Source organism: Pseudorasbora parva, chromosome 15, assembly GCF_024679245.1.
Source record: "Pseudorasbora parva isolate DD20220531a chromosome 15, ASM2467924v1, whole genome shotgun sequence".
Classification (NCBI taxonomy): Eukaryota; Metazoa; Chordata; class Actinopteri; order Cypriniformes; family Gobionidae; genus Pseudorasbora; species Pseudorasbora parva.
Genome location: NC_090186.1, coordinates 28,461,593 through 28,695,526, shown reverse-complemented (window position 1 = coordinate 28,695,526; position 233,934 = coordinate 28,461,593). Strand labels below are relative to the sequence as shown.

The 233,934-nt window shown below is 39.0% G+C and overlaps 4 protein-coding genes and 1 long non-coding RNA gene across 25 annotated transcripts; all 5 read right to left on the bottom strand.

Annotated features, from left to right (window-relative positions):
* Window positions 1-217: 217 nt before the first annotated feature.
* On the bottom strand, window positions 218-13,766 carry acbd3 (acyl-Coenzyme A binding domain containing 3). 4 transcript variants are annotated; one of them, XM_067417586.1, is made up of 9 exons: window positions 13,443-13,766; window positions 12,209-12,350; window positions 11,956-12,096; window positions 11,525-11,683; window positions 9,248-9,422; window positions 7,077-7,263; window positions 6,082-6,366; window positions 3,854-3,907; window positions 218-2,166 (listed from the first exon to the last, which is right to left on the bottom strand). In XM_067417586.1, exons 1-9 carry the CDS (start codon window positions 13,708-13,710, stop codon window positions 1,952-1,954), a joined length of 1,626 nt encoding a protein of 541 aa, XP_067273687.1. In that variant the 5' UTR covers window positions 13,711-13,766; the 3' UTR covers window positions 218-1,951. The 4 variants fall into 4 exon arrangements, with proteins under 4 accessions (XP_067273687.1, XP_067273688.1, XP_067273689.1 ...); XM_067417587.1 differs by having other exon boundaries at window positions 6,082-6,348; XM_067417588.1 differs by having other exon boundaries at window positions 6,082-6,345.
* A 2,829-nt stretch (window positions 13,767-16,595) lies between these two features.
* Window positions 16,596-20,988, bottom strand: ccr6a (chemokine (C-C motif) receptor 6a). Of its 3 annotated transcripts, none has more exons than XM_067417583.1 (2): window positions 20,122-20,988; window positions 16,596-18,576 (listed from the first exon to the last, which is right to left on the bottom strand). In XM_067417583.1, the coding sequence occupies exons 1-2, from the start codon at window positions 20,287-20,289 to the stop codon at window positions 17,446-17,448; spliced, it is 1,299 nt and encodes a 432-aa protein (XP_067273684.1). In that variant the 5' UTR covers window positions 20,290-20,988; the 3' UTR covers window positions 16,596-17,445. The 3 variants fall into 3 exon arrangements, with proteins under 3 accessions (XP_067273684.1, XP_067273685.1, XP_067273686.1); XM_067417584.1 differs by having other exon boundaries at window positions 16,597-18,576; window positions 20,063-20,194; XM_067417585.1 differs by lacking the exon at window positions 20,122-20,988 and adding an exon at window positions 19,923-20,012 and having other exon boundaries at window positions 16,597-18,576.
* cep43 (centrosomal protein 43) lies at window positions 20,122-38,422 on the bottom strand. Of its 9 annotated transcripts, none has more exons than XM_067417574.1 (22): window positions 38,168-38,419; window positions 37,513-37,566; window positions 37,344-37,398; window positions 35,743-35,831; window positions 35,439-35,576; window positions 35,319-35,351; window positions 34,629-34,685; window positions 34,194-34,264; window positions 33,445-33,506; window positions 33,289-33,350; window positions 33,125-33,205; window positions 31,405-31,467; window positions 30,234-30,427; window positions 27,566-27,634; window positions 27,292-27,369; window positions 24,601-24,690; window positions 24,340-24,458; window positions 22,967-23,035; window positions 22,498-22,531; window positions 22,314-22,401; window positions 21,866-21,949; window positions 20,122-20,216 (listed from the first exon to the last, which is right to left on the bottom strand). In XM_067417574.1, the coding sequence occupies exons 1-21, from the start codon at window positions 38,249-38,251 to the stop codon at window positions 21,875-21,877; spliced, it is 1,665 nt and encodes a 554-aa protein (XP_067273675.1). In that variant the 5' UTR covers window positions 38,252-38,419; the 3' UTR covers window positions 20,122-20,216; window positions 21,866-21,874. The 9 variants fall into 9 exon arrangements, with proteins under 9 accessions (XP_067273675.1, XP_067273674.1, XP_067273677.1 ...); XM_067417573.1 differs by having other exon boundaries at window positions 20,153-20,275; XM_067417576.1 differs by having other exon boundaries at window positions 20,153-20,275; window positions 27,292-27,366; window positions 38,168-38,416.
* A 7,091-nt stretch (window positions 38,423-45,513) lies between these two features.
* myt1la (myelin transcription factor 1-like, a) lies at window positions 45,514-147,609 on the bottom strand. Of its 8 annotated transcripts, none has more exons than XM_067417565.1 (24): window positions 147,356-147,609; window positions 118,539-118,658; window positions 113,549-113,621; window positions 113,257-113,287; window positions 109,637-109,699; window positions 91,191-91,651; window positions 90,452-90,508; window positions 83,969-85,042; window positions 73,863-73,994; window positions 73,111-73,201; window positions 70,486-70,593; window positions 68,805-69,025; window positions 66,776-67,053; window positions 63,056-63,280; window positions 58,173-58,291; window positions 55,719-55,787; window positions 55,554-55,616; window positions 55,389-55,472; window positions 54,719-54,940; window positions 53,454-53,545; window positions 53,247-53,350; window positions 53,015-53,158; window positions 49,020-49,082; window positions 45,514-48,333 (listed from the first exon to the last, which is right to left on the bottom strand). In XM_067417565.1, the coding sequence occupies exons 3-24, from the start codon at window positions 113,619-113,621 to the stop codon at window positions 48,193-48,195; spliced, it is 3,915 nt and encodes a 1,304-aa protein (XP_067273666.1). In that variant the 5' UTR covers window positions 118,539-118,658; window positions 147,356-147,609; the 3' UTR covers window positions 45,514-48,192. The 8 variants fall into 8 exon arrangements, with proteins under 8 accessions (XP_067273666.1, XP_067273668.1, XP_067273669.1 ...); XM_067417567.1 differs by having other exon boundaries at window positions 113,567-113,621; XM_067417568.1 differs by having other exon boundaries at window positions 113,576-113,621; window positions 147,356-147,608.
* A 45,063-nt stretch (window positions 147,610-192,672) lies between these two features.
* Window positions 192,673-195,296, bottom strand: LOC137041925 (uncharacterized). Its single transcript, XR_010898183.1, has 5 exons — window positions 195,198-195,296; window positions 194,445-194,587; window positions 194,137-194,258; window positions 193,504-193,624; window positions 192,673-193,075 (listed from the first exon to the last, which is right to left on the bottom strand). It is a non-coding gene; the product is annotated as an uncharacterized lncRNA (long non-coding RNA).
* Window positions 195,297-233,934: the final 38,638 nt, after the last annotated feature.

The window sequence follows — 233,934 nt, the reverse complement described above, 5'->3', positions numbered from 1 at the left end:
TGTATGATGTTAACTGCTTTTAGAAGTGAGGGGAATTTATTTTTCAAAATTAATTAAAATAGCACATTTGTGTTTAAACATTCAAGCAATAGGTTATATAACAGGTGTGGGACAATTTCTCAAGAATCAGTGAATGGCCATTTAGCAACACACATCATCTGAGTATGTAAAATAAGCACATGAACAGACAGGCACCAGAAAATAATCAGTCGGTACATACAGAGGAACACAAGTTTAATCAAAGATACGCTTCAGGACACTCTTCCTCGAATGCATACAGATCAGACACTAGTAGAACCAATACAAAAACACTTCTTCATGCCTTTACGGTCAGAAAATCCCTGGAGTTTCCACTTTAAATATGAAGAGAATTTTCAGATCAATTACCCTATTGCTCGTTGTTTTTTCCCCCAAAAACTGTACTTTGAATACCATGCCCAAATGTTACATTTCACTATACAAAGGCCTGAAGTCAGCATTACAAAAAGTGAAAAAGAAAAATACATGGAAAGAATAAAACACAGGAACTTTTTAACCATTCGACTGTACATGTGACATGAATTTAGTCTTTGGACAGCTTTAGCATGACGTTCTCTGAACACTGAATCATCACAGCTCTTAACACTCAAACACACCTGCTTTACCATGTGAACACAGTGTAACAGCATCTGTGTCTGTGTTTATGAACGATGTTTGATCACAGTTGGATAGCAGTGACCTGCATTACACAGGCATCTTTGACATACAATCATAAACGCAACTTTTTTTTACTTGGTGCCGAATCCAGAGTGGCTAGACCAGATATTTTTGAAGCAGAAAAAAAGAGAAACTCTCAGCAACTTCACTGTAATAATCTTCAATACACTGAACAGTCCAATAAATAACAGAAAATGTTATTCAGCAACTGAAATTCTGCTTTTTGATAGTTAGTCTCATCAGCTATACAAACACTTCATTAGTAATATAAAGGACAATGAGAGATGCTTGTTATTTCTGTCATAGAGAACCAAGTGTGACAAGTAGAAATTTAAATCAATATACATTAAGTTTTAAGTTCTGACATGGCTGTCTGTAACTACATGCATAAAACAACAAAAATGACCAAACTGAAAGGCAAGAATATCTCAAACTACTAGCTGTGCCACGTTAAAAGTCAATACTGATAAATATCGCATTGATGATAAAGGAAAAAAAAACAACAACACAAATCTGGGGCTCTGTGGAAGCAGAGAAGCAAATGATGATGAGATGAGATAAAATGCTATGAGACTTACAGACACATACATGACCCTACTCTACCACAGAGATTAATAAATATTAAATGTTTTAGACACAATCCATCCCGGTTTAGAAAATGCTTCAAATTCTCTTTTCATAAAGGCCTCCAGATCCACCTTTGCATCATTAGAAAAGTCCCGTTCGCTCGTTTTGTCTCACACTCGCTGATGCGCTTCGGTCCTGTGTGCTGATAGGGGAAGAAACATAAATGCACGCCACAGTGTTGACCTATATAAGAAAGTTCTCCAAGAGAAAGGCGTGTTAGTGTTTGTTCCGTTGTTTATTATCTAAACATGACGTTTGTAGGCCATTTAATTAGGATACACACATTTATCCTGCACCGCTTTGGATGAAATTAGAAGATGGAGGCTGAAATTAGTCACACTGGGTATAGAGTACAGTGACATCAAGCACAAAATCCTAGAATATATCTTTTAGAGTGCAAAACAGAGGGGCCATGTACATGGCCCATTCCTCCTGGACTCAAACAGCATGACAGACACACTCATTAAGTTTGCATACACATCGAAACACACACTCAATTTTAAATCTCTTTGTCCCTCACCCAGTAGTAGACATCCCGTAAATTTCCTTATTTTGATCCTTATTTCTTTCCAACTTTATCTCCTAACAAGCTCGCACACATTCCTGTCCCACAGTCTTGACTCCAGGCTTATCTGGTGTAATATACTCTGTAGTAGACGGTTTTAGACCTCCAGAGCGAGTAGGAGTTGTCGAACTTGAGCAAGTATATCCCACGGCCGGGATACTGGTGACTCCCAGCGTACACCTCCTCATGACAGTCCCGCCGGTACACCGGCACTATCTCATCCACCTGGGGTTTCCCAGCTTCCTTCTTGGCTTTCTCCTCCTCAGACTGCACTTCACCTGAGCGAAAGAGAGCAGGACGTTAAGCTACAATTCATATTTACTTTAGAAAATAAACAGAATCACAGAACAAAGATTCTGGGACTTTATTTCAATAGTACTTCCACAGTTTACAAAGTTTTGCCTAAATAAAATAGCCCCTGCTCCTGTAATTGTGAAAGTGAAAATTCCCCTTTTCGATCGTATCGCAGTGCTCCCGGAACGCGTTTCTAATTTCAACCTGGAATACCACCTGGGGAGTGCTCAAAGTTTCTATGACAACCAATGTTGACCAATTCTTCTCGTTACAAAATCTACATGAAATATATGCGAAAAATGTTGTAGTAATCGGTCCACAAAAAAGTAGGAAATTATGCAAATGTGAAAATGGAGTATAACTGGAGCATGTTGCATAATGGATATTCATTTTGAGATTTGCTAAAGATACATGATTTAAGTAGGGCTGGACAATATGACCTAAAATTTAAATCTTGATTAATTGAACACTTTTACGATCGGTTTTACGATTCCATTACAATAAATGAATGATTATTTATCTATTAAGAAATAAGAAAGAATTATTAAGAATGAATTAATTACAGTACCAGTAGGCCTATTGAATGCATTAATGAGCAAGCGATAGAGTGTGTGAATTAGTCATACCGTCTCTCTATTAATTGTGAAGCTGTAGGTTGTAGTTACTTCCAAAGTAGAAAAATCAGTGCTATAACTGTTGAGTTTCTAAGCGACTTCAGTGATAAATCACAGGACTGCATTGACAATGAGAGTTTGTCTGTGCGTGTGAGCTTCACGCAATACTGTCTTGTATGAGTGTTTGTGTGCAACAATGTATCTGTCTAAAAATTGCTTGAATTTTCAAACTGGAAAGCCTTAACTAGGGCTGTCAATCAATTAAAATATTTAAAAATCGCATGATTGTCATGAGTTAACTCTGATTAATTGCAACTTAATCTGCCATTTTTATAAGTTCTAAATGTACATTAAATTAATATTTTTCATGTTTTTAATACTCTAATCAACATGGGTATATGGACAAATATGCACGCTTTATGCAAATGTACGTTTATTATTAGTGAAACCATACCCAAAAGAGTATGAAGACTAGACATGTATCATGTCATATACACGCATCTAAAGGATTATTAGGAACACCGGTTCAATTTCTCATTAAAGAAATTATCTAATCAACCAATCACATGGCAGTTGCTTCAATGCATTTAGGGGTGTGGTCCTGGTCAGGACAATCTCCTGAACTCCAAACTGAATGTCAGAATGGAAAAAAAGGTGATTTAAGCAATTTTGAACTTGGCATGGTTGTTGGTGCCAGACGGGCCAGTCTGAGTATTTTACAATCTGCTCAGTTACTGGGATTCACACACAACCATTTCTAGGGTTTACAAAGAATGGTGTGAAAAGGGAAAAACATCCAGTATGCGGCAGTCCTGTGGGCAAAAAGGCCTTTTTGATGCTAGAGGTCAGAGGAGAATGGGCCGACTGATTCAAACTGATAGAAGAGCAACTTTGACTGAAAAAAACACGTTACAACAGAAGTATGCAGCAAAGTATTTGTGAAGCCACAACACACACAACCTTGAGGCGGATGAGCTACAACAGCAGAAGACCCCACCGGGTACCACTCATCTCCACTACAAATAGGAAAAAGAGGCTACAATTTGCACAAGCTCACCAAAATTGGACAGTTGAAGACTGGAAGACTGCCTTGTCTGATGAGTCTCGTTTTCTGTTGAGACATTCAGATGGTAGAGTCAGAATTTGGCGTAAACAGAATGAGAACATGGATCTATCATGCCTTGTTACCAACGTGTAGGCTGGTGGTGGTGGTGTAATGGTGTGGGGAATGTTTTCTTGGCACACTTTAGGCCCCTTAGTGCCAATTGGGCATTGTTTAAATGCCACGGCCTACCTGACCATTGTTTCTGACCATGTCAATCCCTTTATGACCACCATGTACCCATTCTCTGATGGCTACTTCCAGCAGGATAATGCACCATGTCACAAAGCTTGAATCATTTCAAATTGGTTTCTTAAACATGACAATGAGTTCACGGTACTAAAATGGCCCCCACAGTCCCCAGATGTAAACCCTATAGAGCATCTTTGGGATGTGGTGGAAAGGGAGCTTCATGCCCTGGATGTGCACCCCACAAATCTCCATCAACTGCAAGATGCTATCCTATCAATATGGGCCAAGAATGCTTTCAGCACCTTGTTGAATCAATGTCACATAGAATTAAGGCAGTTCTGAAGGCGAAAGGGGGTCAAACATAGTATTAGTATGGTGGTGTTCCTAATAATCCTTTAGGTGAGTATGTTTTCAAAGAACTTGTTCATGTCTCTTAAGCCTAATCTTAAAAATTCAGAATAAGCAGTGATTTCCTAAATAAATAAATAAAGTGAGTTTTTACACTGGCAGTTTAGTTCAGAACAGGGCACTGAAAAATTGGTAATGTGAAAGCTGTTGTGCGGACCTGTGAGCACACCAGGTTACCAAACCCGAGACAGAATCCTTCAGTTGCACGCAAACTGCGCCGCGATTCACGTGAACAGTGTAAGAAACACAGACTCGGGTGCACTGTTATTCAGAAAAGTAACCTGCGCAATCGTTTTAGCCGATTGTAATGTATAGTTCAATAAAAAACGTAAGTGGTGATGGTGTTAATGATTTACCTCGGATATGAGCAAGAGCGAGCTTGTAGTGTATTCGCACCTCGCTCATGCAATCTCCTGAGTCCCTTTACAAGCATGCAACAAAAGCCCTCTCATCCAATATATTGACCTGCGTTCTGTTTTCTATCATAGCCTGAGGATGTTTGTGATTATGTAAGATGCACAAAGATGCACCATGGTTCAACAGAATGAAGTTGACTAGCGCTGTGGGAGAAACAGAAAACCATCGCGCTTGGACTTGGACTACAGCAAACGTGCTCAGTGTAAAAACGCCCTTTTCTTTTATTTCGACCTGGAGTCTAATAAAAGTTGAACAGAAAAAAAAAATGGTAGCTTATGTAGGCTATATAATGTCACTTGTTTCCTTAATGTCTACTCTCGATTTCTCCAACTATCGGCTAGGCCACGGATCAAACAGAAAATGCGTGTATAATGCCATTAAAATTAATTTGCGTTAACGCGGTCATTTTGACAGCCCTACTTAAAATGCACACAATTGACAAAATTTTGTGAAGACCAAGTGAAAGTAATCTGGCTTCAGGGCTCACACGCTTTAAGAGACATGATGCTGCTCGGCTCTCTGTGTCACAGAAAACAGCTTGCGAGCACTGAATTGTTTTCCATATTGTGTAAAATTGCTTGAATGCAAGCCTTTAAACACATACAGTACAATTGAGAAATTTCACAAGGACACAAGCGAAAGTGCTCTAGCTTTAGGCCTTGCGTGCTGTCTATATGTCTGTGCATGTAGCAGCACTAAGCTAAAGGCAATTATCTTACCTGTACAATAAATTGTGTAAAACATGCAATTGCCCTAGCAATTCTGAGCATCCAGATTGTTTAAACAAAGATAACAGCTCCTGAATCTTTCAGAGTGACTGCAAACTGCCGTCGATGTGACTGGACAGGATGGAGTTACGTGACTACAAACACGGCAGTATGTTTTGAAGGGGAAATTATTAACAGGATTTTTTTTTGAATAATGAAATAACTGACATAGGAAAATTACGTCAGTTAAAGGTTCTGGATTGCAATTTTGATTAGTTTTCGATGATTATTAATCGTCCAGCCCCACATTTAAGACATTATTATTATTGTTTAAAAAAAATACTTCCAAGTGATCATTAGATGGGTTAATATAGGTAATCCAAATGTAAAAATAAAATAAATGAGCACAATTAACTATCAGCCAGTATGGTTTTGACATTTCTTGTATACATTCCTCACCTTCTTCGTCCTCATCTTCGTCACTAGACTCGCTAACGTGCACGCTCACCGATGCATTAGTAGAGTCAGTCCATTCAAAGAAGACTCCAAAGCCAACGTCATAATAGTCAGTGGCAAACTCCCAGAAGAGATAGGAGCCCTCCTCGTGGGTGGGGACCCGGACGGTAACCACTTCCCCCCGGCCCACAGTTATCACAGAGTCCACATCCTGACGGATCTTCTCTTTAAAGTCTTTTATCTGTGGCCGGGTCCACATGGAGGGGGCTGCTATTACAGGGGGAGAGTCTGAGAACCAGGAATATGGGATATGGGTAAATAATGGATGGATTTATTCCTATTTTAAAGTAGGGCTGGGTTTTGACACACACACCATGATTTAATTTCAATTGACAAGCTTGTGATTTGATTCAATTTCAATCTCTATTCAGTTAAATATTGATTCATTTGGATATATCAGATACACTTATGATAAATACTAAAGGAATTTATTGTAAATTTCATAATAAAATGACCAATTTGAAAGCATATCAGAATATCAGAAGTAACAGAGCACAAAGCTATTGTGATTTCAGCGGGTCGGAGGTGCCTTACAAATAATGTTTAGAAGATTTGCTCATGCATCAACTGAAAACAGCATGGACTTACAGATCAAGAATAGTTCATAAAAATGAGAATCAGGAAATACATTTGTCAACCCAGCCCTATTTTAAATTGAAATGCACTAAATGAAACACTACAGAATGAAAAAAGTGAATGTCAGACAAGTTCACAAGTTCCTCACAGTTAATCCATAATCAAACATATTCACAAGGAAAACTGGATATTCAGCAAGAAAATAATGTTAGGCAAGACTTATGAAAAAATCTTAAAACATAATAATGCATTGATGAATTGTTCACACTATTTATAGGAAGGTAAATTCAATTTGATATTTAGTTGCCATTAACAGCACTTAAAGTTGTAGAAATAACCAGGAAATCAATGAAACAACTCACCGGTGGGTCCATTCTCAGTGACCTCGTCTGCAGGCTCCAGGTCCGGCTCTCGCTCTAAGCTGTCAGCAGTGGACTCTGCCTGTCCGTTCAGCGTGGGAACCTCCTCTCCAGCAGAAGGCGCTGACACCTCACTGGCTTCTAATGTAGACAGCACTATAGCGTCCTCCTGCTGCTTCTGCAAGGCAGCCTTAAGAAAACATTGGTATGTGACAACAGAAAACCAAAATAAATTGCAACAGTGAGTCAAAGTCTAATACATGACAATAAAACCAGTTTAACTTGCAGTGACAGTTGTGTACATTAAGCAATCTACCTTGATAACTGTACACCTGCTAAACAAATGCTACCACTGCAATTTTGTTCTTTATAACAGTTGTTCTTAGCTGGGTTGCAGGTCTGTTCCAAATGTGAATAAAACGCATCTAATTACAGAGTAGAGCACAGCAAACAAGCAAACTTTTAAAACTTTTCATACTGAATGAACATCAGCACATACACATTATCATTCAAAAGTTTGGGATCAGTAAGAAGTCTCATGCTCACCAAGGCTGCGCAAAAAAACAACAAAAAAACAACAGCAAAACAGTTATAGTGTAAAAAAGGATTACAATTTAAAACAACTTTTTTGTATTTGAATATTTAGGCCTTGTCCACAATAACACGTTTTAGTTTGAAAGCGCATCTCTTTCTCTCAGTTTTCGCCTTCCGTCCACACGGAGATAGCATTTTTCCTTTGAAAACTGAGCTTTTTGAAAACGCTTTGCCTAGAGGATAAGCTTGAAAACACTGTTTTCACATTGTAGTGTGGACTGTAAAAACAATAATGCACGTTTAGTCATGTGACGCATATTGAACCGAAAGATATGCATGTTTATTTTGCTATTGTGCTTGTTATGTGCTGTTCACTTTTACACTGTGGCTACTAATATGTTACTTTGTACACTCTTCATATCACAGTCCGGCAAAGATGACAGAAAATGTACTCACAATTGCTGTCCTGCTGCAAAACATGAGCATTTGTGTTTTTAGACCAATCATAATGTTGACCCAGTGCAACCTGAACAAAAATTTTGTTTAATAAAATGATCCTGCTAGAAGAATAAGTATGAGAATGTATACAGGCTGTCCCGCCTGTATTATCTCAGTGAGCTTTAATGAGTTAACGCATGTGCAGTAAGGTGAATTTAGTGTTCTCTGACGTTTCAGTGTGGAAGAGAAACTTTTGGAAAATGCTTGAAAACGCTAGTGTGGACGAAGAGTGTTTTGAAACGAAAACACCATTTTTAAATGTACTTTATTCCTTTGGCAAAACAGATTTTTGGCAGCCATTGCTCCAGTCTTCAGTGTCACAAGATCCTTCAGAAATCTTCCTAATATGCCGATTTGGTGTTCAAGAAACATTTCATATTATTAGACATTTGTGCTACCTAATATTTTTGTGATTTTTTTTCTTTTCTTTTCAGGATTTGTTGAACAGAAAGTTCAAAAGAACAGCATTTGTTTGGAGGGCCCGTTTACACTAGTGTGTTTTCGTTTTAAAACGCATAACTTTTCGATACGGTTACATCTGCGATCTACACTACTAGAAAACTGATACATATGAAAATACTGCAAACCACGTTTTAGTTTGAAAACTCCGGGGTTGCGTTTCAGTGTAAATGGACACTTTTGAAAACGATGGCTGCCCACATTTCAACACCTTAACAGGACAGTATAAGATTGGGGCTGCGTTTCCCAAGTTGATCGTTGGTGGCTATTGTAACAATGCTTTTGGATAACGCAGCCATGAGCCATCTCTCAATGGCTCTGTAACATACCAGCCTAAACATCAGTGTAAACAATAACGGACACAGAACTGCATGCTTGGCTGACTTTGAGGTCCTTTTTAGCAGCCTCTGTATTATATGACTTGTATTACAACTTGTGTTATATAATTATATTACACTTGTACGTGCATGCCCAGTGTGCATAAACGGTCATGTGACACGCATTTTAGGTCTTAGACAAGAGATCATTTTTGAAAGGCAATGGATTTCAATTTAATATAGCCTTGCTGAATAAAATAATTTTAATCATATTGACCCCAAACATTTGAACAGTAGTGTAGATTTTCTAAATGTTATCATGGGTCACAAAAGCAGCATCGAAAGGGTGGGATCATGGGCCCTCACCTGCTGCTGAGCGAGCTGCACCTGATACAGCTGCTGCATGTACTGCTGATAGTGCTGCTCCTGCAGCTGCCGGATGAGGATGAGCTGCTGTTCTGAACTGTCGGGGTACTGCTGCGCTGCATACTGCTGGAACTGCACCGCTGTCTGCGCATTGAGCGCAGCCATGATCTGCTGCCTAACACACCAGAGAGAGTGAGAAAAAAGGTGCACAATAAAGCATGTGGCACTATACTAGGGTTGCATAGCATAGTACTAAAATACAACAAGTTTTTATATAGGGCGATAAAACTATTTATTTTAAATCATTTAAATGTCAGTTGAAATCACGACCCATTACTTCAGGTGGTTAAAAGATTATTCTAGGTAGTGCTAAAGATTAATTCTGAATTATTAAGTGTTGACAGCCCTAGTTTAATTTTATCGGTCATTCAGGACCATTTATTTGTTGCCTAAGGGTTTAGATTTAATATCAAAGAGACATATCAACACCACAACTGGGCTCTACTCTAAAGGCTGGAATAAACTACATGACTTTTTAAATCAGAAGATATTTTAAAACACTAGGCATCATACACTTGCCGACTTCGTAAATAGCAGACATGTACGCAAGTCTTTGAGGTCCAAGTCAAGTCAAGTGTCAAATCTTTGAGGGTCAAGTCAAGTGTCAAGTCTTTGAGGTCTAAGTCAAGTCAAGTGTCAAGTCTTTGAGGTCCAAGTTGTGTCAAGTCTTTGAGGTTAAGTCAAGTGTCATTTCTATGAGGGTCAAGTCAAGTGTCAATTCTTTGATGTCCAAGTCAAGTCAAGTTTCAAGTCTTTGATGTACAAGTCAAGTCTCAAGTCTTTGAGGTCAAAGTCAAGTGTCAAGTCTTTGAGGTCCAAGTCAAGTGAAGTCTCAAGTCTTTGAGGTCCAAGTCAAGTGAAGTCTCAAGTCTTTGAGGGTCAAGTCAAGTGTCAAGTCTTTGAGGTCCAAGTCAAGTCAAGTGTCAAGTCTTTGAGGTCCAAGTCAAGTGTCAAGTCTTTGAGGTCCAAGTCAAGTGTCAAGTCTTTGAGGTCCAAGTCAAGTCAATTCTCAGTCTTTAAGGTCCAAGCCAAGTCAAGTCTCCGAGGTCTAAGTCAAGTCTTTGAGGTCCAAGCCAAGTGTCAAGTCTTTGAGGTCCAAGTCAAGTGTCAAGTCTTTGAGGTCCAAGTCAAGTTACGGTCACAGTGTCTCAAGTCAAGTGTCAAGTCTTTGAGGTCCAAGTCAAGTGTCAAGTCTTTGAGGTCCAAGTCAAGTTACGGTCACAGTGTCTCAAGTCAAGTCTTTGTTCTATATCTAGCAATATAGTTTTTCAGCTAGTTGTTATAATTACCAGTGTACTATCAAAACAAATGACTTTTACTTTAAAATTGCATAAAGCACACAAAAAACTACTTAAATTACTGTCCAATTACTGTTATTACTGTCCAAATTTGTACAAAATTATACCATTTAGAAACACCACAAGGTGAAAAAAGTGCAGTGTATTTCTATTTGAGTTGCCGTAGTTTGCTGTAGATCTCAATTAATTCTGGAAAATGTAGTCTTCCAGTGAGCATTGGAAGTAACAACCTGTGTATAGACGAGTGTTACAAATGACACAAAGAAGAAAATTTCCATCTGCGAGTCTCATTTGGGGAAATGAGTCGTACAGGGTCATAAATTTCATATGAAAGTTTTTTTTGCAATCCAGATGCAAATTAACTTGGTAAATCTGGATTATATGCATATATGTTAGCAAATATATTTTGGGGGAAAACATGAAAAGGACGTGTACTTAAAAATGTACCGCAAGCAAGCCTCAAATTCGATGACAAAGAAAACGCAGCTTCATAAGGTAAGGCTTGACTATATTGTTACTATTTGTTGCCAATTTATTTAACAGCAGTTTTCTAATGGGTGATGAATTTGCATGCCTTCAGATGCGTCACACGCTCACTGGCTTGGTGTTTTAGAAATCTTTTGTGATATTTGCAGCTGCAGCCCATATTTTGAAATGAATAGTACAAAGGTGGCATTTTGTGCTGCCATGTGGGGAAGTAAATAGAGAACGTAATCTGGAAAGCCGTGCCAAAAGTCTCAGTCTTCAAGTCTTAGTCAAGTCTCAGGTCAGTTGTTCGCGAGGCCAAGTCGAGTCTTTTATTTTTTTTGCAACTTAAGTGCGACTCGAGTCCAATCTAGGCAAAAGCCGTGTAGTGTAGTCTCTCAAAAGACGTTTTCAAATGATGGCATTCTGGAATAATTCAACTGGTGTGACTCACTTCTGCTGCTCTACACGTAGTCGTTCCTCCTCAATCTGTCTTCTTTCCTCCTCTTCTCTCCTCAGCCTCTCCTCTTCCTCACGTCTGCGCCTCTCCTCCTCCTGCCGCAGTCTCTCGCGTTCTTCTTCCTCTCTGCGCCGCTGCTCCTCTTCCTCTTGCCTTCTCAGCAAAAACATAACAATATACACAATGTGAGACATCCATGAGGTTACAGAGTGTCCAGGTTTTAAACATGTTGTTTAGGGTGATCAATTGTTTATTGGAGCCCAATTCCTTTTTGTTGATGCGGTAGATCTCTCTGAGAGAAGTCTATATTTCAAGAGACCCACCCAGTTAAAGGGTAAACCAGTAAATAAGTCTAAATTAAAAGTGTGACAGCAAAAAGATGAAATAGAGAAAGAAAATCAATCATATTTATCTGCAAGCCTGACCTCTTTCTCTCTTGCTCCTCCTTTTCAATCTTGTGTGAGGCGACGAAAGGTGCGAATAAATTGCAACATTTATTCAACAGCTTTACAAACTCAAGCATGGCCTCGTCCTTCTCCATGTTGCCCAAAGATGCCCATTCTCTTCTGAAAAATGTATATTAAAAAAAAAGTTTACACAACTGTATAGCATCCATAATATCAGTATAATTTTTAATTAATACATGCATGCACACACACACACACACAATCAACTTACCTGCGATCATTTCCCAACACATCGAAGAAGCCCACCTCTGGGGAAGCATCTGGGTTGTAAGGGCCCTGCAAAACCTGCTTGTGGAGGGCTACCAGACGAAGTTTATCCTCATAGGTCGGGTGGAAGGCTTTCCCATCTTTCTCTGAGGAAAAAACAAAAACTTACAAATATGTGGCTTTAAAACTGCAACTGGTTCCCGTTACATTAGAACAGGGATTTCCAAAGTTTTTCGGCAGCTGAACACCTTAGATGGAAAATATTTACTTGATGTACCCCATGAGATGTAAAGTTAATAGTTTAACCATTTAACAACACATTTGCATGTTTACTGTTCTCGGATGTCGGTTAATGGTCACATGACTTGCAGGTAAACATAAAATATCTTTTTTATATTTAGTTTATACGGAATTACTCTAAAATGTAAAAAAAAAAAAAAAATGGATTAATTACTAGCTTTACATAAACTCCCAAATCATCCCCAGTTTACAATGTTGCCTAAATGAATGCACATTTCTTAGTCAATACTATAAAGTTTAATGTCACAAATCACAATCATGAAAATATGATTCTGATTCATCTCTAAATTGTGTGCATCTCTGATTTTTGTGCATGCTTTGAAAGTCAAGAGCAAGATACATTAGTGGCATTAGTCCTCAGCTGGAAACTGAAACATCTCGATTGGGACATCGGTTATGCGTTAATGTGTATAATTAGAAGAGCTGCAGCACTTAGACTATAGAGCTGATGATGGACACACAAGCATACTTTATTCATCAAGAGCCCACAGACAAGAAATGAGTGGAGACCTGCGAAAAAGGACTAAATATCTTAATGGACAAAAACTAAAAGGGCTGCACCAACACACCTCACTTTCAAAGAGAACAAGCAAGTTCAGCACTAATGGTTCACTGGACTATTTTGAATATTTATGCAATCTTTTATAGTCTATCTAAGACATCAGCCAGGCACATGACACAGTGGAGCTGTCACCGGTTAGGAGAGTTCCTCCAGAAGACCTCAACCCTTAAACATTGCAGTAGAAGTTAACTACAAGACCGGTATAAGCAGAACTTTTTGTTTAAACCAAACAAGAATGAAAAGGACACTAATAATAAAACCACGACTTTAATACATCTAAACAACAGTGGGAAATGAGTCTGTAGCATAGAGATGACCTAACGCATGTTTGTCTTCAATCAATGCCCATATAAGTGTATTTAGTGACATAAAATACCTTTAAAGAACCTGAGTGCCAGCCCGTAGAGCTCGACTAAATCAAAGCCCCATTTCTTCTCGATCGTAGCGCTGCTGGCAGGTTCGCCCTCCTCCCCATCGACACTCAGAGGGTTGTCATCGCTCTGCTCCTCCGGTCGGGCGGCGGGCGTCTCGGCCTGCTCCTGCTCGCCCTCGGAATCCGGACTAAGAGTCAAACCGTCGATAGAAACTTCGAGCCGGCTTGAATTTGCACTGTTGAGGTCGCCGCTCTGAACCTCTGTCGCCATCGTGCAGAATGTCAGCTGAAGCAGCCACGTACCTACTTCCGCCCTGCTACGCCGGAACTTCCGGCAGCATGACGTAGAAATGTTTGACTACAAGAGCTTCAAGACCGTAACAAATTATTCTGCATTTATTAATATTAAAAAAGCTTTGCATCATAAGCGTTTTTATTTCATTTTATGAATGGTTTTAACAATAGTGTGTTTTGCATAAAGGCAAAGGCAAAAAAAAAAAAAGATGAAACCGTACCTAGGAAAAGAGAAAACATACACAAAAGTGTTTATTTGATTTTATGTGTCAGAAATCAAGAAAAGGGAGGGAAATAAATAGCGACCGGCGAATATGAAAGTGTAATATGAACCAAAAAAATGTACTCGTAAGTTAACCTTACACTTGGGACAGCAAGAAAAAAAGCAAATGGCCTAAACGAGAAAACACAGACCCTGTCCCAAATGGCACAATTCATGTGCACTTGCGGTCTTGTGGACTTTTCTTATGCGCATGTCCACAGGTCCAAGACATAAGACTGTATTTGATATAATATAATATATATTATATTATAAACTAAACTAAAACTGTTAAACTGTTGAATTCAAATGTATGTTCTAATTCCTTCTATGGCCACAGGTGTAACTAATGATTTATGAAAGAATGTGTCACTCTCTGTGCATTAAGTCTATGAAATTTCCTCACTACTAAATAGTCTATGGTCAACTGTTAGTGGTATTATAACAAAGTCAGAAGCAACAGCACTTCAACCACAAAGTGGTAGGCCACGTAAAATCACAGAGCAGGGTCAGTGCACGCTGAGGCGCATAGCCCTTACGAAAGAAAAATATATTTACCAGTATATTACTTGAAATATATTATAATATATTGTAAGTACATGGAATAATATATTGATGGTATTATACAATATATTATATATTCCTGTAATATATTGCAAAATATACAAATGATTGCCGCTTTCATAGAATATATTGCAAATTGGAGAATATAAATATGAAATCCCATATATGTGAATATATTGCCTAATGTATTACATGATATTTTCCAATATACTACACTATATTTTTGTTTCGTAAGGGAGTGCTCAAAAGTCGTCATTCTGCAGTCGATAGTATACAGACCTCCAAACTTTATGCAGCCTTCAGATTATCTTAAGAACAGTGCACAGAGCTTCATGGAATGGGTTTCATAAAGACATGGATGAGTGAGTTTGATGTGGAGGAACTTGACTGACCTGCACAGAGTCCTGACCTCAACCCGACAGAACACATTTGAGATGAATTAGAACAGAGACTGTGAGCCAGGCCTTCTGGTCCAACATCAGTGCCTGACCTCACGAGTGTGTTTCTATAAGAATGGTCAGAAATTCCCATAAACACACCCCTAAACCTTGTGGAAAGCCTTCCCATGAATAGTTGAAGCTGTTAGCTGCAAAGGGTGGGCCAATTTATTAAACCCTACGGATTAAGAATGGGATGTTATTAAAGTTCATCTGCATGTTAAGGCAGGCATCCCAAAACGTTTGACAAAATAGTGTGTGTGTGTGTATAATATTATTATTTTAAAATAACAGCTTCTTTGAAATGTTTGGCTATAGGCTAGTGTCTGAGCGGCAATTATAAAATAACAATTGGTCATTCACTTGCTGTGGTTTTATTCAACATCAGTAGGGGGCAACAGTCGATGCTTTTACTCAGCACTCAAATGAAGTTAAGACGAGAAAACAAATACATCATAGTCTCTTTATACTGAGAGTGTTACACAGGAAAGTTGTGAGGATCAAAGGATCTTTTTAACTAAGTTTGTGGGATAGTTTACCTAAAAATGTAATGAAATAATTCAGTCACCATTTGCATACCCTCATGTAGTTCCAAACATGAGTTTTGAGAAGGACATTAAAAGCTGTGAGTTCTGTATCGCAAACAGAAATTAAGACTAAATGGACTTCACAAACTGTGATGACTCATCTTAACACTAAAATATATTTATTGTAGTCTATCATTCTCCGCTTTACAAGTTTACCCAATTATGAGAGATGGTTGTCTAGTGAGTTAAATCCTTTTTCTTTCCTTTTTTTTTACAGTTTATGGTTAAACCACTGAAATGATATGCAGAAGGTGGCTGGTTCTAAAGTCGCCACCACCAGTGTGTCCTTGAGCAAGGCACTTTACCCCATATTGCTCCAGGGGGATTGTCCCTTTAAGCCGCTTTGGATAAAAGCGTCTGCCAAATGCATAAATGTACATGATAACTTCCACTTCTGAGAAACCCAGAAATGTGAAGAGTCTATGGTGAAAATGTTTATTCATGGAATTCACATATACCGTAGAAGTGAGCTATGGGTCACTGAAGGAGCATATAGAAACAAATAAACAAATAAAGAAGTACATTGTCTATTATTTAATTAATGGAGAAGTTCACCACTTCACACTGAATGAAGCAGTTAACCTGTAACCTTGATTTATGGGAAAAATAATATGTTAAACTCTAACCCTAAGCTTGGGTAAAATGGGATGCAAATACATGAAGATATGCTAAGAAAACATCAACATGCAACTGACCTTAAAGGGATAGGTCACCCCAAAATGAAAATTCTGTTATAATTTACTCTCCCTCATGATGTTCCAAACCTGTATGAGTTTCTTTGTTCTGCTGAACACAAAAGAAGATATTTTGAAGAATGTATGTGACCAAGCAGATATAGCAACCATTGACTACCATAGTATATTTTCCCCAACAATGGTAGTAGTCAATGGTTGCTCTATCTGCTTGGTTACATACATTCTTCAAAATATCTTCTTTTGTGTTCAGCAGAACAAAGAAACTCATACAGCTTTGGAACAAAATGAGGGCGAGTAAATGATAACAGCATTTACATTTTTTGGGTGAACGATCCCTTTAAGAGAAAAGAGAGACAAATCAATACAATCTAAAACTTTGCAATTGGGTGAAAGAGAGGAAAACAATGTGGAAATACATGACAAAAACATAAACATGTAACCTTGAACTTGGGTAAAAAGAGGTGGAAATAAGCAAAGAAAGCATTAGCATGAAGGAAGCAGGTCATTTGTGTGAAACTTGATTATAATGCATTTTCCTCACTATTTACTAATATTTGTAGAGGACTGTAACGCAAACGGGTATGAGAAGCTGTATCCAGGTAAAAAACAAGGTGCCGTCTCAAAGGCTTTTGTGTACTTGACATGAAATGTTAAATGTCTACAAGATCAGAAATGAAATTAAGCATGCATTATTGCAGCAGCACAAACAAACTAAAAATAAAAGGAAAAAAATAAAAAATTAGTCAGTTGATTTGTTGCAGAGATGGGCTTGGTGAGATATAAATGAAGCACTAGTTCTCATTTCAGAATTATAAAACTTTGCCTAATTTATTTAGATGAAACAGTGTTTATATCTCAGGTACATTGGACATCAGTGAAGATAATATGTACAACAGGTAAATAGTACAAATATAAAAATAAAAACATTCTGCATTAGTAGGGTACAACAGGGCTAAAATGCATTTCTTAAAAAAATGCTGCGGTCAATAAATCCCCTTCACGTTGTTCCAGTCAAAACATGTATGTCTAACTTTCTTTCTTTTGTAGAGCACAAAAGAGAAAGTTATACAGGTTTGGAACAACATGAAGATGATCCTTTTTGATAGATGCTAATCAGTCAGTCAGTCAGTCAGTCACAATGCTGGGTATCTTCCCTTAATCAGCATCCAATCACATGGTAAACGAGGTGCCATTGTCATTGGCCGAGCCATCAATAGAGCGCCGCGTGGAAATGTAGATCTCTGTGGTGACGCGTGAGGACCGTCTCGCTGACATGTAGTTCTTCCCCAAGCACCAGATGTCCCGTAGGATCTTACGGAAGTGGTTTCTGAAGTTCACTCCAATGAAGGCGTACAGCAGGGGGTTGAGGCAAGAGTGCAGGTACGCCAGGCTTTTCGTGATGGTCATGGTCAATGAGAGGGCCTCTTCGTGGCTGCATTCCTGCTGTTCAAAAATGTTGATGGTATAATACAACAGCGCTATGTTGTAAGGCATATGGCAGACCACAAACACAAAGACCACGGTGAGGACCACCCGCACTGCCTTGTGTCTCTGAAAGTTCTTGGCCCGAAGGAGAGTGACAATGACGCTGGTGTAACAGAATCCCATGATCAGCAGCGGCAAGAAGAAACCCATCGCCACCTGGGAGCTGGGCACCACCGTTTTCATCCTACGTGCCGTTTCGGTCGAGTTAAACGAGAAGAAGCACACGTACTCCCTGTCGTCGCCGTCCGTGATACTGGATTCAACGGCGCCAGGTTGGTAACGCTCATAAAACAGGAAGGTGGGAAGAGACAGGAGCAAGGCCAGCACCCACACGACTGCACAGACCAGGTGGCTGTAAAGCAGAGTGCTCGAACGCAGCCGGAAAGACCGGCGGGCTTGCACGATGGCAAGGTAGCGATCTCCACTGATGCAAGCCAAGAGCAATATGCCGCTGTAAACGTTCACGCTGTAGATGCCACGGAGCAGCTTGCAAGACAAGTTCCCCATAGTCCACCCGTACTGCTCGCTGTAGATAATCAAAGGCAGGGCCACCACGAACAGGATGTCGGCGATGGCCACGTTCAGCAGGTACACGTCCGTCATGGACTTGGTTCGCTTGTAGAAGGCATACGTCACAATCACGAGGGTGTTGCCGATTAAACCAGCAAAACAAATGATGGGGTGAATAAACAACTGGAGGAAGTTCTCAATGTTGAGCCTGCGCTCGGCCGGACATGGCTCCTCGATACCATTATAAATGTCTGGATAATAAGAGAAGTTATCTTCGTTGAGCATATTTATATTCTCCATCTGTGACTGTTAGAAAAAAAAGAAAAGAGAAATGAATAGGAAAATCCGTCAAATTTGAGCTCACATGTCAAGATAAAAGCGCTTGACAAATCTAAAATAGAACTCAGTTTAAAATTTAAAAATGGCATATTCTATTTTTGAATATAATTGAATAAGGTGCTTAGCTTAAGAATAATATTGGCCGCCAAGCTGATAGCAGCGCTCTGAGGTGTGACGCAGTTCGGGCGAGTTGGAGCCCCGGCTAAGGTATCTTTCTCGATCCTGCCCCTCTCTCACAATCCAAATTCACTTCTTTATACTAACATAACTCAATAATGTAAAAACAAAAACAAATGAGACTAATATTAGACTAGAATATGAGTGATATGACATTAAAATATCAACAAATTTTGTTCTTTTTTTTCTTCCTTCATTTAAAAAAAAATGAAGAATGACATTTGGACCATCGCCGTTATTTATTAATCTTAATCTGTGAGTGTGAGTTATAGGACAGATTACCGTATGTTAATTTCCCATAACTGCCTCTACACTAGGAAGAAGCTCTGTGCTTTGTAGTTTTGTAATTTTATCTTTGCAGAAAGAGGAAATCTGCACAAAAAAATCAGGTCACATACACACCAAAAGATTCATTGCATACGACCTATTTAGTGGTCATAAATCCTGTATAGGAGGTTTATCTAGAAAAAGTGTAGCATTTCTCAACCAAATTACTACTCTCCATGCATTCATACGTTTTATAGCAAGCATCAAACACGGAAAACCAGACAACTGATAACGTCATGTCATGCAGGTTCAAGAAAGGCATGCAAAGCTAAAAGTAAAGAAGAAAAAAATGGTGCTTACCATAAATCCAAAAAATTATTTGGCAAAAATCATAATTTATCTTTGCATAATAAAAGCGTTTTTCTATGTTTGTAAGCCATAGTTGTTTTATAGGGGCAATGTTAATTCAAGAACACATACAGAGAAACTGTAAAAATAGAGGAACTGAAATATAACATTTTATATTTATATATAATTTAAAATTATTATAACTATTTTTTAATAGTATTAGTTTTAGTTTAGTTGAAATAACACTGCATAGAAAGCCATAGATTGTCCACAGCACGCTGAAGATCGAACAATAGAGCCCAACATTTTTTTGGAAACCTATATTGCCCATTCTCATTAGTCACATACTATAGCACGTCTTTACAGTTTTTTTTTTTTTAAATGTTGTTCATGTATTCAATATTTACTGGTATACAGAAAAATTATGCACATATATTCATTGCTTGGAAAAAAAAGTATTTCAGTTTTTTAAGAAGCACTTTATATTTCCCTTAATAGGCCGATATAGTTAAGTGTCTCACCTAAATACACATCCACACCAAAACCTTCCAGTTTAGGTAAATTGATTCTAATTTGTTTCCCACGACTCCAAGACTAATACAAATTATTTCTCCAGTCTGCGTGATTAAACATGTAGGTTATAAAACAAAAAGGCACTGACTTGCATCTCCAGATAAAACGTAGCATGTGACTGAAACAGGAAAAAAAGAAGTGACTTACCCGTGTCAACAAAAAACAGTCTAAATGGAATGCAGTGAGCTTTCTGACTTGTTCCTTCTGGTTTCTGATAAGGAGAGAACTTGGGCAGGGCTTCACTGTGTAATAAGAATGACAATTATCTGACCTGCAAGCAGGAGGCGGCGCTTCACTGCTGCTGTATAGGAACATGATGGTGTAGGTGTGAATGTCAGACCATCAAAGCTTCCTGACAGTACTACTGAATACATTAAAGAGCCTTTCAGTTCTTTATGCACCGTTCAAAAAGTCTTGCAGACTAACTTCACTGTCAATTCAACAGCACTCTCACTGACATTAAAGGGTTAGATCACCCAAAAATGAAATTGATGTCATTAATGACTGACCCTAATGCCGTTCCACACCCATAAGACCTCCGTTCATCTTTGATTTGATTGATTGAAGTTTAATTCGAGCAAAAAAATAGAATAAAAAATAAATGTATTCCATAAAATATTCCTGAGATGTTGATTTATAACAAATCATTTGAAAATTTGTCAGATTTAAATAACTACAAACTATTATTTTGTATATAAAGCTCTATTTCCATAGTGCTAAATTTGATAATTCAGTCATTTTTAAAGATCAAGAAGTAGTTTAAACTCTTAAAACAAAATGGTAAAGTAAAACTGAACCATTAAAACTGAAGAAATTCAACTGAGTGGAAAGAAGTAGAATTGATTTAATCCCACCCCAATTCATTCTCTTATATTGCATCATATAGCTGTTATCATTGTCTGTTCACTTACTAATTTAGGTTGTCTTAAAACATTTTTTTTTTGATATTATAGTATCTTCATAACACAGTTTAAGATATTTTATATATAGTCCAACAGCGTATCTAAGTGTATGCACACTATACTGTCCATGTCCAGAAAGGTAATAAAAACATCATTAAAGTAGTCCATATGTGACATCAGTTAGTTCATTAGAATCTCTTGAAGCATCGAAAATACATTTTGGTCCAAATATAGCAAAAACTTAGCCTAGAAATCTAGACGCACCCTAGCGGCAGCAAATTTAATTTGCCCGCAAGTGCAAACATCTTGATGTGGGTCTGGCTTGAAAGGCTAGCAAAAACTATGACTTTATTCAGCAATGTCTTCTCTTCTGCGTTTGTTTTCAAACCTCAAACAAAGATTCAAACGGCCATGAGTCAGCGGTTTGATTTATGATTCGGGTCGCATGTCAAACTGCTGAAATCACGTGACATTGGCGATCCGAATCATGAATCCGAATCAATCTGCTGATTCTGAATAAAGTCGTAGTTTTTGCTATTTTTGGACCAAAATGTATTTCCGATGCTTCAAGAGATTCTAATTAACCAACTGATGTCACATATGGACTACTTTGATGATGTTTTTATTTTCTTTCTGGACATGGACAGTATAGTGTGCATACACTTAGATACGCTCTCGGACTATAAAATATCTTAAACTGTGTTCTGATGATGAACGGAGGTCTAACGGGTGAGGAAAGACATTAGGGCGAGTCATTCATGACATCAATTTCATTTTTGGGTGAACTAACCCTTTAAAACTGTTACACAACTATTTTTTTTAAAACAGAGAACTACATTTGCTTTTCTTTGATTTCTGTTCTTACATATATTTTTCTTGTAATGGCAATTTAAAAAAAAAACAGGAAGAGTCAACAGTCAGACGGTACTTAATTATTTATTATGTCAACTAAATCCATAAATACATAAAGTAAAAAATAAGGAACTGACAGTTAGATGTCAAGCAACATCTTCCATGTAGTCTGCACCCAAACTTATTTGCGAGACGCTTACATCCTGAGTGGTGTCATCGAGCTGAAAGAAAAAGAGTTAAAAACGATGAGAAGTCAATAAGATGCTAAATCACAGTCCTGGTTAATCTGTTATTGTTATACTGTTAATGCTCAAGTCACTTCCTCTCATTGCCTCATTGGGCCTCTAACCATCTTTTCCATTTACAAAACATCCCACTCTCACTTCTTGACTTTAACACAATGCACACTTATACACCATGTTAACTTTCATATAGAATTGTGAAGTGGGGCCATAAATAACTGACATTTTTAAAAGCTCATGGAATGCTTTACCTCAAAAGCAATCAAGGTCCTCAGTCAATCGTTTTGAAACAAGGTTTAAGATGCGATGTCTACACAAATAATGAGAATGAAGACAATGATACCTTATCACTGATGTCAGGCCCCTCTATCGAGACCTCCTCAATCTCCTCATCGATGCTCACTTCACTCTTAGTGTTTTCAGAACGATGACTGAAGAAAAACAAGAGCGATCCGAACACTTCATTAGATTCAGACGGAGCAAAACAACATGGGACCAGTGAAACGCCTGAAGGGCACAGCCTTTACCTGTTGAAGTCATCGTCATAGTCAAGATCTTCATCTGCAAAGCATTTTCATGAAAAAGAGACATGAGACATGACATTTTAGAAGGGTAGTTTGATTTGACGTTCAAGTCATTGAGAAAAAATTGTGCTGGACAATCAGTTGATCACGATTAATCGCATCCAAAATTAAAGTTTGTGTTTACATAATATGTGTGTTTACTGTGTGTATAATTATTATGTATATATAAATACACATTCACTCATGTATATGTTTAAGAAATATTTGCATGTATATGCATTTATATAATTTATCTTAAATATAAATTAAATTTTTCTTAAATATATACATGCATGTGTGTGTATTATATATGCGTAATAATTATACACGGTACACACATATATTATGTAAACACAAACTTTTATTTTTAGATGCCAATAATTGATTGTCCAGCACAAAACAAAAAACAAAGATAATGATGAGGAGTTCCTACCCAACAAAGGAGATCCGATTTTCTCATTTGGTGTGGGAAAATCTTTGACACCCTTATCTTTAGACGTACCTATGACAACAATCAAGGAGAAAAGATATTATTATCAAAATAATTTAAGGGAATCTCTGTGCTCTGTTTTATAAAACTTGGTGGGTTAAAATCTGTGTAAAGATTCTGCATAAATGGAATACTAAAATACGTCAGCTCTGCCCACAAATAGAAATAGTGGGTATAATAATGTCTGAAACAGCTCTGCAGCTTTCATTTTGTGTAATGGAAATGGTTCCGATTGAGCATTGCTGTGGAAAAACTCATTCATTTAGTTAAAGACTGAATGTAGTTTTTTTTCATCTATCATGTAATTTCATGTATTTCATGTTGAAAAATTATATTTTATTTATATGTTATTCTAAGTATTTGTAAGTGAACACCAGGACTCTGGTGTAAAGTAAATTAGCGCTGCTAATTTAAAAATTAAATTACATTAAATGACATGACAAGTATAGGCAAAAACTTTTATTTATTTATTTACCAATCAAATATCTTTTCCAGGATACTTTTAACCAAACTTTGTTAAAAGATTCTCAACTATGTTATGAAATATATAAACAGAATGAATTGATAGACCATTTTACTTTATGCAATATGTGGGTAAAATGGCCATACATGGGTTTTCCCATGCAATGCAATGTATCTCTACCTGTATCTCTAGAACAGTGTTTCTAATTTGCATTTCAATGAGTTCTTCAATCAACCTTTTAATTAAAAAAAGAAGTGTAATAATGGAAGTAATAGTTGGCAACATTTTCATAATAATAGCTAATATTTTATAGGAATACTGATATGTAATTTCTTTCCCTTAATCATTTGTTAAACATGATTTAAGTCCGGTTGCCCTCTATATTGTGGACTTTGAAAATCATTTTGATCAGAAATTCCATAAAATATTCCTGAGATGTTGATTTATAACAAATCATTTGAAAATTTGTCAGATTTAAATAACTACAAACTCTTATTTTGTATATAAAGCTCTATTTCCATAGTGCTAAATTTGATAATTCAGTCATTTTTAAAGACCAAGAAGTAGTTTAAACTCTTAAAACAAAATGGTAAAGTAAAACTGAACCATTAAAACTGAAGAAATTCACTAACATACAAATGCCCTCGTATGTGGACAGTGGCACCCAGGAGGTAAAGATGTAAAATAAAGCATATTCAGACTTTGTTCATTCTCTGAAGACATAGTTTTTATATGCATGCTCCGTTAGCACCTTTCAAATCAGATTTAGCGAGAGTTCATGTAAAATTTCCCATCGATCCAGAATCATCTTAGAAAGAATAACTGTGATTGATTTCACAACCCGGGTTGCTACCGTTCTTGTCAGACGAATGATCTTTTTGGCTGCTCTCGGCAGAGATGGATCCTCCCGCGCTCTTTAGCTGCGCGTCTGTGGTGAATGCTTTCCCTAAACTGCTGCCCGAGTCTTCTCTCCTGGAAAACAGACGGGATGAGACTCTCAGCGAGAATGCGTGCACTTTGTAAAGCGAGCCGACAGCCATATAATGAGATAATGAGGAGTGGACTAAGATGGAAGTTATATGGCAGGAGACAGACAGGAATAAGCCCAGCTCACCTAAGTTCAGAGTCAGGTCTGGGCCTGATATCACAGTCAGAGAGCATGTCCTCTCCATCTCCCTCTTTATCACTGCCTATAGCAGACAGGCTGAGGCCAGACAGAGCAACATTGTATGTTCATCCACACATACACATAACACCCAGAAGAACAAGGGTCAGGGTTATTGAGAGAGAAATACATAAAAAAACATGCAGATGCAGAGAAGGAAAGAAACGAAAAAGGATAAAAGGTAAAGGCTTGAAAACACACAATTATAACTATAGTCACTGCAGTACTCCTATTCTTTTGGTACCAGTTATTGGAGTTTCTTTTGGACAGTATCAGGTAATGGCGTTATGGTATGAGCTATATTTACACATTCAGCCCTTGGGAATGACAACCATATTTACTGCTGAGGTGTGACTCAAAGTGTCGTGTTCATACCAGGAGCGTCGCTAGATCTGGGCTGGGTAATTTATAGACAAGCACAATTTAAAGTTATTTGGCATTCTGAACCTGGCATACGTGTTGTAAGCAACATTAGCAAAAACAGACACAAAACAATGTCACAGTACAAACAAGATATATGTCATTGATATTTTTATGATTCCTAATGTCAATTTTTATGATTCTTAATCATAATTGTAAGATTTTTTTAATGACTCTTAGTTGATCTTTTAGAAAACCTTAGCACTAATACCGGTAATCAAAAAATGTACACTGCTATCAAGAAGTCTCAGGCACGTTAATATTTTCACCCCAAAAATGGTTCAAAGTAGCCTAGAAATCTAGACGCACCCTAGCGGCAGCAAATCTAATCTGCCCGCGAGTGTCGTCTAGCAACTCTCAATACCCTTCAGAGCTGTAATCGCTAAACTCTTGTCGGGCCAATCACATCGTGTATAGAGTCGGTGGGCGGGGCCAAAATGACGACGACCGAGTTGCGTTTGCGTGCTTCTAGTAAACACAGAAACTGGCGAACGGCGGTCTTTTGAATCAGCTTTGACCGCGATCCTGGAAGACTTGGAGTTAAGCTTTTCTCTGAGAAAAGAACAAAGAACGGCACTGAAGTCATTCTTAAAAAGGGAAGATGTGTTCAGAGTTTTGCCGACCGGATACGGCGAATGTTTAATCTATCAACAAGCTCTGCTTCACCTTCGTTGCTCTGGTTGGTGTAGCGCTATCCTATCGCGTGCAGAGGGAGTTTGAAAGACAACCGTTTATCCCGCCCCTCGGATTGAGCTGTCAATGGTGAGTTTCCAGACCAAACATCTTGATGTGGGTCTGGCTTGTCAGGCTAGGTTTAAAGAGATAGTTCACTCAAAAATTTAAATGTGATGTTTATCTGCTTACCCCCAGGGCATCCAACATGTAGGTGTCTTTGTTTCTTCATTAGAACACAAATGAAGATTTTTAACTCCAACCGTTGCTGTTTGCCAGTTAATGCATGTCAATGGAGTGTATGTACAGTACATGTACTATGTACAACAGCTGTCACTGCGCGCCATCACTTCCGATGGATGAGGTCAAAATATACGACATGGCGTACAATACGCGCGAGACATCACTTCTGCCGTTTGTATCCCATTGAGATCCGCCATATTGTGTATTTTGACCTCACCCAGCAGAAGTAAAGGCAGTAACAGCTGTTGTACATAGTGTTGTATTTGAGGTAAAACATGATATAAACACTGTTCGGTTTCTCACACAAACCGATCGTTTCATTTCTTAAGACATCAATGTGTATTTTGTTAGTGCATGTTTTTTTCGTTACCCTCACAGAATTACACCCATGTCTTGTCTTCTTCTTTGTGCTTGGCCCCAATATATATATATATATATATATATATATATATATATATATATATATATATATATATATATATATATATATATATATATATACATTTTATATTTTTTTATATATATATTTTTTTTTTATTTTTTTTTTTGGTGTATGATGTATTGTATGTTTGTGTTTGTATTCCAGTATTTGACCATGTAAATGTTTTTCTTCCTCCTTTTCACAGTAATAACCCACCTTTTGGGGATTCACCAAACCACCAAATCCGACTAGTTTGTTTGAATTTTTTTCATCTGACCACATGGCCATCCTTTAAAGGATCACTATTACTACTAAATGGCAAAATTAATGTTTTTAAATGTAAACTGATACTTCCTACTGACACACAACAGCAAAATATATAAATAACTGGCTTAAAACCATTTTTGGGGGATGAAAATACTAACGTGTCTTCATTACTGAATATAGGGATGTATACCCGTAGATCAGATTAGATCTTTTACAGAAGTGGAGAACATAATATCTGTATAAACTTGTTTGTGATAGCCACAAACAGCACTTGAACGCAATGATGGTAAATATCAAAGATGGCAACGTTCATAACGTTGAAAAGTCATGCCAGAGTTATTATTTAATAAACAAGAAGTTAGGCTGTGAACAGGGGTTTAGTTACCCTTTAATCAGTCAAGCTCCAAAATGTATTTGTCAATATATTGTTCAGTTATTGAAAGAGATTGTAAATAGTTTATAACTTAACTATATTTCGCTCTCTAAAACGTAACTAACTACTGTACCCTGCTGCTTTATGAACATCCCCAAAGGGGGTAAACAGCCTGATTTTGCACCCATGGGTTAAGATGGACGCAGCCGGCTTGAATGGCAATGATCACTCCATGCACACTCACTCATTGAGGCTAGTGCCCCTCCTGATTTGGGATAAGGATCGCCCTGACAGGCTTACTTCCCTCTGCCAGTGCTGACTTCTCACGAGGGGGGAAAACACAGACAGAGCACAGACACGGTTACAGAAAGAGGGCTAGAGAAAAAGAGCAGCAGGAACAGAAAGCAAAAGAGGGACAAGGTGCAACATACAACAAAGCTCCAAGATCTACCCGTTATGTGTCACAGTCAAAATCATAGTAAAAATGCGAATACTCTCAAAAAACAGGAAGTACTTACTCTTTTTGACTATAGCTTTTTTCAGAATGCCTCTGTCCTGAATAAGGCTTATCTGCCGAAGATAAACCACTGTTTTCACGTGCAGCATTAAGAGTAAAAAGGAGAAGATACAGGTCAGAAAAACAAAAGCGCTTCTCTATATCTAATCTACGAGAAGTTACTTGAGGTCTTTGTTTATAATTGTAACTCATGGGTGGGGCCGGTGATATTTAAATAGTAAAAAATTAACTACAGTTATGTGCTTCAAAAAGAACCCAGATGGAGGTTTCTGAAATGACGATCAAAGCTGTCAGTATGGGCACTGAAACAACCCTTGTTCAAAGCTCTGAATGGAAATCTGCTCCCACAATGAGAGTCAAACCAGGACTGTGATAAATGTGATCACACTGACAGCAATTAAATGGCTGGAGGATGATGAACTCTTGGTTGCTAGTAGGCATTTACTTGCCAGCAGTATTATAATGCATCAAACCATGTCTACACCAGACGTGTGAAAATCAAATAGAACCCATAAAGTGACGCTGTCTACATTAGATGTGGCACGACACAACTCGACAAATTTGCGAACAGATGCCCCATTCTATTTCTGACGTACTTCAAGCGCTCGTGTTACTTCTGACATGAAGAACAAATGTTTTTAGCAACGGTCGCTTAGTCGCGTCCAGTTTAGACAGCCTCAAGCTGTTGTGCATCCGGTGTAGACACTATGTTAGACTGCATACAGGCCACGTGTTTCCAGCATATGGAGGATTAGGAGTGCAAACAATTTTCAATGTATTCATTTAATGTAAATAAATCATTCTTCAAACTGACAGAAATTTCAAACAGTTGATTTAATTCATGCGTTTTTAATGTAGTTGTGTGTAAAAATACAACATAAATTGATAAATTATTTTAAATGCAAGATTTTAATTTTATTTTTATATATAGTATTTACAAGTACTCTTTTTTTCCAAATGCTTTTTTTATCTGCCATTTGAACAAAATAACCTGAAATTGGACAGTTTACACTTTAAACATTTAAAATATTTAAATATTATTGTTTTTTTTATTATTATTATTTTAACAATGAAAATTTCGTCCTTGTCAATTTATGTTTACAGGTCTGAGTAATGACACAAATTTCAGGATTGGATTCAATTTCCATTCACAAGCTTTCGATTCAATTCAGATTTCGATTTGATTCGATATTGATTATTGTGGATATAAATCAGATACAGCACATGGCAAATTTTCTTTTAAGGAAAAAATAATTTAAAAAGTCTCTCAACTAATGCTGTACACTCTACATGATAGTCATTAACACTATTACTGTAATATTGAAGGTTAAAATTAACTGATTTAAATACAAACATAAATTACACTCAATGTTTTTTAATAATAAAGTTATAATACTAACCTTACAAATTACATAATATTTCTACTCCAATTTGTTTTTTGAAAAATAGACATTTAAATGGTGGAAGTCATACAAATGTGATGGATTTATTCAAACATGCGTTAATAATGAAGAAAATCACATTTTTTAAATGACCATGTAATGTGGTGCATATATATTTAGGAGTTCTCTAGAGTTCATTTTTCTAGCTGGCTAACGAGTTTTTGTCTTTCCGCAGTTGAAACACTGGGTGCGTTTACATGCACACCAGTAAGCTGATAACTCAAAAAATAGCTTATTGAAATAATCAGTTTTCCCCGTTTACATGCAAACCAGTAAACTGACAATGAAGTAAATCACGACTAAAGGTTACATGACTACAGGTTACACAGGTTACAGGACTTTATTAATAAACCGGGTTATTTCCTTGTAGTGACGTTAAAAATAATAATATCCGTATCTGACTCAGAGTTTTTCAAATGTTACGTCAGCTGTGATGTTAAATAAAGCGAGACAGCGGGAGATTTACGGCTCATATTATCCCTCATGCAGTTACAGATGCAGCGTTTTGACTGAACCTCTTCTACTTCTGCTGCATGAGAAGAGAGAATTTTATGGGTCTTAAAAGAGTCTGTGTTTGTGATATATATCCTTATTTCATGCAAAACGCTAGTTTGCTCTGAAAGCATTTAAATGTGCTCTGAGTATGCGTTTTTTGTAACCTATCACACATGCGCTCTTCAATAAGCCGACAGAAAGCAGGTTAATGCGTTTACATGCAGCGTGAAATTGGGGTAAAAGGCAAAAAACTACCAGTCCCGACCGGTTTATGCTTACGCCGTTTATGACCGTACTCCGATAAAAGAAAACGGGTTACCGCGTTTACATGACCATGTTCATTGCCGGGCTTATTAGGCATAATTGGGTTAAGAACGTGCATGTAAACACACCCACTGATTGATTACATGAGATGGATTTTGGAAACTTGTATCTCTTAACATACCTTCTGATGTTCATTCATGTTTATGCCCTGTAACTGATATTTAAGTTAATTAATGTCCATTTTTGGATGGGAGGGGCTATTCGAAGATTCTTCTGTTCATTCATCAACTTGAAAACAGAATGACTAATCGATTCTTGAGATTTAAGAATCGATATTGGTTCATAAAAATGAGAATCGATTCATTCATTGATATTTATTATCCAGTCCTAATATTTACTTTTTTCATTTCTGATTTAAATTTTATTTTATTTTGCCAGATCATTTTTTCCCAGTGAAGGGATCCTTACCAGCCATATGTCTTCTGAGGTTTAGGAAGAGGATCATCAAAGAATGAGTCTCCTTCCTCATCCTCATCCTCCAGTCCAAATTCCAGTGCTCTCCTCAGTGGGGTGGGAAGGTTTTTCCCATCGCCTAAGCCCTCATCTGACCCTTCAGACACTTTGTTCTTCCCCAGTGTTTCACCAGGTCTTCTTTCTCCAGCCTACGGCAAATTCACAAAATAATCAGCATACTGCATACAAACTACAGATTTTTTTTGATCAACAAGAACAATGGTATGATTCAGTTTAGAGCCAACAGTATGTGTACGAGTGGTGTAATATAAGCAAGAGAAAAAAATAAAAGATATTAAATCCCCATTCACCCGGGTAGTTTTAAAACATGACATTCTCAAGTAAAATTGTCTGGAGCTTCCTGTTAATAGTAGATTAAAAGATTAAAATAAAAACATGAACATTTGCCTTAAGTTACGAGAATAGTAGGTTGCCAAATATGCCTATTCTGAAACTGGCCCACATCAATGTCAACCTTCAGCATATGCTGAGAAAAATGCTGCGTCATTCAACCCACCCACAAATTGATCTATTACTTTGTATAGGACAACTTTCAAAAGAAAGTTTTTACTTGAGATGAAATGTTTCAGAATTAGTGCACATATCCAAAAGTAAGTGGTTAGACGACATGCTGAGAATCTGGTAAACTGTTCTAAAAAGCTATTGGTTAAAGGTGTTAGTAAGTGGGTGACTAACGGAAGCCTGGTCAGTACCCTTGCCCTAAAAGCTTTAAAAAAAAGATTGATCTCATTTTTATTGTGAATTAGCTCAAATCTGCTCTGCAATAGCCAGTAAACTATATCAAATGCTATGGTTGGTCAAGTGCTAAAATGGTTCCAATTCAACCATGGGCTATGTTTAGCACCATTACCCATTAAAAGTGCATTTTGCATCTCCATCTTGACTACTAAGCAGTAATTGTGCTTTGGGACATGAACTTTCACTTGCACATCTGATAACAAGAAGCACAAATCTGAGTTTTGGCATGAGAGTTACGTCTACTTAGTAAAAGCCAAATGTGTGCACAGACACCACCCATTTATGAATAATTTATGTGACCTAAAGAAACCACATGGTTGAGCTGATCAAAAGCTCCTGTATCAGAGCTGACGCGCGTGCGCTTTACCTTTGGGTCAGCCTTTCCTTCCTGCGCTGAACTGTGTTTAACAAATCCTTTATACCTGGGTATCTGAGCACCAGAATACAACCATCAGCTTCCCTTATACAACAATGACATGCTAGGCTCACTAAATCATACACTGATTTGGATGAGACGAGTGAGAGAAAAAAAAAAATGGATGACCTGTTGCAGAAATACAAACACATAGAAAAATGAAAATGCACAGAAGGCTGCATGCAACAACAAATAAAGGTGAAAGCTGATAAGACACACAAACTAATATCTAATCACAAGAACTTTTACACACATGAAATTTGGGAAGGTCTAATGATTTTGCATTGGTTTTCATTTAGTTCATTAATTTAGGGCCATAATAAACAATTCAAACAATTTTTTATGTTTTTGAAAGAAGTCTAATCAAACCTGTATTTATTTGCTCATATACAGAAACAAAAACTAAAAAACCTGTAAATGTGATGGATTTTCTATTTCTATATATGTATATATGCATACACACACACGCACGCACGCACGCACGCACGCACGCACGCACGCACACACTTTAAATGTATTTCTGTGATGCAGGGTCACATGATCCTTCAGAAATCATTCTAATATGCTGATTTGATACTCCGTTATTATAAATGTTGGAAACAGTTGGGCTGCTTGATATTTTTTTTGGAACCTGTGCTTTTTTTCAGGATTCATTTAATAAAAATAACAGCATTTATTCAAAATAGCTATATTTTCTTTACTTTTTTTAATCAATGTAACAACCTTTCTGAATAAAAATATAAATTTCTTTCAAAAAATGACTGACCCCAAACTTTTGAACAATAGTGTATATTGCTACCAAAGATTTTCATCTTTAAAATAAATGCTGTGCTTTTTCAGCTTTTTATTCATCAAAAAATCCTGAAAAAACTATTGCAGATTATAAAAAAATTATTAAGCAGCACAACTGTTCCCAAAATTGATTAAAAAAAAATCAGAATATTAGATTGATTTCTGAAAGATCATGTGACACTGAAGACTGGAGTAATGGCTGATGAAATTCAGCTCTGCATCACATAAATTGTATTAAAGTGTATTAAAATAGAAAACATATTGCTTTAAATTGTAATAATATTTCACAATATTACAGTTGTTTTCTGCATGAGCATAAGAAACTTCTTTCAAAAACATAATGTATTGTAATGAAAAATAGTAATGTTTACAAACTTTGAAGATTGTTATTCAGATTATTGAGGTCGAAGGCGCTTGCCTGTGTTGCGGTAAAACCCCTTTCCCCTTTGTGAGTCAAAATACAATGATTGCATAAAATTACAATTGAAAATCAGATCACCCTCCAACAGGGTAACCGATATAAGATATGCTGATGAATCACACACAGGAAACACTGCTACCTATCACTACAAGTATCTTCTATTCATAAAACAAATTATGTTCTAGGGTTAAACATAATGGGCAGGATAAAATGAAAAATTAGAACGAGGTGAAAATTGTGTGTGCTATAAAACAAAAATGTTTGATAACATTGTGGGGGGATTTATAAGTAAACAGGTGGGTGAAAAACAATATTAGACGTGACAAAAAAGCAACTCATATTTGATATACAACAAAGATCAGAGATTATAATCTACTCAGAAGGTGAGAGGAACGTGTGTGAGAGAAAGATAAGCAGATGCAGACAAACAAAACACAGAAAGACAGGAAGTCACTTTACCTTGCTGGCGGAAGATGAAATGATTCGATCTTCAGTAGTTTTACTTGAGGAGTGAAGAGCATCGCTACTGTCACTGGTAACCTATAAAGTATATTACTGACCTCATTATATTGCTATTCAACAGACATCACAAAACAAAACCGAATGTGCTTAAAGTTGCCTACCACACTTCGACACTGTATGAAGAAGCATTTGTACATTCCAAGGAAGTCCTGAAAGTCTATAGCTAGGTAAATTTACAGAAAACAGAAAAGACAAAATTCCATTAGCAACCATTACAATGAATGACTAAACAAGATCACAAGATAACAAATACTTACTATTGCTTGTGTCCTTGCCTTTGGCTCGGAGTTCCTCAGTGACGTAACTGTCCAGCATGTTTCTTTTCATTTGCAGATACAAAAATAATCTAATTAGTTAAATGTGGCAATTTACAGCAAAAGAAATGCACTAGATTAAAACTACAGCACAGTGAGTATTATCAATTGATCTTTTATAATGATCTTAAAGGGATAGTTCACCCAAAAATTAAAACACTGTCATCAATTACTCACCCTCAAGAGTCCCAAACCTGTATGAATTTCTTTCTTCTGCTGAACACCATGGAAGATATTTGGAAGAATGTTTGTAACCAAGCAGACCATTAACTACCTTAGTGGAGGGAAAAAATAATACGATAGTCAATGGCTGCAGAGATCTGCTTGGTTACAAACATTCTTCCAAATATCTTCCTGTGTGTTCAGCAGAACAAAGAAATGTATACAGGTTTGGAACAACTTCAGCGTGACGAAATGACAAAAGAATTTTCATTTTTAGGTGAACTATCCCTTTAACATTAAGAGACTTTTATTCGTATTTGAATGCAGAAATACACTCTGTTCCAAATTCATGAGAAAGGCCATGACCACAACACGAATCTAAACCAGGCATGATTACAGAAGAGCAAACCAACAATGTGGGCAGACGTCAATATACTTTCAGTCATTACATAAATGAGGGTTTCAGTACCAATAAGTTCAGTTATTTCCTAGAGTTCATGGCATTCAGAGTCTTCAATGCTAAAACAAACCTGCTGAACTGGGGGAAAAGATCTGCGAAAATGCCAATAACTGCATCTCTGTTGATCTCACCACTTCTGTTCTGTGAAATCAAATAAAAAAAAAACTCAATAATGTTTTATATTTATTTAATTTAATAAAAAGTATTAAATACTTTTAATAATTTTAAATAAATAATTTTATAAATAATCATTATACATTGCATTAATTATAAAGTAAGATATTTAAAAAACAAATTATAACAAAAAAAAACTTGTTTTTGTATTTAATCCAATGATGATTATTTATTAAATTATTATTATATAATAATTATAATGATTAATTAAAATAAAATAAATAATGAAATAACTAAAAAGTTATACTTATTTTATTAATAATCATTATATATTATAATCATTATACATTGCATTTTTATAAAGTAATTAACCAAACAAAAAAAAAGTTACCTTGTCATGACTGTCAAATTTCTTGCGGGCATCAGCAATTTGACGTGGCAACAATTCCTAAATACCACCCACAAATATTAATAAAATCGTTGCAGATTACACACAAAAAAAATCTATATTTTAATATATAACATACATTTTTATATACATTTTTCATATAAATCACATGTTTGGGGTAATCGCATAGAGTTCCTATAAAGAAGATACGATACCACAATGTATGACCATGAGACTTTAGTATTTAAAGTCTCATCTGACATGCCAGAAGTCATGCAGTGCTAGTGGCGTGATTAAATAAACGCACGTAAAGCGACCGCAAAACAAGACAAAAAGTATAGAAGTAGGACAAGCTTGTTTTGCACAAGTATCTCAACAGGAAAACCCGTTTTTGCAGCAACACTTAAAGTTGTTCATTTACATCATGCTTCCCTTGTGTGACCTGAATAAATTGGCTATGGCTTTGTGATGTGGGGTTAAACTGGTGATATGAATCAACCCAAGATGTTCTCTCCAACCACAAGTTAAATAAGTGGGTTAGCACTATTACTAGTCTGTGACTGGATATGCTCCTGACAGCGCATCTACCCTACCTGTGGTTACTGTACGTGTGGGTGCAAAAAACAGGTTACAGAGAGATCTTGACAGATAACAAATGGACTGGGACTGAGCCAGATCGCGGTGGTAAAGTACCTTGGGAAAAGTTCTCTCAATCACCCGATCTCCCTGCGAAAAGAAGACAGAAGTGAAGGAGAGGGTCACACAATCTGAAAGGCATGCATTGATCAGACAGAAACGCAGAGCAAAGATCACCTCGGTGAAAATGGAGGTCTTGTCCTTATGCCGGCTTCTCTTCACCAGCTCTAGAAGGAGAGGGGTGTTTTTATTCACCTCTGATTCAGAGATGCCAAGCTCTTTAACCAGAGTTTCACGGCTGTCCAGTCCATTCAGCTGAACAACACATAATAGTTAGCTCAGATGAAAGAGATGTCTCAGAGAATACAGTATATCACATTCAAAATCAATCAATCACTCAATCAATCAAAAAAGATACAACACATGAATTTCAACAGCTTTGCATCTTACGGCATATATAGGACAGGTGCCACTTACTTACCGTGCTAATTTCAGGTTGAAACACAGCGAGGGTGAAGTCTAAATTGAAGACTTGCAGGAAGTCAGTGATAAGACCAGCTACCAAGCGCCCTGCAAGAAGAATAAGACAAACTGAAAATGCATAATTTGCCAAAGCAAACATTTGGGGAAAAAAAGCATCTGGGAAAAGAAAGCATTGCTACAACTTCTGAAAGTGACCAGCAACGTTTTAGCAAAAATGCATGTCACGAATCTGACAATAACATTTTAAAATCAATGTAAACAAACAAAAAATGTAATAGCAAATGTAATGCAGACACGGAACTGTATTGAAGGAATCACGCGCTTTCAGAGAGGTGACTTGTGCACGTTTCGGTGTATGTCAGACAGCGCGAGACTGCAAGTTGTTGCGTTTAACAACTCTTTTTAACATCACTTACACTTTTTCACAGAGTTTTTTCACAACGATTTTGTTAAAGTAGCCACAAGAGGGTATCAGATATCGCGTGCCGTCGTGATATGCATATTGCGATATATACATTTGCGATATTTCGATATATTGCGCAGCCCTAGTTTAGACAAGCATTACATTCATTTAGATCAGATTATTTATTGATTTTTCAGCCTTGTTTTCTCATCATTTTATAAACACATCACAGGTCTTCAAATTTGCTTTTCAATTGTTGGACACTGACTTTACAGTGTATACTGTCATCTGCTCACCAAGGCTGCATTTATTTGATTCAAAATACAGCATCTGAAATGAAAAAGCTTTTGGAACATTAAAAATGTCTTTGCGGTCACTTTTGATCACTTTAATGCATAATTTCTGAATTAAAGTATTAATTATTTTCCAATTTTTTTTTCTCCAAACTTTTGCATGTGTATAATGTTACAAAAGCTTTCTACTTCTGATAAATGCTGTTCTTTTGAACTTTCTATTCAACAAAAAATGAAGAAAAAAAAAAAGTTTTCAACATTGATAATAAGCAGCAAATAATTTTGAGCAGCAGATAATAATTTTGAGCAGCAAATAATCATATTATAATGGTTTCTGAAGGACCATGTGACACTAAAAATTTTAAATCTTTGAATAAATGGTATTTTAAAATGTATTCAAATAGAAAATAGTTATTTTAAATTCTACAAATATTTCACAATATATTACTGTTTTTGCTGTATTTTGGATCAATTCGGAAACATTAAACATATATAAATATTCAGCCCCAATTTGCCCCAATCAGTCTGGAGTTGTCGGCACAAGTTTCTAAAACCCTGCGCCAGACTCCTAGCTTCATACTGTGATTCCAACATCAAACATCAAACATGTTTCATGTTTTTTATTTTATTTATTTGTCATGCATAGCAATGAGGTGCATGTTTCTGTGTGACTTGAGAAAAACATGAAAGTCTGATAGTGTGTGACCCTCGTGGTTTAGTGCATGATACCTAATTTTTCACTCTAACAATTTACAAAGAAGGCAAGTGTGTGATGCAGAGCATTTCCAATCCTGTTCTGATTTTAAAAGTTGTGTAGTGTATGTATTCCACCCATAAGTCATCAACATCTTATCAAAGCAAGACAAATAATAACGAAAGGTCATTGGTGGAATCCAAACTTACCATCCTTCGTGTTGAGGGACTTTTTCAGGTTTTCATTCACAAGAGGGGTTTTATTCTATTCAAAAGAGTTGACATTTAAATGACACATTGTATCTTGCAGAGCACAAGTGCAGAAACACTCAATGAATCTTACAGCACACAATATTCAAGATAAACTACATATGATTACCTCAACTTTATCCTGCTCCTCCAAGGCAAGGAAAACAGCTGCACGAAGCTCTGCCTGTAAACCAGAGAGACCTAACATCAGTCCATATGGCCTTATTTCAGAATACAGCATCCAACAGACTCAGAGGATCAGTACAGTTCAAACTGCAGAGATGTTAAAGTAGCTGCAGTCATTAAGAAACATTATTATGTACAAATACAGTAAAAACATAAAATAAAAAATACACAATTTAAAATTGTGGTTATGTCTATAGCGGAGAAAAGGAATTATATTACAGGTTAAACCAGATTATTTGTAGTCTCCTTTAAGGCCCAAATAAGATAAATCATAAGACTTTTAAATATTTGATGTTACCGGTTAATTTAGCAGCATGGCTAGTTTAATATTAATCTACAGTCGAGAAAAACAATGACACCGTAGGTCTTATCTTTAGTGGAATGAGGACAATAAGTCAAGGGCGCACTGTCATAACTGTTACTTCAATGTTGTCAAACCAGGGGCTGTTGTGCATTTGTTCCCATAACAACTTTAGCATCCCTATGCTATGCTGCTAACAAACATTGTGCTTAGAAAACGAAATATGTCCCGTATGAGACAGGGATTATTCCGGGATCATAAAGACTTTAAACGGGCTTCGAAATAGGGAGAAAAATACCTTGATTTTATTCAAAACACCGCTGTTTTCTAAGTTTTGGATCAGTAGATCTCTGAGTTCCGTGTCCTCCTCCGTCGCAGACATCTTTAGTTTGCGTCATGTGACTGACTCAGGCTGGAAACCTGCGCGCCTTGGTGGCTGTCTACGGTATTGCAAGTGGGTTCATTGTGGACGTAGCGCTGCGGTGTAGCCTATGTTCTTACAACCAAGTGTTCAAGGATCATCTGGTAAGAGTCGGCAGTTAGTAGACGCATCACCAGCCGACATTCAGATCTAGGGAAATATCTCTTCAGATATTAGACCTCATTGGCTGGACTGGAGCTCACCTAAGCTCATGAATACTATATTACCAACAGTGTTGTGCAAGTTACTTCCAAACTGTAATATATTATAGATTACTTACTACTGCTATTTAAAAGTAATTCATTACACTACAATATTACTGTCTCAGAATTGTAATGCGTTACATTACTCCTGTATTACTTTTGAGTTACTTTCACCAAAATAACTACAGAAGTAGATCTAAACATTCTCAAATGTAGACAGAGAGCATTTTATATCCAGTAGAAGGCGATATGATGAAGAATAATGACATTGGCCATCCAGGCTAACAATAGAGAATTGGCAAAAAAGTGAATGCTCAAGACAATGCAAGAAATCATGACGATCCAACTCTGTTATAAGTATTATTTTAGAGGTAAAGTGATTATCTGGCATATCTGGGGATAGCTTAGGTCTGTTCATAGACACAACAGAACTGTGTAAACTCTAAGTTATGACAATATGCGCATTTGTTATTTTCTTATTGTTGCGACATAGTTGCGAGATAGCCTAGTTATTTCGGTTTTAGAAAAAGGTGGTATTTGACTGCATTTGCATTTGACCAGCCTACGTTCTTGTCCTCATCTCTGATAAACTAAGCAATGCGCATCCATCTCGCGAATGTACAGTAGGGATGAGACGGTGGGGACATTTTCCCACCGGTTAATCAAAGTGTGATGACATCACCGGTATCTGGGCTTTTAAATCACTAGTCTATTTAACCGAAAGGAACATGTGCACTGCCGCTTGGTCATTAATAACGGGAGCGGATGCAAAGCGAGTGCTTTCAATAAATTCCTATAAAATTAAGCTTTCATATGAACTGAAAACGCGCCAGTGCGCGCTCACCGTGAATGACAGCTCGTTAGTAAAAGCGCGCTCTGTGCGGCCAAGCAGATTTTTAGTTTCGGTTTTAAATTAGCCTATTATTCTTAATGAAATACACAACACAATGACAAACCCCCTTTATTAGGCGCTTTTACATTTCACTTTGAAACCAAATCTTCCGCGATCATCTGTCAGCTCAAGATCACATTTTCGGTTCATGCTTCCGTTTTTATTTGAACGGCCTGTTCTCTAACTGAACTAAATTACTGTATTACTATAAAAAATCTAAACGACGGTGTCACGGTGTGCAGTAGTCTTATTCTGTCATCTTCACCCAAGTGTTGTTTATAGGCATTAGGCCTATAGTTTGGCTCAGCAGCGCGCGCCTCGTCTCTCGTCCGTTCTTCGACGCGCTCGCCGTTGTGCTATTCTTTGAAACGACAGAGCCTTTAAACCTTCTTTAGCCACTTTTCCACCGGCCAGCGCGAGCACAGAGGCTGAGATCATGCCTGCGGCACTTCTGTAAAATCTGCAATAAACACGTACGCCTTCACTGGACTATGTCACACAATATCCAGCAAGAGGGAGATGAATTGAAGTACTGAATTGAAGGAAAATGAAGTAAATCGCTATACAAAAATATATCAGACGCTGTCATTTAGTATTTAATTACTAACCTGGACACCACACGGCTATTGAATGACCACGAACAGGTAATAACTTGCATTTTTCATGCGTTAATGTATCACGTCTTTTTTTCCTTTTCCTTTTTCGTTTTATTGTATTTCTTTCTTTTTTTGGGGGGGGGGGGGGGGGGGGGTAACGCACGCGTTACTGGAAATGTACCGAGTAAAATATTACTGAAAATTGATTAGTAATGCCTTACACTACTGCGTTACAGCAAAAAGTAATAAGATACTGTAATGTATTACTTTTGTAATGCGTTACTCCCAACACTGATTACCAAGGTCATAGAAGATGCTTGATTGACGTCCTGTGGAATAGGGTGAATTCAGGTTGATTGGGATACCCACATAGCAAATGTTTTCTGGCCTAGCTCCGGGCCACATAATTGCTTTTCCCTCGGCCCAAGTACCGCAAAGAATGACGGCCCTGAAGCTGCCCAGAACTAGATTTCAGACAAGGGTCGAATCTCAGCCAGATAATCACCCTTAACTGGCTCTGAGCTGGGCCAAAACAGGTTTTATTATTAGTAGCAATTCTCAGCCATAAGTTAACCATATCAACGCCACCCTTTGACCAGAAACCCCAAAACTGAGCCATAACCCAGCCTAATCTTACCCAAACCATGTGAACAAATAAGCCACAAGAAAATTACATTTTCAAAATTTGTTTATTAAACAATATAGCAAAAAAGACAGCCAGAGTTGTTTACCATGTACAACATTTTTCACAAATATATATATATATATATATATATATATATATATATATATATATGTGTGTGTGTGTGTGTGTGTGTGTGTGTGTGTGTGTGTGTGTGTGTGTGTGTGTGTTAAAATGTGTAAAAATATATAATGTAATTGGACCCACTTTATATTAGGTGGCCTTAACTACTATATTCTAACATTTAAATTAATCATTTGATACAATGCACTTATTATGTACATACATGCTTTTACATTTTTAAAAATACCTGCATGTAATTAATTTCTGTGGTTACATTTATAATTACACTGTGACACTTCCCTTACACCTAACCCCCCCCCCCCCCCCCCCCCCCCATGTTTGTATGTGTGAGGGAGAAATTGTTTCTATTTAGGACGGTCCTCAGGAAGTGAAGTACAGTTCTGCAGCCCCTCTTTTCTCCTCAAGCGCTCTCTCCTTTCTCCATCTCTATCAGGAGCAGGCTGAAGCCATCTTTGTATATTTGCTTCTATATTCTGATGCTGTCTCAGGTGATTTGTTTTCTCTCACAGCAGCTAAAAGACAAAATACTAAATTAATAAATATATACAAACATTCTTTCACCCACTGTAAATAAATGTATGTGTGACCCTTGTCTTGTTCAGGGCCTTGATACTTTATACAGTTCATTATTGGTGCCATTTATCAGAAATTAACCATATCAACACAACCCTTAAACCCCCAAAACTGAGCCTAATCTTACCCAAACCTTTTGAACAAATAAATCACAAGAAAAACATTTTATACTGGAAATGATTGCTTATAATTGCAATTATAATGAATATCAAATGTTACTAGCTAACAAAAATATCAGACATATCCTGATAATCAAAGTCACAGATTAGAATTAGATATAATAAATCTGATTATGCAACCATTCAATCAATTTCAGCTTTACAAGTCAATTACTGTTGCTTTAATTTTAACAGCATTAAAGCAGCACTAGGTAACTTTTCAACCTTCATAATATATTTTTTAAGACTCTTGTGATGATAAATCGACTTACAATAAGTTGAATGACACGTCTGCCAAAGCCTGATGGGGTCTGTATCGTTTTTAATTGTGCTTTTAAACTTCGGGTTTCGGGTAGTACCCCGAGAACAAAAAGAACTACAAAATTCAACTGCTTTACGGCATATACGTCACACTTCCTTAAATTCGGACGTGCGAGCCAGACTTTGTTCGTCGGATAATATAGTCATGTCCGAAGCAGCACAGACACATAAGAAAGAAAAGGTTTTGTTGGAGGAAAGCAATAAGAGGAAACGAAAAAGTGATGGGATTAAAGGCAGGACGAGGATCAACATTGGACCAGCGTTTGCTCGTCGGCGTGAGCTGAAGGAGGCGTGCCCGACCGATGCTGTCCTGCTTGTTATGGTGAGCTACCACTCAAACATTGAAGTATCATATAGATTCTGTAAAACGGTAACCAATAGACTACTACAATGACGCTGGCTTGTAAGCGTGAGCATCGTGATTATTTGGCGTTTGAAAAAAAGAAAACCCATGAAATTATATTGACATTATTTTTTCCAAACTGTAGGGGGACCCCGGTCGCGTCAGTTTGTACTCGCTTTTTCAAGTTCAAGGGGCAGTGAATCAGCTACCATATAGGCAAACGTTTACTTCAAAAAAGAACAAAGTGGCATTCGTAACTTCACTTACTTGAACAGTTAGCGGTTGTCTTGACGTCAGGTGTGTTCGACATCGGCTGCGGCTGGATGCATGCGATCGGCGAGTGTAGCCGAGTGCAGGCGGGGACGAGCTGCAAAAGGAGACGTGAAGTCGGACACTTTCTGCCTCCCGTGGTGACGCTTGCACTGCATTTGCAAACTTTATCACAGCTGAAGTTAAATAAATGCAATATTTCTCAAATACACAGATGTTTCAAATGATATTTTCATCCAATAATTTATATACTGCTTAATAAAGCGTCTATTTGGACAAGATTAAAGTTCAATATATAAACCTACACTATCAATGAAGTGGTGTCAACAGTTTTTATCAGTTTTAGTTTGATAAACATGACAATATAACATCGCGACTACATGAAAAGAGGTTTTACTGTTATAAATAAATGATTTGTGAGCATTAGCGTGACATAAGTTTTTAGAATAAACACGAAACGCACGTGATCACTGTCATACGGTGAATCGGCCAATCGTGGATCAGCTGTGTCGTCATCAGAGCTCGAGCAGCCTCCTGCAGCCACCATAGACAGTAAAAGAAATGGACCGAGCGATCCCATTGACGTCAACGGCGAAATAATGAAGTCAACCTAGCGGCACTCACTTCCTGATGGCTGAGTGAACTGCGCAGGCTCAGACTGAGCTTGACGACGTAGATGTGACGTGAGCCTCCTGTCGGACAGCTGTAGGTCTTCTAGTAGTTGTGGAAAGTGAAATCTGAATCCCGTTGTTTAAATATTTTCTCCCGTTGCTTTTGGCTCACTATGGGCTTCTCCCCATTCTTCTCCCTTGACTTTATCAGACTTTATGTCTCCACGTCCCCCCGACTGTCTCATAGACAAGATTGCCTGCGAGCGTCTCCTCAGGTCTATACGGTAATTTCTCAACTGTGCGACAGAGTCGCGTTGGTTATGACGCAATCGTTAGCCTATTTTTACAAAAACAGCTTCTGCGGGGCGATAGTGTAAGATACAAGGTAATGGAGCCTTTTATGCATTGTCGTGTTTCTTTAGAAATAAACAATGGACAAATGGAGTCTTTAAACGCCTCAGATGTAAAGTTATTCACTGTCAAAGTGACTCAAAAATGAATGGGAGTCAATGGGATGCTAACAGCAGGTGATGGCTTGGTTAGCAATGGCAGCCCCTAGGGGTGGAACGCTTTCCGAGCGCTAGATTACCCCCTTGGCAGCCACCCTTGAGAATCTGCAGCGGCTGCATCAGCCGGCTACTCTCGAATCGCTCTCGCGGTACTTTGTTGACATACGTCACAGTCACGTGCCGTCGGCGCTGTCTCAAGTCGGACAAAATTTCTAACCATCATGCACTGCTTTAAGTCAGCCGCCGATCGGTCTGCGCATCGCTAGGTGAAGTCGAACAAGCCTGTCCTCTTCACACTGCAGCGGGAGAAATTTCAAACGACGCATCACGTGAACCATATCCACCAACCAGAAAAGCTACTGTTACCATGGAGATGACCGCCCAGTTATAACAGTAGCTACATACTTTTAAATAAACTAAACTTTAGACAAAAATATTTAGTAAGGTTTTAAGATTTTGATTTTGTGGTGCTTAAACTAAAAGCAATGTAAAACGTAGATTATTCTGTATGTGATTTTTTTTTATTTTTTATTATAAATGTATAAAAACAAATAAAAAGAAATTTGAGAGTTGAGAGAGAGAGAGAGAGAGAGAGAGAGAGAGAGAGAGAGATATTAAATATTATTGCCTTGAAAGTAGCCTAAATACTTATAATTGTCCAGTACACAAAGTAGTGAAGTGAAGTGCAGTGCCACCGTGGCCAAATATGGCCCATAATCGCTACACTGATCTGGGCCACACACCTCCCATCCACAATCGGCCCAAATGTTGTCTGCCGTCATGCATGCAGTGCCGTCATTGCCACGCATGGCCCACAGTTGGCTGACATAATGCATGCCAGTGCCGGCAACAGGCCAGCAGTGCCATTAGGAAGCCACATTTGGGCCAGGTCCGTTTGATATGTGGGTACTTTTTTAGCCTGGATGCCAGCCGAACTTAGCCCCGCCCATAATTTTTTTTAGGTCGGCCGGTTCATATTCTGACTAGAATTGAGTATGACCACGTCAGGCTAGTATGCTTTTTGCCATTGAGATGAGATGACTTGGAAAAACTGTCCTAATCACCCAGAATGTACCCCTCAAACCTGCAACGTGACTGTAAATCACCTCCAGGTTTTACCAACTGTACAGGCTACTCGTGCCAAACATGTTCAGTGGCTTCCATTTTCTGGTGACAGGGTCATGGGCAGCCAAGCCTCATTGATGCACGTGGGGAGTGAAGGCTGGACCGTGTGGTCCGATCAAACAGATGAGCTACTGTAGTTCAAATTGATCATGAAGTTATGCTGGTTCTGCTAGAAAAATGTCAGAATACACAGAGCATCGCAGTCTGTTGCGTATGGGGCTGCATAGCCACAGACCAGTCAAGGTGCCCATGACCCCTGTCCACAAAATGGGGACCAAAACAATATTAGGATGGTGATCATAATGATATGCCTGAAGTCAGTTTCACATAACGTTGAAATAACTTAAACATCCAAGTTGATTGTCCTGCAAAAGTCCAAAATTTGCCTTTTTTTATAGTGTACGTATATGTGCGTGTGTCAGAAATACACTCTGCTTAGCTCTAGCACAATGACTATTAATTATAGCTTATATACACTAGGCAATTTTAGATACCTAACTGGTTAGTATCATGATGGCAAAAAGCCAGTACCAGAGTATGACACAATAAACACATGACCAAGCACTATGTATTTTATTATTATATATTGTAGATATTTTGTAAAAGAAACACCAGTGCTATTGTGTAATGTACTGCAATGTGTAATTTTTCCATCTCTGCTGCCTTTGATACATGATCAGATAAAAGTCATGTCGTTACTTTGGGGGATCTGCACCAGTCGAGCTGAGATGAATGCTAACAGATTGTACTCAGTGTATAGACCTGATGGCTGATGCACAACAGGTAATGATTTAAGTAACATAATTCCAAAAAAGTCATTACGAACTTATGTGTTGAATAAAAGGGACATTTAATGTGGCAACACAATTTTTATTGAGTAAGAGATGTCAACACCAGCATGATAAAAATTGTACAAAGTTCACAATTTCAAAATGAAATATCACTGCAACTTGTGATCTTAAACACTTAGAGCAAAAAAAGTATCATACCAACAGAAATCATGCCATGTGGTTGAAAAATAAAATAAGAGAGAAAAAGATAGCTAAAGAGCTGGATAGAGGAAGAGAGCAAGAGACATTAAGAAAGCTATGCTTCTTTATTTTTTAATAGAAAAATCCTGGTTTAAAATGGTTAATTAAAATCCATTTGAAATGGAAACTTGTAACCTGATGATTTCACAATTATTAATAAGAAAAGTATTCTGCATTCAAGCATGTGACACCATAGATAGTTTCTATTTAAATAGTCACAGATAACCTTTTGAAGTAGATAGTACAATATGTGCCAACTGAAAATGAGCAGCGGAATTGTGCTTAAAATCCCTTTTCCTGTCAAATCAGTTATGATAGTGGATGAGAGGATATTGTATTTTGCTATCGGTGTGTTAAAAGCGTTACTATCTTGGAAATTAGCTGCATTCACAAAGCTTTCGGAGAGAGAAATGTGCTGTGGTTGGGGGTGGAGATGTCTGGATATTACAGAATGATAAATAAGACTGACTAGCACCATTTGCATGAGCTCTCTCTGAAAACCCAATGCTAGTCTTAATAATACAAAATAATAGATTTCAGAGACAAAGGCCCACGTAGAGCATCGGCATCAACCAGAGTCATTTCACACTAAAAAAATCACTGTGACAGCTTTGACTCATGCTCGATAAATGCAAACAACTTTAAAATCCACCACTTAAAATCAGCCCTGTTTCTGACTTTGCTTGATGCTTTCAATGGGCTTTGACTAAATGAAGATGAATGTGGGTTTCCCAGACTAAAACTGTACATGTCCGTAAGATATTATGGAGTTATATGAACCGATTCTGTCAGTAAACAACCCTCTTAGCGACGGAAGCTGCCCACGCGCTATGTAATCTAGACCCGTGCCACTTCATTTCACTGTTTAATTATCAAAAAAATGCATCCTGCTTCAATTTCCATGATTCTTAGAGCTTAAAGTGCCGCTGATTTCTCATAAACGTAAAAAAAGAATCAATGAAAGTGAATCGCAGGTAACCACAGAAGGCAAGCTGACCTCTCTTAATACTGTGTATAACTGATTGGAGTTCATTAATTGCAATATGTTGAGTTTGCATTGCTGATATAGTTGTATTTGTTGTGCACTCGTGACCAGATGAATCTCTACATGATTGCGTGGACAAAATCTACAAGACAAGTGCTCCATTACTATGACACAATGACGTATGGATGGTGACATTAACCCTGTATATCCAGCACACTGGTAAACTAACATTCACACACAGTTTTACTTCCTTCAAAGAAAAACAAAAGAAAAGAAAACTTCCCACAATTCAAACGTCTGGGCACCTCCTTGGTCTCCTGAAACAAATAAAAACACCAAAACATGGAAACAAAGGTGTCCCTGTGCAAAATCGAACATGAGAAATGTTAAACCATAATGCATTCATCCTTTTGGACTTGATCACCCATGTTTAAACCCTAAAACATGACTGTATTAAAAGATTTATATAAAACTTAATACTTTACATTTAGTAAAAAGATTCATCAGCTTTCTACTATGGTAAGAATAAGAAATTGCATATACCCAAACTTTTGCATCCCATATCTAAATAAATGATTGATTCGTTGTCATATATATTGCTGATATTCTATCATACTACCACTAACATTTTACGATCATTAAATTAACGATTAATGTTGGATTGTCTCCTTGAAATTTTCTGTAGTTACTGGCCTCAAGAAGCCGGGCGTTACATTTAGAGAACAGACTTTGTAAATATTTGAGAAGTTATGAAATATTTTTTGGGGGGGATTTACACCAGTGAGTTTCCGTGTCATGATGTTTGCATTCACAATTTTTTTTGTTTTCTATTTTTCCATCTATTTCGGGAATTAAAACGAGAGAAATAAACAAATAAAACGAGCCAAAAAAAAAGAGTAACAATACACATACTGCATTAGAGTGCCCACACTGACCACTATAAATATGATTCCGGAACCAAAAGACAACGTTTCTCAATATTGTTACAAAATGTACCCAAAATCGAACCACAAAAAAATGTACCACTGTACACCCATTGAACAGCCTTGCACAGCACATTAGTTCCCATTAGTTCCATAAAGAGAAGCTCAGATCTAAGCTGATTGCCCTTACATTCCCTCAGTGTATCCCCTCTGCACCTCTTTAGATTTAAAATAATGGATGGTTTTTGTTTACAATTAATAAATACATATACACTAAAATGTGCATACATTAGCAGCTATAAACAGTACATCACATTATGTCAGGTCATATGAAAAATGTACAAAACATGAATGTTCCTCAAAACATTTGCCATTGGTAGTCGTCATCTTAAAGCAAGGCAACAAATAAGTTATGTATTTTTTGTCAAAAGCATAACAGAATCATAAATAATGCCAAATAATACAATAAATTACAGCAGCAAAAAAATCATACTAGTTATCCATACTTTTTACATGATGGGTTTCTTTTGTTTCTCGTCGATTCTTAACGCTCTGGTCACATGACCCCGTGACTCGGACGGCAGCCAATCGCAAAGCTACACTTGGATGCCTTGAACCGCTTGCTTTATGTTCTCCAAGAGGGCCTTGTTCTCCGGGCTCTGGTACTGGTCCTGGTGAGTATACATATCTGTCAAAGTGCTCACATAAGTGTCAAAGTTTTGCTCGTTCATCGGCTCCTGCGGAACAGATCGGGATCATTGGAGGTTGAAAGCAAATCAATCGTAATATTTTCAATCAAACACACAAATAAGACAGAAAGGGAAGGGAAAAGAGGATATTTATAGGGAGGAATGAACCCACAACGCTGCCTTTAAAACTAAATATCAGCTAGTTAAAGCTAGGGTTTTATAGAAAACACATCTCTGGAACAATGCAGGGCTTTACTAGTCACATTAAAATGGTCACTGTTTGTTGGTCAAAATCAACGTTTCTAAAAAATATATATCTGATGGATAACAAAAAAAATCTATGCACATACATTATGTATGCATGCACTGGTGTGAGTTTCATGCTCATGAGTATGTAAGTAATACTGGCATTCACAAGTGATATCAAACAGATCGCCATGAGTAGCAGACAGATATCGATGAGCATCACTGTGCCTGATAAAATACATGATGTGTTTTAGATGAGTTTACTACCAGAAAATAAATATGGCTCATATTGGAACCCCGGCTTTCTTATCGCTATGCCCTGAAGTGGATTATGTCAATATGTGTGGCACTGATACACTCTGGTAATATGTATGGACCTTCATGATGCATACACATCGTACTGTGTGTTACAAAAGGGGGAGGACTAGGGGGAGGGAATGATAGTGAGGAGAAGGATAAAGTTAGACTATGGAAAATGAATCTCTTACTCTGTGGGGCATCTGTAAACAGCAGTAATTTTTAACAGGGGCCTCTTTCAGTGGCATCGGTTTCTATAGAAGGGAGAGGTGTAGAGAAAAGACTATTAGCCCGGCTAAAAGCCAGAGGTCAGCGGTCTCAATAAAACTGACATACTCGACTTTACATGTGGAAGTACAGAACACCACACTGCAAAAACAATTGCTCTTCGTCAGCATTGTTGTCTTGTTTTCCAGTACGAATATCTAAAAATATATTTACTTGAGAAGCAAAATGGCTTGGATTTAGTGAATTTAAGCATAAAATCAGACTGCCAATGGGGTCAGAAAAATAAGGGTTGGTTTATTCAAAATTGAAAATTCTGTCATTTACTCACCCCTATTTTGTTCCAAACCCGTAAGACTTTCATTCATCTTTGAAACACAAATGAAGATATTTTAATCCTGAAATTTGAGAGATTTCTGTCTCTCCCACTGACAGTCTGCACAACTTTGATGAAAGTTCATGAAGAGATAATAAAACTAATCTATATGAATTGACTGGTTTAGTCCAAATTTGCTCACATATAAACATTCATCAACGTACACATAAATTATGATAAACGGAAACTCAAGAATGCTCGCGTGACGTGCGAGAACCAAAGAGGTACGTTCTCATGTGTTTTGCGCAGCACATTTGAGCTTCCACAAGAACCAATGAGGTTTGTTCTCGTGTGTCAAGCAAGTATGGTTTAGCTTCTGTTTATGCTAACTGATAAATGTGTGTATGTGAATAAAACTGAAGCGATCCAGTCCAGATCATTTGGACTAAACTTTTCGATTAGTTTTACGATCTCTTTATGCACTTTTTGAAGCGGTAAAGTGCTAGTTGTCAATAGAAGGACAGCAATCTCTTAGGCCAGAGACAATGGTCGGCTGCTGGGCAAAGTCGGGCTGTTTCTGAGCATCGACCAACCGTTTTTTTTCCGATGTGTTACACACCGTTGGCTCTAGTCAGGCGTCAACAATTTTTGTGGTCATTTTAACATGTAGAATTGGCTTCGGGCTGCCGGTGAGAGAGAGAGAACTCTGATTGGCTGTTCAGCTTAGTGAGCAAGTCAGTGCACTAGAATAAGAGCAAAAGTGATGAAACCGAGCAAGTAAGTCAAAACTGAACAGACAGAAGGCTGTTAAAATTTATGTAATCTTACCTGAGGTGGTTTGGAATAAAGAATGTGAGATTGATTTATAATCAAAACGGTAAACAATCACTTTGTTTATGTTTTGTGTACATGCAGTTTTAGTTTCGCTTTCCCTTTTTGAATGACGAATATAGACGAATATATCCGCTTTAAAAGACAGTTATCTCCTTTTACACATGCACTTGCTAGGTGACAGTCGCCTGTAGTTCGTTTGGTGCGTTCAGGTGTTTTTTTCCCCGACGCAGGCGACAACACATTCAGCTTTTATCAGCGCTAGTTGGCGTCGGTTTAGTGTGTCCCTATCTTTAGATTTCATTAAAAATATCTTAATTTGTCAAAAGTAAGTAAACCATGAGAGTGAACGACATGAGGGTCAGTATCTTAACTTTGATATCTTTTTCAGAAAACAAGACTTAGGGCTAGCCTGGTCCTACCAGACTCTCGTACATTTTATCTGTAAAGAGAGTCTGGCCACTTTCCATTGACAAGCGTTCACTTCCTTGAAGAAAGGTACTCTGTTAAAGTTTATTGGATCTACTATTGGACTATTGGATCTGCCATAACAAGTCACTAACGTTTGGTCGTGACTTATGTCAACTCAAACTAGCGCACAATATCAACATCATTGTTCTCAGCCACTCCCTCTGTTCGCTGATTGGACCAATTAAAATTTGACCGGAGAAAACCAGAGAATATACCGCAATCCCAGGAGTACTGAAGGAAAATGGAAATAAAGCGGAAGTACGTAGGAGGGTCGAGCCAGGCTAATTTAGGGCCAGATTTACAGGCAAATTAGCATGAGAGCGCAAGCCAATAAAAACAGGAGTGGGACACAGCCGGATTATAATGACCAATGCAATCTACCAAGAGCAGCGCAAATTCACAAGTCCACACTTACATATAATTTAGAGAGAGTACATTTAAATGCGTATTTGGCGTGCTGTCCGGGGGGAGGGCTTTGAGCTCAGTATTTGGCCCAAACCCAGAGTACCCCCTGTGTATGTAAGTGGTTAGAACTAAAAAAAAAGAGAAAAAGTGGAAAAGCGTTGGTGGAGGGATGCCAATAAACTGTCAGCAAAATGACAGCAAGACTGCAGCGTATATATACACCTCTTATGTTGATTAGCTGAGTGCTCTCCACCTGTGTCAATTATCTGAGCGTGCTCCTCCCGAACCTTGTTAATAAAGCATCATTTAGCATCTGGTTTAAGATAACAGTACAAATAACAATAAATTGCCTAGCGCAAACCTTAGTAAATCACCTTGTGTGATTCATTTAAATACTCTCCTCCCATGCAAAAATAATTCTGTCCATGCCCTTTTGGCGCTATTTTTTCACTCTGTCTTTAGTAAATCTAACGCCAAAAGAGGGTTTGTGCTGGCGCAAGCTGTTAGTAAATCTGGCTCTTAAAGGGTTAGTTCACCCAAAAATGAAAATGATTTCATTAATTACTCCCTCATGTCGTTGGACACCCGTAACACCTTCGTTCATCTTCGGAACACAAATGAAGATATTTTATTTGAAAGCCGATGGCTGAGAAAGGCTTCAGATAGGCCTCCATTGGCATTCAGTATATTTCCACTCACAAGGCCCATAAAAGGCACTAAAGACAACATTACAACGGCTCCGCCGTTCGAATACATGACCCGGAAGAGGAGGAGCGGCGCTATCGTGTGAGTTCCAGGTGAGTTCATGTCCAAGACCAACACGGAAGACAATATCTTGGTGGATAAAGTCATTATTTAGATTTTTTTTGTGTACAAAAACTATTCTCGTCGCTTGGTAAAATTATTGTACAGCCACTGTAGTGAGATGGACTTTGTATCGATGGTTTTAGTGCCTTTTATGGGTCTTGTGAGTGGGAATGCACTGAATGCCAATGGAGGCCTTTCTGAAGCCTTTCTCAGGCATCGGCTTTCAACAAAAATAACTTAATTTGTTTTCCGAAGATGAACGAAGGTGTTACAGGTGTCCAATGAAATGAGGGTGAGTAATTAATGAAATAATTTTCATTTTTGGGTGAACTAACCCTTTAATATCTTAAACCAGTTTGCTTCTAAAGTAAATGCAGCTTGATTGAAGAATGTTTATATATTTGTACAAGAAAAGACAAAAATACTTAGGAAGAACATTCTTTTTTGCAGTGCAAGATTTGGTTGAGCGGCATGACACATGAATAGGCAACAGTCGTCTGATGGTAGTGCAGCTTGAGGACCCCTCGTGCGCACTCTAAATAGCATCCATCAACAGTGGGGGTGGAGAACTCAGGAGCCATATTCAAGAAGACATGTTTCAGTTGTTTACTAACATGGCTGCCACATTTGAACAAGGCTTTTCCAATCGCACCCTGTCTCAATGTGTATATGAAGGCACTGTGATTCCGTTGGACCATCTGATCCACAGCGGCCATGTTGTTACTCAACTGAAAAGCAGTCGTTGAAGTGGAGGTTGTTTTTCTACAATGGTCGGTAAAGGGGAGTGACCTCAGCACAGAAGCATATGGAACTGCGAGGAACTCAACAACAGACATAAAGAAGCAGATGGGAGAAACAATAGAAACCGGAATTACATCCCTACTGGTGGCGTCTGATATACAGGCTCAGGCCCTGGCTTTCAACAAGGCAGTCTATATTCTACTCCATGCAGATAAACGTTTATTATAGATCATATATAAACAAACTTTAATAACTCATTGGAGTTTGTTCAGATTTGCAGGACTTCCTTCCAGTAAATAATGATCAAACATTTGAATCCTGATTCTTGAGACCCTTGAACATTGATATTTTCTTACCCCTAGATGAAGCCACATGTCCGATGGCACTTACCATGTGAGGGAGCTGGATGTTAGCGAGACTGTTGATGAGGGACTGGCTGAGGTTGGCGAGCTCATGCAACAGCGAGTCATTCTGCTGCTCTATAGCCTTGTTTTCTTCCTCGATGGACTTCAGGTTAGTCTCCATGGTGGTGATCTGGCAGGAGAGAGAAAGAGAGACAAAGGCATCTCTGTGATTGAACACATGGCCAATGCCTGATTTGAGAGATGGCAAATGTTCTTACTTGAGTCCTTAATTTTATCATATCTGACTCTACTTGATTGTTCGATTCGTTCAGGTCTTTGATTTCCTCATCCAGTTGTTTTATCTCCTCATCATTTTCTATGCCTGGAAGGGAACATGAGAAAATTCACTGTTAAAAATACCATTGATGGTGAGTAAAATATATTTAATTCCATATTAAGTATATAATAAAAGAAAAAGGATGTACCTTTACTTGCTCTCTGCTTGATTGTGAGCATTTCAACCCCCGTCATCCGAGCTTTCTTCATAGCAGATGTGGCACGGGGACAGCCTGACAGACTAAAGACATACAAATAAAACATAAGAAATAGATTGTTATTTCTAATTCTTAGATTTTTTATTTTACTTTTCATTACATTATTTTTGTAGTCTGTATCTTTGTCTTGTCTTTATCTAAACATAATTAAAACAAGATACATTTACTTGTACAAATTATAATATGTTTTAGTGAATATATCTTGAATAAGCTATATTTTTCTTACCCCACTGACACATTTTTTTCATTAAAAAAAATCCCTAAACCTTAAAAAAACTTTGTATTATTTATAATTAAAATTAGAAGAAAGGATGCCAATGTGGTAAGATAATTATTTTTGTTAACATCCACTATTTTAGAACTATTTTTATACTATTATAGTAATATTTTGAGTTTATATAATAATTAGCTTATCGTGTTTTTATAGTCAAATTTTTCGTTTTAATTTTAAAATCAAAAATGTTATATAGTTTGATTAATTTTATTGTGCTTTTGTACTTTTCTTTTTTTAAAGATTTATATTTAATTGTTTTATTCTTTTTTAAATGTAATTTTAGTACTTCAACTTTATCTTATTTATTTTAGTTAGTTGACAAAGCAACATTTTCTGCAAGTTGATCTAATATTTATATTTTATTTTATTTCAGCTTTATTACAATTATCGAAAGCAATTTTAATACTCTAAAAAAATATTTTCATGATTTTTTATTGCAATGTTTTATCTTTTGTCCAATCAACTTAGACAATTAATGTGATTCAGATAACAGTTTTTTTTTTGAGTTTATATTTATCAAAGCATCTCCTTTTTTATATTAACTCTAAAATGTAATTTCAATTAACTCAAAATTTTAAGGCTTTACTTTAAGTTAAACCAACAATAATTATTTACAGTGTATAAAACATTGTAAAAATGCATTTTCCAAATATTTTACAATAAACTTAATTTTAATTTAATTTTGAACCCCACTATATTCAAATCATCGTCATCATTATTATTAGTTATAAAAAATAATAAAATGTTCTGTTTATTTAATGATAACAATGCTTAATAGTTTTACTTCTCAATTAAATATATTTAGTTTTAAGGGAGATTTCGATATTTTTTTTTTGAAAAAAAAAATGCAAAAATACTGATTAAGGAAATGATTTCTTGCTATATAATGGCCCTGTTGAAAAACAATCCCACACTAGTGTACCTCCGGTGGGTGAGGAAGCTGCCGCTGACGTGGCCAGAGCCATCGCAGCCTGGGGTGGGGCAAGTCATGCCGTCTGTCTTGCCAGACTTCCAGGAGAAAGGCGCTCCGTTCACATAACCGTCTTTCTGACGCTTGGCAGCCAGCGGGCAGCCGGATGCACTGCGGTGGGATGCATACTTCCCTGTCACATGACCCTGGCCATCACAGCCTGGCACTGGACACCTAAAAACATTGGGCACAGCAGGGACGAGTTCACACACACGCAAGCCAGAGCAAGCCATGCACGCACACGCACACGCACACACACACACACACATTTGTTTTTATGACATATGGGGACACTCCATAGGCGTAATGGTTTTTATACAGTACAAACCGTATTTTCTATCCCCCTACACTGCCCCTGCCACTAAACCTACCCATCACAAGAAACATTCTGCATTTTTACTTTCTAAAAAAAAACTCATCCTGTATGATGTATAAGCATTTTGAAAAGTGAGGACATGGCCAATGTCCTCATAAGTCACCCTCTCCTTGTAATACCTAAGTCATTATACACATTTGTGTCCTCATATGTCACAAAAACATGCTTTTCAACTTTACACCTGTAAATCACTGCAAGCAACATTCAACTTCTTTGGATGGTTGAAGGAATTTAAAGAAAATGCACCTGATTGGCTCCTGGTCATCCTTGTCTTCCTTACTGTGCATTATTTTAATACCACTCTTCTTTGCCCGGGGACAACCTGACAGACTTCAGAGCAAGAAAAACATTTTTTTTTAATCCACTGGTGGGTCAAGTCCAAATTTAATGTGCATATCTGTGAGTCTTCACCTTCGATGTGAGGCATAGTTGCCTGTGATATGCCCAGAGCCATCACAGCCAGGAGTAGGACACCTGCAAGCAATGAAAACATGAAAAAGATTAGTGTAACCTCAGACAGACCTCATTTTGAGGTCAACCGAGGTGCCGTGTAAACACGAGAGCGTGAGGGCTTACTTCAGATCCTGGGAGTTAGATGTCATCATACCACGCATGCCCTTGTCAGCCAGTTGGCAGCTTGATAGCCTTAAGAGAGGATTCGGTATGAGACATTGTATACTTGTACAGCTGCTACTAAATTGCACTCAGGGTCATTTTTATAATTAAAAAGTTTTACATTAACTGTACTTCGGAAAAAATATGTTTAAAATCCCATAAACTTTAATTAGTAGTCTAATTGTACATGGATGCTGAGATCATATGACCAGCTGAAAGCTACTAACTTGATCTTGAATAAATAAATCATAGCTGACTATGAATAGTACATTTTTGCAAATGGCAGCGCTAAATAAAAGATTTATGCTTATTCTTGATGCTGTGTCTGTGACATTAGGTGTTAGTGAGTCAGATAACGATTAAAGGGGGGGGGGGGGTTGAAAGGGGTTGAAACACTCAGTTTCAGTCAATCTCATGTCAATCTTTAGTACCTATAGAGTAGTATTGCATCCTTCATATCTCCGAAAAGTCTTTAGTTTTATTATATTTATAAAAGAAAGATAGACTGTACCGAGTCTTTCCGGAAAAAAACGAGCGGCTGGAGGCGTATCGAGTGGGCGGAGCTAAAGAATGACGAGAGTGCAAAGCAGTGACGTCCTCAAGCGTGGAGAAGAAAACGGCTATCGATCAGATTCAACTAATACATATATGATCCAGAATCAGATCCAGAGGCTGAAATGAATTGAACAGGAGAAGCAAGAACAGCAGGACGTCCGTCTCTGTGGTATGTACTGTATTTAGTGGCTTGTCAACATTTGTGTGTGTTTACTCGCAGTTTATGAGGACATGATTCGGTTTATGGACTATTGTATGCGACTAAACATTAGCCGTAGCAAGCAAAACGGTTTTGCACGTCAGACTAGTGTAACGTTATACAATGAACAACAATGGACTAACCGTTAGCTCATTTGAATGACGAAGCACGCTTTGTGAGAACACTAGGTTTATGTTTGGGTGGTTTTACAATAAACAAACTGACACCTATAGTGGTCAACTAAACAAATGTATTTAAACACACCATAGATCGCATTCTCCATTGATAAATTAACTAACGTTACACACAATTGTGTTGTTTACTGATGTTTACTTAAGCGACGATAGCCAACAGCATAGACATTTGAAGCAGTTTTTCTCACCGTCTGCTTCCAAAGCAGGATCGTGAACCTCTATCGTCACCGCTCCATCAAAAACACACTTCTTTGGTAACTGTTGATTTCGTGAAGTCCTGTGACAGCAGTGACCGTGGAGATCTACTTTTGAGACACGAATAAAGCGTGATGTTGTGCTGCTTCCCGTCATTTCTGCGTTCAAATCGGTTCAAATGCAGCGCTGCCTTCCCGGAATACTGTGCTGAAGCGTTGAAGTCGCTTGATGTCACCCATAGGAATAAAGTGAAGCGCGGTAAGACAGAAGTGTTCACGGACGACTGGATCTGCACCTGAGAGAGTGATTATGGGCGTGCATTTCCTCTCTCGCTCTAGTCACGCGCGCGTGCACCCTACCGGGAGAAGAGCCCGTACGGCCCATACAAGGACCTTCCGCTCTTTTGACGTCAAGCCGACCCATACTCGGAAAAAACTCTCCGAAACTTGTGAGAAACCGGAAGGAGTATTTTTAACACAGAAATACTCCATCAAACGGCCAACATTAGTTTTTGAAACTTTGTCTATGTTTAGGATGGGAATCCAAGTCTTTAACAGTGTAAAAAGCTCAGTCTGCATGAAACAGCATCTCACCCCCCATTTAAGGTGATTGCCAGCACAATTTAAATAAGATACGGTGCACACATTTAACTTGGAAATTTTATGTTTATATTTTCAAATAACTTTAACAGACAGGATTTAATTTAGTCAAACTGTTAAAATAGAGAGGGCAAATGAGATATGTAATAAAAAATATATTTTTCGACATCATAATATCACTTTTAGAACAGAAAACCTTTCAGGTAAGACACTATCATTCAAAAGTCTAGAGGTCTGTAAGAGTTCTTTATCTGTTTTTTTTATTTTTTATTTTTTAAGTCTTTTATGCTCAGCTGCATTTATTTGATCATAAATACAGTACAATTGTGAAATATTATTGCAATTGAAAACAATTGTTCGCTATTTTAATATATTTTCAAATGTAATTTATTTGTGAGATGGCAAAGCTGAATTTTCATCATCATTACTCCTGTCTTCAGTGTCACATGATCCGTCAGAAATCATTCTAATATGCTGAAACAGTATATTTGAAACAGAAATCTTTAGTAACATAGTTTTTTTTATGCAATTAATGCATCCTAGATGGTTAAAAATATTAATTCCTTTAGAAAACATTGGTAGTGTACAATGGACTATTATATAAAAAAATGCTACTGCATCATATGTAAAACAACAGGGAATAGTCCTTATCAAGTGCAGATGCTATGCTTACGTGAGGAGCTCCTTCTTGCTCTCCTTGCAGGAAGCATATTTGTGTTTGGGGCTGGGGAGGGACACCTCTCCTGAATACTGCTGCTCTTCTAATAGATCCTGAAAAGGGTCCAAGTCATCCTGAAGAAAAAAAAACACAGATTTCAGTGCATGTTATGATGCAGAATAAGACGGAAGAATAGCGCAATGTCATGAAAGTAATTTCATAATATACAGTGCAGTTAACATATTAAAAAAAATCCATGTTTTTATAACACTGCGCAAAAAAGAACACAATAAAGCCTAATTTGCAAGAATTCAAATTCCCCAACAATTTAGCAAAAACATCAAATCCCTTTTGAAATATTACTAACAACAGTTTAAGTCTTGAGGTTCATTAATGGCTAATTAAAAGAAGAAAATTTCTATTTCAAGTCATAATCACTGGTGAAGTGAAAGCATGCAGTACCAGCACTGTACACTAGATGTCCTTTCAGTTCTATCGTTCTTCAAACCACTAACATAGGAGGGAATACAGCTTCCTTAAAGGAATGATTCACCAAAAAATGGAAATGATCCCACAATTTACTCACCCTCAAGCCATCCTAGGTGTATATGATTTTCTTCTATCAGCCAAACACAATCAGAGTTATATTAAATAATATCTCTTCCCGCTTTGTATAGCGTCCAAGTTTTTGAAGCTCCAAAAAGTGTATCTAGATATCATAAAAGTAAACCATATGACTCCCGTGGGTTAATAAATGCCTTCTGAAGTGAAGCAAAGGGTTTTTGTAAGAACAATATCCATATTTATAACTTTATTAACTATAATCACCGGCTTCCGGCAACAGACGTCTGCACGTTCAAGAGAGAGATGAGTTCTGACAGAAGAGTGACTTCTGACCTTTGAGAAGAGAAAGAGAAACACTCAGTTTCAGTCAATCTCATGTCAGTCTTGAGTACCTATAGAGTAGTATTGCATCCTTCATATCTCCGAAAAGTCTTTAGTTTTATTATATTTATAAAAGAAATATGGGCTGTACCGAGTCTTTCCGGAAAAAACAAGCGGCTGGAGGCGTATCGTGTGGGCGGGGCTAAAGAATGACGAGCGCGCACAAAGCGGTGACGTCCTCAAGCGTGGAGAGGCTGAAATAAATTGAACAGGAGAAACAGCAACAGCAGGATGTCCGTCTCTCTGGTATGTACTGTATTAAGTGGCCTGTCAACATTTGTGTCTTTACTCGCAGTTTATGAGGACAGGATTCGGTTTATGGACTATTGTATTTGACTAAACCTTAGCAGTAGCAAGCAAAACGGTTTTGCACGTCAGACTAGTGTAACGTTATACAGAGAACAGCAATGGAGTAACCGCATTTGAATGATGAAGCACGCGATCGTGTTGTTTACTGATGTTTACTCACGCGACGATAGCCAACAGCAGAGACATTTGAAGCAGTTTTACTCACCGGCTGCTTCCAAAGCAGGACTGACCTTTATCGCTGGGACCACTCCGTCAAAAACACACTTCTTTGGTATGATTTAGTAAAGTCCTGACAGCAGTGAACGGTGAAGATCCACTTTGCGACGTGACTGAAGTGATGTTGTGAAGCTTCCCGTCATTTCTGCGTTCAAATCGGTTCAAATGCAGCGCTGCCTTCCCGGAATGCTGTGCTGAAGCGTTGAAGTCGCTTAATGTCAAAGTGGAGGAATGAAGTGGAGCGCGGCGCGGACTATAACCGACAAGTGTTCACGGACTGAGAGCAGTGTTTATGGGCGTGCATTTACTCTCTCGCTCTAGTCACGCGCGCGCGCGCACCCTACCGGGAGAAGAGCCCGTACACCCCATACAAGGACCTTCCGCTCTATCGACGTCAACCCGAGCCATACTCGAAAAAAACTCATCGAAACTTGTGAGAAACCAGAAGGAGTATTTTTAACACAGAAATACTCCATCAAACGTCCAACATTAGTTTTTGAAACTTTGTCTATGTTTAGGATGGGAATCCAAGTCTTTAACAGTGTAAAAAGCTCAGTATGCATGAAACAGCATTCCCCCCCCCCCCCCCCCCCCCCCCCCCTATAAAGAAAAATGTCAGAGGATTTTGATAAAAGAGAAGGGGAGTTACATCCTACATCCTTACAAATACTCTTTGCTCTGCTTCAGAAGGCATTTATTAACCCACAGGAGTCTTATGAATTACTTTTATGATGGATGGCTTCAAAATCTTGTACACAATTCAATGCCATTACAAAATTGTTAAGAGCCTGGATATTATTTAATATAACTCTGATTGTGTCCGGCTGAAAGAAGAAAGTCATATACACATAGGATGGCTTGAGGGTGAGTAAATTATGGGACAATTTTCATTTTTGGGTGAACTATTCCTTTAACAAGTTTACTGTTTAAGGTTTACAAGGACAAAGCAGGTGTTTAGATATGACTAAATTGTGCCCTCACCAAGACTTAAACCAAGATAAACAATTTTATATTCTAAATAGGTTATTGTGCTCAAATGCAGTGGAACAAAAGGGGGAAGACTAAGCCTCTGCCTACGGATTGCTTTGGAAGTGGGCTGAACAATCACATAATCCGTAAATGGTAACCCTAGTATGAAAGCACTACCCTATCAAATAAGTTAGTTGCTAACAAAAAGCAAAATGCCTGGTGAAAGAAGATCTGAACCGAAGAGAAGTCGCCTCTTAAGTATTTTAATAGTTCAATATTAGTTGTTGCAACATTATTTGAAGCATTCATGCTAAAAATGTGACATTGGAAAGTGTCTTTTTTAAATGTGGAGTGTGTGTGGAGTAATTTGTTACTTTTGCTACTAGAATCACCACTAACAGAATGGCAGAAATAATGACTGCTTTCAAACAGGTTTCCTAAACACTCCTCCCGTCAGCTATTGGTTAGAGAAACAGATAGCTCCACCCCAATCTTACGCCCCTAGTCAAAGGGGTGGTTACATGCGATTTCACTTTTTTAACTTTAGTTAGTGTGTAATGTTGCTGTTTGAGCATAAACAGTATCTGCAGAGTTACAGTGCTGAAATTTCAATGCAAACATAGATATTGTCTTTTAAATTGATGGCAGTATATTGGTTACAAAAACGGCCGGTCTGGACCACACAGAGCTTCTTCCCAGATTGGTGACATCACAAACCCTTGCTAGTCACCGCAGATGTGACTTCTGCCCGTAATGGTGAGGGGTGTTGCGTTTCCGGACAACCTGTGCTTGGCACTTTAGTCAATAAAAATACACGAAACTCCATTTGGCCTTCTAACCAATCTAAGACCATTGGGTTTTTCGGAAGGATGGGCTTCATTAAGTGTAGCTTCATTAAAAAAGTGCTGCTGTGCATCCCTGTGTGTGTAATAAGCAGAGTGTACACATGTTGTGCACCCTACTATAAGCACATATTACTAACCCTTTAAATAACACAAACAAATACTGTGCTACTGACTTTAGACCTGTTTTGTTGGTCAATGGTGCAGTCGATTTCAGTTGCCTCAAAATACCAACACGCCTATAATGCGCCCGGACACACTTGTTTTCAGACCAGCAGGCCCATGGGCGAACAGATTCATTTGCTGTTTAAACAAAGTGGCGCTGGATGTGAAACAGACTTGGGCTAAACTTGCAAAAAAACACTTGTGCGTCGCATTGCGCCGAGTGTCTATGAAAGGGCCCAATGTTGCTGTGTCGGGATACTCAAACACACAACGTTTTGTTAGCGCCATAGTATTTACACTTTTTGGTGGAAGTTGTGTTTGCATAGATTTAAAAAAAGCATTTTAAAGGACAACTCCAGTGAAAAATTAAGCTAGGGGTAATTAACACATGGTTAGATGTGTTCTCTGGGATGCAATCATGAAACGACGATCATGAAAATCGAAAGAGTTTTATCTCTAAAAACAGATTAGCTTATAACGCTTGTCTATGGGACACAGAGTAAGTCAAATTAAATCGCTAGTTAATACCTCTAACAAGGCTCAAAATAGCATCACACTAGCACAGTGGCATAATGAGAGTCCCTATATTCAAACTAAAGCATTGAGAACTTTGTAAGTGTACAAACAGTTTAATAAGAAGATAATTTATAAAGACAGTGCATTACGCATATACAGACAGGAGCCATCTTGGGAAAAAAGTCTCGATGAGTCGAGCCACGAACGCTGTGCTAAGTGATGAACTGTGACTTGGAATCTCATATGGTCCGTTGTTTCCGGAAAAAAGCACTGAACACAACGGAGAAAATAAATAAATAAAAATTTCCATGTAATTAGATTTCAGATTAGAATTCCTATCGACCAGCTCACTTAGCACAGCGTTCGTGGCTCGACTCGTCGAGTTTTTCAAGATGGCGCCTGTCCATGAACGCGTAAGGCACTGTCTTTATAAAGTATCTTCTTATTAAACTCTTGGTACACTAACAAAGTTCTCAATGCTTTGGTTTGCATATAGAGACCCTCATTGTGCTACCGTGTTAGTGTGAGGCTATTTTGAGCCTTATTAGTTATATTAACTAGCGATTTGACTTACTCTGTGCCCCATAGACAAGCGCTATAAGCTAATCTGTTTTTAGAGATAAAACTCTTTACATTCAATTTCCATAAAAATGCATCCAAGAGAACAATCTACTCTGTAACCATCTGTTAATTACCCCTAGGTTCATTTTTCACTGGAGTTGTCCTTTAACAACTATTAGCCATTTATTCTCTATTTAATGATACAAAATGGTAATTGCTACAACCAAACGCTCAGATCTTGATCTATTTTGATACGGGTCACATTCTACAGTTCTACAAACACTCTGTTTACAAAAAAGGGTGACAATGATCTAAATTCTCTAAGTAAAGTGAGTGCTGCCAGACTGAAAGGGTGTTGGTTGGAGGGGGCAGTACCTCCTTGTGGTCCTCGTCCAGGCGTTTGATCTTGGTGTAGTCCACAGGCAGGTCCCAGCAGTCTGCCGTGCTCATCTGGTAGCAGTGGCTGTTGAGCAGGGCCTGCCGCTGGGGCGACATGGGCTGCAGGGGGGTCAGCACTGTACCCCCACTGCCCTCCCCCATCCCTCCAGCTCGGCTTAGATCCAGGGTTCCATTCTCATCTCCATCTCTGTCATCAGGGCTCTGCCATGAAAAAGAGAAGAGGGAGGAGGAGGATTGATAAGAGAATTAAGAATAAAGGGAATAATTAAGAGGTAAAAGGATGAGAAAGAAGCAGAGTGAGATATGGAAGGGAAGAATGTCAGATGAGGATGGGTACACGTTTCACATGCACTGTTAATTTAATTATTTGATCAATTATTTTTTTTTAATGTATTTTATTTATTATTAATATTTTTATATTATTTGTAAAATATAATCATTGTCATTAATCATTCATTTTGTTTATTGTTTTTAGTTTACTTATGAAATCAAAATGGACACTTCTTATTTTTTATGGAATATTGCTGTCATTATAAATATTTTATTCGTGCACATCTTTCTTTTTTTTAAAGTCATGTATTTTGTTTTTCTCGTTCGAGAAGCCATTTCACTCAGCTATATCACAATGCTGTTTTTTGCCACCTTTAAACAACTTACAGGAACACAAGCAAAGGATCTCGAAGGAGATGTTCTGTTATAATTTACTTCAAATTATATCAAATTATATATTGAATCAGCAAACATAGCAATAATTGTGTGTTCAAATGTGCTTAGACTGAAACAAGTTTTGTGGTTCAGTCGCATTTGCTTTCTTTCTCCTTCCCTGGGCTGGACATGAATAATTAATATGGTTGCATTGTTTGACCATTTGCCAGTTTTATTTACACTGTTGTTGCTGATTTTGTTGGGATGTCAAGCTGTATTTGTACGTCTCCTTAAAATGATTAGTTAGTTGTTTGCTACCCTAGTCATGTTTCATGCACTGTAAAAAGACTTAAGGTCTGTATGTGGCATATTATGAGACAACAAACTATCTGTTATGCATGTACGCTACCGTTCAAAAATTTGGAGTATGATTTTTTTCTCTGTCTCTCTTTACGAAATAAATACTTTTATTCAGCAAGGACAAATTAAATTGATCAAAAGTGACAAAGATATTTATAATGTTACAAATAAATTCTATTTCAAATAAATGCTGTTGTTTTTTACTTTCTATTCATCAAATAATCCAGAAAACATTTGCACTGTTTTCACAACAATATTAAGCAGCACAACTGTTTTCAACATTGATAATAAGAAATGTTTCTTGAACAGCAAATCAGCATATTAGAAGGAATTCTGAAGGATCATGTGTCACTGAAGACTGGAGAAATTATGCAGAAAATTCAGCTTTGCCATTACAGGAAAAAAGAAAAGAAAATCACGTTGTCTATTGTCACGTGATTCCATGCCCTCATGTGTTCCTGTCATGTTGTCATTGGTTTATCATGGTTCAGAGGTGTCCCTTTTCTTGTCATTAGCCCTTGTATATTTAGGCCCTCATGTTAGCCATAAGCCCCGTTTCCACCAAAATTACCCGGACTGTAATTGACTGTAGCCATAGCAACTCTTAACGGCCACCAGGACTAATACAGTATTATATTATAAGCTATTTATTTGTTTAAATAATCATCTCAGAAAAAAAAAATTCTTCTGTCAGGCGCAGTTAAAGTAAAAACTGCCTGGGGCAATATACGCTGTGTCATTACTCCAACATTATCTTAATAACTTACGAAATAAAAAGTTAACCCCTCAGAAAAATTAACTTTCCTCTCTTGTCAACATGAGCGTGGCGTGTAAGACTGATTATTACTGAACGTAGACCGAACCTCGCAAAAGACTTAAAAATGCCGAGTTGAAATAAAATGCTGCGTGAGCTCAACCAATCAGCATGTTCAGCGCCCAAGTTCCGCCCCCGAAAGTTCCTGAACTTTGAAAAAGTACTACCTCGCGAGCAGGGCCGTTTGGAGGGGGAAATGTTTACCCGGAACTTCATTTAGACCCTGGTTCCTGCGGTCTAAACACACCGAGTACCACCCAAAGTTCCTGGTTCCTGGGTAAAGTTCCTGTGGTAGAAACGGGGCTTTAGGCTTTGTCTGCTATTGAATATGTAAACCCACTGTTGGTGAGTCCTTGTCTACAGCAAGTTTAGTTAAGTCTGTCTCTATGTCAAGTCAACTCAAGTAGTTTAGTCAAGCCAAGTCTTATCGTTTTGCCAAGCCTTTGTTTTGTGTTTCTAATTTTGAAATAAAGACTGCACTTGGGTTCACTACCTCTACTCTTCAGTGGGATTTGTTACATATATATCATTAAAAATATTTAATAAAAGTTTGTGTTTACATAAATAAAGTATTTTATACATAAATATAACTTTTTTTTCTTATATATATACATGTATATATATATGCATATGTGGGTATTTATATATGCATAATAATAACGTAGTACAAAGTACACACAAAACAAAAACTTTTATGTTAGATGCGATTAATCATCCTGATGGGGCTAAAATAAATATGTGAAAATATTTTAAACTAGTTATTTTAAATTGTAATAAAATTTCACAATATTACTGATTTACTGTATTTTTATCATTTAAACGAATGTGAGCATAAGAGACTTCTTTCAAAAACATTGATACGCCTTACCGACCTCAAACTTACATTTCTCATAGAAAAAAAGATGAAATGCAGTGCAAAACTTAAACAATTGAACAATTGGATAGAACGCTTAAGCTAAGAGAGAGAGAAAAAAAAGATTCACAATGATAGCAAATTCTGACAACATTTCAAGTTCAAATAATAGAGTAGATAAATTAAACTGGGAAAAAAACATCTTAACAGTAACCTTCATTTGTTTTTGTTTTTACTCTACAACCACCTAATTTTTTACAGTGTGGAAAGGATTGGAGGAAAAAGATATGAAAGAAGAGAGTGTGAGCATCTTCTTTGCGCTGCCCTATATCTCCATGTACAGCTGCTTATTAGGGAATATATAGAGCCGTGCCTCTCCTCACTACCGCTGTCCCTCTTTCTCTCTCTCTCTCTCTCTTTCATTTTCATCCCCACTCCCTCTAGCCTGCTGCCTCGCTGTCCTTAAAGAGAGGTCATTGTCTTTCCTATGTACCCAGAGGGATGCTGGGAGTGCTGGCTTGGCCGGGACCATGGCTGAAATCGACATTAATTCTACTTGCCTCTGTGAAAGAGGGTAGGGGCACCACGACTCCAGCATTCCTGCAGCTGCCAGCTTCCTCTGGTCCTCTCCAGCCCCTCGCTCTCATTATCACCATACAGATTATGTCTGAAATCGATGTGCCACTAAAGCAATCATGGCTCGCTCAGACCATTAGGCTCATATGATGACTCTGACTCTAGCAGAGAGGACCTGCAGGAGCTCACAGAGGTGCTCCTGTCATTCATTGTATTAAATCACACCCTGTGCAAATGAGCTCGGTAGCTCGGACGAGAGCACCAGGGGTTTGCCCCGAATGACTCTAAACTGGCATGCCCTCCTTTCAGCGCACTACCTGGCTTTACGGCACAAAGCACAGTCATAATGGAAGGCAGTGCAGAGAAACTAAGAAATACCCAATGAGAGAAAGAAAAATAGATTAGCAAGAGGGTGAGGAACTGGCAGGAAAAAGTTGTCGACCCTCACCTGTGCCAGGAGCTCCGGGCCTTTCCCGGTGAGGCTCTGGGGCATCTCTCTGCAGCGCGTGGACAGGTTGAGGATGGCGGTGGCAGCCATGTGGGCGGCTTCCATGTCGTGCGTGTAGTCGAAGCTGCTCTTGCTGCAGGTGCTGCTGGCGCTGCTTCCTCCTCCCCCTCCTCCTCCTCCCCCTCCGCCTCCTCCACAGCTGAGACTGCTGCTGCTGCTGGGAGCGTAGCTGCTCGTGGTGCTGCTGGCCGGGCTCGAGGTCTTACAGTAGCGCTTGGCTGCACAAATAAACATATACCAGGTCAGACGGGCTACATGCACTTGGATGGATGAATGAATGGATGGAGCAATTAACACACAGATAGATAGACAGACAGGACGATAGAGAGATGGAACACTAGAATGTTAGAACGAATGAGAGGAAGCTGGTAGATAGACAGACATTCAGACAGACAGACAGACAGACAGACAGACAGACAGATAGATACACACACATACACATACACAATGGCTTATTAGATGAGCTGATGTTTCATGATGAATGCTGTGAGAAATTGAATGTGAGTGAGGGTGAGAGAGAGAGAGAGGGGGGAGGAAGGAGAGAGATAGGGAGAGAGAGGGAGCGAGAGAGAGAGAGAGAGGGAGATGGTTTGACAGTGTATCTAGGTTTCGTGCAGAGGGCTACACATTGTTAACATGAAATCTAAGACCTGCATGGAAAGCATTAATGCAGCATTTCTTTATAAATCCACATTCATAGACAAACTCTGGTCTGCATCCAGATATCTGAGAAAAAAATCAGTTACTCATGAAGGAACTGAGTATCCTCAAATACTGGAAACTGACAAATCAGCAGCTAAAATGCCGTTTTAATCACTTATTCAAGATGTATACTACTCTCCCATCGTATTTTTCATTTCATTTTGCATTGAGACAAATAGCAACGCTGCCATTACAACTAAACTGGGTGTAACTAATTGATGTTGCCAACCGAGTCTAAATGAAGTGCAGTTAATTTCTAACATTAATTAAATGTTATTCTCATTAATTTTTTTTCTTCCAAGGCTTAATTTTTTTCATTTGTCTCATTTATCAAAAACTGAATTTCTTCGATAAAGCATGCAGGCAAGCAACATCACTTGGAAGAATGCTCTTTAATTTCAGAGATGTGTTCTGATTTCAATAACATTGTCTATATTATCACTGCAGGGCATGCTGTAATGCTCCTTATGGGCAATCAAGACTGTCCTGATGTAATAACCATGAGTTATAATGAAAATGAGTTATTTTAAGCACAGCTAATGAAACTGTACCAAAATATCCAGCCGAATTCTGTTGACAGGAAATCTCTACAATTTCTGGCTTGGGCGTGAAATCAACTGCTACCATTTTGAACAAAATCGTTCCAGTTAATTTGATTCCTTCACAAATGTAAGTGCACTCATTTATCAAGACCAGGGCTGCAGTTGAGAGCTACAGTGCTGCACATTACCAAATAAAACAAAACCTAAAAAAAAATACGCTTGGAACAAAGACAGAACAGCACAATGCTTGAGGAAACTGAAAATCACACATCCAGACATTAGGATTTTAAAATCTGGCTTCATGCAAAAATACATAACTGCCTTCGATATCAATATGTATATATAGAATATCATAATAATATGTATACAACATTCTTTACAGACATGCATTTAGTGTACAAAAATAACCACCGGCAATAATTCTATTAAAGGAGCTGGGTTTGTGTACCTAGGTTATTAATCATTTCATAAGCCAATAAGTAAAGCAGGATTTCCAATAAAGGGGCACTGAACTTGACGGATGCTTGTGAAAATCCAAACTAAAGCTTTTAAGAATAGGCCTTTACTTTAGAAAACAGAAAAGTACCACAAGGATGTCTGGCCGTACAAAACCAACTCTAATCTTATTTTAATCGGCTCTCCTAGAGAGAGGGCCAGTTTATCGATTCTGACTCTTGCTACCTTGCCAGCTTCAATGACAGAGGAAATAATAAAGACAAGCTTGCCATCATATCCTTTTGGTGAGGTGTCCCGCCCATGGTTTTTCGGGGTGAGGGACCTCTTGCCGTAGGCATGAGACTGGTTGTCATAACTGCTGCTGTAGTCGAAGCTGGCCTTGGAGTACTTCTCCAGCTCCTTGGCCAGGTTGGATCGAGGAGTGCTGGTTGGGACGTTATTTTTGTACCCATACTGTGGGATCTCCAGCTGTTTCACGAAGCACATGGGCCTGGGACAAGTGACAAAGACAGGGAATCGAGGTTGAGTATCAGAGGCCTGGACTTAAAGTCAACATGAAACACTGCTTGCAACCAAATTTATATTTACAATCAGGACTTGACATTAACTTGTTTACTCACCAGCCGTTGTGGCTAGAGATTTTCCAAAGTTACTAGCCACTTTGAGATTGACATCATGGGGATACATTCCCATATAGATTATTTTTAATATTATCTTACATTTTTAATATTAACTCATAATTCTGCTGTCACTTTAAAGACCTGACGGACGGATCCATTATACTGTTACAAGCCTTTTCTTTCTCAACTGTTTACGTTCCCTTAAAACTTAACTGACTGTGTTTACGTGAATACTCGCCAATACTGGCATGTTGAGTATTTGAATGTTTAGCACATAAGCAATGAAAAATAACTTAATTTAGTACTCCGAGGTGGCTTTATGCAATACATGCAATCCCACACTGAAATTCAAGCGCTGTAATGCCCACAATATTTCTCTGGAGCCAATGAAACAAGTGAGTGAGAGGAGGCGGGTTTGTGTCAACTCACTGTTGGAGAGATGAGAGAGCGAGAAAGCGCAGATGGAAAATGAGTAATGGAATCGTCTCAGATATTTCAGTATCGGTATGTATCGAAAAATCAACATTTTTGATTTTGATGCCTTTTCAGATGCCTTTTTAAAGACTACAACTGAAAAAAGTATACACGGCACTGCTGAAATCCACCCGTATTTGGCAGGTTGGCGGGAGTTAATGTCAAGGCCTAATCATAATTAATTATTTCAAAGCAAAACAGGATATTCAAAAGAAAAAAGATGTTGTAATCATCTGGATTTATTTTTTTATTGATTAATTATTAATATTAATAGATGCAAAAGCCTCTAAATCCGTTAAACTTTTTTTTTTTTTAAAGCTGCAGTCCGTAACTTTTTGCACTCTAGTGGTTAGTAAACAGAACTGCATGAATTCTGCGGAAGAACATTGCAGCCGGAGCTACTTCTCTCTGTTTATGTCTATGGCGGATCACGCAGGGACTGTGCTCCTCCGCAGCGGTACCTAACAGTCTGGCCTGAAATAGTCCCAATATAAATGCTTATTATAAGTGTACCATAATGATTCAGGGTAAGACAAAAACACGGTTTGGAAAATGGATTCATGTTGTACATTCTCATTATAACATTTTTGTAAATCTTGAACACAAAAAAGTTACGGACAGCAGCTTTAAAGCATTTTTGTCAGGCTGCATGTATAGGTTTCCACCTAAGTACCGGTATTCTGAATAATTTTTTAAATGTATACTATATGCGAAGAGCATTCACTCAGTATCGTTATTTCATTTTTGACCAAAGTGAATTTTGCATCTGAACTCTTCATATATATATACCAATGACAAGTCAGTTGTTATTGCATTATATCTTTATTAAAAATATGGCACGAAGGTTCACAAATACCTCAAGACGCGATCTGATGCCTGGTTGGACTTGGAGCTGTCGCAGGGGTGATGTTTCTCCTGAACCTTTGCCATCTTCTCGGCGGCAGCTATGGGACATCCCGAGAGACTGCAACAGCAGCAGAGCAATTTATGTAGTGTTAACATTAAGTTACGAGCAGCATGTAAGGGCACACACACACGCACACGCACGCGCACGCGCACGCGCGCACACACACACACACACACACACACACACACACACACACACACACACACACACACACACACACACACACACACACACACACACACACACACACACACACACACACACACACACACACACACACACACACACACACACACACACACACACACACACACACACACACATGCCCTAGCCAGATAGCAGAAGTTGAAGAACAAAGTGAGATATGAGGGAATGTATAATACCAGCATATGGAGACAAGTCTGTCAGAGAGAATAGTCCGCTTTTTATGACATTCTCTGAATACAGACTTCCAACGTGTTTGCAAAATCCTGGTGTGCGTGTGTGTGTGGTACATGGGGATATTTATGTATGAATTATGCATTTCATGTGGCCTAGTTCTATAGTATGAAGGCAAGCTTTGCAGATATCTGCTGGGCATTTCTGGCTGGCTGGCTTCAGAAAGCTCCTCACAGCGAGATACCGCAGTCATTTCAGAGAGACACACTACAGCAAACTGAGCTTCAGAACATCCAGCTACGCTCCCTTGCTCTCCTTTTTTTTCTCCTTTCTCACTCGCTCTCTTTCTCCCTCGTTGTTTCTTCCTCTCATTACTCTCTCTATCTCCCTCTCCGTTTGTTTTTTCTCCCACTTTTCTGTCATCTTCTCTCTCTCCCTCTGTAATCCTTTGTATGGTTGGGAACTGTCTTCTTATCGTCTGCAATTTTCTTATTGTCTTCTGGTAATACGGAAACCATTCAGTCACTCTCAAAATATGAAAAATAAACAAATGAGACAAAAATACAAACAGAGAAAAACCCCACACACTCTGCAGTTTCAAAAACACACAAAGCGTATATAAGCACTGGGTACTTGTGCATCTACAGGAATGGAATTTGATAGAAAAAAAAGTGAGTAAGTGGTGACTGACAGACTGAAGGATGGCTGTCACTATGCTGAGTTGCCATGACAACAATGCGATGAGGAATGTGTAGACAAACCATATATACTGTACAAGGTTGTTATATTCCCCTATTATACATTTTGTTTTCTTCAGCTCAACCCTTCTAATAATATGTGTGTGTGTGTGTGTGTGTGTGTGTGTGTGTGTGTGTGTGTGTGTGTGTGTGTGTGTGTGTGTGTGTGTGTGTGTGTGTGTGTGTGTGTGTGTGTGTATGTCCCATAGGAGCTGTTCCATATAACATGGCCTGCAGCGACTTCGGGTGGAGACTGCATCTGTCTGAATGTACACCATGTGCACATGGAGGCACATCTTAACTGCATAAGTGTGGTACTGTATGTGTGGAGCTCTCATTCTTAAGAAAATTTGAAGATTTAAAGAGGCCAAATTCTCTGTTTCATCGTGTAAATGTAAAAAAAAGTCCTAATAATAATAATAATAATAATATAATATATAATTATATTTAATATTTATTTAATTATTTAAATGAATATATATTTACATATATAAAATATTAATTCAAATTGTTATATATATATATATATATATAATTATGTATTGAATAATTATATTTAATATTTATTCAATTATTTAAATTCACACACACACACACACACACACACACACACACACACACACACACACACACACACACACACACACACACACACACACACACACACACACACGTCGTGTTTCCATGTTTTATGGGGACTTTCCATAGGCGTAATGGATTTCATACTGTACAAACTGTGCATCCTATCCCCCTACACTGCCCCTGCCCCTAAACCTACCCATCACAGGAAACATTCTGCATTTTTACTTTCTCAAAAAAACTCCTTCTGTGTGATTTATAAGATGTTTTCCTCATGGGGACCTAAAAATGTCCCCACAAGGACAAGGGTTTCGGATATTGCCATCTTTGTGGGGACATTTTGTCCCCCATAACATAGGGATTACCAGGCCACACACACACACACACACACACACACATACACACGCGCACGCACGCACGCACGCACGCACGCACACACACACATATTAAATATGAATTCAAATTGTTATTTAGAATATATATATATAAATATATATATATATATATATATATATATATATATATATATATATATATATATATATATATATATATATATATATATATATATATGTGGGTTTTAAAAGTTCACCATGCCCCTTCCTTCCCGGTGGGAATTGAATCCTAAATCTCTTGTCTGCATTGTCAAAAGTGCCAATGTGCAAATAAAATATTTGCGCCTGGAGCTATGTGTTTCTATCATCCAGCCGAGCTCAGCACAACACAAACAAATCAGTCCCTCTTCTCCTTCCTGAAAGCAAGGCTCCATCTAAATCCACGTATTCTTCAAATTCCCTGTATAAAGTGTTTAAAAAGACTGGAACATCATTCCCCACAGTGCCGCCAGTTTCTTCTCTCCATGTCCCTTCCAGCCACTCACCTGCGGTGGGAGTTCCTGTTGCTATTTACATGGCCGCGTCCCGAGCAGCCAGGCGTGGGGCACTTTAGAACATTCTCATACATTGCAAGAACTTGGACAAACAGAGAGGAGAGGGCGAGAGAAGGTTAGGAGGATCCAGAGTGAGTATGAAAGCTTTGTGTTCCATTAAGCTGAACGGGCTCAGTGACAACAGCATGCACATGCTCCTAAGAAACATCCCAGCTGAAATCAGTTAAACATAAAGTTAATCACCATATGGTGAAAGAAGAATCTAGGCATGCAATGTGTTAATGGCATGCACGTTGTGTGAAAGCAGTGGCGTAAGAGGAAAAGAAATCTCTCATCAATAATAACCGTTTTATTTTTGGTGGACTCAATGAGTCTAGCCATTAGGAGTACTGTGACACATCCTGCAGCGCTAGTCTCTAGGCCTGCAGTGAACTGACTCATTAGAACCAGCCTGTGACACAGTCCTCATCCAATTAGAGGTGTGACAAGAGGTAGGGATGAAAAAGATGCGTTGCATCTAAGAGATCACTGCAGCCATATTGTGAAACAGGCTAAAATTACACACAAGCACCAGTCAGCACATCCAGAAAAGCAAAGAGCGCCACCGCTTTGGGTGGAGGAGGAAATACACTCATATGCATTACAGAAACGCTAGATAAGAGAGGTAAAACATGCCCACAGCAATTGACAAACACACATGGGAACATTTATCAGGTGCAAACGGCCATTCAAATTTGGCTTACTTTCTGGTGGCACGCGGTCTTTGTGAGGGCAGCCGGACAAGCTTCGATGGTGAGGATAGAGCCCCGTGACATGGCCCGTGCCATCACAACCCGGGGTCGGACACTTGCTTTCTTTTTTCTCTCCCCTTGAGTCTGCAAGCAAAAGACAGTCATTGGCATATCCTGTTACAGGCATGGCAAGAAAATCACATTAACCTGCTAGATTCTTTGTGATAACATTTATGCCCCTGTTACAGCTACGTTCAAACACTGTCTGTTTGCTGTTTGCTTTGAAATTGGACACTGGAAGAATATAGTCTGAGTGAGACTTGTGGCTGAGAGGAGGGGTGGCGATGCACGAAATTCTAAATTTATGAATTGGCTGCCCTGATTTAAATCAGAATGACAGAATTTACTCAATTGTAATTCAAAGAAATCCCACTTTCACAGCACATAGGAATATCATTAGACAATAAAAGAAAGATCTACATCATTCGTTTCAATTGAGTTGGTCTATTGATTTCCTGCAGAATATAGAATATGTAGAATGTTTTATTAACTGAAAAGTCGTACTTCACTAAACTAAGTTCAATACTATCAAAATAATTACAATTTTAATTTTGCTGTACAGTGCGACAAAATATCCACCACGTTATTACAGATAAATGTAAAATGTGTATTAAATATGAAATATTATTGAGCTATAAATGCACTAATAATATGCATGAGTGGCCTATCATTTTTATAAATCATTAATTGTGTGAATGTGTTTAAAGGGGGGGTGAAACACTCAGTTTCAGTCAGTGTCATGTCAATCTTGAGTACCTATAGAGTAGCATTGCATCCTGCATATCTCCGAAAAGTCTTTATTTTTTTTATAATTATATAAGAAAGATGCGCTGTTCCGAGTCTTTCCGAAAAAAGCCGAGCGGGTGGGGGCGTGTCGTGTGAGTGGAGCTAAATAATGACGTGTGCAGCAGCGCGCTGCAGTGAGGAAAGTGAGTCGCTCTGTGAGGAAAGTGATTCGCTCTGTGAGGAAAGTGATTCGCTCAGTGAGGAAAGTGATTCGCCCGCCGCGTGAGGAAAGTGATTCGCTCTGTGAGGAAAGTGATTCGCTCAGTGAGGAAAGTGATTCGCCCGCCGCGTGAGGAAAGTGAGTCGCTCTGTGAGGAAAGTGATTCGCTCTGTGAGGAAAGTGATTCGCTCAGTGAGGAAAGTGATTCACCCGCCGCGTGAGGAAAGTGAGTCGCTCGGTGAGGAAAGTGATTCGCTCAGTGAGGAAAGTGATTCGCCTGCCGCGTGAGGAAAGTGAGTCGCTCTGTGAGGAAAGTGATTCGCCCGTCGCGTGAGGAAAGTGCTAATACAGATCGACCGCCGGCCTATCAGTGGGTAAGTCAGTAGCTACTGGTTATATCACCTGTTTAGCATCCTACAAGCCAGCGCTTTGATGGGCGTAGCCTGTTGCTTTCGCTCTCTCCCTCGCTCTCTCTCACGCGCTTCCGGTAGAATTGTCCGTAAGGCCCATACAAGGAAATTCCGCCCCCACTAACGTCAATGGGAACGCATGATCTCAAAAAACTTGCCGAAACTTATGACTAACCGGAAGTAGTATTTTTGACAAAGAAATACTCCCATCAAACGTCCACCTTAACTTTTGAAACTTTGTCTATGTTTAGTATGGGATTCCAAGTCTTTAACAGTGTAAAAAGATCAGTATGCATGAAACAGCATTTCACCCCCCCTTTAAAGGTCCCATGGCATGAAATTCTTATTTTCTGAGGTTTTTCAACATAAAAATAAGTTCCCCTAGCCTGAATGTTGTCCCCAAGTCGCTAGAAATTATGATCAGTATAAAACGAGTTCAGGCTGTCTTTCTCGAGCCGGATCTCACGAAAATCCGCGTACCATACACACGCCAAAACTCATTTTGGCGTATACATTCCACGAGATTGCAAACTCGTACTATTTATACGCATGACCATGAGATCATGTTGCTTTCTCAGCCTTTGAGAAAATGAGAGCTCAGACGAGCTGATCTTGAATTCTCCTGTTATGACGCCATACCAGGAAAGGTTACCGCCCCTTCCTCTGCTTTGCCCGCCCAGAGAATTAGTAGAGAAAGGAGTCAGTTTATCAGTGGATGTCAGGAGCACAGGCTTTACCATAAGGATTTAACAGCACCGCCACAAACAGTGAGTAACAATGTTCATTAATGCCTGATCTGGGATCAGTGAGTTCTGATGTGTAGCTAATCATTCAAGTTCACACAGACTTTCTTTCTCAATCGTTTAAAACTGTCAGTCCCGGCCACTGGCTGTCTTAATGCATCAGTGAATCAAACCAGTGACTAAAACCATCAACTTCCCATCATTTCTGTTAGCAGCATGAAACAAATCTGTTATTTAAATGATTAAACTACAGAGAGCGATCAAAGAACACTCTTTATAATGTTCGGATTGGTCAATCAAACGTTTGAATGACGCTGCTCATTATGCTCAACAAAAGCTCTTACTGTATTCATGTCGATGTTGTTTTTGTTGTTAGCTGTGGTGAAAGCATTTTGTGAGAAAAATAACGTTGCAAAGTTAACTCGTTTTTATTCAGAGCTCTCAGATATAAACAAAATAAACGCGCACTCTCAAAAACTCGGTAGAATAACACTTCCTCAGCAATCTTTCCCCAGCTCAGTCTCTCTCTCTTGCTCTCTCTCGACTGGCAGCGTAATATAATAATAATAATTTAATAATTTGTTACATTTATATAGCGCTTTTCTAGGCACTCAAATCGCTTTACATAGAAGGGGAATCTCCTCAACCACCACCAATGTGCAGCATCCACCTGGATGATGCGACGGCAGCCATATTGCGCCAGAACGCTCACCACACACACCAGCTGATTGGTGGAGAGGAGACCAAATGATGAAGCCAATCAGGATATGGGGAATATGAGGAGGCCATGATGGACAGGGGTCAATGGGCAAATTTGGCCAGGATGCCGGGGTTACACCCCCACTCTTTATCGAAGGACATCCTGGGATTTTTAACGACCACAGAGAGTCAGGACCTCGGACTTAAGTCCTCAGGACTTAACGTCTCATCACTATACTGGGGCGTTAGGACCCACACAGACCACAGGGTGAGCGCCCCCTGGTGGCCTCACTAACACCTCTACCAGCAGCTACCTAGTTTTCCCAGTTGGTCTCCCATCCAGGTACTGACCAGGCTCAGCCCTGCTTAGCTTCAGGGGGAAACCAGTCTTGGGCTACAGGGTGATATGGCTGCTGGTTATACATAACATAACATAACATAACATAACATAACATAACATAACATAACATAACATAACATAACATAACATAACATAACATAACATAACATAACATAACATAACATAACATAACATAACATAACATAACATAACATAACATAACATAACATAACATAACACAACACAACACAACACAACATAACAACATCTGAAGGACGGAACGGAGATGTACGTCGGAATTGACCGACAAATCGGGATCTGATTTTAGAGACCAATCTACTTTAAGTGTGTTAAAAATGAGCCAATGGAGATTGGCATACGTTCCACGCATTCCACGCTCCGCCCGCAGCGCGGGTATAAATATGGAAGTGGAATGGTAGATCAGCGCTTCTTTCTGCTGAGGAGCTGACTAGTGACTCGGCCTCCTAGCGGAAGCACAGCACCTGGCAATGGGACGTATGTCTCCGTTCCCTCCTTCAGGGAACAAGGGTTACATACGTAACCGAGACATTCCCTTTCAGACGGTCACTTTGGATGTACGTCAGAACTGACCGACGAATTGGGATTCCTACAAAACGCCAGGAGGCCTGCCCTTCCAACGTCCTGCTTGAGCGCACTGGACCATCTTAGATGGTACGGAAGTCAGGGCTCCAACCAGGGAGGTCAGTCACTGCAAGACCCACTCAATGTGACTACTGAACAACGCTGGGAAAGCGTGCCCGTCTCGGGAGATGGTACACTGCGGGCCCACATCCTTCAGGGAAGGCTTGGTGGTGGAATACACATAAGGACTAACCTAGCAGGGTAGTGCAACATATTGCAGTCTCTGGGGTGGTTCCAACCTGATTCAAGGGGGGAAAGAACATGCCCAGAAATGAAAGAGCGACAGAGCTTTCTGTCAAGGGAAAGACACGGGGCTAGTCGAGTAGGGTAGCTGGTACCATGGAAGAATACACATATGGGGTTGCCATGAGAGAACCGCTACAAATGGAACCCAACCTCTACAAACGTTCCACAAGCATACGGGTGCAGGCCTGGCGTCAGACCGCAGTAACGTCTGACACTGCTGGGGTGAGAGAGGAGCTCGACAGGGTTAGCCATTTAGCCATAATAGACGCACGTATCCAGCCCAACACTTAGAACAGGCACTTAACATAACATAAGTTGGGGGGGCAATGACACTGACTATTTTGAGTGGCTTCTGCATTACTTTGTTTGGCTAAATAAATCGACTTTTAAATCAGTACTCTACTGTCAAACTGTAACGTTACTGTACAAACAACTAATTTACACGCTACCCAGTTCAGTTCGTGATTCAAAGTTAAGAAGCTATCATTGTCAAATCATTGCCTTGACGGATGGTATAGATGTGTTAGCTGTGCAGTGAAAAAGTCAATCAGAGCAAAAACAGAGCATTACATCCAAGGGACAATTTCTAGGGTTGTAAATGGACCTGTAAAACCGTATCTGGACAATTTTTTGACCTTAAATAAGCTACATACCCTCTATTTAGATATCAGAGAACAATTTAAAATATTGTTTCAAATCATTCTAGGGCACCTTTAACCAAGGGGGTAATCTAGCACCAAGGGGGGAAAGCGTTCCACCCATAGGGGCGGCCATTGCTAACCAAGCCATCACCTGCTGTTAGCATCCCATTGACTCCCATTCATTTTTGAGTCCCTTTGGCAGTGAATAACTTTACATCTGAGGCGTTTAAAGACTTCATTTGTCCATTGTTTATTTATAAAGAAACACGACAATGCATAAAAGGCTCCAATACCTTGTATCTTACACTATCGCCCCGTAGAAGCTGTTTTTGTAAAAATAGGCTAACGATTGCATTATAACCAAGTCACACAGTTGAGAAATTACCGTATAGACAGGAGGAGACGCTCAGAAACAATCTTTTACTGTCTATGAGGCAGTCGGGGGGACGTGGAGACATAAAGTCTGATAAAGTCAAGGGAGAAGAATGGGGAGAAGCCGATAGTGAGCCAAAAGCAATGGGAGAAAATATTTAAACAACGTGATTCAGATTTCACTTTCCACAACTACTAGAAGACCTACAACTGTCAGACAGGAGGCTTACGTCACATCTACGTCGTCAAGCTCAGTCTGAGCCTGCGCAGTTCGCTCAGCCATCAGGAAGTGAGTGCCTCTGATTGGCCTCATTTTCGGCCGTTGAAGTCAATGGGATAGCTCTGTCCATTTCTTTTACTGTCTATGCCTCTAACACAAACGCAGCTGCTGCCATTTTATGACGATTGTTTTGCACAATGTAATGGGTTATAAAATAACAAACAGGTACGATTTGAAAACAGCTTCATCTCAAATCAATATTTCTGATCCCCATAATTATTTATGTGGTGAAATACCGTGTAATAAGTGCACTGTAAAAACATGCAGGTCTCCAATTGAATATTTTCAAGTGACTGATCACATCTAAATTTTTCAGTTAGCCAAATTGAATTTCTGTGAATTAAATTGCATCAATTCACAGAATTTCAATCCGTCCAATTGAAAAATTGAGATGTGATCAGTCACTAGAACATTTTTACATTGTGGTATCCCTTAAATATCCATCTAGTTTGAACTTGCCGCTTGCTAGCAACTGCCCTCTCCGCAGAAGCTTAATAAAATATTTTGACTGATCAGTCTTTAATGATTTTATATACTTTATTTACTTATGTGGCAAGTAGCTGCGTAATAAGCGGGATAATGTACTTTCATCTGGTTGTTATAACAGAATAAACCCCTTGAGGGTGATGCAAGACCCTTGTACTTCACTTCGGGGTCCTGATCATACAATAGCGATAACAACCGGCTGGATGTACATTAGCCGATCCCTTGCATAATATAATTGAGTTTCATAATGATGTAATATACAATTGTGCAAATAAAAATAAAAAGCAAATTTTACAATCCCCTACCTAAAACATATAAAACAAGATCATCTTTGTGAGGAACTAGGTATCAGAGTAGGAAGGAAATACACATTATACACATAAACATATTAATATTTTCATCTTGCAGCATTTTATTCTACATATAACATCCAAGATCATGTGTTCATGTGTGCTATTGATATTAAAACACAGTGTCTGATTCAAATTCATGCTGTTAAATAAGTTAACGTTTCCACTATAACAGTTCCCCATTATTAACTTGCAAGTGCAACCGGCAAGATAATATGTTCAGCTTTCACTGGTTCTAGTTCGCGCTGTGCATAGTTTCTACCATGAGACTCAAAAGGGACAAACAGCGAATGCTAGTACAGAACCATAATAGCACCCATTGGCTGATCAATAAAGTTGTGGGTACATTTATCAGCACATGCATTCTCAGTTATTCGAATAGGTTTAGCTGCGAGAACACATTTCTTATATCCTTCCCTGTTTTATTAGCCAAAAATAACTGCTGTAAAACTCCACGAGCATGCAATAATAATGCACCCTGTCAGTCAGAACAGTGAGATCACTCAACATGTTTAATAACGACGCTCCAATAATTAGAGCCAAGAATAGTTTCTGGAGACGAGGTGTGAAATTGTGGTGTAATTCTATAATTACACGACCCTCTGACTTGCTGTGGTCGTGCGCTGAAAACAACAGCAAAATGCGATAGGAAGCAGAGACACTATCTTTAATGGAAACCATAGAGCAAATAGAGCAAATGGAAGGTAATGAAACATACAAAGCAGTGCCTTCAGAGCAGAGACAATTGATGAACCTTTTAAAATGCTAGATAGGAAGAGCAGTTAGGTTGGGTAACTACAGGTGATCTGAGGATCCTCAACATCATAATCACTGTTTGTTAAATGGGATGTTGATGCTCCTGTAGTTCCCGATTGCTAATATCTGCATATATTAGAGAACATGGCTCACTCTCAAAGGGAGTGGGTGTGGATTGGGAAGGATTTGAGGTAATAAACCATGTATAGGATCCAAGGGATGAGATTTGCTTTCCTAACGGGCCATGCAGATTGCCATTACTCATGCCTGACAAGGTAAGTCTGATGTTACCATGTCAACCTATTTTAGCAACATAAGCTGTTGTCGTTTATGGAAGTTGCAACCAGGGAGAACCTGGGTGTTTAAAATAAGCCCCAAAAATATTTCTGTCTCACCAAAGTGACCCCATAGTCATCAATGTCATCAGCGCAGTGCGTGACGAAATGTTAAGTGGCCCAAGACTATGGAGAACAAATGCTGCAACAGCTTTCGGGACGAGAAAATTATTTTCATATATCTAAAAAATATTACTCATTAGATTTCACGTCAGAATAAAAAAATACAAAAATGCTTAAAGGGGTGATGAATTGAGAAATCAACTTTCTTTTGAGCTTTTGATATATAAAAAGTCATGGTAATACAAGATTATCCTGCAAGTTTCAGAGCTGAAAACTTCCTTGTTAGTCAAAGAAAAGTTTTTATAGACACCAGGCCCAGAGAACGACCGTGTTCGCATTATGAAGTCATTGACTGACGAAACACGCCTTCGCAGAATAATAAGCACGTGTAATTCAGAAGCCCCGCCCACTGACTCATCGGATCACGCTAGCCAGTAGCAATAAACATGCTGTAGAATATAGCAAGATATTGCGCTATTCCTGGTTGTGGAAGAACAGTCGCTGCATAAGCTTCCTTCAGATCCTAATATTAGGAATGTGTGGTTGAACTTTATTTCTAATGAAGTTCCAGCTCACGTGGGGAAGATACGTGTTCACTTAAGTTCACTGAAGAATCGTTTGTAAACAAATCTCAGATCGATGCTTGATTTGCAGACATTCTATTTCTTCTATATTGGATCTACCAGGAGGAATGGTGCAACACACTTATGTGAGTAAAACGGGTTTTTATATGTAATAGTATTGCATTGATATAGATAATTTTGCTTATGTGTCTAACAGAACATACCTTTAGCACGCTCTACTCAGATATTTATGGGCCAGGGCTCGCCAAGCCCAACGTCCCGTTTTCAGACAGGCTACCAAAACTGAAGCCCGTCGGCAGGCCGATGAATCTCATAATATTAATTTCTTGTTCTGCGGTGTTCTCTCTCGACTTGACATTTGAAGGGCGGGTGCATGGTTCGCGCTTATATTGAACGATCGTGCGGGCTATGTAATACAAAAATAATAGTCCAATCAATCGCGAGTGGATGAGAAACAAATCATTGTTTGTTTGATAAAGACGTACTTGAATCATTCCGGTTGCCGCTTTCAAAACAACCCCTCATGTGAACTGAACTGACAGGGGCATAGACAGGAGCTGAAGCTCATTAAATATGCAAATATTGTCCAATCCTAGCCGTGGGCATTTACTTCCAAGTCTCCAGTGCGTCACGCCCATTTTGAAGAAAGTCTCAAAACCAGTGTAGAAAATAGCCTATTACTTATTAGTTATGATGTTTTTGAATGTAAAAACCACACGAACATCATTAGTTGACCTCAGACAACAGCATACATTTTAAAAAAAAAGCCAGTTCATGACACCTTTAAAATAAATAGAAATTCCCAAAGGAACATATTTGTCCCTGGACCACAAAACTCCATTGATGTGGGGTTTGTTAGGATAGGAAAATATTTGGCTGAGATACAACTATTTGAGAATCTGGAATCTGAGGCTGCAAAGAAATCTAATATTGAGAAATTTGCCTTTAAATTTGTCCAAATTAAGTCCTTTATTAGCAATGCATATTACTACTAATAATCAATTTATTATAAATTTACAGTAGGAAATTTACAAAATATCTTCATGGAACATGATCTTTACTTAATTTCCTAAAGATTGTTTGCATTGAAGTAAAAATATAATTAATAATTATATATATATATATATATATATATATATATATATATATATATATATATATACATATATATATATATATATATATATATATATATATATATATATATATATATATATATATATATATATATAAAATGTACAATAATTTTGACCCATACAATGTATTGTTCGCTATTGCCACAAATATACCCGTGCAACTTATGACTGGTTTTGTGTCCAAAGTCACATATTTATGAGAGATAAAGTTGCACTGTGAGATATAATATCATAAATAAAACCTGGTTTCACAGACAGGGTTTAGATTAAGCCGGGATCAGGCCTTAGTTCAACTGAACATTTAAGTAGTTCTTATAAACGTGTCTTAGAAAACAAACAAAAAACAAACAAACAATTGCATATTTTAACATATGTCAGTGCAAGTTGCTCTAAGTTAAAACAGTTTAAATATGCATTTTAATCTAGGACTAAGATGAAGCCTGGTCTGTGATACCGGGGGATGAAGTCGCATTGTGATATATATCACAATTAGGAAAAATGAAGTCACAAATATGAGATATAATGTCACATTGTAAGATTTAAAATCACAATTACCAAGAATAAAGAAATAAAAAAGGAAATACTGACTTTATATCTCACAATTGTGACAGTAAACTAATAAAACTGGTAATTGTGTGAAAATTTTAAAAATAAGAAATAAAACGTCACACTGGAATATAGTCATCACATCACACCATGAAATATAATATCACAATTAGGCGAAATAAAGCCACAATTAGGAAAAATAAAGCCACAATTGTGAGAAATGAAGCCACATTGTGAGATACAATGTCATGTTGTGTGATTAAAAGGTACAATAACCAGGGGGGAAAAATAAAATAAGGACATTTTGACTTTGTTGTGAAAAATAACCAGAATAGCCATTTTATTTATTTCCTCAGTGACGGAATATGGGTTCCATATTCTATAAACTTGATAATGAAGGGGAACTATAGCTACTAAAATCTCTGCTAAAATGCAAAATCTCATTACAAGTTTTACTTTTACCTTTAGGGTAATATGCTCTTTTTGCGCCATCATGATGGAGCCGGGCCTTGCGTTCTTCTGCACTGCTGCTCTGCCTTGGGCTGTGCTCTCCATGAAGGCGCTGATTGTCCCTCCGAGCCACCATCTGTTCTGATGCCATTCTGTCTCGCATAACCTTGGCACGCTCGGATTCGAGAGCAATGGCCTTTTCCAGCAGGGACAGGTTGCCTTTAGTCATGTCGAAAGCTTCATCTGAACGATCGGAAGCCACTGATGTAGTGTCCTCATCCCCTTCCTGAGCGCAGCTAGATGGGTAGCCTCTTGACGCGGGGCTGAGCTGCTCCTCCAGTTTCATCAGATTGACCATGTCTGAGTAGTTCCTCTCAAGGGGTCTGTGCTGGTCCATCTGGCAGCTGTCATACCTGGGCATGTGATGCATTGGAGGCTGATGTGGATGCGGATGCGAATGCTGATGCTGATGCTGATGTTGATGCTGATGAGGATGCAGATGATGCTGCTCAGCCTGGTGCTGCAAGGCCTGGTGGCCTTGGTGCTCCATCATGGGCCGCTCGGACGGTTGTGTCTCGCTAAGTTTGCGGGCCAAGTCGAAGCACTGGTTGCGTAGACACTCCAGGCTACTAAGACACACTTCCTCCTCGCTCTCCTCTGTCTGGCCCCGCCCGTTAGCGTGGCCGGCTGGGCCGGTATCCCCAGACCCGCCATCCGCGTATCCCTCGTCGGGCAGCACTGCCCCGTGTCCCTGGGCCAGAAGCTTCAATGAGTCCACGGTCTCACGTACCACATCGCTATCCAAGTCGACGCTCAACTCTCCCTTATGGCCTCCTTGTTCACTCCCATCGTCCTCGTCCTCGTCGTCATCCTCACCTGCGCTGTTGGAGGAATTGCTGTTCATCTCCGACTCAGTCATGGCCTGGTAGGCGGCATCCTCTGCGATTTTACCCAGGTTGAGGAGGGACTTGGCGACCAGCTCGTCGTAATTCTCATACTCCTCATTGTTCATGTTGTTGTTATTGTTATTGTCCTTCTCAACTATTTGAATCGATTTCGATTGTCCACCACTGGAATAATTGTCGTCTGTAGAGAAAGGAAAACAAAACAAGGAATTCGCATGAAGATTTGTAGGCAAAATGCTACTCCAAAAACACATCCTCCAATACGTTGCGCACTAAGGCCTTTCCCCTTATTTTAAAAGCAAGCGGCTTGTGCGGTGAGATAAATTCACAAACGAAATGTCAGTCCTCTCTATAATCTGAAGCTGCCTGAACACTATCATTATGAAAATGTAACGCCTCATGAGCGATAGCATTGATGCAGCAAATCTAAGACAAATGTCACGCCAGGGTTTCACGTACAGCTCGATGACACAGGTACAAATTGATTTAAATAATCAAATGCAGTTTAGTAAGATGGTAACTCCCACTACGCCGCTGAAATATTTGAGAATTCTGCAAAAGAATCATCAGGCAGCCTTTTAAATGTTTCACGAGACATGTTTATGTTCTGTAACATGTAAGCGGCACAGGCTGCTCTAAGAGCCTCTCAGTTGTACTGAAAAGATTTTTAGTGTTGCTAGTATTTGGGACAGAGGCGGATGAGACTGCAGGGATAAGCAGAGGATGAGGTGCTCTGTTTCTAGAGCCAGAAATATCCTCAGGAGGAGCCCATTTTCACCCGGGAAGGGTGGGGGGGTTGAGTGTATTTGACACCTCCGGGATGGCGCGTGCATGTGTGGAGGGGGGCCAAAGTTAATAACTCAGAGAGCCTCTTCTCTCTTTTACTCTGGAAGCACTGTCACAAGCGATTGAGGACACCAGAGAATGAGGGTGAGACGCATACTAAGGAAGCAGTCACATCTGCTTTCCTTCAATTTCGAAAGGGGAGTTGGATTGTTCCTTGCTGTAAAATCCACATTAATTAGGATGGCGAGGGCCGGCCGTTCTCTACAGGGTGTATGTAGATTTCATTGTGATTCAGCAAATTACATATACTGTATGACTTGGAACAAAAACAGGCAATTTAGGAAATAAAACATTGACTGTAATGACTGCATATCTCTGTCAATTATACTTTGAAAATGTCGGTTGACCTACAATAAGCTGCCCTTGATCCATATTTCATGTAGCATTCTGTGTGTAAGAGCAGCGACATGACTTTCTGCAGATTCTAAACATTCAGTTTCCTACTCTGATTACATTTTCCGGAATGTTCAAATAACAAAACAAAAAAACAAACAAACATTGAAACATAAAATACTTGGACATTTTGAACGTTTATGGATTTTTTTAATGGGAACACTAACACACATTCTGAGAACATACATTTGTTTCCTGGGCCTAGCTGACAGAGATCATTCAAAGAACTTTGGATAACATTGTGTAAAGATTCTCTTTTCATTCACTTGCAATAACATAAATAGAACGTTTTTTCAATGTATTTTACATACACTTACACACACATACAAACACACTACAGGGCCTAAAACTAACTTTTTTCCACACCTGCCAATGACCAGTGACATCAAATCTACCACCATAAATACATTGTAACATTCATTAAACCTTTTGCAGAAACAGTCACTAATGACGCCAGCATGTTTGATACCAGTGAACATTCGTAGTTTTCAGGTACAGAAAATGTATAAAGTAAGCAAATGTAAAATAAATTAGCATAGTATTCACTGGGCACTAAAGACATTGTTAAAAGCCCATCTCACTACAGTGGCTCTACAATAATTTATGAAGCGAATAGAATAGTTTTTGTGCGAAAAAAACAACAACAACTAAATAACGACTTAGTGATGGGCCGATTTCAAAACAAAGCTTCGAACCGTTATGAATCAGTGTATCGATTCACGATTCAGATCGGAAATGTTACTTGATTTCAGCAGTTTGGCAGCTTGATACACTGTTTCATAAAGATTTGAAGCTTTGTTTTGAAATCAGCCATCACTATATAAGTCGTTAATTCGTTTTTTTGCGCACAAAAACTATTCTTGTCGCATCATAAAATGATTTTAGAGCCTCTGTAGTGAGATGGGTTTTGTCTTTAGTGGACGTCTTTAGTGCCTTTAATGGGTCCTGAGAGAGGAAATGACATTGGTGTCAATGAAGGCCTTCCCAAGCCATCAGATTTCAACAAAAATATCTTAATTTGTGTTCCAAAGATGACCGGAGGTCTTACGGGTGTCGAACAACATGAGGGTAAGTAATTAATGACAACATTTTTATTTTTAGGTGAACTAACCCTTTAAGATTGAATGCATGGATCTAATATACTGATACTGTTTACGTTCTTATTCACTTAATACATAAGCCCTATTTGAATGATAATTGTTTGATTACATAAGGCATTTTCATTATTGACAGGGGCTAGTCCGTGATTTTATTGCCATCCGAATCCAGAATGTCAGTGTTTTTCTCCCACCACCCATTTAAAAATCTCTGGACGAATTACCTACTGTTTTTTGACAAACACCAAGGCCATGTGGTAATTTAATTGCCGTCTGAATCAACATCTCTGAGTTTAAAGAATATATCACTAATTCACTGTTTTTATCCGTTTTGACCACTGCAGAGCACCGTACGGTTTCGGTTCGCTGTAATTTGGATGCATTTTAAAAATCTAGACCTTTATTACTGAAATGCTGTCAAGCATTTACAACAGCAATGTATTTCATCACCGCTCAAAAAAGAAAAAGGAGAAAAGCACATAAACATTTGAAATGGGCTTTTACTATTAGCCTGGCTCCGCCCTCCTATGTACTTCTGCTCAATTTTCATTTTCCTTCAGTACTACGTCTGGGACTGCGGTGTATTCTTAGGTTTTCGCCGAACAAATTTGTACCGGTCCAATCAGCGAACAGAGGGAGTGGCTGAGAACGATGACGTTGATGCCTTGCGCTAGTTTGAGTTGTAGTTCAGTAATGGCGGAGGAGAAAGATGGGAACGAAACCTTTCATTCCGTTGTGGCACCACTGTCGAATATCCAGAAGTTAGCAATAACAATCTTTGCTGGGTTTGTTGGTGGCCCTCCTCCCCAACAGGGTGAATTCGGGAAAAGTTTGATTTTCCAGCTCGCTCTGTTAGTGGTGAAGGAGTCGGCTGAAGCACTATTAGTTTCAGTAGACAGTAATTGTTTCTCGTGGGGTCTTATTGCCATCATTTAAGTTACAGGGGCCGGGCTAGTCAGTTATTGCCGTCCGTCTCCCACCACTCGGGTAAAAATCCCCGGCCGAATTACCTACTGCTTTTGACAAACACCAAGGTCGTGTGCTGATGTAATAGCTGTCCGAATCCATATCTCTGAGTTTTCAAGAATATATCACTTCAAAATTCACTGTTTATAATAATTTTTGACCACCGCAGAGCACCGTACGATTGCGCTTTGCTGTTATTTGGATGCATTTCTACACTTGTATTACTTTAAAATGCTGGCAAGTACAAGAGCAATATATTTCATCACCGCTCAAACAAATAAAAATAAAAGCATGTAAACATTTGAATTGGTCCGTTATTTATTGTAGCATTTATAATCATACCAGGCATATGGCATTTTATTTAAAGCATACAATCATGTCACGGACCACATGAGCAGCACATTCCTGATCACAAAACTCTCCCCTCCACCGTGGCGTGAATAAATCACAATCCGAATGCACGAGTTTAGGTATGAAACCGGCGAAGGGCGCATGACATACGCCACGACAAAACATTAGCGATTGATTATGGCAGATCTAATAGTTTTAAACTTCAGAGTACCCGCCTTCACGGAAGTGAACGCTTGTCAATGGTGGCCAGACTCTCTGTACAAATGAAATGTACGAGAGTCTGTTAAGACCATGCTACGTTACTATGGCAGCATTTAAAAATAACCAAGCATTATTTTGTTAATATTCTCTTATTTACCTCATGTAAATAAGAGGCTGTATTAACTTATTTCCGCTCATTTCCATTTGGAATAAAATTACATCCTTTATTTTGAGATAAAATACAAGAATGAAAACCATTTTAACTATAATGTGCATCTATATATATATATATATATATATATATATATATATATATATATATATATATATATATATATCTTCCTATTTTTAAACAGATTTAAATAATTAAATAATAATTAGGATATTATTTTCCTATTATTAAATTTATTATGCATTTATTCTTATTATACCAAGCATATGACATTTTATTTACAGCATACAAACATGTTATTGACCACGTGAGCAGCACGTCACACAAAAAGTTCTCCTCCACAGTGAATAAATCACCATCCGAATGCACGAGTTTCATCACTGAGGTGGCATGCAAATTATTCTTTATGGACTTCCATTTGAGAAATAATTACCAGCCAAATAGGGCTATAACCAACTGTTTACTAGGATACTAGCTATTGTTTGACATCATTTTGTGGGAATTTATCCACTCAAGTGCAAGACATTTGTCTGGCTATCACCAGACCAAGCTCAATTTAAGATTGAACATTGGTCTGGGGAGTCTGTTATGTATTTTCTACTGCACAAGAGGTGTGTTCAAAGAGCATAAATGAAATGACTCTGTATGCAATTGGATAGTTCTTCAACCAATCAGACCACAAGAGGTGTGATAAACGAGCATAATTCAAATGACTCATAATTCAACGGGCAACGACCCATCGCTTCTCTATCCGTCATCGTGTTAAACCCGCCAGTAGCACACCAGGTGGATAAGCCACTCTGTGATTGGTTCCCGCAAAAGTGTAAAAGAAGCATTAGAAATGAATTTCCAGACTGAGTTGCAGGGCGAAATCAAATCGCCGGCAGATTAGGCTGGGTATTTTTTAAGCACTGTCTGAATCTGATGCAGCTATGTGTGCGCGCTTCGTACGTGTGTGTTTGACACTTGGCGGGTGTTAATTTAAGGCACTAGATACACTCACCTAAAGGATTAATAGGAACAACGGTTCAATTTCTCATTAATGCAATTATCTAATCAACTAATCACATGGCAGTTGCGTCAATGCATTTAGGGGTGTGGTCCTGGTCAAGACAATCTTCTGAACTCCAAACTGAATGTCAAAATGGGAAAGAAAGGTGATTTAAGCAATTTTGAGCATGGCATGGTTGTTGGTGCCAGACGGGCCAGTCTGAGTATTTCACAATCTACTCAGTTACTGGGATTCACACACACAACCATTTCTAGGGTTTACAAAGAATGGTGTGAAAAGGGAAAAACATCCAGTATGCGGCAGTCCTGTGGGCGAAAATGCCTTGTTGATGCTAGAGGTCAGAGGAGAATGGAACGACTGATTCAAGCTGATCGAAGAGCAACTTTGACTGAAATAACCACTCGTTACAACCGAAGTATGCAGCAAAGTATTTGTGAAGTCACAACACACACAACCTTGAGGCGGATCGGCAACAACAGCAGAAGACCCCACCGGGTACCACTCATCTCCACTACAAATAGGAAAAAGAGGCAACAATTTGCACAAGCTCACCAAAATTGGACCGTTGAAGACTGGAAAAATGTTGCCTGGTTTGATGAGTCTCGAATTCTGTTGAGACATTCAGATGGTAGAGTTAGAATTTGGCGTAAACAGAATGAGAACATGGATCCGTCATGCCTTGTTACCACTATGCAGGCTGGTGGTGGTGTTGTAATGGTGTGGGGGATGTTTTTTGGCACACTTTAGGCCCCTTAGTGTCAATTGGGAATTGTTTAATTGCCACGGCCTACCTGATGATTTTTTTTTTTTTTCTGACCATGTCCATCCCTTTATGACCACCATGTAGCCATCCTCTGATGGCTACTTCCAGCAGGATAATGCACCATGTCACAAAGCTCAAATCATGTAAAATTGGTTTCTTGAACATGACAATGAGTTCACTGTACTAAAATGGCTCCCACAGTCACCAGATCTCAGTCCAACAGAGCATATTTAGGATGTGGTGGAACGGGAGCTTCGTGCCCTGGATGTGCATCCCACAAATCACCATCAACTGCAAGATGCTATCCTGTCAATATGGGCCAACATTTCTAAAGAATGCTTTCAGCACCTTGTTGAATATATGCCAAAAAGAATTAAGGCAGTTCTGAAGGTGAAAGGGGGTCAAACACAGTATTAGTATGGTGCTCCTAATAATCCTTTAGGTGTAATTATCCAGTGTGCGTGTATATATATATGTTTTAAGAATGTTGTACAAACGATATGCAATAAATCAGATAACACTGCTTACCTTGCTGATGACTATGACTATGATTTTCATAGTATTCATCTTCCTCATGCTCATCTTCATCATCCTCCTCTTCATCGTCTTCCTGCTCTTCATCATCCCCATCCTCCTCCACCACTTCCTCCTCCTCTTCTACCTCTTCCTCCATTTGCTCTATCCCCCCTGCCTCCTCTCTCTCCACGTCCTCTCCTTCCTCTTCCTCCTCCTCTTCTTCCTCTCCTGGTTCCTCGTTATCATCCGAGCACTCTTCTTCTTCATCGTCCCCTTCCTCCTCCTCTTCTTCTTCCACCTCTTCTACTTCCTGTTCCGTCTCTTCTCCCTCCTCCATGGCCTCCGGCTCATAATTTTCGTACATGGTGGGCTCTCCATCAGCCATAGTTAGAAACGTACGGCGTTTGGAAGCTGGCTCCTGTGGAGGTTTCTCTTGGGTTTTTCTTTTCTTGGCCAAGGGGCATCCATACACACTGCACAACAAAAAAGAAAACAAAAACCCAGAGAATTATGTGCAACAGTTCTGAAAAATTACCTTGAATGTGTGAAGATTGCCTGTTCCAAAGCTCAGCCCTCAGAGATAAGGAGTATTAGAATTGTTTAAGACATAACAAAGCATTAATAACCACTGGCACATTTATTCATGTAAATGCGTGTGCTGCTTGAACTCTGGTCCCACAAGACAGTGCTATTCCTAAACCGCCAAGACTCGTTTATGAGACTTATCCTCCAAAATATAAACAAGGCAAAGCTCATTCTAGCCTTAGCCCTCAATTATACAAATCCCATAATAATCTTTTTTTTTTTTTGAGTACTAAAACAGCATGAGCCGCTATATGTGGTTTGAATGTGGCATCTGCTGAATCAATTCTACATATAAAACAATTTATTTGTGACTTTATGTATATTTTTTTCATTATTCTAACAATATTATGAGCTTTTGACTTATTTAATGATGCGATAATGATATTGATCATTATCTCTGATAAGTGCTGTGAACACTGTCTTTCTAAAGATAATCTGGCTTCTGGGGACAATTATTATTGATCTGTTGAAGCAAAAAACAAAAAAATATGGGATTTTTGAACAAAACATAGAGGGACTATTTTCAAATAATATTTCTTCCTAATACTTTTATGCATTTAACCTTATCCTCAAGCTTCCTTTAAGTCATAACCTCAAACCTTCAGCTAGGTTAACAACTGGGAGTTGAGATTCACATCAGAGTGAGGCTTTGTAGATATAAACTGGGTTGCCTAGAATTAGAAAAGCACGCCACACACACACACTTTGAATGACGAGAGGACAATAAAAAAATGTGAGCTGTGTTTTTATAACCTGTTCTCATGGCTCTTGCGCTTGGTCAGGGATCAACGGACTGTGAAATATTCTAGATTCAAATCCCTTTTGCAGGCAGTTATCTCCTCCTCATACTCAGATACTGCCTTAACATGCACAAATCAGCACCAGTGGACCAAGGACTTCAGGCAATATGGATCTGTGCTCGACTTATATAACATAATTGACAAGGGTTGCGCCTTAAAAATGGTATGAAAAAAAAAAAAATACCACACTTGTTATGATTATTTACACTATAACAAAACCTGTGGTTGGTATTAGTAACCATGTGGTGGTTAATTAGGATGATTTGTAAAAAAAAAAAAAATTAAAAATAATAATAATTGCATAATATATAATTAAACAGATAAAGTCAAAACCTACTTAAAAGCAATACAATTATTACTTTTAAAAACATATATAATTATAAACATAATGGTAACTCTTTGCAAAAAGGTGTCATTTGGTACCGCTAGTTAACTCAGATTAAATATACATTTATTACAGTATTTATTGATCTTTGTTAATTGTAGTTAATCAAAATACAGCTGTTCATTGTTTGTACATGTTAGTTCACAGTGCATTAACAAACATTAACAAAAACTTTTGATTTCAATAATGTATAAGTAAATGATGAAATTAACATTAACTAAGATTAATAAATGTTCATTCTCAAATAGTTCATTCTTAATTCTCGAGAAAGGTTTTCAAATTTTCCTTGAGCTTTTGACATATACGATGTCATCATACTTTAAGAATATCCTGTAAGTTTCAGAACTGAAAATTATGATTGAACATTAGGGAGTCTGCTCTGTATGTTCTACTGCACAAGATGCGTGATCAACGAGCATAATTCAAATGACTCTGTACTCAATTGGATAGTCCTTCAACCAATCAGACAACAAGAGGTGTGATCAATGAGCATAATTCAAATGAATCTGTGTGTATTTGGATAGTCCTTCAACCAATCAGACAACAAGAGGTGTGATCAATGAGCATAATTCAAATGAATCTGTGTGTAATTGGATAGTCCTTCAACCAATCAGACAACAAGAGGCGTGACAATGAGCATAATTCAAATGACTCTGTACGTAATTGGATAGTCCTTCAACCAATCAAACCACAAGAGGCGTGATCAACGGGCGTGATCAATGTGCAGGTGGATAAGCTGGTTTGTGATTGGTTCCAGCAAAAGTGTGACAGAAGGAGGATAAATTAATGTATAGGTTTCCAGACTGAACTGCAGGACGCAATCAAATCATTCAACCAGTCTAACCAGACTTAGCAAACGACAGGTTTTTCAAAGTGCATTCTAAAAAATGTTGGGTTGTTTAAACCCAATGTTGGGTCAAATATGGATTAACCCATTTTTGAGTTGTTGGGTTGTTTTAACCCAGCGATTGGGTTGTTTTAATAATGCGGTTGGGTTAAATATTTGCTTAAGACAACCCATTCGCTGGGTTAAATAAAAACAGGTTTTTAGAGTGTGGGGATCTATGATGTCAAAGGGAGGCAAGAACCGCCTCTGCAGAAGAAGATCAATGCCTACTACATCACTGCCTGTTTAGCCCCGATTTGCGCATGACGTGCAATATAATAGGTAGCCTAAGTTACATAGGCCTACGTGGTGTTAAACCAGATTGAGCTACCAAGCAATAAACATGCCATTGAGGATACTGCCTGGAATCGACAGTAATGCAAAATTTTAGTAACTGTGTAAATTCTAATGCCTGATTTGAAATGTAATGATTCATGTACAGTCCAATGTTCTTTGACTGTGTGCCAGTAAATCAAAGCGGTGACTAAATGTCAACTTGCATTGTTTCTCTCATAGGATGAAAAATAATCTGTTATTTAACAGAGATCAAAGAAAGCTCCCTTTGCAATCATTGGAGCAGCGTGTGCTGAAGCTGTCAATCAAACAACGAGAGTTTATCAGTGGCGCGTTTATCAGTGACTCCCGTTTTATTCAACAAATCTCTTAAATATATCAAGTTTGCACTGTTAGTGAAGGTGAAAGCTTTCAATAGTGTACAGAAACTGAGTTGCAATGATGAGACCACTGCTTTCATGCCCTCAACAAGTCTGCGATAGGCTGCAATGTTCATCTCTGAAACTTTTCATGCCATGAGAGCTGTAATAGTAAAAACTCGCTAAAAGAAGGAGTAATACTTAGCCAAAAGTATTTGGACACCCCTCCAAATTATTGAATTCAGGTGTTCCAATCACTTTCATGGCCACAGTTGTAAAAAATCAAGCAACTAGGCATGCAGACTACTTCTACAAACATTTGTAAAAGAATGGGTCGCTCTCAGGTGTTCAGTGAATTTAAGCTTGGTACCGTGATAGGTTGCCACCTGTGCAATAAGTGCATTCAGCAACTCAGCTATGAAGTGGTAGGCCACGTAAAATCATAGAGCGGGGTCAGCGCACGCTGAGGCACACAGTGTGCAGAAGTCACAAACTTTCTGCAGAGTCAATAGCTACAGACCTCCAAACTTCATGTGGCCTTCAGATGAGCTCAAGTGCGTAGAGAGCTTCATGGAATGCATTTCCATGGCCAAACAGCTGCATCCAAGCCTTACATCCCCAAGTGCAATGCAAAGTGTCAGATGCAGTGGTGTAAAGCACCCCAGCTAGACACGACTCTAGAGCAGTGGAGACGTGTTCTTTTAATGTGATGAATCGCGTTTTCAGAAGAACAGTACTTGCCTGACTGCATTGTGCCAAGTGTAAAGTTTGGTGGAGGGGGCATAATGGTGTGGGATTGTTTTTCATGGGTTGGGCTTGGTCCATGATGGCCACCAGTAAATAAGCAACAACACAAAAAAATAAAAATAGTAATAACCAAACAAATTGATAAATATTTTAAAAGTTTACTGGAAAGACCAAACTCCTTAAAATCTGTCCTTTTAAAATCATAATAGACCCTTTTCACATTTCCGGGTTTCTTAGAGCGGAAGTCTTCATAGTTGGGTTAACTTTTATAGTGGTGAATGAGAGAATATATTTAATATATGTTTTGTGTCCCCATTTTCTCAAATTGCAAAAGAAAAATTATTTATAATATCGATGACCGTTCATCACAGTCTGTGAAAAGGGTCCATCATTAATTATCATTTCACAGTACTTACAATAACTAGGCACATAGTGTCCTAAAAATATATGCACCATAAAATAAACTTTTTTTTAACCTTATACCCTACAATGCATCAGTCAGCCTGTTGGTGTGAGGTGCCCATTTTCTCTTTATTGTTTTATTGTTAAAGCAGATGCTGGTTATAGAGCCTGTGCTTCTAGTGATGGCGTGTTGTGCGGGCAAGCAGCCAGCGTCGTCTGTGTGGGTGAGAGCGTTTCGCGAACGACTCGGAATGACCTTGGACACCTTCGCGTTTCCCACTGGCAGGCCACGCCAATTAAAATTCCACAGGTAATTAAACCACATTTGAATACGGGAGCGGCGGAGGCAGGCTTTGAGTGGGACTAAGGTAATTACGGCCGAGAGAGAGAGAGAGAGAGAGAGAGAGAGAGAGAGAGAGAGAGAGAGAGAGAGAGAGAGAGAGAGAGCGCCTTTCAGAACTGCCGGCTGAAATAATGACTTCAGTCAGACAGCTCCTGGTGGACAAATCCTCTGATGAACTTGACTAATACCAGCAATGGCCAGAATATTAGCCCGGACCAGCTCCGTTTGATCATTTCCACAGCAACCGTCATAATAATGGAGCAAATATTGCTCTCAAAGTGGCGGAGTGAGGAACGAGAATAATTTCTCCGTCTGTTTCTAAAAACATGCGATTATTTTTAATTAAAAGACTTCAAATAGTCATTCTGTTACAATTAGCGACCGCAGATTAGCCAACAGAAATGCTCTTTGTTTTAAATTGGCCTGAATACCAAGGGTATGTTCAGGTTGTGGTCTATTGTTGATTCTAGCCGCCTTGGCACCAGGTATATTCTAGTGGAGTGTGACGCTATAGGGCCGTGGAGGCGAATTCAGCAGCTACAGCTGGCTGTTTGTGTTGGAGTTGCCATAGGAGCATGCGGCTCCTCTGCGCTCCTACACTGCAGCATCCACAGGCATGCATGGCAAGGCGCTGTCACCATGGTGATCTCCCCCTCAGGAGTGGGATTTGCCATTTGAGCAGACAGACAGAGAGAGAGAGAGAGAGAGAGAGAGATCAGTGATTCTGTGCCTGACAGACATCTCCCAGCTAACCTCCCTTCATTCTGCGCCCTCCCAAAAAGCAGAACAAAGGAGGTGCTGGTGTTGTGCATTCTGCAGGGCTCTTTCTGTCTCTGCAGCTCACTTGCCTTCTCTGTCACTGCGGAGCCCGGTCCCCCTCTGCCTAAAAACACAGCGCACAATCACACCACCACACACACTGAGAGGCTGTTTGCGGTGATTATGTCCTTGGCGGTTCAATTTACCGCAGAGACTCGTGAAGTCTGACCCTGGACTGAGGCTTTACATCTCGCCGTGCTCTTAGGAGGCATAATACTGACATTCACACAGGTTCAGATCTACATCAGATATCACATGGATGAAAATGAGATACAGTACAGTATACTCAGATTGTAAACTCTTCCCATTGGATGAATCCTGCACCAAGTACAAAACAGCTCTCTTAGTAATTATCCAGTGGTCAATCGTGTCATAAGACGGGTTGATGCATATCAGAAACTTGTATAGAAAATGGGGTCTGTCTCAAATAGCCAAGGGGTCTGTGGAGGAAACGGCTGAAGTGTGAGCAAAAATTGCACTACAAGCAATATGAGAGAGTACAAATGTACAGGTGCTGGTCATATAATTAGAATATCATCAAAACGTTTATATATTTCACTAATTTCATTCAAAAAGTTAAACTTGCATATTATATTCATTCATTACACACAGCCTCATATATTTCAAATGTTTATTTCTATTACTTTTGATGATTATAATTGACAACTAAGAAAAATCCCAAATTCAGTATCTCAGAAAATTTTCATATTGTGAAAAGCTTCAATATAGAAGACATCTGGTGCCACACTCTAATCAGCTAATTAACTAAAAACACCTGCAAAGGCCTTTAAAATGGTCTCAGTCTAGTTCTGTAGGCTACACAATCACGAGGAAGACTGCTGACTTGAAATTTGTCCAAAAGATGACCATTGACACCTTGCACAAGGAGGGCAGGACACAAAAGGTCATTGCAAAAGAGGCTGGCTGTTCACAGAGCTCTGTGTCCAAGCACATTAATAAAGAGGAGAAGGGAAGGAAAAGATGTGGTAGAAAAAAAGTGTACAAGCAATATGGATAACTGCAGAGAGGAATGTGAAACAAAACACATAAAAAAATGTGAGGGAGATTCACAAAGAGTGGACTGCAGCTGGAGTCAGTGCTTCAAGAACCACTACGCATAGACGTATGCAAGACACGGGTTTCAGCTGTCACATTCCTTGTGTCAAGCCACTCTTGAACAACAGACAGCGTCAAAAGGACAAAAATGACTGCTTAGTGGTCTAAAGTTATGTTCTTTGATGAAAGTAAATTTTGCATTTCCTTTGGAAATCAGGGTCCCAGGAGTCTGGAGGAAGAGAGGAGAGGCACACAATCCACATTGCTTGAGGTCCAGTGTAAAGTTTCCACAGTCTGTGATGGTTTGGGGTGCCATGTCATCTGCTGGAGTTGGTCCACTGTGTTTTCTGAGGTCCAAGGTCAACACAGCCACCAAGAAGCTTTAGAGCACTTCATGCTTCCTGCTGACAAACTTTAGGGAGATTCAGATTTCATTTCCCAACAGGACTTGGCACCTGCACACAGTGCTAAAGCAACCAGTACCTGGTTTAAGGACCATGGTATCCCAGTTCTTAATTGGCCAGCAAACTTGCCTGACCTTAACCCCATAGAAAATCTATAGGGTATTGTGAAGCTAAAGGCCACTATCAGAGGAACCTGGGCTCTCATATCACCTGAGCAGTGCCACAGACTGATCGACTCCATGCCACGCCACATTGCTGCAGTAATTCAGGCAAAAGGAGCCCCAACTACGTATTGAGTGCTGTACATGCTCATACTTTGCATGTTCATTATTTTCAGTTGGACAATATTTCTAAAAATCCTTTCTTTGTATTGGTCTTAAGTTTCTGAGATACTGGATTTGTGATTTTTCTTAGTTGTCAGTTATAATCATTTTAAAGAAATTAACTTTTGAAATAAATCAGTCTGTGTGTAATAAATGGATATAATATAAAAGTTTCACTTTTTGAATGAAATTAGTGAAATAAATCAACTTTTTGATGCTATTCTAATTTTATGACCAGCACCTGTATTTCGGAAGGATATTTCTAAGGCTAAGACACAAAACTGTGATATATTTATAAGTAATGCATAAACAACTATTCACTATGAATTTTTGTCTGAATGAATCAGTGTTAATTAATTAAATTAGTGAATTTAGAATAGAAACATACTATTCTTACTTTTTTCTGCCATTTAAAGGTAAAAACCATAAATCTTTTCCAAATTCAGTCAGTCCCATGCTTTGTTCCTGAATGAATCAATGTTACCAAACAAATCATTTGAATTAATTATTAATATTATTATCTCAGTGACTGATAATGACAGACTATTATATTACATACTTTTACTGCTTGCATAATATAAAGATATGGTAGAAATAATCACGGTAGTATGCTAGTAGACCTATGCTATTCTGAATTCCGTCAGTTGCTTGTTTAGTTTCTGAATGAATCTTTGCTACTGAAGGAATTATTTAAATGAATGATTCAATGACCGACTCATGAAGAGTTGCTGAATTCGGAACAGCATACTATTATCCTACTTTAACTATTTAATTGATTATAAAGATATGGTAGAAATAGCGAGAGTAGTGGGGTAGCATGCAATTCTAAATTCCACCATTTACTTGTTTAGTTTCTGAATGAATCGTTAATAATAAACTTTATCATTTGAATGAATAATTCAATGACTCCCTCGTAAAGACAGCTGCTGAATTCAGAACCACATTCTAGTATACTTCCCTTACTATTTTTAGCAGAATACATGCTAGTACATGGTTCCGAATTCAGCAAGCCACTTGTTTTGTTCCTGAATGAATCAGTGTTCCTGAATAAATCATTTGAATGAATAATTTGAAAGACAGTTACTTGACACGACCTTCACAGTGTATTATGGGTATTCTCTAGCCATTAAGTTTACATTAGTTTTACACTTGTTATTGTGGTGCGTTATGGGATTGAATGAGTGCACTTGATAATGTCCACTATGGTTTCGGATACCACTACAAATGCCTCCCCATTTAAATAGTACCATATTTGAGGGGATAGGGGGGCGATTTCGGACACAGCCACTGAAAAACAAATGCACAGACTGACAGTCTGTCTGAAACGTGCAAAAATAGGCAAACCGAGTGAAAAGAACATGAAAAGTCCCAGCGTGGACAATATATCAAAATTCTTGGAACCCTCAGCCAATTAAATTTCGAGAATCAGACCTGACTATAATGAACTTTAAAAAAATATACAATAACACAAGATTGCACGTTGACATTGTATCACAAAGAGATTGTGCACAAGAGATTCAATAATGCCAATTTGTAATGCTTGCAAGTGAACACTTTGGGGTTACCAAATGGGTCCATGGTACAAAATAAGTTTGAAATATCCTGCTGTATAATGTTTATCACTGCGTGACAACAGCACATGAAAAAGACATCTGGCTCAGCCTCACAGCTGAATTAACAGTTTGGGCGAATTACAAATCCCTCACAGATAACAAATAAGCCCTCAGCATGTATAGAACAGATCATTTAGAATGACTTGACGAGCACGAAGCCAACAGACCGCATAGACTGCATCCCGAAGACCCATCAAAAAAAGCGAGTGAGTGAGAAGAGAAGACAGAGGACGAAACTGCATGTGCCGCCCACACAGTCCAGAGCCCATCTGTTTGCATGCTGCTGGTGAGTTACCGGCACACAAATATAATTTCTCCCTGCTACATAGAATGAAGGTGTAAATTATGGCCTAAGGCTATAAATGAATGCCGTCTGTACGCGTCCATCATGCAAAATCTCAATAAATTCTTGAGAAAGGAAAAGACAAAGGAATCCATCAGCAGCTCTGTCTCAACAATCGAACGTCTGTGGTCATGGTTCCATTGACTTCCATTCAACCCAAAAGACATTATTGTTGATAAAACACTCCATTAGTGCAAATAGCATATTACATGAGTGGTTCTTAAGTAACCGATGCACAGACTCAGCATATTTTCTGACCTCAGAATACTGCATATTTAAAGACTGCATTATTCCCTATTCTTAAACAAAAAAAAGAACAAAGAAAATAAACTAAAAATGGAGATGCTACATTCTCAACAACAACAAAAAAGAGTACAAAACAGTGGTGCCATAAAAGAACCATTTTTGGTTCCCCAAAGAACCGTTTTGTGAAAGGTTTTTGTAACAATTTTTTCTAACAATTTTATAGTCTAAATAACATTTCTGAACTAAAAAGAACTTTTTGTGCAATGGAAAGGTTATTTGGATATTAAATGTTCATGGAACCCCTGCGAAAGAATTATTTAAGAACCTTTATTTTTAAGAGTGTAAGCAACAACAGTATAAAACGCATTGCTCCCAGCATGCATTGCGGCATTAAGTATGTCACCATTGTTGAGATTCATATGCTGATTCTTGATATCTGTGTGTGTCTAAACTCTAACCCCCCCCCCCCCCCCCCAAATGTAAATTGAATAAATATTCAGAACCTCTGATCTGTGGCAAGAAAGTATCATTTGGGAATATTATTTATTAAAATTTTTAGTCAGTGATGAGTTTAGTTTCTTCAAGAAGTTTTTGTTTATGGCTTTTTTCATATGAACAGATTATGTGTTTTGCTAACACTGTAACAAAAACCACAAACTCACATAAAAAGCCAAGAGTTAAACTGCCCAACTAAAGGGAAACACTGATCACCATAATGGTGACCAGTATTTTCAATAAAACATAAACATCTAAACCTGTTAATTCTCAATAAGAGCTTCTATATACGTCTTTCGGGGTATAGGAGCCAAACTCTGCAGGACTGAATTTGCCTACCCCTGCTCTAAGTAGAGGAAAACAATGGTATAATTGTACCCTAAGGACCAATTGTGTACCTTTAAAGGTACAGTTATACATTTTGTTCCCCAAGGAACAAAATTGTACCTCCTTTGGACCGTTTTTTTTTTCTTTTCTGAGAGTGTATGGTATTTTTAAAAATGCAGACATTTGAGGTTTTCTGATCATTTTGAAGCTGAACTTCTTTTTTTTGACATTTAAACACATTTTATTTGATCTAATGTGAATTTTTATGAAAGGCAATTTGTGACGCAACCAAACAGCTGTTTGAGAGCAAAACTGAATGGTCTAACTAATTAATGTACCACCCTCAACAGTCATTCAAACCACTTCTCAATTAAGTTTAAGAGCTGGTTTTTCTCCATGTCACCTAATTTCTAACAAAGAAAGTCAAGGTCTGCAAACTCAATTGTGTTTATTATCAGAAATATATGAATTATTTATAGAATTTATAACTTAAATATATAGAACTTAGAATATATAGAACAAAATCCTGTCAAATGTCAAAAATTGTGCAAGATTGTCATCTCTCGCACAACTTGCTTCTTCCTTCTTTAGCCATGTATTGGCCATTCACACTTCGCATATTCCCTTACAAAACACTGAATCTATATGGTTACTTTGTATTTCAGTTGAGTGATAATACAATGCTGGATAAAAGCTAGCATTAAAATCTTTTCATTGTGGCTACCACAAAGGAGAAGAGGCCAGACATGTGAAGAGCAAGGAAAGCAAGTCGAGTGTTATATTGATGGAAAAAATGAGAGAGAGAGAGAGAGAAGAGAGAGAGAGAGAGAGAGAGAGAGAGAGAGAGAGAGAGAGTGAGAGTGAGAGTGAGAGTGAGAGTGAGAGAGAGAGAGAGAGAGAGAGAGAGAGAGAGAGAGAGGAGAGGAGAGAGAGAGAGAGAGAGAGAGAGAGAGAGAGCGTGAGCGCAAGCTAGCATACGTCTATACCATTCTCCGCTGCCACCAGCTCTTGGCTCAGTTCCTATTCTTTTAGTGAGTGCTACCTGTCAAGCCCTGAATTATACAGCCCTGGGCTTTAGCCTATGTGAGTCATCCATCAGAAAGGGAGGGAAGGAGGGAGGAGGAGAAAGAAGACTGGAAAGAGGGATGGAACGAGAGCCGCAGAAGGAGTAAGGGAAAGGTACAGGAACAAAAGAACCAGGATGTTGGGAAGATAAAAAAAGGAGGAGTAGCGTGGAGAGGAATAGAAAATAGGAAAGTGGAACGAGAGAGAATCACAGATGGAGAGGAGGAAAGAAAGAAAGAAAGAAAGAAAGAAAGAAAGAAAGAAAGAAAGAAAGAAAGAAAGAAAGAAAGAAAGAAAGAAAGAAAGAAAGAAAGAAAGAAAGAAAGAAAGGAAAAAAAAAAAAGAAAGAAAAAGAAAGAAAGAAAGAAAGAAGGGGTACTAAACATGATTTGCACAAAGCAATTACTAAACCCTGTTAAAATCATAGCAGTCACACCTGTACTGACACATCCTCTTATTACAAGCCTCTGCGTTTGCCAAAAAGGGCTACATTTAAATGGAGAATATGTGGATGAGGGTATGCATCACGGAGGGTGTAAAAGTGGGTATTTTTAGATGACGAGAAAATGGCACATTAAAGGATACCTCACACATTATTTCTAACGGTTTCTTTTTTACATGAATGCAACACCACTGGTCCACTGCAGGGGAGTAGCAGCCATTATAAGTGACAAGACATTCAAAACTTTGTCTCTTCGTTGCTTAATACTTAATTTGCCTACTTTGCTTTTAAAATCAGATATGACTACTGGGCGAACTTTATGTCATCGAATTAATATTTACTGATCGTTCAATGAAATAATGACACATTTTCCTCATTTCAATAGGAATTCACACAAATTTCCCCCTGTGAATTTACAGCATTGACCAATACCTTGTTTAAACTGACTTCTGTTTGAGCTGTGCTTCATACATCTCTACACTTATTGACAATAGGCCCTTTTGTCGACAAAAGTTTGCGGAAATGTTTGCCATTGTGACTTCACCATTAGCACTCTTACTATTTTAAATAAACACTGCAAACAGTAATATGATTGTAAACCTCTTGTGTACATCAATCATGACATTCAGTGATCAGGTGGTTCCTAATATCTAGTCGCGCATGTCAAGGCAGAACTGAAACCGATGCTACTTTCATGTCTTTAGTATCAATCCTTTCTGGTGACGTATTTCGAACTTCTCCAAACATTTTGTCCACTTAAACCCCGCCTCTTACAACCGACTGCAAGCTCACGTTCTGATCTTCCTCCATAAAATCAACAACCGATAGATAGAAGTGCCTAGCCTAGAAATCTAGACGCACCCTAGCGGCAGCAAGTTTAATCTGACCTCAAGTGTCATCTAGCAACACTCAATACCCTTCTGAGCTGTATTCGCCTAACACTTGCCGGACCAATCACATCGTGTATAGAGTCGGTGGGCGGGGCCATAATGACGACGGCCGAGTTGCGTTTGCGTGCTTCTAGTAAACACAGAAACTGGCAAACGGCGGCGGTCTTTCGAATCAGCTTTGACCGCGATTCTGGAAGACTTCCAGAACACTTCCAAAAGAACAAAGAGCGGCACTGAAGCCATTCTTAAAAAGGGAAGATGTGTTCGGAGTTTAGCCGACCGGATACGGCGAATGTTTAATCTATCAACAAGCTCTGTTTCACCTTCGTTGCTCTGGTTGGTGGTAATATAAATACTGTTCGTTTTCTCAAACAAACTGCTCGTTTCGTGTCTTAGGCCGTCAGTGTGTACTTACGATGGGGGATTGTTTAATTTGGACTTCTCTGTGTATGCTCTTTGAGGTGGTGACCATAGACCTGCATTATGTGAGGCACAGACAAGAACGATTTGACCTAAAATGATCAAAATTGAAACTACTGGGGAAACAAATACTCCTACATCTCGGATGCCTATGAGGTAAGCTAAAACATATCAAAATTTAATTTCAAAGTGAACTATCTCTTTAAGTGGCTAATTCATATGAATATGTATGATCTCTCTCGTTTTTTGTGCTAAATTTGTATGACTTCGTATGAATGATGTACCCCAACCCTGTCCCTAAAACCTACCCATAACTCAAGTATAGACAAATCGTACAAATTCATACGAGGGAGGTCGTACGAATTAGCCACCTCGTACAAATTCGTTCTAATTGCCGTGAGGTAGTGTTGGCATAGAACATGTCAAAGAAATGAGACCAAACACCTTGTAGTCACTACCGACTTTGCTTACATAATGGACATGTAACCAAATTCAAGGTTCTTTTGGGCTAAAAGTGGGTTACTTATAGCCGGACTATATCGGGTCTAACCTAGACGGCGAAATTACGGCTATTGCTTGTTACACAATATAACTTAAACATAACTTTCATGTCAGCCAGTCACAAAATAAATCCTACACTCCCAGAAGAAATTTACACAAAAAAAAGGGGAACTTTGTATGTTATCTAACCCTAAAATGTGCAAATGTAACAGGGAAAAGAAAATTGTTATGAATTGTGCCAAAATGTTAGTTTGTTTTATAATAATTTCCATTAAGAGAATGGCTGTGTCCGAAAACCTAGCCAGCTGACTCGTTGCCTCGCTGCCTCATCAGACAATGACTCTGTAGGCAGCGTTTTGTGCATGAAGGCACCACATAAAACTAATTTCGGACAGACTAAAGGCAGTGTAAAAGTTTAAGCACAGGATTGTGGGATATCAAAGGTAGCGAAGGACCATAGGCTGCGTCCGAAACCTGCAAAATGCTGCCTTCGGAGGACACATTTCAAGGCAGGAAGGCATCGAGCCACGTCCGAATCTATTGTTTGCTTCACTTCCTGTCTCCTGAGATACCTTCATCTGATCGATTTTTGAAGGCAGCACACGTGTCCATCGCTGCCTTTGATATCCCACAATCCTGTGCTTTCCATTCAGTGAGTTGAGCTGGGAAAAAAAAAGATGGCGTCCAGAAGTTGCGTTTGAGGGTCAGTTTGTGTGTAAATGTACATTTTTTTTACCAACATATTCCACTTCTGATATCATTTCTAGCGAGAAATCACTAATGTAGTAATTAAATATATGTTTAGTTATCACCAGAGCTCTCTCTATTCTGTTACACTGCCTTAGAAGTTTGTCCGAAATTAGTTTCGTAAGGTGCCTTCATGCACAAAACGCTGCCTGCAGAGTCATTGTCTGATGAGGCAGCGAGGCAACGAGTCAGCTGCCTAGGTTTTCGGACGCAGCCTTAGACTGCGAAGGACACACGTGTGCTGCCTTCAAAAATCGATCAGATGAAGGTATCTCAGGAGACAGGAAGTGAAGCAAACAATAGATTTGGACGTGGTTCGATACCTTCCTGCCTTAAAAATGTGTCCTCCGAAGGCAGCATTTTGGTTTCGGACGCAGCCACTGTGTTGACTGCATCCAGGGATATGGGGACACCTACAGGGTTATGGGGACACCTACAGGTGACTAGGTTAATTATAACTAGAGTCAGCCATTTTCTCCTTAGTCGCATTAAGCTGTTGAGGAGAACGGTAGGTGTAAAATCTCTCCGGTCAGACAAATAAAATATAGTCAGAAATGATCTTGTAAGGTCAAAATTGTTCTTTAAAATGTGTTTTGAGTTATAAGTGATATAGGATTGACTGATAATCTTTCTCTGTATTTTCTTGTTGCTTATTGAACTGTAGTCTTGAGTTGCATTAGTTGCATTAAGCTGTTGAGGAGAACGTTGTGTGACTGGATGAGCTGTATATTACATCTTTGTGGTGTCATTTCATGTGTTTCAGTGTTTCAGTAAACACAAGTGAGCTCAGTCTACGTCTCTGTGTTGTCCTTCCTGGGAGGGTCGAAATGGAAAGAGCAAACCAGAAAGACGGGGTTACACATATTAGTACCTTTATAGTATTAATATGCACCCTTAAGGTACGCACTACTATGACCTTTTTTAAGGCTAAATAAGGTACAAAGTTGTCCCTTTAAGGGAACTGCCCTAGTGCGAAGCTTGAAGGTACAATTTGTGCACATTATGTGTGTACATTATGAACTGGAAAATTATAATGTACACATCAGTTTTTATGATATTTTGCCCTGAGAGGCCATCACAATACATAAACCTACAATGTATACATTACATCAGTTCACACCCCCATCAGAGCAGCTATACATTAGGGGTGTGAACCTCTGCTGTGATATAACCTAAATGTATGCCGCAGGAGACAAACGCTGTTGTTGTTTTGTCATTATTACTTTTTAATGGACTGGTTAAGGGCGGCAGACACTGCATAGCCTGCACAGGTAACACAGTGTCCTCATTACAACCCTGCCATTCCCACAATGTTCCCACAAATGCCCCCCAAATGTTAGCGTGCTCTGACAGCACAGTCGGAGCGCCGTTCTCTCCCCACCCTCTCATTTGGGGGTAATTCATCACTCTCTCGCCCTCTCCCTGCCTTTTCAGTGAGAGGTCTGCTGGAGGTACCATTTGTCTGTTGCAGAAAAGCAATTCTGGTTGGTGGTTCACAGGGTTTGGCTGATGAGGTGACACAGTAGACATATCCATCAATCTTTTCTATTCTGCCTTTCTTGTTTTGTATCTTTCTTCTGAGGTACAGTAAATAGCATCAAGAGGAGAGACTGTTAAACATGGAAGTGGAATAGACTGAGAGTGACTTTAACAACAGTTGTCAAATCAGATGCTATTAGCTTCTTAGATATGCAAAGAAGCTGGTGTCAGCTTAAAGCTACACTGTGTAACTTTTTTAGTGTATTCTTAGCTAAAACACTTAGTTCTTTCAAAAATATATGTCCTCATTAATGTATATTTACTTCTTTTAAATAATAAAGTATTCTCGTAAGTTTATAATATGCCACTGAAAATACATACGGGTGAGGGATTCGAATGCCGGTCGCCATGTTGCCCCTCCATCTTGAAAGTACATTAGCAAAGAGGGACATACCCATAAATTAAAGCTTCGCCTTTCGCGTTTTAACACTCCGTGTCGAATGTGAAGAGGGGGGTTGCCATGTTAATCTTAGACTAAATCGGCCACTGTAGGAGTTAAAACGAAATCAGAATTGAGAGGAACAGAAACTATTATTCACTGGATGGTCATATACTTTTTCACCACTAGATGGGGGAAAATATCACACAGTGTAGCTTTAATGAAAAACATAGGTATTTCAAACCCTCAACTTATATTAGTTTTAAAGTTGCCTGTTAGGCATTTATTGCCATTTGTATTGCTTCCAAAATTCGTCCTCAAAAAGGTGTCAAAGAGAAAACAAACAGCACAATCCTGCTAAGACGTTTGACAAGCTGATTACAATATTAATGATGTCGCGCCTATCATTCATCAGATAGCCTCCACATATTCCCGATCTATGCTAATGAGAGTTAGATATTGCAGTGTGGCTCGCTGTCCATTTATTTCTATTTTTAAAGGGATACTTCACCCAAAAAATAATTATTCTGTCATCATTTATTTACCCTCATGTCTGTTTTGGTAATCTTCGAAATACAAACGAAGATATTGTTTTTATATAAAACCTGATTTCTGTCCATCCATTGAAAATCCATTCCATCAAAACTTTGATGCTTCAGAAAGGTCGTACAGGCCGCATTTACACTGCAGGTCTTGATGCACAATTTCAAATTCGTGACTTTTTTTTTTTTTTGACTAGCCGCTTACATAATCTTTTAAAAGCCACCCGTGTCCTATAATTGCATATAGACTATATACTGACGAAACAGCCCAAGACGTTCTGACCTGGAAAAATAAAATAAAATGGCGCAATATGCAATGGATGCCGACGAAATGATAATTCAATGTTTTGCTTTCCGCACTGTCTTTAAAGGTCAGCAAAACATTGTTCTCATAAGGCGGAGAAAAAAAAGGAGGAGCCCTTGATCGCAATTCGTGACCACGAGTTGACATAATTCGCCTCCATCTCTTTTTCAATGACGTACAACTCGCATTTACTGAGATATATCCGATTTGAACGCTTACATGGCAGATGCAAATGCACGTATCCGAATCATATCGGATTTATTACCACATATGATAGAGGCCTGAATTCGATCGTAGGATATCAGAATTCATGCGGGTTTTTTTTCTCCTGCTTACACGTTCACATCATATTCGATCTGTGCCACATGAGAGGGAAAAATCGGAATTGGGTCGCTTGAACCATGCAGTGTAAACGGGGCCAAAGAGATCGTATAAAAGATATCCACGTGATTCGAGCAGATGAAAAGAGACACAACTGTTTTATATGATGATGAACAACACATAATCCAAACATAGAGCTCATCAAATATTGTAAATGTATGTGCAACTGTACATGCTTGACATGTGAGAACAAAGCCTATAGGTTCTTGTACTTCAAGCAACCATGTTTGAGCTACAGTTTACAATATTTGATGAACTCTTTGTATGTATGTGCATTGATTATTGATAAATGTAAACAATTATGTCTACATTAAATCTGTTCATCATGTAAACTATTGTGTCTCTTTAGAAGACATTAAACCCATTGAATCATATGGATACATTTTTAACAAACTATCCCTTTAAGTCAACAATGTTTAAAGAGGTATAGTTGTGCTGCAAGCTAACAGTCCAGTTACATGGGGGACGTTTTTAGGCCACAAAGCAAAAACTGCTAATGCTGATGCTAAATACTCTAAAGTATGCCGTTCCATTTCAATATCGTTCAATCCTTTATACCGCTACAATCCAGAAAACATACACATTGTTAAAATGCTTCACTTTAGTTATAGTTCATTGCAGTCTTGCATCTTTTAACTGCACTTTTGCAACTTTTTGCTGGTAAAAGGATGTATATAAAGGAAAGAAAATTTAATTTACATAATTTTGCTATCGGTCTTGAGCTTTTCTGTAAGTGGCTAAGAGCCACATTTTCTTGCAGCTGTAAAGAGACTTTCAGATGGATGGGCACACATTCATATGAATGAGAAGTCGTTTCTTACCTCCTGTGTCTGGCATATTTGCCGCTGACATGTCCACTACCATCACACCCAGGTGTGGGACAGCTGCAGACGAGAGAAATAATTAATACAAAGCTGACGTCATACACACGCACACAGACACACACACACGTACGCTCGTTCTTGCTGACTATGTTCGAACCGTGGCACATAAGCCTTCATTACAGATTTAGAGAGCTCCCAGTGTCCTCCAGGCCGATGACTCACCAGGCTCCATATTTCATATTTCATATTGTATATCGCTCTCTGGCTGCTCCATTTAGTTCCACAGCCAGTTAAAAGCCATGAGGGAAAACATCCAAGTTTAGAACTTCTGCTCTGCTTGAGCAAAGGGTCATACCGGCAAACCAGTATCCTAGTTATTAACATAGAACTAGCCAGATTAGTTACAGCGTCACCGATTGCCTAAAGTATTCACTAAGGATTCACTTGACTGGCCGTGGGATTTTTGTGTCAGCTCTACCAGTAATGCAGAGTGAAGCCTGTTTTGACGCCACATGCACAAACACTGTAAAGGCAGCAGCGCAACTGCTTGTATTGTGTATTCATATTAATGGACAAAATGAACTAGAAACAAAAAAAAATGTTGTATTATTTATATTCATGAACAACCAGAACTATACATACTTTCAAGTGTTTGGGGTTAGTAACATTTTTTAAAATACTTTTATTCAGCAGGGATGCATTAAAAAGGGAACAGTTGTGGCCTAATGGTTAGAGAGTTGGCCGTGTAACCGGAAGGTCACGGGTTCAATTCTTAATACCAGCAGGAAACAACTGAGGTACCCTTGAGCAAGGCACCTAACCCCCCAATCGTTCCCCGGGCGCCGAAGTGAACGGCTGCCCACAGCTCCGGGTGTGTGTCCCCAATGTGGGATAAAGCCTTTAGATGGGTTGCCATACTTAGCCTTCAAGACACTTTACTTAATTACTTAATTTAATTAATTTTTTTACTTAATTTAATCAAAAGTGACAGTAAAGACTTTTATATTGTTACAAAAGATGTTTTTTTTTTTTTTTTTTTTAATGCTTGATATTGGATATTCATCAAGAATAATATATATATATATATATATATATATATATATATATTAGGCAGCACAACTGTTTTTATCATTGATTATAATATGAAAAGTTTCTTGAGCACCAAATCAGCATATTAAAATGATAGTGATACATGTTCGGTAAAACGGTCATAGCTGTGCAATATCATAAATAAAACATGTTTATTGACCAAGCAGCATCAATGACCGGAACCAAAGGCGGACAGTAGTGAAGCATTTTTACTTTCTACTCAAGTACATTTTTATGTATATACTTTATCAGTGTTTTTCTATGGAATTTTTTAATTCCCTGCATTCCAAAGCACAATGTATAATGTCATACATTTTACTGCACTACATTTCATAAATACAAGTTTTTTTTTTTACCTTTAACTCTTAATTACATTAAACATAGTACTTTCTTACTTGTACTCAAGTACAATTTGAATTACTTTTACTTGAGTAAAGGTATACTGTACTGCACTACATTTTTAATGTAATCAAGTATTAAATGGGATTTAATATGAAACGCAGTGCAGTAAAAACAATATTATGTTTTGGAATGTTAGAAGAACACCGATAAAGTACATAATGCTTGAAAAATAAAATTACTTGGAAAGTAAAAATACTCCACTACTGTCCGCATCTGACCGGAACTATGCATTTTATGTAATGTAATGTGATATTCATTATATTATAATATTCAATATAAATTAGGCTGTATTTTAGTTGTTGTAAAAATGTCTCTGATTACGAAATAAACTGAAATTATATATATATTGAAAAATATTTCACCCTTTAAGTACACTCTAAAAAATGCTGGGTTAAAAACAACCCAAGTTGGGTTGAAACTGCACCGACCCAACAATTGGGTTGTTTTAACCCAATGGTTGAGTTATTCTTACCCAGCAATTGGGTTGTCTTAAGCAACATTTAACCCAACCACTGGGTTAAAACAACTCAACCATTGGGTTAAAACAACTCAACCATTGGAAACTCAAAAGTTGGTGGTCATAAAATAACCCAATTGTTGGGTCGGTGCAGTTTCAACCCAACTTTTTTTCATTTTTTTGAGTGTAGCTTCAGTGTATAGCATATATCTACTTTCTGTTAGTAGCTTATAGTGTAGCTTACTATACTTTCTGATAAAGATTGCATGAGTGTATTTTAATTACCTCAACTTTTGAGCCGGATGTAGTTTGGAAAGCTACAGTTTCCACAACACTGCGTTTATTATTGAAATTGGAGTGTGCGTGTTTAACGATGCATGTTTAAACCTGAAGCTTAAAATTTAGCAAAAGAGTAGAAAGCTGTGTGGGAACATGTCTAGCCCAGCATAAGAGTTGCATCTACCCTTGATAATTTTGGCTAGGGATCTGTGTCTGATCAAGCCGGTGACCCATCAGTGAGTGTAACTGGTGTTAAAGATGCCTGCAGCTACACGCCTGGACCTGCTGATGAAGCAGATTGCCCTGATGATTGAGAAGGGGAGAGAGAGAGAATAAAGGGAATTTCACTTCTATGCTTGGTCTGAATCCATAATAAAGATGACATGGTAGAGGTACTTCTGGAAAACCGGTCATAACACAGTCACACAGTCGCACACCCTTGTGTCCTTGCCGCTGTCATTGTAATTGGACACATAGCCACAAAATATAAAAAAGAGTCTTTTTTAACAACAGCGTGGGTGTTAAACCATTCTTAATGAGGAAAATACTTCCATTTAGGCCTGTAAATTGTGCTTAAGGGAAAGATATTCAGGGGAAAAAGTGACAGGCAGATATGAGTAAAACGACCCGCTGCCCAGGAGGAAAACCAGACCATTCACTCTCATCATGATGCACGATTTCATTAGGAGTGCAGGGATATTTACTAATACTAATTGGAAGATCACATGTTCTCATGGCAATTTCACTGAAATGTCTATTTATAAGTTCTGCCTGTAGTAATTGCCATATTGAATAAATTACATCAAAAAATATAAATTAGCAAAATTATGCTTTGGTGCCACCTTGTCACCACGTCAACGGTTTTAGTCTTTAAAGACAGAAACTGCAAGATGAGATACAAGTAACCCATATTTAATTATTACACATTTCTGGTCTTAAAATGACCTAATTATAAAAGTTACCAGTTAAAAGTTTGGAATAATATTTATAAAATGTAAACTATAAAATGTAATTATAAGAAATGTTTCTTAAACACCAAATAAGCATCAGAATGATTTCTGAAGGATCATGTAACACTGAAGACTGCTGAAGCTTTGCCATTACAGGAATAAATTACATTTGAAATATATTAAAATAGAAACAGTTAATGTAATGAATGATATTTCACAGTATTACATCTACAGTATTTTGCAGCCTTAGTGACCATAGAAGACTTTTTTCAATTTTACCGTCCCCAAACTTTTGAACAGCAGGGAATATCAAAATGCAATACCTTGCTTCACCTTGAAAATCCTGTTTCACTCAGAAATACATCACATTATGAAAGTAAATAGGTTGCAAACTGATTTGCATGGTTAGTTTAATAGAATAATACTGTATGCAGACTGACCTGAACAGCTCTTGTGCAGCCTCCACGGCAACTTCAACACAAAAAAAGGGGGAAAAGCGAGAGCAATTAGTATAAGAAAATATCTCAACCTGAGCTTTATCACACAATGGAATCATATTATTATGAGCTATGATTTTCCAGCCTCATAGATCCTGCTTCACCTGTCCAATCAATAGTCCATGTTCATCACTACTGACGTCAGTGATAATTCGTGAAAGGCAATAAAAAGACTCAGTTATGGATTGAAAGTGGGGAAATGGATTTGACCGTAGGTTGAGACTGCAGCTAATACCATGTGAGTGCGCTGTACCTCGCACACCTTTAGATCGTGTTCGATGACGCTTCTCGGCCGCATCCACCTCCATCTGGAGAAAAGAAGCAGCAATTAGCCTGACCTCCGTCTACTATCTGAGCGTAAAAGGGCAATGATGTCTGTAGCAGGGATGGTTATGAACTGCATGAGAGACAGATCATAGATGATAAAAGAATAGGTTTATTATGAAAAATACAGACTGTGAACCATGGATAATTACACTGTTCATGTTTTACATGTGGACATAAGGCATCATGGTTTATACTGTATGGAAATATATGCTATGCATCATTCTGCACCCTAGTTTCCAAAAACTTAAATCAGAAGCTGGCCAATAATTAGCCGGTGTTCTGATGTAGAACCCAGAAACGCTTCACTGTGTTTACTACGTCTCGCACAGGGAAGAGAAGAAATTGTCGAATAAGGTTTTGTTTTTGTTTTTTGCGCACAAAAAGTATTCTCGTCACTTCATAACATTAAGGTTGAACACTGGAGTCACATAGACTAATTTAACGTTGTCTTAACTGCCATTCTGGGCCTTGAAATTGGTTATTATCTTACAGGTTGGGACGACATGCGGGTGAGTAATTAATGACAGAAATTGTGGGTGAACTAATCCTTTAAGCATAATGGCATTAAGCCATTAAAAATATAAACAAGAAAATATAAAATTTAACTACTTAACTACATCTTGTGTAATAAGGAGCTTTCGCACCGGGTAGTTTTAGGAACTAGCCACCAGAGTGGTTCACCTAGAATTAAAGGTTCACCTAAAGCCATTTTCCTGGTTGCATTCGCACCGCCAGTAGGAACTCTGAAGTGATGTAAGCTGCGCTTGTTGTTCTGACTTTTACGGTGGACCTTTATTTTGACGGCGCTGAGAATGGAACAGCAGAGCCTGAGCACACGGCGCTCCCATCAAGCGGCAACCTCCCTCGGTCTGTCTTGAAGCCAATACAGAAGTGACTTAAGCCTAGTTCAGACTGCACGATTTTCAAACTCGTCGGGTCACTGCTCTTTACACACTGCATGACTATCTGGGGTATCATTCAGTCACTGCTGTGTTCACACTGCACGATGGTTTGACGACAGAGGAGTTCACACTGCATGACTGAACAAGAGGAAGAATCCAACAACTCGCTCTCTCCGGTGCGCAAACTACTGCTGCGTCCCAATTCGCCTACTTATACTACGTCCTAAAAGTATGTACTCTTTTTGTGAAGAAAAAGTATATACTTTTGAGTGTGTAGCAGAAAAGTATGCAAGCTTCGGGACATACTACTTCGCCATCTTTAACGGACTCTCGCTTAGTTACGTGCATCCCGTCACCGTTTATCTGCCCTGTCAATCATCGTCAGATTCATCACAGTTCAAATCCTCCACATTCAGATTAATCTCATACCGTATCGGAGAGAAATGTAGCCGCTCGTTGATCTGCCATTTGTGGGTCTTTAATGCAGAGACTCTCCTCGATCATGTATTTACAGTTTAAATATAATGATGCATTTAAAAGTTAATGGCCAAACGTGTCATTTCAAAAGTTCTCAATGCTGCTGCGGGTGAAATATAATGTGACAACACTGAATAAATATATTTTTGTCAGGTTAAATATTGATAGTTGGTCACTCAAACCCCTTTATCTAAACTTCTCTACTTAACCGTCGAACTCGCACATCCGTCATGTTTGTAGTTTTTAACGCTTTTTATCCGCGTTTGTAGTTCTAATCGAATCCTCGTCCAACTCGCAATGGGTTGTGGGCAATATCAGCCGTTAGAGTGCCCATCGATCCATACTGTGAATTCCGACCGGAAATAGTAAACCATCCGGGAATCTTTGGAATACTCTTTTCAACATACTACGATTTGGGACATACTAATTCTATTTTCGAATACTATTTAGGATGGATAGTATGCGAATTGGGACGCAGGGTTGGTTTTCCAAACACACGTGCGATGTGACAAGTAAACAACGCGAGATCACACGTGCGTCAGACCGGAGTTCTCGCGCGAGACTTGGAATTGCTATTAAAAACTGCACAAAATGTGCTTCAAATAGTATGTGCGCTGATTGGTGGAGAAAAAGAAAAAAGATTATGGCGGAAGAAATTATTGGAGAGACAGAGGGAGCCAGGATTGTGTTCTGCAAAGACAGTTTGAGGTAAATAAACAATTTTGTAATGTGCTGCTGCTCTGGCTGGATGTGCAAATGTTTGGCCTTTGTTTCTGTTTGATAGAATTGTAAATATATCTATTAAAATACTGAAACTCTGCTGTATAACTCCTCCCTGAACCTCCTGCTGCCCTGTATCTCACTCTCTCATTGGCTGTCAGTGTAATTTTCAGTCAGAACGCTGTTCACACAGCAGGAGTTTGAATCGCCGATTCAACACTGCGTGATTGTCACTCGCGTGCACGAGCACCGATTTGCTTATGATCTCGGGCATTTTTTCTGCGATTTCACAAAACCTGTCGGCGACTCAAAATCGGGGCAAAAATCGGGCAGTGTGAACTAGGCTTTAAACTGCAATTCCTTGACTGGCCGCTAGAGACAGGCTCCAGAAGGGAGCAGAATCTCATTGAGCTCCATGTTAAAATACCCAACTTTACAGCAGAAAAAAACATGTTAACAGTCTACTACAAATTGTGTTTTTGGTCTATACCGCTAATTTTGCCCTTCATGACAACTGTGAGGGGGGAGCATTTTTTATAACTCATTCGTTTACATAATATAAAGCCTTAAAGTTCTGCATAATTAATGGGTCCTGCACACTGTGCGATTTTTCAAAATCCTTTGCGAATGTCCCTTGTCAGACTGTACGAACATGATCGCCATGTCACACTGTAAGATCTCAGTTGACATTAATGTCAGACTGCACGATAGTTAAGGCGCGCTAAAAACGGACGTGCGCAAGAAAACTCACCCGGAGTTTTATATCATCAATGAATGATGCACTCGGTGACAGTGAGCTGCATTACACGCGGGACTGAAATGCTGGCTACAAAGAAATCTCTAGTACTCGTTTTGGTCATAGTTTGTCTTGAAAAACTGAGATATTTGACTGTCGTCGTAGGAGAAGTCACACTGCAGGATTGTGTGCCAAATCTTCTGACACTGCCAGAATTTCGTCTGAGGTAAAATTTGATCGCAGCGCTCATTAATCGGCTGCCGGTGAACATGTCAAACTAACGACCAAAGATGGCAGATTTTAGCCTAGGATCAGAGGAATCTTTTAGGATTTGCTAAATTTGTCCCAGACGGCCAAATCGTGGCCAAAATCGCACAGTGTGCACCCGGCTTAAGGGCGTGACCACTTTGAGTGACAGGTGGATAGCCGTTTGTCTGCTGTCTGTTTGTCATCACGTCACCTCAGCTCCACCAACCCTGTCCTGTCCCTGGTGTTTTACATGCGTTTAGCCAATCAGCATCACTGGTAGATCCTATTGTCCTGGGTTAGACTCTGAAGTAGGAGCTAAAAGGAGTTCCTAGAACTAAAACGATTCCTACACGCCAAAATCCGGGTACTTCTGCCAATAGTTGGAACTATGAAAAGGTTCCTCCAGTCAGTGCCGTTTCTAGGCATAGGCAAACTTGGATATGAATCTTGCCTAGGGTGCCAGAAAGGCTAGAAACGGCCCTGCCTCCAGTGCAAAAGCCCCTATATTGTGCAATATTGGTTCCCTTTGCACATTAATTAAACACAAAATAGCTTTGTTTTTTAAACATTAGCACTCATGTCCTGACTTCGGGGACACATGAATATAGTGAGGATTTGATGAGGAATGCTTGGTACATTCTGAGAATTAATGTGAGCTGGAATGATTGTGAAAATAGGACAAATAATCCCTCCTCTGTGGTGTACTTAGTAGTGAACCAGGGAGCAGATTGAGACACTTCTATTGCTAGAATGAGTTTGTGATGAGCAGGCTGGGGCCGAGAGCTGTGAGAGCAGAGCTTGCTGTCGCTCCTCCTCCTTATTTATGTACGGAGCTCCTCCGTAGGACTTGAGACCAGTGTCACTCATTAGCCATCACTCCACCAGCTTTGGTCCGCTCTCACAGCTCTTGACCTCACCCTTATTGCCCCAGAGTTCTTTACATCATGCTCTTTCGCTGTTCAGAAAAACAGAGCAAGACAAAGCCAACAACATATAATTCAATATACACTACTGGTCAAAAGTTGGTGGTCAGAGAGATTTTTCAATGTTAAAATAAAAAATATATATATAGTGAAACATTATAACAATTAAACATAATTGTTTTATATTTTAATTTAAAATGTAATGTATTCCTGTGATGTGTAATATGCTAATTTGGTGCTCAGGAAACATTTCTTATTATCAATGTTAAAAACAGCTGCTTAATATGGTTACACTTTATTGTGATAGTCCACTTTAAACCTTTTGTTAACTACAAGTAACTTTGCAACTACATGTCAACTAACTTTCATTAGAGTATTAGTAGTCTGTCAGTAGACTGGTAGGTTATGGTTAGGTAGGGTTAGGGTTCGGATTAGTAGAATAAGAATTGCAGTTGCCAAGTTATTTATAGTCAGTAGAATGTCTGTTGGGGGACCAACAAAATAAAGTTTAGTAAAAATTAATCAGACAGTCTACAAATACTCTAATGATAGTTAGTTGACATGTAGTTGCAACGTTACTTATAGTTAGTAGAATGTCTAAAGTGGACCATCAAAATAAAGTGTTACCCTTAATATTTCTTTGGAAACCTGTTTTTCAGGATACTTTGATGAATAGTAAGGTCAAGAGAACAGCATTTATTTGAAATAGAAAACTTTTGTAACATAACAACGTTATTGTCATTTTTGATCAATTTTATGCATCCTTGCTGAATAAAAAGTATTCATTTATTTTAAAATAAAATCGTACTTATTTTTCATACTTAACTTTTGAACAGTAGTGCAACAGCACAACTTTGCTGGCCAGAACAAACAAGACACAAAGCACATTACCTGAGATTTACTGTTTGATGGTGGGACAGATGTGTTTTCTGAGGAGCGCCTCCTGTGTGGTGCGATTAGGCAGAATTGTCCGCTGTGTGTCCCTCAAAGCTGTTCCTCAAAACTCATTTTCTGTTAAAGGAAAAGAATGCACCATCCTTTATCATGAACTGCAGTTGTGTTAAATTTGCAGACTGATATGTGGCACACATAAGGAAAGACATACAGATGTCAGAAGCTATTCAGTGCCTCTATTATCACAGTATCAGAAAAAGGAAAACAGAAACAACAAAAAAATCTCCCTTTGTTTAAAAATACAATAAGTGACAGGAGCAGCTTTTAAAGTTTTGAAGCATGCTCCTTTTATAAGGAATAAAGTGACCTATATTTATTATCTCTTTTTTGAAAGAAATATGACTGTCTTTATGCCTTTAGAGCAAACACTGTACAAAAGGTAAATCACTGGGGAGGGTTCATTTGAACTCTATAAAATAAAAAAAGCAAAGAGACTTGATACTTTTTTTTCACATGTGCTATATAATAAACAAAAAAAAAACTATCTTTCTTTCAGAAAACCATACGCTTTCAGACAAACACACGCACGCTGACATATTGAGTGCTCTGGTCCTCTATCTGTCAACAAGCTAACACTTCTATCTCATGCTCCTTGCAAATCCCGTTAATGTGTGCTGTTAGTGCATTTGGTGTGTGTGCGAGAGAGAGTGGAACAGATACAGATTCGCATGTGTATGTGCATGCAAGCATTTGTCAGCGCCAAGGCCAGTGACACAAAGGGTGCTCTCCAAATGCTGGCGATGTGTATTGAAAATCTTTCAATGACAGAAATACAGACTTGAACGAACATTTCTTAGAAAGACGAATCTTTGTACGTAACACCTTCTCAGGTCTCTTTCATACAAAAAATATGTGCTCGCGTTCTCGCTGCCCCCCTTTCCACTGATAGATCGCTCAATCACTCGCACTGGGGCAATATGGGAAGCTCTCATCCGAACTTCACTTGGTCAAATCAAAGCATATGAGCTCCAGCTGTCCCCCAGTGGCAGAGAGCTGGCCCAGCTTGCTTGTAATTGGGGGAAAACACTGCTTAGTATTCATGCCCAACACCCTTCTGTCTCACATAAAGTGAGACATACAGCTTTAAAATCTAATTCTCTCTCTCTCTCTTTTGAGAGGAGTAGTACGGGCTCTTTTAGAAGAGTCTGCAGTCTCAGAGCTCTGCACGTCCTACCTGAAACGTTTCCCCATGTGAATCCAGCATACCTGCAGGCTACATTGCACACATTACAGCCTCAGGTTTATCTAAGCTTGCCAAAGTTTTGATTTTTACGGATAACTTCACCCCAAAATTCTGACATCATTTACTCACCCTCAAGTTGACATTTTTTCTTCTGAGGAACATAAACAGAGCTTCTATTTATTTCAAATTTGTCCTAGGTTTTCTTGTGTTCAAGAGACAAGTAGTTTTGCTTGGAAAAACATTCATCAACAATTCTAAGAATGCGAAGATTGGTCTTGCCAGGATACCTTGAAAGAACTTATTCATACCTTGAAAGAATCAACTCTGAACACGAGGACAGGGAACGCATCTTTGCGAGAACTGAGATGTGCTGCGATTTTGTTGCTCAACTGACCATTCAGCACATATTACACTGTAAACCCTGATGCTCAAAATAATGAATTGGCTTGAGTAGGGTAAACTTAAATTAAACACATTAATTCAAGTAACTTTTATGAGTATATGGAACTTTCTTTTTCTTTTGAGTTCACAAAATGGACACATTGTAAGTCATCTAAATTGTTTCATTGTTTTGTTGAGTTTTATGAACTCAAATTTAGATGAAACTGGACTGGGATTTCTATTTTCCAGCATGCTTTGCCATGGCACTAGAAAGTAAGTAAATGCAAAAAACAAACAAAAAAAACACGCCTGATCTGCCAGTCTTGTATGTTCTGAGGACACTAATGAAAGGTTAATTTCTTAGGGGAATATTTTTCACCTCTACGACTTGCCACTCTGTTTCAAGGGGCAAGCGGAAGGGGTAAGCGTAAGGGTAGGCAACATCACTTTAAGATATTTTATATTTTAGTCCCAGATGCAGTCTGTGCACACTGTACTGTCCATGTCCAGAAAGGGAATGAAAACATCATCAAAGTAGTCCATATGTGACATCAGTTGGTTAATTAGAATCTCTTGAAGCATCGCAAATACATTTTGGTCCAAAAATAACAAAAACTACGATTTTATTCAGCATTCTTCTCTTCCGTGTTCCTCAAATAAAGATTCAAATGGCCATGAATCAGTGAATTGATCAATGATTCGGATCACCAATGTCACGTGATTTCAGCAGTTTGGATCACGTGTCAAACTGCCAAACTGCTGAAATCACGTGACATTGGCAATTTCTTTATGGGTCTTATGGGTGAAGAACGACATTAGGGTGAGTCATTAATGACATAAATTTCATTTTTGGGTGAAATAACCCTTTAAATTGCCGGGGTGGGGGAGGGGAATTCACACAGTTTTTTTGTTTTATTTCTTTATAATCATCCTAATAATTGAATCATGTAATTCGATTTTTATCATATAATAATTTATTCTTTTTTATTATATTATTTATTATTTACTTATTTTCTTTGCTCTTGCAATGTTGTTGTGAAATGATTGTGTGGTTTCAAGCGATATTTTGTCTTCAACAGTTAGAGATAAAAAAAAAATCTCTGTTGATTTAGTGAAGCAATACAGTTTTAGGTACCAGACAAAAATAGTTGAAACTGAATAGTCAAACAGTCAAATAGTAAAAAATGTTTTTTTTTTTTTTTTACAAATTTGCTTACAGGGCTACTTATTTAACAGTATAAATTATCATCTAAATAAGTTTTATAGACTACAGTCACTGTATCAAGATGGTGTTCAAATGATCTAGCTAGAGAATTTTCACTATTTTAGCATTAGGCCAAACTCCCAACCAAAAAAGAAAAAGAAAAAGAAAAAACACCCTTGCCCAGGCATTCGCCTGGCAGTGCTGTTGTCACATCCCATTCATCTAAAAACTGCTCCAGATGCACAGCACCACGGTGAACCTCTCCGCCCCCACGAGAGTGTGTGCATGAGTGTTTGTGTGAGTGTGCATCACGCTCAGTCATCAGGAACAGAGTGACCTAGTCAGAGAGACATGACCCTATAACCCTCAAGGCTCGGCATGCAATCTCTCCAGCTAATTTCCCCTCAACCCTGCCTAACATCACCCCACCGGACAGTCCAACAAAAAAAAAATCCACGGCACGCACAAACCCGAAATCATATTTACTGTTGATTCAAGACACATGTTTGTCCATGTTACATTAGTGTGCTGGTGTCAGTGACCCTGAGATTGTTCTGGATTTATGTGGTGTGACCGGTCAGATTTGCTTGGCTGGTTGTTGCTTGGCCCCAATTCAGATGGCATCATGTCTACACGAGCCCTGAAACAATCACGTCATGAGACATTATTCATTTCATATTCTCTCTTGTTACTATGGAATTCTTGCTTACTACTTACTGAATACGGTATATAGCATATACTTTCCATTGTTATTATACATAGTAGGACAAATTGTACGCATTGTTCTACTTTAAACAATTTTAAACAGTAATAAGCTACATTGTTGTCACATGACCTAGTATGCAGTTATCAGCTCTTAAAGTCCGCATGGAATTATTACAAGTTTTTGGCTTTTAGTATGAATGTTACCTTACTCTTATTATTAGTTAGTGTGTTCCAAAATAATGAAAAAATCTGCATTTAGAAGATATGAGCATTGAAAACTTACATTATCTTATTTCAACCAATGTGGATCAATGATTTTAAAGGGCAGATCACTCTGCACTTTAGCTTCTCATTAGATTTTCTGTCCAATCAAATGCTCTCTTAAATCTAAAGCATCCCGCCCCCTGCATTATAAATAGACACTGAAGCTGTGGCTAAAAGCTGTCACTTTTTCTCACATTTACGATTTTCTACATGGTGAATGGCAAAGGAGATTAGGAGGAGAACGACAGGCACATCAGACATTAGGACAAAATTGTGTCTTTACTGAGCTCAGCGGCTCTGGTCGAGCTGTGATATACTTCGCTGTTGGCTGCTTTTAAAAAAGGGGAGGGGCTGTTCAATATGCCCCGCCCTGTCTTCCTGTTTCAGTGGAAGTTATTAAAGCTGCGTTTTTCAAAACATATGTGATTTTTTTTTATATATATACATATAGATATATATATATATACATTTTGTGTACAGAAAATTCTTGACATTTGTCAGCCTGATAGCGAGTAAAGAAAAGATGAAGAAAAGAAAGAAAAGCTGATTTGGTGCTCAAGATGAATTCCTTATTATCATCAATGTTGAAAACAGTTGTGCTGCTCAATATTTTTGTTTTGGAAACTATAGACAATATAGACAAATGAATGGACAAATAAAGTGAAATAAACAACATTTTTAAAATATCTTTTAGAGTATCACTTTTGATCAAATTACTACATCCTCACTGAATAAAACTATGACCCTGAACTTTTGAATGGTAGTGTATATATATTTTTCCGTTCCTCCAGGGCCGTTTCTAGCCTTTCTGGCACCCTAGGCAAGATTCATATGTTGTTGTTTTTTTTTTTACTATAACTTATAAAGCAAATATGACTTCCTTATTTCATGGGCATATTGTACATGCATTAATCCAATAATGTAGCTTTGGTTTATTATCACTGAGATCACAGATGTTGGGGGGGTTCGGGGGCATGCTCCCCCGAGAAAATGTAGATTTCTATGATCTACATATGTGTATTTTAAGATGTTCTGAAAGCCATAAAGTTAGATAACAATAGCTTGAAAACCATGTCACTCGGCGCCGCTGCGGATTGAAGAACACAGTGACACAAAGACTAAAAGACGGGACGAAGCCGTAGCCGAAGCCTCGCGCCAGTTTCATTTAACTTAATCACATATTTTTTTAGGGGGGGCTGAGGCATAAGTTCATAAAAAAGGGCCTGTGACGCCCATGGTTATGACAGTATTAGCCTACTTGATCAATTTACACTAAACAGCTATCTCTGATGTAAACATTATTTTATTCAAATGAACTATGCTATAATGTTCTTCACCTGAAATGAGCATGGCGTGTGGTCCGTTCAGTACTAATACTCAGTGTAATGTTTTGCTCAACGTTATGATAGAGCGACCAGCTTAGTAGAGAACAAGTAACCAATGAGTAGGCTAACATACCTGTATATTTCGCTTTCTTTTTTATATTTCCTCTTTTTTCTTTTTACGATACTGAGCCCCTGATGGCTTTGACTTTTTCATGATGATGAAACTAAAGCACGCTGTAACGAGTAGAAATATAGTGTGGCCCCTTTAAGAGTTGCGCGCGCTCCCTGCAAACGAAGTCTGCATTTTGTGTATGTGCGCAGAGTCTTGTGCTCCCATGTGTGGGGATTATTTTCTGTTTTCTGTTGCTAACACTCAGTTATTTTGTTTTCTTAAGTAATGCTGTGGACGGAAAGGGAGTTTGTGATGAGAGTTCAGCGGGGAATAAAGTGTGATCTGTTTGAATGGTAATCGCCTCCGTGTTTGCATCCACTCCAGTTACATTATCCGCATTTTTCACTCGGACACAAGCGTTACAACGCCACGGATGACGACGTTCCCTCTACATGATCTCATTTCATTGCAGCAGCACCAATATCACCATGGCGACTTCACTCCAATAATCGCAACTAATCATAATACCTTGAGTTGAAATAGCAAAAGTACGAAATATTAATAATAAAATATATATGAAATAACTAAAAAATCTTGTTGGGGCGGGGGCTCACTGGCGCCCCCCAGCTGTTGGCGCCCTAGGCGACCGCCTAGTTTGCCTATGCCTAGAAACGGCACTGCGTTCCTCTATCAAAATGGTAGCCTAGAAATCTAGACGCACCCTAGCGGCAGCAAATTTAATCTGCCCGCGAGTGTCGTCTAGCAACTCTCAATACCCTTCTGAGCTGTATTCGCCTAACTCTTGCCGGGCCAATCACATCGTGTATAGAGTCGTTGGGCATAATGACGACGGCCGAGTTGCGTTTGCGTGCTTCTAGTAAACACAGAAACTGGCGAACGGCGGTCTTTTGAATCAGCTTTGACCGCGACTCTGGAAGACTTGGAGTTAAGCTTTTCTCTGAAAAAGAACAAAGAACGGCAATGAAGTCATTCTTAAAAAGGGAAAATGTGTTCGGAGTTTTGCTGACCGGATATTTTGTGAATGTTTAATCTATCAACAAGCTCTGTTTCACCTTCGTTGCTCTGGTTGGTGGTAGCGCTATCCTATCGCGTGCAGAGGGAGTTTGAAAGACAACCGTTTATCCCGCCCCTCGGATTGAGCCCTGTCTATGGTGAGTTTCCAGACCAAACATCTGGATGTGGGTCTGGCTTGTCAGGCTATCAAAATGGCATTGCATTGCGGAATACTGTATTTCACACAGTATGTACAGTGGTGTGAAAAAGGGTTTGCCCCCTTGTTAAATATGACCAAAGATGGCTGTAAAAAATAAATCTGCATTGTTAATCCTTTTGATATTTGATTTAAAAAAAACAAAAAACAAAAATCTAAGCTTTCATTGAAGTAAAAGAATTGAACGTGGGAAGTAAATCACATTATGAAATAAACGTTTTTTGATCAAAACCATGATAAAAAAAAAAAAAAATTAGGCCTACAGCATTAAAGATTATTTCATTTTAACCACAGGGTACTTTTTCATCCCTGTGTGCACCAAACCCATCTTAAGTGTTTGCTGCCCAAAAGCTCTTTTATGTTTGTTTCATCTGTGCAATAGAATGTTTGAAAAGTAACTGAAACTACTGGAACTTTAAATGAGGCAGGTTATTTGGTCAGTTTAAACATTTTTTTTTTTTTTTTTTTTTTTTTTTGGCAGCAAACACTTAAGATGGTGCACATATAGGGATAAAAAGTAACATATAGAGATAAAAAGTATCCAATGTGTAAAATGAAATACTCTGCTGTTCCTTTAACGCTGTGGGCCTAATTTTCTACCAGAGGTCCTGTACTTCTTATTCAGATACATGGCATCATTCAATCAAATACCAACAGATAAAATCAAAACCTGACAGCATGTGCAAAAAATCTTATATAATGGGCCATGTTTGGATCTTCCAACAGGACAGTGATCCAAAAACAAACATCAAAGAAAAATGGGTCACTGAGCACAAAACCAAGCATCGGCAATGGCCATAAGAAAACGGGTGGGGTGAACTGAAGAGAAGAAGCGCCAACATGGATCTGGAATCTGAAGGATCTGGAGAGATTCTGTATGAAGGAATGTTCTCTGATCTCTTGTCAGGTGTTCTCCAAACTCATCCGGCATGATAGGAGAAGACTCAGAGCTGTTATCTTGGAAAAAGGAGGTTGCAAAAAGTATTTTACGAAAGAAAAAACATTTATTTCATAATTTGACCCCCCAAATTTCAATTATTTCACTTCAATGAAAGGTTAGATTTTTGCTATTTTTAAAAAATAAAATATAAAAAGGATGAGCAATGCAGATCTGTATTTTACAGCCATCTTTGATCATATTTGATAAGGTGGCAAACACTTTCACACCGCTTTACCATTGTACACATTTTGGCAACTCTAGTAGTTCTGCAGCAATAGTGAAAGTAGAATAGTTGTATGCTATTCCAAACATAGCCAGAGTGTTTTAAGGCACCCTATTGTCTGCTGGGTAATAAAGTCAGGTGGTCAGTGTTTAAAAATGTTTGGCCACCCAATACTTCAAATAGCTTCAAAGAGTCTAGACTTCTGCTCTACCTCATCAGCCGGTGTGACTCACTCAATGTGAATGCGACGGTAATGCAAATTTCTGCGTGTATGTGCACATGTAATGCAGATGCCTGCAAAAGAGTCTAGCCAGAATTCCAATCACCGCACAGTAAAGAGTGTGGGCTGCTCGCATTTTCCAGCCCTCATTTAGAATCAGAGCACACGCACAGTAGAGCTCTTCATTATTAGCTACATGACTAGCCATGAAGCCATAGGTTATAAGCAGAATGCGAGCGAGAAAACTAGATCAGCCTGAAATTACAATTACATCAGAGGCCCGCAATTGCAGATGTTTAGAGAGAATGCTTCTTTTCCTTCAATACATGCTGGCACATCTCCCGTTTTGAGATGGCACCGGAGCTCTGAGGACATTTCTCGTAAGTTTCCTAATTTAAGTACTAATGGAAATGGTCTCGATCTGCCAGATGCAGCTAATCTACAAATGGCCCTGCATGAAGGGCTCTCAGAGCTTGGAGTCTGACTCAAGCCATATAGTGCATGGGATGGATGCAATCCACAAAGACACTCTGTGTTAAACAAATGAAACGAACCCATCTTCCACCCTGATGCACTCTAACGCATCCTCATCAAAGGTACGGCTGGAGAACAATGCCTCCCTCTCCATCTCCTTTCTCTCACTCTTTACCTCGCTGATTCCTGACTCTCTCTCTCCTGAGGCCTCATTCTATTCCATCAGGCAGAGAAGAGCTTTAATTGCCCCTGCCATTCTCGAGGCTTGCTTATGGAGAGAGAAACCCGTGCCATCAGGTCTTAATGATGCCTGGCAACCGCGTGGGATCCAACCAACACGTCGTCAATAGCAACGGAGGCACCAGAAGTCCTCTCTCCCATCGACGGGAGAAGCGAAGGCTTCCTGAGACTTCATGTCCTCAGAGAGAGAGGAGCAGTTCAGCGGAAAATAGCTTTTGGCCCCTCATTCGACAACCTAAGTTGGTGCCAGGCCCGGAGGAGACGTGGGCACCCAGACTGCCAGAATCGCCTGACAGGAAGAAATCGCATGTTACCCATCAAATTATACCAGCAATGACTAGCTGAGAGCTAATGGCTGCATTCAAATGTGATCATTTCCCCCCGGTAAATCTTATTCCTGGATTTGTGGAATCCTAATTTCACTTGAATATATGTCTTTTTTTATTTAAAAATTCTTCAATAATTGAATACAATTACAAAAAAGGCAATTCAAAACAAAACACTAACGAAAACATTAAAGGGTTAGTTCACTCAAAAATAAAATTAATGTCATTAATGGCTCACCTTAATGTCGTTCCTCACCCGTAAGACCTCCGTTCATCTTATTTTCAAGATATTTTATATTTTAGTCCCAGAGTGTATCTAAGTGTATGCACACTATACTGTCCATGTCCAGAAAGGGAATAAAAACATCCTCAAAGTAGTCCATATGTGACATCAGTGGGTTGATTAGAATCTCTTGAAGCATTGAAAATACATTTTGGTCCAAAAATAGCAAAAACGATGATTTTATTCAGTATCAGTCTTCTCTGCCGCGTTTGTTTTCAAACCTCAAATAAAGATTCAAACGGCCATGAATCAGTGATAGATAAGCTCTGGGACTAAAATATAAAATATCTTAAACTGTGTTCTGAAGATGAGATCTTACCGGTGTGAAACGAAATTAGGGTGAGTCATTAATGGCATAAACTTCATTTTTGGGTGAACTAACCCTTTAAAGCAAACTGTGAAAGGTAAGTGATTAACTTGACATGTGGGCTATAAGCTCTGTAAATTTCGAATTCTGAATTTCACCACTCGTAAAAACAACTTCCTGATAACCATGGAATGTTTTTCCATACTGTTTATTTTATTGTAAATTTTGTATTTATTTAACACTATTGTATTAGGATTTTCATTCAATCAAAATTGCATTGTATTCAACTGACTTGAAACGGTTGCATTTAGCTCAACTCAATATTTTAATTTTGAAAGAACATGTTTCAGTTAAGTATGCCAAAAGTTACAGGAAAGCGCACAGAGTAACGTCTGAGCTCAGTGTTTTGACTGAATAATAGTTAATTTCTCGTAAAACCTTATAGTATGCCTTCTGGACACTTTCTATATATGGCGGGCATTTCTTTGTATCATTGCGTCATACTTTTGTATAATGTTTGTATTGTTTTACCATGGTCGCTATCCACTGCCAGAAGGAGCGCGTGCAGAACTGTTTTTAAAATTACTGCTTTTGAGGTCCGAAAGGGGATGAGACAAATTCAACATGAGAGACGTACACGCGCGAGAGATCCACTTCCAGCGCTTTCCACGCTTGAGCAGACTAAGGCCAGAACGCGCGAATGTCACAACAGGAAACACACGCGCGCCCTCGGATCAGTCAGACGTAGTGGTGTACAAGAGTTAAAAACTATATAAATACTGTTCGTTTTCTCACACAATCCGCTCGTTTCATGTCTTAGGCCGTCAGTGTGTACTTATGATGGGGGATTGTTTAATTTGGACTTCTCTGTGTATGCTCTTTGAGGTGGTGACCATAGACCTGCATTATGTGAGGCACAGACAAGAATGGTTTGATAAACCTCAAATGATAAAAATTGAAACTACTGGGGAAACAAATACTCCTACATCTCGGATGCCCATGAGGTAAGCTAAAACATATCAAAAATTTAATTTCACAGTGAACTATCCCTTTAAACCCTAAGAAGTGAACAGACCCAATGCATGCCACGTTTGTGAACTTGAATTAAAAGAAAAGAAAAGAACAGAAAAAAAAGATGTACGTCTTGCCATGTCATTAGGCCATAAGTTGCATTGTAGTGGCCTCTAGTGCTGTTTTTGGTACCATAATTTAACAGACTTTGGTCGTTTGCCTACTTTGTTTGTTATTCTGACAGGGATTGTTATACCACTGAGCAGCAATAAACTACATTTTAGCATTTTAGAATGCTAGCTTAATAATACTTCTGTGGTTATTTTGGTGACAGTAACTAGTAATAATGTATTACATTTTGTAAGTGACCTGCCCAACTTTGATCAGCTGGAAAAATATATATTTTAAAGTGATTCCAATGATATCGTTCCTCCGAGCTGTTATCGTTGTGGTGCGGACTCTATTATTCATTTAAATTTCGATTTTTTTTAATAACCATATCTTTATAGTTAGCATTCTTGATGCGAACACGTTTTAATTTCAGAATTTGTGGAAGAATTTATGTCGCTTTTAAAAATATTTAATGATTATGTCAAAACAAATACCTAGCTACAAAACTCAAGATGGCACAGGCTGATAGGTTTTTAAATAACTCAATTTGTTAGCGATCTAACTCAATTTGATAACTCAATCATTGTTATAGCGCAGTTGATTGGTTGTTGTGGCATCAGCGGGCCAATGATCTTGCTTCTTAACATTCAAGTACTTGCCATTGTTTACTGTTAGCAGTCTGCAGTGCATTTTCAGAAATCCTCCACCTTCCCCAGCTCTCCCTGTGTAGATCTGCCACAGGGGATATTTCGTGCAAGTTATATGTGCAGCAGCAGCATGTCTTACATACTTACTGCATTGTCTGTGAATGTATTGCCAGTAGCATGTTTCTGTACGTGCTCAGCAGCAGCGTAGCAGATCTATTCCAAAGACCAAATACATTATCATATCCATTATCGTATCGTACCACCTGGCACGCTATTGGTGAGTTTAACAAAATGACGGCTAGAGAAGCGATGGATCATTGGTCTGATTGGTTGAAGGACTATCCAATTGCGTAAAGAGTCATTTGAACTATGCCCGTTGATTACGCCACTTGTGCAGTAAAAAATACAGAGCAGAATCCCCAGACCAATGGTCAATCTTAAAAGATTAAGCTTGGTCTAGTGTAGGACTAATCGGCTAGTCGACTTTAATGCTCTGCCATGACGCTTTAAGCTTGACGTCGACTAGTCGCTGGCCTATAGAGGGCGCAACAGGAAAAGCAATTTCCTGATGCAGGCTCTCTTTTCAACAGTAAAAAAATGACAAATAAATGCATACTCCGAGAGCTCTCCACAAGACATGTTTGATTATACCATCTGGATGCTCAAAACTGATCGGGGGAATGCACGCTTATTGTACACGTAAGTTAATCATCGCACTAAACTAATGCATGCTGCATTGCAACGCACACACATAGCCTATCGCACATAACGCGGAAATCGCGTGCGCCTCATACAAAACCATTCAGTAGCACAGAAATGTATTGTCAACTCGGTTCTGTGATTTATCAATAAAATGGCTTAGGAACTGAAAAGTTCTAGCATATATTTCTTGATAACTAAAACTCACAGCTTCACTATTAGTAGAGAGACGCTGGCAGGTAGAATTAATTCACACGCAATCACTCACAAAGGCATTCATACGTGTAATCTTTATTGTGCTACTTTATCTGCATCTTATACAGAACGAGCAGAAATCTGTGAGAAATATAACAACCATAAGACAAAAGAACTGATACAAAAGCTGTTATGTAGGACCAAAAACCTTATGGGCAGTGTTGTGTCATAAGCCATAGCTGTCCTGTGCACAAGAAAAATCCGTGTTCTCGTCTCAGCTCAAGGTTCAGGATTATTTGTTTATTAATGACGTCATCAGCGACTGGACGACGTCGACTCGTCTTTCATCACATAAATGTCGACTTAAAAAAATTGAAAGTCGTTCAACCCCTAGTCTGGTGATAGCCAGACAAAATCTCCCAGAGAGTTGACAGAAATTCAACAGAAAAATCGAATAAAGTACACTAAGTACACTTTTCCAAATTAAAGCACACACAGAAAAACACACAAAACATCTATTAAATACAGCACAAATGCCATCCCATGACACATAATGGAGGTGAAAATGTCATGATGAACTTTGCAGCACTTAGCTTGTTCTCAATGCGGGGCACCTTGCAGCTTGATCTGGCCGCTTTCACACCATACCTGCTAATTACATCTCCTCCTCTACACTACAGCAGCCTGCTGGGCTCACCACGCCTTACCTCTGCAGCTGGTGAGCGGATGTGCTCTTATGTGCATTGAGCTCGGCCAGTTCTTACACAGACATGTGTATTTCACACACTAACACGTGTAGTCGCGCACAGGAGCCTGGAATCTCATGTCCGTTAACAATTCCAAAGAGGTTGTTTAGATTTGTGAAGGTAAAAGTGCCATTCGATCGTTAAAGCAACTGAAAATTCAAGGCAAACGCTTCTAGAGTATATTGAGCTGCCTATGAAGGCTGCATTTTAAGAAGTCCTAGGATATGTTCCAAAAAGTAGACACGTTTTACAGAAGCAATCCAATAATGCATTGCGACACGCTTATGCAACGTTTAAGTCATGGTAGAATGACTGCATTCATAAGTTCTTAAAAATGTGTCATATTTATTAGTGAGAAACTAGTTACTTTCTAAAAGCAAAGAGTCCTGAATCTGCTTAAGTCGTGACATATTATATACTAAGGGTTAGCCGAGTCAATTACGTTATTTATCACAATAAGATCAAATTGTGAATGTTGACGTTTGTAGGCATTTTATTTACTGTTGATAAAGAATAGCAAATACATTTTGTCATATGGTTGACCAACCAACCAAAATTTCCCATTATTTTCTAGAGTAGAATTACTTGTGATTTCCTAAGAGAGTTTAGGAATGTCCCAGAACGACTTTCAAAGGAAACTATTCTGAGATGTATTGCATCGGCTATAAGCTCCGTCATATATACTAAACATACAAAACCATCATTAATAGGGCTGCGAGTCTTTGGGTAGGCAGCGAATCGATTCGATTCACAATTCATAGGTTTTCGATGCCATTCAAGAACGTTTTTTGCCAATTCAGAACGATTTGATTGGAGACGATTCTCGTTAAAATTCGATACGATTCGATTCGATTATGCATTTTTTTTATATGCATTCATAGGATTATTAAAATGCTTCCCCTAATGTGTCTTAGTCAGGGTGTGAATAACACAGCGGTCTTCAGAGGTCAGAGAGTCAGCAACAAACACGGTAGCACTTTACAAAAGGTTTATTAGTTAACATGAACTAATAATGAACTGCACTTATAAAGCATTTATTCATCTTTGTTAATATTAATTTGACCATTTACTAATGCATTATTAAAATCTTGGTAACATTAGTTTATGCCCTGTGAACTAACATGAACAGCTGGATTTTTATGAACTAATGTTAACAAAGATGAACTAGTGCTGAACAGAGGTGTTGTTCATGGTTAGTTCATGTTAACTAATGCATTAACTAATGAAACATTGTAAAGTGTTACCCCCATTTTTTGGAAAAAAAATTCATGTTAGTTCACAGTGCATTAACTAATGTTAACAAGATTTTAATAAAGTATTAGTACATGTTGAAATGAACATTAACAAAGGTAAATAAATGCTTCATAAGTGCAGTTCATTATTCGTTTGTTATGAACCTTTCTGTAAAGTGTTACCAAAAAGAAAACAACACTTTTGCCTATTGTTAATGTTAGTTTATATTATTACTTTGTTTTATTATTACACTGTAAAAAAATATTTAGAAAAAAAGTTACCTGGTTGCCTTAAAATTTTGAGTTGATTGAAATTAAAATTTTGAGTTAATACAATTAACTTTTTTGAAATTCGACAACCTTTATTAAAATATTATTAAAAGATTTTGTTGGCATATTGGGTAATTGTGTGTGTTTGATTTGTGGTGACGTAGTGAAACATGCCAAATAGTGCTATTTTCATGATTTATCAAATTGTTTATGTGGTTCAGATACAATAATATTTTGAGTTTCTTTTTATTAAACAAATTTCCTTCATTGTATCAACTCAAATTTTTAATTTCAATAAACTCAAAATTTTAAGGCAACCAGGTTACTTACTTTTTTAAGTTAAACCAACAAAAAATAACCAAAAGTTTTTACAGTGTACACAGTAATATTTTGTGGATTTTTAATTTGCATTTGTAGAAATGTAAGTAAGCCAACATTTTAAAAAGGCTTTAAAAGTATTGTTAGTTAAAGGTGCACTATGCAACTTTCCGTCCACCGGAGGGCGCCTATTCAAAACAAATGTGTAGTTTGATGACGCAAAGTGTGAGCGCAGCATCTTGGGAGATGTGGTCTTCACATCACAGAAATCACGTTCATGCATGCGGTTATTAACATTACTGTAGTCTAAAGCAGAGCAGGACCGAGTGTTGTGGACCTGAGCACAGCTGCTGGAGCGATTGTTAAACAAATACCCGCCTCGCGAATACCGGGACTTTTATTATGACGGAACGAGGCACTGATCCGCTCTTCCGGTTATGATTTTGAGGTAATGTAGCTCTGTTTATCATATTAGATACATTTAAGTGTGTTTAAAACGATGTTTTGACGTTACTCCGTGCGTTCACTTGTTCACACTGCTAAGAGTAAAACGCTCCTGCCAAATAAAAGCCGAAACTGAGGGTAGCGCAGATATGACGCCATTGACAGGCGACTCCCTCAGACGCTATGCTGAAACGTCCCGGTCCTTAGTTAAAATAGCAATTTTTCTCACAATTTACAATTAGTTGGAAACATCTGGGATATTGTAGGTACTCAACTAAACAAAATATATAACACTGGCCTAGTGGTTTTTGGATATTTTACTGCAAAAATACTACATAGTGCAGCTTTAATAGTAACTATTGTGTGTCAAGGGTGTGTGTGTGTGTGATAGTGTTAATTTCTACAGTTTAGAGTCTACACAACCTTACTAAAGTGTTTCAGGCATTAAAAATGCAATGCTTCCATGGAGAGTAAATATCAGGTACTTTCCCAGCTAATCCTAAACTAACTTTTCTTCACGGAATAGAAAGAAAAGCCTTCTTTGTTCTCTTTATACGGAACATTTTCCTTATGTTGATGAAGTAAACGCACCAGTGTCTACTACTATAGTATTGGACGCAACTTTAACACGCCTCTGATCAATAGATAAACCGCAGAATCTTATTTCAGTGTTGTTAATATTGTAATTACTTTTGGAAGTTTGCTTCGTATATTCACTTAGATGATATTAAGATACATTTCATGTATACAAATTAATCAGAACTGTGTGCATGCATTTTAGACACTTAAAATGCGTTTGCTCCATCCATGCAATAAATGCGCGTCTTGAATAAGTGGGGTTGTATTTCAAATGCTTAGGTATGACACATTTCCGTAAAACTTCAGTATTTTACATCGAAGATCGGCCGAAATTAACGATTCACGATTCAAAATACATGTTTCAAGATAGATGCATATGCATCGCCAGGATTTGTGAAATCTTTACACCGCTATTAATTAACATTCTCAACTGACTTATTTAAAGCCTTGACATTGTCTGGCTACCACCAGAACAAGTGTAACCCCTTCTGTTTGGACCGGGTTTGAACCCGGGTCCACCGGCATGAGAGTCGGACGCTCTAACAAGGAGGCTAAAGGCTGCAACCTCTAGCGTCAGTCGCTAGAGCGTCTCTTGAGGTCAGAGGAGTGAGGTTTACTCGCACAGCAACTACTACTAGCTGGCCTCCGTTACACAAGCTCAATTTAAAATTGAACATTGGTCTGGAGAGTCTGCTCTGTATTTTCTACTGCACAAGAGGTGGGATCAACGAGCATAATTCAAATGACTCTGTACGCAATTTGGCTGGGTTTACCCAGTCTACCCTTGACACGCAACTCTGCAAAACCAGTATGGTGAGTTTCCCAGTAAGACTTTTCTTTATAATTCAAATGTTTGAAACTTGTAAATATGTTATTTCCTCTGGTGTCACATTGAATTGAAATCAATCGTGAGTTGAGTCTTTCTTGAACTTTGCGTGTAGAGCGCCATCGATGTGTCACATGCAGCTGCTTTCTACAAAGCGTGTCAAATCATACTTACAGTTAGGTCGCCTATCTAGGCAGTAGCTTGCTAGGTTTTGGAACAGCACTTGAGCTTTTATCTGCTTAAAACCAACTGAACCACGAGAGAGCTTGACATCTATAACCAAACCCATACGGTTGTCCAAAGCGCTCTTTGTCAACTAATGAGTCATTCCAGACTGGGTTCAGCGCACATCTGTCCAAAAGCGTACGAGTACTAATTCTCCCCATCTTTATGAGCTCGGTGCAGTGCTGGAATGTGATTAGTTATATGTTGCATCGGGCTCTGTCTCCAGCTTTGTCACCAGCGAATTCTAATCAGTGAGGCAAATCAGCGCGGATTGAGCCGAGATGGAGAGGAAATATGATTTTAATCAGCATGCAGCGCTCGTGCTCCTGTCTGTCTCATTCACAACGCATTCAGAGACGGAGAAACCATGGAGCAATCAGCCAGACCTCCGCTGCGTCCTATCGAGAAGGACGTGCTTTAATTACCACCAGCCAAGGCTCCCCCTCTCTCTCTTTCCTTCTCACTCTCTGTTTCTCCCGCTCTCTCTCTCTCTCTCGCTTCCCTAAAATGAATAATTGCAATAATGAGCCATTTTCATCCAGCTCTCCTTCACTAAAGGATGACAAAAATTACTCATCTTGTTAAAAACCCATATCTACCGCAACGTGTATGTGGGATATGGGAATATGATGTTGTTCGGTGTGCTTAGAGCTGTACGCAGGCTGTGTACTGTAGGCACATTTGGCCCTAATGAATAATTAGCAGTGTGTTTTAGCTGAGTCACTGTGCTGGAGGGCCTGCACTGGACTCTAATGGAGGTGTTGCCTCACGTCTTCCATCACAGGACTGTCCCCAGTGAACCAATTGCATAGCAGCCTGTGTGAGGCACGGCGGAGTGTGTGCGTGAGCGCGCGTGTTAAAAATAACAGCTCTCCCACTTCATGACTCATTCTATGAGCTCTCTGTCCGACACTCCCAAACAGTGTCTGGAAAGAAACCCTAGAGCCAACTCCTTAATTTACTGACTGGTCATTCCTTACCATGTGTGTGTGTGTGTGTGTGTGTGTGTGTGTGTGTGTGCACTGCTATACGTTTTATATAAATATCCCCATAGATAGTTGGTATAGGCACGATGTGATGCTCTACTGAAGGATCATGCCAGCCCTGTACATACAGTATGTTGTTATGTAACTTTTCACAGGGCTGGTCGACAATGACAACCGAAGGTGAGAACGACAGATGGAACACAGATGCCACCAGTGCGTACATGATTTAGTCAGACTAGAGACCGGACTTACTGTGGCAAACTAGAAAAACTGATCAAATCCATGATTGTAGGGAGGGTGCTTGTTTCTATCAACTGATTGTTGATTGGACGAGGAAGGATTGAATGCAAGCTTGCAGTCAATTGTAAGAAAGGGGTTGATGCAGACTTAATATTTGGAGAAGTCCATCGTTACAACATTTTGGTTAAAAGTTATGACGTCAAAATAAAAGAAAAGAAAAAAAGAAAGGTGCGTGATTCACCAAAATGGCGTGTATTTGATGACTGAAGATGATTTATCATTTCATGTCGACTTTAATTACCGCATTGGCAAATAGTTTTAAGCGTAAGTTTAACTAAACGAGTGAGGTTTATTGTGAGCGAAGAAAAACAATTTTCAAATAGGGAAAGAAAAATAAACTAGAAAATACATCTTAATATCCTATGCAATTTTGTTTCTAAAGTAATTTGAGCTTGTTTAAAGGATGTTAAGAATTTTTTCCAGGAAAACAAGACAAAAATACTGATTGACTGATTGAGCGCAATGGTTTTTTGCAGTGCACAATAGGAAGCGTGACTGATTATATAAACATTAAAAAGCAATTAAGACAGCACTTCCACGCGCAGACAGACAAAAACATCCTTCTGTCATCTTCTGGAAATTTAAGAGCCAGATCTGCATCCTGTGTCAAGCCAGCAGAACCATGTTCACCTCCTTAGAACGCTTTGTATTCTGTTAACACACTCCTACAACAACAACAACCCCAGCGACCCGTGTCTATGTCTGCAGTAGATGCCCATTTGAGCGCTCTAATGTACTCCATCCTCCTTTCTTTTTTAGAACAACACAAAGTAAAAAGAGTGCGCAGAAACCAGATGATCTCTTAAGAGCTGAACTCGTGTAATCACCCCAGATTAGTTATTAAGGAAAATGCCCCTGCTGCACAAACACACACACAAAAGGAATCCTTTTCACATTCAAAAAGAAAGATGATGAGGCCCCTCCATTTACTCCCCCCTCCCTTTCACGGGTCTGCAAATGCAACAGGAAATAGGCCTCCATATGTGGCCCCAGCTCATGTTGTGAGATGCTCTCACCGATTGGAGTGAATCACCGCCATTATAGGATAGCCATGTGTATGCGTTGCGCTTTCAACACAGACTCGATAGCTTTCCTGAGTCACTGTGCATATATGGGCAAATCAGGTCAGTACCGATTTGGAGAGTGGTCTATGGGGGACGGGGATCTATGGGACTCTATTGGGAGTTTATAGACCACTGCTCGATTTCAAAGGCTGCCGCCAACTTTACAATGTCCCAATGATCAGTTCACTTGCAAGATTGAATTCAATTATTTGTAGACTTATGGATATATAGTTGGAGAACGTTTGACTATGTATTTGTAAGAACGCAGACACATCCCATTTTGCCTATTTATGCTCTATTTTTATTTCTAAGTTTTTTGAAGTATCCATTTCAGGGGTTTTCACTTTCACTTTGAAAAGCCCTGAAGTAGGCGTGAAGTAAGGCTATACATTCTGGAGACAAGTATCAATTGATGGCTGTATGTAAATGTACCCACGCAGCACAGAACTGCTTAAAGTTACTCACACAAATAGATTTATAAAGAAATGAAAGAGAAAATAAAAAAAACATAATGTGCTTGATTAATTATTAAAAGCTCAATAAACTGCAAGAGAACTGAATTCGCACAGAAAGCTGCCTCTCAGACAACGTGCGATCTGAATTGAGATCTGTGGCTAATTGTGCTTGAGCGATCAAATACACACACTTAAGAGTCAAAAGGCCTGTCTTGGCGAGTACTCATGTTAACACTCAGTTAAGACCACTCTGACCACATCTGTATTTTAGTTAAATACTAGGCTAGATCCACTCTTTTCTTTTGAGTCTTATTTGTTCCAATGTGTACATTTGCTTGTATTTTTTTTCTCTTATTTTATTATCGTTTCTGTCAATAATTGCTTAAGAACTTTTTACATATATTAGGCTAGGTATGGATTCTTTGTGTGTGTGTGTGTGGTGGGGTTGGGGGGTGGTAGGGGTGCATCATGTAGTTTGTGTCTGAAGGGATGACCACTGTCTGACTTTGAAAATCCCTGTTCTATTTGATGCCATTTTTCAGTATATGTAGTTCGAGTGGTGTGATCACATAGAAAATTACAAGATTTTGCATATCAAATACCCGAATAATGCACTTACTAACTGAAGAAAAAAAAGTGTCGAACATTGGACACTTCATGCACTCAACAGTTACAACTTTCCTTCCAAAATGGAAAGAGAGAAGCTATCTTGCTCCGATGCTGGATGTCATTTGGGACTCAATTCAAATCTGTAACTTCTGTTACACTTTATTTCGATTGTCCACTTTAGACATTATAATAGCCTAACTAAAAGTAACTGTACAATAACATGTCGACTAACTCTCATTAATTTGCAACTACATGTCAGCTATCTCTCATTACTGTATTAGTAGACTGCTAGGTTAGGGTAAGTAGAATAAATTGACATGTACTTGCAAAATAACTTATAGTCAGTGACTATCAAAATAGAGTGTTAGCAGATATTTATAAATATTTATATTTATTTATATTTAGCGGATAGATTGGTGTAAATTTTCTCAATTCTACAAACAATACCCCATAAATAACAACATAAAATAATAATAATAATTATATATATATATATATATATATATATATATATATATATATATATATATATATATATATATATATATATATATATATATATATATATATATATATAATATATATATATACATATATACGTACAAGCATTCACAGCCTTTGCTCCATACTTTGTTGAAGCACCTTTGGCACCAATTACAGCCTCAAGTCTTTTTGAGTATGATGCAGCAAGCTTGGCACACCTTTTTTGGGCAGTTTCTCCCATTATTCTTTGCAGAACCTCTCATAGGTGCACAGGCATTTTCAGATCTCTCCAGAGACGTTCAATCGGGTCCAAGTTTTGCCTCTGGCTGGGCCACTAAAGGACATTCACAGAGTTGTCCTGAAGCCACTCCTTTGTTATCTTGGCTGTGTGCTTAGGGTCATATACCTGGTGGAAGATGAACTTTCGCCCCAGAGCGCTCTGGAGCAGGTTTTCATCAAGGATGTCTCTGTACATTGCTGCATTCATCTTTCCCTTGAACCTGACTAGCCTCTCAGTTCCTGCCGCTGAAAAACATCCCCACATCATGATGCTGCCACCACCATGCTTAACTGTAGAGATGGTATTGGCCAGGTGATGAGTGGAGCCTAGTTTCCTCCAGATTTGATGATTGCCATTCAGGCCAAAGAGTTCAATCTTTTTCATCAGAAGAGTGCATTTGATTTCTCGTTGTCTCGGGTACCTTTTGGCAAACTCCAGGCAGCCTTTCACTGTGGAGTGGCTTCCGTCTGGCCGCTCTACCACATATGCCTGGTTGGTGTGCAGAGATGGTTGTTCTTCTGGAAGGTTATCCTCTCTCCACAGAGAAACGCTGGAGCTTCTTCAGAGTGACCATAAGGTTCTTGGTCACCTCCCTGACTTATCTTCCCCAATCACTCAGTTTTGCCGGGCAGGACGTTCTAGGAAGAGTCCTGTTGGTTCCAAACTTCTTCCACTTACGGATGACTGTGGTCATTGGGACCTTTAATGCTGCAGAAATTTTTCTGTACCCTTACCCAGTTCTGTGCATTGATGCAGTCCTGTCTAGGAGGTCTACAGACAATTACTTGGACTTCATGGCTTGGTTTGTGCTCTGACATGCACTACTAACTGTGGGGCCTTAAAAAGAATGACCTGAAGAATGAACTGAATTTACCACAGGTGAACTCCAATCAAGTTGTAGAAACATTTCAAGGATAATCAGTGGAAAAAGGATGCACCTGAGCTCAATCTTAAGTATCATGGAAAAGGCTGTGAATACTTATGTACTTATGTGATTTTTTTTGAGGTTTTTTATTTTTAATACATTTGCAAAGATTTCAAACAAACTTCTTTCAAATTGTCATTATGAGGTATTGAGAATTGAGGGAAAAAATATTACATGAACTGAATCCCTTTTGGAATAACACTGTAACAAAACAAAATGTGGAAAAAGTGAAGCACTGTGAATACTTTCTGAATGCACTGTATAAGGGCACATTTTGCCCTTACTTACCAAGACTTGCCAACATTGTTAGCATAGACTTCTATGGCAAACAAAATGTTGAAGGTCCAAATCAATGTAGTTTCAAAGAGCTTCGAAGGGCTTCAGAGGCTCTGCACAATACTAGACGAGGAATAGGGTCTTATCTGGCAAAACAAAAAAAAGTATATATCTAACCTAAATTGCTCATCTTGTGTTGCTCTGCGGCTCACCACTGATTGCACAATCACGCTGAAACGGTCACATTACATGTATGTGGAAGTATACCGCTGTCATGAGAAATCCTGTCCCCCTGTGAAATAGTGTCTGCTTAGGTCCCAACATGGTAGCTGTTTTAAATGCCTGATTAAAAGCTGTTATTGCAATCAAAAGCTGTTACACATGGTTCTTTACCAAGTAATTGTTTAAAAATAAACATGAATTAATTGTCATACTAAGTACATACAAATTACATTTATTTGAAATATGTAATTGATTAGTATAATGGTAGCAATAACGTGCCTAACATATTGAAAATTATTTCAATTGATAAACTAAATAACAATACCAATATAAAATCATAACAGTAATGTACCTATAATATAAATAATAAAGAAAAATATATAATACTATACAGAACAGGTGCACATAAAAAACAACAACAGGGCTAGGGCTTTTAAGAAGTAGGGTAATACTTCCAACTTTGGTGTATAAACGCTGTATAAAAGCTAATGCTATGCGAAAACGTACGGTAACTAAAAAAACATTAAGAACAAGATATGCTTGATTTCACAACTTATTGCTTGGGTTATATACTAGTATATGAAACATGATTTGCAAGACGTTAAAGACTATTTTATCACAATTTAAACAACAAAAATTAAAACGTGATTTTGTGAGAACTGTAATCAGGCTCTGAACAGATTACCCATTAGAAGTTATTTCAGCCAATACAAACACGATTCCAAAAAAGGTGGGACACTGTACAAATTGTGAATTAAAAAGGAATACAATAATTTACAAAATGCATAAACTTATTGTGGTGTGACTGGCAGCGGGGTGAGGGACCGCGAGACGAGACCGGTGTGCCACGCAGCTGGCACTCGTGAACATTAATCACCGGCCCGCTCTCGCGGTCCCTCACCCCGCTGCCAGTCACACCACACTTATATTTTATTCACAATAGAATATAGGTAAAACTTTGAAATGTCATGCCAAATATTGGCTCATTTTGGATTTCATGAGAGCAACAAATTCCAAAAAAGTTGGGACAGGTATCAATAAGAGACCAGAAAAGTTAAATGTACATATAAGGAACAGCTGGAGGACCAGTTTGCAACTTATTACAACATCATGGCTGAGTAGAAGAAAGATCGGTAATGAAAAGGACAGCCTTCAGTCCAGATCTTTCAAAACATGTGGTGCATCTTATAGAGGAAGATGAGACAAAGAAGACCTAAGACAGTTGTATTAGACTGTATTAGACAAAAATGGGACAACATTCCTATTCCTAAACTTGAGAAACTTGTCTCTACAGTCGTCAGATATTTGCAGACTGTTATAAAAAGAAGAGGGGATGCCACAGAGTGGTAAACATGGCCTTGTCCCAACCTTTTTGAGTTGTGTTGATGCCATGAAATTTAAAATCAATTATAAGATGATTTATTTATATATTACTTATTTCCCCCTTAAAATTATATATTATCTCAGTTAAAACATTTAATATGTCATCTATGTTGTATTCTGAGTAAAATATTGAAATTTAAATCTTCCACAACATTGAATTCTGTTTTTAATCACAATTTTTACAGTCTCCCAACTTTTTTGGAATCGGGTTTACAGATTCGCTCTGGGGTCCTAAGCAGACGCTATTTCACAGGGGGGCAGGATTTCTCATGACACCGCCCCCTTGTGTAAAACGATTACAAAGTCCTTGCACGTTCGCTTGGGGCGGTACTTCCGCCTCCGTCTAGCGTGACCGTTCCGCCGTGGCAAGCCGCAGAACAGCACAAGAAGAGATGGTTAAAAATATGGTTATTGAGTATGTAATTTTTTTTTATTTTTTTTATAAAAGGCCAATGGTTTGGTGCAGAGCCTCTGAATCCATTCAAAGTGCTTTGAAACTGCATCGATTTGGACCTTCAACATTTTGTTGCCATAGAAGTCTATAATGTGGAGAAAAATCCTGTAATGTTTTCCTCAAAAAAATTATTTTTGACTGAAGAATGAAAGACATGAACAACTTGGATGAGATGGAAGTTAATTATCTGTAAATGTTAATTTTGAAGTGAACCAATCCTAAGTTATTTCAAACTTTCATGGACCTAATTTAGCTTGAAACACTGTTGGGCTGCAGATGTTTACAAGGGGTAAGAGCAAGAGGTAAGGCTGCATATGTTTACACTGCATGCCTGCTGATTCTGAATCCTAGGATCTAACCTGGGCTAACCCCTGGATATTTGATTCACCCTAACACAAACCTCTCATTCCCTGTCTTTCGTTGTCTTGTTTCCCCCTCCCTCTCCCTCCCTTTCTCTACTCAACTAGGTCACAGTAGCATCTAATATAGATCAGGGCATCCCATGAAAAAGGCAATAGAATAATCTAAAAGCGTGTTATAGCCTTCATATACAATAACATGTTTGTTACAACTAACCTCTTATATTTATAGCTTTCCAGAGTACCAAATAACCTCTACACCATGACCCATATATAAAAAGCCACCTTTATTCATAACGCAACTGTTGATTCAGAGCTACAGTAGGCTACATTGGTCTTTTCATCTCTTCGTTATCGAATTCTACTTTGCATTGTTCACAGAGATAATTTACTAGTAAGAAAATTGAAAAAAAAATGTACGATTGGATTTCTCTTCTAAGAATAAAAGATGTTTTTCAATTTATACACACTATTAGTAATGCTTATTTTCAGGCCTTCAATATAGTGAAACTTTGCCATTCACTACTGCAGTCTGCCAAGGATATTTGGGGATGCTAAATCATTAAAAATATATATATTTACACTGAATAAATATGTAATGGGTTTTTTCCAAAAATATTGTATTTTTTATATTTTTATTAGTGCTGGCAATCTATTTATTGTGTTCAAATGTATCAAACAATACAAGTTTGATTACATAATATATTTGTGTGTACTCTATGTATATATGTACAAGCATGTATATATATGAAAAATGTTATATATATGCAAATATTATTAAATATATATATTTATGTGTGTGTATTTATATATACATAATAATTATACAGTACATACACATATATTATGTAAACACAAACTTTTATTTTGGATGCCCAGCACTCATTTTATGTATTTTTGTTGTAAACAATCCTTAAGAATTGTTTGATGTATGAACAAGACATCTTTATTATAACATCACCACAAACTACTGCAGAGTGAATACCTTTGCCATGTAATTCGCTAGCTCCAAAGTCATTGATTCAGCCAAAATTTCCCATATAAATATTCATACACTGTAAAAAAAAAAAAAAGGCAATTGAGATATTGTGCTTCTTAATGAGCATGGTGTGAGCACTGAATGGCCCGCTGGGTGTGTGTGTGTGTGTCCATGCTCATCAGCCAATAAAAGCCTGTCTGTCAGCCCGACAACATTCCTGTAGCACCACATCCACATGATTCAGCAAAACACCACCAATAATACCATCAGAGCTGCTTACATTTTCTGTAAACTTTTTGGTGCTGAACACACAGTAGATATTGTGACACCTTTCAACTTTCAACACTAAATCATGAATATATAATTAAATGGCTTGCTTAGTGCCATCCTAGTACTAGAGTCTCACTCCAGCTTGAAGAAACATCTGCTAGAAACGGGGGGAATTGGACGCGAGTTTGGCAGAGTTACGTGAGTTTGATAGGTAGGCTGGCATAAGAAAATCTCACTCACTTTGACAGCCTAAGCGCTGCCTAGCACTGTCTTAATGCTGGCATTATGTTATCTCCCTGGTATGGGAATACAGTATAACAATGAGTTCATTTACATGCACGATCTTATGTAAATACGCTGAATAATCTGTCAACCTACATACATTTTTACCGTTCATTCTGAACGTCAGCTTAATGATCTCACGCCTGTGTACATACAAGTCCAAAAAATATCATGTTATTATGTTTTTTCTGGTTTTATAACAAGCTGATTTTTTTGTGGATTTATACATGCACTCAAAATGCATTGTTAGCATTGGGATGGCATTATCATGACTAGAATGTCATTCCCAGATGGACAGCTCTGACGTTCCCACGAATGTAAGAAAAAAACAGTCCAGGTGCTATTGTATCACTACAAAAAAAAAAAAATTTTTTTTTTTGAAATAATCTGAAAACTAGTCTCAAGACACAAGTGAGCAAAACATACAGGCAGAACTAAATGAGGTCAGGATAATGTGCATGTATATTAAACATAATATATACACATAAATGAAATCCATCCAATTTTGTTCTTTCCCAAGCTGCCTTCACCAACGATGCTATTTTTGTCTGAGCCGATGCCACACATCAGACAGAGCGGTTAGTGTTTGTGTGTGTGTGTGTGTGTGTGTGTCTGTGTGTATGGGGTGGTTAAGGGGTGGTGGGGGTTGGTTGGCGACTCATTAAACCTGTAAGATTGTGAAATGGGCAAGGTTTCTCTCTGTTTCCCTTCTCCCTCTCTTTTTCTCACCGCCTTTCTCTTCCTCAGTGTATATAAATGGCTCACTGAGGCAAGGAAACCCTCTGGGGTCATGGAGCTTCTAGCCAGACAAATCACATCTTCTCCTGAGGACTCTTTCTCCACCTGCTCAGGTTCTGATCCTAAATGCGGCACTTTGCTGACAGGAAAGCATACAAGTAAGGCCGTTTTAAATAGTAATTTCTCTACTAAAGTGTCGCAATAATCTAATGTCATCTCTTGTAGTTAGCCGTTAGTTTCCCAAACCAGGGAGCTAAAGGAAAAACAAGAACACACACACACACACACACACACACACACACACACACACACACACACACACACACACACACACACACACACACACACACACACACACACACACACACACATATATATATGCAGAAATGCAGTCATATTGCAAGTGTATATCGACACTGTCATATCAGCGTTTCTAAGAATGTTGCCATGGTTAGAATAACTAAACAAGCATTGCTAGGAACCTTTAACTTATAAGAGTAATGAGATCATCTACTGGAATCATGTGCGATTACATACAGTATTCATAAGTGTGACAGCTCTCTCCTGAACTCCTGCGGAGATGTTTCACCGCTGATCCAGGTCCAGAACCTCCCACCTGAACTTCTCCTGAGCTATTATTTGACTACATTTCAGTTTTCAGATCAGCTGAAAAGTGCAACCGTAAAAGAACCCCCAGTCGACAATATCACCCGTCACTGCATAAACATGCGTTCAGATGCTTGTACATATGAATAATGCACAGAATCTTCTCTAGAATCATACTCCATCACTGATGCACTGAGGCACTGGCTTCAATCATTGTCTGTGAGATTTGCATAAACCGATAATCTATGCAAACATTTCATTAATATCATTAAGAAATCTTACCAACCAACTAACAAGAATGATTATTATTATTATAGTAAATGAAGCTTTAATTATTATAATTCATATAATTGTTAGTTGATTTTAAGATGTATTAATGATATTAAAACATTGTTTATTATTGTGACCATTATCATTTAAATAATAATAATAATAATAATAATAATAATAATAATAAAATAATCATTATAAATTACCATACTTTAAAAAAGTATATTATTTATAATAATAATTGTAATAAAGTTAATTATTATGTTTTTTTTATACAAACAACAGCCACAACAACAGTAGTAATACAAATAAAAGTATTATAATAATTATTATTTTTACTATTATTATAGTTGTTGGATAATAAAGGATCACAAGAAAAAATATGAATTCTCCATGACAGGTCCAGTGCATACTAAATGACATCGGCCTGTGTCATGCCACTGGTTGACATTATATAACACCTCTGTGCAATTTATTCACACCTATGGCTGCATTATTAGTGGCTGTTTAATGAACCCCGGTTGTACGAGCAACTCTTCTCTTTGTTCCACAGGTAAATCTACAACAGCCCCATCCAGCAAAGCCCTGCCGCAACTCACATTCAACTTTAAAATCACTCAACTTTCAGAGTCACACAGTCATTCTCCTGAGGTGAAGATGTTTAAGACAGACATTTTATTTGGCCCCGAAACATGCGCTATTAGCCTAAAAAGATCACGATTTGCTTAAAAGTATTACATAAGAGTCAACTGTCAAGGAGATAAAATAAATTTTACAGTCGCTAGTTATTGAGTGTCATGCGTATATATAGTTGGGAACAACCATTAGTCGGTCAGATAGCTATAGCATTGCAGTTGGAGAGGCAAAGAGGTAGCGGAGCTTACTTTGTGAGACAGCTACTCTGCAGCCCTGTGTGTTGGAATGCAAAAGTGATGTCTTCATGAACGCATTAGAACGTCTTCCTCTCTTAAACACACATGCACGCGGACAAACATGCACACTCCTTGTCCGTAAGCGAACATAGATTACGAGGCCACGGCATGCCAGCGTGGCTAAACAAGTAGAACAAGAAGTAAACAAAGTGAAACCTACTGAAATGGCGACACTGTCTTTCTCTCTCCCTCTCTCTGTCTCCTCACACACCGTAGGTCTGAAAGTCTGCACCCGTCTTTCTCTTTTTCTCTTTAAAACGCTCTTTCTATCCCTCAAAGCACACTCTTTCACTTCTCTCCTCTGTTCTCCTAAGCTTTCTTTGTCTGAGCTCGGTATTCCGCCAGCACTTAGAGAGATGGAGGGAGAGAGAGTGGAGGAGCAGGGAACTGCAGCCGCTCTGGAGAGGCAGTAGAAAGAGCGGGAGGGAGAGTGAGAGAGAGAGAGAGAGGAAGGGAGGGAGGGAGAGACACAGACAGACAGGGAGGAGGGGAGTGAGAGAGTTGGAGCGTAGGGATGGAGCTGTGAGCAGAATGTGTGAGGCGGTAGAGGAGAGAAGCGTGTGAGCCGGTCTCCAGAAGCGACGCGACACTGCAGCAGCAGCGAGTGTGGAGCATGCAGAGCCAGACTTACCCACCTCATCTGACCGACAGACAGACAGCACGGACCCTCGGCTTAGGAGACGCGAAGGCCACCAGGCCAAAAAAAAACAAAGGAAATAGGAATTGTATCACAAAATAAACAAGCCCAGTCTGCCCGAAGCCAGAGAACAAAGGGCAGGCTGGAAATATATAACCTTAATCAGTCTCTCCCATATTAATTCAGCCGTAGACAGTCTGTTTCTAGTCACTCCCTGCTCTGCTCTCCCCACAGACTACAGAGTCTACAAAGCCATATGAGTGCGCTAGCTTGCGCAGTAGTGTGGGTGTCTGTATTTGATATAGAATATGAATTATGTGCCAGTAAAATGTGCCTCATTGAAAATTAAGCAAACACTGTGGTATACAACGGCCACGTCTGCGTTAAATCCCTGATGACACTGGCTTAATTTACAAACTCTTTCAATAAAACCTCAATTGATTTAGCTGGGTTCTATTTTTAATCAAAACCAAGATGCATGAAAAATCCCAGTGCTGTTCAAAATGGTCGATTCGGGTTTTGAAAAGCATTTTAGGACAACTGCCATTGTTATATGTCTTTTTTTGTAGAATCTGGAGATCCCCAAGTGCTGAAACGCAAGCGGACAGCTCCTGGTGCTGAAACGAGGGGGAACTCTGGACAGCTCCTGGTGCTGAAAAACAAAATCAAATACAGCAGTTTGTCTCCGATCTCTTTTTTCCAGGCTTGCGAGCAAACTCCAGAAAAACAAGGCAGCCTGGTTGCCTCTCAACGGCGTGGCGCATATAATGGCAGCTGTCTTGGAAATGCCTCCCTAATCACGTTAATAGGTTTAATCAGTGAATTAGCAGCAGGAAAATGTCAGAGTGGGCAACAGAAAATGGAGAAGCTAATTAATGGAAAGGGAGAGTGTCTAAAACGCCGGTGCTGGGGACAGGCGTGAAGGGTGCTGTTCCTCATGGGCATTGCTCGAGTGGGGCCGCTGTGAAACGCAACCCTGTGGCAATTACGCACATGAGAGCAGACTCCCATTAAACAAAATGCATATGTACTTGGCTGATATCCCAGAAACCACGTCTCTCGCTTTCAGTATTCACAAACAAGGCTAACCATTGTGGCTATGAATGCATGACGCCGGCTTTCTCTAAAGCGGGGAACATGCGACACGCGTCGTTCAGCGTGCACGTGCCATAGTGGGTTTCTTAGAATGGCCTGCGCCTCGTCTGCCTGGAAAAAGAGATCGATCGATGGACTCCGAATGCAGTCGTGAGCGTACACACAAACTCCGCGCGCACACGCGCACGTTCAAATCACACCAGTAATGAGGCTCTCGTAGCCGCAGTGCTCTGAGGAGCCTGTCTGGACCCTCCGATCCGACAGATCTCGGCGTTCTGCGGGAGATCAGAAATCAGATTCTCAATCCTAAACCCGGGAAAATGAAAAACACTGCTCTAGGACCAGCAGAAACAGGCTTTTTGGTGGGAAGTGAGGAGACAGGCGGAAAGAGGCAAGGGGAACGAGAGCAGCCTCTGCCATGGAGAGCAAGGGATTTGGGGGTGGGGGGCGGGGGGGGGTCGGGGTGGGTGGAGGGAGGAAAGAGCGGTAATTAAAGGAGAAAGGCAGGGGAGGCTGGGAGGAGAGGAGACTGGAGGAGACATGTACACACACACACACACGCTAAGGGAAAGAGCTGAGGCAGCGAGGGAGCGGAGCGGAGGGGTGCAGACATGTCTTCCCTAGTGAAAGAGACAAATGCATTGTGATAGGCTGGGAAGCCTCATAGGAGCTGATTTATTTCCACAGACGGTGTGTAGGGCTGTGACACACTCACACGCAGACACACACATACACACATGGGCCTACTCGCAGTGATTTAGATCAACACATGCATAAAAAATACATATATGAAGTATGTGAGGAAAGCAACACTAGTATAATGAACATAAATTAGCGGAGGCATGTTAAAAAATGACACGGAACAAAGATGTAGATCTTCTACGGATCCGTTTTCACTATTCTTTCTCTTTCCTCTCGTCGTCTCCATCATTAATCTCTCTGTAGGTCTCTGCCTCGCTTTCTCTCTCCCTCTCCTTTCTCGCTGCCAACATTTGCTGTTGCAGAAGCGACAGAACGCGACCTTCCGTTCAGGCTGCGCCAAACGAGGAGCGCTCATCAGCCATGCAAATGAGTGTGCATTCATTAGCGCTGACAGATGGCCTGCTGGAGAGATGATGATGGAGGAGAGAGGAGGGAGCGTTTCTCACACTCATTTGCTGCAGAGAGGTGGAGAGAAAGGGTAGAGTGTGTCAGAGGTGTGAGGGGTTGGCTGAGGCAGGGTGGTTCAGATCCATTCACCGAACTGCCATCATCAGCTTTGGGTTTGGATGCCATGTGACAGTGACAGGTGCTGGTCTTAGCATTCCATTGTATGTGCACGCGTTTGAATATGTGTGTGAGTGTCTTCCTATGTCTGTTTCATCCACCATATTGCGTTTTTCTTATGATTTTAGCTTGTGTTGGCTCGTTTCTACTGTTAATGGTATTGGAGAAAGCATATGAAGCTTTGTAAACAGGAAGTGAATGTTAGATGGAACAAATTGTTGTCTTTAAGTATGTAAAGTTTTCTTTCAGTCTGTGTTGTTCTTTAATTTGTGTCCACAGAATACATAAAAAATGCACACACACACACACACACACACACACACACACACACACACACACACACACACACACACACACACACACACACACACACACACACACACACACACACACACACACACACACACACACACACACACACACACAGATTATATACAAATATACTGTGTATATTGATATATATACACACATACAGTTATATGCATATGTATACATTTGTATGCAAAGTGACAGAATGTAAATACAAAATAGCGGATGGATGGATGGATGGATGGGTGGGTGAATGGGTGGGTGGATGGATGAATGGATGGGTGGGTGGGTGGATGGATGGATGGATGGATGGATGGATGGATGGATGAATGGATGAATAGACAGATGATAGATGGACAAATGGATGAATGACTAGACAGATGGATAGATAGTCAGACGGATAGACAGATGGATAGATAGAAAGATGGATAGATGGATGGATAGATAGATAGACATGGATGGATAGCTAGATAGATAGTTGAATGGACAGATGGATAGACAGACATATAGATTTAATTTTTATTATTTTCTTCTACCTCTCAATAAATGGAAGGAATAATGAATAAATAGACTGATGTATAAATGGACTGATGAATGGATAGATGAAAGGATGGATGACAGATGGGTTGATGGATGACAGATAAAAAGATGGATGGATAGACAGATGGATAGATGGACAAATGGATGGATGGATGGATGGATGGATAGACAGATGGATAGATAGAGGGATGGATAGAGAGAAGGATAAAAGATTGAGAGATGATAGACGGATGAAAAAGATAGACGGATGGATAGATAAATAGACAGATGGATGGATAGCTAGTTGGTTGGAAAGATGCATAAACGGACGGATGGATGGATGGAAAGATGGAAGGATGGATGACAGATGGATAGACGGATGGGTGGATGGATGGCACATAAACAGATGGATTGATGGATGGATAGAAAGATGGATAGATGGACAAATAGATGGATGGATAGATAGAGATGATAGACAGATGGAAAGATAGACGGATGGATGGATAAAAAGACATACAGGTAGTGTGATGGATAGCTAGATAGATAGTTGGATGGACAGATGGGTGGATTCTTTTACCTCTCAATAGATAGATAGATAGATAGATAGATAGATAGATAGATAGATAGATGGATGGATGGATGGATGGATGGATGGATGGATGGATGGATGGATGGATGGATGGATGGATGGATAGATAGATAGATAGATAGATAGATAGATAGATAGATAGATAGATAGATAGATAGATAGATGATGGACGGACGGACGGACGGACGAATTCTTCTACCTCTCAATAAATAGAAGGATTGATGATAGATGGATGATAGACAGATGGAGAGACGGACTGATGAATGGATTGATGGATAAACGAATGGATTGACAGGATCATTTCTATCATTTTATTCTACCTCTCAGTGTTTCCGCAGACTCCCTGTAGTCAAATGAACTTCTTCTATATGCAGCGAATGGTGATTCCACATGCACAAACACCCCCACCCCCACTCATTCCTGCACTATTGCCCTGTTTTTGTGCTATTGAGCTCCACACTTCAATCAGTGGTTTGGTGAAAATTCTGAACAAGGGAGTTGGAAAAGACAGCACCTCTGTGTGTGAGAGAGAACGTGTTGTGTGTGTATATTTGTGTGCACATGCCTCTGCTACCTCCCCGATCCAGGCGTGTTTGAAGGCTATGGCGGTGTGACCTACTTTAACTGCCTGGCTTGAATAATGTATCTCGCAGAGATGGGGAGAGAGAGAGAGAGAGAGAGAGAGAGAGAGAGAGAGAGAGAGAGAGAGAGAGAGAGAGAGAGAGAGAGAGAGAGAGAGAGAGAGAGAGAGAGAGAGAGTGAAATGAGTGCGAGAAAGAGGGAGAAAGGGAGCGCGAAAAAGAGAGCGTGAGTGGAGGAGGAAAGCAGAGAAACCCACAGCACGGTTTGTCATTCACACATCTCTGTCGATATGCCTCAGTGTCAACAAACAGTCTCCACTAGCGTGGAGTTAAAAGCAAAGCTGGATAGAGCGAGAAAGAGAGAATGAGGCAGGGAGGGAAAGAAAGGGCGTTAGTGCAGGGTTCAGATATGAGAAGAAAGCCCGGGTCTTTAACAGTCTGCAGTGCAGCCGTTTAGCAGGAGAGGAGGGGAGGGGGTGCAGACGGCTCACAAGCATCTACACAAATGCTGCTTTAGCCAGCATCTCCTTGTCACCTCTGCTAACACGAGTCCCTCTTTAAGATCTCTGCTGAAAAGACCAGCATAGCCTAGTATGAATTTCAAGGCCGGTCCAGACTGGTTTAGCTGTAGGACCAGCCTCGCTGTTCACTTTGTTGGTGAAGCGGGTCTCATTGTACACAGTCTTCTACATGCCTTCTGCTCTCTGATTGATAGTTCGCACTGTTTTTGGAAGTGAAGGACCTCTTCTGGTCATAGTAGCCTACACATCCTTTTGCTGTTAAATCTTTAATGATTTTTATAAACTAAATGTAAGAGTAACTTTTATATTGTTAGTAGGGTTGTAACGATACGCTTGTGTCACGATTCAATATAAATCACGAGACTGAACTCACGATAAGATTATGTATCCTGATATTTTAAAGGGGTGGTTACATGCGATTTCACTTTTTTTAACTTTAGTTAGTGTGTAATGTTGCTGTGTAATGTTGCTACATGTTATACTGCACTCCACAAACACAACCAAGCCTAGAAAAAAAAAAACACTGACCACCAAAGCCAAAATGAAGATTTTTTTTATTATAATGACCCACAAATATTCCCTATTGCATTATTATACATTATATTCAACATTATATACAGTTGTTTAATGTAATAATGCCACTGAAACTCACTGAAATGTTTTCCCACTCACGCAATACTCACGCTTCCAATACAGGCAGCATTCTCTCCCGCTACTCATATATCCTGCCTCTCCCACTATTAATGCACTATACATAAGAATAAACCATCTAAAATGCTTGGAATAATCATACTACTATAACGAAATGTGATCTGGTGATTTAAATGATGTTTGCGCTTTCACTAAGGAGTGCTGCTTTAAAGCTACACTGTGTAACTTTTTTAGTTTATTCTTAGCTAAAAACACTTAGTTCTTTCAAAAATATATGTGCTCATTAATGTATATTTACTTCTATCAAGTAATAAAGTATTCTCATAAGTTTATAATATGCCATTGAAAATACATACGGGTGAGAGTTTCGAATGTCGGTCGCCATCTTGCCCCTCCATCTTGAAAGTACAGTAGCCAAAGAGGGACATACCCATAAATTCAGGCTTCGCCTTTCGTGTTTTAACTCTCAATGGCACCGTGTCGAATGTGAAGAGGGGGATTGCCATCTTAATATTGGACTAAATCGGCCACCGTAGGAGTTAAAACGAAATCGGAATTGAGAGGAACAATAAGCAATAAGCAATTATTTTAAAGTGATAAATTAAGTAATAATACCAATACAAAATCGTAAGAAATGTAAATATAATGTAAATAATACTATATATATATATATACACACAGAACAGGTCCATAAAATAAATAGATTATATACGAGATATGCTCGTATATATCTTACATACTTATATAAGCACTTATAGCTTCAGTTATATACTAGTAGCATATGAAACATATGATTTGCAAGACATTAAAAACTATTTTACACAATTTAAACGACGAAAATAAAAATGTGATTTTGTAAGAATTGTAATCAGGCTCTGAACAGATTACCCATTAAAAGTTCATTCAGCCAATAGAATTGCTCTGGGTTTCTAAGCAGACAAGACTTCACCAACATTGTGTTGTCATGCACGTGCACTTCAGATGATCAATGCAATCCGTCACAGTTCTGATCGCAAGAAAGCGGGTCCAAATGACCCATCTCAAATTGTAAATGTTTACACAAACGAGGGGAAACGTCACACTTCTCCACAATCTTCCTCAGGGTCCAGTCACCTCTTCTCGTTGTGCAGCATTTTTTGCCACACTTTTTCCTTCCCACAGACTTCCCACTGAGGTGCCTTGATACAGCACTCTGGGAACAGCCTATTCATTCAGAAATTTCTTTCTCTGTCTTACCCTCTCGCTTGAGGGTGTCAGTGATGGCCTTCTGGACAGCAGTCAGGTCGGCAGTCTTACCCATGATTGCGGTTTTGAGTAATGAACCAGGCTGGGAGTTTTTAAAAGCCTCAGGAAACTTTGGCAGGTGTTTAGAGTTAATTAGTTGATTCAGATTATTAGGTTAATAGCTCATTTAGATAACCTTTTCATGATATGCTAATTTTTTGAGATAGGAATTTTGGGTTTTCATGAGCTTATGAGTTGGGATGATTCATGAGATTATTAAAACAAAAAAAGACCTGAAATATTGTTGGTGTGCAATGAATCTAAAATATATGAAAGTTTAATTTTTATCTTTACATAATGGAAAATAATTAACTTTTATCACAATATGCTATTTTTTTTAGAAGGACCTGTACACTTCCTTTAATGTTATGTTTGCGGAAAAAACAAACAAAAATAACTTTATTTAACAATTTCTTCACGTCTCTGTCAGTCAGGGTTAGGGTCACAGTCCTGCGTCAGCATCACACACATGCGTCGTGGTGCTCACATGAACCGCTTTGGCCAATGGTAAGCCGGCGTTCTGGAGTAGCTCTGACATAACTCGGCGCTGGACTGCATTTACTCCATCAACAGCATAGAGTCATTTTTTGAATAAAGTTATTTTTGTTTGTTTTCAGCCCACAAAATGTATTCTTGTCGCTTCATAAAAAGGTTGAACCACTGGAGTCACATAGACTATTTTATCTATGTCTTTCCTACCTTTCTGGACCTTGAAGGTGTTAATTAAATTGTTGTCTATGGAGGGGTCAGAGAGTAATTCATGACAGAATTTTAATTTTTGGGTGAACTATCCCTTTAAGAATTTTGGAACAACCTTTGGATTGGCAGCTCACCTTCACAGGTCAGAATTTACATATGCTAGTCGTTTTCAGGTTTAGCAAAGCTGGAATTAAAGGGATAGTTCACCCAAAAATGAAAATGTAATGTTTATCTGCTTACCCCCAGTGCATCCAAGATATAGGTGTCGTTGTTTCTTTCTTCAGTAGAACACAAATGAAGATTTTTAACTCCAACTGTTGCTGTGTTCCAGTCATATAATCACGTGGATTGGTAACAATTCTATGAGAGCAAAAAAAAAAAAGAAAAAAAATGCTTAGACAACTTACAGATCAGTTTGTGTGAGAAATCGAGCCATATTTATATATATTTTTTACCTCAAGTACAACGCTATATCCAACAGCCTTAAACGCGCTTCACTTCCAGTAAGGTCACTTCACTTCCAATACACGCTCTTGGTATACAAGTCAGTCTCTTTGTGCATGTTGTCTAAGCATGTTTTTTTTTTTTGTTGCTCTTATAGAATTGTTGCCCATTCACACAATTATATGACACACAGCAATGGTTTGAGTAAAGAAATCTATATTTGTGTTCTACTGAAGAAACAAAGACACCTACATGTTGGATGGACTGGGGGTAAGCAGATAAACACTTTAAATTTTCCTTTTTGGGTGAACTATCGCTTTAAGACAGACAACAGGGAGGAATAAAGCCACTCTCTTATCACTTATGCTAGTTGTACATTCAAGCTGTTTAGCAAGATTTAAAGAAAGGAAAGCTTTATAAATAAAGCTTGGAGCATATATGTGATTTAACCATAAGCTCTCGAGCCCCTCCCTGTGTCTGTCTGCTATGTGTGAAGAAGGTTTAAGCAGCACCTTGGAGCCTCATTCAACAGCCATATGTGCTCAAGAGGTTTAGGTGCACACTGACTAATACATACGGTGGCTAATTGGATAATTGCAGTAATGCCACTGACTCAGTCTGTTGATTGTGTGCGAGTCTGTGTGAGATTCTTGCCCACAGTGTCTAGAGGCGCCTGGCTGCAAGGCTAAAGTGCTCGAAATAACCCACGTCATCAGTCTGAAACCAGGGGTGCAAAATAGTTCTGTCTGCTTGCCTATGTAATGACGTTTATGACTATAAGATCAGGTTAGCAGACTGAAAGCAATGTTTCAAAATGTAAATTTAATTTAAAGATTAATCAAATATTATTTCTTCTTAAATAACTAAAAGTAAGGCATTTGGTCTTCCAATGGACAACACATTTAAATATTTGTGTTAAAATGTTCCAAATTCTATCTATTAATTGAAGAATCTTTGAAGTATCGTGTAACACTGGACAGGAGTAATATCTACCAAAAACATCACAAGAAATAAATTACATTTAAAAATATATATATTAAGTAATATATATATATATATATATATATATATATATATATATATATATATATATATATATATATATATGTATATATATATATATATATATATATATATATATATATATATATATATATATATATATATATATATATATATATATATACACACACACACACAAGGACAAATATATATCATTTTGCTAATATTTTGGCAGATAAATCACCTTTCTCTATTACTTTAGCTGGTGTATTAGCAAAATCTGCTATATTTAGTCATCTAAATTTGAAAAAATCTACTTTCTTCCTTTAAATAGCAACTTATACTGATTTTCAGCCCGCTATGTATTGTTAAAATGCCTGTAGTATATGTAAATGAACAATGTTTACTTGTTCTTTGTGTTGCCTGGACAGAGACATTTTTGTTTATTTGTCAGCAAAAGTCTGCCACTTTGGACAACTCTAGAGTTTTTGTGAAAACTACAGATTAAACTTTCGCAATTTTGTGTCCTTGCTCAACGTTCGGATTGACAGAGGAAAGAAAAGTTATTGCAAAAATGCAGAAGTACCACTTGTATCACCAGTCAAAAAGACTCACCAGTCACTCACTGTAAAGCAGTTCCAGAGACTGTTAGGTCTAATGGCAGCAGCGGCCAACGTGATTCCTTGGGGCCTGTTGCACATGAGACTGCTACAGTGGTGGCTCAAGAGCAAGGGATATTCCCAAAGGGGAAGCCCCTTTTGTGTAATCAAGGTCATGCGGCGGGTCTCCGTGCCTTGGTTATGTGGAAGGACCCTTGGTTTCTGGCCCAAAGCCCGTCGCTGGGGGCACCGTGTCAGCACGCGTCTCTGACCACGGATGCCTCCCTGACGGGCTGGGGGGCGACCTGGAGTGGTCGCTCGGCCCAGGGCCTGTGGCAGGAGGGTCAGCGTTTATGGCACATAAATTGTCTAGAAATGTTGGCCGTGTTTCAGGCTCTGAAACACTTCCTGCCCTATCTCAGGGGCAGCCATGTGCTGGTTCGCACAGACAGCACATCGGTGGTCGCCTATATCAACAATCAGGGGGGTCTGAGGTCTCGTATGTTATACAAACTGGCCCGCCAGATCCTCCTGTGGGAAACTGTGCTCGCTGAGGGCAGTTTACATCCTGGGGCGCCTGAATGTGGAAGCAGACATCCTGTCAAGGCAGGGGCAGAGGCCCGGGGAATGGAGACTCCGCGCCGAGGTGGTGGAGCTCCTATGGGAAAAGTTCGGCAGGGCGCAAGTCGACCTGTTCGCTACTCAGGAGAATACACACTGCCATCTGTGGTTCTCCTTAGTGCAGCCAGCTCCTCTCGGACTGGATGCCATGGTGCAGGAGTGGCCGAGGTTGCTCCTGTATGCTTTCCCCCCGATTGCTCTGCTTCTTGGAGTTCTAGAGAGGGTGCGCCAGGACGGGGTTCGTCTACTGCGTAGCCCCGTTTTGGCCGGCCCGAGCCTGGTTTTCAGACATAGTGTCTCTCCTCGACGACTCTCCTCTGGAGATTCTGCTAAGGAGGGACCTTCTCTCTCAGGCGGACGGGGCCGTTCTGCACCCTCACCCAGAGCTGTGGAAACTGTGGGCTTCTGAGGTGGCCCAGCTCATAAGTTCTGGTCTCTCAACCGAGGTTGTTGAGATCATTCTACATGCTAGAGCTCCCTCCACGAGGAAACTTTATGCTTTAAAATGGAGACTTTTTACCTTATGGTGCAGAGATCACCTGTGGGACCCAGTTAACTGCCCTGCGAGCGGGGTGCTGGAGTTCCTGCAGGAGAGATTCTCCTCCGGGCTAGCTCCCTCCACTTTAAAGGTGTATGTGGCCCCCTTTAGCAACCTACCACTTTCCTTTGGGTGGGGTGTCTTTGGGGCGGCACCCGCTGGTAACCCGTTTCCTCTGTGGGACGTTGAGGTTAAGACCTGCAGTACGCACCAGGGTGCCGGCATGAGACTTGGCTGTTGTCCTGCAAGGCCTGTCAGGGGTTCCCTTTGAGCCCTTGGATTCAGTTTCTAAGCTGTTCCTTACCCTCAAAACTATTTTCCTTCTGGCTATTTCTTCCTTGAAGAGAATAGGAGATCTTCAAGCCCTCTCTGTGGCACCCTAGTGCTTGGAATTTGCGCCCGGTATGGCTAAGGTCTTCCTCCATCTGAGGCTGGGCTATATTCCTAAGGTTCCTTCTAATCCTATGAGACCTATCGTGCTCCAGGCCTTTTATCCTCCTTAGTTTGTGACGTCAGATGAGGAAACACTTAACCTGCTTTGCCCGGTTCTGGCTCTTGATACTTATGTTGGGTCCGGTGTCAAAGCAGAGGATGAGCAAGTGGGTGGTCAAGGCCATCTCACTCGCTTATTTGGTGGTCAGACAGCCTTCTCCTTTGGCTGTGTGGGCCCACTCTAGCCGGGGTATGGCGGCCTCTCAGGCTCTGTTGGCAGGGGCCTCCCTGCAAAATGTATGTGATGCGGCAGGGTGGTCTTCACCTCATACTTTTGTAAGGTTCTATGAGCTAGACCCAAACTCTACTCCTGGGGCACGGGTGCTCGCCCCTTAGACAACTCAACAGGCGGGCACCCGGCTCGTATGGGGACGTGGGTATTCTCGTTCCCAGAGCAAGGACGCAGCTCGAGTTTCTTGAACGGGAACGTCTCTGTTACGTCTGTAACCCTAGTTCCCGGAATAGGAACGAGACGCTGCGTCACCCGGCCATACTCCCTGCATGCCCTCTAGCGGCTTGTTTCAGGCCTTGTTCAGAAGCTGGGGGCGTGTGTTTGCCGGCAGGCTTTATAGTTTCCGGGTCAATGACATCACCCGCCTATGGCGTTCCGTCTCTCCATTGGACTGATTACATACGTGCTTCACGACGTAATCATGCAGAGGCATTCCCAGAGCGGTGACGCAGCGTCTCGTTCCTATTCCAGGAACTAAGGATACAGACATAACCGAGACGTTTTGCTATGTGCATTAAAGTAAACATCAATTATTTTGTGCTAGCTATGAGAGGAAGCAAATTCATCTCTACTCATTAATTTGTTGGTATAATACAATTAGAAATTAGACTGCACAGAAATGGAAACAGAACTACAGGTAGCCCTAATACACATTAAATGTAGTCACGCAATGCTGATGTATGTTAACATTAACAGTTTGAAAAAGTATAGTTTGCACGGTTTGACGTGAAATGATAAACGATCGTTAGATTAATCATCGCGATTTATTGTAATGCCTCTTTAGTTGGTCAGAACAAAAGTGGATGTTAGGTACTTACTTGTTCAGATGACCTTCTTATGTTGGTCATATTTTCAAAAAGTAGAATATGTGATTCCAAATGACAGTATCCACACCGGCGTGGTGATTTACAGCCTCCTAAAAACATTGGATTCCTCCGCGCTGTGCCGTGCTGAGGTAGCCTAGAAATGTAGACGGCAAACGGCAGTCTTTCGAATCAGCTTTTATCACGACTTTGGAAGACTTGGAGTTCAGCTTTTCTCTGAGAAACGAACAAAGAACGTCACTAAAGTCATTCTTAAAAAGGGAAGATGTGTTCGGAGTTTTGCCGACCGGATACAGCGAATGTTTAATCTGTCAGCTAGCTCCGCTTCAAGTTGCTCTGGTTTGTTATAGCTCTATCCAATTGCGTGCAGAGGGAGTTTGAAAGACAACCGAATAACTGCAATTGCAAATTTCGAACAGAGATGGCGACAAAGAGGAAAAACTACGGACTGCAGTTTTAAGTGTATCCATAACAGACTGGTCGGAGTGGTCTTGGAGATGTCTAGTGCATTATGGGTAAAGAAGTTTCCCTTCCTATTGGGCAAAAGGGAAGACAACAGTCTTTTTCTCTAGTTATGGTAGCACTAAAATAACTGTATTGGCAGCAAAGTTTTACTGAAAGCACATTTTGTCAACGAGGTACCACTTTAAACTTGGAAGAGGGTAAAATCACAATAGACATAAATTCTTTGAAGCAAAATGCATTATGGCCACTCTTTCAGTAATGCAGCTTTTTAGCTGAAAACTCTTGTATGTAAACATCAGTGCATGGTAATGTCAGTGGATTTATGCGTATATTTGTGTGATATGAATCACATGGTTCAGCAAGTGCTTCCATGATGTGTGTCACTCAGTCTTAGAGTATCTACAATGCTCTGGGACAAGGCATCTCTCAAAGCCTCAGCAAAGGTCACCATCCCCAGCAAAGGTAGACCAAAGGACACGCTTCATCAGACGAATGTAAACTTCACTCCCTCCCCCGTCGGTTGTACCGGAGGAGGCTGAAGGGGAAGGTTGTTTTAAAGTGAAGAGGATTTTGGTGCATATGCATTCTACTGTGTGGGAGATGAGAGTATGGCCTTTCCCAGCAGGCTTTAGATACAGACAGAGCCCTATGTCTCACACCCCCTCTGTACTCGTCTGAAACGGGAATGCAAGAGGAGATAGTACAGACTTGTCCTGACCCACCTGGCTGTGCCAGTTGTGTTTGTGGACAGTTTTGTTATGTGTGCTATACAAATAGCACTGTTCCACAAGCTGCCTCACTGTCTACTACCCAGTTGAGAAGCAACACAAAGAGCACTCTGAAAGGGAGAAGATACAATTTATTTCAATAAAGTCTGCATCTTGCTAAGGAGTGTGAATATAAAAATACATATTGGGTAAAAGTACATATTTTCTTCTTTAGATTTAAAAATAATTATCAATATAATTTAAGGCAACACTCACTATGTAAATTTTGACCCTCCTGCGGTTAAAGGAACACGCTGACTTTTTGGGACTTTAGTTTATTCACCGTATCCCCCAGAGTTAGATAAGTCCATACATACCATTCTCATCTCATTGCGTGCCATAACTCTGTCTGACGCGCACACCACTAGCCTAGCTTAGCACAAAGACTGGAGTTAAACTGGAGGCCTCCATCTAATCTACTGTTCAATAAGTGACAAATAATGGCAATATTTTCCTATGTTGTGATGTGTATAGTTCAGGGGTCTCCAACACGTCGCTCGCGAGCTACCAGTAGCTCGTGGCCTGATTGGAGGTAGCTCGCCAAGACGTACTTTGTATCTAATTAGAGTGAGCTAATTTTATCTGACTTAGAATTTTTTATTTATGAACAAATGTAAATGTAAACTTCCAAATGTAGGGTTGTCACAAGTACAGGTACCTTAGTACCATGTTGGTAGTGAAATTTTAAAAATATGACGATACCGTCATTTCTGTATTACCGGTAGTACCGACTCCTGAGTATATTCGGTACACGCAGCTTCCGTGTTAATCCAAGCGCAGGGCTCCAGACTGTAGCCGAATATATACTAGTATCTGTGAATATTAAACTGCAAATTACTATTTAAATATTACTCCGGAAAATTCTGCATCTCTGTGTGAACAACGGGTGCAGAGTTGAGGGCGCGGCAGCGGTGAGGGCACGGCAGACTCGCGTGTCTCTGCCGTGTGCCACTATATGAGGACACACAGACACATAAACTGTCGCTTCATGAGAATTTAACGTTTCATTTAAGAAAACTGTCATATGAACACAGACACTCAAAGGTCTTCACGGCAACCCGTCAAAATAAAAGTTTGGTTTAACGTGAAGTTTAACGTGGAGAAATTGACAGAATACATTTGGCTACTGCTGAGCCTACAGTAGATTTAACTACGTCTCTATGTAATAATAATACATCTCTACTAATAATAATAATTATGCCTAGATGGTTCCTTATTTTTCACATATAAACAATGATTAATTTTTAAACAGCATACAGCCTTTAAATGTTTATGTATGATTTACTTATAATAATTATCATCGTAAATAATAAACATATTACATTTAATTGATTTTTAAAAAAAAAAAGTTAAATAAAAAAATAAAAAACATTTTGCTGCGGTACCAAAATTGGTAATGAGTACCGTAAAATGTTTATGGTGTTGGTACCGACTACTGGAACTTCTACTGCACTCTTTCAGGTGTAAAACAGTTTGGATAGTTGTTGATATTAGAATTATGATGCATTATTTGAGAGTTTTAAGTATTGTATAACATGAGTAGCTCTCGACAACTTTCATTTTTAAAAAGTAGCTCTCAATTGAAAAAAGGTTGTAGACCCCTGGTATAGTTACATTGTGTACTAAGACCGACGGAAAATGAAAAGCTGTAATTTTCTAGACTGATATGGCTAGGAACTATTCTCTCATTCAAGTAACTCAAGTAACTTTTCTGCCATACAATGGGTGCAGTGGCACAATATTACGTAGTGCCTGAAAATAGTCTCCAGCACTCACTCTGTGCAAGCAGTTTGTCACGTTGGGTATGTTGACGGAAGATAGTCTATTTTCAGGTGATGCGTAATATTATTGCGCCCCTGCACCAATAATCCTTGATTATTATATTAAGTATAGTATTATAGTAAGAATAGAGAGTATAGTTCCTAGCCATATCGGTATAGAAAATTAAAAAAATATATTTTTCCATTGGTCTTTTTCACACGATGTAACTGTACACCTCACAACATGTAAATAAGAATGTTTTGGCGTTATTTTGTCACTTATTGGGCAGTAGGCAAGATGAAGGCGTTTACCTTCAGTCTTTGTGCTAAGCTAGGCTAGCGCTGGGTGTGTCAGACAGAGTTATGGCACGCAAGGATATGAGAATGGTATGTATGGACTTATCTAACTCTGGGGGATACAGTGAATAAGCTAAAGTCCCAAAAAGTAGGTGTGTTCCTATAAAGAACAAAACTGAATGCATTTAGCTAAAGAACATTGCTTTGGCTCTGTGAGACTGTGCGGATGAATATACTACAGTATAGTACTACTCATAAAACATTCACTAATAGGCTTAAGAAATATAACCAGTTTAGATGGAAAGAATGTCAAGCTGACTAGCTGAAGACATTACTGTAGCTATACACATTAAAAGACGGTATCAGGACAGCATTACAACCACAATGAAATGACCCTTCACAATAGGCAATACTTTACAATAAACTCTGTGAGAGAACTACATATGGCAATTTATCTGTTCAATAGCATAACATACCCACCTGTTGAGTAAAAAAAAAAACCTTTCTGCATTGCATTTAAAACATTTCAAGTTTCAAGTTCTTGCCATCTCCAAAAAGCCACACCAATATTGATTCTTGTTTTATTACCAGCTGTCGTGTTCTCTTTTTCCCCCAGAAGATTTAGCTTCTCCATTTCAATCTTTCTTGCTCGTTGTGACAACTAACCCATGGCACTTTCATGCTATACATGCATCAAAATTATCCAGAGCAACTTTTCTGTATTCGCAGATATAATGAGATTCCCCACGAAAACCATCCAGGTATGTCTAAAATATTAATACTTATAATAGGCATACCATAGTGAATCAGGGTAAGACACAAGTTTTGGAAGAATTAATAATGTATTGACTCATTTAAATGTTCATTTTAAACATAAATCATATTTGTGCAGTGAAGTATTTTATATTTATACTTATATAAGTATTATAAGTATTTTATACTTTTAATCCTTTAGGTGAGTGTGTGTGTGTGTGTGTATATATATATATATATATATATATATATATATATATATATATATATATATATATATATATATATATACACTCATCTAAAGGATTATTAGGAACACCATACTTATACTGTGTTTAACCCCTTTTCGCTTCAGAACTGCCTTAATTCTACGTGGCATTGATTCAACAAGGTGCTGAAAGCATTCTTTAGAAATGTTGGCCCATATTGATAGGACAGTATCTTGCAGTTGATGTAGATTTGTGGGATGCACATCCAGGGCACGAAGCTCCCTTTCCACCACATCCCAAATATCCTCTATTGGACTGAGATCTAGTGACTGTGGGGGCAATTTTAGTACAGTGAGCTCATTGTCATGTTAAAAAAAACAATTAAAAATGATTCAAGCTTTGTGACATGGTGCATTATCCTGCAGGAAGTAGCCATAAGAGTATGGTTGCATGGTGGTCATAAAGGGATTGACGTGGTCAGAAACAATGATCAGGTAGGCTGTGTGATTTAAACGATGCCCAATTGGCAGTAAGGGGTCAAAAGTGTGCTAAGAAAACATCCTCCACACCATTACACCACCACCACCAACATGCACAGTGGTAACAAGGCATGATGGATCTATGTTCTCATTGCTTTTATGCCAAATTCTGACTCTACCATCTGAATGTCTCAACAAAAATTCAGACTCAACAGACCAGGCATCATTTTTCCAGTCTTCAACTGTCCAATTTTGGTGAGCTTGTGCAAATTGTAGCCTCTTTTTCCTATTTGTAGAGGAGATGAGTGGTACCCAGTGGGGTCTTCTGCTGTTGTAGCCCATCCACCTCAAGGTTGTGTGTGTTGTGGCTTCACAAATGCTTTGCTGCATACCTCGGTTGTAACAAGTGGTTATTTCAGTCAAAGTTGCTCTTCTATCAGCTTGAATCAGTCGGCCCATTCTCCTCTTACCTCTAGCATCAACAAGGCATTTTCGCCCACAGGATGTTTTTCCCTTTTCACACCATTCTTTGTAAACCTTAGAAATGGTTGTTAGTAAAAATCCCAGTAACTGAGTAGATTGTGAAATACTCAGATCGGCCCGTCTGGAACCAACAACCATGCCACGCTCAAAATTGCTTTAATCATCTTTCTTTCCCATTCTGACATTCAGTTTTGAGTTCAGGTGATTGTCTTGACCAGGACCACACCCCTAAATGCATTAAAGAAACTGCCATGTGATTGGTTGATTAGATAATTACATTAATGAGAAATTGAAAAGGTGTTCCTAATTGAGCATTATAGTATAGAAATATTTATACATGTTTTAAATTAACTTTTATATTTTATTTTCAGTTTTCATTTAAACATAGTTTTAGTAATTTAGTAATTTATTTCTTTTTAGCTTTAAGTTCTTTTTTATTTCAGTTTTAGCTTTAGTCACTTTACTTCAGTTTAAACTATATATATATATATATATATATATATATATATATATATATATATATATATATATATATATATATATATATATATATATATATATAATGTTTTCATCTAATATTTGTTTTAGTTTATTTTATCTCAGTTTTACCTGAATTAATAATGTTTACTAATTTTAGCTTTAGTTAAAGGAATAGCACCCAAAAGTCATGTTGTTCCAAAAACTGTATGCAATTCTTTCTTCTGCTCAACACAAAAGAAGCCACTTTGAAGAATGTTGATAATGAATGATCTTGATGAATCTTGAATGATTCACATTGGCTTCCACTGCGATGCAAGTCAGAAATGCAGTTTTGAAACGACTGGAGGGTAAGTAAATGATGAGAGAATGATCATTTTTGGATCTTTTAACAATAACAATGCTGTTTCCGTGCACATCCAACAGCATTCTTGGAATCTAAAATTTGACCCAAAGAAGATATCTTAGGCTGCTGCATAATTATGATGACCTTATGAAAAAGAATGTGTCAGGAGAGCGTCTATGAAGTTTCAAAATGCAGGATCTGTAGGCGGCTCACTATGTTTTGGAGTATATCTATATCTATATCTATATCTATATCTATATATATATATATATATCATATAGACACAACTACACACAACCTACAGCACACAAAATACAACAAACACATGATATTGTGCCACCACGGCTCCGGTCCTTCATGATGCCGGAGATCACAGGGCTGAAGGTCTTGTCAGTCAACCTTCGATCAAAGCAAAGCAGGCTCTCTACACGGCGCACTCTCCCCTGCATCGATTTCCCTCTTTTTCATCTCGGCTGTGTGATGTTCGCTCAAGATAGGGCTGAGGTTTGGGACGGAGGCGCCTGCAGCAAAGCAGAGCTCGCGTTGGATAACACTGCGCTCTGCTGAGGAAGAATGGAAGAATGTTTAATAAAAGAAACATATTGAGTAATTGCTTTGTCTGTCCTCAAGGGGGCAGTAATGTTAGAATTCCTTTCTGTGAAATAGGAATCAACCGAGTGAAAGAGACTTGAATATTTATACAGGCATGAACACACACCACGATGCATGTGGAGGTTTAGAACAATGGGAACAGAAAGAGAGGATATTTGGGAGAGCGAGTGAGAGAGAGAAATTGCTGGTTGAGTGAGCTGATAAATGAGAAGCCAGGCTGAATGAGGGATGTGCATGGCTGGCTGGCTGCTACTGCTGCTGTGTGAGACTCAGCCTACACCGGCAGAATGTAAAGCAGCAGCAGGCACACTGGGGTGCAGCGGCTGTCCCAGCCCCCTACAGGCATGAACACAAACACACACACGCGCACACACACATCATTTTCCCTCACATTCTCTACTTCCTCCACTCTTTTTTACTCACTGAAACAGAATTAGAAGAGGAAAATTATCAAAAACAGTGCAAGCTAAAATCATTGTGCAAAATGCTGTAAAACCACCACATTGAAAAATGGCAAGCCATTAAGGAAAGATTTCTGAAATAATGGATACCTCAAAATCCCTTTTCCTTTGCAGACTTTTCACATCTCGGACAGTCAGTTGGGCTGAGAACTTGTATGAGCGCTGGCATATAAACGCTGGAAAACTGTTAGAAGGGTTCCTAATGTGTAGATGGAAACACAAAAACAACATTACAAAGGTAGATTACATTTATTTGCCCAAAAAGATAAGAGGAATTTTATGAAATATTATTGCAATATAAAAATGATTTCTATTTTAACATATTTTAAAATGTAATGAAGCCTATTCTTATGATGGCAAAGCCGAGTGTTAGAAATAATTCTAAAATTCTGTTTTGGTAATTAAGAGCTGTCTCTTTAGCCTGACAAGCCAGACCCACATCAAGATGTTTGGTCTGGAAACTCACCATAGACAGGGCTCAATCCGAGGGGCGGGATAAAGGGTTGTCTTTCAAACTCCCTCTGCACGCAATAGGATAGCGCTACCACCAACCAGAGCAACGTAGGTGAAACAGAGCTTGTTGATAGATTAAACATTCGCCGTATCCGGTCGGCTAAACTCCGAACACATCTTCCCTTTTTAAGAATGACTTCAGTGCCGTTCTTTGTTCTTTTCTCAGAGAAAAGCTTAACTCCAAGTCTTCCAGAATCGCAGTCAAAGCTGATTCGAAAGACCGCCGTTCGCCAGTTTCTGTGTTTACTAGAAGCACGCAAACACAACTCGGCCATCGTCATTATGGCCCCGCCCGCCGACTCTATACACGATGTGATTGGCCCGTCCAGAGTGAGGGGAATACAGCTCAGAAGGGTATTGAGAGTTCCTAGACGACACTTGCGGGCAGATTAAAGGGTTACTTCAGCGATTAGCATATGGCTTTGTATCAGTAGAAACCCTGGAGTATATTCAAATGATTGTGCTTTTTCCCCTCATATCTCCCTGAGACAAGAGATTTATGCATTTTATTTCTGGAAAAATTCCTCCCATGATGCAAATTGACGATTTTTGCATCATAGGAGGAATGTTTGGCCAAAGGCTAAAGACTACAGCCAGCAGAGGGAGCCATTTCCGCATGTTTTGAATCTGCGCATGGGGGATGGGAGATTACACTCAGCCCACAGCTACAGGCACTCATTTAAACGGAGCTATGGTGAGCAATGTAAGTCTTTTAACTTCTCAAATTAATTTCTATGAAAGTTAAGCTTGCAAAGGCATGAACAGAAGCACGCCAGACTGAACTCACGTTGTGAATGAATGCCGCGAGTGTAGTCGCGATTACCTCAGCTCTCATCTCTCCTGCATTTAGTGCTCAGTGCTGTGATACTCGCGCGGTGACTCACGCATTATATTGAACAGACACGTTTTTAATTGCAGTGTCTCTAACTCAGTCACAGTAATCAAGTTGGTGGTGTTGGGAATGGCCTCACGGGGCAGTGAAGTTGACGGGGCAGTCAATTCTGGGAATTGTAGTCTTTCATCCCCATGGGACAAAAATACATTTTCTGTCTTTTCTCAGTCAAGAAGACACCAAATTCAAAAATAATTTCACATTTCTACTGCATTGATGACCCAGTTTAAATACAGATTCATCTTCCCAGCGCTGAAGTACCCCTTACAATTTGCTGCCGCTAGGGTGCGTCTAGATTTCTAGGCTACTGTCTCTTAGTATTAAGTGAAAAATAGTTGTATTTAGTATTTTTGTGGAAACCATTATCCCCCCATTATGCATTAATAAAAGTATTCATTAAAAAGTCGAACTTAGCCCCGCCCATAACATTTGCGTTCGGAAAGTTCAGTCTGGACTTGTGCTGCATTCACATGCTCTCTGAATTATCGTAAATACGAGTTTCTTAGGTAAAATTGTACATGAACCAAAATTTGAATGGAATGAGCTCGTAATTATGACTTACGAATATGAATTATGATTCCAATAGCATGTGATGGCGGCATATATCCAGACTGAACTTGCTCGAACCAGAGCTGTTTGGACCAATCAAATGATCAGGACAGGCTTTATATGACGATGGACAGATGATTAACAATCATCCACGTCACCGAAGAGTGATTGGGTTGAATTTGTTTACTAAATGGAGAACTTGTTCGTATATGCATTCACCTTTACTATTTCTCTCAAAAATGATGATCGTGTTGGCAAGTACTCCGTGTATCTTTAAATTCTTTTTACAAAACAGGCAAAGATCGTTTACACTCATCTTCTTTTACTTCTTCCAGTGTGCGTGCAGTTGAGTTATGTTTTGACAACTATGCGTGGCTCAACATATTCACTTACTCCGTTGCTCTGATTGGTTGTAGGTCTATCCAATTGAGTTCAGAGGCATTTTCTTTCCTGGTATGGTTGAAACACGCTCCATAATCACAGCCCAATGGAGCAGTAGCAGACTCATATTCTGACAAGAATCTGAGCATGACGATGTCAGGCTAGCCTTAATATATTTACTATTATGTTTTTAGACTAAGACATGTTTTTTGCACATGCATTGCAACACAGTTCACAAATATACTATTATTAGACTATCAGATGATTATTCAACATTTAGGCATCAGGATACCATGGATATAAAGACATTGAATAAGTCCCTGCTAAACAAATAACAACAGTAATTTAGATCAGCATAAATGTCTTTGCTAGTTCATGCAGATTTCTGCTGGATAACTAGCCAGCAGTTAGCAACTATACACTAGATTAACTGGCTATAAAAGCTGCAACATACTCCGCAAGAACTGAGAAAAAAGTTCTCGCTCCAAGGGCTGCGAGAATAAAATGACATCATTTTGTTCTCGTAGCCCTGGTTTGAGAGTTCTCGCAGCTTGTTCTGGACACATCGTCTGAGCAGAACTTTTTTCTTGCTTTTTAAAGTGGCAGAGAAACACAGATGCAGATCGGCACCTGCTTTTCTCGTGAAGTATGGAATGTACTGTCCAGAACAAACTTTGTTCTTGTTCTTGCCACCTTGAGAAAACGAACAAATTTCTCTGTCCTTGCAGAGTAGAGGATGGTTCCCTGACCCGAGCCCGACGAGTTCCGACGGTACCCGACGGGTCGGGCCGGGTTCGGACAGATATTTAGAAATGACGTTCGGGTTCGGGCCTTTTCAATTTACAACTGCTTATTATGCAAGTAGCCAATGGGCATGTTTAACTTGATGCAATGGTTTGTTTTTGTGATTAAAATAAATGTAAAATATTACCCTAACATCCGTCTACCTGCATGCGGAAATTTGTTTATGTCGCCGTGACAATGCGCAACACGTGCGTGTGTATATTGCCCGCGGCATCCTTGTCATTCCAGTGAGCGCAACTTCAGCTGCTGGCAGCAGGACAGCCTTGAAGCCATCCACAGTTGATGCAATCCTTTTTCTGCATAAAACCTCGATTAGCCTAAACTTTGATGGATAGATTATGTCAATAGATCCCATGTTGCAGTTTAGGAACCATACAGTTTGAGAAAATTGGTAAGATGACTTTCATTTCAATAAGCATTTCAATTGTGTTACGTTAATGTTTTGTTCTGTTAGCTTGGGCCATTTTTAGCAGACCTTTGTTCATTTAATTTCAGTTGGCTATTTAACTGTGTAACTCTGTGTAACGTTTGATGCCCCAGGGTATTCTCACAAAAATGCGTATAAATAGTACGAGTGTGCAATGTCGTGGAATGTATACGCCAAAACTCATTTTGGCGTGTCTATGACACGCTGTTTTTCGCGTGCATATGACACGCATTTTATGGCGTATTATACATACGAACCCCCCACCCCACCACCCTAAACCTACCCAAGCGCGTGTCATATATACGCCCCACTACCCTAAACCTACCCAAGAGCGTGTCATATATACGCCATAAAGTGCGTATCATATGCACGTGAAAAACAGCGTATCATATGCACGCCAAAATGAGTTTTGCCGTATACATTCCACGACATTGCACACTCGTACTATTTATACGCATTTATGTGTGATCGGGTTGGATGCCCAATGCCCGTGCTGATGCGCTCGTAAACATTTCAGAATGCCTTCCTACAGTTGGTTAATAAAAGCCGGCTTTTTTTTCACACAAACAAACGTACGTGTCATTAGTATATGAGGAAAAAAAAAATAGATTTTAACTGTCGGGCTCGGACATAAATATTTTAATGCCTGTCGGGCTCGGGTCGGGTTCGGTTACTGCTCTGTCGGATGCGGGCCGGGCTCGGACAGAAAAATGTGGCCTGATCCGCACTCTATTGCAGAGTATGTTCCAAGCTTAAGAATGATTGCAATCATTGTATGAGAATGATGCAGCTAGTAACTAGCTAATAGCGTAACTTACTAAACTAGAATAAACAGAACCATTGTTTGGGAATGATATATCAACTAGCAACTTAAAAGGACAGTTCCACTTATACCTGATGTGGGCCGGATCTGAGCTATTTCAGTTACCCTATTTCAATAGTCAACTTTAGACATTTTACTAACCATAAGTAACTTTGCAACTATACATCAACTAACTCTCATTAGAGTATTAGTAGACTGTTTGGATAGGGTTAGAGGGATAAGTTAAATTACCAAATTATAGAGGCCAGAATCAATGTTTGAGAATGATGTAGCAACAAGCTACTACTTTAAAAGGATAGTTCATCCAATGTTTTCAAAAAATATTTTGGGTTACCTTAGACAGCAACATGATACATGTTGGCTGCGTCTGAAAACTGGAAAATGCCGCCTTTGGAGGACACATTTTAAGGTAGGAAGGAATCAAGGTACGTCCAAATCCAATGTTAGCTTCACTTTATGTCTCCTGAGACCTTCATCTGTTTGATTTTTAAAGACAGCATAGATGTATCCTTCACTGCCTATGCGTACCACAATCCTGTGCGTACCATTCAGTTATATTTGAGCTATAAAAAGAAAGATGATGTCTGACTGTTGCGGCTGCCGGTCCATTTGTGTGTAAAAGTACATTTTTGACCAACGTTTTCCACTTCTAATGTAATTTCTAGCGAGAAATTACTACTGTATTCATTAAATATCCGCTTAGCTATCACCAAAGTTTGCGCTATTTTGCTGTAGATTAATAAACCGTTACGCTGCCTCAGAAGTATATGTCCAAAATCAGTTTCGTGAGGTGCCTTCATACACAAATGCTGCCTTATAAGGCTACAAGTCAGCTGCCTAGGTTTTCAGACGCAGCAGTGGATTCCACACGTACTGGATCTGGGCTATTTTGGTTACACTATTTCAATAGTCCACTTTAGACATTTTACTATAAGTAACTTTGCAATTACACATCAGCTATCTCTCATTAGAGTGTTAGTAGACTGTTAGGATAGGGTTAGGGTTAGTGGGATACGTTGAGATGGGACTTATGTGAATGCAGTTGGTGTACTTCTTACATGCAAATGTTCTCTCTGAGTCTGGAGTGTTCCAGAGAGTGTACAAAAACCACTCTCAGCTGACCACGAGGAAAGAAAGTACAAAAAAAAGGGGAATAAGCTGGAGGGTATCATTTGCCTTTACTGCTGTAACAGTGCTGTGGGCTTCATTAAAAGCATTGAGCATGCTCTGAAGACTTGCACATTAAAGCCTGTGGAGTAACATTCCAACACTGTGAAGCAGACATAGTAGAAATACGAATGAGCAAGGCAAAAAAGATTTATAGTGATGTAGATTTTAACTAGTTATGTGGCCTTGAGAGTCTTTTTTACTGCCGTATAAAACTGATGGGTGATATCTGGAATAAAACAAAAGGTAAGCACACACAGAGAGAGAGGGGATGGGGGGGAAAGAGAGAACAATATGAAGGTATGGCAGTGTACTTGAAAACGCCTTTGGCCACACGCACAAATTCTAGTGTACAGGCGTCATTAAAAAAAGTTAATTAATCTTAATTAACTTCTCCTTTGTCTCAGAGTTCTTTATTGCAGGCGGAATGATTTGCCTCACAAGGGGAAGAATTGGGCTCAGCCTAATGCCATAATCAGCGGTCTGCAGGAGGCGAGGCACTCACGCTGCTGATTGCTTTTTGACAGACTCACGCTCTGACATGCTGCTTTTCTTTTCTCCGCTTCCCTCGCTCTCTCTCCCTGTTTTCTGTTGTAGGAGCAATCTACATCAGGCACAGTATGAAATGGAAGAAGGCTAATCCATACCAGTGAAGAACTTATGGTTTTGCAGAAGAGGGAATTTTTTTAAGCCCCACCACTTTGTTCACTGTGCCAACGAGTTCGGTGTCCGTTTAACAGGGATAAGTGTGTGTGGACTTGAACGGGTTTGCATCCATGTGTACATGAGAGACAAACCACGAAAGAGGGAGAGAGGGAGAGAATCTAACTCTTCTCATCCTCTCTCCTCATCCTCTCTCCTCATAATTGTTTGAGAGCTGGCTATGATGAGACGTGCAGTGAATCGCAACTCAGTCTGTCACCCACAAACAAACAAGAAAGCAAAGAAGAACAAAGACTTTCTCCTCGGTTACACAATGCAGCAAACGCTTTCTAAGCCCATAAGCGCTAAAGCTACTGAAGTCGTTATTATTATTAGACTGTCAGCTGAGCATCCATTTAGGCCTCAGGATACCCTGGATATCAAGACATCGAATAATTCCCTGCTAAAACAACAACAAATGCGACTTAGATCAGCATTAATAGCATTGGTAGTTCAAGCAGGTTTATTTCTGGATAACTAGCTGTACCGGATACAATAGTGCATTGTGTACAACAATACACTAGATTTACTAGCTAGAAGAATGTTCATTGTATGAGAATGATGCAGCTAGCTAATAGCTTAACTAACTAAATTAGAATGAGAAGAGTCATCGTTTGGTAATGGTGCAGCAAACTAGCTATATTTTAAAAGGATAGTTTACCCATTTTAACTATTTTGGGTTACACTATTTTGATAGTCCACTTTAACTAAGTAACAAAATTTGCAACTACACATGATCTAACTCTCATTAGAATATTGGTAGACTATTAGGATTAGTAGAATAAGTTGACTTATGTATTGCAAAGTGACTAACCCTGTGTTCTAATGTTAATAATCTACTTTATAAGGCTTGTTTTTGTTCTCACCTTGACCGTATTTTTTAAGTACATCAGTTTAAGGGTTTATTGCCATAGACAAATTTAATCTGACCACATTAAACTGTTCTGACCAATGACAAATGCCATGTATGCTTTTGCTGTTTGTTGTGCTATATGATCTTTTAAATCACAGGACCCATGTTCACATCCTGTGTCCTGCCTTAGAAATAGGGACAAGCGTTTACTCTCACCTTCAGTGACTATTCTTGAGGTATGTATTCAATGGACGTTTTGCATATCAAGGAATGGTGCAAAACTGTTCGATGGAGCCTTCTCATGCAGGGCTGCAAGGAGAATAAAGATTATAGACTGACCAGCTGGTATTGCAACAAGTCTGGAAGAGAAGTCTGGAGATGATATCTACACACAACAGAAAGGATGTCTTCATGGACTGTGCCACCTTTGGACTCCATTTATTATCCTAAATTAGATGATCCTGTTTGAAGTCGTTAGCTGCATAAAGACACCTGTCCACCCCATACAATCAGTAAGAATCCAACTACTGACATGGCCTAGACCAAAGAGCTGTCCAAATACACTAGAGACAAAATTTTACACCTCCACAAGGCTGGAAAAGGCTACAGGGAAATTGCCAAGCAGCTTGGTGAAAAAAGGTCCACTGGTGGAGCAATCATTAGAAAATGGAAGAAGCTAAACATGACTGTCAATCTCCCTCGGACTGGGGCTCCATGCAAGATCTCACCTTGTGGGGTCTCAATGATCCTAAGGTGAGAAATCAGCCCAGAACTACACGGAGGAGCTGGCCAATGACCTAAAAAGAGCTGGGACCACCATTTCCAAGGTTACTGTTGGTAATACACTAAGACGTCATGGTTTGAAATGATGCATGGCACTGAAGGTTCCCCTGTGTAACCCGGGTAATCAGGTTACCAGTTAAACATGAAAGATTATCTAAACATCAAGTTAAGGAAACTAAGAGAAGGAGGAAAGTTCCAGAAAGAACACTGTTTTGTCCAATGACGGTTCAGTGACTGACTCTCCTAAGAGCCAATGTTAGCAGCACTTTCATAAGTCCCGCCCACAGGTTGTTGCGCGGTCAGCTTGAGACAAGAGACAGAGAGAGAACGAGACGAATCAACTGCACAGAGTGGTACTCCGAGACCCTCCGTAAAAGTTTTGATTTAGAGGAAAAATAGATTAAAAGTAGAAAAAAAGATCATATTTATGAATGAAAGCTGCCTACATTTAGTTGTCTGGATGAGAAGACGACGAGACAAGGATTTGTGGAGGAAAGCTGACGCAAACAAACTGAGAATCTGCAAGTGTTGCAAATGAGATTATTTCTTTTAATACAACAAGTTATTTCCTTGGTGAGTCACATTTTAAGTAATATACTATGTGAGAAGAGTCACTAACTCAATGTGTGAACATGAGAAGTGAATGTATGTGTAGGCCGCACGAGTACAGCGTAGTAATAGCTGTAGTAATAGCACGTAGTGCTGTAGTAATAGCACGAAGGCTAAAGCTAACTCACGTGTGAAAGTGCTAATGTACTAATGAAGTTTCATTAAGTGTAAAAATTAAGTGTCAATAACTTCAAAGGTGTTTGAAATGATGATAATGTGTTATTTGAAGTGTGTACATGATATTTGCTGTTGATGTTTGAACTGGACATTAATAGTTGTTCTGCCTTGTGTTATGCAAGGCTGGGTTTTTTTCTGTTTCTGTGTTTATTCCTATGTGATGTCCTGAGAGAATCCCGTCTGTGCCATGTTTAATCCTCGCAGAGGAGTGTCCTCTGTATCAAACGTGATTGAATGTGCACAGTGGCGAGCTGCCCATTTGACCTGTTTCTTCTTTGAACTGTGCTTTACGATCAATAACTGGTAAGAGAGTTCCAATTTTTCTTGTTTTTGGACACGAAAGACTTTTATTCAATTAACTCATTCGACCCTCTGCTTCAAAAAGGAGAAATTATTGTGAACTGATCAAAAGAGTCCAACAACTCTGTGAACTGATTCATTTGATTTACGAACTTCATTCTACTGAGTCGTTTGATCTACGAACTTTGTTCAACTGAATCATTTGATCCACAAACTTTGTTCAATTGAATAATTTAATACATTTGTGTATTTTTTCAACTCATATTGTTGTAACACTTTTGAATTTAAAGAGAAAGTGATTTATTTCAAGGTATTCTGAATCACATTTAGTGTTTGGGATCAAATTGAATGTTCAATTACATTTCTTTTGAGTTACTGAATCTAATATCTTGCTGAGGGTTACATTAAAGAGTTACTTCAGCGATTAGCATATGACTGTGTATCAGTAGAAACCCTGGAGTATAATCAAATGATTGTGCTTTCCCCCCTCATATCCCTCTGAGACAAGAGATTTATGCATTTTATTTCTGGAAAAATTCCTCCTATGATGCAAATTGACGATATTTGCATCATAGGAGGAATGTTTGGCCAAAGGCTAAAGACTACAGCCAGCAGAGGGAGCTATTTCCACATTTTTTTACATCCGCACATGGTGGATGGAGATCACACTCACAGCACTCGGATGCTAAGCAATGTAAGTGTTTTAACTTCTCAAATTAATTTCTATGAAAGTTAAGCTTCCAAAGGCATGAACTGAAAACACACCAGACTGAACACGCGTTGTGAATGTATGCCGCGAATGTGGTCGCGATTACCTCAACTCTCATCACGAGAGCTCATTCAGCTCATTTATGACGTTATATGTAATCTGACTCCTAATCTGAGTTAGTGCTGTGAGACTCACGCGGCAACTCAATCATTATATTGAACAGACACGTTCAGTATTTAATTGTAGTGTCTGTAATCCAGTAGCGTTGGCTTTGGGAATCACAGGGCAGCGAAGCATGCTGGGAATTGTAGTCTTTCATCCCCATGAGACAAAAATACATTTTCTGTCTTTTCTCAGTCTAGAAGGCACCAAATTCAAAAATAATTTCACATTTCTACTACATTAATGACCCAGTTTAAATACAGATTTATCTTTCCAGCGCTGAAGTACCCCTTTAATGTGAAATACTTTACTTGAAGTGAAAGAAAGATACATTGCAGTTTTTTTTGGTCATTTTTTGTATTTTTTACATTTTGTGAAGAATGTGAAACATTGAATTGAATCTGTCAAGTTCTTGAATTCTTGAACCTATAACAAACAACGCAAGAGTTGGTTAAATGTTTGATTCTCAATTTTACAGATGTATTGCTTATACTTGTGATTCATTTAATTGAAACTAACTACAAAGAGATACAATTCTCCATATTAATACAATTTACTCAATCCAAACTGAACTTTGCCGACCATTACTCACCTGCTGCATCATTTCTTCTCTCCAGTAGTCATTCCTTTCTTCTGATATGTTTTGGCCCATACTGAATATCATTACTAGGTGTAGCGCATCAGTTACTTTGCACGCTACATGCTACACCTGCTTAAACCAGCACATGTCCAGGCCCATCTTAAGTTTGCCATTGACCATTTAGATGATCCAGAGGAGTCATGGGAGAAAGTCATGTGGTCTGATGAGACCTAAATATAACTTTTTGGTCATAATTCCACTAAACATGCTTGGAGGGAGAAGAATGAAGAGTACCATCCCAAGAACACCATCCCTACTGTAAAGTATGGGGGTGGTAGCATAATGCTTTGGGGGTGTTTTTCTGCACATGGGACAGGGTGACTGCACTGTATTAAGGAGAGGATAACCGGGGCCATGTATTGCAAGATTTTGGGGAACAACCTCCTTCCCTCAGTTAGAGCATTGAAGATGGATTGAGGCTGGGTCTTCCAACATGACAGTGACCCGAAGCACACAGCCAGGATAACCAAGGAGTGGCTCTTTAAGAAGCATATAATGGTTTTGGCGTGGCTTGCCAGTCTCCAGACCTAAACCCAATAGAGAATCTTTGCAGGGAGCTCAAACTCTGTGTTTCTCAGTGACATGCCAGAAACCTGACTGATCTAGAGAAGATCCGTGTGGAGGAGTGGGCCAAAATCACTCATGCAGTGTGTGAAAACCTGGTAAAAAAAACTACAGGACATGTTTGAACTCTGTAATTGCAAACAAAGGCTAATGTACCAATAATATACTTCCTATATTATTATAATGATTCCTTTCTTTCCAGTTATAATTTTGCCTAATAATTTTGTTTCTTGTTTTCTAAAGTTTGTATTTGGTCTCTGAGGAAGACTGAGGGTCTAGCCTAGAGATGTGTGATGTGTTACTAAACACTTGATAGCAACAATGTGTTGTGTGTTTGGATTTTGGAGGTACCACACACCCCTAAAATGCCAGGAGTGCAGAAACAGAAACACTTAGCCTGGCTAACAGATATGAAATATAGATTTTCTTTCATTTAATTTATTAATTTATTATTTTCTCTGAGCCAATCAGAACCATCCACATTGCAGTAATGACATGGATAGACCTTGCAAACAGTATAACTATTGGGACAATTTAATGTACGATTAGGGTGGGGCAACGGGATGGTGATAGAGAGAGCATGGCCTCAAACTCAAACTACAAACTATTCTTAAGTACATTTTTCTTTAATTAATTGCACTCCTAACTCTTGGTCTTCATTTTTCACTAACTACTCGTTTTGGGTCATAAGTTAACCCCTATATATATATATATATATATATGTGTGTGTGTGTGTGTGTGTGTGTGTGTGTGTGTGTGTGTGTGTGTATATGTGTGTGTGTTATCCGTGTTATATTTCATCTGCAATAACAATGTGGACTTTTATAAAGATCCGTTTGGCCATTAATTTTTAAATGCATCATTATGCATTAATATGAGGAGATTTCTCTGCATGAACGACCCCAAACTCCAGATCAATGTGCTACTGCATTTCTCCCCGATATGGTAGGAAATTACATTAAATTAAACGTATAGGATGGTAACTGTGACAAGATGATTGACAGGCCAGTTTATGGTGACAGGATGCGACAGAGAGCAACTGTTAAAGATGAAATTGTATGATGCGATACTATGCCCAAAGCTTCTTTTGCTACACACTCAAAAGTATGTACTTTTTCTTCACAAAAAGCATACTTTTAGGGCGTAGTATAAGTTGATGAATTGGGAGGCAGCATTAAAGTTAGTAGAATGTTTGTTGGGGAGCAACAAAAAGTGTTATCAGATATTAAGCAGACAGTCTACTACTCTAATGACTGGTAGTTGACATGCAGATGCAAAGTTATTTATACTTAGTAAAATGTCTAATGATAAAGTGATAACCAAAATGAAGTGATACCCAATTTTGTTTCACAAAAGAAAAAAAGGATGTTTGAAACAACATGATGGTAAGTATGGTAAGAAGCACGCACACGCCTTTCAGACAACATGCAATCGCGATTCAGTTCTTTTGCAGATTATTTTTTGGGTTTGAATGGTCAAAAATATGTAAAAATGCACGGACTGGCAAGTGTTCAGGTAAACGCAGTCGGATAGGTCTTTAGTGAACGTATACAGTTGAGGTCATTAGATCCGTGCAGGTCTTAAGCCAGTGTGATTAATGGTAATCAAACATCAATGAAAAATAGAAAACCACCACATGCTTGGCTAAATAACTAAACTGTATTTATGAAGAATCAGTGTATAGTTAAATTATAGAGCGAAATTAAGCAGTTTTTATTTGATTATTAAATTTTTTCTTGACTTGCTACTGTTAAATAGACCCATGTAGCTGAAAAATAAAGCACGGTGTTTGTCATATTGTTTGTAATTTGCATTTTTTGCATATTTTAAACAAAGATACAATTAAAAATCTATATTATAATTATAATATTACATTTAAAACATATGAAATTACTCGTATCATGAAATAAGATTTTGGTCATCCCAAACTGTTGAGAAGTGAAAGGTTAGTGAATGATAACATGATTGATAATGTGATCTTAATTCTCTTTAATCACAGTTTTAATCTTGATTATTGGTTGCTAGGCAACATGGGGGAGAGGACGCTGGTGTTGTCTGTTCGCCGCTTCTCCACCCACAAATCATGTTAATGTACTATTAGATTTAGATTTTATTTTATTTCCTTATGTTTGTGACTAGTCTAACAGTCAGAGCTACAATTGGGACTGTTGCTGATTGCTGGCAGCCCCTGAGAGGACGTTGTTCGTCTCTTCGCCGAACTTGTTTATGTTTGAATTGCTGCGGTTGGTTCTGGTTTGTTTCTCGCCGCGGCTGCTCACTGGTGGTCTCCCTTGGGCTTAAGCTGCATGGTGGCTGAAGTTTGCACCGGGCTAGCGTCATCCGGGCCATCGTCATCGGCGTCCGGCATGATGTTGGGATGTTCTGCTTCTCGGCTGCGCCGCTGTTCCGTCCTGCATTGCGGCCGTGGAGCCGTGGAGCAGCTTGGACTTCTGCGCCGACCCCGGTGTGTCCACAAAAGTGCCCGGAAAAATGTTCTGCCTCCTGCATGGTGCTGCGGCGATCCCCATCGTTTGAATCGTCATGAAGACCCATCATCTGGTCTTCAGCTGTCGTGCCTCGACGATGTCATCAGGACACTGCCGCTGGGAGAAATTTAAAACATGGAGTGGACCACAGTGTGCTGCGGAGCTAACAGAGACTTCCACCATCAGCTGTGTTTCTGTTCACCATCAGCTCTGTTTCTGTTCACCATCAGCTCTGTTTCTGTTCACCATCAGCTCTGTTTCTGTTCTGTTTTCTGTGTTGGTTGATTGTTTGTAGTATTCTATATTTTTACTTGTTATTCATTTTTTTGTTGTTGTTATTTTTTCCCCCCTTTGTTGCACTTTGAGATTCTTCGGAATGAAAAGTGCATTATAAATAAAATCTATTATTATTATTATTATTATTATTATTATTATTATTATTATTATTATTATCTCTTTAAGGATGCTTACACTGGCATGTAGTTATTACAGCAATAAGAGGAGGGAAAGGTCAAAAACTAGGGCAGGAACATGCTGGCCAAGTGAATTTTCAGTAAAAAAATAAAACAATGAATAATAAGTTCTGTTGTCATATTATTCACATTATCAGGTTTTTTTTTTTTTTTTTTTTTTTTTTTACAGTGGTATCGATTTAGTATCGATATCAAGTATTTTAGTCTGGTATCGTATTGAAGTCATAATTTTGGTATCATGACAACATATCGTAGCAACTAGCTACGTTTAAAAGGATATGTCAGGGTTCTGTCACTTCGGTCTAGCTTTCTCTTGGTTTGGTGACAGAGTCCTGACACTCCTGTATTTTGTCCTGTCTTGTGTGAGCACGCAGCTTTGAGCATGCTCGAGCTGCGTGCTCTTCTGTCCCTGTCATTTTCTGTGTGGGGCGTGGTGTTCGGGTCCCAGCACTTCTGTCTAGTTGGGTTTCGGTTTTGTGTTGGGATTCGGACATTCATGCTCCTTGTGTTTTGTCTTCTGTTGTGAGTGCACAGAATGAGCATTCGCTCGTTCTTGTGCACTCTGTGTGGTTGTGTGTGTGCACTGTCCTGTCTGTGTTTTGTGTTGTGTAGCATGCAGCTGGTGTTTTACTTGCTGCATGCTTTCTTGTTGTCATGTTTCGTGTGAACATGCAGTTTATGAGTTTTCATTAACTCCATGTTCATGTCATGTTTGGTGTGAGCACATGTTCATGTGTTTCTTTGTCCCATGTGCTCTCATGTCAATTGTCTAACCCCACCCACCTTGTTTCCTGATTATTGGTTCATTTGCCCCACCTGTCTTCTCCCATTACCCTCGTTTGTTTGCTCCCCATTTAATCTCCTTGTGTTTGCAGTCCTGTGCTGGATCGTCGTCAAACCTTCCTCGTCAAACTCGCCTCATGTTTCCCTGCTCCTGAAGCCAAGCCAAGCCAAGCCAAGCCAAGCCAAGCCAAGCCAAGCCAAGCCAAGCCAAGCCAAGCCAAGCCAAGCCAAGCCAAGCCAAGCCAAGCCAAGCCAAGCCAAGCCAAGCCAAGCCAAGCCAAGCCAAGCCAAGCCAAGCCAAGCCAAGCCAAGCCAAGCCAAGCCAAGCCAAGCCAAGCCAAGCCAAGCCAAGCCAAGCCAAGCCAAGCCAAGCCAAGCCAAGCCAAGCCAAGCCAAGCCAAGCCAAGCCAAGCCAAGCCAAGCCAAGCCAAGCCAAGCCAAGCCAAGCCAAGCCAAGCCAAGCCAAGCCAAGCCAAGCCAAGCCAAGCCAAGCCAAGCCAAGCCAAGCCAAGCCAAGCCAAGCCAAGCCAAGCCAAGCCAAGCCAAGCCAAGCCAAGCCAAGCCAAGCCAAGCCAAGCCAAGCCAAGCCAAGCCAAGCCAAGCCAAGCCAAGCCAAGCCAAGCCAAGCCAAGCCAAGCCAAGCCAAGCCAAGCCAAGCCAAGCCAAGCCAAGCCAAGCCAAGCCAAGCCAAGCCAAGCCAAGCCAAGCCAAGCCAAGCCAAGCCAAGCCAAGCCAAGCCAAGCCAAGCCAAGCCAAGCCAAGCCAAGCCAAGCCAAGCCAAGCCAAGCCAAGCCAAGCCAAGCCAAGCCAAGCCAAGCCAAGCCAAGCCAAGCCAAGCCAAGCCAAGCCAAGCCAAGCCAAGCCAAGCCAAGCCAAGCCAAGCCAAGCCAAGCCAAGCCAAGCCAAGCCAAGCCAAGCCAAGCCAAGCCAAGCCAAGCCAAGCCAAGCCAAGCCAAGCCAAGCCAAGCCAAGCCAAGCCAAGCCAAGCCAAGCCAAGCCAAGCCAAGCCAAGCCAAGCCAAGCCAAGCCAAGCCAAGCCAAGCCAAGCCAAGCCAAGCCAAGCCAAGCCAAGCCAAGCCAAGCCAAGCCAAGCCAAGCCAAGCCAAGCCAAGCCAAGCCAAGCCAAGCCAAGCCAAGCCAAGCCAAGCCAAGCCAAGCCAAGCCAAGCCAAGCCAAGCCAAGCCAAGCCAAGCCAAGCCAAGCCAAGCCAAGCCAAGCCAAGCCAAGCCAAGCCAAGCCAAGCCAAGCCAAGCCAAGCCAAGCCAAGCCAAGCCAAGCCAAGCCAAGCCAAGCCAAGCCAAGCCAAGCCAAGCCAAGCCAAGCCAAGCCAAGCCAAGCCAAGCCAAGCCAAGCCAAGCCAAGCCAAGCCAAGCCAAGCCAAGCCAAGCCAAGCCAAGCCAAGCCAAGCCAAGCCAAGCCAAGCCAAGCCAAGCCAAGCCAAGCCAAGCCAAGCCAAGCCAAGCCAAGCCAAGCCAAGCCAAGCCAAGCCAAGCCAAGCCAAGCCAAGCCAAGCCAAGCCAAGCCAAGCCAAGCCAAGCCAAGCCAAGCCAAGCCAAGCCAAGCCAAGCCAAGCCAAGCCAAGCCAAGCCAAGCCAAGCCAAGCCAAGCCAAGCCAAGCCAAGCCAAGCCAAGCCAAGCCAAGCCAAGCCAAGCCAAGCCAAGCCAAGCCAAGCCAAGCCAAGCCAAGCCAAGCCAAGCCAAGCCAAGCCAAGCCAAGCCAAGCCAAGCCAAGCCAAGCCAAGCCAAGCCAAGCCAAGCCAAGCCAAGCCAAGCCAAGCCAAGCCAAGCCAAGCCAAGCCAAGCCAAGCCAAGCCAAGCCAAGCCAAGCCAAGCCAAGCCAAGCCAAGCCAAGCCAAGCCAAGCCAAGCCAAGCCAAGCCAAGCCAAGCCAAGCCAAGCCAAGCCAAGCCAAGCCAAGCCAAGCCAAGCCAAGCCAAGCCAAGCCAAGCCAAGCCAAGCCAAGCCAAGCCAAGCCAAGCCAAGCCAAGCCAAGCCAAGCCAAGCCAAGCCAAGCCAAGCCAAGCCAAGCCAAGCCAAGCCAAGCCAAGCCAAGCCAAGCCAAGCCAAGCCAAGCCAAGCCAAGCCAAGCCAAGCCAAGCCAAGCCAAGCCAAGCCAAGCCAAGCCAAGCCAAGCCAAGCCAAGCCAAGCCAAGCCAAGCCAAGCCAAGCCAAGCCAAGCCAAGCCAAGCCAAGCCAAGCCAAGCCAAGCCAAGCCAAGCCAAGCCAAGCCAAGCCAAGCCAAGCCAAGCCAAGCCAAGCCAAGCCAAGCCAAGCCAAGCCAAGCCAAGCCAAGCCAAGCCAAGCCAAGCCAAGCCAAGCCAAGCCAAGCCAAGCCAAGCCAAGCCAAGCCAAGCCAAGCCAAGCCAAGCCAAGCCAAGCCAAGCCAAGCCAAGCCAAGCCAAGCCAAGCCAAGCCAAGCCAAGCCAAGCCAAGCCAAGCCAAGCCAAGCCAAGCCAAGCCAAGCCAAGCCAAGCCAAGCCAAGCCAAGCCAAGCCAAGCCAAGCCAAGCCAAGCCAAGCCAAGCCAAGCCAAGCCAAGCCAAGCCAAGCCAAGCCAAGCCAAGCCAAGCCAAGCCAAGCCAAGCCAAGCCAAGCCAAGCCAAGCCAAGCCAAGCCAAGCCAAGCCAAGCCAAGCCAAGCCAAGCCAAGCCAAGCCAAGCCAAGCCAAGCCAAGCCAAGCCAAGCCAAGCCAAGCCAAGCCAAGCCAAGCCAAGCCAAGCCAAGCCAAGCCAAGCCAAGCCAAGCCAAGCCAAGCCAAGCCAAGCCAAGCCAAGCCAAGCCAAGCCAAGCCAAGCCAAGCCAAGCCAAGCCAAGCCAAGCCAAGCCAAGCCAAGCCAAGCCAAGCCAAGCCAAGCCAAGCCAAGCCAAGCCAAGCCAAGCCAAGCCAAGCCAAGCCAAGCCAAGCCAAGCCAAGCCAAGCCAAGCCAAGCCAAGCCAAGCCAAGCCAAGCCAAGCCAAGCCAAGCCAAGCCAAGCCAAGCCAAGCCAAGCCAAGCCAAGCCAAGCCAAGCCAAGCCAAGCCAAGCCAAGCCAAGCCAAGCCAAGCCAAGCCAAGCCAAGCCAAGCCAAGCCAAGCCAAGCCAAGCCAAGCCAAGCCAAGCCAAGCCAAGCCAAGCCAAGCCAAGCCAAGCCAAGCCAAGCCAAGCCAAGCCAAGCCAAGCCAAGCCAAGCCAAGCCAAGCCAAGCCAAGCCAAGCCAAGCCAAGCCAAGCCAAGCCAAGCCAAGCCAAGCCAAGCCAAGCCAAGCCAAGCCAAGCCAAGCCAAGCCAAGCCAAGCCAAGCCAAGCCAAGCCAAGCCAAGCCAAGCCAAGCCAAGCCAAGCCAAGCCAAGCCAAGCCAAGCCAAGCCAAGCCAAGCCAAGCCAAGCCAAGCCAAGCCAAGCCAAGCCAAGCCAAGCCAAGCCAAGCCAAGCCAAGCCAAGCCAAGCCAAGCCAAGCCAAGCCAAGCCAAGCCAAGCCAAGCCAAGCCAAGCCAAGCCAAGCCAAGCCAAGCCAAGCCAAGCCAAGCCAAGCCAAGCCAAGCCAAGCCAAGCCAAGCCAAGCCAAGCCAAGCCAAGCCAAGCCAAGCCAAGCCAAGCCAAGCCAAGCCAAGCCAAGCCAAGCCAAGCCAAGCCAAGCCAAGCCAAGCCAAGCCAAGCCAAGCCAAGCCAAGCCAAGCCAAGCCAAGCCAAGCCAAGCCAAGCCAAGCCAAGCCAAGCCAAGCCAAGCCAAGCCAAGCCAAGCCAAGCCAAGCCAAGCCAAGCCAAGCCAAGCCAAGCCAAGCCAAGCCAAGCCAAGCCAAGCCAAGCCAAGCCAAGCCAAGCCAAGCCAAGCCAAGCCAAGCCAAGCCAAGCCAAGCCAAGCCAAGCCAAGCCAAGCCAAGCCAAGCCAAGCCAAGCCAAGCCAAGCCAAGCCAAGCCAAGCCAAGCCAAGCCAAGCCAAGCCAAGCCAAGCCAAGCCAAGCCAAGCCAAGCCAAGCCAAGCCAAGCCAAGCCAAGCCAAGCCAAGCCAAGCCAAGCCAAGCCAAGCCAAGCCAAGCCAAGCCAAGCCAAGCCAAGCCAAGCCAAGCCAAGCCAAGCCAAGCCAAGCCATTCCCCCTCGGGGTTGTTTTTATTTGTCTTGTTTTGTTTGATTTTTATAATAAAGAGCCCATTCTTCCTGCAATTGAGTCCTCGCTCCTTTTCCCCTCTACAAACCTTGACAGGATAATTCGTTACACTTTATTTTAAGGTGACATTGTTACAGTGTTATTATATATTTAAGTACAGAGTAATATTAATGAACAACATGTAGAGGAGCACGGGGCACAACATAATGCGGGGTTAGTTGTAACATGCATGGTTTAAAACTTTTTATGCATGCCAGGATGACGAAACTTGGGGTGCGTCTCAATCAGCTCGCTAGTTCAGTAGTCAGGGCACTGATCAGGAAATCAGTCAATGGGCAGACAACCTGATCAGTGCCCTGACTACTAAACTAGGGAGCTGATTAAGACGTACCCTTGGTGTACAAACCCAAATCCAAAAAAAGTTGGGAAGCTGTACAAATTGTGAATAAATGCAATAATTTACAAATCTCATAAACTTTTATTTTATTCACAATATAATATAGATACCATATTAAGTATTGAAAGTGAGATAATTTTAAATAGCATGCCAAATATTGGCTTATTTTGGATTTCATGAGAGCTAAACATTTAAAAAAAGTTGGGACAGGTATCAATAAGAGGCCGGAAAAGTTAAATGTACATATAAGGAAAAGCTGAAGGACAAATTTGCAACTGGACAATTGGCAACATGATTGAGTATAAGTGGCATGTCTCTCAGAAGTCAACATGGGCAGAAGATCATCCCCCCAGTTCCCCCAATGCTGCGGCGAAAAATAGTGGAGCAATATCAGAAAGGAGTTTCTCAGAAAAAAAAACTGCAAAGAGTTATCATCATCTACAGTGCATAATATCATCCAAAGATTCAGAGAATCTGGAACAATCTCTGTACCTAAGAGTCAAGGCCGGAAAACCATACTGGATGCCCGTGATCTTCGGGCCCTTAGACGGCACTGCATCACATACAGGAATACTACTGTTATGGAAATCACAACATGGGCTCAGGAATACTTCCAGAAAACATTGTCGGTGAACACAATTCACTGTGCCATTCGCCTTGCCTGTGCCGGCTAAAACTCTATAGGTCAAAAAAGAAGTCATATCTAAACATGATCCAGAACCACAGGTGTTTTCTCTGGGCCAAGGCTCATTTAAAATGGCCTGTGCCAAAGTGGAAAACTGTTCTGTGGTCAGACGAATCAAAATTTGAAGTTCTTTTTGGAAAACTGTGACACCATGTCATCCAGACTAAAGAGAACAAGGACAACCCAAAAACTTGAGCAACTTGCCTCTACAGTCCTCAGATGTTTGCAGACTGTTATAAAAAGAAGAGGGGATGCCACACAGTGGTAAACATGGCCTTGTCCCAACCTTTTTAGATGTGTTGATGCCATGAAATTTAAAATCAACTTATTTTCCCCTCAAAACTATAAATTTTCTGAGTTTAAACATTAGATATGTCATCTATGATGTATTCTGAATAAAATATTGAAATTTGAAACTTCCAAATTATTGCATTCCAACTTTGTTGGAATCGGGATTATATGTACTAGTTGTCATTCCAACATTATTTAGAGGAAAAAAATAGAGATTTAATATTATTATTAAATTTATGTCCATTATTTAACAGTTGAGATCATTCTTTAATGCTGATCTAACCCGCAGAAGACACGAGCTGTGGTTTAAATCCCAGTTGTGTAGATGGGGTGTGTTGTAACACTGTGTTACAATGAGCACCTATTAGACATATGCTATTATATTCTATACTTTTAGGAATTATTTGAGAAACCACGAGAAAAGGGTGAATAATGGCAGAGAGTCAATTTTCAGAAATTATTCATTATTATTATGTTTTTTTAACTATGCAGTATAGATGTATTTAGCGATGTATTTGTTATCAAACTCAAAAATGTATATATTTTTTTATTAATATTTTATTTTTAAAAGTTAATAATTATATTTTATTAACAAAATATTTTGGTTTGTCTTGGATATTTTTTGTTGTTGATTATATCAGGTAACATTTTAAGCTCTCATTTGCATGTTTTCACATTTCACTTACATTCTTTTGGGGTAAATCAAGAAGAAAGTATACACTGTATTAATGAAACAAAACCACATAATTGTACTATTATGAACCCCAAGTGGATTTACACAAACTGAGTCAAAAAGCCAACACAGTCTCACCCCTACTCGTCAAATGTTGCCGAACGGTCAAGGGACCCTGACGTCAGCTGTTGACGCACAGGGTACCCCTAAATCGGCATTTTTCGACGTACTGGGTAATCCACTGATTTCAATGAGAAACCTAGGACGTCATAAACAGACGTGTTGGGCATGTGCATGTTATCGTCATGATGGAATTTATTGGGTTATAATTTTTCCATTATGACATGTTGGAGTGTGATTCTCAATTTAATCAGCCAGCACAATTGTATTTACATTTATTTACGCTATGATACACGTTTGAAACAGTAGTCAAACCCCACCCCGCCCTAAACCTACCCATTTGCGTATTATATTATATAAAACACAGGCTGTAACAGACAACAGGCACACTTTATTGAAAAAGTCCAACTATTCCGAGGCCAAACGATTGAATTGTGCGAAGAAAAGACCCAAAAGCAATCACCGTCTCTATCCGCGGCGCGCGGCGCGCGGCCCGCGCCCGTGCGTCACACTGAAGACGCCACAGGTAGACCCCTCGGCGTCACGCGATGGACGAACTGGGAACCCAATTGCTTTCAGTGGGAAACCTTTGGCGTCAACATTAGACGGCAATTCTATCGGTATGAAATCGCGCTGAAGAAGTCTCATTCAGAACACATCGCGATGTTTGGCATCAGATAACGTGTGCCACATGTTGGTGAGTAGTCATACATATTATGTCCTAATATTTGATATAAAGTATTTTCTGCTTGTCGTTATCGATCATGTTCAGTCACTGCATTGTATCTGTCATCATCTCCACTGAGGCTTTGCATTTCTTTGCTTTCTAAATAAACACACCTTGCTAATAGGGTAATTTAACACTGTCACGTGACGTGCTATAGACCTTTAAACAGTTGTTAATATTTAATAATAATTACTAGTGTAGTTCCAACGTGGCATTTGTAGTAGAAGCACAATAAAATAAAATAAAAACAACACTTGCCATGCGTTTACCACAGTATTGGTAGTTTTAATGTGATATTTGTTGTAAATAAACAGTAGCCACAACAATTACCATGCTTTAAATGCATTTTAATGTAAAATCCAAATATTGTTATTTAAATAGTATACTTTATAATGCTATATATTATATATTATGACTTTTTTCTCTCTCTCTTTCTTTTTTTTTTTTTTTTTTACCTGAAAAGACCAAAAGGGCCTCTCGGACTCAGTCAACCCATTCTTGTTTGTGGAGAAGTAACGGAGAAAACCGAAAGCTGCAACAGCAAATATTTGTAATGGTATGTATGAGTTGGTTTGAACCCTTTATCAAACATTTTATTTAGCATTTGTTGTTACTTATTCTTACAAATCCTATAGCTCAATCAGTAAGAACATATTCCCAAAGTCTTAATAATTCACAAGATTTAACAAGTTGTCAAATTCGTATGATTCTCGTACATATAGCTCTGAAAAAAATTAAGAGACCACTTAACATGGATTTCTAAATGTTAAGTGGTCTCTTAATTTTTTTTTTTCAGAGCTGTATTTGTATATGAAGAGTTCAGATGCAAAAGCCTCAAAAAGCCACTTCGGTCACATGACATCAGATATTCAATTATTTTTTCTTAATCAGATCAGTTGCAATGTTTATAACGTCCCGTTTGCATGTAAATAATTTATGTGATCACAAAGTCAAGTGAGTTATCTACATTTTCAAACAAATTCATATGATATAGCTTGCTATTATATACTTTTAATAATGGGAATGCACACATATCTGTGAACTTACTAAATAAATGTATTTAACATTTAATTATGCAACGTTTTTTACAGAAATAAATCCTACAGTTATGTATAAACTGACAACATCATCATCATGTCCTGTCCTGGGCACATTGGGCAACATGTGTCCTCCAACATATTCGATCTGTGGCCACGTTTTCACATCTTCTCATGGAACACCGGCATTGAGGTCTTCGTGAAACATCTGTCTCATATTTTCCTTGGTTTTCCCTGTCTCGTGCGTCCTCCTGGTGGTGTCCACTTCATAAATGTTTTGGGTGTTGTTGTTTGGGCATACATGAGACATGTCCAGTGAAGTGCACCCTTTGCTCTGTCACAGTGTCTCAAAGTCTTCACGTGGAGTCTGTGGAGTCTTATGATCTCTTTGATATATGCAGAACCAATATTCATAAACTGTTCTTGATGTCTGCCTATGCCTTTATCATCAGGAGTTTTAGTGAAGGACATATCTATTGCCATCCACTAGTTCTAGTCATGCATTGACTTCATGATGCCATAGTCCAATGTATATTTCTGCATTTGTTGTTTGTTTGAACAAATGATGATAGTGAGAGTTAATACCTTTTGAAATCAATAATTATTCATTAAAACTTTTATTACAATGGTCACTAAAGTACATGTTCACCATAACTACCTCTATCATTATTTCACTATCATTATATCACTACCTTGTTAATGTAACTGTAACATGAATGTACTTTATAGAAGTATTTTCTTACTGAAAATGGTTAACATTAACAATAATCATCAACTATTTTAATTGGCATTTAATTTAGTTACAATAAAAGTGAACAATAATCGCAAATATATAGTATTAAAGTTTAGAATGTAAAATGTTCTTTTTTTGCATATATATATATATATATATATATATATATATATATATATATATATATATATATATATATATATATATATATATATATATATATATGGGCACTACATTTGTATTCAAACTGTTTGACATTAAATATTGGAATATGCTTACAAAATTGTGTGCATTCATTGTGCTTTTGTTATATTTGTTTTAATTCCAAGAGTTCAGATTGTAAAGGATGGCTTAAAGAAGTTTATGCTTGTAGACCATTGCATAGAAAAAGGTTTCTCTTTCAAATATATTTATTATGCATCAGTTTAACCACACAAAGAAGACTTTCGTTTTAAAATGTGAGTTTTATTATTTAATTAGAATAAATAAATATTTAGCAGCCTAAATATTAAATATTTAAGGAATCTACCCCTTCAGTTGAACCGGATGAGATGTGATATAATTTACCATAAATGGACAAGGAAGTGTGACGCCTCTGTTCAGCTGGGTTGTCATTGGCTGTGACTTTATCGCAGAACGCGCTGTGATTGGACTATCTGTTTTAACCATATAAAACGGCGTTTCATGTTACAAAGTATGTTTTGGTGTTATTATTACGTCAGTTATACGTTAAGCTAACTATAAAGTGTCGCTATGTTGTGAGAAATGACTCCTTTACTGAGAACCCAACCCTAACCCTAAGCATTTCTGCACACTTCTATGAACTACAGCGCCATGTTTCCCATTGCATTGATACAATGACAGATATATGGGTAATGTAGTTTAAAAGGTTTCATAATGAAACAATAAATGTTAAGTAAATTACATATTTAATGGACAACTGGATATTAAAATATGTTCATTGTGTAAACCTTTATGACATATATGAGGGCCAAGCTGAAATTGTATATTTTACTGTGAGCACTTTTAAATAAACCTTTATGGCAGCTTTCCATATATGTCTGAAAACTGTGGCCAACATTATTTAGTAAACATTGCATATGCAGTTGTCCTGCCAATTTTCTCTGTTATACGCTAACCAGACTTTGAGTTAAAGCCATTTGAAATATGCTTTTTTTTGCTCTTCCAGGGGCCACTACTGGGTCCCTGGAGGTGTAAGGGCAGTACAACATACACAGATCTATTCTCCTCATCACGGACAACAAACTTTGAGTCACATTTAAATATCAGAGTATTTTGTCTTTTCTATTCTAACGTCATGCTTGTGTATAGGTTTTGATATTGTAAGACCATCTGATGAAATACAGAAATATTTGAAAGAAATGTTTTAAAATAATAATTATTAAGTTTTCTTTTCTTTTATGGATAAACACTAATAAATATAATGGATGAACCTGCAACAACTTGCCATTATCCACTTTCCAGAGTAAACAAAAACTATTTATATTATTTACACTTCATTATTACTATTAAATATAGGACAATGCACCATTAAGTAAAATAACAAGAGACATTGTCACAATTTCATCTACACCCTCTTCACGTACCTGGCATCGAAAATGTGCATGCTTTAATTTGTATTGCAGTAGTAGATGTACCAGAATGATCAACATGGATCATCTTCAGTTAAGCTTGAAGTGTTTGTAATCCTTTCCTTTATTTCACTGAAAACTGACATACTTGTCACAGCATGCAAGTATATACAACTTTTTGGAGCATTTTACCAAATATAATATAACCAGATAAAAAATGTTTACTTCTCAAGTAAAATATTCTTGGTAATTAATAAGATAACCTAAATAAACTGGTTGAATGTGTATTTACTGTACCAAACACCATACACAATACTCACCATACTTTATCACTCAACACTTTATTGGAGGATACAGTATACAGTTGATAAAGTAGAATAAAGTCAAATAAGATTCAAGATAAATAAAAATGGGTTTTAAAAAACACATTAACATCATATTAATCCATTCACAGCTGCTGAAGCCACACAAATGAGTGCCACATAATCCCATCCAGTCAACTATGATACAGAAAACAGATTTGATATAGTGTTGGAAAATAATGATTCATTATTACAACTAGACTGGTTTCTGTCTCTTCCCTCTATCATGTTCATGTTCTTCTTCTTCTAAACAGTTCGCCCACTTGTACCCTACAGTATAATCAATGTACAGATGATGTGATCACTGATGTTGTGTAGCCTTTTCTCAACCAGAGGAAGAAGTCGTATAATCCGGCGTTCTCCAGTCCTGGTCTAAAAGTAAAACAACAAACACAATTCAGATTAAGTTTAATGTACAGTCAGGTTAACCTATGTTCTTCAGTAAACTCTCCACCTCAAAATGGGCAGAAATGCCAATTCCTGATTTAAATTTACAAAGCAGCAGTCAGTACATAAAATAATATACACATTGAAGCATTATGTATAATATTGCAGCCCATAATATTAGCCAAGTACTGAACAAAAACTAATTTACCCATATCAACAGCAACCTTTTAAACAGTAGATCTTTTAGAAAGGCATGGTCTCTTCTGAGCCTTTGTCAGTGATGCTAGATTTCTTTAGTTACTTGTTTCAAGAGCATCACTTGTGATAGCCTTTACAATATAAAATTGTTCAAATACTGCAATACAACTTTCATGGACAGAATTAAGAAATAGGTACCCAGGCACCAGACTTACCATGCTTATGAAGCACCCATGGCCATGTATAGTTCTCAGAGAGCAGAGTTTTTGCCTCTTGTATTCCTCCTTGGCAGCACATCTTTTTCCTGTAGAATTTGTGCCTTCTCTTGCTATCCATCTTAAAACACAAATGCAATGTGTTTAGTCTGTGGAGTATAAGGCCTTGTTTCAAGCCAAAGAACTAACCAGATATTACACATAATTCAAAGAACATTTACTATTTGATTCCTAATATGTCCCAACTCATTATCTTCTAAAGCTACCCAGAACCATCCATGGTCTACAAAACAATGGCGAAATACATGGAGTTTATAACAACTAAATGCTTTTTCCCACACTTGTCTGCTTTTATCTAAGACAAACAGACGGTGCAGTTTTTAAGAACTGAAGGCCAAAAGTGTAATAATAATTGTATCAAAAAGGAAAACAAATATTTACCATTTTAAATAAATCCAAGATACAGAACCTCATTTGCTTATTTTAGGAGTTATTAAAAGATTTAGACATGAATAATGGTACATATTTTATCAGAGTAGAAAGAATGATCACTGTTGAAATGAATAGTCCTTTGAGAGATCAACATCAAATTTTGTACTACATATTACAGCATTGCTTCAATACAAGACATACCAATGGACTTGCGCACTTTTCTGTCTTCTTCGGGCACAAGATGTCCATCTTCCTTCCTCACCCTAAACAAATGACTTATTTTCTTAGCTTGCTTCGATATAAGGTCTGGTCTTTCTTCTCTTCTGTAAAACAAGAAAGTCTCACTTACTCTGTGAAGCAAATACTATTGTTTTTAAAACATATAAATTAAGACAGTTACAATAAAGTTAATTTATCATAAGATTAAGGTGAGCATTCGATGAGTATATATATATTAAAACTGTATATACTTTAGTATATATACTGATACTGATAATATTCAACTTTACCTGTGAAGGGCTGATTACGGCAAGATTCGCTGAGAATCACTAGAAGCTCTTGTGAGGGTTGACTCTTAAAAGAGCTGTTGAGTTTGATATTGTAGAGATCTTTTAAACAAAAATAAATAAATAAAAGTAATCTGCAAGTAATCCTGCAAGACAGAAAGAAAGAGGAAATTGTATTACATTGCATGCAAGTTGTGAGTTCATACATAACTGTTTCTTGCTGTAAAAAAACGTTGCATAATTAAATGTTAAATACATTTATTTAGTAAGTTCACAGATATGTGTGCATTCCCATTATTAAAAGTATATAATAGCAAGCTATATCATATGAATTTGTTTGAAAATGTAGATAACTCACTTGACTTTGTGATCACATAAATTATTTACATGCAAACGGGACGTTATAAACATTGCAACTGATCTGATTAAGAAAAAATAATCGAATATCTGATGTCATGTGACCGAAGTGGCTTTTTGAGGCTTTTGCATCTGAACTCTTCATATACAAATACAGCTCTGAAAAAAAAAAATTAAGAGACCACTTAACATTTAGAAATCCATGTTAAGTGGTCTCTTAATTTTTTTCAGAGCTATATGTACGAGAATCATACGAATTTGACAACTTGTTAAATCTTGTGAATTATTAAGACTTTGGGAATATGTTCTTACTGATTGAGCTATAGGATTTGTAAGAATAAGTAACAACAAATGCTAAATAAAATGTTTGATAAAGGGTTCAAACCAACTCATACATACCATTACAAATATTTGCTGTTGCAGCTTTCGGTTTTCTCCGTTACTTCTCCACAAACAAGAATGGGTTGACTGAGTCCGAGAGGCCCTTTTGGTCTTTTCAGGTAAAAAAAAAAAAAAAAAAGAAAGAGAGAAAAAAGTCATAATATATAATATATAGCATTAGAAAGTATACTATTTAAATAACAATATTTGGATTTTACATTAAAATGCATTTAAAGCATGGTAATTGTTGTGGCTACTGTTTATTTACAACAAACATCACATTAAAACTACCAATACTGTGGTAAACCAGGGTATATGCAGGAGTCCTGAAGTTAATTTCAATACCTTTTTAAGACTTTTTAAAGACCTTCTCAAAATATTTTAAGACCTCATCGCACTTCAAGTTCTAATCGGCAACAAACCTTTAATAAACAGTTGTAATCGAATGTAGACTTAAAATCTCAATTGTAGGCCAATTTTGTATTGTTTATATTGCATATCTGTTTTATAACGTATGGAGGGCGACACATTACCTAACTGTGCATTACGCAAAATACATGACGTCACCCATAGACAGCGCTCGCCAGGGATGGAAATTAACTTTTTTCAAAGTCTACCACTCACTGTTTTTACCAGCCACTTTTTTGTTTTTAACAAATTAATACTACAAGCTCTACAATACTTGGGCAGTTTATTTAATCTCAAGTCTCAATGAAATACTGACATTTTCACGATGATTTGTGGTCTTGTATGGCTTCCAGTTTTATGGTTTTTAGTCCCAAGAATGAAACTATGCGTTCTGGCATCTTTGAAGCGTGTTGACAACATACTGAGCATTGTCAGTAGGGATTGGGAAGCACCGAAATCAAAATTCTTGGCCGAAACAAAAAAAGAAGAAACAAAAGCCGAAAACCGAAAAATAAAATTAAAACTAAAATGTTTAACTCGACCTCACTCATGTGTACATTAAATAATAATGTTCATGCCTACTGGCCTGCAGAAAGGTACAGAAATTGAATAAAGTAATCAAATGTAAAATAACTGCATATTTAACTGTTTAAATGAAAGATTAATTAAACTTACAAAAGCTATTCAATCAAGAGCATTGTTTAATGTCAAACTAAATATAAGGACATCACTCAGACAGCAGTAAAGGCTACTGCGCCTTTAAGACCTGAGGCAGGGATATGCTCGTCTTTCTCGACTGTGCATACTATACAGTTCTCTTAAGGCATATTCAGACTATGTCTGCTAGGATACTCATCAAGATGGACATGTTGACATACTTCTTGTGTGAGTTTGTCCGTTTAAGCGCAAGATTTGAAAGAGAACTCAATATTTGCGCGCTGTGAGACTCGCGCGCGCTCTCGGATGATGCACAGCGTCAGGTCTTCTCTCAGCGCGCGAGTCTCACAGCGCGTCTTCACGCGAGTGATGACGGAGAAAACGACTGGTTATATGCGCACATACGGCAGCACTCGCATGCATTGAACAAAGTTTACAAAGAGGTGAAACAGCTCGGTAGGTGAAGCGATTTTACCCGCCACAACTCTAAATCAGCCGCATTTGGCTGGTGGCGGTGCTAATTTCCATCCGTGGCGCGCGCGCTCCGAGCCGATCTCAGACTGAGCGCCCCGTTGTTTTTTAATATTTATGGGGATGAAAAGTTTATATTCATAAATACTTTATGGAGTCAAACTCTTTTGACAAAGCTTGAACAAAATACTTTCAAAATTTAAGACTTTATAAAGCCGTGATAAGACTTTTTAATACTTTATAAGGGTCTTAATTTTCCCAAAATTGATTTATCACCTTTTAAGACTTTTCAAGACCCCGCGGATACCCTGTAAACGCATGGCAAGTGTTGGTTTTTTTTTTTATTGTGCTTCTACTACAAATGCCACGTTGGAACTACACTAGTAATTATTATTAAATATTAACAACTGTTTAAAGGTCTATATAGCACGTCACGTGACAGTGTTAAATTACCCTATTAGCAAGGTGTGTTTATTTAGAAAGCAAAGAAATGCAAAGCCTCAGTGGAGATGATGACAGATACAATGCAGTGACTGAACATGATCGATAACGACAAGCAGAAAATACTTTATATCAAATATTAGGACATAATATGTATGACTACTCACCAACATGTGGCACACGTGATCTGATGCCAAACATCGCGATGTGTTCTGAATGAGACTTCTTCAGCGCGATTTCATACCGATAGAATTGCCGTCTAATGTTGACGCCAAAGGTTTCCCACTGAAAGCAATTGGGTTCCCAGTTCTATGAGGGGTGGTTTATATATTTACTTTGCTAACTAAGCAATCAATCGTGTCGATCGTCGCGTACCTTGACGTGAGCAAAGCCGTGAACAAAGACGTGTGATAAGAAGCGTTAGACTTTCGTCGCCCACATACTCGCCTGAGAAGCTACGTGACGTCTGCGCGTGTCGTCTGAAGTTTTGCCAGTTACCGGAAAAAACCTTTCACACTGTAAACTCTGTGCATTAACAATTCGTCCAGTGAGGAGGACCGATGGATAGCCTATGTGTTTTAATTAATCCCTGTACATTCTTAAAACTCAGAACATTCTAAAGCAAATCGCCTATATTACTTAATTCGCCAGTAAAAAAAAAAAAAAGGTAAATAAATGTATTAAATCGTGCATTTTACAGATTTTACATCAATGTGTTAAAACTATACAGTTAGTAGTTAAAATAAATGCCCATTTATAAAGCTGTGTTTAAAATAGGCCAGAAGCTAACCCAGTTAAACGCGTATTTATTAGGAGAAAATACAAAATATACATTTATCCAAATTAGATAATTTATATAGGGGAGAGCAGGGCACAACTTATAACGATTTTTACTGTCTCAGTTTGTGTAAATCCACTTGGGGTTCAGAGTATTTTTTGCCTACATTAATTTCACACGTCTAATACAATTATGTGGTTTTGTTTCAATAAGTGTAAGCTTTTTTCTTGATTTACCCTGAAACAATGGACGTGAAATGTGACAACATGCCCCATAGGTGGGGTAGTATGTCCAAATAACTGCTTAAAATGTTATCATTCAATCAAAAAATATACAAGACAAACAAAAATATTTTGTTAATAAAATACAATTATTAACTTTTAAAATAAAATAAAATAAAGGCATTTTTTCATCATTAAAAATATTTAAACAATTGAGTTTGACAACAAACGCATCGCTTAATACAGCACAGGATAGTTAAAAACATAATAATGAACATTGACTCCCAGTCTTTATTAACCCTTTTTTCATGGTTTTCTCAAACGAATTACAAAAAAAAGAAAAAAGAACTAAGATTATTATATCATATTTCTAATAGGGGCTCATTGTAATGCAGTGTTACAACCACGCACCTCACCTGCTCCACTGGGATTTAAACCACAATTTCTGTCTTCTGCTGTTTAGATCATCATTAAAGAACAATATAAACTGTTAAATAACAGATAGGCCTAGAAGATTATAATAATATTAGATTTGTCTTATTTTAAATGAACACTAAAAACAGATGAAAAATAAATGTAAGAGATATTTACTTTTGCTACACTCTAAAAGGAGATGTGTTAAAATTGACACAACATGTGTAACACAAGAGTGTGCTCAATAAATGTAGCATTTACACAGAAATTGTGTCATTGTGTCAGCGGTTCGTAGTCGAGTACAGAACGCATGTGCACAAAATACATTGTTTCAAACTCTATTACTTTATCCACTCAATTGTTCACAGTTTAACACCTCACCGATAATACTCCTTTTGAGAGAAGTTCATGAAGAGAAAACAGTTAACAGAGTTTGCATTTTAAATTAAAATGTAGCAACTGATAAAAAAAGTTTATATTAATAACTTTTATTTGTATAGGCCTGTTTGTTTGAAAACATAAACAATGCATACACTCCACAATGATGGTGTTTGTCGAGCACTTTATAACATGCTGTGTTGAAAACAACACAACGAAATGAGTTTAAAATTGACACACGTTGTGTAGATTTTAACACATGTAGTGTGTGTGCTCAGGGACGACACATTTAGTGTTGATTTTAACACATTTAATGTATGTGCTAGGACAACACGTTGTGTTTCTTTAACACATATTTGTGTTACCTGTAACTCAACTAATGTGTTATTCCTCCTACACAGAAGTGTGTTGCACAAATGTGTTATAATTACACCACGTGTGTCAGATGTGTTACATGTGACTGTATTTGCCATCTGAGTTATTTCCTGTAATTGGGTGAACATATATTGTTAATTTGTGTTTAGTCCAGTGACGTTTAATAAAGAGTTTAATAGAGTTTGTTTGTTTAAACATTTTATAACTTGGATGTTTTAGACATCATGAATCTACACACACACACAAGCTCTTTTTGAGATTATCAGAGGTTTAGATGCTGATGATTTATTGAATGTTGATTTGAAGTCTCCAGAATCACGATTAGTGGCTCCTTTATTTGATCTCTTGACCCTTTACTCTTTTAATTCTTCTCTGGTTGCTGTAACTGTATTGTACATTTGTTATGGCAAAAGAAAATATGATCAGATGTTTCTTGATGATGTCAAGATCTGGTCAAGTTTTTGAGAATATGGATGGTGTTTATTGATTTCATTTATATGCTGTTAGTTATAATGGTCTTGTCAAACTTCATCATGATATCCAAGATCCATCTTGATATATACAATGTTTTGCATAGACCAGGGTTTTCAAACTTTATGATGCCAAGGACCCCCAAATATGATGAACCTTTATGAGGGACCCCCTTAAATCCATCTATATATTCTTTATGTATGAAAAAACATTGAAACTGTTAGATAAATAGAAAGTGTGACATTTTAAATAGAACATTGTTTCCTAAATTAAATCGCCTATACTTTACGTTGGACGTATAAACCTGAAGAACATGTTCAATAAAAAATTATAGGCAACTTTCACAATAAGCAGCTATGTATCGCATTAAGAATACTGCTCTACAAACTCAGTGAGCGAGATAAAGGGGACTATAGTGAGAAAAACTCACTAGAAAAATACAAAGCAAACATATGCAATTCTGAAAAGTATGTATATGGCAAACAATGAAAGAAACGTTTAGAAATAAAACAGTTAGACTGTTCGGTAGACTTTATTCATTTTTGCTTTGTCTTTTAAATGGGGACCCCAGTTTGAAAACCCCTGCCATAGACTGTAACATCCTGTACACACATTTTGAATATCTGAAAACAAATGTGCAAATAATGACAACATTATTATAGAAATATTATATATGGTAACTTCTCAGATATCTAACAAATTCATGTGATGTGATGACAACATTATCATCTGATCAAAAAAGCTGGTGCTTTCGTCGGGCAGAGGGTTAAAGATAGCCTAGGCCTACATTTATAATGCAAAAGCTTTATACTTAAGATAAATAAAAATATAAGCTTTTGCAGCATTATAAATGTGTATACTTTAACTTCATCCATCCTTGCTGAATAAGCTTCCCCAAAAAAATTCTATTATTTTTTTTACTTTCTATTCATAATAATCCTGACAATAAATTATACACAACTGTTTTCATCATTGATAATAATAAATGTTTGAGCTCAAATCCTCACATGAGAATGATGAGTGATGGATCATGTGACACTGAGACTGGAGTAACGGTGATACATTCAGCTTTGATCACAGAAATGGTTTAAAATGTATTCAAATAGAAAAAAAGGTTATTTTATAATATAAAAATATTCCAAAATATTGTTTTTGCTGTATTTTGGATCAAATAAATGCAGCGCCTTAGTAAGCAGAAGAGACTTCTCACAAAAACTATCAAAATAGTAGGATACAGTTTCCAAATTTTGATGAATATATCCAGGCGTTTATCCACGCGTACGTTATCCAGGCGTTTATCCACGCGTACGTTATCCAGGCGTTTATCCACGCGTACGTTATCCAGGCGTTTATCCACGCGTACGTTATTCAGACGCAAAGTAAAAAAATATAATTTCTCACATACGTCGCCGCCACGCCGCCGCGCACTTTGAGCGCAGCTCCGACACGTGACCGTGACGTCTAACGTCTCGAATCCTACGTCTGACGCCTGAATCCTATGGGATTTTGGCCAGACGGCTGGCGAGCGTATACACGTTAGTTCTCCTCTCAGTTTGCTTAGCAATCTACTTATTTTGTATAAACCACCCCTCATACAGTTCGTCCATCGCGTGACGCCGAGGGGTCTACCTGTGGCGTCTTCAGTGTGACGCACGGGCGCGGGCCGCGCGCCGCGCGCCGCGGATAGAGACGGTGATTGCTTTTGGGTCTTTTCTTCGCACAATTCAATCGTTTGGCCTCGGAATAGTTGGACTTTTTCAATAAAGTGTGCCTGTTGTCTGTTACAGCCTGTGTTTTATATAATACGCAAATGGGTAGGTTTAGGGCGGGGTGGGGTTTGACTACTGTTTCAAACGTGTATCATAGCGTAAATAAATGTAAATACAATTGTGCTGGCTGATTAAATTGAGAATCACACTCCAACATGTCATAATGGAAAAATTATAACCCAATAAATTCCATCATGACGATAACATGCACATGCCCAACACGTCTGTTTATGACGTCCTAGGTTTCTCATTGAAATCAGTGGATTACCCAGTACGTCGAAAAATGCCGATTTAGGGGTACCCTGTGCGTCAACAGCTGACGTCAGGGTCCCTTGACCGTTCGGCAACATTTGACGAGTAGGGGTGAGACTGTGTTGAAAAAGCAGGTTGCGTCCTGCTCTCCCCTAGCTAATGTTAGGGAAGGATAAGGGTTTGGTTGAGGGTTAGTTGCATGTAATCATGCATAATTTACTGTTATTACTATGGTAAGAACATGCAACATATGTAACAAGGACACTGATAAATAAAGGGTTACCGGATAAGTAGTTAATATGGTTACTTATAGTTACTAGCGTTTTACTTAAAAGGTAGCCTGACGTGGTCATACTCAATTCTAGTCAGAATATGAGTCTGAAACTGCTCCATTGGGCTGTGATTATGGGGCGTGTTTCAACCGAACCAGGAAAGACATCAGGATAGACCTTAGAGTTTGGCAACCCTGTCTGCACACGCGCTGGAATAAACGATCTTTGCCGGTGTTGTAAAAAAATAAAAGAATTTAATGATACACAGAGTACTTACCCAACATGATCATCATCTTTGAGAGAAATTGTGAAGGTGAATGCATATACAAACAAGCTCTCCGTAGGATTCGAGTAAATATAATCCAAGCTCCTTTGATGACGTGCATGATTACGTTAATGTTTATCATCTGTCTGTCATCGTCTAAAGCCCGCCCTGATGATCTCATTGGTCTGAACAGTTTCTGTTCGGGGATAATTACTTCTCTATGGAGCGATGCCAGACCGAATTGCCCAACCAAAAATTTTGTGGGCGGGGCTAAGTTCGGCTGGCATCCAGGCTAGTTAAAAGGGACAGTTCACGCCAAAATAGATTTTTTTTTCTTTTTATAATGAAACATCTTTTGTGTTCCACAGAATAGAGTTGTTGATGTTTGGAATGACATGATAATGAGTAAACTATTCCTTTTACTAAAAACATCAGAATGATCAACATAATTGTATGGTTAAGATGTAGCTATCAACTTGATTATCAACTGCCTACTTTACAATCCTCATAATAACTTGATGTCAATGTTAGTAACTAGCTTTGCTACATCAGAATGGTCATGTTAATTGATTATTTATTCCAACAGTAAAGTCAGTTAGTTTTTGTGTTTTGGCCATTCATTTACATGAAAACAGCGCTTTGGGGTCCTGAAAACACAAGCTTTTGAAAATGTATTTCATAGTGCAAGGTTTTGAAGACGATGCCTTTACCGTCTCCATGTAAACTACAAAATTGCAAATTTGTGAAAACAGCGCCATCAGACACATGCTTATTATATGTTCACACATGCGTATTACATGTTTGCAGGGTTTTTCTTGACAAAGTGACAACTGGCATGCCTAATACAGCCTTTTTAGTCATTTCCACAGATCCATGTGAACAGGGATTTTTTTTAGTACATCGTTGTCATGTAAACATACCCTAAGAAGCCTGGCAATGAAAAAATATAGGCCGGTGATGATACCGGTGATGAGCTCAATAGGGAAAAAACATAAAGATAAAATTTATCCTTCCTTTATCTTTTAAGGTCTAACTTTAAATTATGGTTCATTAAACTATAGATAAATAAAAAGTGGCTATTCTTTGAAATTATATTTATGTTCAACAGTCTCCAGATGGTCTTTGTTTGGTGCTGCGGTGTGAGGTAAATATGGAGGAGGGCAGAGAGCGGCACGCGACACTTGGGCACCGGGGGCTGCTGGGAGTGTGTAGCGGCCATCTTGCCTATGTTATCTCTCTCCCATATGTTCACCCCGGGCTGGCTCATCCCGCCGTAATTGACTTTCTCCCATGGAGCCCAGCCATAGCTGCAGGCTGGAGTGCACTTGTGTGCCTGTGCTCACCCTGATAAAACTATTACACACTCCCCCAGCAATTTGGTGTGTGCGCGGCGCATGACACGGGTGTGTGCGTGTTTGTTTCCGAATCAGAAACTGTGCTCCAACCACTGCAGTATAATTGGAATCCAGAGAGGCAGTGGGCTGTGATGACACTGGCACAGATCCTTGACTTCGGTTGAACTCCAACCGGAAAGCGCAGTTAAATTTTATATTCCTTACCGAGGAACCTGATATTGTTCCTCATGGCCGGAGTCGCATGGCATGCGAGTGCACAAACACGAGCCGAAACAAACAAGGCTCGCTAAAGCAGACTGTAATTCTCCAGTAGCTGCGCTATAAAGTGTTTACTCCTCTCTTGCTGGCGTTGTGTTGAATAGTAAAAAACACCTTTCTGATGTTTGTGTGCTGCACAGCCCCACTGAGCTTCCTGTGAGCTGCTCCCAATAAAGTCTCATCTGTGGCACTGTTTTCTCTCTCTCTCTCTCTCTCTCTCTCTCTCTCTCTCTCTCTCTCTCTCTCTCTCTCTCTCTCTCTCTCTCTCTCTCTCTCTCTCTCTCTCTCTCTCTCTCAATGATGTGCCTCGGGCTCTTGGATCCAAGCCTCTATCCGGGTCCTTTGAGTGGCAGTGCACTGATTGTCACCGGGGCTTGTTAAATTCGTTAATTGTATTGAAGGCTGTCACGTTTTCACGGGAGGGAGAGGAGCTGTAAATTATTCATTATCCCTTGAAATGCAAAAGACAGCCGAGGCAAGGGAACGGTGCTATGTAGGTCACTTCCTTCTCTCCCACCCCCCAAACCGACAGCCAGAGAGAGAGAGAAAGAGAAAGAGAAAGAGAAAGCGACAGTCACAGAGTGAGAGAGTGCTTAACTGCAGCATGGAACTGCGGCTATAGGAAGCCCCACAGGAGGAATACTGATGACAGGAAGCTCTCGCCAAGACTGCTGCACTTTCAGTTTGTATATAGTTCAGTTTGGAGCCGGCTACAACTTTTGAAGCTCAATCAAACCGGAATGGAAATGCCTTTCTGTTTCCCTGATATGCTCAGCTCAGGTGTTGTTTCTGATGCAGCAGTGCATGCGATGTAAACTAGGAGCCCTGTACGCACCAACATAGATTTAAACTAGGGCTACATATAATAAAACAGAAATCTTGATATAGGTTAGTACGATTATCAAATAGCAAAGGTTGCAATTGAATCAAATAAATATGTGCGCTGCGTGTTTCTCAGTGAAGCGCGACACTGGGCGTTTTTCCTTTTTCTTTTCTCAATCATCTTACCAAACTTGTTATAAGTAGCTCTAAAAGTCAGCTGTATGTCAAAAAAAGAGAAGCTTTAAAATAAAAGCGTTAAAATAAAAGCTTGAATTAACCTTGCCATAGTGAAATAATAAGAGTTCAGTAGATGGACATAACATACTGTGAGTCTCAAACACCATTGCCTCCTACTTCTTATGTAAATCTCATGCATGAAAAACACCACGGAAAAATAAGTTATTCTCCACATAACGCCAACCGTGACGCAATTGCTGGGGATCATTAATATATACGCCCCCAAAATTTGCATATGTCCAAACATGTCATTGTCAGGCAGAACTGCGCAGCCGAATCATCAGTACTGCAGGTAAACAAGACACTCGAGGATAGCAAAAACGGTAGCTCTCATGGACACAAATTTCATTTCTATCTATCTATCTATCTATCTATCTATCTATCTATCTATCTATCTATCTATCTATCTATCTATCTATCTATCTATCTATCTATCTATCTATCTATCTATCTATCTATCTATCTATCTATCTATCTATCTATCTATCTATCTATCTATCTATCTATCTATCCATCCATCCATCCATCCATCCATCCATCCATCCATCCATCCATCCATCCAATCTTTTAAAACTACTAAACTAAAACTATTTCAAACTTAAACACTTATAAACTATCAGTTTATACAATAATGTGTTTAATTACCCACCATATTTCTACCTAAATTAACATCTCAACGGGATAACAGATTCAGCACTGCCTTTTATGTTCCACTTGAACAAGAAAATAATTTGTCCTAAAATATGAAATGTAATAAAAGCATTAAATGTAACTTGTATACATGTGCAATACTAATTTTATGTTTTAAACCAAATTATCAGTAAACTGTTTTACTTATAAGAACTTAAAGAAAATTATTGCTTCAATTAATGTTTTGCAAGATAGAACCTTACAAAAATCCAAGCAGAATTTTTTAAACAGTTTTTCTCAGTCGCTTTAGTACATTTCTCATATCAGAATTGAAATTCTCAAAAATACCTGTTCAATTCTCACATCATTGGGTCACTTGTGCACATCAAAAAAGCAGTTTCTCATTTCTTTGAACAAGTTGCAAATGCTTTGGTATATCCATGCCAATAATTATGTACAATTCTCTGTTGTTTCCTACATTATCAGTTGTTTATGTCATGTTGATCAAAATGTATTATATTGGGTCTCTTGAAGAATAGTCTCACCCCCACAACATTTAGGCAAAAGCTCATAGCATAAGTCTTTACATGCAGAATGGTTGAACAAGTTTTCATAATATGTCAAGCACTTTCAAATATGAAAGACACTTGTTTCCTATACCATTTTTGCTAATTGAATCTCAATCTCTCAAAACAGCTCAGAATGCAGATAGAACCATATAATTCCAATGTGGCAATTTTTTTCAATAATCATATGCAACAACAACAATAATAACAATAATTATTTTAATTTTATGATGATTATTTTAAGATAAAATTGCTAACTCAATTTGGCCCAACATTTTGTGATTACAGTATATTGATATAACTATAATATTAATTCAAGCACAGATAACCTGGAGCCTTAAAAAACCATTTAAATCGCAATTAGACTAAAGTCGAGGTTTAAAAAGCTTTCATTATGCCTACATTTCGTGGTAGCACCTACAAACCTGCGTGAAATCACAATAAATTCCCCCTGCTTCTCAAAGTTTAAAATGTGAGTTTTTACTCATATTTCTCTTTCATCACGGTTCTAAGTCAGTGTGCTTTTTAGCTTGCTGTGGCAGCGGGGGGCGCCTGTATTCACGGTGGGAACAGGCAGCCATTTTGGCTCCACACAGGGAACCTGATGGCGTAAATACGGCTGCCATCAATCAATCCCTGGAGCCCTGCAGCGACACCATCCCTGATCTTTCTTTCATGCCCTTTATTTCTCTCTGTATCATTTAAAGACACACACATCTTTAAGATTACACAGCTGCCATATATAATACATTTCAAAGCAGGGTAAAAAACAAAATCTTCCAATTAAAAACATCTCTAAATATATTTGAAAATCTCCTATCAACTTTATCCACTGCAATGTATGTAAATGACAAATGTGTGTCAAAATCAAGATAATCACTTGTGAAATAATCAAGATCTTCTATAGGAATTAGCAGATGTAATCAACACCATTACTGCTACATGAAAGATATCATTAGTGGAGGTGTTACAGTAGAATAGTGCTGATGGTGAGTGGGTGTATATACGCACTGAAATAACTCGGGCGGTCATCTGAACGAGAATGAAACAATCACGCTCGGAGGTGGTTCAGAATTCACCAGGAAATGAAGTTACTGTGACGGGAGCCGTAGAGAAGAGAAATGCTGCAACAAAAGCTGTGAATGAGAGTGACGTAAATGGTATTTATGCCAACTGGCTACTTAGAGAGCTCAAGAAAAACCTTTCATATTTCACTGAAAAAAAGACCAAAGTAATGATCGGCAGCATATGTTGTGTTTGGATGCTGGTGTGCTGGCGTCTGTGCCAGGCTGTTTCACTAGCTCAGTCAGCAGGACCTAAAATTAATATAAAATCAGGTATAAAGTACACTATATTGAATGGCAGTTAATGAAGATGTCTGCTTGCTTATCTGTCTGCACTGAATACTACACAAACTCCAAGTTTTGTTTCTTTTTTCAGCTTCACTATCGCCATCTAGTGACAAGGTGGTATTGTATTTAGCTGTAGTACATTGGTTTTGTCAACTTTTCAATTTTTGTGGAGGAAACACCAAGATTGTTAAGCTTTACGAAAGTGGCTGTAGGAAAATAGCTAAAGCATTGAAAATCCCCATTTCCATCATCAGGGCAATAATTAAGAAGCTCCAAACAACTAAAGATGTTACAAATCTGCCTGGAAGAGGATGTTTGTTTATATTGTCCAAATGCACAGTGAGGAGGAGAGTTTGTGTGGACAAAGACTCACCTAAGATCACAGATGGAGAATTGCAGCTAAACAACCTCTACATCACCACATCACCCCTCCTTGCTTATCCACAAGTGAAAAACTCCAGCATATTCAGTTGTCAGACATGACTCGAACTTTAAAGGTCCCATTCTTCGTGTGTTTTCGAAGCTTTGATTATGTTTACAGTGTGCAATATAACATGAGTTCATGTTTAGCGTGTAAAAAAACAGTATTTTTCACACAATTTACTTATCTGTACACCGCTGTTTCTCCTGTCCTGATGATTTCCTTGTTCTATGAAGTCACTCCTTCAGAAATACGTAACGAGTTCTGATTAGGCCAGCGCTTCCCGCGCTGTGATTGGACAGCAGCTTAGCGCACGTTGTCCGGAAAGGTCCCGCCTCTTACCATAACGGGCAGATACGCGCGCTCAATGTTATTCCAAAAATGTCTATATTGCCTTATCAATTTGAGCCGGAATCAGGCCCGGAGAATATCGAAGAGGATCGATTGCAACCTGCTCAGGAAAGACTTTTGCTGGATGTTTCAGAATGGTAAGCTGTCAATTCAGTAGTTTAAACTGTTCATTACAAACACCAACAATCGATGGTGTCGGAATGAATTACTACACTTTTATATACTGTTTTTCGGATTAGTTTCAATTACCATCTAACGTTAGTTTACAAAGCTAAACAGCGTTGCACTTTGTGTAATGAGTTACAAAAACTGTTAAACGGACCAACTTAAATAATAAAATACACTTACCAGTTGTGCACCATAAACAACGCCTTCTCCAGACAAAGAGGGAACTGCGTCATCTTTTAAGAAAAATCGTTCTGCGAATCCGGCATTAAACTGATTGAGATTGAGGAAGCAGTCTTCAGCAAAATGTGCTACACATAGTTTTAAATTGTGATTATAATTTTCCGGAACCGAGCTAAACATAAACTGTAACCATTGATCTCTACGTGCAGCATCTGTGGGAAGGCCAAGCAAAGGTGATTTGACTCCGGGATGAAAATAACAGCGTTTTAAAGGCATGGCGACAAACACACTCTACAAAAACAACGCTTCCTATTCTCGACCTGTGAGAGCAAAAGGACCACGCCCTCCAAATTTGCGTTTTCTTGTGGGCGGAGGGTTAGTCAACGAACGTTTTTAGTTGCGTCATTAAAGCGGGAAGTGCAGAGGTGTAGTCCAAACCGGCCGTTCCCTGTAGGCTTTGAAAGGGAACTTCTGTTAAATAAAATATCTCGCTTGGCATTGAACTTTGAGCTTTATAATTTTACAGGTATTATTTATGCTCTAACAGCAACATTACACACTAACTAAAGTTTGTAAGATGGAATTGCAAAGAATGGGACCTTTAAAAGGGACCTGGTTCTGTGGTAAGATGGGTTTGGTGCAAACAGGAATAAAAAAAGTACCCCATGCCCGCGGTTAAATATACAGCTGGATCTTTAATGTTGTGGGCCTATTTTTTCGCTGGATGTCCTGGACATCTTGTTTGGATACAATGTCTAGCAAATACCAACAGATAAAAAATCAAAACCTGACGGCCTCTTCTCGAAATCTTATAATAGGTCATGGTTGGATCTTCCATCGGGGAAACGATCCAAAACAAACATCAAAATCAACACACAAATGGGTCACTGAGCACAAAATGAAGCTTCTGCCATGAACATGCCTGTCCCTTGAACGCTATAGAAAATGAGTGGGGTAGCAGAATCTGAAGGATCTGGAGAGATTCAGTGTGATGGGATGTTCTCTGATCTCTTGTCAGGTGTTCTCCAAACTCATCCGGCATTATAGGGAAAAAACTCAGAGCTGTTATCTTGGCAAAAGGAGGTTGCAAAATGTATTTAATAAAAGGGTGCCGATAATTATGGCCAACATGTTTTGGAGAAAAGTATTTATTTCATAATGTGATTTACCTCCCACGTTCAATTATATTACTTCAATGAAAGGTTCAATTTTTGTGATTTAAAAAAAAATCAAAGATCAGAAGGATAAACAGTAAGATTTTTTGTGCTAGATTTATTTTTACAGCCATTTTTGATCATATTTACCAGGGGTACCAATAATTATCACCACAACTGTAAATGCGGGAGCAAGTCCCCTAAAATATCATTCCATGCGACTCACTCCCGAAACTGCGATGATTGAAACTGTGGTAACCATAGCAACGTTCTGGCGCCTTGTGTGTGTGGTATCCGCTATTCTGGCCAAAGAAATATTATAGCAACAAAAGACACGTTATGTTCAGCTATTTTAACTAAAGCTCAGTTGAAGGAGATGGTTTATTATGGGCTTGTTCATAGCAACACAAAAGGGTCAAGGCCCTTCTAATGTGCATCTTTTTGTTTAATTCCACCTGTTAAATGTTTTGTTGTTTTTAAATTTGATTAGTGATTTCAAATATGAAATTTTATCGTTATGATGATTCTCCATTCAAAGAGATAGGAGCTTAACTTCCATGCTCAAGTTATTCAAGTTATTCTAACGCAAGCTCCCCTGCCCATTCACAGAAACATGTCATGCCTGGTATCATTATAAAGCTCTCAGTTTAATACATAGCATGGTCTAATCCAAATATGGGCATTTCCTTTGGAGAACTAACCAACCCCGGGAAAGTTTGCAGCCGAAAGTCACATCTGATTGGTCAATGTGAATTTCTCAATAGGTGATATGTGCTGCCACTCCCTTGTGTATTCTCCGCCTGAGAGAAAATGCAGACAATGCCAAAATAAGCTCATAAACATTAACAAAAAAGACCACATAGCAAGATGTAATAAAAATAAAGCAAACAACAACAGATTAGATGATAAAACCCTGTCAGAACTATATTCAAATAATTATAAATGGAAATACAGCAAACAGGGACAGTTCGTTTGCAGTTTTTGTGACTGTGTGTTAAGGTAGTTCTCTTTAGCTGAAAGGGTTCACCCAAAAATGAAAATTCTTTCAATAATTACTTACCCTAATGTCGTTCGACACCCTAAAGATGTCGTTAAAAGTCCATCTCACTACAGTGGTTCTACAATAATTTTATGAAGCGACGAGAATATTTTTTGTGCTCAAAAAACAAAGTAACGACTTATATAGTGATGGGTCAATGTCAAAACAAAGATTTGAACAGTTATGAATCAGTGTATCGATTCAGGATTTGGATCACCAATGTCATGTGATTTCAGCAGTTCGGCAGTTTGGCACGCGATCCGAATCATGAATCAATTCGCTGATTCATAACGGTTCAAATCGGCCCATCACTATATAAGTCATTATTTCGTTTTTTTGCGCACAAAAACTATTCTCATCGCTTCATAAAATTCCTTTTTGAACTAACCCTTTAAGGCTATTGCTATTTATAATTTATCGATGTCCATGTGTTTTGAATATTAAATAATAATGAACTAAATATATATTTTGCTTATAGGTTGAGGTTTCATGGAAATGTATGTAAGTATACAATATAAATATTTAAAGGCCGTTGTCTCAAAATGTGTTTTCTCACATTCAGAGTCAGATATATCCACTTCAGTTACACCTACAAGCACCACATTTTCCAGTCTTATACTTAACTATATTCTGAAGGCTTTTACAGGGTAATTTGTTGATATATCATTCATATCCTGCATTATAGGTCCTTTTACTCCAAAAAAAACATGCAAAAAAATTGATTTGCTAAGGCTATTGTCAGTATTCTCTAATTTACTAAAGCATAAAATAAGATATCCAGAATCCCCTCTGTAAAAGCCCTCTCATCTAATATGTCAACAAATAGAACCAAGAATTTTAAACCTGGTCCTTTCCAATTTACAGATTTTGTTTTTGGAAATATATGCAAATTAGCATATATTTAAGAATATAAGGAACTAATTTGCATATTAAAACATTAATTTACACAAAACTTGTAATACATCTTTTTCTTATGTTTATGCCAGTAACAAACTGGAGAAATTTCCCTGTGATATCTTGCAATTTAAAACAATTCCCTATTCACCTGTAGTGTCGCGCCTTAAGGGGGGGGGGGGGGTTGGGGGGGGGTGCTGTTTCATGCATACTGAGCTTTTTACTGTTAAAGACTTGGATTCCCATCCTAAACATAGACAGAGTTTCAAAAACTATTGTTGGGCATTTGATGGAGTATTTGTGTCAAAAATACTCCTTCTGGTTTCTCACAAGTTTCAGAGAGTTTTTTTTGAGTATGGGTCCGCTTGACGTCGACAGAGCGGAAGGTCCTTGTATGGGCCGTACAGGCTCTTCTCCCGGAAGGGTGTGTGCGTGACCAGAGCGAGGGAGGAAATGCATGCCCATAAACACTGCTCTCAGCTGCAGATCCACTCGTCTGAGCAACACTTCTGTGGCACCGCACTCCACTTTATTCCTATGGGTGACATCAAGCGACTTCAACGCTTCAGCACAGCATTCCGGGAAGGCAGCGCTGCATTTGAACCGATTTGAACGCAGAAATGACGAGAAGCGTCACATCATGCTTCAGTCGCGTTGCAAAAGTGGATCTCCATGGTCACTGCTGTCACAGGACTTCACGAAATCAACAGTTACCAAAGAAGTGTGTTTTTGACGGAGCGATCCCAGCGATAAAGGTTCACGGTCGTGCTTTAGAAGCAGGCGGTGAGTAAAACTGCTTCAAATGTCTATGTTGTTGGCTATCGTCGCTTAAGTAAACATCAATAAACAACACGATCGTGTATAACGTTAGTTAATTTATCAATAGAGCATGTGATCTATGGTGTGTGTTTAAATACATTTGTTTGGCTGACCAATATAGGTGTCAGTTTGTTTATTGTAAAACCACCCAAAATAAACCTAGGGGAGGTTCTCACAAAGCGTGCTTCCTCATTCAAATGCGCTAACGGACTCCATTGTTGTTCTATGTATAACGTTACACTAGTCTGATGTGCAAAACCACTTTGCTTGCTACTGCTAATGTTTAGTCGCATACAATAGTCCATAAACCGAAAAATAAACTGCGAGTAAACACACACAAATGTTGACAGGCCACTAAATACAGTACAGAGACAGACGTCCTGCTGTTGTTGGATCTGATTCTGGATCATATCTGTATTAGTTGAATCTGGGTAGCCTTTTCTTCTCCACGCTTGAGGACGTCACCGCTTTGTGCGTGCTCGTCATTCTTTAGCTCCGCCCACTCGATACACCTCCAGGCACTTTTTTCGGAAAGACTCGGTACAGCCTATATTTCTTTTATAAATATAATAAAACTAAAGACGTTTCGGAGATATGAAGGATGCAATACTACACTATAGGTACTGAAGATTGACATGAGATTGTCCCCCCCCCCCCCCCCCCTTAACACAAATAGAAAAGTACTATCATACTAAAAAGTCAATCTCTAACCACTTAACTCCAACAAACTAGAAAACCAGAAAAGCACTAACCAGCCTGGACCAGCATGGAAACTTCGGCCAATCTGAGTTGGTTTATTCAGTATATTGGTTTATTCAGTTTATTCAGTATATTGGTTTATTCAGTATATTTGTTTATTCAGTTTATTCAGTATATTTAGAGTTAGCAGGGCATCTGTGCAGTTGCTGATAAACATCTCTACTGTGAAATAGACTATTCTTCATTGATAAAAAATAATCAATCTGGCATCTTTACAATGAACAACATAAAACAAATTCCAGTGCTCTCAAACTGATGCAAAGGGATGAGAGCTTGGGTAAAGGAGAGCAAGCCCACAGAAGACAGAGGGAGCGAGAGTAAAAATCTTGTAGGGTGAGGCTGTAGGAGGCTGATTAACATTTAATAAAGATCCATGAGCCAGGCTGGATGACACTGGAGCAGTGGGCAGCCCAGACGGCTGCTGTTCAGGCGAAGGGGAGATGGGCGCTCAATACTAACGAAAGAGGAAAAGGTCATTAAGCAAGGGCACAGCTTTACACTCTTCCCTTTGACAGTCTCACTTCTCCCTGTCCCTAGACCAGGACAAGGGTCTGATAATGCTTTTCACCAACAGTGGTATGTTTATCACATCTTACACAGATGTAAATCAATACTACTGTGAGAAAAGCAAATGTACATTAACCTTTAACACTCTGAGCTCAACGCATTACGGCAAGGACGTGCCCGCTGCCGACAAGTCACATATTGATTTGTACACCCACAAAGCTGGTAGTCATGTGACCAAACGTGACCTTCAACTCAGTGCATCTCAATAGATCAGCAGGGGTCAGCTTAGTAAAGAGCAGAGAGTGAAACGAGAAAGCTACAGATCGTTTGCAATGCAAATTCTTTGCTTTTAGGATAAAGTGATTTTTGTGTTTCAAAAGTAAATGATGCACAGTAAATAGACTGCAGTGTATTCACTAACCGTCTGATGCATATTGCTCACAATGTTAATGTAATCAAAGAAATTACTGATACACTACTGTACAACATTTTCTTTTTAAGAATTTGATAGTTTTATTCTGCAAGGATGCCTTAAATTGATCAAAAATGACAGTGAAGACATTGATAATGTTACAAAGGACTGTAATTCCAAATTATATTCATCAAAAAATCCTGAAGGAAAAAAAAATGCCATGGTTTCCACAAATGTTTTAAAGGTGCAGTATGTAGTATTTTTGCAGTAAAATATCCAAAAACCACTAGGACAGTGTTATATATTTTGTTCAGTCGAGGACTTACAATATCCCACATGTTTTAAACTATTTGTAAATTGTGAGAAAATTGCTATTTTAACTAAGGACCGAGACGTTTCAGCATAGCGTTTGAGGGAGTCGCCTGTCAATTGCGTCATATCTGCGTTACCCTAAGTTTTATTTGGCAGAAGTGCTTTTCTCTTAGCAGTGTGAACATGTCACAGCAGCCGCCGAGCGAACGCACAGAATAACGTCATTTAAACACACTTAAATGTATCTAATATCATAAACAGAGCTGCTTTACTTCATACCAATGACCGGAAACGCGGAAATGGTGCGCGCGCCCGGCGACAGTGTCCCGTCCCGTCATAATAAAAGTCCGGGTGCTCGCGAGGCGTGTGTTTGCATTTCAATCGCTCCAGCAGCCGTGCTCAGCTCCACAACACTCGGTCCTGCTCTGCTTCACACTACAGTAACATTAATAACCGCATCCATGAACATGATTTCTGCCCGAGTCCTATTTTCTTACGGCTGTGAGGTGAAGACCACATGTCCCAAGATACTACGCTCACACTTGGCATCATCAAACTACGCCTTTGTTTTGAATAGGTGCCCTCTCGTGGACGGAAAGTTGCATAGTGCACCTTTAAGCAGCACAACTGTTTTCAAAACTGATAAGATTTTTCTTCTTGGCTACCAAATTAGCACATTAGAATGATTTCTGAATCAGAATGTGGTTGCTGAAAATTCAGCTATGCCATTACTGGAATAAATTATATTTTAAAATACACTATACACAGCCAAAAGTATTGGGACACCCATCCAAATAATTGATTTCAGGAGTTCCAATCATTTTCATGGCCACAGTTGTGTAAAATCAAGCACCTAGTCATGCAGACTGCTTCTACACATTTGTTTTGGAGCAACTGTGAACAACAGCAACTCAGCCACAAAGTGGTATGCCAAGTAAAATCACAGAGCGAGGTCAGAGCTTTCTAAAGCGCACAGTGCGCAGAAGTCGCCAATTTTCTGCAGAGTCAATAGCTATGGATCTCCAAACTTTGTGTGGCCTTCTGATTAGCTCAAGAAGAGTGCGTAGAGAGCTTTATGGAGTGGGTTTCCGTGGCCGAGCAGCTTCACTTCAAGCAAAACCTTACCAAGTGCAATGCAAAGCGTCGAATGCAGTGGTGTAAAGCACGCTGGAACTCTTGAGCAGTGGAGACATGTTCTCTGGAGTGGCGAATCACGCTTCTCTGTCTAGAAATCTGATGGACGAGCCTGGGTTTGGTAGCCTAGAAATCTAGACGCACCCTAGCGGCAGCAAATGTAATCTACCCGCGAGTGTCGTCTAGGAACTCTCAATACCCTTCTGAGCTGAATTCGCATAACTCTTGCCGGGCCAATCACATCGTGTATAGAGTCGGTGGGCGGGGCCATAATGACGACGACCGAGTTGCGTTTGCGTGCTTCTAGTAAACACAGAAATTGCCGAATGGCGGTCTTTCGAATCAGCTTTGACCGCGAATCTGGAAGACTTGGAGTTAAGCTTTTCTCTGAGAAAAGAACAAAGAACGGCACTGAAGTCATTCTTAAAAAGGGAAGATGTGTTCAGGGTTTTGCTGACCGGATACGGCGTATCCGGTCAGCAAAGATTTGTCAGCAAGATTTGTTTAATCTATCAACAAACTCTGTTTCACCTTCGTTGCTCTGGTTGGTGGTAGCGCTATCCAATCGCGTGCAGAGGGAGTTTGAAAGACAAACGTTTATCCCGCCCCTCGGATTGAGCCCTGTCAATGGTGAGTTTCCAGACCAAACATCTCGATGTGGGTCTGGCTTGTCAGGCTATGGGTTTAGTGGTGGCCAGGAGAACAGTGCTTGCCTGACTACATTGTGCCCAGTGTTAAGTGTGTTTTTCAGGGGTTGGGCTTGGACCCTTAGTTCCAGTGAAAGGGTTGGCTTTGTGGGAACAGTTTGGGGATGTCCTGTTCCAACATGACTGCACCAGTGAACAAAGCAAGGTCCATAAAGACACAGATGAGTGAGTTTTGTGTGGAGGAACTTAACTGGCCTGCACAGAGTCCTGACCTCAACCTGATAAAACACCTTTGGGATGTATTTTGGGATGTCGTTTCGGAGACTGCAAGCCAGGCCTTCTCGTCCAACATCAGTGCCTGACCTCACAAATATGCTTCTAGAAGAATAGACCATTTTCACAGACTGTGATGACGTTTTAACGGTCATCATTATCGTAAATCCTGCAAAGTTGTTTGTATTTTCTAAAAAAAAAAAATGAATGTACATTTATAACACTAAAAGTTTGTTTTATATAACTTTGTTTTATATAACAAATTACAAATAACAAGTTACCGCTGCTGTAAGGGTGTTTCTAATACAGCGTCTATAGGAGTGATGGTAAAAATTCATCTTAGATAGAACATCTTTCTATCTTTGCTATTTGAGAAAATGGGGACACAAAAAATATATTTAATGTATACTCTCATTCACCACTATAAAAGGTAGCCCAACAAGGACAACTTCCACTCTGAGAAACCCAGAAATGTGAAAAGGGTCTATGGTCAAAAACCCAATCCTAAACCAGGTGGAAAACCTTCCCAGAAGAGTTGAAGCTGTTATAGTTGCAAAGGGAGGGCCAACTCAATATTAAACCCTATGGATTAAGAATGAGATGTCATTAAAGTACATGTGCATGTAAAGGCAGGCATCCCAAAACGTTTGGCAATATATATTAAAATAGAAAAATGTCATTTAAATGGTAATTGTATTAATAATAATTTTACAATATACTGTTTATAGGTTTCCATCAAATAAAGGCAGCCAAATATGCATAAGAGAGTGTTTAAAAAAAAAAAAAAAAAAACATTACAAAAAATAGAATAGACAGCAAACCGTTGAATAGTATTGTAAGAGTTTGACCATCAATACTGAAGATGAAGCAAAAAAGAGGATTGATTATGAAAATAAATAAAATTGAGTAAACATATGGGTGGAAATGCTGTATGGTTATTATTATTATTATTATTATAATTATTATTATTATTATTATTTTACATCACAGCACTCAGATTATTTGAACCTTTTTTCAGTTTAATTCACTTAAATGGCAAATGAATTGCAGAGTAAAGCTTGAAGAACTTACAACACTTAAAACCTAAAGGTCTGGCTTCACAGACAGGGCTCAGATTAAGCCATTATTAGCTCAATTAGGACATTTAAGAACTTTTATAAAAATGCCTTAAAAACATTACTGGTGTGCATCTTGAGACCAAACAATGGCAGTGATATATTTAAGATAAGTGCAAGTTGCTTTCATTTAAATAAGCTTAAACATGCAGTTTAGTCTGGTATTAGGTTAAAGACTTGTCTGTGAACCAATAAATACAGACAATAATTATTTGAAAGATAGTACAAATCAAATTTTGAAGCTCTGCATTAGAAATACATGAACTGCATAGTCTGATTTATTTATGAATGATATCAATGAAAATAAATGATTACTTTTGTTGAAAATCCCGTGACTCGACACACATTTCCTCTATTTTTCCAGTACACTGTAAAAAAATTCAGGTCTCCAATTGAAAATTTTCTAGCGACTGATCACATCTAATTTTTCACAGAAATTCAATTTGGCTAACTGAAAAATGTAGATATGATCAGTCGGTAGAAAAAAATGTTCTACCGACTGATCACATCTAAATTTTACAGTGTATATTCTGTACGTTTGTACGTTGGCGTATTATTGTAGTATCTATTTGAGATAAAATCATCTCTTAAAGGACAACTCCGGTGAGAAATGAACCTAGGGGTATTTAACAGATGGTTACCGAGTAGATCGTTCTCTGGGATGCGTTTTCATGAAAATTGAATATAAAGAGTTTTATCTCTAAAAACAGATTAGCTTATAGCGCTTGTCTATGGGGCACAGGGTAAACACAGGGTGGTAAAATAAAATCGCTAGTTAATACCACTAACAAGGCTCAAAATAGCCTCACACTAACACGGTAGCATAATGAGGGTCCCTACATGCAAACCGAAGCATTGAGAATTTTGTAAGTGCACAAAGAGTTTAATAAGAAGATACTTTATAAAGACAGTGCCTTACGCGTTCATGGACAGGCGCCATCTTGGAAAACAGTTTCAACGAATCGATCCACGAGCGCTGTTCTAAGTGAGCTGGTCGATAGGAATTAAGTTTGTGAAATGTATAACATGGACATTTTTATTTTTATTTATTTATTTTCTCTATTGTGTTCAGTGTTTTCTTCCGGAAACAACGAACCATATGAGATTCCAAGTCAGAGTTCATTACTTAGAACTTCGCTCGTGGCTCGACGAGTCGAGATGGCGCCTGTCCGTGAACGTGTAATGCACTATCTTTATAAAGTATCTTCTTATTAAACTCGTTGTACACTTACAACGTTCTCAATCCTTCGGTTTGCATGTAGGGACCCTCATTATGCTACCGTGTTAGTGTGAGGCTATTTTGAGCCTTGTTAGTGATGTTAACTAGCGATTTAATTTTATTACCGTGTCTACCCTGTGCCCCATAGACAAGCGCTATAAGCTAATCTGTTTTTAGAGATAAAACTCTTTACATTCAATTTCCATGAAAATGTATCCCAAAGAACGATATACTCGGCAATCATCTGTTAATTACCCCAGGTTCATTTCTCACCCTTGTTAGTTGGGTTGTCCTTTAATGTCGTGAAAATGCATGTACCTGTCAATCAGATCTCTCAGGTCTCTTCCTGTTTAAATTGGCAGGTCTTGGCCGCTATATGGACCAAACCTTTTGCTGTTGAGTGAAATCTGGCAACATGAGGACTAGGTATGTGTGCACTGCTGCATGTGATCCCATGTATCCCATTCCATTAGTAGGAAATCTTTCAAGCACTGGCCTCCCACTCTTCCTCCCTTAGTGACTTTCCATCTGAAATGCCGCAGTGCCCTCAGTTGGTAATGGCACTTCTTAGTACTCTCCTGCCTGTCATGTCAGACTGACTTCAGACCTGGAGCCAAACCAAGAGAACAAGCTTTTCTGATCCTGAATCTCTCCTCTGGTTCTTAATTGAAACGGATCCCAAATCAACAAAGGGAATGCCCATTTATGTTGGTGGTAAAAGCTAGAAACACAAAAGGGGACATTGTGGTAAGGAGAGGAAAGAGAACGAGGGAGAGAAATAACGAACGGCTGAACACGGAGCGAGTACAAGCGAAAGAAATCAATAGCTAGGTTTCATGCAGGGCAGGTTGCTGTGGGCTGTGTTGTCAAGGTGACAGAGGAGCTATGGGGCTTGGTGGCGCAGGCTGATGAATGGGCAGCGGTTGAATGACCTCATGCTACCCATATTGCTCTGCTCCTCTCCAGCCTGACTGAACCTGCGGTGCACACCTTCTACTACTGTATCAACACCAGCTCTGTTCGTGCCAGCCGCTTTTTGCCATGCCAGGGCCAGAAGCGGGCACAGATGCTTACACAAGCCTGACTGTGTCTGGCAGCGCGTAAATCTAATCAACAAAGGAATATGGTTGTTAAGGCTACACGGAGATGCTAATTTAGTCAACGGCTGCAAATAGCTGTATATGCAGGAACAAGTATGTGGCATGTTTTTCTGTATAAAATTATGCTAGAATTTGATAATCACAACGCTAGGCAAACCGCTTAAATAACATACTAAACGTTTATTTATTTCCTGTCAAAAATGAACAAAAATGAAAATAAAATCCCTCCCTACACCTATCCCTACCCAATTCCCCCCCACCCCCACCCCCCAATTTCGTTAGGTACTTGATTTAGACATTTATAACATTTTCTTAATTTTTATTGAAAGTAAATGCCTTTCTGATGTGATTTGTGATGGGAAAACTCTGCAAAAGGCGGAATCGAACCTGTGTTGATCGCATCAAACAATAATCCATTTGCCATACGCTTTACTGACTAAACCAATGAAAACGTTTAATTACCAGTGGTATTTTTAAATGTTGTTTGGCACAGCCAGGCATTGTTAGGCGGAGCTAGAGCAAATATCACTTGCCAACAACAAGGCATGCTATTTGCACTTGGTTTGAACGCACTCAGAAAATTAAAATTCATGTGTCAAACATGTATCTCTGTGGAACACATTGAAGATATTCTGAAGAATGTTGGGGTCCAAACTATATAAATATATAAAACTATATAAAACACACACACACACACACACACACACACACACACACACACACACACACACACACACACACACACACACACACACACACACACACACACACACACACACACACACACACACACACACACACACACACACACAGAAATACACAATACAATTATTGCTCAAAAGGTTACACATCCTTTGCAGAATTTGTGAACACAATAAGAGGGATCATACAAAATGTATATATTTTTATTTTATTTTAGTACTGTCCTGAATAAGTTAGTTTACATTAAATCATAAAATATGTTTACACTCTAAAAAATAATGGACTAAAAACAACCCAAGTTTGGTTGAAAATGGACTAACCCAGCAATTGGGTTGTTTTAAGCCAGCGATTGGGGTGTCTTAAGCAACATTTAACTCAACCACTGGGTTAAAACAACCCAATTGTGGGGTTAAAACAACTCAACCATTGGGTTAAAACAACCCAATTGCTGGGTTAGTCCATTTTCAACCCAACTTGGGTTGTTTTTAACCCATATTTTTTTTAAGTGTAGTCCACAAGACAAAAAAATTAATAAAAATGATGGTGGTGCTGAGAGAAAATTATAGTGGTGCCCCCCTCAGCACTTGGTGCCCTACACGCAGCGCGTGATGCGCGTGGTTGGAGTGGCGGCACTGTACATATTTTTAATGTATAGTACTGCCCTTCGAAAGCGACAGAAGACAAATTAAGTACAATTTATCTTGTTCTTCAAATTGTGAGATTTTACAAATGTTTTCACCCTGCTGCTCTTAATGCATTGTGTTTTCTTCTAGTGCATCAGTAAATGCTTGAGCCTTTTTTAATAGCTGTGTTTGAGTCCCTCAATTGTCCTCAGAGTGAAAAGATGGATCTCAAAATCATACAGTCACTATTGGAAATGGTTTAAATATGCAAAAGAAGCTGGAAAACAGAAGAATTTGCTGGACCTGGAAGATTTTATTAAAGAATGTTGAGCAGTTTAAAAAACAAGAGACTCAATTACAACCTGCATAATTATTTATTTCATAATGTAAATTACCTCACATTTTCAATTCTTATACTTTAATGAGAGGTTGGATTTTTGTGATTTTTTTAAATAAAAGATCAAAAGGATAACCTTATATTAATCAGGGATAAACAGATTTATTTTTTTACAGCAATATTTGATCATATTTACCAGGGGTACCAACAATTTTGACCAAAAATGTATATATATATACAAGTATATATACACAAGTAAATATATACGATATATGTAAGGGATAATGTACACCCAGCCGGTTGTTATCGCAGAATAAACCCCGACAGAGTGGTCTTGCATCACTCTGAAGGGGTTTATTCTGCGATAAAAACCGGCTGGGTGTACATTATCCCGCTTATTACACGGCTACTAGTCTCAAATAAATAATTATTAGACACAAAATATTGTCTCGAGATTAAATATTTTATTAGCTCTTAAGCAAAGCTTCCGCGAGGGAAAACAGTTCCACCCTGCTTTAAGCATTTATCTATTGCTGAAGATTTGCCATATGCCCTTGCTAAATGTTGAAAATGAATGCTGAAAGGGTTAGTTCACCCAAAAATGAAACCAAGCCTATGATTTACTCACACTCAAGTTATCGTAGGTGTATATGACATTCTTCTTTCAGACAAATACAATCGGAGTTATATTTAAAAAGTCCAGGCTAACGTTAATCCCAGCAGTTGTTGTAGTTGTGTTTGAAGTCCATAAAAAATGCAGCTGTCCATCAAATAACGTGCTCCACTCGACTCCGATGGGTTAATAGAGCCTTCTGATTCGAATCGATGCGTTTGTGTAAGAAAAAGTTCTATATTAAAAACGTTATAAAGGAAACCTGCCTTGAAGTCTTCCATTGTAACCCACGGCTGCTTAAGCCACAAGATGGCTCCAGCGTTAAGCATAGAAGTAGTACCGGTCAAGATAACTCGTAGTACCCGTATGAGCGGGTGTTATTTGGGAATAACATACCGCTGGAATGCACGATTGACCAATCAGAATCAAGTATTTCACAGAGCCGTGTAATAAACAGTCTTAAAAATTAAGAATTATATGTATACACACACACTTGCCTAAAAGATTATTAGGGACACCTGTTCATTTTCTCATTAATGCAATTATCTAATCAACCAATCACATGGCAGTTTCTTCAATACATTTAGGGGTGTGGTCCTGGTCAAGACAATCTCCTGAACTCCAAACTGAGTGTCAGAATGGGAAAAAAAGGGGATTTAAGCAATTTTTACTGTGGCATGTTGTTGGTGCCAGACGGGCCGGTCTGAGTATTTCACAATCTGCTCAATTACTGGGATTTCCACACACAACCATTTCTAGGGTTTACAAAGAATGGTGTGAAAAGGGAAAACATCCAGTATGCGGCAGTCCTGTGGGCGAAAATGCCTTGTAAAAGCTAGAGGTCAGAGGAGAATGGGCCGACTGATTTAAGCTGATAGAAGAGCAACTTTGACTGAAATAACCACTCGTTACAACCGAGGTATGCAGCAAAGCATTTGTGAAGCCACAACACGCACAACCTTGAGGTGGATTGGCTACAACAGCAGAAGACCCCACCGGGTACCACTCATCTCCACTACAAATAGGAAAAAGAGGCTACAATTTGCACAAGCTCACCAAAATTGGATAGTAAGAAGACTGGAAAATGTTGCCTGGTCTGATGAGTCTCGATTTCTGTTGAGACATTCAGATGGTAGAGTCAGAATTTGGCGTAAACAGAATGAGAAAATGGATCCATCATGCCTTGTTACCACTGTGCATGCTGCTGGTGGTGGTGTAATGGTGTGGGGGATGTTTTCTTGGCACACTTTAGTCCCCTTAGTGCCAATTTGGAATCGTTTAATTGCCACGGCCTACCTGAGCATTGTTTCTGACCATGTCCATCCCTTTATGACCACCATGTACTCATCCACTGATGGCTACTTCCAGCAGGGTAATGCACCATGTCACAAATGGCTTGAATCATTTCAAATTGGTTTATTGAACATGACAATGAATTGAATGAAATCTTGATCACCAGATCTCAACCCAATAGAGCATCTTTGGGATGTGGTGGAACAGGAGCTTCATGCCCTGGATGTGCACCCCACAAATCTCCATCAACTAAGATGCTATCCTATCAATATGGGCCAACATTTCTAAAGAATGCTTTCAGCTCCTTGTTGAATCAATGCCACATAGAATTAAGGCAGTTCTGAAGGCGAAAGGGGGTCAAACACAGTATTAGTATGGTGCTCCTAATAATCCTTTAGCTGAGTGTATATAAGGTGAAGGATCTTAGAGTCGGAAAGCATGCAAAATTAAAACATGAAATAAACAAGAGTAATGCTCCACCCCACAATGCCCTTTATAATGTTTGCTGATTAAGAGAGAGAGAGAGAGAGAGAGAGAGAGAGAGAGAGAGAGAGAGAGAGAGAGAGAGAGAGAGAGAGAGAGAGAGAGAGAGAGAGAAGAGAGAGAGAGAGAGAGAGAGAGAGAGAGAGAGAGAGAGAGAGAGAATTGACGCATACTCATGCACTGAGTTGTGCCATCTGCTCAGCTTGGCAGCTTAACATTATATATGAGTGGAATGCCCCTCCCTCTCTCTCTTGTTCTTTCTCTCTGATGATCAATCAGCAGTGGTTGCGGTCACCACAAAGTTATCCATGGGGTCACAGCAGGCACAGCGGGCATAGCAGACACTGTGGGCACAGCAGGGGTGGAGCATTCATTCAGGCAGAGAGTGCAAGGCACAATGCTCATAAAGCCGCAGCTCTGTTATGCAGCAGAAACAGTTTGGTGTGAAAACAATATGAGACTGTTGTTGCTTTGCTTTTTTGAGGAATTTTGTGTTTTGGCACCCATAGCATTGATAATTGTAAGCTGTAATAAATAACATTCCGATACTTATCATGATGGAATGCACTCAAGCAGTGTACTGTTACTATGGTTACAAGTGGCTAATTAATGCATTCTAACTTGTAATTTATATATTTTGTGTATGTGTGTATAGACTATATATGCATTAAGCAATGCTGTGTTTGATCATATATCATATGGCCAACAAGAATCAATTTAGCAGATCATTATCATCTCTTATTCACTTATAAGTGTTATGGAAATATGGGAATACATATCTTAGAAAGAAAATAATGGTGTGCTATAATGCCTGCTTGTTTGCCCACATTCTTGGTGCAGTAGTGCTGCAAAAGGCCATGCTCCAGCGAGACAGAAAATGAGGCACAACAAACCCTCTGACTCATCTCATAGAAGAAACAGAGGAAATATTCCTTCCCTCTCTTTGCATCTTCCCTGCTGCACAGATAGATGTGGACCAAGATCAACCTCTCTCTCTCTCTCTCTCTCTCTCTCTCTCTCTCTCTCTCTCTCTCTCTCTCTCTCTCTCTCTCTCTCTCTCTCTCCCTTCCTCCACCCATCTATCGTTGCATGTCAGGAGCACTCTGAGACCCAGCACCACAGCAGGGAGACATTCCTTCACATCTGATGGGCTGATAATGGAGCCCCTCTCTCCATCACTTGACCGGACATGGTCTGCACACTCTGTCGCTCTCTCTCCCTCTTTCTGTCGCTTGCGCATGCACGCGCACACACACACACACACACACACACACACACGGACATGCTCCTGTTCATTGAGGTTGATGCCGTCAGAGGAGGATCTCAGGGGAAGCTAATTAAGTTGAAGGCAGGCCCTGCTGTCTGCTGATGAGCTGCAGAGACTCAGACTAGCCAGCATCTGAGTTCTCATAACTTGTCTGTATTATCTACAGCACTGCCTTCATATAGTTCGGTTCTGCCTGTCAGAAGATTACTGTCTGTCGTTTATGCATAACTGGCAGTGGAAGATTAGAAAGAAAGAGAGAGTGAAAAATCAGATTGAGAGTTTGTTCTGAAAAGTCACATGGTCGATAGGAGGCGCTGTTGAGAAAATGCTAATTGGACTGCATTTTATATAGCATTATGCCTTTTATATTACATCTTGCCTCACATTCACCCATTCACTCACTCATTCATACACCATGCAAGGTGCCATCCAGCTCGTCAGGAGCAGCTGGGGTTGGGTGTTTTGCTCATTGACACTAGGTCAGGTGGAACCAGGGATCAAACCACCAACCTTCCAGTGTGTTGACAATCTAAGGCCCCATTTACACTGCATGGTTCAAGTGATCCAATTCCGATTTTTTCCTCTCATGTGGCACAGATCGGATATGACATGTGAACGTGTAAGCAGTAAAAAAAAACGCATGAATTCTGATATCCTCAGATCGGATTCAGGCCTCACTCATATGTGGTAATAAATCCGATATGATTCGGATACGTGCATTAGCGTCTGCCATGTAAGCGGTCAAATCGGATATTCCCCAGTAAATGCGAGTCGTACGTCAGTGAAAAAAGGACGGAGGCGAATGACGTCAACTCAGGTGGACTCAAACTGCGATCCAGTTTTGCCAAGTCCGTGGTTTTCATGCGGAATTAGGCTACTTTAACAAAGTTTTGAGTTGCAATTGGGAGGGTTTTGTTGTGAAAACCTGGCAACCCCGTCAAGGGCTCTCCTCTTTTTCTCCGTCTTAAGAGAGAAATGCTTTGCCGAGCTTTAAAGATGTGTGGAACAGTCCAGACAGCAAAACGTTGTGCAATCATTTTGTCTGCATCCATCGCATATCGCTCTGTTTTACTTCCTTTCACCGGTTAAGAACGTCGTGGGCTGTTTTGCCAGTGTACAGTGTAAATGCAAATATCGGATACGGGTCGCTTTTGAAAAGATGATGTAAGCGGGTCGTCAAAAAAATCAGATATAGTCACCAAATCGGAATTGTGCATCAAGACCTGCAGTGTAAATGCAGCCTAAATGAACCACTGAGCCACTACCGCACATATATCATTTCATGCTATTTTGTCAGTAGGGAAGTAATGCACACTTCTAGAATATCTGGGCTGCACCTGAAATCGCCTCATATATTTTAATATAGTGTACTTGGTGACATCTATTTGTAACGGTGTCTGAAACCATAGAATACATTTTTTTGAGAGCACTCATTCAGTTCCATAATGCACCGCAATGATGAGTGTACAAACGATGTAGCCTACTCTCAGTGGCTAGCTACTAGAGTAAAGAGAAGTGTTATTGTTGGTCTAAATTGATTCCCGCATCTTGCCAGATGTCCGCAGCACTTTCGATCCAATCCGTGTCCGAATTCACTCATTTGTTTTCATTCACTCATTCAGTGGATCATATTAATGTAGAGAATAGTGAATGAGGGTATAGGGGGACTTTTTCAGATACAGCCCTACACTGTAAACCCTGAAACTCAAAAGCCAACTCAAATTAAACAAATTAGTTCAAACAAATTACCATTATGAGTATTTAGACATTTCTTTTGAGTTGTCAAAACTGACACATTTTAAGTAATCAGAACTGTTTAATTGTTTTGTGTTTTATAAACTTATTTATTTTAATTTAGACTAACTTAAATTTAACTGGGCTGGTATTTCTATTTCCCAGCATGCTTTGTCATGAGACTCAAAAGGGACAGTATCATAGTGTTGTATCATGTTTTTTCTTTTGTGCAAGATTAACGTTAAGTGGGAGTAGTGTTTAATGTTTTGTTATGCTAGTTTATAAGAGTTTCTGTTATGTTTGTTTTTTGTAAAATGGTGATGAGTGGAGGACGAGCTTAGTTTGAGAACAGATATACGTTAAATGTATTATATTGCTGTCCTCATTCGTCAAGTGCTATGCTAATGCTACCAAAACATTTTGTAAATTAATAATTATTGAATAAGCTAGTCAAGTTTTCGCTACAAAAATAATTGCAAATGAGATTATATTTTTAAGTATAATTTATAAATAAGCTTACTTAAATACAAGTACAGAACAATTAAAATGTATGGTTACGAAATAAAAATCTGCAAGGTCTGCTTACTTAAACTTTCCATTTATTTATTAAAATATTTGAGTATTGGCAACTGATTGCCTCGATTTTTTTTTTTTTTTTTGTTGTTGTACCAACTTATTAGGGTTTACAGAGTGGAGAAAGCCATGATATATCAATATATTTTAACCAATCACCTGAGTCGTAAATATCATGCGACTTATAACAACTCAGATGACACTACAAGACCACCGCAAAACCTATCCAGCTGTGATATGAAAAGCAGCAGACAGGGGAAAATAGCCAATTTCTCACTTTTAAGAATAACCCTATAAAAACAACTTATATAGTACAATGAAATATTAGCTATATAAAAGCTGTTTGCACAAAAAAGCTAAGTTATAACTCAAGTCAACAACCGTCTGTGGAGATCTTACAAAATCTCCCTTCCTTAATGCTTGATCAAAAATGTAGCCCATTATCATGACATCTTGTGCTAGCGAATTAAGAGCTTTATGACCAGTCAGCACGATTCTAAGCTAGTAGGCTAGTTTTAAAACTAACATTTTCATGAATAAGAATAAATAAACATAAGTATACATTAAAGCAGGGTTCCTTAAATCCAGTGCTGGGGCGCCACTGACCTGCAGAGTTTAGCTCAATCCCTGATCAAACTTCCTACCTGTTTAAACCCTGCATTAAAGCTTTACATGACATTGCATTACACTTTAAACTGACTACGACTGGTAAATATACTACTGGTGAATATAGTAGCCATAAAAAAAGTTTAGTTTTAGCCAGTGTTTTGTTTGAGGAAGGGGATAGGATGCTACAAAAAGATAAGATGATAACATGCATAAGTCAAGTCGCCTTCATTTATATTGCTCTATTACAACACAGATTGTTTAAAGAAGCTTTACAGTGATAATAAAAAATTCATTTTGCTTTAGAAGAAAAGCTACGTTTTTGATGGATTAATTTCTGATTAGTTATTTACTTCCGCGCCACTTAAACAAAACCATCCTCAACTAAAACAGAAAACCCCAATGCGTTCCGGACGCCTGTCCAGAAGCTGTAACTGGACCATATAGCTAGCCAAAAATCCAAAAACCTAAAAACCTGACTTCAGGGTAAACGCGTCCCATTTTGAAGGTCCTCGCTCATGAGTCAACAAGTTTCAACGTTTGGGTCTGTTGATTTTTTCCATTTAAGCAATACCTTAGAGAACAACTAAAAACAATTGTCTTTCTCTTTTCTTTTGTATTGAGAATAAGGAAAGGGAAAATATGTAGAAAGGCTCCCTCAGCTTTGGGTATGCAAGAGCACTCTTCCTCATCTCATTTTACCTTCATATCAAGCTGTTCTCAGCTGCATCCAGATTGCCTGTTGTTTTTCTATAGCGACTCCAATCAGACAAGCCACACATTTTTAACATTTAAAAGACATCACTGATCATTTGATCCCAAATTTCTGGCAGCTCCAGAGATCCCCCCTTAACATAACATGAACATTTAAAAAATACTTGAACTGAATCAATTAATTGAAATAAATTGATTAAATTCAACAGTAGCTGTTAATGCATAATATTTCAAATGTTCTGCTAAAATATATATTTAATAAATGTATGTTTTTATACCTTATACATCTTTACATCCAATTCCACCTCAGAGTAAGAAATAAAAGTTTGCGATTAAAGTATAAAATGATAAATAGACAGATTGTGATATACAGTAGGGCAAAAGAGTATTTAGTCAGCCACCAATTGTGCAAGTTCTCCCACTTAAAAAGAGAGGTCTGTCATTTTCATCATAGGTAATCATTGGCATCACACTTCAACTATGAGAGACAGAATGAGAAAAAACAAACAAACAGAAAATCACATTGTCTGATTTTTAAAGAATTTATTAGCCACTTATGGTGGAAAATAAGTATTTGGTCACTGCAAAAAAGAAAAGACAAGATTTCTGCCTCTCACAGACCTATAACTTAATCTTTATGAAGCTACTCTGTCCTCCACTCGTTACCTGTGTTAATGGCACCTGTTTGAACTTGTTATCAGAATAACAGTCAGACTCCAAACTCTACTTTGGCAATGACTAAAGAGCTGTCAAAGGACACCAAAAACAATAATGTAGACCTACAACAGGCTCAGAAGACCAAATCTACAATAGGCAAGCAGCTTGGTGTGAAGAAATTAATTTTACAGGTACATGAACAGTACATGTCCGGGCCCGTCTGAAGTTTGCTAGAGAGCATTTGGATGATCTAGAAAAAGACTGGGAGAATATGGTCAGATGTACCCAAATATGATCAGATGAAACCAAAACAGTTTCATCACATTTTTTGGGGTAAAAACTGAACTTGTCGTGTTTGGAGGAGAACGAATGCTGAGTTGCACGAACCTACTGTGAAGCACGGGGTTGGAAACATCATGCTTTGGGGCTGTTTTTCTGCAAAGGGACCAGGATGACTGATCCGTGTATAAGAATGAAGGGCAACGAAGAAGTGGCTTCATAAGAAGGATTTCAAGGTCCTGGAGCGGCCTACCCAGTCTCCAGATCTCAACCCCATAGAAAACCTTTGGAGGGAGTGTTGCCCAGCAACAGCCCCCAAAGAGCACAGCTCTAGAGGACATCAGCATGGAGGAATGGGCCAAACTACTAGCAGCAGTGTGTAAAAACCTTGTGGAGACCTCTGTCATTGCCGACAAAGGGTATATAACAAAGTATTGAGATTAACTTTTGTTATTGACCAAATACTTATGTTCCACCATAATTTGCAACTAAATTCTTTAAAAATCAAACAATGTGATTTTTTTTTTGTCTCTTAAGTGTACCGATGATGAAAATTACAGGTCTCTCTCATCTTTTTAAGTGGGAGAACTTGCACAATTGGTGCCTGATTAAACACTTTTTTGCCCCACTGTATGAAGTCACACTTATAAGAAATAGTCACAATAACCAGTAAATCATGCATTTAGTCGTATTTCGGGGGGTAGAATACAAATATATATTTTGCAGGGTTCTCCTAAAATTCACATTCCCAGAGCTAAATATCACATAATTGATATTCTGTGGGAAAACAGAGGACTTGGTAACACTGCTTGTGTTAGACTTATTTTTGTCTAACACAAGCAGTGTTACCAAGTCCTCTGTTTTCCCATGATTACGAAAAAATGGTCATTATATATATATATATTTTACTCAGAGACAAAAATGGGCAAAAGGCAACACATTTGAAAGCACAGATTTTTCTAGAAAGTTGGTGTATTGTGTAACAGAATTGTCTGGAAATACTGTTGAAAAAAAAAAAAAAAAAAAAAAACCTGGGTAAACATACTTTCGGTCATGTACTGTAGTGTATTAAAGCTGAAATTTAACATAATCAGATATGTCTACAATAGAATATTGTAGACTATATAAAATGCTAGATCATTTTAAAGATAAAACAAAACAAAATAGTTCACTACTGGAGCATTTCCCCTGGAGTATTTTTAATTATATGTGGAATTTTTTTCAATATTTCCTGTCCAACAGAGCTCTTTCCTGATTTCACATCCTACAACTATGCATTCTGAGCCCTCTAACATTTAAAATCTTATGCTCTTATCTTTTTTCATGTTTTGCATGCTTCCTCTCTATCTCTCTGTTTGCTCTCTCTCCCTCTCTTTTCTGCTAATACCCTGGTTCTCAGCAGGGCCCTGCGTCCCACTGTGTGTCTGCCTGCATCTCACGCTCATTAAGATTAAACATGGGACTCTACCAGCGCACAGGCAGAGCTGTGGGCATGGAGGTAACCCAGGTTCACGAGCTGATTGTGGCAATTATGATTTTATTTTCTAAAGCCCCTCAGGTGCCACAGGAGGAACATGAGCGTGATTCAGTGTTTAATACAACACAGTGTTCCACATGCAAATTCACATGTCCCACTCTTAACAAGTAGGCTAAAAAATGCTGTTCTGCCTGGGCTGTTTGTCTTATACATCTAAACATCAGCAAATTACAAAAGCTTCAGTTTCAGATAGAAACGGAACAAAGCAATAGACCTATTCTGTCATCGTGTCAATTTGCATGTCAAGCAGGAATGCTAATTCTCTTTGGTTTTCCTTGGGAACTTCAAATGGGTTTTTAGAAGAAGATAGTTAGAAGAATGTTTTAAATGTTTTCACTCAGACAATGAAAGTCAGTGGGATCCAAATCATCACTGTAACGATCATGTAATGATGCACTCATGTCACGATTCAATACTAAATTGCGATACTTAACTCATGATACGACACTATCACTGTGTTTATTAATATTATTACTACATTAAATAAAATGGAGGCAGATGATTCGCTGTGGCGACACCTGAAGGGAAAAGCCCGAAAGAAGAAGACACATTAAATAAAACAATAATATTATTATGGGGGACCCACAAATATTCCGCCAATGCATCATTATAAATCATATTCAACATTATATAGTGACAGAAATTACATTTTCGGGGGCACTATTAAAATACTTTTTTTAAAAGAAAGTGGCTAACTTGTTGCTATAATGACTACCACAAGGAATGATGGTCCGGTCCAAATACCCACATTTGCGGTCTTGGCCACTTGCCAGCTTGTGTAAGTGCTCACCATTTTAATTTTTTCAGCCCTGGGACTAAAATGTCTAAGTGTGGACTTAACACACACTGAATTCTCACTCGAGTCTAAAGAGTATTCCATCATTCCTCATACAGTTGTGGTCAGAATTATTGGCACCTCTGGTAAATATGATCAAAGATGGCTGTAAAAATAAATCTGCATTGTTTATTCTTGTGATCTTTAATTTAACAAATTCTGAAAATCTAACCTTTTATTGAAGTAAAATAATTAAAAATGGGGGGTAAATAATGATTAAATAAATACTTTTCATCAAAACGCATTGGCCATATTGGCACCCTTTTATTAAATACTTTTTGTAACCTCCTTTTCCCAAAATAATAGCTCCTATTATGCCTGATGAGTTTAGAAAAACACCTGACAAGAGATCAGAGACCATTCCTTCATACAGAATCTCTCCAGATCCTTCAGATTCCTAGATCCATGTTGGTGCTTCTTCTCTTCAGTTCACCCCACTCATTTTGGATTGTTGTCCTGATGGAAGATCCAACCAAGGTTCATTATCAGATTTCTTGCAGATGCTGTCAGGTTTTGATTTTTTTATTTATCTGTTGGTATTTGCTTGAATCCATGATAACATGCATCTAAACAAGATGTCCAGGACCTCCAGCAAAAAAATAGGCCCACAATAATAATAATAGTTTTATTTATATAGCGCCTTTCCCAAGCACAAGGTCACTGTACAACAAAATAACATATCAATATAGAACACAGATATACATTTACACAGGGTTTGACATTAATACCCGCCAGCCCATCAAATGCAGGTAGATTTCAGCTGTGGCATGTAAGGCATCCACTCCCACTAACCATTTTGGCGGATTGATTGAATATAATTTCAGCCTATAGCCAAATTAAATGCCAAGACCATCGTATCACAAAATTACAATTAATTTACAATTCTTTATCGATTAACATGCATTTAGTGAATTTTGTGTGTTCACTAAATGCAAGTTAATCTCGAATGAACACAGTTGGTTATGACTTAAGTGTACGTAAACAGGTGGGTAATAACTCGATGGTATAGATACTTGTCTCTGATTAATGTTAATCAAACAACCACAGATGTTAAATAAATGTATATTAAATAAACCTTCTGTCAGATTTTTGTTTTGTTTTTTGTTATTTGCTTCTTTGTTCTTTTATATAGCCTAACAAAAATAACTTGTATCATACAAAATTTCTCATATTAGTCAAATTTCCCACCTGCACATACATGGAGATATTTAATGTATTCTTGATTTTGGTGGTCACTCTGCATTTGAAAGTTTGAAAGGGTTTTACATCTTCTAAATCAAGTAAAATTACTCAAAATCAAGTAATTTAAGCATGCCAATGTCAACTTTAATAGTATAAACTGTAATTTCCAAACAGTAATATTTTAGCCAGTGAAAATGCTGAGTGGCTGGTGGTTTTCCAAAGTTACTAGCCACTCAGCATTTTCACTGGCCAGAATAATGCTGTTAATTATTAATACAGTGGCTGGTGAGCAAAAAAGGTAATTTTTCATAATGCAATTTCCCCCCATTTCAATTATTTTATATCAATTAAAGGTAAGATTTTCGAGAATTTTTGAATGAACAATCAAAAGGATGAGCTTTCAATGCAGATTTATTTTTACAGC

Coding starts and splice junctions, on each gene's coding strand:
- acbd3 (XM_067417586.1), bottom strand. CDS start 13,710: ATGGCGACAGAGGTTCAGAGCGGCGACCTCAACAGTGCAAATTCAAGC. Junction 12,097..12,208: donor GTGTTGGGAAATGATCGCAG/GTAAGTTGATTG, acceptor TACATTTTTCAG/AAGAGAATGGGCATCTTTGG. Junction 3,908..6,081: donor CGAAGATGAGGACGAAGAAG/GTGAGGAATGTA, acceptor ATGTCTCAACAG/AAAACGAGACTCATCAGACA.
- ccr6a (XM_067417583.1), bottom strand. CDS start 20,289: ATGTTCCTATACAGCAGCAGTGAAGCGCCGCCTCCTGCTTGCAGGTCA. Junction 18,577..20,121: donor ACTGTTTTTTGTTGACACGG/GTAAGTCACTTC, acceptor TTTTTCTAACAG/TCACAGATGGAGAATATAAA.
- cep43 (XM_067417574.1), bottom strand. CDS start 38,251: ATGTCTGCGACGGAGGAGGACACGGAACTCAGAGATCTACTGATCCAA. Junction 37,567..38,167: donor GTGTTTTGAATAAAATCAAG/GTATTTTTCTCC, acceptor TCTGGTTTACAG/GCAGAGCTTCGTGCAGCTGT. Junction 35,832..37,343: donor GTCCCTCAACACGAAGGATG/GTAAGTTTGGAT, acceptor TTCTTCTTGCAG/GGCGCTTGGTAGCTGGTCTT.
- myt1la (XM_067417565.1), bottom strand. CDS start 113,621: ATGGAGGTGGATGCGGCCGAGAAGCGTCATCGAACACGATCTAAAGGT. Junction 73,995..83,968: donor AAGAGCATATTACCCTAAAG/GTAAAAGTAAAA, acceptor TTTTGCTTGCAG/ACTCAAGGGGAGAGAAAAAA. Junction 53,351..53,453: donor CAAGCAGAGAGCAAGTAAAG/GTACATCCTTTT, acceptor GTTCCCTTCCAG/GCATAGAAAATGATGAGGAG.